General features: G+C 41.1%; 5 protein-coding genes and 1 long non-coding RNA gene across 8 annotated transcripts; 3 read left to right on the forward strand and 3 right to left on the reverse strand.

Annotated features, from left to right (window-relative positions):
• Nucleotides 1–6,841: 6,841 nt before the first annotated feature.
• Nucleotides 6,842–14,333, forward strand: LOC109030124 (cathepsin F). The gene is made up of 8 exons (XM_019040936.2): nt 6,842–7,174; nt 8,236–8,443; nt 9,312–9,466; nt 9,703–9,799; nt 11,520–11,785; nt 12,696–12,795; nt 13,465–13,544; nt 14,013–14,333. Exons 1-8 carry the CDS (start codon nt 7,067–7,069, stop codon nt 14,085–14,087), a joined length of 1,089 nt encoding a protein of 362 aa, XP_018896481.2. The 5' UTR covers nt 6,842–7,066; the 3' UTR covers nt 14,088–14,333.
• A 4,018-nt stretch (nt 14,334–18,351) lies between these two features.
• LOC109030125 (uncharacterized) lies at nt 18,352–162,711 on the reverse strand. 2 transcript variants are annotated; one of them, XM_072302991.1, is made up of 5 exons: nt 162,529–162,711; nt 126,745–126,843; nt 87,782–87,871; nt 57,595–57,644; nt 18,352–19,507 (listed from the first exon to the last, which is right to left on the reverse strand). In XM_072302991.1, the coding sequence occupies exon 5, from the start codon at nt 19,451–19,453 to the stop codon at nt 18,467–18,469; it is 987 nt and encodes a 328-aa protein (XP_072159092.1). In that variant the 5' UTR covers nt 19,454–19,507; nt 57,595–57,644; nt 87,782–87,871; nt 126,745–126,843; nt 162,529–162,711; the 3' UTR covers nt 18,352–18,466. The 2 variants fall into 2 exon arrangements, with proteins under 2 accessions (XP_072159092.1, XP_072159091.1); XM_072302990.1 differs by lacking the exon at nt 162,529–162,711 and adding an exon at nt 127,567–127,780.
• LOC109030126 (uncharacterized) lies at nt 141,900–156,193 on the reverse strand. Of its 2 annotated transcripts, XM_019040939.2 has the most exons (4): nt 155,782–156,193; nt 144,315–144,490; nt 143,058–143,403; nt 141,901–142,077 (listed from the first exon to the last, which is right to left on the reverse strand). In XM_019040939.2, exons 2-4 carry the CDS (start codon nt 144,479–144,481, stop codon nt 142,012–142,014), a joined length of 579 nt encoding a protein of 192 aa, XP_018896484.2. In that variant the 5' UTR covers nt 144,482–144,490; nt 155,782–156,193; the 3' UTR covers nt 141,901–142,011. The 2 variants fall into 2 exon arrangements, with proteins under 2 accessions (XP_072159093.1, XP_018896484.2); XM_072302992.1 differs by lacking the exon at nt 155,782–156,193 and having other exon boundaries at nt 141,900–142,077.
• Nucleotides 162,712–177,456: 14,745 nt separating the features above from the next.
• Nucleotides 177,457–179,789, forward strand: LOC109030001 (uncharacterized). The gene is made up of 2 exons (XR_011900200.1): nt 177,457–178,252; nt 179,422–179,789. It is a non-coding gene; the product is annotated as an uncharacterized lncRNA (long non-coding RNA).
• Nucleotides 179,790–181,836: 2,047 nt separating this feature from the next.
• On the reverse strand, nt 181,837–184,042 carry LOC140224999 (uncharacterized). Its single transcript, XM_072302310.1, has 2 exons — nt 182,762–184,042; nt 181,837–182,482 (listed from the first exon to the last, which is right to left on the reverse strand). Exons 1-2 carry the CDS (start codon nt 182,804–182,806, stop codon nt 182,045–182,047), a joined length of 483 nt encoding a protein of 160 aa, XP_072158411.1. The 5' UTR covers nt 182,807–184,042; the 3' UTR covers nt 181,837–182,044.
• Nucleotides 184,043–245,298: 61,256 nt separating this feature from the next.
• Nucleotides 245,299–246,864, forward strand: LOC109030848 (uncharacterized). The gene has a single exon (XM_019042028.2). The coding sequence runs from the start codon at nt 245,299–245,301 to the stop codon at nt 246,862–246,864; it is 1,566 nt and encodes a 521-aa protein (XP_018897573.2).
• Nucleotides 246,865–288,358: the final 41,494 nt, after the last annotated feature.

A 288,358-nucleotide genomic window follows, 5' to 3' on the forward strand; every position in this document is an offset into this window, starting at 1 on the left:
GAGGTAAATATCTCCGCAAGTTAACTATATTGTAAATGTTTATTTAGAATGAATTTGAGTGCAGCAACGACTATACTATCAGCGATGACACGTGGGAGAATCGATCTATGCGGATTACTTCAGTTATCTAGGTCAACTACCAGTGCTAAGGCAGTACTTAGGTATGTGATTCTTTTTAAATATTCAATGTTATCCACAGGTTTTTATTCGTTTAGTTTTAAAAGAAGGAAAATGATGAGACATTGAAATAGATTTATGATGACCCGATTTCCAGGGAGTGTTTTTGAGCCGTATCATGCACTGTCATATGTAGACAACTTTGATATGACCCCTTATTTTCACGCCTCTAAGTATGAAAAGAAACAGTTTTCAAAAGTAATGCACAATATTGGATTCAAAACTCTCGGAATTTGTGTAAATTTCATGGTCATTATGCAAATAAAACCTCGTTATCTGCACTTTCGGATGGTCTGCTCGTGGCGTTTGCCATTTTTTTGGATCCTAAGAACTTCACAAAAGGCCTTCGATGATTGAACCAATCACGGGTGGCACCTTTCAGTGCCCATACTCTGTCTATGAAGGTACATTGAAAAAAAAATTATTGTAGACTTTACCAAACTCCGACACAGAGATACGAGTATGGTAATAAACACCAGATTCTATGGTAGCATTTACCACATTATGGTAAGTATCAGCAGATTTCTGGTGAATACTACCATAATTCTGGTTATTTTCACTAAATGATGTCACTGGGTAAAATATCGAGTTGACTTATAGTAGATGTTACCATATTTTTTTTCAGTGTACTCCATTTATAGGTAATGTGGCAAATACCATACGCACTACATTGAGATATGATGTGATGCTTGAAAATTCTTTAAAATTGTCTGAGGTTCAGGAATTATCGATTGATCGATCGAATATCGAATCGTTCTCGATATTGTGGAGGATCCACCTTAATCCGCCCGGAGCACACAAAATCATTGGCAAGAGTCCAAGGAGGGCAAATACTCAACACCCGAGATCCGTTCCTGAATAATAATTAATCATTTTTCCGTCGGGCGATGTAGTCGGCGCCTCGCGCGAACAGGCGCACTTCTGCATCTCCGCTGCAAGTGACACTGCCTTTGTAAATGCTAATTTCGGAGTCCGCGCCGCGGCCTGATGCGGCGGTTGCGATACCCAGGAACAATCGCATTCGTCGCGGCTTCAAAAGCAAAAGGCACCTCTCTCTCATCTCTCCGCGGTTTAGCTCCTGTTTTTGGTCCTTGTCGAGTTGGGGTCTCGAGTTGAGCAAGTTTACTGTTAAAAACAGTGACGAGGCGTAAATGATCGATTGTCGATATATCCGCATTTGAAGCCATGGTAAAGAATCAAGCAGGAACCCGGAACTGGTTCCAAATTCCGGAACTTTCGAATTTTCCTGAATTTTCCCGGAACTTTTGATATTCCCGAAATGTTCCTGATCTTTCGCATTTTACGGAACTTTCTTGGAACTTTTGAAAAAATCTTAATCTCGGAACTTTAGGCGGTCATGGAGTGGGAGAAATTGGAACAAAAAAGTTCCGAAGGCCGGAACTTCAGACGGTCATGGAATGGGTGCACAGCTGAATCGAGTATTAAGGTGCTCGTTGCGAACACCCTGTGTATCGATCCTTTTTCATAGGTTTAAATGTGAGTTAAATCGATATATCGCAAAGCACACCACGCCACTGGTTTTAAATATTGGAGTGAAATTTTGTGGCGGAGTCTCTACAGCGACCAAAAATCCCGAGTGTTGTGAATGTGAGTCAAATCAACTTCCTTACGGGTACTTACACTATTACGGAGCGGAATCTACTTTTTTTTGCGGAGAGTCATGCGTTTTTATGGTGCTAATTTCACTTCGTATTCATATCACTCGGTGTTGCCGGGTGCTTTATATAGACTTCGGCTCCTAGTGTCACCTCTTGATTTTTAAAAGTGTAGCAACCTCGGACAATCATGCAATCAGTAGCATTTCAGTGAAATTAGCATATCGGTATATTTCAGGAGTTTAGTTTATGGGTCGGGACATTGTGGTTTTTCACACGAAAACACACGGAGAAAAGTTTGCCGGTTAATATTTCACTCATCGGATTCCTATTTCAGCCAACATTCTGTCCTGTTTGTTTTATCTTACTGCACATATATTCATTTCTATTTGTTTCGACAGGGCCTTTACCATAACACCATAGAAGTCCTATTCCAATACGGAGTGGTCTTTTGGAAGAAGGGGTCACTACCAAGATGTAAAAAATAAATAAATAATAATAAATAAAATAATCTTGCGAAATTTTTCCGACCCCGCTCTGGTGACCTCACGGTCACGAGACGCTGTCTCATCACGTTATGTGTAATACATGGGTTCATTGAGCAGGAATAAGAAGGATATATCGAAAAAAATTAGTTTTTCATTTTATCTCGAAGCTTACCTCTTTTCGATTAGACTCCTATCGCAAAAAAACCCGTTTAGTTGTACTCGTACATCACGGAACGTTGCGCTCCATTCTCACCAGTTCGCCTTCAAAAACGAGGTAGGCAATGTGAGTGGCCTAGGAGCAGTTATAGTTGCTGGCAGCAGTTAGAGTAATAGCATCTTCGGGTACGTTGCGCTCACTCTCACCAGTTCTCCTTCACGGAACTGGTAGGCAACATGAGTGGCTTAGGAGTAGTAATAATTGCTTACCGCAGTTTGAACAATTCATCAATTTCAGCCCAGTCCATTGGCGACCTAACTTGAGAAGATCCGCGCTCATTCGTACCAATTCGCCTTCAATAAGGTGGAAGGCAATGTGAGCGGCTCAAAAACAGTAATGATTCCACTAGTGTTAGTATTTCATCGGGTTCAGTCGCACAGGTTATTTGAATCAGTGAGAACGAAAACACACCAACTCGAAAAAATGAAAGTAATCAAGACACACGCAAAACTACACAGTAGTTAAAAAAGTTAGCGCAAGAAAAAGATTTTTGGTACCGAAAGACAAGTACTTGAGGACACTTTAAAGGTTCAAGTTGGAACAGATGCGTTAACTTCAATGACCTTTTTGAAAACTGACTCTCATACATGAAAATTGAGCATTTTTGAGTTACCGAGTTGGTGTGTTTTCGTTCTCACTGATTCATTTGAAGAGGGGTGGAACCAGCAAATTTTCAGAGATTGCGTTCTTGATGATATGCTATTCTTTGAGGATGGGTGCATCATACTGACAAGCGATTTCTTCAAAATTGATTTTTAAAAGTGCTCTGCAGTTTTGTGAAAAAAAGGGCATATCCGCAAAAATTTAGAAAAAAAGAAGAAAAAAAACATTCTTGCCTATTTTTTCCGACCGTACTCGTGTGACCGTGGTATTTTTACATTGATTAATTTTTACGAACAGATCGTCTCCGTAGCCCTCCTGACATAAGGACGTAACGACACCGGGCAATGAACCCTGTGGTCCATATAAATAAATGCATTCCTGGGCTCATCCCTGGGTGTAAAGTTACACCGTTATATCAGCCGAGCGACGAGATATGATCGGGGAAATCAAGTTCCTCCATATTTTCTTGAAACTTGACTTTTGGCGATAAAGCGTCTCCTCTTGCGGAATGCCGCATTATGACATCAAAATGCGACGGCTTTTCCTTTTCATATCTATTTTTCTATGATTTCCCATATAAGATAAAAATTGTATTCAATTCATTTAGCACTCTTATGCAGATGGAGCATGGAGCAATACAATTTTTTCGCGCAATTTCTCCATTGTACCCGACGCAGCGAGATCGGGCCTGCAAACACATCATAATTCGTGGACGACACACAACCAGAAACACGATGCCGGAATGCAGCCACCCATGCTGCCGTGCCAAGGAAAAACGACGTATGAACATTCGAGGGTTGCCAAATTTCCCTTGATGAAACGTGTTTTTTTCCGCAATTCAAACATATTTTTCCTTAAAATTTTCAGATATTATAGATTAAATTGCGTACAAAATAGTTAGAAAATTTTGGGGGGAAATATTTACACTTAACCCAGTAAATTCGGTTTTTATCGAAGGAAATTCGGCAACGTCTGAAGGCACATACGTTGTTCTTCCTTAGCACGGGAGCATACCCGTCCGAACCGCGGCTCCTTGAACCGTGAGCCCATTTTGTACTCGGTTCCACTCGGAAACCCCAGCCTCGGCGGCCGCGCAGTGGCGAGGCGCGAATGATCGATTATCGATATTTCCCCATTTGGAGCTATGGTAAAGAATCGATTATTAAGCGAACACCCTGTTAATCGATCCTTTCCAAGGGTTTCAATGGCAGATCAATCGATATATCGCAAAGCACGCCACGCCACTGCGGCCGCGGCGGTGCTGAGCAGTCGAGTGTGAACTCCTGTCAGTCATGGAAGAATTCGTCAAGTTCTGGGTCGGAAAGGAGGTCGGCGCGATCCCGTGGAAGGGGGGGGGGAGGTGGGGTAGAGGAGACACCGCGCACGGAAGTTGGAAAAACACCCCCCCCCCCCCCCCTCGGGGCCCAGTCCGGGAGCGGCCGTTGGCGGGCGTTAATTAGTCGGGCGGCCATTTTGTTGACACGTATGAGGAGTCATAAGCGAGCCGGGTGCGCACGATGGCGGCGCCGAGGTCGGTGCCGCGCGGAGGGCAAAAGCGAGTATATACTTGGGGTTTTTTGTTAGAGTTACGTGGTTCTTGCTCAGTAGGGTATTGGATGCCTCGACCCAGGTGAAAACCGAGTATGTGCTCGGGTTTTTTGTTGGAGTTATGCGGTTTTTGCTAGGTAGGGTATCGGATGCCTCGGCGCAGAGGCCTTAACGCGGGGCTTATCCTGCCGTGCGAGGGAAGAACGTATTATGAGACTTCAGACGTTGCCAAGGTTCTTTCGGTAAAAACTGAATTTTCTGGGAAAATCGAGAATATTTTTTTCTTGAATTTTCAGACAGTTTTGTACGCAATTTAATCCAAAATACCTGAAAATTCCATCTTGCGCAACAGGGTATTGGATGCCTCGGCCCACAGTCCGTAACGTGGGACTCATCCTGCCGTACCGAGGAAGAACGCCGTATGAGCCTTCAGACATTGCCAAGGTTCTTTCGGTAGAAACCGAGTTTACAGGGAAAATTGAGAATATTTTTTTCTTGAATTTTCAGACAATTGTGTACGCAATTTCATCCAAAATACCTGAAAATTCCGAGGAAAAATATTCATAACATTCTTCAAAAATAAATGTTTTCCGGGAGGAAATTTGGCAACTTTAAAATGTTCCTACGGCGTTTCCCTTTAACACGGCAGTATCGCCGAGGAGGAATGTCATATGAGCCTACAGACATTTGATAAAACCGATTTATTTTAACATTTACGTAATCTTTGATCATGGGCCAAATTAATATGTTCTTTTATTGATTCTGTACTTCTGAATTTGTACAAATAATAATTAAACTAACAATTGAGCAAATAACAATTTAACTCTAGATTTCAATATGAACTTAAGTACTTACCCATAAAGCATGAGTGATAAACTCTACAGTGCAGACAATCATGCATTTTTATCTGATTTTTGGTGGCGTATGAAGTTTCACTGGGCCCCCCCGCAAAATTGTTTCTAAAGCCCCCCATTCTGATGATGAAATTCAAAACAAACCCCTCATCCTCCTATTCTCACCCGTCCCGTGATATTTCCTTCCCTCCTTTCCTTCCCTCCTTTCCTCCCTCTCTGAGCCCAAATCGCACAACTCATCGAAAAAATATCCTTGAAACAGCATGAAATATGCACGGATTAAAATAAGCTTATTTTTACGCTTTTTATGTGTGTCAGAAAAAAAAAAAAAAAAAAAAAGGAATGAACAAACTAATAGTACACCTCACATACTGAGAATTTGAGTAAAGTGTGAGTTCAATGACGCGGATAAACAATATTTTAAGATGTAGGTAAATAGATCTCTGAGAGACCTCGGTAAAATCCTGAGGTTTACATATTATATTCGGCAGTCAATGGTCACAAAGTTTAAGGATTTCATGAGTCATTGAATGAAGGAATCGTCACTGGAGGTAATGACCTTCTAGTAGGGTTAAGGAGAATCAGGAAATGGGTTAAATAAGGCAATTTAAAGAATAAATCAATTTCGGTCCATCGTCTGTCCCGACAAGTGTTACGCCATCATTAGAAACAGAAAAACTCAACTTCAAGGCAAAAAAATCTAAGCAGGGCGGTCGCAGGGTGACGCACAAATATTCCAAAATTTGTGAAGATTTTAATGCGCAAAAACAAGGATGAAACGGACGTATTTCTACCAAACAGATCTATGTGGAGGTGAGAAATATGAGGTGTGCTAGTTAGTTTTCTGGCCGTAAGAGTGAATGAGAATAATAAAGCGCCAGTGACGTCAGCGGCCACGATGGAGACTCTGAGCCGCGGATTTGCATCTTTAACTCATGAGCCCTGTCCACAAGGCTCTCTTGCCATGCCCGTGGCTCATGAGTTCCGCATTCAGTTGGCACATAGGTCTGTTTGATAGAATGTAATATCCCGCTTTTCCAATTCTACAAAAGGAATCACGCCCACTTTTACATTGCTTCTTATGCAGCTTCGACGAGCACACCCCATATTTCTCACCTCCACATAGGTCTGTTTGGTAGAAATACGTCCAAACGAGAAGATTCATAACTTGATTCAGTCGTTCGGCAAATATCAACAAGATAAATTTTTTACGAGAAATCTTGAGCTTGAGTACTTCCGACTCAATGAGACTCGATTACTTCCGTGAAAAGTTATCGTCATCATGTCTTGATATCAAGTGAGTGCAGCACCTCGACCGCGTGAAACACATTTACGGAGAAATACTTAAATTTCTACCTATAATTCAATGTAAAGTACGTAAATATTCCAATTTAGATTAGCAACGAGGGCTTTCTCATACCGGGTAAATTTATATCAAAACACTCGATGATTACAATAGTGCGTTGATTGTGACGGTGTATGCGCGTTTATATAGGTTACGCAGAATCTTTAATTCACTTACTCTAGTAGTGAGACTTTTAAGCGAATTTTACAGTGGTGAAAATGGCACCCTTACGACTTTGTTTAGGTTCTTTTTTGGTTCTTTGCATTGTGATCGATACCACCTTTTCTTCCGCTGGTGTAAAGTATTTGCCCCCTGTAGCACCGCAGGTGAGTATTCTAAAATCACTAACTATTCTAATCACTAACACTAACCAGTGGTGAGGCATGAATGATCGATTATAGATATTTCTCCATTTGAAGCTATGATAAAGAATCGATTATTAAGCTGTATCGACCCTTTTCCAAAAGCTTAAATGGGAGAGCAATCGATATATCATAAAGCACGTCACGCCACTGACACTAACCGGCGCAATTGCGCGTGGTTTTCAAAAAAAATTTGATCATCTTAAGCAAAATTTCAAGTCACAGGTTTTTGTTGAGTCAGATAGAAACGAAATTTATTAGATTTTGACGTAAGATTTGTGAGGAATAAAATGAGAGGTCCAGTTTCTTTTTGTTACATTATAAAGGATGCGAAGTTTCAGTGTCGTCCGGTAATGTGCTCTATTGAGCATGATATACTCGTATTAAAATTTCTGCTGACTGCCACTCTAAATTACGTTCTTTAAACTGCAAACTTTGAAATACCGTAACTCCACTCTGGTTACTTATTTTTGGACGTATTTTATCCACAATATTGTTCTGTGTATATTCTGGTATCAATTACTCAATTTTATGTTTCTACGAACTAACGAGACCCTTTTACCCGGGAACAGTCATAAATGCTTAAAAATCGCTCACATGCTTATCTACACTATTTTCTATTATATACATTGTTAAAAATGAGCATATTCTGTATCCACATTCAAATGAAATCGAGTCAAATTCTAAATGACTCTAAATAAGTGACTATGCCTTGAAATCTCTACAAATAAATACAAGTACCTCTAAGTTGAAATCTCATTTGTCTCGATCTACTGGTCAACGGACTCAACTTATCTTCAATCTGAGAGAAGAGTACATTATATTATTATTTTTTGTAGTATACCAGGTGATAAATTCATTTTTCCTGCACGCTGCGTTTTCTTTACAAAAGACTTTAGAGAATTAAAAAAAAAATTAAAAAAAAATGTTTAAATAGGTGTAAGAATAGGTTTAAATTAATCTTTGACAGAAAACTGAAAATCACCCACCTTCCTCATAGCCAATGCAATTGGTATTCATTTCAGAAAGTGCACTATGGGTCCCTTGATGCCAATGCGGTAAAATCATTGTTCAATGAGTTTACTCGAGAATACGGTAAACGATACGAGAATCTGAAGGAGAAAGAAGAAAGACTGAGAATTTTCTCAGAAAATTTGAAACGGTATGATGCAATGAACGCAGAGGAACAAGGAACAGCCGTCTACGGGATCGATGAGTTTTCGGATATGACAGGTAAGATTCCAGTGAAACTTTTGAAATAAGGAACTGCAATCTCTGACACATAGATAAAAACACTTATCTACATTGGGAAACTAATGGTACATGTGTTGTTTTTAAAATGAGCCAGAGATTGTGGTTCCTGATTGCTGTATGGTTTTCGGATTTGGTCAAATTGTCATGGAAATGAGATGAATTTTTGAGAAAAGTTATGAATATTTTTCCCTATAGTTTTTAGATACTTTGGTTCAAATTGGGTTTCAATTTTTTTGAAAAATTAGAAAAAAATTAATCTCAAGCCTTCCGAAAAAGTCGCGTATTGTGGAGGGATATTTGGAGACCTCCGGGGTCTCAGATGGCGTTAGCATAGGAATTTCTCTTTGCATTAAGTTGGATCAATAATGACCTATTTCGTTTTTTCTTGCAGCTAAGTGTTTTGAGCTGCGAATTTTGAACTATCAGAACTCCTGTCTGATTTGAAATTTTTGGAGAAATGAAAGGACTAGGTTATGAAACTCGAAGAATTACATATTTCGAAATACAGATAGTCTGAAACTCGGCTATTCATTTTCGTATCATTGAAGCATTTCAGCTGAATGGCGTCCAAAGAGTTTAGGCCGCTGTGCGGCCAGGAATACCTCTCACCATTCCCAAAACTACCCCTTTTTTTATTACTTTCCCATTTTTTTAAAAAAAATATTTATATATAAAACCTGATTAGTTTTATAGTACTGTAAAATTATCTAATTTCTAATGCAATTATCTGATTATCTAGTAGATTTTACTGGAATCCAAGACGAATTTTATCTCATATTTTCTTCACCGTACTCTAGTGTTTCAATCTCACATCATTAAGTGTTTCATTTTTATTTCTCATTTTCAGTCGAGGAATTCAGTAATAAGATGTTGACACTGAATATTAATTCCTACAAAAAGCGGCTAGGCGAAAAATATGACGACCCTAGTTTGAAACACGTAAAAGCTCCGAAGAATTTCGACTGGAGGGAAAAAGGAGGGGTTACTCCAATAAAGGACCAGGTTTGTAATACAACTTTCTGATAAGAAATTTCGTTTCTAGTTTCATAATTTTATTACCATTTTTAGTTCAGATGGTGATGGGACCAAAGGAATCAAACATTTGAAAAGACCGGATTCCATCATAGCCATATGATCCAAGGAATGCTATATGCTCCATTTTGTAACCCACGCAGATATTATTCTAATTAAATTTTTGCGTTGTGCTAAAATTAAATCAATTTTTCAAATGTTTTCAGGGAGCTTGTGGCTCTTGCTGGGCTTTCTCTACTGTTGCTAATATCGAAGGACTTTATTTCAACAAGTACAAGAAATTGGTGAATTTATCTGAGCAACGTAAGTTAGATTTCCCTCCAAAAAATTATTCAAATAGCTTGGCGCAGATTTTAAGAAATAAATGAATTATGTGAGTTTTTGAAATAGGTGTAGACATTTAAGATTGAAAAATTGAATTTTTGAAAGAGAATTGAAAGACAAAAATCTAAATGAGACACTTTTACTTGAATTTCCAGACAATTTTATGCATACCTGCAATAGGTAAGTTAAGCTGATTGCGAGAAATTAATAGAATATTTAAAGATCTTAGACTGTTTGAATGCGACCATCCCAATTTTCGCTTCATCTTACCTCTACAAAGTCTACTCACATGGCTATATCTCTTTCCTGCAACGGACAAATCAACGCGTGCATTCCTTTACGGAATTGGGCAGAAGTAGCAAATTACTATTCGTGAAACTATTCGTGCTTCTAAGTCACTCACATTGCCATCGCGGTTATTGAAGGAGAACTCAGATTGAGAGACACTTAATAAGATAAGCAATCAATCAATGTATTTTGAAAACACTGACACAGGGAAACAAATTTCCTCTCCGAGGCTGAACAAAAGTAGCAAAAATATTGCACGCAACTATTCGAGCTTCTAAGTAGCTCACATTGCCGTCATGGCTATTGAAGGAGAACTCAGATTGAGACACCTAGGAGAGTAATTAATCAACATGTGTTCCTTTCCGAGAAGTAGCAAAACTACTGTGCGTCAACTATTCGTACTTCTAAGCAGTTCATCCCTTTTCCGTGTATAGAGCATGATACTCGTCGTTACCTATTTGCTGTGCTTATTTTAGCATTTCTGAGGGAGAAGAGTTGATGCTTATGCCTTATGCTAGTTGAGATGTCATGCAGCAATGTTTGTATATTGGAGCAAATCGGTGTAGAATGTTAATAGCCACCATATTGGCAATGTACTGTATATTACGGGAAGTTTCTTTCTTTAAACTTTTCGTGCCATTTTACCCTTCAAAAGTCTTTAAACATGGCTGTATCTTTTGCGTAGAACAGACCCATTATTAATTTCATATATCATTAATATAAGCATGAATGGGAATTATAAAGCGCCAGTGGCGTCAGAGGTGACGAAGCCGCCTCCGTGTCGCCCGTGGACGTTTTTAACTCATGAGCCCTGTCCACAACGCTCTTTTCCATTGCTCACGGCTCATGAGTGTCGCATATACAGTTGGCACTTAGTTCTGTTGAATAGAATTTAAAATACAGCATTTCCATCTCGCCAAAGGGAATCACGCCCACTCTTACATTGTTTCTATGCAGGTTTCTAGAGCGCACCCCATCTTTCCCGCTGGTAAATAGTTTCGTGAAGTAGAGAAATATGTCCAATTGGTCGACTAGACACCTGGAAAACTACCTTTAAAAAGAATTGTGTTACTTCGTATTTGAATCGGTGAGAACGAAAACATACCAACTCGAAAAAATGAAAATAATCAAGACACACACAAAACTGCAAATAATGTGAAGTTCTTCCAAGAAAAATATTTTTGGCGCCTAAAAGTAAGTACTCGAAGAAACTTTAAATGTCCAAGTTGGAACAGATACGGTAACTTCAATGACGTTTATAAAAATTGTCTGTCCTTAGTGATAAAGTGAGCATTTTCGAGGTACCGACTTGGTGTGTTTTCGTTCTCACTGATTCATTTTACTTCCGATATTAATAAAAATTTTGGTTAGTTTTTCTTACTATGTTATCCATCTGGGGTTATTTTTTCAGAGCTCGTTGACTGCGAAAAGAATTCAGACGGATGTTGGGGTGGATGGATGGCATCAGCCGTTGAATACTTAGCGGAGGCAGGAGGATTACAGGACGAGGACTCATATCCGTACATGGCGGTTGATCAAGTGTGCCAATTTGATAAAACGAAAGTCGTAGCCGAGGTTGAGAAGAACGTTATGCTACCGACGAACGAGAAGAAAATGATGGCTTACCTCTTCAAGAACGGACCTATCTCCATTGCTCTTGATGCCAGGGCCATGGGTGTAAGTCCGCACTCTTAAAAATTTCCGTGTTAATGGTTACTTTGGGTTACTTCCAGTTACTTTTTTCTCGGCCTGCGGGCTGATTATTGAAATTGATAGACAAAACTACAGACAAATAAGACAGAAGGGGTATGGAGGGATCCTATTGGTGGAAGAGGGTGGTTGCAATGGACGAAGGAGGTAGGTAATGGACTAACTAACGGCAAATCACGAGAAACCCTGTGGTTAGTCCATCATTTATCCCTTTAGTCTATGAGAGCCACCAGTTCCAACTAATGGTAACGTAGTGGAAAAAAAAAAAAAATCTCAATGAGTTCATCCAAAGAGTCCGTGGTCCGTGAAAAAAATTTCAGGCTGATAGTAGGCAAATCAATCATAATGTCAAATGCCTGCGCAGATAATCAAATTTTGATTATTTCCATAGCATCACATGTTTTTGACAAAAAGGTCTCAATTTTTCAACGTTCTAAGTCTAATAATTAAAAAGTCTACGTATTCGTCTGAAATTTTGTCAGCAATTCTTTCCGCGTCAATCAAAATCGCCAAAATTGTAAATATCCTATATCTCAGGAAGCACGTTAGCAATTTGATGGTAAATGCTCATTGTTCATTACAAAATCGTTGAGTTGGTCCTAAAATGATCTAAAATATTGAACAGCACTTTTTCTTGCATATTGAAAACACTCTGTCCTCAATTTTAGCAAGGAGATTCATAATTATAATCTGCGAGAGAATATTTGACTATTTACCCAGGCTTTTTTTTACAAAATGTCTGATTTGACAATTAGTCCTCAGTAGACCCCACAACTCGAAGCATGTGTCCAACATTAATTATTAAAACATAATGTTGCCTAAGAAAAGTTCGAGGTTCTTTACTTTTTTTCTAAAAATTAAACTTTCTTTTTTGAAGGGGTACAAAGGAGGTATCGCCCATCCAACTGAACAATGGTGCTCCAAAAATAGCACAAAGGTGAACCATGGGATAGCATTGGTAGGCTACGGCGTGAAAGGTAAGTTAAAATATTTCCACCCGTCAATTTCGTATAACCTGTGACAAAACTTGCAGTTTCTCTTGACATAGTAAAATAGAATATCAAATCGGCAGTGTTCGGCAGAGGATGATCTCGTCTGAGTTTAGACGAATTTTTCGGAATTCGCATGGAAAAAAAATTACTCAAACCTAGGTTTACCTAAATGTGGGTTCATTTCTGTGACATATACATATGCACGAAATATACGAATATCATAACTCCTTCCCCAACATCGTGTTGATGGCAACAAGGAAGACAATGTTAGAAGTAGAATCAAAACGTACCAATGACAACATGTTTACAACACCACAAATATTTCATGGTTCAGATCCTGCCTAACCATTTTTATTATTCTTTGTTAAGCGATTGGTACTATTTTTTGAAATACTTACACAGAAGAATAAAAACTTCTCATCGTTAAAATCACAAAATAAGCCCGAATTTCATAGTACTGCAGAGAACAAGTATTAAAATATGATAAGGATACATGGATTGGATGGAAAGATGTTTTTCAATAGGAAACCCTTTTTTCCATTACATTTTGCCCGGTCCTTGTGAAAGATAACCAAGCAAAATCGCTCTGTGCTAAAATGTTGGCTAAGTATGTACCTATCCATCTATAAGTTGCTGTCCTTTTTTATGTTCTAGTTGTTCAGTTCGACGACAAGAAGAAACGTTTACCATATTGGATTGCAAAGAACAGTTGGGGCACAGACAAATGTGATAAGGTAATAATTAAGTCAAATTTTACAGCGTAAATGTGCCATGACCCAATGGTGTCATGTGGAGAAATGGAGACTATTGCGCCATCAAATTCTGAAAATTTTGTTTTTTTTTTTACTTTTTTTTCTCTTTACAATATCTGTGTTCATTCTAGAATTTTATAATTTACGTTTTTTCGATTTCATAATCGTAGAAGCCACTTCTCTGAGGCCAAATCTAATTATTGACCAGGAGTAAAAAAAATTTATGTACATTTCTTGATTATTATTATTTAAAAAAAAAAAAAAAAAAAAAAAAAAAAAAAAAAAAAAACTCTGAAACATCCGAGTAGGAACTCCCTACAAATAATTAGATTGAAAATTAGATAAAACCAGCGCAAACTTCACTTTTGCATGCTATCTGTCGTATAGTTCTGCGTGTTTAACAAATAAATTGTTATTTTATTCGTCTAAAAATTATTCATTGTGTTGCAGGGTTACTGGTACGTGTACAGGGGCGACAACGTTTGTGGACTCGCAAATTGGCCGAGCAGTGCTGTTTTGAAATGAAACAAAAGTTCCTCATGAGCAGAAATTTATAATTTCTTTTTAATTTTTACTTCCTGCTCTCTCCTTCGTTTTTGCTGAAATAAATCAAGCTATCCGCTCTCTACTCATTCGTCAAAATATGAGGCGATTTCTTCATACGCACGCAGAAATCCAGTCGTATTTTTCAATATTTCATCAATCCGAGTAAATTGACATCATACAATTTGTTCCTCTATCTTTCCTCCTAATAAAGATATTACAGAATAATTTTTGGCAATTTATTATTTCTTTCTGTCGCATCTAGAAAAGTCTCCTCGTGCTCTGAGGCACCCCCCCCCCCCCCTCGTAAACGGTCCCGAGGAAATGAATAAATGACTTGAGCAACGAAAAATAGCAACAATAAAAATAAGTTTATATTTCTAAAATATATTTTATAAAACAACAATCAGTTCCAATCAATTTGTAATTGCAAAATTTATTGAATAAATCATCAGTCTCAAGTTTCACAGAATATACGCACTTCGTCGGTTATTTCTAGAACATAATTTGTTTTAATTACAGGTACTACCTCTTCACTTGTTACCAAAATCTGATGACGAGACGGTCGAATCCATTCTGCTACGTTGAGGGAAAAAGTCGTATAAGCAAGCATTCAAACATTGTCCGCAATTTCTTTCGAAAGATGTATTTGCTAAAAATGTATAAAAAATATTCCTTCAAATTTTCAATAATTTAGATTTAATTGCATGAAATTCTCTAAAAAATTAAAAGTAGAATATTTACAAGTTTCTCTGAAAATTTGTATTTATCAAATAACACTTGGCGACGACTGAAACTGCTCTCTACGTCATTTTTTCTCAGGCGTGAATGATCGATTATCGATTTTTCCCATCTGAGGCTGTGGTAAGGCATCGATTATCAAGGTTTTCGTTGCGAACACCCTGTTCATCGATATTTTTCCATAGGTTCAAATTGCAGATCAATCGATATATCGCAAAGCAATGATTTTGGTGTATGATCATTGAAAGTACCAAGGCTCCTATACCTCCTTGTAAGCAACGTAAGCAACGAACCCATAATAAAAGGTTCACAACACGTGTTATGAATAATTTAGTGTGACGTCAGAAAAAATTTGAGTCATTAATTAAAGCGTTTATGATGAAAACCTGCAATCTTCATTGCGCTGTCTACAAATTTTGGCGATCAGTTTAATTTATTACATAAAGAGCAGGCGAGTTTCTATTTTCTATCCTTTTTCAAGAAATTTCTATTTGTTAGCAAGAAAATTATGACAGTATTTTAGGCACGAAGTCTTTAGACTACATATAGCAATCAGGAACTAAAATTTCTGGCTCAGTTTAAAAACAAAGTATGTACCAATAACAACGTATGTACCAATAGTATCCATCCGTCAGTTGCCAAATTTCCCTCGATTAAATACGAATTTTCAGGAGATCGCGCGAATATTTTCCGTTCAATTATTCAGAGAATTTTCTTTGCAACTAAATCTGAATTATTAGGAGAAAATATTCATGCCTCTCTTCAAAAATAAACATTTCATCGGAGGAAATTTGGCGACTCTCGAATGTTCACACGGCGTTTTCCTCAGCACGGCAGTATTGATCACCCTTCCTTAGAAATTAAAAAAAAAAAAAAAAAAATTTAGACAAAAAATTTTAGACATTGGAATGAAGATTGCGTCTTTTGATTCTTGGCTCATAAATTGCATCCTGGACATTCACGTCAATTTCAATTCCAAGAAAGGCAATATTTTTCACTTTGGTCCTGAGGAGTGGACACTGAAAAAAAAATATGGTAGATGTCACCATATTCTGACACAGTGATACGAGTATGGTAATAAACACCAGACTTTATGGTAGCATTTACCATATTGCGGTAAGTATCACCAGAGTTCTCGTGAATACTACCATAATTCTGGTTATCTTCACTAAATAGTATAACTGTGTAAAAAATCAAGTAGATTTAAAATAGGACGTATTTATGCTAAAAGAAACTGTGCGGAGTGGAAAGATGGGGTGTACTCGTAGAGGAAGCATAAGAAACAATGTAAGAGTGGATACAGTTCCTTTTGAGAAAATGGAAAAGCAGGATTTTCAATTAAATCAAAAGGAACTGAGCGCTAACTCGAGAGCCGTGGGCGTGTATCTAGAGCGTTGTGGACAGGGCTCATGAGTTAAAGACCGCGTCGTTGATCGTCGTTTCTCTCGTCGTTGCCGCTGACGTCACTGGCGCTTTATATTTCCCACTCATTCTTATGGCCCGACCACTACGAGCACACCCCATCTTTTCACTTGCACATAGTTCCATTTAGCATAAATACGTCCAATAGATGTTACCATAATTTTTTTTTTCAGTGAAGTTTCAGGTTGGACTTGAGGGGGAAGAGAGCGATTAATTTTTTTTTTTTTAAAAAATAATAGAAATTTGAAAACGGTGGTGGCCACGGGCCTTCGGAGTGGGTCGCGGGCCGTGGGCCTCGGTGCAGTCGGCGGTACCATCACAACGGTGTGAACGCAGCAGTGCACTACGACACCGAGGGCGGGCGGGGAGGGGAAGTTTAGCCATGCGCTGCAAATTGGTCTTCTTTCCTCCTCCTTTTCGATGTAGATGAATTTATCTCCTCGCACACATCTAAAATGAAACCCCTCGCGCGTCTCCCACCGGCCGACGCTTCTTGGCTCTTTTTTATTTTATTCTTTATTATTTTTATTTTTCCCCGGCCTTTCCTGCCACCCTGCCCGTCGCTTCATTTTTTAACAGGTACTTAATTAGCTTTTACGTTTTTCTCACTGCGTGTAAGTTCTTATCGATATCTCTCCGCGGTTTTTTATTCTCCTTTTTATTGCCGTCCGTTTTTTTGCATCCTTCCTTTTTCGCCAACGCGAGACCAATTGTTTTATTGGATTACGTCGGTGCGTTCCCAGTCGAGTCTCCCCGGCTTGCCAGCTCGCTCGGAAAAGTCTCTCGGCGCGGCTGTGGATCGATTCAATTAAAGAGGTCGACATGAAATCGCTGACTAAAGCTGCGTATTTGAGGTGTATTTCGTCACATTTTGAATTTTAAGGGGTGCTTCAAGAAGAAAATTTCACGAAGAAACCAATGGAACCACTTTTAGAACCTCAAAGTTTTGTATAAACAAAGTTATAAGCGTTTGAAGTTTCCAAATTTTGTCCGACTTCTCCTAGCGACTGGATCCACTGTGCGGCGCTTTAATCGTCGTTTCCTGTACGAACAAGGAACGCAACTCCATCCCAAGGTTGCAAAATCGACCAAAACAATTCAATTTTTCAAAAATATACCCGTGCAATTTTTGTCCAAAATTTTTAATGATTTTTGCACGAGATCAGAGGAAAAATCAGGGAAATTCTCAATTAGAAAAGCCCGAGATACTCCTTGTACAAACGCAATTTGCCAGGGAAATTTGGCAACATTGAAACAAAGTTACGTTCTTTCGTGAGAGAAACGATACTCGTTATCATGTGACACGTTCGTTTTCAGCGGGGCGTTTTCATGATATTAAAACAGCCCATGTTGAAACCACGCATGTCCATTTTTCAATTAGCCCCAGAATGTAAGCATTTCATTGGAGCTCAAAGCTCATGAGGAAATGCACTTCGTAAACTTTGATCAAGCACCAGTGGCTTGGCGTGCTTTGCGATCTATCGATATTTCCCCATTTGAAGCTGTGGTAAATAATCGATTATTAAGGTGTTCGCTGCGAACACCCTGTCTATCGATACTTTTCCATAGGTTTAAATGGTCGATCAATCGATATATCGCAAAGCACGCCACGCCACTGTCAAGCACCGTTGTGTGTGATCGTGGATGGAACACGGTCGGATCATGTCCGTGGGTGGGATCAAGGTTTCTGTTGAGATTTTTAATTACAGAGGAAGAATATGTAACGGTTCGTGTCGAGAGAACATGCATACGGTAAGGTTGACGAAACGATAATTCATATCAATCATGATAAACCTAATTGCGTTAATGACTAAATATAAATTCATTGTTTATGCTCTGTACATGTGTAAGTTTTCCGCACGACTATTTGACATTATTCGGTTGATAGTCCAGGGTTTTTGCTTGCTACTTGATCCACTTTTTCTTCGGGCAGCCAAAAAAAAAAAAAAAAAAACAACAAATAAGTACGAGGCCTTGAATCATACATATAGTGAGTAACGGGTTCCTGCTTGATGAACCGTTCTGTGCGAACACATTAAAGAGTCGCAGATTTTTTTTTCTCTAAAATTAAAAAAAAAAAATTAAAATTCAAAAAATAAAAAATTATTATTCTCTGAGAGGCAATGTGGCAACATTTGAATGCTCATACGGCATTTTTACTCAGCACAGCAGACTACGTGCACTTTAGATGAGTGCACTCAAGTCGTCCCATGGCTCCTATCGTAGCCACTGGCCTCAGGCGGGCTCCATCCTTCCGGCGGCTCAGCAGGTCTATACACCTCCACCTCAAGCGGGTAACACCTCGCCCGGTCGGAAGAATGAACCTCCGAGCAGTCACCTCCAGGGCAGGTTGACAGGCACCCGAGGAGGTCGATCTCCGCGAACATCTCCAGGTAATCTCCAGGCCTCACCGGGGACGCCTTCATGAAATACTGCCCGGTGTCCCGCGTGAACCCCGTGCACATGAAGACGTTCAAGACGTCATGAACGCGACGCTCCGCCTCCGCGAGCGGGATCCCAGCGTGGGCGGACAAGGCCCGGGTAAGGTTGGAGTGGCAGCAGCGGTGGTAGGTCCCGCCGCTGAGTAGGCGGTGGGTGTAGGGGTCGCAGCGCGTGCCGATGACGTCATGGACGCCGCCGCCGTAGGCGTCGATCCCGTACCAGGCGAGGGTGTCGTCGGTGATGGTCGCGAGTGGACGAAGCCACGGGAGGTTGGAGTAAAGGTGGTCGCCGATGCTGACGTGGGTGCGGTTTAGAGCGCGCGTTTTGCCGGAGTAGAAATGCTCCTCTAGGTTGTAGGCGTTGAAGAGGTTTAGATCGCCGACCTGGGGTCCGCCTACGCAGCGGATACGGAAGAAGTGGCCCTTCGGGATCGTGAAACAGGCGGCGTCGCGCGGTGGGATTGTTAGGCGGTGGGTGAGGGTCCATGACTCGCGGGCGGAGCGGTAGGCGGTGATGTTCGGGCGGGGGAGTGTGTCGACCGGGTAGCAGATCACGGGGGGTACCGCTCGGCGCTCAGCGGCGTCGGGGGGTACCGCCACGTAGATGTCAGGGTGGCGTAGATGTTTGGATTGTGCGTGGGTGGACGGTTGATGGTCAGGAACTAGGTTACCAGGGCGTTGAGGTGAGCCAACCATCGGGTCGGATGGTTGGAGATGTTCGTCGCCTTCATGTTTTATGTCCATACCTTCGGTTTTAAAGGTTTCTGCATTTATGTATGAGGCCAGTCGGACATCAATCTGTAACAGACAAAATTTTGTTCACTTATAGTAACGTATCTATTTGACCGATTTTGTTACACAGTAAAACTAATGATAAAAAAGAAAACAAAAGTTATGTGCTCTTGCGTCGGCAAGAAATGAAAATTAAAACATAAATAATTTTCTTATCAGGCGCAACCAAACTCGTGGTATTAATGTGTGGTTTTTCATATCGAGGGATGCAGTGGCGATTTTTGAAAGTTGGCATCACTTTTTTCCCCTCCATTTAAATGCATGTAAAATAGTCGATATTTTAAATGAATTTAAATGGGGGAGCAGCAGTGTTGCCAAATTTGGAAATCGCCACTGGCGGAATAGGATGGGGAGGAGGTGCGTCCATACATGGATGGTTGCTGATTTTAATAAGGCAACACTGAAAAAAAAAGGATTGCTAATGCACCGATTTAGGGTGGAGCAAAATTTGCTTCACTTAGTAAAGCTTTCTTATCCGTGCACGGTGTTGAATCAAGTGAACGATTAGCACGAATTGCTACACCGATTTGCTACATCTGCGCGCCTTCATGCAGTTAATCTTGCATCGAGTGGCTTGGAAGTGTAACTGCATTTTTTGGTATTGGTACTTTGCGAACAGTAAAAATAGCTCAATTGTTACGCTGAAATAGGGGAATTAACGGAAAAATAGCGAAATTTAAGGGAGGAATAACTAAAAAGGTAACAGACGTAGCTTTTCAGAGAGCAAAATCACATACACGCGTGTGTGTAAGTTAGCTGTTTGTGTAGCGATTTTACCTGCATGGTTTGCACGTTCGTTTTTTAGCTACACCATGCCATGAAATACCCGCGTGCACGGCAATTTCAGCAATATTTTTTTTTCAGTGAAGGATTGAATCTGTCTTCAAATCGACGGTTGAAAAGGAACCAGAGTCACATGTTAGCATGTTACCAATGCTAATGCGTTGTGACTCGTTACAATTTTCGGCAAGATAACATCAAGTAGAAGTATTATGGACTTTTTACTTCAAAATTAACTTTCTTTCTCTTGGTTAATGAAGAGATAAAGCTCTAAAAAGTGATCAACTCGTGCAGTTTTGTTGTTTGTACGGATCTGGGCTTTTCCTTGGAAATTTTAATATATCATCTCCTACGAGACACGCACACACCCCCTCACTTTCACTCACACTTACATAAATTGCGCACACGTATGACCAAAAAAAACCCCCAGGAAAACAGCCTAATTGATGAACATTGATTCGGAAAAAGTGAGTATCCTTTCCGAAAAATGTCCTGCCTACCACCATCTGTTTGCTTAAATCACTTAAATCATTATTGATAGGAACTATTCAGTGTGAAAGCTGCTACCCATCTATACTCAAGGAGGAGTACACAGTGGATCGAGTCAATAGGAGAGGTCTGATCGGACCAAATTTGGAATCTTTAAACGCTTATAACTCCGTCTATGAAAATTTAAGGTTCCAAATGTGGTTCTATTTGTTTCCTCGTGAGATTTATTCATAAGCACGTCTTGAAATTTAAATGTGACGAAATAAACATCAAAATTTGCAGTTTTAGTCAAAAATTTCATGTCCGACCTCTCTAATAGACTCGATCCATTGTACTCGATCGATATTATTTACAGAGCATCATTTTACAGCTCGAAAATACTTGTTTGAAATCAGGTCATTGCCGATCTATCTTGAGGTCTCGCTATTTACCGCTTTGACTGATGGGATAGTAAATATTTTGGTTGACAAAAACCACTGAAAAAAATATGAATCGCAGTACTGCACGCTGACCTGAATTAGCGAAATATAGCGCGTTTATCAATTCAGTCACGTGTTTCCTTGATACATGTCGATAATCCGCTGAATTCTCCCAAAGAATTTATGTTGTAGAAATTTCTGTCACGTTATACAACTGGGTATAACATGGATACTGTGAAGTACATTATCTCCAACGCACCCTTCTCACATTTTTCTTTTTCAAATGGAGAGGTATTAAACGCCGTAGTATAATAATACGAGAAAAAATATTATTACTTCACAGCTTTTTACCAACTCAATTTCCGCCTTTAAAACCTGGTCCTTAGGCATAAACTTAAATCATATTATTTTCTGTGTATTTTTCTACTTTTGCGAAAAAGTATTCACGCCTGCTCAAGTGATCTTTGCGGCCGAACGCGCCGAAAGATTTTCGGATCAGTCCTGGCGAGTATTCTTATATCAAGCAGTGAGACTTTTTATGTAGAATTTTGTTCTGAACGTACAAGTGATGTATTTTCTTTGTGCATGAATGAACCTCTTCTTAGCACCTCTGCCGATGCCCTCTTCTGTGACTGGAAGGACAAGTAAGTGTTCTAATCATGATGACTGATAATTAGGAAGAAAACAGGGGGATGCTTGGTCAACTAAAAAAATTAGATCCACCAGAAAGAATTTTTCGCAGTCGCGTGTGTGTCGAGACAAAAAAAATCAACTTATTCAGGTAAATTTAAGAATCATGAATAATCAATTTTTTTTCCTCAGAAAATTGGCGTTAAACATTGAAGGAAGGAACACGTAGGCTCAAGAATACTGGCTCTCCACACAAAAAATTGATTGAACAAAATATCGAGAGTGTTAACTTGAGCTTTCGGTACTTCTACGAGCTGAACTTATTTTGAATATGTATACAATTTTTATACTATGCTTATGTGTGTTTACACGACTTATGTTTATCTCGCACTCTTCTGCTGCTCTTTATCTGCCTAAAGATGGAGCAGAGGAGTACCTCCTCTCATGTGCTCTCGCACTGTGTAACAAGACAACTGAACTGTCCGGAAAAGCTCTCTTTTATGTGATCAGTGTCAGGGACGATTTTCAAATTCACGAATTAATTCAAAATTTACATGAGAGTATGATTGAAACTGTGGTTATCACTCATCATTCTACGTTACAAGATTCAATACACGGAAGTGCAACTAAAAATATTATCATATTTCTAAACGATTTGGACGAAATTCTGAGTTTTATTTTGGCCTCGTCGTCGAAGTTCGATGGAATCGTGGACTTAAAACCGCGTAAGTTTGAAAAATTGAACCACTACTGTTTCCAAAACGATTTGTTTGAGTTTGATTTGACAGCAGTCAACAAAACATGCGATTTCAGCTTACACATCAATCAAACTGAGTTGGACGGTACAATCATCTTAGGTGATCCTGTTGTTGAACATACCAAAAGCCTTTTTTCAAACAGCGTTTGGAACTCCAGAAACTATATTACATTCTTCTTGCCCACCCTAGAAAGTGGGAACAAATTCGTTGCCTCGATAAAACAAAACCCACGTATAAAATTTCTCTTTGAATTTTTCTGGCGTTTTTTTAGGGGGCTCAGGACAGTTGTTTGCTTCGGGAACACATGCTTCAAGTATGACCCGCTTATAGATCTCATTTCACAAGTAGACATAATAAGTGAAGATCATTATTTCACTTTCGTTCCGGATTTAAGAGGAAAACTTCTCAACATCGCGTTCGTTTCAAAAGAAAACATGTTTCACTCTGGTGGGGAGGTGTCTTATGTATCAAACGCAGTCGTGAAGAATGCAGCATTTGAAATCGCGAAAAAACTGAATTGTGAGATTTTAGTATACGGGCCTTCAAGAGATTTTTTTACAGATCAGGCACCGGAAGATTATTTTAAGAATGCTCAAGCAAACGACTTTCATATGCTCATCTTTGATGAAAGCATATCTCCGAACCAAGATTTCTCGATGTTCGATTTCTCTGCCGCTATTCAATCCTTCTCTTACTGTTTCGCCACCCCGCGTAGCAGTTTCGTTCCGCAGTCATTTTTACCGTTCATTTGCTTTTCGCCACAAACCTGGTTTCTCGTCCTGATGACGATTCTCTCCCTGTACGGAGCTTTCTGTGCTTTCCACCGTTCACAATGGATGCTATTCCAGAGGCTTTACTCGGAAACAGAGCAACACGCTTTCGCCAATACACCCGTGCTGTTTTATCTCTATTCGTTCTTGGTTGTTGGGAGTCCACCCAGGTTACTACTGGGGCGAGTATTCACCGGGAAGCTACTGTTTTTAATCGTTTCTCTTTTTGTTTTGGTCATAATCACGGTGTATCAGAGTCAAATGACAACTCTTCTGGCCAAACAAGTTCGGTACCCAGAGATAGATACATTGGAGGACCTTAAGGATTCGAACCTTATGATACAAACGCCGGACCTTGAAGTGTCCCTGCAACTCCTCCAGGACTATCCATTTTACGATGATATCAAGACTAAACTAATCGAAGGACCGTACCATTTTCAACGGATATTGTACCAGTGCGCAATAGAATTTTGGGGGACTTCGATCCTCTCTAATATTATCAATATAAATGTTTCAAATGAGACTTTGGATCCACTCAAAAAACGTTTTAAAGATTTGTTATCTAATTTTCGATCAATTGTGGAATCAAACGCTATTGAGCTAGCGGTTTCAAATTTGCACTACAAGTACCGAGGTAACATCAAGGTGGATGATCCATTATTTCTGAAAAAGTTCTCGGACTTTCACCTAGTCAAAGAGTGCATGCTCACTTACCCCATGACCCTCCAAGTCCAAGAAAATTCTTTCCTCTCAAACTATTTCCTTGAGCAGATACAGTCGTATGTTGAAAAGGGATTAATTCCGACATTTATGCAAGGTACAATGGACTACGTGAAGGGAAATAATGATATGTTTATAGATGACGTCTCTAAGCGTGACTCAATAGCCGACGCCTTTCGTATTGAAAATTTGCAGCCAGCATTTGTTAGTCTAATTATAGGCTGGATTTTAAGCGGTGTCGTGTTTGCTGTAGAACTCATGGTTGATATTTCGAACGAAACAGGTATGTCAAGATTTACCAGGTGGGCCAAGAAACTTGTTTGTCCGTCAAGTCTTTCGGTTTGATTAAGTTCATTTCATGGCAAAAATATCAGGAGACAGGATTGATTGAATACTTATTTGTCACATGATTTTTAATCATGACTGAAAAAGGGCTCTATTTATACGGAGAACCGAGAAAAATGCAAGAAAAAATTGCTCATCTGAAGCATTTGATACATACAGGGTTATTAAGAAGTCACGCACCACTGGCCATAACTTTAGTTCTAATTATGATATATACTTGCGGTTTAGGACGTTTTTCCTCACATCGAGGGGGAAACTTTTTTTTAGGTAATTTCCAATTTTTGATCCCCTCGGTGGGAGGGGGTCGGGGGGCAACTCAAAAATTTCAAATGACCACCCCCTCATGGCCAGTGGTGCGTGACTTTTGAACAACCCTGTAGAGTTAACGCATGGCAATGGATGGAAATGTTTCTTGTCAAAATGCATGTTAGATTTACCCCATTGGTAAAATTTTCGGGGTCCGGAGCCTAAGCGAGCTCTTTGTCCCGTGTGTGAGCAGGTTACCTCCGTGGCCCAGTCCGCGGACTGGTTGGTCAAAAGTCTGAATATTACGTCAAGGGATCGTTAATCTTAAATGCAATCTGTTCGCTTAGCGACGAATCCCTATTAACTCACTGATTATTCACGCGATTATGAACGAAACCTATAAGTATCAAAACAATTTACTTATTATGCAAATAACAAAAAAAGCATGACAACATGTTTAACATACAAACATAAAATTTATAACCTAATTGATTTTTTTTTTCAAAAGTTCTTAAAGCTAAGTTACCATAAATTTTTTTTTTCTTAAATTTTGCGTGTATTTTCAGTATTTTGAATGTTATCGTAGCTTATTCAAAAACTGGAGGCATTTTCGCTTTGCAAAGACTAGACTCAGGTGACTGTACTGTCGTGGTAAGGAACACTGAAAAAAAAAACACATTGGATCTAGAGTCCAGACTCTTGAAAACATTGACAAGAAAAAATACTCTTGATTCAATCAGATGTTTGCTTAAATCAAAAAAAAATCCGCTCAAATTAAGAGGCTTGTTTCTTGATTTAAGCAAAAATCCGATTGAATCAAGAGTATTTTTTCTTGTCGATGTTTTTAAGAGTCCTGGACTCTAGATCCAATGTGTTTTTTTTCCAGTGAAGGACGCCGTATGAGTCTTCAGGCATTGCCAAATCTCTTCGAAAAATCACAAATTTCCGGGAAAATGTGTAAATATTTCTCTTCCAAGTTTTCAGAGAATTTTGTTCGTAATTTGGTCTAAAGAGTCTGAAAAATTCCAAGGAAAAATATTCCTAACGTTCCTAAGAAATAAATACTTCCTAAGAGGCAATGCGGCAACATTCAAATGCTCACATGGCGTTTTTTGTGTGTAGCGCCTTGATACAACTATTCGTGTTCCACGGACGAGCGTGATGCATGCTCAAGTTTGAAGGCGTTTTCGCTTTTCTTACTTCTGCAAAGATGCAAGGGACTTGTCAGTTGTAGCGCTCTACCAACAGAATACCTAGATGTTAAGAGTACTACCATGTAGTAATACGAGGCCAGAGTATCTTAAGCCAATAATTGAATCAGCCATTCTTAAAAGGACTTAAGCGCCAGAAACTAAAACACCAGAAAAATATTAGAAACTATAATAATCGACTCGTATTAAATCGTAGGTTTTATGATAGTGTGATTAAACAATGCATCGGCTCAATATTTCAGAGTAGTGAAATTTAGAACGGGCAGTTTGGAACGTTTCCTATACTGTTTTTCTTGTGCTTTAATTTCTAGCGCTTGGGTTTCTTTTAGAGCGAAAGATGCAAATCTTATCTCGACCTTGACTGTGGTTTTTTGTCGGCACTTTGATACATATATTCGTGTTTGATGGTCGTGCGTTTTGTATATGTTCAACATTGAAGGCGCTTTTGCTTGACGATGGGCTCGAGGGCTGCTGTCCGATGCAAGTGTGGCAGAATAATTTAAAACATTTTTGGAGGAGACTGTTTGGTGTTTATACTTTGGGAAAGCTGAGAGGCGTGAGGATATAAGATGCCGTAACAAATTATTTACAGAGGAAAGTCCATCATGCATTCTGAAAACTTGATTGAAATCAGGTCATCTTTAGTCTTCTTCAAGGTCTCACCGTTTTCCGCTTTTGAAACTATAAGGCTAGCAAACATGTAGGTCAGTATGGGTAATGTTCAAAACAAATCTCGGCACAGCAGGTTGACATAGAATGGAAAAATAACACGGGTGGACCAGTTTTCCTCACACGTGCCACCACTAACATCATTCGTGGATGCCCTCAAATTCATACCAAGTGTTTACGCTATGAAGATATTCTCACTTCGCACACAATATGAGTACAGTTTTACGAAGTAAATTTTGTGAGACGAGAAAAACACGACTACCGCTCGCGGCAACGCAAACTTTTTTCCACACTTCGTTTTTCAAGTTAGAAAGTATTCAAATCCATCTCCTAAAAATACAAAAAAGTGCGAAAATACCATTATTATTCCACGTGATACTGTTAATTTTCTATCTCACTAAAGACGGCCTTCCCGCCTAAAATAAACCTTCAGCTTCTATGTGCGTTTTCTTGTTTTGAGCAACGATATTCATGTTTGGTTTTGTGATCTCCGCGGCCACAGGTATATTTTAAAATCGGTCCTGCTGAACGTTCTAATCTTAAACGGTGAGACAGAGACACAGATGCAGGATTTCATTCACATTGTATGAGCAGTATATGTTCTATTGTATATGCATCGATCCCCTGTCATTGCCTCTATCAATGCCCACTTTTGGAACTGGAAGGACAAGTAAGTAATCACGATGACTGATAATTGGAAAGCATAAAGTTGGTCGGTCAGTCAATCAGTCTTCAAAAATAAAAAGTAAAAACAAAAGAGAGTGTATAATTATAAGTCGTGTATAATACGTGGAGAGTAAGAAAAAAAGGCTTATATCGATAGGATTTTTAAATCGACGATGATATAGTTTTTGAAACAAGTTGACGTAGGCCATTTTAGGAGGGCACAAATGAACATTTCAACATGCGTATAGCTTCCCACCCAAAGATGAATGTTCGGCCATGGACTTTGCCCAAAATGTACGAGGAATATTACATCAGCCATACTGCAATCAAGTGATACCGGCTCTTTCCGATAATGCATCATCAAAGTTCCGCGCTATGTTCATTTATTTTTGTATCTGTAATTTTAATCTTTCACACGTCTAGAGCTCTGTATCTGCCTTATGATAGAGCAGGGGAGCACATGGTCTCATCTGCTATTAAAGTATGCCAAACGATTACCAAATTGTCTGGAAAAGCTCTATTTTACGTAATCAGTACGAGGCCCGACGCCGACGTCCCGGTTCAAAACCTAATTCAAAATTTACATGAGGGTATGATTGAAACTGTGGTTATCACTCATCATTCTAGGTTGCAACATTCAATACACGGAAGTGCAACTAAAAATATTATCATATTTCTAAACGATTTGGACGAAATTCTGAGTTTTATCTTGGCCTCGTCGTCGAAGTTCGATGGAATCGTGGACTTAAAACCGCGTAAGTTTGAAAAGTTGAACCACTACTGTTTCCAAAACGATTTGTTTGAGTTTGATTTGACAGCAGTCAACAAAACATGCGATTTCAGCTTACACATCAATCAAACTGAGTTGGATGGTACAGTCTTCTTATCTGATCCTGTTGCTGAACTTACCAAAGGCCTTTTTGCAAACAGAGTATGGAACTCCAGAAACTATATCACGTTCTTCTTACCCACCATAAAAGAAGAAGAGAGAAATACCGTTGTCTCCGACAGCCTCCGTTTTAAGTTCCTCTTTCAATTTTTCTGGCGATTTTTCAGAGGCCTTAGAACAGTTGTTTGCTTCGACCACACATGCTTCAAGTATGACCCGTTCATAGATCTCATTTCACAAATAGACATAATCAGTGAAAACAATTTCGCTTTCGTTCCGGATGTAAGAGGAAAAATTCTCAATGTTGTATACGTTTCAAAAGAGGACGTGTTCAAGACCGGGGCGGAGCTGACCCCTGTATCACTTACGGTTATGGGACAGGCCGCCATGGACATTGAAAAGAAATTACAATGTGTGATCGTAATATACGGCCGATATAAAGAATTATATCCAAATCACGAATCGATAGACTATTTTAAGAATGCTCAAGCAAACAATTTCGATCTGCTCATCTTCGATGGGAGCCTATCTCCGAGCGAAGACTTCTCCATGTTTGACTTCTCTGCTGCCATTCAATCCCTCTCCTACTGTTTCGCCACTCCGCGAAGCATTTTCATTCCACAGTCATTTTTGCCATTCATGTGCTTTTCACCGCAAACCTGGGTAGTTATCATCCTGACAATCTTGTCACTATACGTGGCTTTCTATGCTTTCCATCGCTCCCAATTGATACTATTCAACGGACTCTACTCGGAGATAGAGCGACTTGCTTTCGCCAACACACCTGCGTCGTTTTATCTCTATTCGTTCTTGGTTGTTGGGAGTCCACCCAGGCTACTATTGGGGCGAGTATTCACCGGGAAGCTACTGTTTTCAATCGTTTCTCTTTTTGTTTTGGTCATCATCACGGTGTATCAGAGCCAATTGACAACTCTTCTGGCCAAACAAGTTCGGTACCCAGAGATAGATACAGTGGAAGATTTAAAGAATTCAGACTTGGTGATACAAACGCCGGACCTTGAGGCGTCTTTGCAACTCCTCCAGGACTACCCCTTTTACGATGATATGAAGACTAAACTTACCGAAGGACCGTACCATTATCGACGGATCTTGTTTGAATACGCAGGAGAATATTTGGGCAATTCCATGAACATCCTCGAGTTGACCGGTCAAAATATTTCGCACGCCAATTTGGACCTATTTTCAAGGAAACTAAACGATTTGGCATCTAATTTCCGATCAATTTTGGAATCAAACGCTGTAGAGCTAGTGTTTTCAAATTTGCACCACAAATATCGAGGTAATATCAAAATTGAAGATCCATTTTTCCCGGATACCTTCGCAGAATTTCACGTAGTGAAAGAATGCATGCTCACTTACCCAATGACTCTCCAAGTTCAAAAAAATTCTTACCTTTCGGATTTTTTCATTGAGGAGATCGAATCATACGTTGAAAAGGGCTTGGTTCCGAAATTAATGGCAAATACGTGCTTTTACCCAGACCCATGGAAAGAATGTGCCCGCTTCATGAAAGATGTCACCGAGGACGGTGACGGTCCAGCATTCGCGTTCACAATTGAAAATGTGCAGCCAGCATTTGTCATTCTCATTATAGGCTGGATTTCAAGCGGTGTAGTGTTTGCCGTAGAACTGATGGTTGATATTTTTAACGAAATCGGCAATCCAAGGTTTGCTAGGTGGGCTGAAAAACTTGTTCGTCCGTCAAGTCTGTAGGTTCGATAATGTTCAAGCCATGGCAAAGGTAACGAGAGTCCGAATTGATTTAAATATTACCTCTTCTAATAAGCTTCCGCTACGGATGGAAGGAATTTGACTTGTTCCACGCGAATTGCAGTCGGGAGAAAATCGCGCGTCAACAGCTTTTGAAGCATATTTATCATTTCTTCGAATGTGATGAAAGTCTTTTGTTTCAAAAATAATGTTAAAAGTTCTTTCTTTTTTCGTTCAAGTTTTCCGACTTGCGTCTTTTTTTGCTACGTCCTTTCTCTTTCATTCTTTTCTTCTTGTTCTCTTATTGATTCATGCTTTGTTATGACCTGTAGTAAGAGGTGAGTTCCCTGCAAGGATAATGATTCATTTAGACTTTACCCTTTACTCTTTTTTTCTTATGCTTTTCAGGATTTTGGAAGGTTTCTTTTGCATATTGCATGATATGTCGGTGTACAACCATTGTACTTGCAGTGGTGAAATACGCAAGCAGAATGACTGTAATTTTGGTTAATATATTTACGTATTTTGGTTTTTTTATCGTTCAAAGTTATGTAATGCAATCTGTAAAAACTAATAGAACTTATGCACCTAAATTCATGTCCACAGCAGTGGCTTGGCGTGAATAATCGATTATTGATATCTTGCCATTTGAAGCTATGGGAAAGAATCGATTACTAAGGTGTTCGCTGCGATCACCCTGATAATCGATCTTTTTTCATAGGTTTGAGTGGCGTATCAATCGATATATCGCAAAGCACGCCACGCCACTGGTCCACAGTTGTTTGAATTGTTCCACAATTGAACCGTTATCTGTAGTGTAGTAATACGTACTTCAGTACTCTACTTGTTCCAGTTGGGTGTAGAATAAACTTTATAAATAAGATGGTTATCTGGTCCTTATCTCAATGTATCTCTCTGTAATCTGTTTTGCCACAATTTAAAATCAGTAGCGACAAGTAATGCCGAAAAGTTTAAAAAATAAGCTTTCCAATACGTCTCGTTTGATACAAGACAACGCGTTTTCCCCATCCTTTCCTTTTTTATTTATATTGATGGAAAAACAAGTATTATTATTATTATTGTTGTTGTTCCTATACAAGTTAAAGGGTGTAAAATTAAACGTGCTTGTGAATTAAGGTTAATATTTAAAATGTATGCACTTAGTAATAGGCTTTGTTGGTCACTAAATATTTTTATCGCTGTATAAAGAAACCTTATTGTTTCCAGTTTCTTAAATTGATTTGGATAATCTATTGTAAAGAACAGCTGCTACAAGATATTAGTCATTAATTGGTTTGCATTTTGCAAAAAGGAACCAAAAGCATTTCAATGTTGCTAGGATTGTGCAACTTATGTGGTTGCAATAAAATTACTGAAATTATGAGAAAAATGAAATTCACAACGGTAACTTTCATCTTGGATTTATAGTGTATTGGGAGTAAAGATAAAGGTTGTTTAGATAATAAGTTTATGTTTGTAAGGTAAAAAAAAGTTGCACCATCTTAGCGATATTGGAATGCTCTTGGCTCCTTTTTGCAAAATACAATCCGTATATCTTGCACGTTTAACAGAGAACAGCAGCAGTGCATTGTGTATACATCCCGATGAAACTGACGAGAAGAACAGTGTTGAAATGTCAGTTTAACAATTTTTTCTTCCAATTTTGATTGACACCAGTGAAGCTCCGTAAAGACTTTAACTATTTATCCAACATTTTGACACTGTTCTTCTGATTATTTTTGCGAGGGCAATGTTACCACTTCTGATGCAATGCGAGCAATCGTTATTTTCAATAAATGTAACAAATATATAATTTTCTCAAGCTAATTTCAGAAACTTAATATATTTGAGATATTTAGAATTAGTCCTTGAGAGCTACTTGAAGTGAAGAAAACAAAATGTGAAGATGGATAAGGCAGTCAAAACCCTTTGCTTTTTAAAGTATGCTCCTGAAGAGGCAGCTTTCTTCGGACCTAAAATCGATTGTAAAATCCATGTTTGAATTTTCATTAATATTGAATTGTTTTTACAGCACTCAAGACAAATGTGCAAAATACTTTGATTAAAGTATACCCGCAATAAAGTGGTTTCATTCCTTGTTCCAAAATCACATTCATTGCTCTGTTCGTCTCACATCGCTCACAGAAATCATTTCCCTGTATGTAAAATTTAAAAATCTTAAAATTTACGAAAATTTTAAGATTTTTAAATTTTACATACTCAATAACTTGTGTATGGTGTTTAAAACTCCTGTGACATTTTCTCATCATTTCTTTGATCAATTTTTGAGTTTGGACATCCCTAGTAACTTCCTCATCGTGACCAGAGACTAAACTAGACTAGTTTCACAGCTTTAATCCCTGCAATATTCAGCAGCTATCTATTGGCATCTGAATTCTTGCTTAATTAAAACGTTCATTGATTTTTGCGTTCATTTGGGGCTGGGGTGATGAGCCAACAGGCTATTTGAAACTTGGTAAAAAATAAAAAAAAAATTAAGGCGATAATCAAGCGCAGCAAAATAGTCCTTTACACAATATATTGCATCATGCTAGGTACTGATGAGCTCTTTAATAGAATTACAAGTAATGATCGTTTTTTTTTTTCAGCAGCGAATTGAAGAAGTCGAATCGATCTTTCATCCTAGGTCCTGTATATATTGCTTACATATATAATAAAAGCAAAGGGCTTTCCCGAGGCGAACCTTGATTATCTGATTTTCAGATTGCGATCTGAGAAGTCGCTTTCGTCTTTTAGATGGTATTTCAATAAATCGAGAGCTTTATCTTTCATGTAGAGCTTAAACTAACAACAATTTAAGATTAACAAAATCGAAGGCTCTCTGCTTAAATCATGAGGATAGAGACTCATGATATAGGTTATATTTATTTGGCAGACTTCGTCGTGTTCTGGACGAAGGAACGTAACTCTATTCCAAGGTTGCGAAATTGACTCAAACAATTAAGTTTCTGAAATAATGTATCTGCGTGGTTTTGTCGACTTTTCTTTTGATTTTTGCATAAGATCAGAAGAGAAAAATCAGTAATATTTTCAGTTACATGACAGCCAAGATCATCTTGATGGTATTCCAATTAACGCGGGGAAATTCGACAACACTCAAATGTAGTTACGTTCTTTCGTCAAAGAAACGACGACTTTTTGAGCCTCGTTTTTTCAAAAAAATTCTTTAACTACAGCAGCAGTGGCGGTTCAAAGTTAACAAAACTGTTTATCCTCCACTTATACATATGTAAAACAACCGATTCTTGGCGAGTGCCTAGAATCGGTATGTTTAACGGATTTAATAAAACAATAATAGTGTGTTGTCAACTTTCAAGAATCGCCACTGACCACAGGATTTTGGTAAAAAAGAGGCAAAATCCGCCCACGCTTCTAACAATAGCTTGGTTTAAATTTACATTTATTTTTCGTTACCTCGTTTCCAGTTTAAAAAAAAGGAGGATTAAAAACTCTCGTGGAACGTTCCTCTTTACCTATTTTATAAAAGGAGAAGAGCAAAGCTTTCACTGTATCGAAAATGGATTACATTTTGCATAAAGGAACCAGAAGCATTGCACTGTTGCTAAAATTGTGCAACTTCTTTTGTCTTGGAAGAAAAACCTGATTATCCATTCACAGTTTCTGCTTTACTCGCTAAAAACTGTAAATTTAAGACAAAAATATCATATAAATTTCATATTTTTTCATGGTATCAGTAATTTTATTGCGAAAGATGAAGTTGTACAAATTTAGCACCATCGCAATGTTCCTGGTTCCTTTTTGCAAAATGCAATCCAAATGATCTTTCCTAGGAGCGTAGTGCTTTAGGAACCCCCCCCCCCCCTCCAACGGCATCAATTTAGTTCGCAAGGAGGCGAACATTAAAAAACAATATCGATCACACAACTCGAAGAAAGAGTGAGCAAATGATAACGAAGCAAAGCACGAATGAAACCGCATCGACAGTATTTAAATCTCGTCCATAGCGTTCAATGGCTGGGCACACAGTGCGCCGCGAGGGGGGGGGGGGGGGGGGTGCAGGAGGCGGCTCTGATAGGTGGCGCCTCGACGAGCGATCCGTGCCCGAAACAAAATGGCCTCTTTAGTTCGCCCGGTTTCAACACAGATGGCGCGGGCAGCAACAAATCCAGCTCCAAGCTCCGAACGGGCTCTGGCCGTAATGCAGGGACGCCCTCTTCGCCGCACAGTTGAACCAGCTTTTGGGATCCATCGGACGAGATATTACCGACTAAAACTGCAAAGTTTGACGCGTATTCCATCACATTATAAATTTCAATAAGTGATCCATAGAGAAAATGTTTTGAGAAAAACCACTTTTAAAATTCTACTCTTTTGATTGATGGAGCTGTGAGCTTTTAAAGTTGCTACGTCATGTCATTGTTCCTCCCCTTTTATTTCCATGGACTCGGTTCACTGTGCGCCACCTTCTTTCACCTCGTCCCTATCTTTGTCTTTGTCCACCTCGTTTCGGAATGAAGTAATCATCGTTTTTACCGCTGTCAAAAAGGCGAGCGAGCCACCCATTGCGTGTCGCAATATTAGCCTTGTGTTAGATACACCATTCGGTCTCGTATTAGAGCCTAAAATGCGAGAAAATGTGCATCCGTCGCAGCCAAAAATCAAATGAAGCAATCTTACAGCTAAAGTACTCACAAAAAACTACGGAATATTTTACCAGAAGCGAGGTAATTCTATCTTGAGTTTACTTGATTTTTAAGGCTGTGATACTTTAGAGTAAAGAACGATGACTAATTGTAAGCATCGGGCAGCAAGAAGGTGGTAAAATGGTGCTGGGTCCAGACCATTTTGCGGGGAAAACAAGGCAAAAAAGTTTAATAATTTCAATTTTTATTGAGTTTATTCAAGGTTGAAACTTTAAAATTTCAAGGTAAAAACCAATGCAATGCATAATAAATCTACGGGTTACTTACAGCAAGTTCACAATGATTTTTTCAATTTATCCTAGGAGTTCTTCATAAAAATTTATGATTTTTTTTTAACCTGGTATCCGTACAAACAAAACCGAGCAATTAAGATTCGTTTCATCGAGAGAGATCTGAGAGAAAATAGAAGGAAAAGGATAATTCTCCATAAATATCCATCAAATTTTCCTCAGAATTTATTTCAATAGTTGGAAAACAGAAAATCATAAACGCCTATGAAATTAGTCGACCGAACAGAGGGCGGGACTTTTTCCCCGTAGTAAAACAATTGAGATGACAATAATATCTCTACGTAATACTCATGTTATTTGGGTCCAACGACTAACGACAACTCCCGTGCGTTTCTGAAGAGGTGAGAAAAGTTAAAGTGCGCCTTCAATTTTGAACACGCAACACGCACATTCGTTGGACACGAATGGCCGCATCAAGGCGCCACGACCTATTCACAATCAGGTCGAGATAATCACCGATTTGAATCGGTCGTTTGAAAAAGTTTTAAGCGTTAGAAGTTATGATACGGGAAAAACACAAGAACGTTTCAATCGATCCGCTCTAATGTGCAGAGCTTTGAAATATCAAAGCAATGCATTGTTAAATCACATTGTTACAAAATCTACTATTTAAACGAGACGATTACTATAGACTCTAATGTTTTTCTATGAACAGTTCTAATCATGATGTATCATCAGAACTCCACAAAATCCACATTATCGTACGATTCATGCACTGGAAAAAAAAACACATTGGATCTAGAGTCCAGACTCTTAAAAACATCGACAAGAAAAAATACTCTTGATTCAATCGGATTTTTGTTTGAATCAAGAACCAATCCTCTTAATTTGAGCGGATTTCCTTTTGATTTAAGCTCAAATCTGATTGAATCAAGAGTATTTTTTCTTGTCAATGTTTTCAAGAGTCCGGACTTTATATCCAATGTGTTTTTTTTCCAGTGTGAGTTCTAATAACTCAAAAACAAAGCTCCTGCCATTTATTATCATTAAAAGTACGACAACATAATTTTTTCTAGACGAGAAATAAAAAGATTCTACATAAAGTAAAGGAGACCTTTGACATACGTATAAAGACCGCTTTCACAGCGCTCTCTGGTGTTCTGCGACACCTAGCCGCGGAAGTCCCCTATCCTCTCACCGAAAGTCCTTCAGGGAGTTGGCACTCCCTCATTTCCTCAAAAACTTCCTTACCTTACCCTTACCTTTAACGATCCAAAAAATGTTATCCATTTTCCATAAACTCGACCCAAATCATCCATACGTGAATGATGAACTCATGAGCCACGCATTTTCCATATGTGACTAGATTAAAGTAAGATGAGCAAGGTGAGAACAGCGTGGGAGCTTTGACGTCGTCAATTGAAATTTATCATTAGAGCCTCACACGCTTTATAAATTTCACACCTTGGCAAGATTCGCTTGCTCTAATAACTCAATAACTCTTTGTTTATTACAATTCAAATTTTGAAACTGCATGAAAAGAGGCTATCTTTGGGAGAAATAAAAAAAAAGGAAATTCTTCATGAAGTAGACCACATGTCGATGGCCAAAGTGCGACATCACGTATCTCCGCTGCTTGCGACGTTACGGACTTCGTGTCATATTTTACATTTTTTCTTGGGAAAACTAATCATTACCGTAATATGTTGTTTAAACTTCAAAGTATAAAGTTGTTGTAGTGTTGTTTCTCATGGAAAGAATAGAATAGGAGCGACAAATGTCGAAACATCGCAATAGAGATGAGTGGTTTCGCTCTTTGATCATCGATACACTTTCCAAAAAACTTGGTTCCATCCCGTGAACTCGATCCAGATCATCCAAACACATGTGACTACACGGAGAAAAAAAACTTCGTGCGTGGGACCCGAAGTTTAGGTCATATGGATCTCTGAAGTTTTCGGATTGAGCATCTGAACACTTTAGGTCTAGCTGTCGAGGTTCATCGGATCACACATCTGAAACTTCAGTTCTTACATCCGAAAAACTTGGGTTCTCACATCTGAAGTACTTCAGATGTAAGAACTGAAGTTTCAGATGTGTGATCCGATGAACCTCGACAGCTAGACCTAAAGTGTTCAGATGCTCAATCCGGAAACTTCAGAGATCCATATGACCTAAACTTCGGGTCCCACGCACGAGGTTTTTTTCTCCGTGTAGATCGAAGCTAGATTAGTAAGGTAAGACACCGTGCCAGAGGCGGATCCAGCAATTATACAACCCTAGATTCCCTCCATTTAAACCTACGTTAAATAATCGATTTTTGTCGGGGCACCTGGCCCCTCCAAGAATCGATACATTTCCATAGTTTTAAACGGAGAAAATAAAGTTGCCAATTTCCTGGATCCACCAATGCACCGTGCGAGCTTTAACGTCGTCGATCGAAATTTATCATCAGAGCTCCACAAACTTGACAAACTCCACATCCGGGCTCGGGTCGTGAGCTCTTGGTGGCGCAGGTATTGTCTCGTCTGGAGTCTGCGAAACTCTCTCTCTCAGCTCTGGATGCCGAGGCCGAGGCTGGAAGCTCCCGAATGATTTACAATCGTGACAGTTCACTTACTTTTCAATAATCCGGCAATGAGAGGAGATACCGAGCGACAACAGAGAAGCGCGGAAATGGGAGGAATCCTCCCAGACGGGGGGGGGGGGGGGGCGGCGGCAGAGAGGGGGGTCGGTAAAGATGAAGTATGAACGGTGCAATCAAAAACAATGAAGGGCACGCGGCACAGTGGGGTTGACGCTCCACCAATGCGGACACCCAGCGAATCGGGGAGACTCAGTTGGATCACACTAATACTATGGTTACACGCTCAAATTTCCATTAATTTCCGATCAAATGGTGACTGGTGCGCACCATCTACCATCAAATTTCTGCGGCCTGCAAACATTTGATGGTAGATGATGGAGCTGTGGGGCTCATCCTTCATCTGTTTTCCACACAACCGTGCTTATTTCATGCTTATTCCAATCAACACGCTGTTTTAATAAATTTTACTCATCAATCTAGATAACCCTCGACCGCCATCTTGGTCATCTTTTTGATCGGAATTTGACGGAAATTTGAGCGTGTGACCAGGCCATTAGCAAAAAGGAACCAGCGCGATTACAGTGTTGTAAAAATGTTGTTTTTTCATCGAAGTATTCTCTTATGATAGCAAGTAGTTTTGGTTTCCCACCAAGAAACTGATAATTTTAAAGGGCCGCTACGATACACGATTATATTTCTTAAAATAAAGTCGAAAGCAGTGCTGTTCCCATTTTGCAACCGACTTCAATACATCGATATCGACGATTCATCGGAAATAGTACATTTGACTTTGTTTTTGTATTTAAAATATGATTCACGCACATTCCTCAATGATGTAACTACTTACTGAAATTTCATTCTCTCCAAAATAATTCACCTAAAATTATCGCTTGCACCCGGAGTGCATTGCGTAAATGCTAAAGATACGCCCTATGGGCGGCCAGAGTTAAAGACAAGTCGGCCAGAACGCCAGAACAAGAACGCCTTTTGAATAGTCAAAATAAATTAAATCGAGAAAATATATCCCGTTGGATAATCGTTTTCCTCGTGAAGTTTTGAAACGCACTGCTCGAACCTTTCGTTTGTCCATGGATGCTCATTAGAAAAACTTCAACATTTCATTTTTTTGGTGCTCGCGATTCTTGATCTCGACGCTACCAGCTAGTCTTTCCCAAACAAATTCGTGAAGACTCTTTTGCAGGCATCTCTCGCGAGGTGCCATCCTAATTTATGGCGATACCTTGAGGAGAGAAATCCCTCCCTCGGAAACGCTGCCCCTAAAGTCCCACCCTCCTCGAAACGAAGTTGAGTTATGATTCATTCGCTATCCACACCACTTGATCCACTGTGAGCCGCGGAAAGCTCTGGAGCGGAGCTTCAAGTGTTGTGATTGTGGGCGAGGACACCGGGGGGGGGAGGGGAGGGGGGATACCGATGATCTCGGGGACCGGGGGAGAGGGGGAGGGGGTTTGCATATTCATGAACCGCTGCGAATGCCAGGGGTGCAAATTTAGTGTCGGGACCTTACGTAGCGCGCAGCCCTTACGAGAGCATCCCGTATCCTTTCAATACGTCTTACGGCTTTCTCCGGGGGTCTTGGGGGTGGGGGGTGGGGGTGGGAGTCGTAACTCGCACACCTCGCGAACGATTCCTCCTCAGCACGTCGTTGTCTGGCAGTTAAAATCCCTCCGATTTTGACACTGTCGCGGCTCCGACTTTATGCGCTTTCTCCATTTTTCCCCCTCGGTGATCCCGGCTCCGGCTAAGTTTGCCCCGAACTTTCGCCACATGCAAATGACAAGCGGGCCTCCAGACGCGGGATCCTCGTTTCCCGGGAAAAGGGACGTAACTCCGCTCCGAGGTTGCCAAGTCGACTCAGACATTTGGATTGTTTTACAACGGAAGCGCTCGGTGCAAAAATGGCATTTCTTGATTGTGGTAGCTCAGGATTTCCGTTATCGTTTCATTCACTATAACTGAAGCTAATGCATAGAAATCGTTATGATATTAAATTGTTTTTTACGATTTCACAATGCTGAAAACTAAAAATTTCAGATAATTTACCGAATTGATATTCTCTCTAAAATATAAATTAGCAGTGGAGATTCTGAAACACGCAACCAAGGAATGTCCTTTTTTCACCCAACGCCTCAATTATATAATTTTGATATTACATGATATATATTTATTTTTGTCCAAAGTTTTGCTTACTTTTGCGGGTAATTAGATGTAAAATTACCGGGATTTTTAGTCTGAGAATCAGTTTTCTGATATGAAAACAGTGCGCAAAAGGAAATTTCGAACTTGAAATCGGAATGCAGTTGCGTTCTTTGTATATGAACCGACGAAATGAGTCTATACACCGATGGATTGTGGATATGTGTAAAATCTGTGTGTTTACTTGTTACACCCTCCAAGAAAACGATCATATTTGAACCGCCCGTTTCCTCCGAAAGACCCTCGTACCCAGGAATGCCCGCTGAATTTTAACCGGAGATGATCACACTGCTTTCATTCCGTTACTTTTAAAAAACACGAATTATGCTATTAAAATCGGCCATAACCTGCCCATTATTATTTTAACTTAACCGCAGTCGCTGAGGCTAAAAACGGTGGGCCTGCAATCAAATTGCACCAGATTTCCGCGATGGAATGTACGTGTCTTGATAGAGGCGTGAAGAGGATGATACCGGGAGGGGGGTCGCGGGGAATGGGGGGGATGGGGGGAGTCTCGAGGAGTGGCAGGGGGCACTTGGGCGGGTGGAGGGCACGGGCCGGCGTAATAGGCCCAGGAAGGAATCGGAGGGTATAATAAGGCAGGTGGGCCATGCTGCCATGTTGTTCATTATTAAGCATTTCTGGATGGGCCCTCTGGCCCATCTAGACACTTTTATACTGAAAACTTTTTAATGGTAATTGCGATCGAAAGAAACTATGTGTATGAGATTAGCATGTCTCATAGTTCCATTTGATTCAATTCATTTGCACATAAGTCTTTTCAGCATAATATGATCATTTGGTTTTGAAGAGCCTCCCAAACAAGGGCTTCAGAATGAATAAGACCCTACACTGGAAAAAAAGAAAAACACATTGGATCTAGAGTCCAGACTCTTGAAAACATAGACAAGAAAAAATACTCTTGATTCAATCGGATTTTTGCTTGAATCAAAACGAAATCCGCTTAAATTAAGAGGCTTGGTTCTTCATTTAAGCTAGATTCTGATTGAATCAAGAGAGATTTTCTTGTCGATGTTTTTAAGAGTCTGGACTCAAGATCCAATGTGTTTTTTCCAGTGTATTTTAGATCCCTGGAGCTAAAATCGCGTAATACTTTATACACACTGAGAGGAAAAAGTATGGTTTAAGCGACAGTGATATGAGTGAGTATAGTATTCACCAGTGGAGTGTATGGTCACAAAGACCCTATTCACTAATAGTCAAAAATCAATTAATCTGATGTAAGAATTCATGCTCCTGGTAAAAGTTGTCATATTTTTTTGCAGTATAACTGTTAAGTATCCCCATTGAGGTATGGATAACGAGAATTTCGATCACCTAAATCGTGGTTTGATTTTATAACTGAAAACTTCGGTTCTCTGATGGAAAACCTTTTTTGTACCGTGTGAATCAAACTCGGGAAAAAACCGGATTGCGTTAGAAACATAGGGCAGATAGCACCCACAACTGCCGGTTTAGGGCCGCATCAAACTCCGCTTGCGTCTGAGCCCAAAACCGGCAGGTATGGGCCGCGAGACAGTTAGGAACTAGAGTGCCTGTATACGGGAGAGTATTGCCATCTCAATCCTTTTACTACGGAAAACAAGATGGCGAAAAAGTTCTACAAAGTTCTAGACGTGATTTTGGGTGTGAAAGAAATTTTCGATATCCAACCTCTGAATTGGATTTGGATCGATCTTTGATGAATATTTATGCCAGAAATTAAGCTTTGGGTGTGATTATCATTCATTTCTCAGCCGATAATACGTGTTCCTCTGGGTCAGGTCTGTTTACATTGGTCTAACTTTGGAGCTCCATGATAGCCTAAAACTGATGAACCAATCAGAGAGCGACACAGAGATGGCAATACTCTCCCGTATACAGGTACTCTAACCCCAACTGACCTACTCGTCATGCGTCTCCGATTCAAACTATTTTTTTTTCATGACCTTGTCGACTAACTTTTCCCCAACTAACTCAATGACCAGTTCTCCAATCGACCGCACGCGCAGCCCTGATTTTCTGATATCCCTCGTAAATGAGGCAACGTGGAAGGCGGGAAACGTGTCTGAGATTGACTTTCGATCGGTTTGATTACGGGTTTATCGGACGGGCATCTCGGGGGGGGGGGGGGGCAAAGTAATACAAGAAGTCTGTGTGTCGATTAAAAAAGGAAGAGCGGAATCTGAGAGAGGACTAATACCGGGCGGTAGTTCAAATGAGTCTGCAGCGAGAAACGTACACAGCGCAGTGCAAGGGATGCGAAGGGCACCGGGGGGCGGAGGGGGGGGGGGGGGGGGGGGGGGGGGGAAGGGGCCGGCAACGATTTCTCACTGTCATGTCAGAGCGTGTTTGGGCGGTGCACTGCTACTGGTTTATACCGGGGCTACCGAGTCGGCCGGAGGGGGGCTCCTGGGGGGTCACGGGGGGCCCGGGAGGGGGGCTTATTGCTATGCAGCCGGCGACCGGCGAGTACTTGGACCAGGCCCGGTAATTAGATAAACTCATTATCCGCTCCCCAAGCATTTGCAATCTTTCGTTCTAATTTAATACCCGCTGATTGCAAACAGCTTCTCATTTTTAAGCGACGCAGTCGTGGCTTTGCTTTTCTTTCCCGGTTTTTGAGAGATCCCCCCCTTCCCCTCCCCTTTTGCCCCCACTCGGGTCTCGGAGGAGGTCGGTGGTGGGTTTAGGGGTGGTCGGCGAGGACTGCGAAACAGACTCTGATCATTGAATTCGAGAGACAAAGCGGTAGACAAAGAAGACATAGGGAGCATGGAGCGATCCTATTGGTTGAGATGGTTGTTGGTGGTTCTTATAGACTAAGGGAGAAAATGTCGGACTAACTATAAGGTCTCTCGTGGGATGCCTTTAGTTAGTCCCTACTTCCTTTGTCCATTGAAACTACCCGCTTCCACCAATAGAATCCCTCCATATCCCTTTTCTTCCTCTTTGTCCATAGCTTTGTCTATCAATTTCAATAATCGGCCCGCTGGGGGATTGCAGCGAGTGAGATGCATCACTGGAAAAACTAAAAATTTTGAATGGGACCCCATTTTGTAACATTCAATGTTGAGTTCGACGTTCCGTGAGGTCACTCTTTCCTGTAGGGAGTCAAACGAATAAACTAAGCAAGGAGACTAAAATACCCCGACCTCAAGGGTATGCTGTGAGCAGAGGCTATGTAGATTAATAGTTACTGACTCAGCGCTTCATACGAATCTTATAAATGGAAGGAAACCCGTGAAAATTCAATCAAGACAGTTTATGCTCCTTCCATTCAGTGAATATGCGATGTGTGTTACCTCAGAGTCGAAATAGTTGTATCAATGCACGCGGAAGGCGCTAAGACGCTGTGTTGGTCGAGGCGAGTGAAATTAACGCGACTACATGATGTACTATTTTCCACCGGTATGACATCACTGAGCCCGAAGAGGTAAGTTTTTTTTACGTTTAGAACACGATGTCATCTCGACATAACCAACAGTATGGTGCAAAACTAAGAGCGTTCCTCTCAACAGACTGAGGACTATTTTTTAATGATTTTTTGTGCGTATACAATCAGCTGAAGTTTCTTACACTTACTCGACGTAAATGGATAAAAGTCCCTAAAAAAAATACACAAACCTTTGCTAAAGCGAGGTTCCTTAAGAAAAATGACCTAAAAATTACAATGAGTTCATAAAGTAAGGCTGAGGTTATAGGACATTTCGCTAACGATTTTTTGTCCGCGCACCTGTTTTTTCCAGTGATTTACGTCCACGCGTTTTTTCGGCACGGGAGTTGTGGTCCACGTGCCAGTTGCGAGACCCAAAGTTAATTGGCCCACATGTAAGTACAAACGACAATTGCTCACGACGTTTTTGATGAAAATGTATAATGTCTTGGAAGAATGAGGGTTTGCTTGTTTTTTTGTTTTGTCTGTTCGATCCAACGGAGAATAATATATAGTTGAGAGTTTTGGTAAAAATGGGGGAGCATCAATTCCATGAGACAAAATTCACTAAAACTCTCTACACTTCTTTGATGTAACAGGACTTAATTATCTATCAAGAGATTCCCACCTTGTTATACCTGAACCGGATAAACCTCTATATTTGCCTCAGCTAAAGGCTCTTAGATTTTTCCTGTGTACGATAAGTATCTTGATTTATTTTGCGAGGAAAGATCTGTACTTTTAAAGGATGCCTGTCATTCTTAATACGTTCAATTTCGTATAATACTGTGCAACACCTCTGTTGTGAAATAGTTGGCCAGCGGGAAACGCGCATTGGCGCCTACAAACCTAAGTGGATACTTCAAGCATTGTGCAATGCGTGAAGTATCCACTTAGGTTTGTAGGCGCCAGTGAGCCTCTCGCGCTGGCAGCACGCCTTTCCGCTCTGTTAGGCTTTAATGTTTATATTCGCATAGTCAGCGTTTTTTAACTCATGATTTTGAAATATTTGCCCACTCTGCATTGATTATTCTCATTTAAATTGATGGGAAAAAAATATATATCAATTTATCAAAGGATAATAATGAAATAATGTGTTTTTTAAATATTGGTGGTTCCGTGTCAAATTTAATGATTTCTAAAGCACTTTAATTTTTTTTTTACATTTTGTGCTTTTATTGTGCTGCAGCGAGGTGTACACGCAACCAAGCGCTCAAAATGTGACGTATTTGACTCTAAAAGGACGATGTGCAAATGGGTTTTAGAATGAAGAATTTTAGAATGGATTACAGCTAGTGAAAATCCAACTAAAATAGTAAGCGCTACTTCATGTCGGTACATATGCAATCGAAACACCTACATCAAGCATGACGTGATATACTAATTGAAACGAAAAACTCAAGAGTGTTCAAATTTCTTATCCAGATTTTGAAGATCTATAGAGATGAATTTTTTATGTACTCATCACAATTTTTGAGCCCCTCTAATACACAGTTAAAATGTCCGTGTTTAATGTCACTCGGTGTTCCTTTTTTTCAGGTCAAACCAGAGGACTTGGTTACTCAACACTTCTCTGTGTTAAATCGACTCAGCCCGTAGGCTACTCTCTGAGACATCGGATCATGAAGAAAATGTTTTGCCGAACTTAGTCACTATTTATTTCCTTCCCGTGATCGAGGTCTCTACTTGCGAATGGCTATAGCGCATTGGACTATCTCCGATGTGACACAGGTTCGACCCTGGAGGCTGGCAACTAATTCTTATCGAGGTGGCAGATTTTCAACACACAGGTTTGGTCCCTGCTTCAACCCAAAGATTCGGTCGATTTGACACAGGGAAAGCTGACACAAAACAAAAATCAAGCAACAGCTTGTGTTACTTCGTGTTTTACTTCCTACATTGACACAAGATTTTGGTTACCTTTCCTTACACTGAAAAAATAAGATACATTTCACCATACTCTGACACAGTGGTACGATTATGGTAATAAACAACAGAATCAATGGTAGCGTCTACCGTTCCGGTAAGTATCAACAGAGTTCTGATGAATACTCTCACAATTCCAGTTATTTTCACCAAATAGTATCATTGTTCAAAAAATCAAGTATATAGACTTATAGTAGATGTTACCATACTCTTTTTTCAGTGACTGTGTAGAGGACATCCCCCCCTTTTTTTATCTACCTATTATGTGAACTACGGAAGAGTAGGCAATTATTGTTTTTAAGTCAGTTTGGATAAAGCAAATTAGTCTTATAGTAAATGTTGTTCACAAGATGCTGTGATTCTAAGTTTTTATTTAATTCTGAATTGATGGTTGTTGTTCGAATCAATCCGTATGATCCTAATTTCAGTAAAATTGATGCTAGGATTATTGATCCCTGAACTGGCGATTCTACATGAACTTTGGGGACAAGGATCAAAGGATTGCAACCGACCCGACCCTTTTAACGTCACCCCTTGAATTTTCTGATGATGGCTTCCCTCTACTCTCCCACATCCATCCTGCAGCCACCTCATAGATCGCAGTTCTCACAGCAACAAACCCTGATAGCGACAGTGTAGCCCGGCTTTTAACGCCGTCGTCGGCGCGTCTTTCCGGTCGAAAAGTGAAAAGCGGTAGCACTACGGACGCAGATTAGGTTCTAATGGAACTGATAGTCGCCTAATCAAAGTCAGTAACTTCAAGGCGACGGACTGTGGGAAAGGAGCGAAAGCGGGCCGCCGCACTGGGCCCCTCACCAACGAGACCCTCCGTCTTATCTGCCGTGCTAAGGAAGAACGCCGTATGAACATTAGAGAGTTGTCAAATTTCCCAAAATAAAACATGTATCTTTGACTAGATTTATCCATATTTTTCATTGAAAGTTCCAGAGATTTTAGATTAAATTGCGTACAAAATAGTCGGAAAAATCTATTGAAAAATATTTCCAACATCCTTCGTAAATTCGTATTTTATCGGAGGAAATTTGGCAACATTCAATGTTCATACTGCGTTTTTACTTAGCACGGCGATTTTTGCGGGTGTCGGCCGACCGGGCGGCAACGTGTGGAAAGCCATCTGACATTAACAGCTTACTCTCCCGAGTCCTGATGTTTATTGAGGTTCGATTGAAAATTAAAGGCAACTAGCGGCCAAGAGTGAAAGGATCGCTATCGCACGCTGCCAGTTCTATCAAATAAATCGACATTTTCTCAGTGGGATTGCGGAATGTTCAATAGTCACTTGAATTGACAACAAGGCGTGTGATATCAAGAAAATGGCAATGGTTTACAGGTGTTTTAATGGAGGCTCGGATGTTTGAAGTACAGTGGCGTGGCGTGAATAGCGATTTATCGATTGTTATGCCATTTAAGCCTATGGAAAAGGATCGATTAACAGGGTGTTCACAGTGAACACCTCATGAATAGATTCTTTACCATAGGTTTAAATGGCATAACAATCGATACATCGCAATTCACGCCACGCCACTGTTGAAGTACTGATATTGAGGTTTAGATTTTAAATCCATTTGCTACCTTTTTTTAAGCTGTACTTCTTATCACCACAAAATCGAAAGACGTCCCTTAGGTCTTGTCTCCACGGGACGCTTTCGTGGGATTTGTCCCATGTTCGAAACGCAGGAATGGACTCTGTGGGATTTCGTCTTAATGGGGTGGGGGCTCTCACATTCCTGCAAAACGTTGGCGCGGGATAACAAATCATTAAAAATCGAGTGTTTAACCGGGAACAAGATAATAATTGAACGCGATTAACAATTGGACAAATTATTTTAACTGAACAAACACGTACAATCGAGTGAACAACAAAATATCGCACAATACACTGTCACTTCTTCCTCCTCTCTCTCTCTGTTGGTCTTAGGGGTACAAGGACCATTCTTGGTACTGGGAAAAACATTGATTAATTAAACTTTTTCCTGATTTCGTTGTCTTTAGGACAAATCCCTTGAAACATTCCGTGGGAACAAGGTCTTACTGTATTAAATCTGGTACACTGAAAAAAATGGTTATGTGACAAGAGTCCATACTGTTTGGAAAATCTAAAATATGAACTGCTCGTGCATACGGTCTGGCTTTCACTACCACAGCAGAGATGTGCCTTAAACATGTCGTGTATGGAGGAGCAGATGTATGAACTTACTGTTCATACGGTATGGACGCTGGGTTCATACGGTATGGACCCAGAGGCCATCCTTTTCGAATGAAATATTTGTCCGTACTAAAATCTACTCTTCTCTATTCTTAGGTTGGCATCGAATTTTTTACAGCACTATGTAGTTATACATTTTTTTCAGTGTAACTTAAACTTTTTTGAGATCTCATCCGAATACCTTTCGCAATTTCGAGGCCCTAGTGGATGCTTTCTAGGATTTGATTGTAGCTGCTGGGTTCTACAAAATGTAGGTCACGCTGTAGTTTTAACTGCTCCTGGTGCTACAGCCGGAACTTTCAGCTTCTGAGCCCGAAAAACGGACGTTATGTCCATATAGCCCCCGAGTACGGCTTCCACGGCCGGAGTTTTTATATCAGTATGGGTAAATGTCAGTATGTGTACATGTACAGGGTCTTCCCTGAAGCAGATGGAAAACTCCAATTCAGAACTAGCGGAGCCCACTAGTTGGCGGTCCCTCGAGGAAGCACCTATCTCACCACATACCGCGACTATGTCATCGGCGAGGCTGCGGTTTCTGCGTGCCCATGGCTCCCGTGCGTGAGCTGGGCCGGAGATGAGTTATCGGGGGGCCGCGGTTCTGGGATCGGGGACTTCTACTGGTAATTAGCAGAAGTACCCGCGGAGGCTGGACGTCTCGGATTTCGACCGATGGGGCGGGGGGGGGCAGGGGGCTGCGGGCACTGTGCAGTGGAGTGCCGCCGCGCCATGCGCCGCTGTTTAATGGAGCTCGAGATTGAATTGTTTGATAAGAGTGACAAATAACACGGCGAGAGGGCTCCGGCCGGCTTCGATCGGCAATTGGCAATCGCTCCCGTGGACGCGACGATCGGACCGTTGCCGGCTTGGGGTCCGCGGCCCCGGTTGCGTCGGGGGTCAGCCAGAGGAGAAGAGGAGGGCTCTACGATCGAGTGGAGGGCACTCTGCGGGGTGAAATTGAAAATGAAACTGAAGACATTGAAATTGAAGAAATTGTTGAAGGAATTGAAATTGAGATTAAAGAAATTGAAATTGATGAAACTGAAATTGAAGAAATTGAAACTGAAATTGAAACTGAAATTGAAGATATTGAAATCGAGATTGAAGAAATTGAAAATGATGAAACTGAAATTGAAGAAATTGCAATTGAAGTTGAAGAAATTGAAATTGAGATTGAAGAAATTGAAATTAAGATTGAAGAAATTGAAATTAAGATTGAAGAAATTATAATTAAGATTGAAGAAATGAAAATTTATTGCAATACAAGACAAAACATATGGATGTATTTATGGTAAAAGGAAGTATGTTACACTCACTCTTAGGGACTCAAAATTAGAAACTGAAACCTTCCTGCAAGTAGGTTTCAGTGTAAAATAACAGTATGTGTGAAGTGAATTATAATATTTGGAATCAATTTACGGCCTTTCTGCTTGGACGACAGGGTAACAAACTGACAACGGCAACCAGCGAGAGACCTTATATGGATAATCCATAATTTTCCCCCTTAGTCCATAATAACCGCACCCATTTCAACCGCCCAATACGATCATTCCATTTCCTCATTGTCTTCTTTGTCTACTGCTTTGTCTATTAATTTCAATAATCAACCCACTACATAGAATGTACATTTTTCGGCCATAGCGTGATTTTAGGGCGTCTAACTGAAGATGTGGGCGAAAAATGGCAGAAATCATGGGAAATGGCTCATCGAAATAATGATGAAGCCTTTTTTCAGAGTAAAAAGGTGAGTTGTCCTCAGCGAAAATCCTTAAAAATTACGATGAAAACATGTGCGGAACAAGGCATTTTTCGTGCGGAAGGCAGAAAGGCACCTCATCGAGGGGGTCTGGGGGCATAGAGAGGTACCCCTTGAAGACTGATCCATAAGGCTTCCTCAGCTTCATACGGGGACCGGACCCATACTGCTTCAAGGGACTTCCTGAACTCAAAAAGGGTACGACAGAGGAATGCAATCGGTGTATTCTATCTTTATTCCGTTTTTTGACACGAAGAAGGCCCAAATACGGGAGCTAATCAGGACTGAATTCCTCATGTCTTCTTGAAATTCTCTATCAGAGAATTTGCAGGTGTCTGAAATGTGAAGAATTTCGTGTTTAAGTGGAAACTACTGAGTGGAATGAACACGAGGACACCCTTGGTTCATGAATGTAACAATAATTATTGGAGAAGATATGACAAACTGATCTAATCTGCTGAAACACGTGTGTTTAAATGGGATTTGTCGCCAGATGACGTCACTAAGAGTTGCATTTTCTCACTTTTAAATCTATTATTATACTATTCCCCATGTCAGAAAACAATTACAAAGAATACGGTGAAATCAGCTCTTTATGCACTTGCAGATGAAGCAATAAAAAATTTGCATGCAAATTTTCCATTCTCAGTAAGACAGGATTGCACTTGACCCTATCTCTCGTAAAAACAATAAATGCATGTGGCAACGTCGCGCAGAAGACAAGACTCATCGAGGTGGACACACGGGGGCACTCGGCTCCCGGGCCCCGCATCGCACCCCCCCGCCTCACCCCCTGCAACAGGGGAGGTTGGCGGGGGGGGGGGGGGAGTTACACGTCGTTTTACGTCCAATTGCAGCGGACGATGTTAGCAATCGCAGTTCTGTTTTCCCACTGAATTTGTCGCAACGGACTTAATCCGGGAGGCGGTTGCCATGGCGACCGGACGGGACGCCAGACGCCGATCGCCCCGCAAATTGTTTTCGCTCCCGTTCTAACCTTGAGTGATTGCGTTAATTACGGCTTCCGCAAGCGCCGATAGAATGCGTTATCCGCTCCGGACCGTAAAAAACGGATGTGTTCCGAGCGGAGCCATTAAGGTGCAGCCGCGGGGTTGGCACCATTAGTACGGATCCAAGTTTCCCGAGAGAGTGGAATGCCTGGGATAAAGACGGGAATTCCTGGGGGGAATTCCCGAATATTGTCTGTACTATTTCCGGTAAAGTTCCAGGTGACAATTCGTAGTTTCCTGGACCAAGAAACGTAACTCCATTTCACAGTTGCAAAAATGATTCAAACAATTCAATTTGCAAGAATGAACTTGCGCAAATTTTGTACAAAATTAACCTGATTTTTGCACGGATCAGGAGAAGAATTACGGAAATTCTCATGTAGAAATGCCCAAAGTTCTTCTAGTAAACATGCTTTTAAGGAGACATATGGCAATATTGAAATGCAGTTACGTTCTTTCGTACGACGAATTCATCGGTAATGTTTCTACTAACATGCCTAGCAACACTCCTGGGAACGCCATGGTAAAATTCCTTGAAGCATTCCTGGTAACATTACCAGTAATATTCTCGGTTACATTTGCGGTGAGTTCCTCGTAACACTTCCACTAACATTTCTGGGGGCGTCTCCGGTATAGCGTTTGCGGTAAGGTTTTCGAATCTATCATGGCGGAATTCTCGCTAACGCTCGCAGGCAAATTCCTGGAAAAATACCCCATAAGTCCTCCGAATCCTTTTGAAGTGTTGGCAATCACCGACCATCCGTTTATGTGCACCACGCACAAATGTGTTCCAATGAAAACCGAAAAAATCTATTCAGTCATGGATTCTCAGGAACGGTCTAAGAGAGTTGAGTTCCCGTTCCTGATCTGGTCGCTCAACTCAGTGGCTGAATTTCAACGCTCCCAAAACAGTTGCTGATAAATTTTCACCAGTCCTCCCCCCCACCCATCAAACGCTGGTCTTCCAACTGAAATGCTAAAATACAAATTGAGGGGCTTGGAGGACAAGGCGCATAAGGGCAGTTTTTGCTACTTCGAGAAATTCATGTTTGAAGTTTCAAAATTATATGGATCCTAATGGAGGAGAGAAAGTTCAAACTGACCTTTTGATGCTTAAAAATTAGAATTAGAGAGTGAATTTTCCACGGAACATGCAGTAGTACTAGTTTTACTTGAAATCATTAATATCTCAATTTTTTTAAAAAAAACTGCACTTAAGCGACTTGCCCTCTAAGTCACTCAAATGTTTCCCCATCTTAGAAGTCGGTCAAGACCTCCCTTCGAGAAGTTATTCTCATTAAGGTCGTTCGAGGGTATTATACATAGTTTCGATTGAAATCGAATCAATGCCATAACATCATCAATACTGGACTCGAACGAATATTTTTACACCGATGCCATCACGAAAACAACATATCGTGACGCGCGAGGCAGGATCAAGCGAATCATACCCCGACAGAAAGCGCCATTCCGCTCCCAGAGCGCGCCACACGAAACCGAACAATGCTCGTCGAGCTTTCTCCTCATGAAGACATTCTCATTACAATCGTTTGAAGGCTCATACATTTGTTCTGATCAAAATCGAATCGGCAGCATGATAGCGTTGATACCCAACTTAAATGAATATCTTAATACCGATGCAGACAACACATTGTCACGTGCGGGACGGGATAATCCAGTGGCGAGATGCGATGTCGACTATCGATCCATGGTGTGCTTTCGATATATCGATTTATCTACCATTTAAACCTATGGAAAAATATCGATAAACGGGGTGTTCGTTGCGAATCGATTTTTCACCACAGCTTCAAATGAGGAAATATCGAAAATCGATCATTCACGCCTTGCCACTATATCGATCTGTCCCCATTTGAGGCTATGGTAAAGAATCGATTATTACGGTGTCGGATATAATCGATCCTTTTCTAAAAGAGGTATAAGTGACAGATCGATCGATCCATCGCAAGGCATGACACGGCATCGAAATAATCAGCCATTTGCACTCGGAAAGCTCGTTAAAGGAAACCGAACAATGGACGATGAGATTCCTCCTCATCAAGAGATCCTCCCGAACTTTCGATTGCTTTGATTTACTCTCCCGTGCGGTGGCCAGTCCGACTTAATTACGAGTATGCATGCCCAAGTTTCGGCTAATGACTCCCCCGGCCAATTAGGTCCGCTTGATCAACCAGGAGATTCCGGGGTCCGAGTGATGAAAAGTCGGATACCGATGGGGGGGGGGCAATAAAAAGGGGGTCCGAGGGGGTTGGGGGGACGCCATGGGGGTCGAGGGAAGCGTGACGGGGACAAGAAGGCATCAAGGCGCCCCGAGTATGGGGCACTCAATCCATGCAATCCAATCTGCGATGCACTCGTGCCGGATTGTTGTCCGTGCAATTTAGGGGATGGTCGAGTCCCTTGATTGAGATTTTCAAACGCGTGGTATTCAAGAGGAAAAAAAAGCATCACAATCCTGACTCTACTCCTGGCTGATTTTGGCCACACTGGAAAAAAACATATTGGATCTAGAGTCCAGACTCTTAAAAACATCGACAAGAAAAAGTACTCATGATTCAATCAGAATCTAGCTCTAATCAAGAACCAAGCCTCTTAATTTAAGCGGATTTCGTTTTGATTCCAGCAAAAATCCGATTGAATCAAGAGTATTTTTCTTGTCTATGTTTTCAAGAGTCTGGACTCTAGATCCAATGCGGCGTGGCAGGCAACCAGCGTGATACGCGCATAGGCGCCTACAAACCTAACGGGATACTTCACGCGTCGCGCAATGCGTGAAGTATCCCGTTAGGTTTGTAGGCGCCAGTGCGCGTTCTGCGCTGCTATCACGCCGCTCCGCTCTGTGTTAGGCTCTAATATTTAAACTCGCGGAGTCAACGTTTTTCAACTCATGATTTTGAAATGTTTGCACTCTCTGCATTGATTATTCCCTTTTAAACAGATGCAAAAGAAATATGTACTACTGGAAAATATAATGTGTTTTTTGTAAATATAATAGTTGTTCCGTGTCAAATTTAATGATTTCCATGAAAGCATTCAAGTTTATTCTTTTATGTTTTGGGCTTTTACGGTGCTGCATCGTGGTGTAAGCGCAACTAAACGCTCAAAATTGGACGTATTTGACTCAAGAAGGTCGATGTACAAATAAGTTAAAACCAAAAAATTGCGTGTCTTAGTTTTTTTCCTCTTTTATTAATTCTTGTATAGTTTCTTTCATAACAACTACGGCTCATTGAGATTCATATCGATGCCATTGCTTGGAAAAGGTTTTACAAATATTTACCACGTTTTAAAAATGTAAATGTTTTTAAAATGAAGTAATCAATTTCATTAAAAAAAGAATGTGCATTTAAGGCATATCTTATATCGGAAATTTCAAGGATAGAAATGAAACCAAGTATTTACCAAAGACAATTTGAAAAGATGATCAAAAGAAGAAATTAACATTTCATTTAAAATATGAGTTACGATAACAACGCCTCATTCTCTCTTAATTTTCTCATTTCGATATTGTCAATATAATTTTACACACGGACTAAAATATGACGCTTGAATTTGATTTTAGTGGACTTTACATTTGTGGACTTAACTTAGTGGACGTTTAAGTAATGGACTTAACAATAGTGTGGGCCTTAGAACTGTGGACGTAAAAATTGTGGATGAAAAGTCTGTGGACGTAAAAAAAAGTGGACATAAAGTCCGTGTACCTCTTGCACAGTGGAGCAAGTTGGTCGAAGAGGTCTGCCGTGGACTTTTGACTAAAATTGCAAATTTTTAAGTTTATTTCATTTCATTTTCAATTTCAATTCCAAGGGATTTTACCGTGAGGAAATTTTACGAAAAAACCAATGGAGCCACTCCAAAACCTCTCCCTTCTATATTTTTGAAGGTATAAACACTCAAGGTTTCCAAATTTCGTCCGACTTCTCCCATTGACTCGCTCCTTTGTGTGTTGCAAAGATTACATTCTCAATGATTTCAAAGGTTCTAGAAAGGAGTGGATTTGAGAATGAAGAGAACAACAGGGAACAAAAATAATCAACAATAACTAAAATTCGGTAAAACTGACAGACTGACACACATGAAGTTGGCAGCCAAAGATGTTTCGAACAATTCAAAGTTACACCAAAAACTGCTAGTATCTTGCCTGTGTCTCGAAAAAATTTCCTAGAAAAAATTTCGATTAAAAAATTCATGTTTTCGATACATGGAAGTTCGCAGCCGTGCGTTTTTCAAACACCTCGAGGCAAGTGTCAATCAACGCGTCTTCACATGTTACAGAGTATGTGAGTATTTTTCATTTGCGTATGTTTGTAGCTTTTCAACCCGAGATGACCTGAATTTCTATTAGGTGTACTCTAGGGGATGGATTAGGAGAAATTTTCATTTGGATCAAGAGGACGGCGCATTGACGGTTTATTGCACTCGGCGTGACTTTATTTTTCGTTGCGGCAACCAGAGGAAATCCTTGTAGTACATCGAAAATTACGATAGTCTGGAAGAGAATTCCAAATCACTGAGGAAAAAACAAGAATCGGGAAAGCTGTCATTGCAACTCATGTTGCACTTGACCTTGTACATTTTTAAATCGATTTTCTTATTAAATTTTACCACACATTTTACAAACTTCATCATAAATTTTATAAATTTCATCATAAATTTTACACATTTCATCATGATTTTACAAATTTCATCATAAATTTTTTCAAACTTTATCATAAATTTAACAAATTTCATCATTAATTTTACGAATTTCAGTTTTTAACGTCAAACGCTCTGCAGTTTACTTTGATTTTGCCAAAGTATTTTAGTGATTGTTGCAATTCAGCTAAATTATTTGCCATTTTATCAAAGTTTAGAACTTAGCTAAATTATTATGCCCATTTTCCAGTACTTTTTTTAAAAGTAAATTTTGGATGAATTTCCCGTGTAATGATAAAAAACGGTTGACTCGCCCATTTGCAAATTTTTCTCACGTTTTTTTTTTTAAAAATCCAATTTTAAGAGTCAATGCTACTTGGGTTATTGCTATTAGCGGCAAGCGCGCGGGTGAGCGAGCATGGAATCGATGAGCAGCGGAAAACTCATCGGATTTCGATACAAATCGCGGAGGGGGGCGTGGGAGGGGCCCCCTTGGGGGGGGGGGGGGGCTGGTCGTGAGCCGCGAGACACGACCGCGGCCTCCGTCCACGTCGCGTCCACGTCGCCCGTCGCCCGAGTCGTTAACGTTTCACTTAAGCGCCCTCTCAGCCGTCCTGGGGACAACACCGTATGCGCCACTTAAAGTTGCCAAATTTCTCTCGATATACTGTTAAAAATATCGTAGTGTAATTCGGTGTACTCCAAAGTCTATTTAGTTACGATAGGCACTCTAGGGCAGCAAATACTATGCAACTCTAATCGCATTCAACAAAAGTATGGAAAATGCTACCGGATGCTCAGTTAGCTTTACCCACACTAGAAAAAAAAACACATTGGATCTAGAGTCCAAACTCTTGAAAACATTGGCAAGAAAAAATACTCTTGATTCAATCAGATTTAAGCTTAAATCAAAAGGAAATCCGCTCAAATTAAGAGGCTTGGTTCTTGATTTAAGCTAGATTCTGATTGAATCAAGAGTACTTTTTCTTGTCGATGTTTTTAAGAGCCTAGACTCTCGATCCAATGTGTTTTTTTCCAGTGCACAGTATCACTCTGTCAAAACTCAAGTAGACTCAAGATAATAGAATTTAACGTATTTCTAGTGAAATTTACCGGACTACTTTATGAGTGAACTGATGATGAAATACCCTCTCTCGCTGAATCTGAGCGTGCGTGCTGAGAGCCATTTTTGTGAAAAAATCCCAACTTTTTTTAAAAGGAAAAACTAATAAATTCCTAGAATTGTCGAAAAATCTCTTAATCTTGCGGGCTTTGTCCAAAGAAAATATACTTTATAGAGACCCAGCACAAACAATCCATGCAATGTAGTCGAGTGAGGAAAAAGTTAAATTAGGAGGTCAACGCTATTTGTCGATTATTGGATGGTTAATGAGCAACCTGTTGAGCAAATAAGCAAACAATGATTAGTCTAAAGCAGCGTGTATATTTTGCTAGGTGAGTTTTTGCCAATTAAGTCAGGATTGCTGAGCCAATTGCTCAACTATTTGGTCATCGGGCAAATCTAAGCGTTTACTTCTGAAAGCAAGTTATACACCTCATGGAAGAGAGCAATGCGAGGTTTCTAACATTTGTGATGGAGGAAAGGCGCATAAGTGCACTTTTTTAAAAAATTAAGATATTTATGGTTTCACGTAAAACTAGTTTTATTGCATATTCTGTGAAAAATTATTTCCCAAATTCCAATTTTTTAGCAGCAAAAAGTCACTTTGAACTTTCTTTCCGCCGTAAGGATCCATGTAATTTCGAAACTTTAAACATGTGTTCCTCAAAATAGCAAAATCTGCACTTATTCGCCTTGTCCTCCATGCCCCTCAAGTTGTCTTTGGGTAAATCCGTAGACTTCTGATCACTAATCTTAGTTATCCGAAAATTTCCGAAGGAAATATTGCCTGCGAAAATACATGCTCTACCGGAGGAAATTTGGCAATATTCGAGGGTTCATACGGGGTTTTTCTCCGGGACGGAAGCTCTGCCCGGTGCCCAACAATCAACAACAACAACGACGACCGGCTCACTGACTCTGATTATTCACAGATGAAATCTCGACTACCTCCTACAGCGCGTCGTGTCTCCGGCTTTAGCGCTGCCGGCCCCGGCGTCGCCGCCTGGCCGCGGGAGCCCGCCGAGTCGCCGATGCTCCAGCGCCACCTAGCGGCGGGCTGGCAACGCGGCGCGACGTTCAATTAACTCGTCCGATACACGGATTCGACGGAGCCCCCCCCCCCCCCCCCCCCCCGGGTCCCCGACAGGACCCGTGCCGCTAAGCGCCTCCCGTCGGCCTGTCCCCCGCTTTGGCTGCCACATTGGGCTCGTCGTGGTTTTGACGGGATTTTGACGTTCTGCTGACGTTTAGCGAAGAGAGCAGTAAGTGTCAAATTTTCACAATCGGGTTTCCTTCAAAATTTGTCGAATCTCTTTTAGATGAAATCACTGAAATAACTAAAAAAGCAACATGGAAAAAATAGGGTAGTCGACACAACCAGCGGCTGGTTAAATTTTTCCTATTTTTTCCCTGTACCTGAAGTAACAAAAGAGTTCAAATTTTCACCAGACTTTGGTCAACCTGTGCTTTGTTTTTATTGCGCTGACTTCAAATCATTCGGAAAACATGCAGCCATTGAATTTCCTCAAAGTCAACAGACCCTCAAACAGGGGAGTGAACGCCTACGTCAAAGAAAGGAATGAAGCTCGTACGATGGTTCAGTTCTAATAACGGCCGCAAGCCAGGCTCCCATCATGAAAAGTTATTTAACCGTAGCCCCAATCCTCATCATCGGTTTCACGCCGAAGTCACGATGCGTTGCAGCGAATGCAGGCAGGGTCATTCAAGGCAACATCGCCGCGTCTATTTCCAAACGGAATTACCATATGGCGAAGATACGCGGGTTGTTTACTTCCGTTCGGATGTCCCGTTGACAGCTTACTCAACAGCCCACCGACCCTCTGGACATGTTGAGGACTTCTACTTATGTTTGGATATTAACAAAAACTTCATTATTGAATAACTTTAAAAACTTACCAACGTTTTCTGATGAATAGATTCGCCCAAGTCAGTGTCTTGTCTGATTCCTGCAAAGATAATAAAAATTATACATACATACATACATACAGTTAGTTAGTTATTATAATTTTAAGACATTCAGCGACTCAGACATACATACATATATACATACATACATAAAGCCGCTTTTATAGGGCAGCCTCACGCTCTGCGATGCCCAATCGCCATTGCCCCCTATCCTCCCAAATGTCATCAGGCAATTGGCACCTTCTGATCTCCTCCTCCACCCCTTGTCGCCAAACTTTCACAGGGCGTCCACGCCGTCGCCTCCCGGGAGGAACCCAATCGAAAACCTGCTTGGGCAACCGATCGTCTGCCATCCTTCGCACATGTCCATACCAGACCAACTGCTTGGACCTGATATCGTGCACGATGTCACTCTCCACACCCATTATCTCGCGTACTTTTACATTGCGGGTGCACTCTCTTCTTGAGATGCCAGCAGACCTGCGCCAAAAGTCCATCTCAGTTGAAATAAAAATTATTATCACCTTAATTTATTATATTCTATTATCCTCTTATTCTTGGTTGCCAAAGCAGGTTTTTCGATTTCCTGCTAAGGGAGACGGCGCGGCGTGGATGTCCCGCGTGAAAAGTTGACGACAGCGAGTAGACAACATAACAAACATGGCTAATATTACCCCGTCTGTCACGAAAAGCCAAAAAAAAAAAAAAAAATATTCTTGTCCATTACAACAAACAGTTAGTATATAATTACTCTTTCCATATTTGGACATTCGCCTACTTTTGGACTTATTTGTTTGCTGGACATTACTGATATTTGGCCTTTTTAAATTTTTGGGCATTCAGGGTTTGGACATTTTGACTTTTGGACATTTTGACCTATTACCTTAGTTGAGGGTCCCTGAAATATATGGGCTCCGACTTCGCGGATCATTTCCCGAGCGGGTTCTGTTGGCAACGCCGTCGGAGCGTCGTGAATTCTTCCCGGTCCGAATCCGGTGTCCACCTCGGAGAGCCCGTAATTAAGATTTCCAACGCTCGGATACTTCTGCAATTTCCGAGGACCTCCCCGAGTCGCGGCTATCGAAATCCACCAATCTAAGCCCCCCCCCCCCCCTCCGCCCGCCCCTCCTCGGTTCTCGGGACTGCGAAAATAATTCGCGTCGCGTCCCGCTTGGCGTTTGACAAACCGGTTGCCGGATCCCTGCCCCCGTTGCGATTAATCGACGACTCAGCCGTAAAAACCCATGAAAATAATCGATTAATAATCGATCTTGATAATCGATTCTGTGAGATAGACCCAATTGGGAAAATATCGATATCCGCGGTTCCGACTCCGAGTGCGGGCTGAGGATGTCGTTAGCTCGTCGTCTTCGTGGGACAGCGGTGCCCCAACTTGGGAAGCGGCCTTGGCCCAATTGCCACGTTTTGCGCTTTTGCGAAAATAAGTCGAGGAATCTGAATGAGATGGCGCGGCGCACAGTGGATCGAGTCAATCAGAGAGGTCGGATATTAAATTTTCGAAAAAAGCTGCGAAATTTGATGTTAATTTCGTGAAGTTTTGAAGTTCGCGGGGTGCCACTGTGAGAAAATTTCACGAGGAAACCTAGGGAACCACTTTTAGAACCTCAAAATGGTGTATGAACGGAGTTATAAGCTTTTGAAGTTTCCAAATTTTGTCCAATCTATCCTATTGACTCGATCCACGGTGCGGCGGTCGCGGCTGTGGGAACCGAGCTGTTCTTTTGATAAAAATCCGCACGAGGAGCAATTTCCCAGAGCATCCGTAGGAGCCTCCCGTTGAGGTGGATCCTCAGCTTCGGCGCAATGCATTCTGGGCTAAGTTGAATCGGGACGTGAAAAAACCGCTAATGTCCATTTTTCCGGTCTTAAGTTTTTTGGAGTTCATAATACTTTGAAATTGTTGATAGAACCATAAAAGTGATGAAAGGACTCGTTTTGGGATTAAGGAAACTTGAAGACGTGTTTTAACGCCACTCTCGTGGCTGCAACCAACTCCGAAATGTATCATGAACTCGAAAAAACTAAAGACTGGAAAAATGGATCATAGCGGTTTTCGCACGTCCCGATTATTGAATTGAGAAAATCTACCTATCCAAAGTAAAAATGGATAAACATTACCGCAACATTACGGTTCCACGAGTGTAAAACATTTATTAACTCTGTCTCACGCTGGTTATGAGTTACAGAATTATAAAAATTGCGATTTACATTGCTGGAATCAATGGGGCCGCACACGGTTTTTCCCTGATAACTCGGAATGACTAAAATGGAGTTAGGTACCTTTTGGCTCTGGGGTACTGATATAATTAAAAAGGCCCCACTTAAGTAAAAGAAAGAATCTCTCAACAAGACTGGACCCGGTTGTTCTCGATGTTGGTGACTCCGATGTTATCGGGTCGTGAAAACGTAATTTCTGGGCACAGCAGCCGGAGTCCGCCAGGGGTGCTACGGGCTCCGAGGTCGGTCGATCGGTTACTGCCCAGCCGGAAGCTCCGGCTTCCACGGTCGGAATTTTCGACCCGCCCGGCCGGAGTCCGATAGTCCGTTACTCAGTGTTCGGGAAAATGGCGTCGCCATCGGATTAAAATTGAGACGGCCCGGTGCAAATTCGCAGAAAATTATAATGTTTTACTTCAATTTTATTCAGTGCGTGAATTTAAAGTTGCCGCCAGCCTTCGACATATTCGGGAGCGATCGAAGCCACCACTCAGCGTTGTTTATTGAGGTTAGTCTCTAAATAGCTTTGTCATTGCTGGTCACCGCTCATTACGTGTGTTCGTTTTTCGTTTAATTTTGGAGGTTTTCAATCTATTTTCTTGATTCTGTGTGGTGCACGATTGATTCTAAAGTTCTGTGTGATAACGCTTGTCAAATACTTCCAGAAATGCGACGGGAATGAAGTTAAAATTGTCAGTTTTGGTACCAGTACACTGAGCTCATACCCTCTCCTGTAAGTTCGTTTGCAATTCACTTATTTTCCCCCTACTAAGGGAGAGAACTTAAATCAAAGAAAAGGAATCAATTACCTGCCACGCATCTTCCCACAGAGTAAATTATCGCCACACTAAAATACTGATAATGTAGGCACGAGAATGTCCATTTATTCCGAACTATATTCTGTCACTTACCTAATTGCTTTGTTCTGCCTGTGTAAGAGGATACAGTTTTTATTCCATTTCGATCTAATCTCTAACTCATAAATGTTTTCAACTGTGAGTAGTATTGCAGTCTCTGACATCTCCCCTCTCCGTTACAAAAACAGCTGTTTGATAGCGGAAACTGTACCCGTAAAATGTAGAACCTATCCTGCGCAAATTATCTAATAGTGAGAGCAAGCTCGAACGTTGTTACCGTGAATAATCTCTCTGATTCCATATCCCAATTCTAGGGAGCTCAGTGTTACTGTAATAGTGGTAAAATCCTGTGTGAATCGCGCTTCAGTTTGCTGAAGGGAAGATCTATAATTTTAACAAGTGTGACAATTTTCGGTGGTATATTTCTTCGCTAATATTTTGTGGAAATTGTATCCGGTAGTTATTGCGGAGAGTTATATCTTGAAGTTTTGTCAACTTTTACTACTGAATTTACACCTTGAAATAGTCTCAACCTCATTTTCAAGATTCTGAAGCTCTTCTAGTCGTAAGAAGTAAAAATCTGTAAGTAAGTACCTAGACCTGCGCCAGTGGTTTTCCTTTGTTAATCATTTAGGTGATTTCCTACTTTGCATTCGTATTTTTTATCGAGGGATTTCTTGTTTTTGACAAATTCTGAATTCTCATTGAGTGAAAGTAATTACATTTATTGAGAACGGGCTGCCAAGTGATAAAAATGATTTTTCAGTTTGCATTTTCGCTGCAATGAGTTTTAGAAATTTATCACCTTCGGCAGTCTATTCTACAACTAAAATAGGTAGCAAGAATTTTTGATCCATCTAAATTTGTTCCTTCATGTCTCAGTGGTTGGACTATTTCCATAACGTTGTACCCAGTTAATTGAATATTGATGGCTGAGAGGAATAATTTTCCAATTTTTTGTTTGTTTTATCCATGAAACATTGACAAGTATTTCACAGACTTAGTAAGCAATAGGCAACTGTTTCAAATCTATGAACTTTACTCATCTTTGCCCTAAAAATAAATTCCAAGGTATATTTTGCAAAGTTAAGAATCAGCCGAATACTTCCAAGCCAAGTTCATTCTGGTATCTAAAAATCAGAGTGCTTTATTTTTTTCTAGGAAGGCTTGCAACATTAAAGTTAGGTTTTTGAAAATCTCTCTCGATTTTTTTACAAGATGAATAAGCTAACATTCATGTGCTGCTTTGCTTACTCAATAAGAGAATTACTTATCTCTTTTCTCAAACTTGCTGAACTATCAGCCAAGAAGTTCAAATCTCTCTTGATATCTCAAACATGATCAACAAGCTAACGTTCATATGCTCCTTTTCTTTCTTTCTTTTTTTTTTAAATAGGTATATACTTCTTTGTTAATAGTTCATAACAATTTAATTTCAGGAATGTGATGGATACATCACTGACTGAGAAAGATTCAGATCAGATTCAGATTTCATTTATTTTCTTTATTAATAAATGAAATCTGAATCTGATCTGAATATCTTTCTCAGTCAGTGATGCATCCATTACATTCCTGAAATTAAATTGTCATGAAATATTAACAAAGAAGTATGTACCTAGATAAAGAAATTAGCGTCTGCCCAGAGCATTCCGTGTTTTGATAGCCCGGAATTCGCGGCTATGGAAGCCATCGGTGAATGACCCTCACAGCCGCGAATTCCGGGCTGCGCGTCCGGAGTGGTCCGGGCGTTCGGCGTCCGGAGTGGTCCGGGCGTTCGGCGCCCGGAGTGCTCCGGCCCCCGGACGCGGAACGGACGGTAGTCGTATATAGCCCGTACAGTCCGTGCTCCGGGTCCATTACTTTCGGCTCGCACGGCCGGAGGTTTTTTTGAGTGAACACATCTAATTGAATCGGGACGTGCGAAAACCCTTAATGTCTATTTTTCTAGTTTAAGGTTTTTTTTTAGTTCATAATACTTTTAAAGAGTTGACACGACCATAAAAGTGATGAATGGACTCGTTTTGGGATTAAGGAAATCCAAAGACGAGTTTTAACGCTACTTTCGTGGTTGCAACCAACTCCGATAAGTATTATAAGCTCAAAAAACCTTAAGACTGGAAAAATGGACAATAGCGGTTTCCGCACGTCCTGATTATTGAATCGAGAAAATCTACCTATCCAAAGTAAAAATGGATGAACATTACCCCCAACATTATGTACTTCATAATTGTATGATATAATTAAGCAGGCCCAACTTAAGTAAAACGGAGCATCTCTCAACAACACATTTAATTGAATCGGGACGTGAGAAACCCTTAATGTCTATTTTTCTAGCCTTAAGTTTTTTTGAGTTCATAATACTTTTAAAGAGTTATACTTCATACTACAAGAGTACAACTTCATAATTGTATGAAGTAAATAATGTTGCGGTATTGCGGTAATGTTCATCCATTTTTACTTTGGATAGGTAGATTTTCCCTTCTTTTTGAGGATTTACTCACGGCCACGGTATTTCACGGACTCGGCACATTTTAAAATAAAACGCATCCTTCTTTGTTCGAGTACAGTTCGTTCGCCCCGTGAACCTGACCCGAAAACCAGGGTTAAAAATCACACGGACTCGACCGAACACACCCGAGCGAGGTGGAAGGGATTCGAGAGCTGTCAACGCGGGCGGAGCCGGGAGGTGGGGAGCAGCGAGGGAGGGGGGGGGGGGGGGCAGCGAGGGAGGGGGGGCAGCGAGGGAGGGCGCCAGGTGTAGGTGTAGCGGGAGGGATCCCCTCGTTGGGGCGTCGCGCAGCCGCACGGGGGGTCGCGGGCCCGCCACTCGACGGCGTCGCGGCGCTGGGCGTCCACTCGCTCGCTCCGTGTTGGCAGAGCAAACATGAGCGCCGCCCGCCCGCCCGCGCCGCGACGCCATCCCGCTGACGGAGCAGATCGCTCCGGCGAGGGAGTCCCCAGACACCCCTTCGCCCCTCGAGAGCCCCGCGCTCCCTTCCGTTTGAGGAAAAGTGCACTGGTGCTTCTCGCACGCTCGTGTCCGGGATTCGTCCTTTTCACAGAAAAAAAATTCTCTGTGTTTTTACCAAGGTCCGTTGGTACCTTTACCATCTCACTTTTTTTTTTACCAATCATTGGTAATTTTACCAGGACAGGCTGGTAAGCTTACCTAAAAACCGGTATTTTTACTGTTTTTTACAGATAAGAATACAACTTTTATTGGTAATCTATTCCCAGTAACTTTGCCATTTTATCTCGGTAATTCTACCATACAGTCGATAAAAAATATTGGTGTTTTTTAACCGGGTCCAGTAAAATAATTACCGAGAAAGTCAATAATTTTACCGAGATTTCTGGTAATTTTACCAAGATAAAACTGGGATCAAATAGAACCCTGAATTCTTGGTAATCTTACCCTTTTCTTAGTAAATACACCGACATTTTTTTTTCAGCGTAAACGTATGTGAAACAATCGGAGAGGGCCGTCTTGCCTCGATTCCAAAATGAATTTTTCGGAAGGGACAGAAGCGCTGCCAACTTGCGAAAATGGACACAATTAAGTACTCTGCGGGCTCATCACTGAAAAGAGACGCAGGAAAAATTTTGACCAAGTGGAAAAAGGTTTCATATGAAAAATAGATACTAGCGGCAATGCTTTCTGTGTCGTGATACAAGTTTAGCTGAGTCTAATGAGAGGTTTGCCGGCGAGACTTCGGTGAAACTTAAAATTCAAAGTAAAATTGAAAATTAAAGTTCGCAGAGCGTAAACCAAATTAAAAACAATTTTGCTCCCATGCCTACTAAAAGAAACTTTCATTCAATTAAGCGAAAGTTCAAATCGGTACAACTGAATGAGGTCAAAGTTGTGCGAAACTGTACAGCAGAGGCGTGGCGTGCATTGCAATAGAAAGATTGATCTGTCATTTTATATGAAAAAAGATCGATAAACAGGGTGTCCTCAACGAACACTTTAATAATCGATTCTTCACCACTACTTCAAACGGGGCAATATCGATTATCGATCATTAACACCTTACCACTGCTGTATAGGACAGCCGCCCAGGGAGCAATGCCGAAGTGTGAAGAGAGTCGAATCGGGGACACTCAACATGCCAGAGTGCGAGGTGTCCTCGTCGCTGCTGAGTGTCTGTGTCTGGAGTGTAGTGGAGGTCAAAGGTCGCGCCAGCACCCAGCCGAGCGCACAGCACGATACATTGATTACACGACATCTGATCCAGCTGGCGCCCACTGCGCAAAGTTTCTCGCGTCTCCTTCAATTCCAAGTTCCACTTCAGGCATTACAGCTTTAAAACGTGCTCTTCATTGCCTGTGCAAACTTTGGGAGTGATGAAAGAAATGATTCGAAGTGGTAGTAAATGTATTTCGGGGTATTTAAAAACGCTTACTCATACAGGAAGAAACACCTCCGGCTTACGGGCTCTATGAACATACCGTCCATTCTGGGCGCAGAGGCTGAAAGTTCCGGGTGCTAATACCGTAGCTTCAACTGGTTCAGGCTCTGAGGCTAGAGCAACGGTTGTTACATCCGGAGATTTCGGCCTCTGGACCCGGACCGGACGGTGTGTCTATAGACCCTGTAAACACGGCTTTCACGGCTGGAGTTGTAGATGTGAATTCGAAATTTAGTTCTACCAACATAACGCATGCACCGAGGAAAAGGTATATTTAATTGTATAAACATATCATAAGAAAATAACTATCAAAAATAAGCGTATTCATTTTGAACCAAATATCATCTCGTTTCCTATCGTTTTCTTTTTGGTATTTTATACTGAAGGATTTCAAGAATGCAGTAGCCTTTTTTTACGAGTAGTTCCTAACGTTTTATCTGTAAGTCTCATGGCACCCTCTCACGCACATTCATTAAGAGAAAAAACTATGTTTGAAATTACTATAGTACTGACTGGATGAACTCTCAATAGTATAGTCTTGAGCGGCAGTAGGGTTATTCTCACCATTACGCATAAGTAAATTTTAAACTAAACGCTAAAAATGCCACAATGATTGGTAATGGCCACTATTTTTCAAGAATCCATATGAAACACCACGCTGGTGATTTTAACCATAGTGTTTTCACAGCACAGTACATAGTATGTATGTGCAATACGGGAACACTCGAGAGGAAAGTACGGGTCTCGATCGTGTGGACGCATTTCTATCAAACGGAAGTGTGTGCATTATGACGTGAGCCCTCTTATGCACGTACTCTTATGGGCCTCAGGGCTCATGTCTTAATGCACATAGTTCCGTTTGATGGAAATACATCCGTATGACACACTTCTCCGGCCAAATTCACACTAAGCTCGGAGCTTCCATCATCCAAGAAGACGCCCGAGTCTTATAAGCCCGAGAATCCAAGATTAAGACAGCGAATCGAGCTTTGAGAATCCGACAATACTACAGCACGAAGGCCCCAAATATGATGCTAATACTGTTATCAGCGGCTTACGTCAACTATCGGATTCCCGCGGGGTTGCGGGTAGGAGGCGGGGAGCTTCGCGGAAGGGGTGCACGAAGCCGGGGGGGGAGGTTCGGGGGAGGGCGTAAGGGGAGCTTTTAGAAGTTAGACAGTTAAAAACACGTCCCGATGAAAGCGGCGGCGAGGGCTTATGACTGATTGGGAATGGTGAATCACTGTTTTGACAAGGACAGGGATGTGGAGTAATTCTGTAATTTGTCGTGCGTGAGCTGGATGGATGGAGTGAGACGGCAAATGAGACCGGCTCATGAATGTATTCATGAAAATGCAAAGTAGCCGCTTTTAAAGCGGAACGATTCATAAAGCGCCTCGGTCCGCCCGGGCGCCCGGCTGGATGCTGCGGTCCTCGTCTCATCAAGTCATCACTGTGTTATCATATCACCCGATACGGCCGCGACGCGCGACGCCCGCCCGCCCGATCTTTTTACTTTTATCGGCGTCGTTTAAAACAATCGACCGAGCCCCCCCCCCCCCCCCCCTTCTGGAGGAGACTCGCCCTCACCTGTCCCATAATTTCTGGTTATGACTCTGTTTTTATGCCTCCGTCCGCCCCTTCCTTGTCCTTCACGACGCGCAACCCTTTTGTCTTTGGAGTTTGGCTCGTGCCCCCCTCCCCCCCCGCCCGCTTGTCCGCCCACTCCTGCGACGGTGGGGTCCATTGAAGAAGGGCCGGGCTCATTCAACCTGCTGGTTTGACGATCTCGCGGCGAGGCTTGATTACCTGCTGCGACGATGCGCGTTAAAAAGCGAAATTTTCGGAATGTTTTCATCGAGAAAATGATCATTAGTTTGATTACATTCTGCAATAAGGAACCACTATCTCTGGCTCTCCCATAAAAGCACATATCTGCATAAGAAAACCAATGGCATGTATGTTGTTCCTAAAATGGGCCAGAAATAGTGGTTCCTTATTGCAAAATGTAATCCAGTTACGTCTCTGATGCCAGTGATTTGCACCGTTTTTCGGTCGCATTGAGCTTTTGAGAAAAATAACTTAAAAATGTTCTCCAAATGTTTCCTACGTCATTGAGGAGGTCCATTTCACATGGTATTTTCCAGAAAATGCCCATTGATTTTGAGAGCTCAAAGCGTCGAGCAAAGAGATGTGCTAATATGAGTTTCGATAAGACATCATATCATGTGACAAAAACATTGCATGTTTGTTGTTTAGTGTCGGCTATAAAGTGTAGAACGTCAAGGGTTTTCACGTCCGCACGGCTGAGGGGAAATTTATGGGCAGTAAACCTATGCCTTAGAATACTTTACATGTGGCCTCACGACTGTCAAACATTCGAGTCAGACGTCAGTTTGCTTTTAGACATTTCATTGATTTAGCTGTCTACAGGATTTTTTTGAAATTGATAAGAAAGACTCTCCTCTCTTCAATAAGTTCTCCTTATTTTTACAGACCTACCTCAAAATTTTCCGAGCCAGTATTTCAAAATATCCATGCTTTTTTTTACAGATACGTAACTGCCACTCAATTATTGGATTCATTTAATAAGAAACTTTTTAACGATTGTAAACTTTTTCTTTCACATAACATTGTTCCAGAATGCCGTATTGGAGGAATGATCTATTATCGATAATTCCTCATTTGAAGCCATAGCAAAGGATCGCTTATTAAGGGGTTCGTGTTTATCGATCCTTTTCCATGGGTTTAAATCACAGATTAATCAATGCATCGCAAATCACGCTACGCCATCGCACGGATTCCGAGTTCATGCTTTACGGCTGGCTGTATTAATATAGTGCGAAATGAGATTTCAAAAATGAATCTAGTCAGACGGTCTTTTAAAACAGTATAAATCCCAACCTACAATCCAACAGTTGGAGAATGAAATCACAGAAGTGGACTTTTTTCTAGTGTCGAGGTTTCTGTCCGGCAGCTGAAAACAATACAAATGGCTCGAGGTACGAAATCCAGAATCGGAGAATCGAAACATCGTAGCAAAGTAAACAATGGCCCCTGCAAGTCACGTTGATCGCAAGGTATGTGCCGATAATTGGTTACGTTATCAGGTATCTGCTGCCAATCTCTTCGGATGCCAGCACCTGTTGAAGAAGATTCCTCCGGCAGCAGGACATGAATTTCAATTTGAACCTTGAAGAAGGTTTCGCTGCCATCATCGCCTCTTCAGTATCTGCTAACTTTTGCGCAACGCACCAAACAGCTTTCATCACCGAAAGTAAGCGATTTGATTTTGAACATTTTTTAATGCCAAATACTCGATTGACGACGTTTTACCAACGTCTTGTCAAACAGTGGTATTGCCCTAAATGTCATGTTTATATGCGGAACACACACCAAAAATAGCCCTCCGCAGAACGCGAAGAGGTGACTTCAACGCTTCATCAGTTCGCCTTCAATTCTTAGTGTAGGCAATATGAGCTCTCACGTGGTCGAATAGTGGCATCACTATGAACGTCACGCATATACGTGGAACAGACACAAAAAATAGCCCTCTATCGAAGGCGAAGAGGTGAATTTGACGCACCTGATTTCATTTCCTAATCGTACCATCATCTCTCCTCATAAGTACCCCTATCTATAAAGCGGTGTTTACCCCTATTCTGTTGTAATAAATTTAAGAAAAGAATTGTAAAGACACGTGAAGTCTAAAAATGGACTTAATAATTCTTTATGTGTAATTATAAAAATAAATAAAATAAAATAAAAAAAAATCCTAATCGTCCTCAACTGAAGTCAGGGACTAGTCATTGATAAATTGATGAAAAAATTCGATTTTATCGAACAATTTCTAATAAGAATAAAATTGCAAAAAGATTGAGGATATTCGCTCGGATTTTAATGACCACTAGCAAGTTTATGCCCAATAAATAGTAAAAAAATCGCACTTTAATTTAAAAATATCGAAATTTTTTTGTCGAAGAAAGAAGAATGTTACTTGAGTTTGAGGTTTAGTGGTCCATTATTTTGGCGTGCTTAAGAAAAACGCAATGAAGTTTCAGGCGTTGCCAAAATTCCTTCGATAAAACACGAAATTTCTGGTAAACTAATGAATATTTTTCTTCCAATTTTTCAGGTAATTTAGTTCGCCATGTTGCTTTAAGCTCCTGAAACTTTCAAAGCAAAATTTTCATAATTTTCCTACAAAATGGACATTTTGTCGAAGGAAATTAGGCAACTCTAAAATGCTCATACGGTGTTTTCCCTCACCACGGCAGTATTATTATCCGCGATTTCGGAAGATCCATCGTTGTGCTATGGTTACACGCTCAAATTTCCATCAATTTCCGATCGAAAGGTGACTGGTGCGCACCATCTCTCGTCAAATTTCTGCGGCCTGCACAAATTTGATGGTAGATGATGGAGCTGTGGGGCTCATCCTTCATCTGATTTCCACACAACCATGCTTATTTCATGCTTATTCCAATTAACACGCTGTTTTAATTAATTTCACTCATCAATCTAGATAACTCTCGACTGCCATCTTGGTCATCATTTTGATCGGAATTTGAAGGAAATTTGATCGTGTAACCAGGCCGCAAAATTTGCGACGTAAACTTGGCCGCAGCGGTGCGGAGCGAAACGCGGAAGCTCGCCAATGGACACCGGTGAGCCTCCATTTTGTATCGAACTCGGAAGGGATGATTCGGGATCGGGGATCAGGGCTTTGAGCGGGAAGTTATTTTTCAGCGGGGACTTGTTTTTGTTTTTCGTTTGTTTACGGCGACGACGCCGGCTCCGGGAGTTGGCACGTCGGCGTCGCCCGCGCGATTTTAAAACGGCGCTCCGCGTCGCGTCCCGTCGCTTTATTTGCTCGGCACAATTAGACCCTCCCGCTTATCTGCGTCCCTCCCGGTCCCAGGGTCGTCCCTGTCCCGGCCGCGGCCCGTCGCCCGTCGCCCGTCGCGTCCGGAACCGCGGATTCATTGCGGATGTTTAAGTCAGCGCTTGTGCGCTCACACACGTCCACGATTGCCAGTTCTATTACGTAATCCCACTGAGCACTTGAGTAGAGCTACTGCCATGCTAAGGAAAAACGCCGTATGAACCTTCAGGCGTTGCCAAATTTCATTGGGTCAATCACGAATCCTCGAGAAAATTTGTAGATATTTTGCCTTCAATACACTGGAAAAAAAACACATTGAATCTAGAGTCCAGACTCTTAAAAACATCGACAAGGAAAAATACTCTTGATTCAATCAGATTTAAGCTTAAATCAAGAACCAAGCCTCTTAGTTTGAGCGGATTTCCTTTTGATTTAAGTTTCAATCTGATTGAATCAGGAGTCCATTTTCTTGTCAATGTTTTCAAGAGTCTGGACTCTAGATCCAATGTGTTTTTTTTCCAGTGTAAGGAAAAATCGCCGTATGAACCTTCAGGCGTTGCCATATTTCATTTGGTGAATCACAAATCCTCGGGAAAATTTGTATATATTTTTCGTCCAATATTTCATAATATTTTGTTCGCAATTTCACCTAGTCTCTGAAAATTTCGAGGACAAATATTCATAACTTTCCTCAAAAAGAAACATTTTATCGAAGGAAATTTAGCAACTCTCGAATGTTCATACGACGTTTTTCCGGCAGAGTACCCAAATGGGGAGAGTGCTGGTCCAGTTACACGATCAAATTGAGCCATCAAATTGAAGCTCTGATTGGTGGAAAAAGACCTGAGGTGAGGATGCGACCAATGAGAGGCCCAATTTGATGGCTCAATTTGATCGTGTAACTGGACCTTGCGGGGCAATGGGTTCTTGAAAGGGATTACAATGATAAATCATCATAAAAAAAAATGCGAAGGAAAATACGTACGTCGCAAGTTTTGTGAACTTTAAGGTAGGCTGCCACCTGCCTAAAAGTTTGCCAAAATCATAGACTTTTTTTATCCATATTTTGTACTTTCTGCAGTGGAAAATTAATGAAGTCCTTTGCGAGGATCCATTTACACAGGAATACAGCTATAGATTTTACTTGATATTGGCAAAAATTGTCTTTTTTATGATGTCATCCACAGTAAAATAAATCGTCCTCCGAGGGGTTAGAAAACGTCGATAGTAGGGATAAATCGTCGCCCCTGTGACTTGAGGGCGCATTCCAATTTCAACGTGAGCCCTGTTTTACATGTGAATCCATGCGTTCTAGGGCTCATGCGGAAATAAAGATACGCCCATACGCCAGAGCAGCGACGAAAGACGTCCCTCCACCCATATGGTGAATGCATTTTCTTTTCCTTGATCATACAGAAAAAAGGAGGTGTTTGCATCTCGGGCATCTTGGATTTTGTTGATGACGTAAGTCGGTACGAACAATTTTAACATCGATTCTCTCGGAAATGGTGTAGTTTATGGATAAAAGTCATTCGATATAAAGTGTTTGAAATCATATCAAGAGTTGATTTAAGCAAAAAAATTGTACGTTATGGTCCATTCTTTCTACTTCGACTTCCGGATTTTGCTACAGTACCTGTACTGACCTACGTCACGGGTAAACAATCCTCAAGATGCGAACACCTCCTTTTTTCTCTATGCTCCTTGGTGGTTTTTCCGTGTTAACGTCCCCACAAAGGGGACTCAACTATAAATGTTACAATTTTTCACCGTGCGGCAACATCGTATAAGTCGCGGCGCGTGACCCATATCTGCATACAGTGGCGCATTTAAAATGCCAGATTATGAATTTTGTGTAAACAGAGACCAACGACGCACGGAGTGTAGCGTCGTGCTCTTTAAGAAATAACAAAACGCCCCCTCCCCCTCGTTGCCCCTCCGCGTTTTCCCTTTGTCGAAATAGCACCGCTACACCCAACAACCGCCGTCTCCCCGAGTGAACGACGACGCCAGTAGGGAAATGGAAAGATCCCCCAAGCCGAGGCAAGATTTTCCTCCTTCCTGCAACATTCTCAGCACTCATGGTATCAGGGCCGTACTGCCGTCATAGCGGAGAGAGCAGTAAGTGCAAAAATGAAGTTTTCAGAAAACGGGCTCAGAAGCCTCTGACCGGAAAATTGTATTGAAAGAAGCCGATTTTTGTCAAACCGCCACTAGTCGTCCGAAAGACTCCTAGAAATCTAGTATCATGCGATTTCACGCCTCGCACCATCGCGCCTTCAATTTTGCAGACGCAACACGGACATCCATCAAGTACGAATAGTTGTATCTCTACGCCGTCGTCAACGCACATCCTTTCCCTAGCTATCTTTTCATTCCTTCTTTTTCCCTCTTATTCTTTAATCACGATGTAGACCAAATGGGAAAGGAAACGTTCGGGGAACAATTATGCACACGAACCTCTGTATAAGTTTCAAGTTTGCTCGTTTCTCTTTGAGAATGAAATAGAGGCGGCATTTCGAAGCACCGCAAAACTGCCGTGACAGCGAAGACAGTCGTAAGTGCAAAAATTAAGTTTTGAAAAACTGGGGTCAGTAGTTTTGAAGCGGAAAATTTTATTAAAGAAGCCTCCGTTCTTTGTCAACTTGCCACTAATAATAGTCCGAAGGACTCCTAGAAATCGTATGGATGATTAAAAATCGACTGGTTTTATTTCAATTACATACTATGGGTATTTTTCATTTTCATTCCAGGTTATTGTTAGGCAAAACAACCGTAAAAGCAGTCTTCTGCATGCTTTCGTGGTTTCGTTTTGGACACACAACGAACACATTCTCAGGTTAGAAATTGGTCGAAGAGAGTGGCAGGCGGCACTTTACTTGAAAGCACTGTTTTCATTGGCACTCCAGAGGAATAACGCCACTTACAGGTGTTTTGTCTGAATTACGTCATTTTTTGCGCACGCACGGCTTTCTGATACGTCTCGTCAAACAATTATGATGAATTTTGCTGTTTTAGCTATTTCAGTGATTTCATCTAAACGAGATTAGAAGAATTTTGAAGGAAACTCGATTTCGAAAATTTGATCATTACTGCTCTCTTCAACATCACAGCAGCGTATATTCATAGCTGTTCCATAGGCCTTGTCTCGACGCGACGGCGCAACTATTGAGGGAATCAGGTGCAACTGTTACGAGGTTGTTGCACCAACCGAAGTCCCCTGTCTCGACGCACAAGCATGTGTTCCTGGAACTTTTAGGCGGGAATATTTGAACAACATTAATTTTTTTAGGTTGAACGATGTCAATTGAGGTAACTGAACTGATGATAATCATGAACGGGAGGTGAATATTTTGCGTTATTTCGACCAGGTATACAACAAAAAACAATAACATAACACAGATATGGATAAAGAGAACATATTTTCGATAAAATTGTATTTTCCTGCTGTAGTGATTTGCTACAAACGAAAGTATAAAATTGATACTGAAATGTATACAAATATTTCTAAATGATAACCGCTCCGAAATAAAACACCCGTAATAAACTCCCGCTTCACGTGTAACCAGCGTTTATCAATTCAGAACACAAGGTAAACAACTGTTGAGGTTCCAGGTTTCTGACCTTGAAAGTTTCACTTATAAGAGAAACATTTTTGAGACAGTTCCTTCCTTCAACAGTTGCGTCAATTTCCCTCAACAGTTGCGCCGTCGAGACAAGGCTTTAAACAACTCTTCTCCTGAGAAGGCCCCGCATATGGTTTGCATGGTAATCAAGGAGGGTTTACAGAGACATTCAACATAGTATAGTTGTCACAGGGCAATAGTAAAATCAGGCATTTTGTTAAATGCGAAAGGTGTCCAAGGTTTTTTTATGTATCTGTTTTTAGCCCTGTTTACCCATTGTATTGTGTTTTTTCTGTGAGAAATTCGCTTCCAGATTCCAATTTTTAAGCCTCAAATAATCAGTTTTAACTATCTTTCCGCCACAAGGATCCGTGCAATTTCAAAAATTCGAACTCGTATTTCTTGAAATAGCAAAAACTGCAGTTATGCGCCTTGTCCTCCAAGCCGCTCAAATGTAGTCACATTTGGCACGATACTAGAATTCATAGTTGACTATATCTTATTATCAATATCGCAACGGAATATTGTTATGTTCTACTGTGCAGATGACGCTCGCGGCATGGGCGAGGGATCCGAAACAGGCAGGAGGATTCAAATAATTCTGCGTCGCATTTTGACCGTGCTAGAATCCGCAAACGCCGAGGAAAATTAAAGTGTCGAGGTGTTGTATCGAAGTCTGTCACAATCCATCCGACCCCTAAAAGTAAGGAAACAAGCCGTAAATAAAATCTCGGGCCCGCATTTGCATTTCTCTCACGGGGCAGGCTCACCCGAACCGAACTCGGCTCGACGAGGCTCCTTGGACCGGGCGCGGGTTTTTAAGCCATCGATTTTTCCTCGCCGGGCGGTGAGAGTGTCCCGAGTTTTTAACTCCGACCCATCACGGAACACTCGCGCCGAGTGCATGGAAACACGCAACGCGCGCTGCGGCGGGGGCCGCGCGGGGGGGGGGGGCGTGAAGGGGGGCGGCGCGAGGAGGAAAAACACGAAAATATTGACTTAATTAATGGAATCAAAGTTTGAATATTTCGAGGGAAATTTCGAGTCGCGGACTTGTTGCAAGTGATAATGGAGTATTAGGCGAAAACCAGTGTTAAGTTTTGACAGTTGTGGGTGGGACTGACGAAATCCCGGCGGCGTGGTGGGGAGCGCCGGGGGTCGGGGGGCGGGGGGAGGCGCTAAGGGAGGGGAAAACAGCCCCTAATGGAGCGCCGATCGATTGCCGCTTCTCCGAAACCCCCCTCCGTCCGCCCTCCCCCCGAATGCAAATCAGAATGGCGTCCTTGCTGTCCTCCCTCTCCGCGCCCCCTCCCCCCCCCGGCCGCGCCGTGCCACCCTCTCAAGATATTCATTCTTCGCTTATCATCTTTCCTTATCATCACTCCTTATTATCGTTCCCAGCTTTCTTTTTCACCCCCGTCTCGCTCGCCCCCGTCGTCGAGGGGGTTGTTGGGCTCTCTCTCGCGTGCTCCCCCCTTCTCCCCGCCCTCCTCCCCTCCCCCCGTTCGCCACCTCCGATCACTTTCTCCCGTGCTTCGCGCTCTTTGAATACCCGGCGATTCTCAGCAGCTCAAGTATCTCCATTTTATACGGGCTCCATTAAATCTAGTTCCTTTTTTCTTTCATTTCCATCCCGGGTCTTGCTACTTGCTACTTTGTGTGAACACTGAACCGGGCACTTTGATCCCGAGGTCACCGTGACTCATGAACGCCATAAACTTATCGGGACTCTATTCTTAATTGCCTCAGTTATATTTTCACTCCGAACGTAGTCTCCTCATTCTGAGATGTTATTGATTTTCGGGTTTTTCTTGCGTTCTATTTGGACGTATTTCTGCCAAACAGAATTATGTGCACTATAAATGAGCCCTGTTACGCATATATCCTTCTGGGTCTCAGGAATCATGTCTTAATACACATAGTTCCTTTTGACAGAAACACGTCCAATTCAGCCGTGAGAGTGAGTCGCCATTTTTACAATGCGGGATCTTGATATCACTTTTAACTATATCATAATTGACACCATACATATGACACCACCACAAATGAGACAAATGGAAAGAAACACAATAAGAAGAATTATAATTATATATAATTATATTATTCATTCGAAGAATATTAAACCATTTAAATTTCTTGACATTGATGTTAAAAAAATGAAAAAATAACAATAATTTAATTCCGCACCAAAGAACCTTTATTTCATCATCAACCCAACTCGAGGTCAATTTATTTAGACCTGTTGTCAATTAGGTGCAGCTCATCCGACAAACTGATATTAAAAAGTTCTCATGATATAAACCTGTTTGATGAGTAAATTGATAGCAGAGATAGTTTTTAACGGTCACTACGCTAGGGAAAAGAATAGAACAACGCGGGGGAGAAAAATAGAATACCGGTTCCAAAGTCCATTTTTGTCGTCAAATATGCTATCAAAATTCGAGTAAAATTCCCCCTTCTTGAATGCGTTCTTTGGAAGCGCTCTCAAAGGTACACCCAAAACGGCAACACTACACGATTCCGTGCCGGGACAAATCCGTAAATATGATCTATCACGATACTGCATCGCGAGCTAGTGAAATTTGAGTTGCGCCGCTATTTGTGTCAAAACTATTGGTTCATGACAGGTGACAAGCGATTTAGCTCCGCGTTTATTCACTGGCATGCTTCGTTTTACAGGAAACACTTACACAAGACGCAGTGAACAGGGCCGACATTTTCAGAGGTGGGTGTTGTATTGAAACGGTGTCTCCTCTACGTCTACGGATCGTCGCTCCGCTGAGAGGAAGGACTACTTTATTTTCACGTGATCCCTGGAAAACATGGAATTCTGCGAGTGGCAGGGTTCATCTCAAAAGTAGTTACTTTTTTACGTCAAGCGGAGAGATTATATTTATGCCGTTTGGGTCTAGGGATCCTAAAATCTCATGCATACGTACACACAGTAATCACTCACTCTTTGAAGAGCCACTGGAACCGCTTTCGAAAAACTTTGATCTCCACAAAGGTCACATCAACCTAGGGAGACTTAAGGAAAAATAAGGGGATTTGACGTGTCTGTAATTTTGGCGGTTACATTTTGATCAGCCCATTAAGCCCTGAGGGTCCAAACAGGAGGCAATCTTGTAACTCAAAACATCCGGAATTACTATTTACAATTATTACTGAATTTTGTTTCATCATAGTAATAGACTTTGAATTTACATGATTACTAATTTTACTGTTTCTACTATTTGACTAAGTATTCATTGCTTGATCGAATCATTGAGAATTCACACCTTGCGCCATCGTGCCTTCAATTCTATATACGCAACACGGACATTCGTCGAGTACGAATAGTTGTATCTCTGCGCCGTCATCAACATGCTTCCATTTCCTCGTTTTACCTCCTTATTGTGTTTCTTTCCATTTGTCTCATTTGTAGTGGTGTCTCAAACGCTCGTGAGCAACACAGACGAAGATAGGAGAGACCTAATTCGGTCTTGTTTTTTCATATTTCTCCGAATAGGAACGACACTTATCTAGCAACATATGGCGAATCATTATAAATGAGCGCCTGGCGCCATCGCGCCTTCAATTTTGCATACGCAACACGGACATCCATCAAGTACGAATAGTTGTATCTCTGCGCCGTCATCAAAGCGCATCATTTTCCTTGCTCTATTTCCACATTGTGTTTCTTTCCATTTGTCTCATTATAAGTAGTGTTTTAAACGCTCGTGAGCAACACAGACGAAGATAGGAGATACCTAATTCGGTCTTGTTTTTTCATATTTCCCCGAATAGGAACGACACTTATCTAGCAACATATGGAAAATCATTACAAATGAGCGCCTGGCGCCATCGCGCCTTCAATTTTGCATACGCAACGCGGACATCCATCAAGTACGAATAGTTGTATCTCTGCGCCGTCATCAAAGCGCATCATTTTCCTTGCTCTATTTCCACATTGTGTTTCTTTCCATTTGTCTCATTATAAGTAGTGTTTTAAACGCTCGTGAGCAACACAGACGAAGATAGGAGATACCTAATTCGGTCTTGTTTTTTCATATTTCCCCGAATAGGAACGACACTTATCTAGCAACATATGACGAATCATTACAAATGAGCGCCTGGCGCCATCGCGCCTTCAATTTTGCACACGCAACGCGGACATCCATCAAGCATGAATAGTTGCATCTCTGCGCCGTCATCAAAGCACATCATTTTCCTTGCTCTATTTCCGTATTGTGTTCCTTGCCATTTGTTTTATTATATTATCAATCGATGAAAAAACTTTACATGGATCTCACGATATGTTTCACTAATCTACTTATTGCATTTAGCCATCAAGGCACGATTCTGCGACGCGGACAAAAGATTCTTTAAGTAAAGTTTAATACAATTTTTGAACCCAGATCTCTTAGATGAAGATTCATTGCGTTTGCCACACGCAGATCGCAACTATTCGACAGAAATGGGAAAAACGTGGGGATATAATGCCAGCAGGACTCGTCCTTGATCCTGAACTGTTTTACACTTACCTCGGTTGATTCCCAAAAATTTGTATGATCAACCAAATTTTATTGGTTGATCTAACTAAAAACAAAAAAACCCGCTAAAGTAACCAAAGAAACGGAAATCACTAACTTTGTACTTCATGTAAGTACTATCGGCAATGAAGGCAAATCAACATTCTTTAAAAAAAATGTATTTATTAACTTTCTTCTTTCTTACTATATAAAGTCGCTTTATAACGCACTCTGGCGTTCTACGACACCCAAACGCCACATATGCCTGTCTTCCCAGAGGTTATCGGGCAACTGACACCGCAACATCTCTTCGTCAACGCCCTGCCGCCAACCCTTTACGGGACGTCCCCGTCGCCTCTTCCCAGGTGGTACCCAATCCAAAACTTGTTTAGGTAACCTCTCCTCCGACATTCTTTGCACATGTCCATACCAGCATAACTGCCTGGACATGACGTCGTACACGATATCTTTTTCAACCTTCATCACCTGGCGAATTCTCTCATTACGGACACGGTCCTGTCTCGAAATGCCGGCAGATCGCCGCCAAAAATCCATTTCAGTTGCTCTCAACATTTCTTGCGTTCTTTTCGTCAAAGGCCACACTTCACTACCACTTCTTTCACTTCTTTCTTACTTCGGCTCGTATTTTGTGTTCAGAGTGGCACGGTCGCGTAGCACGCTGCAGAATCTGATAACAATGGAATACAAATGAGGCAATATCGAACGTGCCGTGACATCACCTTTTCTCAGAAAAAAAGGAGGAAAGGGAGGGGGAGGGGGGGAGGAAGGCGTAAATCCAGGCTGTCAACGGTAACTCCACCGCGGTTGACCGTGACTTTGTCTCAGGAAGGCGCCTACCCTCTCGAAAGCTAACGAGCGAAATTTTCCCAATTAAATTAGGGAACGGCTTTTCGTAAATGAATTTCGAAAATTATCAATACTAATAGCATCACTCGGGTTTTTTCCATTACTCTTGTTCGGTAAAATATTTCATCACTTCACGCGCAGAATAATTGTTCGCATTTCATTCTCCACGCATCTGAGACCTTATGTTACAAGAAAGAGTTACAAACCGAAAAGCGTTTACGGACTATCGCTTCACACTCATCGACTCCATCACTTAAAGCGCGTTTTTAACTTTCTTGGATCGTAATTTCAACAATTTACATAGGCGCGAAAATATCATAGCGTCACCTTCCGGCCAAAGTATCACGAGCGCGATGCGACGTTTCAAAATTTCCGCTGCCATTTTATTTTTTCACAAAATTGTTGGTTGAATCTGTTTGAAAATTTCACTGAATTCTATCGGCTGTACAAAGAAAATTCAGTGTTTCAAATAGGTTCAACCAACAATTTCTCTGTACAAAAATGAAATGGACAATTTTGAAACTTCGCATGACGCTTGTGATAGGTACTTTAGTCGGAAGATGAGGATTGGTAGAACTTATGACTTAGATCTCTTTCTCTGTGCGCCCAGGGCCGGAGCAGGGCAGTGTCTGAAACAATCCATGAGGCATTTATAGACAGAGTATGACCATTCGTATCTTTTTACCACGGAAAAACCATTCCGCTTTTTGATTGGTGAACGAGTTTTTAGGCTTCATGATGCTCTTACGGCCGTAAATAAACAAACAAGATGGCGGCTCACCGTGACATTGATAGGAAGCTAAAATTTGACAAAAATTTCAATTACACAGCGCAGTAACAATTTAAATTAGCATATCTACGAATAACACATAAAAAACACATGAAAATACTGTTAAATCGCCTTTCACCTTTATCACAGTAGGATGTAAGATGTGCATAACCTCAAACTTGCTTGCTGATAACAACCATCTTGTTTGTTTATTTACGGCCGTAAGAACATCGTGTCAGCCTATTTTCACGCGACCAACGAAAAACCGGCACGAAAATGGCCATACTCTGTCTATAAAGGTACTCTAGCTGGAAATGGGGATGAATGAAGGAAATTAAACTGTAGTTTAAAAGTGGAGCATGCCGGTACGGAGGTTGATGAAGACGCGGTGCCCGTCCAGGAATCGGGACTCGGGAGGGAATGCGGTGCCCCGCGAACTGCTCCCGTTGCGCGCGTGGTGAGCCGCACGTGTTGCGAAGACGCTCATCAGTCTTGGAAATTGTCGTAATTACTCTCCTGCCCCGGACGGGGAAACCGAGCCCCTCTCACGGGGATGTATGTACAGGAGCAGAGGGAGGGCTCCCAACTTCGTACGCATTTACACACCGTGTAGACAGCATGCGAGGTGGGTGTAAAGGCCCGCACATTGGACCGGGTCAATAGGAGAATTCGGACGAAATCTGGAAACTTTAAGAGCCTATAACTCAGTTAATACAACATTTTAAGGTTCTAGAAGTGGTTTTATTGGTTTTGCATGACATTTTCCTTTCAGAAACACCCCTCAAAATTGAATTTGTGACGAAATTAACATCAAAATCTGAAATTTCAGCGAAAAATTTAATGTCTCTTACAAAGCTCGTTCCACTGTGGGCCGTTCATAAAGCACGCAACGCTTGTGGGGGAGGGGGTAGAGGAGAGAGGTACGGCATTTTGTTTTTACGTGTTAAAGAACAGGGACCCAAGTCGCAAAAGCGTTACGAGGAGGGATGAGGGGGTCAAAAATGCCGGAAAAAATGCGTTAAGTAATTCATGAACGCTCCCTGTGGAAGTGCAGTTACTCCCGAAAACGATATAACGAAACATGCATGCTGAAACTACCGAGCAACTTTTCGGCAATTTAGGCACAATAATTTTACTATGCAAGCCCCGATATGGTAATAAACAATTTTTCGTTCAAGCGTTTGTTTTGTCGCCGAAGATTTTAAATTAATGCGAGAATATCTCGGATTTTTTTTTTTTTTTTTTTTTTTTTTTTTTTGAGGGATCTCAACATGAAGTCAAGTACCAATGGGTCTCGAATGGCGGTCAAGAATGCAAGAAGGAGGTCAAAAGAGGTGATTCCTCTGCATTTCTGATCGCTGACTCCGAAGTTGATTCTTAGGATCAAATCCGGCCCTGCGCATTTTCCGGCAAAGTAGGGGTACTTCCAAAATTCACGTTTTTTCGCGCTTTTCCAGCCATGCCATTTCAATGAAGCTTAACTTTCTTCTGAACAAAAAGGTAGTCACCATCAAAGTTTTAGCTGACAATGAGTGCTTGATGCTGAGGAGATGCTTACTATTGTAATTGAATATGCCACCACATCTGAAATTGATAAACGTGTTGGTTACGTTTGAAGAAAATTAACCATGTACAGTTTACCAAGTAGGTCGTTTCCCTCACGAAAAAATGCAACCACAATTCAATCTCGCCAAATTTCTCCTCGCAAATTTCATTTTTATCGGGAGAATTTTGGTTACTTTCTACGTGGAATCACACAAATTTTTCTCCTGATCTCGTGCATAAATCACACAAATTTTCAACGAAAATTGCATAGGCGCAATCTCATAATGAACGAAATTGTCAGTTTTGCAACCATGGAATGAAGTTACGTTCCTTCTTCCAGCGGACCGATTATTGAAATTGATAGACAAAGCTATAGACAAAGAAGACAAAAAGGATTTGCAGAGATCCTATTGGTGGAAGCGGGTGGTTGTAATGGACAAAGGAGATAGGTAATAGACTAACAAACGGCAACCGACAAGAGACCCGACAGTGAGTCTATCATTTCCCCTCTTAGTCTGCAACGGCCACCGGTTTCGACCAACGGGATCGCTTCTTACTCCCCATGTCTTCTTTGTCTATAGCTTTGTCTATCAATTTCAATAATCAGCCCGCAGGACGCGACGAGTAGTCTGACTTTAGCAATAGCAATAATTCATCCAGTTCTAGGATAAACAGACGAAAGAGCAAACTCACTCTCATTTATTTATATAAAAAGTAGGAGAGGGAAAATGAGAGAAGGAAGTTCAGAAAAATACGAAGAAGACACCGCACTAAATAACCACCCTCATGAGGCATATTATATGTAGTTTGTTTAACCGGAACAGATGACCAATACAACATTCCCCTTCATAACTCTCCCACCGAGCTTTAAAAGCCAGAAAGCCATCCCCCAAAAACTCAACCCGAGAGTTTACGACTTTCTCTCTCCATCGAGAATTTTTTGTGCCAAAAAAATGAACGCTCCATTCCACTCGATCTAACGCGACGCTCGTCCGCTACGAACCAACGAGCAAAAAAGTTACGCTCTGAAAACACTTCGATCTTCACGCTCAGGCCGGATTTCGGCCATCAAGCAACGTTGACAAACTTCTCTGATTTCCGGTGCTTTACCGCTCCAAGTCAAATCTTCATCGAAATGTTGCAGGGATGGGGTAACGCTTTTTTGTCGATTTGTGCAAATATTCACATTCTCTCACAAGAGATAGGATAAAAATTGATGGTGTTTTACGTTGAATAGGCCGTTAAATTAGTCACAAAATCGATTTTGATAATTGAAGCTTTTTAAGCCAAGAACACACATTTCCTAAATAACGTAGTCCCTTTTTCAATTTCCTTTGCTTCTTACTAAGCTTGATACTTTCAATTATAACCCAAAATTGATAAGAGTCCCTAAATCTCTACGTCAAACAAACACAAAAATGCGGATATCTTAAAAAAGCTCCATCATGACTATACCTCCGTATGAAATTGTGTCGCAAGACAAACTCAAAGCTTTTTGCAGGAAAAGTTGGACTTTGTCTTTACTTTTTTGACAACAGCGGCTTCAATATATAATCTACCAATTGCTTTCAAAATTATAATGGCGTTTCCAAAAACGCTCTAAAATGACCAACAAATTTACCAAAAATGTCCACACCGAGAGAGTAAATAACACTAAAGTTCGATTAATATTGGAGCTGAAACACCGTGTCCCTTAAGCTTTCAGTTGATTCTGGGATTTTTCGGTTTCTTCATCGTTTTCTGTGCTAAAATCAACAAAAACAGTACTAAAATCAACACAAAATTCAGGTTGGTCTATGTTTCATGTTTCACTTCCCATTTTAATCAATAGGAGCACGCAATGACACGAACATTTTTTTTTCAGTGTAGGAGTGGAGCGAATCGATGGCCAAAGTGCGAAACCACATAATATCTCCATCTGCGACATTGCACACTTCCCATCATGCTTTACTTTTTCATTAAAAAACTAGTCAACTTCATTTTTGTAAAACGTCCTTGATTTTTTCATCAATCAGCGGAAAATTCTGTAAAAATTCAAGTCACGTAGTTGACTTGTTTCTCTTCGAAAACTAAAATCTTCTCTTCTCCTATCTTCTTCTTCTTCTTCCACTTACGACTAGGGCATATCCCTGTTTGTCAGGACATCCAGTATCGAGCACAATGAACTATATAAATATTAAAAATCTAAAAATCACCATAAATTAAGGAAAGCTAATATGTATAGGAGCGGAAATTTTGAAGTTTGTTTGCGGAAAACGGAGGTACGTGGTTTTGCACTTTGGTCATCGATATAGGTTTTTTTTACCACTTCGTTCCATCTATTTTATTTTTTTTGCCAGGCTACGCGCAGAGACCATCAAAAGACGATCCCGCTACGGATCCGGCAACAATGGAATAAGAAGCGTCACTAATGACTATCCTATGACACGCAAGTCCCGGCCACGAGAGCCGGGGCGCGGTGGGGGGAGGGGTGCTGGGTGCGGGGTGCGGCACCCACCCCTCGATAGGAAGTCAACAAGACAACCAAAGTCAATGAGCCGTCTCTAAACGTCGCACTAAATAACTGTGTTTGCGACGACTTCATACAACCGTGGAGCCGAGGACCCGGCGAGGGTGCCTCCGATGCAATGACTTCGCGAACAAGTGCGTCACCACCGCGGGAGGGACGCCGGGGGAGGGGAGGGGTGGGGAGGGGGTGGGGGTTGGGGGCGCCCTCGCGCATCCGCAGCGCCTCGGCCAATCTCCATAACCATTGTTTGCACACACTGTCATCCCTAAACACACCCTAGCCCGGTCCCTGGTCCCGGTGAAGGGTTGCGCCCGTCGCACTGTGGACGCCGCTCGTCCAAGGACGCCGTTGCGTGTTTAGGGATGCGGAGAAAAATGACAGTATCATCGATGTCACGGAATTGAATCGCCGAGAATGGTAATTTGGGTCAACAATTTCAATTTTTTGGATTGAGTTCTGTTTTTTGTCTAAAGAAATTGGACTGCATTTTGCAATTTGGACCTGCTGGCTCATCTGAAAAAACACTTATGTGCATAGGAAAACTAGTGGCACATACGTCGTTTTTAAACTGGGCCGGAATTTATAGTTCCAAATTGCAAAATGTAGTCCAATTGAAGTTCCTGGTAGTTGATTCTTCTTAATTATCCACGGAAAAGGGATGTCTAGGCATGCCAGGGGAGAAAACAGTATCATCGATACTGCTGCACCGGTGGCGAGGCGTGAATAATCCATTTGAAGCTATGGTAAAGAATCGAATATTAAGGTGTTCGTTGCGAACACCCCGTGTATCGATCCTTTTTCATAGGTTTAAATGGCATGACAATCGATATATCGCAAAGCACGCCACGCCACTGTGCAGTGCTGAGGAGGAACGCCGAGCCAAATTCCCGATGATTAAACCGATCTTGCAGGGAAACCTTGTGAATGATTTTTAAGTCTTCAGAGGAATTGATGCGCGATGTAATCTGAATTATAAGAAAATTACAAGGAAAAAGATTTTTAAATTGCTCTGCATATAAATGATTAATGAAAGATACTTGCAACGTCCAAGCGGTCATACGGTGTTTTTCCTTCCAGCGAAATATAGCAACATCGTATCATTAAGAGTTGAAACTTAAAAATTTAGCTCAATTTAACTACATTGTTTGTCTTAAAATCGAGGTTCTTGAACGTTGATTTGTCCCAATTTATTTGTAGATTCAAGCGTTTCATCACAGTCGTCGTGTTTTCGCGATGTCCTCAACTTCATGACGAACTGAGCGATGGCCGGTGCATAAGAGCTTCAGATACAGGCACACAAATATATTTAAAAAAAAAAGAGGAAAAATCGATTGTCCACACACTCGAAGATAGGAGAGACCAATATGCCAATATGACCTCGTTTTTCCACTTTGCGCCCAAATCTGAGCGACACCTTATCATTCGCAACATACACCGAAGCATTGAGATTTCACGCCTTGCGCCATCGCGCCTTCAATTTTGCAGATGCCACACGGACATCTATCGAGTATGAATAGTTGTATCTCTGCGCCGTCATCAATGCGCGTCCTTTTCCTTGCTCCATTTCCATATTGTGTTGGTTCTGTTTGTTTTATTTGTAAGAATGCTTCAAGGGCTACGTGAACAACACAGCCGAAGGTAGGATGGACCTAATCGGGCCTTGTCTTTTCACTTTTCTCCCGACTTTGAGCGACACTTCATTATTAACAGCATAGGGCGGAGCTATGCGAGTTCGCGCCTCGCGCCATCGCGCCTTCAATTTTGCAGATGCAATACGGACATCCATCAAGTACGAATAGTTGTATCTCTGCGCCGTCGTCAACGCACATCCTTCCTTGCCCTTGCTGACTTTCTTTTCTTATTTTTCCCTCTGATTCTGTAATCACAATGTAAACCAAATGGGAAAGGAAACGTTTGATGAACAATTGGACGTATTTATGCTGAAAGGAACTATGTGTATAGGTTTTGCGTGCGACTTACTTCCTTTTAGCCTAAATACGTCCAATTATGCATACGAACCTCTTTTTTCTTAAAGCTTGCTCGTTTCTCTTTGAGAATGAAATAGAGATCGGACATTTCGAAGCACCGCAAAACTGCAATGATAGCGAAGATAGTCGTAAGTACAATAATAAAGATTTTAAAAACTAGGGTCAGAAGTTTTGTAGCGGAAAATTTTATTGAAAGAAGCCTCCGTTCTTTGTTAAATTTCCACCAAGTATCCGAGATACTCTTAGAAATCGTTTAGATGATTAAAAATCGACCAATGTTATTTAAATTACATAAAAAGGATATTTTTCATTTTCATGTTAGGCTATGTTAGGCAAGACCGCCGTAAGTGCTATCCTCTGCATGCATTCGTGGTTGCGTTTTTGACGCACAACAAACACATTTTTAGGGTAGAAATTCACAGGAAAAGGCGGCATTTTACTTAAAAGCTCTGTTTTTATCTGTCCTTTGGAGGAGTAATGTCACTTTACTGTTGTCTTGCCTGAAACTGCGTCATTTCTTGCGCACTTACGGCTTTCCTATATGTCTCATTCTCATGAAAATAAGACGTCAGTCGATTTTATCTAAGAGAGATTAGACGAATTTTGAAGGAAACTCGATTTCTAAAATTTGACAGTTTGCAACTCTCCTTGCTATCAGGGAAGAATAGAGATACGTTCAACCGTTGCCTCGACCCGTTGCCGTTGAAGGCAACGGTTCAACATCTTAAAAAAATACTTATAATATGACACATATTGCACAGTCCCTCACTTAATATATTATGATAACCAATTGGACTGCATTTTGCAATTAGGAACTATAAGTTCTGGCTCAATTTAGGAACAGCGTAAGTACTATTAGTTTCCCTACGCACATGAGTGTTTTTACAGATGAGCCAGAAATATACTTCCGAATTGTAAAATGTAGGCCAATTTATATGTATATTTTAAAGAAAAAATTGTAATTTCTGTACAGAAGATCAATTACAATAATTCCAAAAAGAAAAAAGAGATACGTGGTTTTGCACTTAGGGCTGTCGAAGAGCCGACCGAAATCAATATTCCTCCCACAGCGCGACGCCGAGCACTCCGCACCCGGTTTATTTTCACCCCGCGCCAGGCCCCGCGACCGCGGCTGATATTTTAATTTACCTCAAACTCAATGCGCCCGTGATTGTAAATTAAACAACGTTTTGTTAACCCAACTTATTATTTAATTACGGAATGCGCCGAGCAGGGCCCGGGGTCGCGCGGGCGATCATGCGTAGCCCCAAACAGGATTTCACAACTCGACGCTCCTACGACAAAAGCACCTAAGTCCCTCCTCGCGTTTCACCTCGAATATTATCGAGTTAGGGTTGGAAGTTGCGTCGTTTCATGAGAGGGGCGATGAAATTGGGCCGTAAAATTCCCTGCCGCAGGAGCGGTGGCGCCCTAATGCGATTTGGTTGAGCAAACGAAAAGAAGCGCGGATTTCTGCGCTGATTCGCGGAAGGGATGAAGGTGCCGCGCAAAACCGCGGAAACGCCTTTGGTTTCTGTTGGAGTTATGCGGTTTTGTCGAGTGGGGTGGAGCGGGCGAGGGTGGTAACGAGGAGGCCGTTGTGGTTGTTTGGTTTTTGTTGAGGAGCAGTCTACCGAGACGGAGGTAAACAGTGGACGACTCATCTGCCGCTGACAGAGGGTTCAAGGGGTGGGAGTGGGTTGTCTTATTTTTTCAAAATGAAGGAGGAACCCTCGAAAAAATGGAGGACTCCACCGGGTGATGAAATTGCAATCTCAATGACGATTTTTTCAACATAGGTGAGCATTGAAGTATGAATTTTCACTGCACGCGCTTCGGAAAAGAGAGAAAAAGATACCGTCTAGGGGATATTCAGAGGAGGATACATTTAAATTTAAAAACCATACATTTTTGTGAATCAAATAATTTGACTATAAACTTGAACGGGAGGCAATCCTGGTTCTTACTTACATTTCGATTTTCTTTCTTGAAGGAGCTGACCAAAATTTGACGCAAGTTGATGGGAGCCAAATATCACGACTCAAATCGAGGCACAGAAAACTGAAACAAAAGGAAATTCAACACTGATGTTAAAGTAGCTTTCAAATGTGCGGGCTATGCATAATAATTGTCAATACCGTAATGCAAGTATAAGGAAATAAAAGTGACACAACGAAAACTTTGAGTACTCATAGGAGGAAAAACGGATCAATAAATGAAAGTAGAGAAATTTCCTCTTATTTACAACACTTTTTCGTGTACCGGTAGAAACTTTTTGAATGTATATTTTTTTCTGCAACGATAGAATGGGTATGACAACTTTAGAAGTATTGCAATGCAAGTGCCTAATCTCTCCTTGAAAAGAAAGCGCACAAAAATAAATTCAGACTGTATAGACCCCCACTAACAATCTGAGAAATGTAATAATATATCTTCCCCCATACATTGGGTAAAAGTTAAATTAGGTGGTCAACACTACTTTTCGCCTGATAATAATTTATTGATTAGCAACTTGTTGAGCACAAAATCAGATTGACAAAGCGATATCTCATTTTTTTGGTCATGAGAAATAATTTAAAGAATATATTCGTCCCCCCTAGACTGCGAAAGACGTCACTTTCACATGTGAAGTAAATTCAAGAAGCGGCATCTCCGACGGGCTAATAATTGTTGAAATTGATAGACAAAGCTATAGAAAAAGAAGACAAAAAGGATGTTAAGGGGTCCTATTGGTGTAAGCGGGTGGTTGCAATAGACAGAGGTAGGTAATAGACTAACAATTAACGGCAGCCCACGAGAGATCCTATATAGTTAGTCCATCATTTTCTCCCCCAGTCTATAAGAACCACCCATTTCAACCAATACGATCGCCTTGTTCTCCTTATCTCTTCTTTGTCCGTGGGTTTGTCTATGAATTTCAACAATGAGCCCATTGTCGCGATCTAAAAGTGCGTAAACCTATTTGGCGTGGACCCTAAAATTGATTGTAAGTCGCATTCAAACACATTGGATCTAGAGTCCAGACTCTTGAAAACATTGACAAGAAAAAATACTCTTGATTCAATCGGATTTTTGCTTGAATCAAAACGAAATCCGCTTAAATTAAGAGGCTTGGTTCTTGATTTAAGCTAGATTCTGATAGAATCAAGAGTACTTTTTCTTGTCGATGTTTTTAAGAGTCTGGACTCTAGATCCGATTTGTTTTTTTTTTTCCAGTAAATCTCGCAAGACACAGCAAGGTTCACGTGGTTGTGTTTCCTACGTTATTTTCTTAAAAAATTCCCTTCTCATGTTCTACGAGGAGGCCGACGACAAGCAGAGGAATGACAGGGATCCGCTGACCCTTCACCCTCCGCTCATGCGACCCCGCCAAAACAACTGCAAGTGCGTGTCCCTCCGTTTGCGGGCGTTACACATTTTTTCGAAACGCACGGGACCGTCGCAGGGACAGGCTCGCCGCCCTAACAATGATGTCACTTCATGCATATTCAACGATCGCTCCCTCGGCCTAAACGTCCAAGACTCGGAGGGATCGATCCCTTCGGCGTTTTCGGTCGTTTTCCCCTTTTTTCCCGCGCTTTTGTTTACCGCCGTGTTTGCTCGGTTTCGCGACTACTGTGCCGACGTCGCGTCGTCAGCTGGGTTTTTAATAAAACCGTTTGACTCCGGCGTTTGACCGCGGTTCACGCAGCGTTTGCACGTGCCGCCGCGGAGAAGGGTTGACACTTATTAACGTAATCGATCCTCGGGTTTCATATTTTGGTTCTTTGTGTCCGTAAACGTTTTCAGCCTTTCGGGGGCGGGTTTCGATTGATTGTCGGTTTGGGGTGCGGGAGTTGAAATGCAACGGTATAATTGGAAGTCACCGAGGAGATGTGCGATCCGTTTGCCCTATAATGAAAGAACCGGAATGCTTTAGGGATCGATTTGATTTACATTTTATCGCGTGGCAGTGAGTTTAAGGGTCGTATTCATAATTGTTTCTCAAAGCAGCTCATATGGACGTATTTCTGCCAAACGGAACCCGAGACAGGTGGGAAAGAAGGGATGTGCTTGTTAGTCGAGGGCCGCAAGAATGAATGGGAACTATACAGCGCCAGTGACGTCAGCGGCGACGAAGCTGCCGTCGCGGTCGCCCTCGGGAGCCTTCAACTCATGAGCCCTGTACACAATGCTCTTGTCATATGCCCATGGCTCATGAGTGCCGTATTCAGTTGGCACAAAGTTCCGTTTGAAAGATGTAAAATCCCACTTTTCCAGTTCTCAAAGGGAATGACGCCCACTTTAACCTTGTGTCTTAGGCAGCTTTCTACAGCACACCCAATCACTGAAAAAAAAAACACATTGGACCTAGAGTCCAGACTCTTAAAAACATCGACAAGAAAAAGTACTCTTGATTCAATCAGAATCTAGCTTAAATCAAGAACCATGCCTCTTAATTTAAGCGGATTTCGTTTTGATTCAAGCAAAAATCCGATTGAATCAAGAGTATTTTTCTTGTCAATGTTTTCAAGAGTCTGGACTCTAGATCCAATGTGTTTTTTTTCCAGTGCATCTTTCCCACTCGTCTATAGTTCCGTTTGGCTGAAATACGTCCAAATATTAGATATTAATTCTAAATTAAATACGTTTTTAATGACACAGAACCATAAAGTAAGCAGTGACGTCATCTGGTAGCATTTCCCATTTGAACACATGTACACGAAGAAAAATAGGATAGGTGTCACAATTAGCCGCTGGTTGTGATGAATACCCTATTTTTCCCGTGTATTTCAGCAAATTAAATCATTTTGTCATATCTCCTCCAATAAATTGTTCAATTTAAGAACCAATGATATACTCGTGTTCAATTTACTCAGTTGTTCCCAATTAAACACGAAATTCAACAGATTTCAGGCCCTTAAAAGTTCTTCATTCCCTGTAAATTTAAGTTGATAGTTGAAGTCTCAATTTACAACTTAATTGAATCGAATTTTCTTTTATTTGGGAACAGAATAGAATTATTTTTGAGAGTGTTTATTTGGCAAGCAGAGAGTGACGAAGTGCGGCACACCTCCTACCGCGGCTCTCATTGGCGGATACAGAAAAGGCAATATTGTTCTTTCTCCATTTAAATCTATGGAAATATATCGATTCTTGGAGGGCCAGGTGCTCCGACAAGAATCGATTGTTTTACATAAGTTTAAATTGAGGAAATCCGGTGTTGCCAAACTGCTCTGGCGGCTCTCAGCTATCGCCCACTCAAACAACCCGAAATTTCGTGTACAATAGATCCGTCTCCACAGCAGCTCTCGGAAACAGAGCCCGAACAAGAACTTCCGGAACCTGAAAGACGACCGACGTTGCAAAATCGCCCGCACTCAAATTTCGCCGTCCTAAGGAAAAACGCCGTAAGAGCCTCCACACGCTGCCAAATTTCTTTCAACAAATCACGATTTTTTGGGAATATTTATGGATATTTTTCTTCACATTTTTCAGAAAATTTCGTTCGTAATTTGATCTAAATATTTCGAATATTTCAAGGAAAGATATTCATTATTTTCTTCTAAAATAGCACTTTTCTGAGAGGAAATTTGGCAGCACTCGAATGTTCATACGGCGTTCTTCCTCAGCACGGCAGAATTCGCCGTAACCCGCACGAAGCAACGTAACTCCATCTCAAGGTTGCCAAGTCGACTCAACAATTAATTTATTTTATAAAGTTGCATCAATGCAGTTTACATCGAAATTTGTCATGATTTTTGCATGAAATCTGAGGAAAAATCAGTGAAATTTCCAGCTCGAAATGCCCAAAATTTTCCCGTCTAATATGCAATTTACGAGGGGAGATTTGGCAACATTGAAATGGAGTTACGTTCCTTCGAGAGAGAAACGCCGAATCTGCATTTTCGGTGCCCGGTCTGACAACAGCGACGTGACCTCCGGAAGAGTTTCCGCGACCCCGTGATGGATGTCCCTTGGTCCCCGTCCGGATATTCCGCTCATTTATTCAATCATATCGCGTCGCTTTCCTCCTATTTGTTTACTTTCATTGCTCCGGCTAACTATTAGCGGTTTTGATTTATGTTCCGTCGCCGAATCCACGTCTATGACCCCCTCGGACCTCCGTTGGACGTATTTCTGTCAAACGGAACTATGTGCATTATGACGTGAGCCCTGTAATGCATGTATTCTTATGGGTCTCAGGGCTCATCTCTTGAAGCACGTAGTTCTGTTTGATAGAAATACGTCCTGTTGTGCTCCCGACAGTCGCTGCTTCCGCCGGGTTTTTTCCTCGTCTCGAGTTGGGAGTTGCGCCACTCGACTTCGGTCCGGAAGTGTTTCCTATCCGCTCATGTCGGCATGAAGATATTAGCTTCAGCAAAAAAGACGTCAGCTAAAGTTACACATTCTCCGAAATATCAAAGGTTAAAAGAACGTATTTCTGCCAAACCGAACTGTTCGCCGCTTCGCTGACATAAGGGCGTAACTGCACATCGAGATGAGCCCGGAAAAGCATTGAAATGTATGGAAGACAGGGTTCATTGCAGAGTGTAGTTACGCCCTTGTGTCAGGTAAGTGACGTATTGACGAGTGAAAAAGATGGCAAACTTGCTCTTGGCCTAGCATAAGAAACATGCGGATCGCCAGTAAAGTGGGAGATGGTCTTTGATAGTTATACTTGATTCCTGATACTATATTCCGATATACTTATCCAGAAAATCTGGTAATAGAACTAGATTTCTAACAGTGTTAGTCATGCGTCCGACTTTACCAGCCGCGTAAAATGCACTGTCTAAAATCTAGTAACGACTACTAGGTTTCTTGGGATCATACAAAATCACAAATCCAATAACCGCAAACATCATTTTTTCGTGCACTTTATCAGATTAAGAGGAGCCCCTTTCATCGTCGGTGCAAATGGTGGGGAAATCTACCAGAAAAAGCAAAATGCGACGTTTTACGCACTTACGTAATGAGATGACTGGTTACGACCCTCACCCTATTCAGAAGCAAAAGGTTCATTCGTGTATTTAAACAGATGGGTCACAAACCCTAGAGTGGCTAATTTTCGGGGTAGAGGTTATCAAATTAGCTCAATGGGTTCATAGTTCATTGGCTCTGCTTTCAGTCACACTTGGAAAAATGTTCAGCTACAATGGACCACTTGACAACATACGAATTGAAGCATTTTGATTGTATGATTTAAGCATTAAGTTCGCTCAGAAATTATTTCAAAAGTTGGAAAATAAAAATTCCATGAAAGCCATAAAGTCGTCGGCCAATCAGAGAGCAGGATTTTTCTTGTAATGAAAGGATTGAGAGGACAATAATTTTTCTATATTAGACACTCTTTTATTCGGGTGTTAGAACTGAAGACAATTTCAAGTCAATGCATTTCTGGTGAAAGCGAGAAAAGAGCAAACGCCTTCAATTTGGAACATGCAACAAGCACATCCGTGGAACACGAACAGTTGCATCAAGGCGCTACAACCAACTCACGATCAATTTAGTATTTGTAGGTCGAGGCAATTAACGATTTGAATCGGTCATTCTTAATAAGACTAAGGCAAACATCAGCTAAATCAAATATGAGAGTTGTTTCGTGGAGAAAATAGTGAAAAAATCAGGAAACTACTAACTTCACAATCTGAGTAAGGAAGATGCGTTTTTTTTTAAAAATTGCCGCTTTAAAAACGATAGCACGACACAAGTGAACATTTCTCAAGTACCCCATTCTGCCCTTGCGCACTAGGATGCCTCACAATATTCAACATGGCTGACGCTTCCGCGCGCAACTCGCGAGGAAGCACCATGGTCTTTATCAACGCAAGGAAAATGGAAATATGATAACGCCGGTTGATAAAACCCCGGCTCGTCACGTGTGTCATGGCGGATTGCTGTCGGCCATGTTGAATATTGCGTAGCATCCTGGAGCGCAAGGGTTGGATGGAACGACTCCTCGCAGGAAATTTTCACCAATCTTTGAAAAAATGATATCTTGAGATATTATTTTGGCTTGAAGTGTCTTTTCTTGTCGACAATTATTTTTTTCATTTAAATCCGTGCGGCTTTAACGCAAAGTCGGTTTTTTTCAGTTAAAAAAGCGTCGTTTTGCTATCGTTAAGTTTATGTTAAAAATCGATGGCAAAACAACGTTTTCGTAACTCAAAAAAACTGACTCTAAGTTAAAGCTGCAATTTTCCGAAAAGGGAAGTCCAAGAAATTTGTTTTCAGTAATTGTTTTTGAAGTGGGAAGCTTAAAAAAACCGCATATATCTTACGCGGATTGTGAAGTTAGAAGCTTATTTTAGACGACCCCGATGCGCTCATCGTGATTTTTTAGCCATTTTCAGAGAAAGAAACCGATTTTCTTGTTGCTCTGACAAAGTTTGCAACCAGCCCATTAGCTTTTTACTTGCTTGCTTTTTATTTTGCTTTTTATTTTTCTTCCTAACCATTTTTTTTCTCTCTTTCTTTTTATCCGATCAAAGTGGTTCATTATTGTAATATTGCCGTTACATGATAAGTAAACAATTATAAAGACCCGCATGGTCTGAAAATATACGCCTCTACACTGGAAAAAAAAGTTCGGTGTTCCATATCATCTTAACTAACTCGGTTTGTCAAACTAAATTTTCGGTTCCTCAGACCGAACTATCGGTTCGCATAACCGAACTTCAACTGTAAAGTGAGCTGAAGAACAAAGTTCGGTCATATGAACCGAATGTTCGGTTACACGTACCGAAAGCTCAGTTTGACAAACCGAATAGTTGGGGTGATATGGAACACCAAACGTTCGGTTCATATGACCGATCTTTTTTTTCAGTGTATTACGAGTAGTAAAAAAAAGGGGGAAAAATTCTTTACGGCCAAGTATAGTCCAACTTTGGGTGGGAGTCTCTAAAATTCGAGTTATCAAAGTTGTACAACTGGAAAGCAAACATAGCGCGGCGGATTTTCCGGGTGATGTGACGGGCACAATTGGCGATGTGACGGGCACAATGGCATCCCTGGGAGCGGAGATAAGAAAGGGTGAGCTGCGGAGGGTGAGGGGGCGGAAGGCGGCAGATGCGCGGGCTGGAGGGATGCAGGGCTCCGGGGCTGGGGCGACCACGGCGGTGTAATAAACTTGACTCATTTGCCTGGAGGCCGGGCAGCGGGCACCGAAGCCCGAACCACTTAATCATCACTTGGTTAACATAACAATTGCACCATTCTACTTGGTACACCGTCAGGCTAATCAATGACACTTGAATCGTTTCCGCGCTTGTCGCCGACTGGCCTCGGGCGCCACCGCGACGTGGCCCGGCCCGCAGCCCCCACCGGAGCCGATTGTTCCTTTCATCGCCCCGTCGAGCTCCTGCCTTTTTTCCGCTGATTGATTTAAACGAGCACGGGATCCCTTTGCCGATTTCACTGTAAAATTACAAATTCCTCCATCATCTCAACAAGTATTTACTAATCTCATTCTGATACGCTGAAAGTTTTTTTTTCTTTTTTTTTCAAAAAAACAGACTGTAAAAATTACAAATTCCTCCATCATTTCAAATAAGTATTCGCTAATCTCATTCTGATACCTGAAAAGTTTTTTTTTTTTTTTTTTTTTTTTTTTTTTTTTTTTTATAAAAAATGCAAAAAAAGGTTAGTAAAAAGAAAATTACAGTGGACGCTGGACATTAAGAAATTTTAAGAATGGAATCAGATGAGAATGTTGAATTCAAGAGGAAGAACAAACTGAAAGAAGATATTAGGGATCTGAGTTTTTAAGGTAAAACACTCTAAACAGTTGTGTAGGGATGGCAATTTGGCTATCGCACACTAAAAATTGAACAACTGGAATTCTGATGAAAGACGGATAAAACTCATTCGGGCACAATATTTTCCACTAGAGAGATATTTTGAGTTCTAATAAGGAGTAAGTAGTCAAATCTCTCAAAACCGAAGATTGAGTGCATTCGTGCAACAATATGTCCCTCCTCTGACGTTCAGGCGTATCTTCATTTCCGCATGAACCCCGAAAAGCATAGAACATGGCAATTTTAAACTATCGACATCATGAAGATTATATTTTACGGTTTTTTCCACACTGAATTTTGAATGGCCGTAATTCTTGTTTAGTTTGAAAATGTATGCAGTTTTCGCTCAAAAATGTTTTTGAAAACTTGTTTTGGTTGTGTCCATGATTAAATTTTGAATTTTGTGAACCAGCTAGTACAATCGGTCTGATTCCAGCATGTGGCAACGCGCTTTATGGCCACGATTCCGATCGTAATCGATGTTGCCATTTTCGAGTTCGAATTCGTCCTTTCCTCGATGTTTTGATCCTCGATCGAACGAATTCTCTAAAAATTGGCAACGCGAATTTCTTGCAAAACCGGGAAGAGATGAATGGGTCTTTTTTCCGCAGCCTCGGAGCCCGAGGCGATTCGGTGACAGAAAGCCCTCCACTGGAGCGGCTCTTCGAAAAAATGCTGGTCACCACTCGATTCAATGCCATTTTGCGGCCCCTCCCTACGTTTAATCGTTGATCGTTTACGTAATTGTCGTTTGTGTTTCCAGTAGGAATGACATGCTGTTAAGCTGGCCTGCAGCGGTTTAATCCATTTGCTCAAGGATTCGTGCAATCCTGAGAGTGGGTTTCGGGATGAGATGAGGATGGTGTGATAATATTTAGGGAGGTGTTCTTCAAATTAAACGTTTTTGGCTCCCGTCCGGAAATCGGCCGCATTTAAACGAACGAGGATCTAAGTTGGGACTATTTGAAAGTTTCAAAAAAAAGAAAAGAAAGAAGGGAAAAAGACCCCTTGTGGAATGGTTCAGTAATGTTCAAGCATGCATAGATGAATCATTGAGGAATGCTCCTGTCGAAAATCATCTTCGAAAGTCTAAAAATAAAGTCAAAATTACTGTTTTCATCTTGCAACCGATTTTAATATCTCAATATAAATAATTACTTGGAAACAATTGACTCTATTTTCAGGCTTCGGAGGACGATTTCCAGCATGAACATTCCGCATAATGATTTATCTAACAGGATGACTTTGCATAATTTACCCGCTTTTCATACATATCAAGCCGCTAACTCAGCGCACTAGAGCGCTCTGCGACTCCAAATCGCCATCGGAATCGATCCTCCCACATATCATCAGGCAGATTACACCGTCTGATCTCCCCCTCCACTCCCTCCCGCCAACCTTTTACTGGACGTCCACGCCGCCTTCTTCCGGGAGGAACCCAATCAAATACCTTTCTGGGCAACCGACTATCTGCCATTCTCCGCACGTGCCCATACCAAACCAGCTGCCTAGTTTTGATATCGTGCACCCGCTTTTCGATTTTCCTGAAATAATCCACTTGAAGGTCAAAATTTGGAATATTTCGTGCCCAGAATGCGTTGCACAAAAGCTCAGGATCCACCGTACGCGACGTTTTGAACAAAATCTTTCTCGATTTTAATCCTCAATAGACGAAAGAGAGGAGCAAGAAGCCCGTTCCATCTTCTGCGCACTGATACGGAAACCTGCCAGGACGTGTAAAATGCGGCGTTTTATCACTAACAGGACGACTTTTTACAATAATTTACCCACTCCCTATTCTGAATCGTCATGCCAATAATGTACTACAACAGATGAGTCAAAGGCCCAAGAGTGACTACTTTTCGGGGGAGAGGTCTATCAAATTAGTCCACTGGATTCTTTTCACTCGATTTGACTAACTTCGGTTCCAGTTATATTCAGATATGATTTGGGAAGCTTTACTGACGAAAGGATGGATTCGAACAAAAGAGGTCTGTCCACTTAGGGATTTTTGTGGTTAAAATTAATAATCTGGCCGTTACTGTGATTTCAATTGTAGACAGTTCTCATTTATGGAGAATGAAATGCCGTGCATATTACTCCGGGAAGTTTTGTTCGTAGTGCAGCCTCTTGTATTCAATTTTCCTTCATTTGAGAAGGTAGGCAATATGCGCTCTCAAGAGTTTGAATAATGGTATCGGAATCATGGGTCCGGTTAATGCTCCGAGGTAATGAGGAGGGGATTGGAGTGTAATAAAAATCGAGCTTGATTCCGAATTTTACGTTTTTTTGTGTCTCCCGACGCAAGTAATTTTTCGCGTGACTAAGACAATCTTGAAGTTTGCATTGATCTTATATGTTTTTCGTCAAATCCACAATATTTAAGGGATAAACAGCGATCCTTTGACATTTGAAGCTGACCCATTTTTTATGCTCGCACTGAAAAAAAATCTCGGTGTATTTACTAAGAAAAGGGTAAAATTACCAAAAATTCAGGGTTCTATTTGATCCCAGTTTTTTCTTGGTAAAATTACCATTTATGGAATTGGTAATTTTACCGAGAAATCTCGGTAAAATTATCGAACTTTCTCGGTAATTTTACTGGACCTTAATAAAAACGCCAATATTTTTCATCAACTGTAGTAGAATCACCGAGATAAAATGGCAAAGTTACCGGGAATGTATTACCAATAAAAGTAGTATTCTTAGCGGAAAAAACAGTAAAAATACCGGTTTTTTTAGGTAAACTTACCAGTCTGTCTTGGTAAAATTACCAATAATTGGTAAAAAAAAGTGAGATGGTAAAGGTACCAACGGACCTTGGTAAAAACGCCGAGAATTTTTTATCAGTGCGTCACCACCAAAGCTCGAGCTAAGAAGACAACTAGACAGCGCAATCAGTAAGAAACGTGATTTACCCCCTAATTCCACAAAGAACGGCCCCTAGAACCTGCCGCGGCGACGTCCTCAAATTTTTTCCAGGCTCCACGAATGGGGCGAATCCCCAGGGCTGCGCGCGCCAACACCTCCGCGCGAACGTCAAACGAGGCAAATGACGGGAATTTACATAAATAAATAAACACGTTGAAAATGAAACGAAAATAGAATTTGTTTGGGTGTATCGAAGCGCGATCGCCCGCGGGGCGCAAGGAGGCTCAGCCCGCCGATGTCCCTTTTTTGAGCGGGGGAGCCTTAAAAAAAGGCGCAGGCTTTTCCGGCGCCCGGTGACACCCAGGCCCCCGGGGACTGTTCAACGCACCGCGCCTAACGCGCTCTGACAGGCAGCTTTGAGCCTGCGGTCCCGCACCCCTGTTGCCAGCGACTCCACCCACACCCCCATCTCCCCGATACAAAATAGGCGAATTCTTAATTCCATCCGACAATATTACACTCAACGCTTGCCAAATAGTACACCTATCCCCCTATCAAAACGAGAGCCGGGAGATTCCTGGCGGCGAGTTGACAATCCCACCTCACACGCGCCGCTAATGGCCCGGTCCCACTCCCTACTCGTTAAAAACTTAACGCCTTCCATCCCATTCAAGAAATAACATTATTTGTTATCTGATCAAACCTCTTTTGCTTTGACTTTTGACACGTGTTACACTTCTGGAGCCCCCCCCCCCCCCTCCGCGATGGTCGAATCTCGCGTCTAATTATCTTCCTCGGCGATTAATCGACTTTCCACGGCTCGCTTTGACCCCCTCCCCCGCCGGCACCTTCGACATCAAACGGTTCTCGGAGTGATATTCTCATTGAATTACCCGACGCCTTTGACGACAAACAAATCAAAACACGAGGTGGAGCGCAGGCGCTGAGGATAGGTCCTGAAATGAGATACGTTGATGGGCGAGGATACCGGTGATATTGGAGTTTTGAGCGTGATCAAAGGGGAGATTCGAACAGTCAAAATTGGGTCCTGGGCCCTAGAGACTCTGGATCTGTGAGTGCTTTTCTCCCGTTCTGAAATTTCAACTTCAAAAATTGCCAAATGGAGACGGAGACAGTGCTTGAACCGATTATTTTCCAATTCACGCGAGCGCCAAAATTGCGAATGCGAGAAAAACAAGAGAAACCGTTCAATTCGCTTTGATGACGATCTTCGAATTCTGAAAAATGTATGTTGTTTTAGAGGGCTATTTTGAAATCCGACAATTGATTATACTATGTCCATTCAGACATGAGTCCTGAGATCCATAAGAGCACATACATGACAGGGATCATGTCACGATGGAGGTCCTTTTGATTTAAAAGCGTCCAAATGTCGGGCTGAGCATTTTGGCAGGCAAATTTTAAACTTTGAATCACGTCATTTGTGGTCCTGGATGTCGCAAACAGGCAGAAAGAATATACTGGTGATTTTTTTATCATTTTGATTCAACTTATTCCCACATGTCCATCCTACGAGTACATTTCCCTCGTACGTTCCCTTTCGCATTCCCGTGTTTTCTTTCGTGACCTTAGTTCTATCCCAGTTAATGATTTTTTGCAATCGATGAAATTTTATTCTCTCTGCCCGTTTAAGATATTCATGAAGCCTAGAAAAGGTCACCAGTTATAGAAGTGGATTTCACATAGTGGAAGTGGATTCCTGGTCCACTGAAAATACCGTTATGAATTGCGAGTGCGACAGCTCGTATCAATAAGCTTATATCACTTGTATCGGTTTCATAATAGGTCTACATTTTGCAATTAGGAGCCACTACTTTCAATCCAATTATTTACATGAACAAAGTATGCGCCATTAGTTAACTTAAGTAGACAGACGTTTTTACAGGATGAGTGTGAAATAGTGGTTCCTCGTTGGCTTAACGAAGTCCAACTCTTCTCCGTAGTTAACCATTTACTAATAACAATTTTAATATGCTGCTTAAAAATAAATATATCCTTACTCGATGTACCGAAAATTAGCAGTTCAAGAGTGTTAACAAACACCATATAAAATTGATGCACTGATACTAATACTGATCTCTGACTCTTTGCCCGGTATAAGCATGAATACCCTGACATGCACGGTGTATTTGCGTAAAATATCAACGCGGACACAACTGTCAGCGAATGACACGTCGGAGTTTATGAAAAAGTTTAATGCACAGAGCTGCATTTCACAATGACTCAAAGAGCACTTTATTAAGCTTTTAATTTCCATTCGGTGCATATCGGAGCCGGGCCTTTAAGTAAGCGAACATGCATATTCATTAAGAGAGTGACATACGCATCGCGCAGACGGAGCATGTCGGCCACTCTGCCCGCTTTTAAAACAAACACATACTTAATTAATTGATGTATCAATAAAGAAATAAAAAGCGGAGATCCGTCAGGGCCGGCGCCTCGTCGACCGGGGACAAATTGATTTAATTTGAAGGCGCGAAGACAAATGCGGAAAGTGCATTAACACCGGCGCAAGCGATAGTTGTAAATGTTTAATATGCATACGCGGGGCTCAATCACGAGCCAATAAAACTCCCCGCTCCGGCGATGAAAAATTTCCCGACGGGTGGTAAAAAGGGCGCCTTTGAAATGCCCGCCAATATCCGTCTAATTCCACGCCCTCATCCCCTAGCCCTCGCTCACCCATACGTTATATTTACCCCCGGGCATGCTCGGCGCTGCACTTTTCGTCAACCCTCGACCGCGCTGTCCGTCCCATTACCCGCTCTCAATTTGTTTAGATCAGTGTCTAATCAGTATATTGCCACATAAAATTTATCGCTTTCGCCGTCTCTGTCCCTCGCTGCAACCCGCCGTGTCTCCGTCTCTCGGTGGCCGAGGGAAAGGGGGAAAACCCAATCTGTATGCTTTTATTTTGGTTGCACCAGGTCATTTAGTTTGGCGACAGGAGTGACGTTTGTTGATGCTTATCCAGGGTAAAGCTCCATTTATCGGCGTGAATAAAAAAGGCAGTGGTCGCCGGGCAGTCGGAGGTTATTCGGCCCTTCGGAAACTAAATTCTTCGAAAAAGGGGAGGGTAAGCGTTAAGCCTCGGAAGTGATGTTTAGGGAATTAGATACTCTTGTGACTTTTCTCGTCAGCAAGGGTGGACTTTCTGGTATCGAAGGATTGGATGAGAATGAGGATGAGTCTCACGTGACGATAATAAACTAAGGAGCCCCATCTTCACTGCTACGCGGCTGAACCTGCGTCTGCGATTCTCCGCGGATGTGTGATACGCACATCATATGGAGAAAATTTAAAAATAGGAGCCTTTATCAGAGATTATTACGTGTCCTTAATGGTCATAGAGTGGATATTAGAAGAGGAAAATTTGGACTCTGCTTTTCGGTGAAAAAGCTTCAGCAGGCATGATACACGAAAAGCCTTCTGTGCTTTTCTGCCGAGCTAACGAAGAGTGTCTCATGGACATGGACATTCAAGGATGTAAAATATCTGCGGATAAAATATGAGATTTTCGGGAAAGTTATGCTTGTTTGTTCTTGAGATTTCCAGACATCTCAGATTGAAAAACGAAAGAAAATGTCAGAAATATTCGATATTTTTTTTCCCCTCAAAATTTCCACCGTAAAATCGTTTTTATTAAAAAAATATGGCGACGCCTGAAGGCTCATTCGACGTTCTTTCTTAGTACGACAGTATAACACGGAGAAAAAAAACTCGTGCGTGGGACCGAAGTTTGGGTCATTTGGATCTCGGAAGTTTTCGGATTGAGCATCTGAACACTTTAGGTCTAGCTGTCGAGGTTCAGATCACACATCTGAAACTTCAGTTCTTACATCTGAAGTACTTTAGATGTAAGAACTGAAGTTTTGGATGTGTGATCCAAACCTCAGCAGCTGGACCTAAATAGTGTTCAAATGCTCAATCCGAAAACTTCAGAGATCCATATGACCTAAACTTCGGGTCCCACGCACGAAGTTTTTGTCTCCGTGTAAAGTTTTGTTCTACCTCTTCCTTGGTCATACTGCGACAGGTAAATTTTAATGAATCGTTTTTCTGACTCGATTGACAAGTCGAAGAGAGACAATCACGTGGTGTCACACTCAATACGTTCATACTACTCGAAGCACAACCGTACCGCTCGGCGGTACCTTTGAAAGTTCCTTCCGTGGAATTCGGGAAAGAAAACTGCCGTGCTAAGGATGAACGTCATATAAACATTCGAGAGCTGCCAAACCTTCAATAAAATATTTACTTTTGAGGAAAGTTATGAATATTTTTACTTGAAACTTTCAGAATCCCTAGGTAAAATTGCGAACTAAATTATCTGAAAAATTGGAATGAAAATATTCATACGTTTACCAGGAAATTCGTATTTTATCGGTGGAAATTCGGCAACGCTTGAAGGTTCGTACGGCGTTTTTCCTTAGCACGGCAGAACAGCGGGCGACACGGAGCGTATCCGGATTACTCATTAGTCGAAGCTCATCAGTGGGGACTGGCAGCGTTCACTCTTGGAGTTGACACCTGAGCATTGTCGTCATGGCTGGCCCTGCCCCGTCGGTAAAATTCAGGATTTGATACGGTGCCGGCCGCGGAGAGCCGACGCCGGGCGGAGACAGATGCACTCGCGGCCGAGGAGAAAGCACGGGCGGGGAAATAAAAAGAGGCAGGAAAGTGAAAAATCGGGTACCGAGCGTACGCCACGTACTCCTCCTCGCCGTTGCCGCTTCTCCACCGGTAGAGATCAAATAAAAAAATAAAAAATAAATAAATATGAATACTCCAAAAAAATAAAAATCAATTATTAAGAAAATTAAAAGGTAAAAATGAACATAAATATAATAAAAAATATTCATAAAAAATTATATTATTTCTTTATTTATTTTAAATATTCATAATAAAAATTAAAGACACTGGGGAAAAAAAGTCGCTTGGATCTGGCAGATCAGGGCCGGATCAAGGGATGGTCATATGGGCCGCGGCCCATGGCGGCAAATCTAGGGGGCGGCAAATTTTGCAATTTTTTAAAATGTAGGTATGAATAAAATCGAATATAGAAAAAAAATTACAAGTGAGAAAAGGCAACAAAATCTCTCATTTTCTGAGAGTATAGTAATTTCTAATTTTGTCGTCTTTCAGTACTACAAGAGACAGCACCTTTAATTAGTCGAGTTAAGAGAGAAACCCAACACGCAATTTGTCCGGGAACGACGCGACTTAGAGAGAAATGATGACGAGGACTTGAGATGAAAAGGAGAAGCCCTCGGCATGTAACACATATTAGCGCCTTCAAGACTGTACGAATACTTCACGCATTGCATCAAACACAGTGCGGTCACTGCAGTCAGCGTGAAACGGTTAGCGCCTACAAGAATCCACCAATACTTCACGCATTGCGCCAAAGGCATTGCGGTCAGCGTGAAACGCTTAGCGCCTACAAGACTGTCGGAATACTTCGCGCATTGCGCCAAACGCGGCGCGGCGGTGGAAGTTAAAATCATTAAACTACATTTATGTTTGTTCTTTCATAATTTTTTCGTTCATTTCTTGTGAATGGAATGCCTTGTCCACACAGAGATAGGTTTACGGAACTTAACTTTCGCGCAAAGTTCCGTGAAAGTTTGCTAGTGGTGTTGACAGCAGGGCTTTCCCAAAAAATGTGTCCAACACAAGTATAAACGCGTCTTCTGCATCCTTTCCCTGGCATGTGACTCTGCCAACTTAAATAACCAATACGCAAATTTAAATTTGGATTTTACGTCCTTCCCTTCTCCTCTCGGCACATTTTTGTGACGTAGGCCCCTACCCTTAAACACGAGCAACAAAACGACGTAACGCTCTCTTTGACCCTCCCGCCCTCTCCCAAAGCGATATACATTTTATCAAATGCCTCAAGCTAAAAAACCGATTTACTCCTGAAAAATGCATCTACCCTCAAAGAGAGCGCCAGCAGCGGTTCCAAGGAAAATAGTAAGATCCGGGGAACACCTAAAATGCAACACCGCAGCGCTGCATGCACAGTGCACAAAGCGTAAATCAGCGTAACTTCGGGTCGGACTTACGGCGTTTAAAGTGATTATTTATTTTAAAATGAAATATGGTCGTTTCGTGGCGCGACAATCAACCCCGCTCTCGGGCGCGCTCGCACCTTCTCCGCGCACAATTACGGACATTGTCCCGCGCTTTAACCTCACTTTTTACGGACATTGTCCTGCGCTTTGCCTTAACCTCACTTTTCCCGCCGGAATGCGCCCGTTTCAACGGTTTTACCTCACCGTTTTCTTTCACCCGCGATTGTGACAGGCCGAAAGGAGTGTCGCCGGCATTCGTCGCACCCCAACGAGCACTCACACAGACGCAGCCGCGCACGTTCGCACCAACACACGCGCACGTTCGCACCAACACACGTGCGCTCGCGTCGTGTCGTCGCATTGTCACTTTGACGTCTCGCAGCTTTATCACCGGGTCGCGACGCTTTTGAGCGAAGGGCCGACGTGCGCGGTTGCCGGACCGGTCGGAATTTGTGGGGTGGAAAGGGGTGAGATGGGGTGTTTTCTGGCACGATACGGCAACGCTGTCGACTGGTTGGAGCCTCGTCACTATTCGTCGGCTGTCGACGCTCGCTCAGTTTTGATTTCACCGCTTAATCATCTCGATGCCGTCAGAATTTTGACGAGCCCACCCCCACCCCCAACGTTGCCACTGGAAATTATTCCGAATTTTCGTTAATTTCATAATTTCGTTAATGGCCCTGAAGTAAGGCAAATTGGAATTCTACAAGTAGAGATAGTAAAATTCGAAAAATACGTACTGCTATCTTCACCATAGTGCAAAAGTTACATTCGGAGGTCAACGCTCAGCAATCAGCATCTATCAATGTTGCCTGATCACCTAGGTTTTCAGCAATCGTCGCCTATCTGCCGTGAAAGCGTAGCTCAATTCCCGGAAGAGCCTTGTTTCACATATGAATCAATTATTTCTGGGGCTCATGCTGAAATCGAGACATGCCCTTACCCCAAAGTAGTGACGAATTGATAAAGCAATCCTGAAAGCTTCGATAGCCGATCAAATCCGGAACCCATTCCGATCAAAAAAGACATGATAACTGTTGGTCACCACGCAACATTCTTTTTCGATCAAAATGTGGCACCCCTCGTTTACACTCTTGATACTCTTCAATCAACATTTTTTCATTCCAAAATTATAAAGCACGAAGTAGGGATAACAATGTGGAAGCCCTCACACACCTTCACAGCTCCATTTTCCAATGAGAGATGCGTTGCTGGTCTCGGATACCTTTTTTACACGCGCTGCCCGCATTTTCAACCGAAAGAACACCCAAAATCCGACCGCGAGAGCCTATCTTACAAAACGCCTCAAGGTAACCTTGATTACATCAGAGCGAATCTCGCAGGGACCAAGGGAAGGGATAAGAAGGCCGCGCCAAAGCTCGAGAATTTCGGGAGTGCACGAAAAAAAGGGGAGGCAAATAGTTGGAAACTGAAAGTGGATGCAATAAATTGTTGATTAAACATAAATGAATATCAAGTAGAGCGTTGGCGGTGGGAGGAGGAGGGGGGCCCTCCACCCCCTTCCTCGGCGGGGAACAAAAATTAGATCAGAGTGGGCTCTTGAGTGATCAAAAGCGGTGTGCCGGATATGGCCGGAGGCTATGCGCTCTGCAGGGATACCAACACCTCCCCCCGCGCCACGGGGGAGGGAGGCCGCGGAGGAGGGGGAGGGGTGGGCGAAGGGACGAGGGAACGAACCGCGGCGCACGCCTCGACACCTTTTCGCATTATCCGCTACTTAGAGCAAATATTCTGACAAAAGGATCATATTGGTCAACCCTCTAACCGCATTTTCCTGTTTCACGGCCGGTGTCGGGGCGCGTTCTTTGAGGCGTGTTGGCTCCTGGCGCCGTGTCGAGGGCCGGAAAGTGGATTTGCGCCCTTCATCCCGGGAAGTGGGAACTTTCGGGACACCTCTTTCGAGTGCGGGTCAGTATGGGCATAATTGGCTCTCGGGTGAGCCGTTCTGGTGGAGCGAAAAGTTTTCCGGGTGGTGTGGCGCATCTTTCGGCTGAGAGCTCGTTGTTTTTAAAAAAGAGTACCTAGATCGGGAGAGTATGGAATGATCTGTAATCCTAAAAATTTGTCAGGAACGTGATTTTTGAAATTGATAATAGACGAAGAGGAAATGGAGCGATCTCATTGGCGGAGGCTGATGCACTGGAAAAAAAACACATTGGATCTAGAGTCCAGACTCTTGAAAACATTGACAAGAAAAAGGACTCTTGACTCAATCGCAGATTTCAGCTTAAATCAGGAACCAAGCCTCTTAATTTTAGCGGATTTCCTTTTGATTTAAGCTTAAGAGTCCTTTTTATTTTCAATGTTTTCAAGAGTCTTGACTCAAGATCCAATGTGTTTTTTTCCCAGTGTGGTTGCAATGGACAAAGGAGGTAAGTAATCAAACAGCACACAACCCAACGGCAACCCACACGACACCCATCATGTTTCTCTTCAGTCTATAACAAACCCCAGTTTTAACCAATAGGATCGCTCCGTTGTTCCTTTGTTCACTTTGTCTATAGATTTTTGTCCATCTCAATAATTAGTCAGCAGGCCTTCATCGATGCCTCCACGAATACAGTAGGGTCAAAAAGGGCAGCCAGCCTATGTTTTAAATGCCCCGTGCTTGCGGGCATATTCCTATACGTATTTCCGTTATACCTATATATTTATTTTTTTTTTAAAAAAAAAAAAAAATTGTTTTAAACTTTTAATCAGTTTGGACCTAGACTTTTTCTTGGAATATGCTCTGGGACAACTTAACTTTTTTAATTTCACTTTTGATCGTTGCCAGATAGCTAGGACGTTGCATGCCGGTATAACATACATATCGACGGTGAAACTACCAAACCACGTATCTCGGTTTGCGACGTCGCAGACTTCCCGTCATACTTCATTTTTTAAATGAAAAACCGCTTAACGTCCAGTCTTGAAAATTTCTGTGATTTTTCCTCTTCGTGCGGAGAAATTTCTGTGAAAATTTCAAGGAATGATATTGATCTGGTCTACTTCAAAAAAATAAAATGTGAGCGTAGATTTTTAAACACCGCAAACGAGATACGTGGTTTGGTAGTTTCACCGTCGATATATTTTTAAGTTAAGCTAACGTTAAGATTTTACATCCAGAGATGGGTGCACTCCAATTTTAGCCTCTTTTCTTATTGAAAATGCCTGAAATTTTTGGCAAAATGTCTCGTTTTTTTTTTTGTCGTTCTCAGCCTTGTTCCGTCAGATTTCAAATTAATCATCATATTTACAAAATCAAAGATCCGAAATCAATCCTTCATTACCTTCCCCATCTTGAGTCTACCTACAACTGCCGCAGATGAAGAACCATCGAAATGAATCAAGACTGCTCCACTCGCGATGATCGATTATCGATATCTCCCCATTCGAAGCCGGGACAAAGAATCGATTATTGCGGTTTTTGCGCACATCCTACTTATCGATCCTTTTCCATAGGGTTAAATTGCAGATTGATCGATACATCGCGAAACACGTCATGCCATTGCTTGCAACGGTTTCGACCGACCCTTTTACGTCAAAACTGGTCCGGTCTGGGCGACTGTAGAAAAAAGCGAAATAAATCGTCAACTATCCTACCCACCCCGAGAAGGAGCAATAACAGGGACTGGTGCAAGCAAGCGACGCGACGCGACACGGCGGCAATCGTAACCATCGAATTAATCAGAAACAATTTCCATCCAGTAATTGCGGCGATCAGCCCAGCCCACGAATATTTCATTCCTGGAGCGTGCGCGCTGTTTCCTTCGACGGCCGTATTAGTGTAAGACCCCGTAATTGCACCACCACGCCGCCAACTTGACGGATCACCCTTTTATTCCAAGAGTATAAGATCAAACGTGCACCAAGTCGCTTTTTCCAACTACCAGGGAACCATAGAGAAAAAAAAGGAGGTGTTTGCATCTTGAGGTTTGTTTACCCTATGACGTATGTCGGTACAACCTGGCCAGCGAAATCCGGAATTCGCAGTATGAAAAACGGACCATAATGGCCCATTTTTTTGCTTAAATCAACTAATGATATGATTTCAAGCACTTTTTATAGAATGACTTTTTTCCATAAATTACACCATTTCCAAGAAAATCGACGATTAACGTCGCTGTACCGACCTACGTCATCAAAAAAATTCCAAGATGCCCGAAATGCAAACACCTCCTTTGGAGGTGCGGGGAACAGTGCTAAGAAAACGTTATTCTAGCTATTCAGAGAAAACTAGAAAGAGTAAGATAAATTGAATAATCTGGAAAATCAGGGAAATATCTGACTTTTGCCGCAGATCAGGATTTTTATTTTCCATTTTGAAAGAAACTTGGACAAGGTAATTGTAGACTAGCAGTTAGGGGCTCTCGTGGGTTGCCGCGGCCGTCAGTCAGTGTTACTTCTTAGTCTCTACTTTTTTTTGTCAAACTGGACGTCAGTCTGCAATAAAAAGCTGCAATTTCTGACCCATCCGTAAAAGCACTAATCTGCTTAGAGGAACTATCGGCACAAACGGTGTTTCTAAAATGAGCCAAAAATTGTTGGTCCCTGGGCCCCCGGGTGGTTGCACTGGACAGTGGAAGTAGGTAATAGACTAACTAACAGCAACCCACAGAAGGCCCTATACTTGGCCCATTATTTTCTCCCTTAGTCTATAAGAAACACTCATTTCAACCAATAGGATCGCTGCATATACTCCTTATCGACGGTGTAAGTCGGCAATCACATAACTCGGTTTGCGACATCGCAGACTTCCTGTCATACATTATTTTTTAAACGGAAAACTACCCGACGGCAATTCTTCATAACTGCCGTGATTTTTCTTCTCTGTGCGAAGAAAATTCTGCATAAACTTCAAGGAATGATGTCGATTTGTTCTCCTTTGAAAAAATAATACAGAGGCGGTGATTTTCAGACACCGCGAATGAGATACCTATGTGATTGCCGACTTACGCCATCGTTAGACTGAAAAAAAAGAGGTAGGGGTTCAGTCCCAACTGTTGGATGATTTGGACATTTCCAATTAATTGTGGTGTTGCCCCAATTAATTGTGGTGTTGCCCCAATTAATTGTGGTGTTGCCCCAATTAATTGTGGTATTATCCCAATTAATTGGGATACTATCCCAATAAATTGGGTTACTAACCTAAATGTTGCGGTACTACCCCAACTTGAGTTGCTATATTACCAAAATGAATTGGAAATGTCAATATCATCAAACAAATTGGGGTAGTGCCACAATTTTAGGGGATAACCCCTGACACGTTTTTTTTCGTGGGTGTCTTCCTTGTCTACCGCTTTGTCTATCAGCTTCAACAATCAGCCCACTGGAATTTGAATGTCCATCGAGGGGCCTCGATGAGTGGGTGAAGTTGGCAACGCGGAAACCCTTCATAGATTCCACCTGCTCCGGATCAGAGTGACGGCACGCGCCGAGCGCGGCGATGTTGATGTTATCGATATCGATGTCGATCGGGTGGACCGGTTCTCGGAGTGACCGTTGATCAGCGGAGTTATTGCGCCAATCGCCGCTTCGTCGGGGGAGGAAGTTGAAATGACTGGAATTTCGTCCTACCACCTGGAGCTGGGGTTCCTAAGCCCCGACGAACTAAGTGCTGGTCAGAGTCGAGCGTCTTCAGAGGACGATTGCAACTGGTCGGTGGGCATATCGTCGGCCCTTTGACATAAGGGCGTATCTCAATTTCAATGTGAGTCCTGTGTTTCGTATAACAAATGCTTTCCGGGGTTCATGGTAAAAAAGAGGAGGGCCGTTGCGCCAGAGGGGCCACGATATGTATAACGGTGGCAGATGTTTCGGAGGAATCGAGGTTGAACGAACCGATGGCTGACGACTAATCCGACCTGGAGTTCATCCTGACAGTTTTTGTCGAGGATAAGACGCTCCACTGATTTTGCCGGGAGAGACACAACGCAGTGGCGATTCCAGCAAGTTAGTAACCGGAGGCAGATCCTGAAATTTGGCAACAATGGCTTTTCTCCATTCAAACCTGTGTAAACTAACTGATTCTTGTTGGAGCAAGTGGCCCCTCTGAGGATAGATACGTTTTCATAAGTTTATATGGAGGAAAAACAATGATGCCAATTTTCTAGGTCCGCCAATGTTGGTGACGCGGTTATAACTCCATTTACATCAATTGGGTTTATCGATTCTGGGTTAGAGGCTGAATCACTTAGAGTCGATTGTTTAAATTTGGCGGAAAAATTTAGGGGGCGGCAAATTTTGCAATCTTTTTGGATGCAGGTATCAAAATAAGAGAGAAAAAAATCGGATTCAGAAAATAAATTACAAACGAGAAAAGGCGACAAAATCTCTCATTTCCTGAGAGTAAAAGTATAGTAATTTCTAATTTTGTCGTCTTTCGGTGATACAAGAGACAGCACCTTTAATTAGTCGAGTTAAGAGAGGAACCAAACACGCAATTTGACCTGGAACGGAGCGGCGCGGCGGTCGGCATGAAACACATAGCGCCTACAAGACTGCATGAATACCATACGCATTGCGCCAACATAGTGCGGTCGGCGCGGCGGTGGAAGTTAAAATTTTTAACCACATTTATGTTTGTTCTTTCATGATTTTTTCGTTCTTTTTATAAAAGGAAGGCCTTGTCCAAACAGGGATGAGTTTACGGAACTGAACTTTTGTTAGTGTTGACAACGCTTTTAGAAAAAATGTGCCAAACACGAGTAAACGCGTCTTATACACCCCTCTACCACCGGCACGTTCACTTGATGGTTTTAATAGATTCGACAGATCAGACAGGTGAGATTATATTGATATCAATTGGTTCAACATGTAACCAAAGCCTCAAAAGTCAATTTAGAAATCTGAGGTAACGGGTCTTATGTGATCGAATTTTTATTCTCTCCGGTACCAAATGGCAATGAAAAGTGAAATTGTTAGAAATTTTCTCATTTTCAGCTTTTCTAAATTAAATCCTAAAATTTTTGTTTGAGGTCATGTTCTATTGTTTTGAACCAAACGATACATCGAACCACTGTCGAATACGATCTATTGATGTTTCAAAACAAATGAGAAGGGGGCGGAAAAATACAGGCGGCCCATGGGCGGCATGTGGGTAAATCCGGCTCTGTCCATTGCAATCACCTGTTTCCAGCAAAAGGATAGCTCCATTTTTTTCTCTGTTATGTTTGTCTGTTACTTTTTCTATCAATTGCTATAATCAGCACCCTGGACGCTGGAGAGTTACTCAATTCCAAGGTTTCAAAACTTAATTAAACATAATTTTCTTCTGAAAGTATTATTCCGCAAATAAACTTGATTTTTGAAGAAATTTAGGGGAGGTTTTCTTATTTTCACATAAAAACTAGCCATAGTTTCTCATTAAACTTACAATTTGTGAGTGGAACACCACTGAAACGTAGTTACAAATTTTTGTACGATACGATGATAATATTTCAGATTCCTTGGGAGAAATGTGTACGAAACTGAAAATAGTTATCATAGTGAGAATCTTAGTGATTGTGGTGTGCAATTTTTCTGCTAACACTGCTTTTTCCTCATCTGTCCAGTTCGCCTTCCAACTTCTGATAGGCAATGTGAGCGGCTTAGGAGCAGTTTTAGTTGCTTCCAGCGATTCGGCTATATTATTTCGTGAAGTTCGAGCTTTCTTGCTCAGTTTTCATTTTTCTCTATAATTGCCTCTAAGCCAGAATGTCATAGCCTATCAATTGATAAGCTTTCAGGGTCAAACTTGCGCCAAAATTTCCAAATTTGAATTTTTGGAAGGCAAGGCCCCTTCTTACGGATTCGGTCACAATAATTACGGACTCGATCCCCTCTAGAACCGTTTTTTTATGATTTTGGTTATAATTTTTGTTTGCCTGCGAGCTGAAAGCGTCGTGACGGCAATCCCGAGAAACGGAAGGGATGTCACTCGGAGGTGTGAAGCTCATCGGAGTGGAATGAGAGAGGGAGATTATTGCCATATAGTGAGTAAATCAGCATTTTCTCCATTTAAACCCATGTGAAATATCTAGTGCTCCCATTTCCCGGAAGTAGTTCCGAATTCCGGAACTCTTTAGATTTTCCTGAATTTTTCCCGGAATTTTTGAAATTCCCGAAATGTTCCGTATCTTTTGCACTTTCCTGGAACTTTTGAAAAAATCCTAATCCGGAACTTTTGGCGGACATGAAATGTGAGCACTGGAAACAGAGCTCCCATTTTCCGAACTGTTTCGCTTCGGAACTTTTTAGCTTTTTCTGAATTTTCCCCGGAACCTTTAAATTTCCTGAAAATTCCCGCACCTTTTGCATTTTCCGGAACTTTCTCGGAACTTTTGAAAAAAATCTAGAAGAATTTGTCGACGGTTACGGAGTGGGAGAAATTAGAACAAAAAAGCTGCAAATCCCAGAACTTTCGGCGGATATGAAATGAGAGCACTGGAAATATCCGCATTTGGCAACCTTGGAGGGGGTGGGTGTCATCAATTTTTCTGGGCGGAAGTTTTTGTCGCAGCGGAAAATGCAAGGTCTCGGGAGACTCGCGGCTTTGATCTGAGGACGAGAATCCCGCCTCGTCCGCGTTGGGAGTTCGGGAGCAGGCGTGAATTTACATACATCAACGCAATTAATCCACCAGCGATTAAGAACGTGCAAATAGACGAATTGACGGCCTGACAGTTAGATTTGAGGCGCCCGACCCAGGGCATAAATCATAGTGCAATTACCAAAGCCAAGGATTCCCAGCTCCGGCCACGTTGCCAAACTTTGGAAGCTCGCATCCGGCACCGGAAGTGCTTCCGTGCTTCCTGTCAAGATAACTCGTCACCCTCAAGCCAAAGCACCACAAACGCCATGCGATGTTTAAAAATTTCCGCCGCCATTTTATTGTTTTACAGAGAAATTGTTCAACGAAGCTGTCCGAAAATTTCACTTAATTTTCTTTGTGCTGACTATAAAATTTTGTGAAATTTACTTCAACCAAAACTTCCTCTGTAAAAAATAAAATCGCGGCGGAAATTTTTGGACGTTGCATGGCGCTTGTGATACTTTGGCGGCGGGGGGGGGTGTCGAACTGTTTATTGGATTGCATTTTGCGAAAAGGGACCAAGAGCATTCCAATGTCGCTAAGATGTTCCAACTTTTTTTACCTTGCAGATATAAACTGACCATCTAAATCAGTTTTATATGTATACCCTCAATAAACTATAAATTCAAGACGAAAATTACCTTTGTAAATTTAATTTTTTGCATAACCTCAGTAATTTTTTTTGCCAAGAATGCAAGTTGCACAATTCTAGCAACAATGGAATGCTTTTGGTTCCTTCTTGCGAAATGCAATCCAATTTAAACTTGCATTCCAGGATAGAAGAGTTACAGCCTGATTAGCTTCATTCTTAGAGAATGTTCAGAGGTTGAGAGAAAATCATATTTTTTCACCAATGTATGAATAATTCATGATTGAATTAGAACTTACAAGAAGTGTGTTTTTGGTCTATGACAACCTTAAATTCACCCTAAAAGTATAGATGGATGGATATATAGATAAATAGATAGCTGTACAGATGGAGTATTGTTTTTTAGCCTTTTTTCCCACTACTTTTTATTGTTGTTGTTTCATGTCCTGTTTCGGGCTACTATATCTAAAATTTCTGATTTACAGACGGATAGGATAGATAGATTTAGCACCTTCGGGACAAACCCAAAACACGAAAACTTTAGTAAGTTTTATTGATCTAGCTCATTCACCAACAATTCATCGAGTCGCAGGATACTTTAAATACCCATTATTGCATTATTTATTTGATAAATGACAATGAAAAGTGTCTCTGGTTCGATGTGGCAGCGCGGGCCGGAGGGTGGCGAAGACCGTGGCGAATCGAAGGTGGAGACGGGACGAGGATTTCCACGGGGGTGGCAAAGGGTTGAGGGGCGAGGGTTCATAAATAACATTCCAGAAACTCTACTTAATGCAAATAAATAACTTACTCAGATTATCATCAACTCAGCATCCGCACCCACCCCTGCCGACTGCAGGGTGCACTCCTTATTAAAGCTCCCCGCGCGGGGGTGGGGTGGGGGATGAAGGGGTCGCAGGGAGGGTGCTTCGTGGTCACTTGGCACCGCTCGAGCGAGGTGTCAATCTGAGCGCCGGGTGACGTCTTTCTCATTAGATCTCGCCGTTGTGTCACCCGGCCAGAGGATCGGGGATGGAAATGGGCTATGAGGGATGGGGATGCAAATTCGGTAATATCCGCTGCGCCTCGCTTGGGCTCCTTGGAGTAAACAAGTTTGGATTGAACCGTAAGGGGTGGTTGGAGTTTGTTCTTCATGCTTGTTTGGGCAAGGACTCTGATTTTTGGACTGCGGAAATCATCATCATTACTTTAGGCTCTCTCAACTGAAAAGGATGTGCCACTAGACAAGGCAATAAAAACATGAAACAAATGGATCACATTTCGGAATAAAGAACCACTCTTCCTGGCTCATTTTAGAAACAACATATATGCCATTGGTTTCCCTGTGCAGAAAGGTGATTTTATGGAAGAGCCAGACACGGAAGAAAAAAGAGGTAGGGGTTAAGTCCCAACTGTTGGATAATATGGGCATTTCCAATTAATTGCGGTAGTACCCCGATTAATTTATTGTGGTAGTATCCCGATAAATTAGGTTACTAACCCAAATGTTGCAGTACTACCCCATCTTGAGTTGCGATCTACCAAAATTCATTGGAAATGTCCATATCATCCAACAAATTGGGGTAGTACCACAATTTTAGGGTATAACCCCTCACACTTTTTTTCCGCGGAGATACCTGCAAAAAGCCCCTTCCCTGCAAATGTTCCTTACTGCAAAATATAATCCAAATACAAGTCTTAACAAATTTTCTTTCTCTTTGCACGCGTTTTGGCCCTAACTGGCCATCATTTTCACAGCTAGGGTCGAAACGCATCGGGTATGGAAGAAAAAAAATGTTCAGGCCGACGAGTCTTGTTTTCATATTTCTAGTGATTTGAACTACTTTGGTGATTTCTAAATTTTGTATTCATTGTCACTAGACAAGGATCTCAAGACTTTCGCACCATTAATGCCGTGGGAGCTTTTTGTGCTTACACATGCAGGACAAATAGTATTATTCTGCATGAAGTTGCACGATTATGAAGAAAAAAAATAGTCGAAGAAAAAAAAGAAGCAAAACGGCATTTAAAAGTTTTCCACGTAGAAAATAGATTGTGGATTGGATTAGTGTGTGTATAAATTCATGTGGAAGATCGCAATGTTGCAAACGAAGGTCACTGCATTTCTGCAGTTTCAAACATCAATTCGCTGTATTCTGCCATGCCATGCTAATGAAAAAGCGTGGCATGAGCATTCAGATGCCAAATTCTTCTCGGCATTTTTTTTAAGACAGCCAGATAGGAATGGGTTGATCCAAGAGTACAAAGAACGTCCGATTTAAGTAATCTTTATTCCCGTTTGTGACATCCATTAGCCGCGTTGTCTCAACTCTCCCTATAAAGAGACTCTAATCAACACCGACGTACACTCAAAATAGCGCCTAGACGAGTCTCCGGCGCGCGGGGCAATATGACTTCAACGCACGTACTGCGGGATGTATAATCGATAGGATTGAAGGCGTTTCAACGGCGCGCGGTGCTCCGCTACTCCAGTTCCAGCTCCCGGGGAATCGATACGGGACCTTGACAATGAAACCATGCACGCGCCAAAATTTTTGGGAACATGTTTTATTCATGTTCAGCACTGTTTTATGTGCGCGGCGGGCCGGGCTCCGAGGGCAATCACTTTTGTCCCAGTCTCGCCGCGTCCCGCCGCCGCCGGACTAGGACACTGAGCAAGGATTATTTCCAGCCCTCTCTGCTTTAATTAACGTTAGTCCGGAATTTCCGTCGCGCCGCCGCTCAAATACGGTCAAACCACCGTAACCTAGTGCCCATGGAATTATCGACCGATTTTTTTCACTTCTTTCCACGCGCTTTTACTTTTTTTTATCACCATCAGTTATACTGTAACTCGATGCCGTTCAAGTTTTACGTAACGCAATTTTCTCGATTTTTGAGCCCCTCTCTACCCCCCGTAACGCACTTTTTGTGTGGTCCCGTCCCTGGGTGCGTTACATAGTGGTGATGGAACCATCGACCGGTTTTCACTTTTTTGCAGCGCTTTTGCATTTTTTATTCTCATTGATTTGGCGGTCATTTAGGACCTTTTAAGTCTTACGTAACGACCGTAACTTAGTGCCGATGAAATTATATACCGATTTTTTCACTTCTGTCCACGCGCTTTCACTGTTTTTTTTTTTTTTTTTATTTATTCATTCCCATCAGTTACACTGGTACTCGAGTACGTTCAGGTTTTACGTAACGCAATTTTCTCGATTTTTGAACCCCCCTCTACCCCCCGTAACGCACTTTTGTGTGTTTTTGGAGTGGAGGATAAGACTATCTGAGACCTCCGCCCCCTACATTACACAGTGGCGATGGAATTAACGGTCATTTTTTCACTTCTTTCGACGCGCTCTTACTTTTTTTGTATCCCTATCAGTGATACTGTTGCTTGAGGCGTTCAAGTTTTACGTAAAGCAATTTTTCCGATTTTTTGACCCCTATTCAGTCCGCGTAAAACACTTTTGTGTGTTTTTATGTGATAATGAGACTACCTGAGGCCTTTTCCCCCGTCCGTAGATTACTAGGTGGCGTTAAAATTTTTGGCAGATTTCTCCATTTCTATCGACGCGCTTTTACTTTTTATTTTACCCCCGTTAGTAATACTCTTGCTCGAGGCCGTCCAAATTTTACGTAACGCAATTTTTGACCCTAATCTAGTCCCCGTAACGCGCGAGAATGGAGTGCCTGAGACCTTCTCTCTCCGTCCCTGGATGCGTTGCATAGTGGTGATGAAACGATCGACAGATCTCCACTTTTCTGCAGCGATTTTGCATTTCTATCCCCATTGGTTTGCCGGCGGACATTTAGGACCTTGAAAGTGTGACGTACTGTATTTTTTTTAAAAATTTGATTATTTCATCCCCTCGTGATGTTGACACACATCACCACACCATCAAATACGTTCCTTTACTCATGTATCCCTCATATCTTTCAATTTATTATCTTAAACTGGTATTTTGGCAAGTGTAGAAGCGAAGAATGCAAGTTTTGTACCTTCGCCAAGGCCAAAAAGCCTGGTAAGCAAGAGATCGATGGTAGGGGTCAGTTGCTGAGATCATAAAAATATCTTCGAGGAAATCCATCCCGAGCGGCATTCCGTAAGAAAAACAGCTTTAGGAAGGCGGTATTTTTATGTCTTGTTCTTGTTGATAGACGGAGGATCAACAACATGAAAATAATGCTGTCTAGTTTGAAGAATATTCAAGAATAGTGTATGCGCACCTAAGGGAGTTTCTAAACAAATCGTAAAATTTTACATTGAACGGTAACGAAAGTATTCTAATTCCTATTTTTCTTCTCCAATTTTTCAGAGACGTAAAAATTGAACCGATTAATATTCAAATCACGTAGGCGGCAAAATTGCGAATGCGAGAAAAACAAGTAAAACCGTTTCGTTCTCGTTTTTGACAACCTTCAAATTCGAAAATAAGTGTGTTCCTTAGGAGGCTTTTTGAAAATCAGACACGATTAATTATGCCAGAGAAAACAAAGCAAAAACAACCACTCGGCCACCAAAATAGAAATTGGCGCTTACGTGATTTGGAAAATAATCGGTTCAATTCATCTGACGATCATGGTGAAAACAGCAATTAAATTTTTAATACATTGTAAGAGCTTGACTGTATGTTGATATTTGTCTCTGGTTGTTGCGCTAATTTCTCTTCTTGCTTAAACAAAATGTCCTACTTATCAGTTTTCTTTCTCTTTTTTTCATGGGAATATTATTTGCACGTATGCAAATCAAAAGGAACTCTATCCAATTCGGCATGAGCCCTGAGATTTGTAAGAATGCATGCATGACGGGGCTTATATCACGATGAATATAGTTTCTTTTGATTTAAATATGTGAATTCGTCTATCGTGTGGTTGTGAAAACAACAATAGAATGAATTCACTAAATATTGCATTTGTTTGGAGTTAAATTCTTCCCCTATTCCTTGGTCAACCGCTTTTAGATAGGTTCTCAAACATTTTAAAACACAAGTTTTGAATTTTTCTTCAGAAGCTTATTGTCAGTTAACTCAAATTAGGATGATCGCTGCCTACCTGAAATAATGACCAACCGACCACCTGGTCTGCATTGCTCGAATTACATTATGCAGTCGCCGAACTGAGACGGTAATAACACCTTAGCTCAGTGAGAATCTCCAATATGAACTTGCCAGGAAAACAAAGTTAGTTAGAAGTAAACTATAACACTGTTAAAATTTCTGCATATGCTCAAATTTAACAGGATTCTCAAGTCGACTTTCGGAATATTTTAAACTATAGTGCACTGGCCGAAATCTCCAGACATCCTGTGAAACATCTGTGACTGGCTATTTTCTGAAGTACGCTAGGAGCAAAGAAAGGGTTTTTAATGTGAATAAACATCAGGTTTAGTTTTAGGTCTTACGCTCAGAGACTTTTAGATAACATCCATCAATTTTAGTCTTACACTTTCTCGATATAAAGGAAATATATGAAATAAATGACACTTATCAACGGTTTAAATTCGCTCGAAGATCACTATTTCGCACATTGAGACCCATTTTGCCCGACTAGTCAAATGAAAGGGTAGCATGTCTTAAATATTTTCTCAGGGCATTTATATCACCTAAACTTTCAATGCATCTGAAAATGCTCAAAATGCATGTGCTCAAATAATTTTTAATATCTCGTCAAGGTGTTGCTTTTCGAACCTCCCGTTGTGTGAATCATTTCCTGTGTAATATTTCGAACAGAAAACAATTGATGTTTTTTCTTGTTCTGATCTTGTTTATAGTTGCCCACTTTGGATAATATTTACCGATTTCAGAACATTCTCTGTTTTTTATTTTTATTCAATCCTTGGCCCCCTTATCCTAAGTTTTGCCTTCATTCAAGAACTTTCTACTCCCCGTAGGAAACGCATGGTTGAAATGGACAGAAGAGGTATAATTAATAAACTAACTACTGGCAACCCATAGGAAATCCTAAGGCTAGTACATAATTTTTATTCTCATTTATTCTATAACAACTACCCATTTCAACCAATACCAGCTATACATTTTTACCCAGTTTTCGCTCCATTTTCCCTTAGCCTCGTGTGCCCATTGCTTTGTCTATCTATCTCAATAATCAGCTTAATGAAGATTATGGCCGCTGGTGACGCAATACCTTGACGTAACTCGAGCGTATCAAAGGCCCAAGTGCGAAATCACGAATCGCCATTGTGGTGTTTCAAAATTTTGCTCCCATTTTATTCCTCCGAAGAGAAGCAGTCAACTATACAGCTAGAACTTGTTACGGAATATTCTCCTACCAAACGAGAAAAATCAAGGATCCTTTCAAGGAATTCCGATAAGTGTCTTTCAAAAGGAAAAACAGAGCAAGACAGGAAGTCTGTGACGTCACAAATGAAGATACGTGGTTTCACAATTTACCGGAAAAAAAGAACATTGGATCTAGAGTCCAGACTCTTGAAAACATCGACAAGAAAAAATATACTTGATTCAATCGGATTTTTGCTTGAATCAAAACGAAGTTCGTTTAAATTAAGAGGCTTGGCTCTCGATTTAAGCAAAAATCCGATTGAATCAAGAGTACTTTTTCTTGACGATGTTTTTAAGAGTCTGGACTCTAGATCCAATGTGCTTTTTGGTCATCGGCATAGGTACCTCAGCTCCACGCACGCCAGCGCCCACCTGGATATTCTCGCGGCGCATTTCAACGAAATCCTCGAGAACAGCGTACTCTGCCGGACAAAAACCGCTTAACTCAATATGGAAAATCCTAAGCGTATGCGGGTTTTTTGCGGTGTGCGGGATTTGTGCGGCGAGGGCTCGGCGTTTTCCGCGGAGCTCCCGAGGACGATAAGGCAAAGATAAGGCTGGAAGTCAGGAGTTTTTGAGCCCCGACGCCCGACGCCCGACGCCGTGGAATCAATACAGAAAGAGACGCTGCCGGAATATTAAACTGCTCCCCGGCGCCCCTCCCCAGCGCCCCCCAACCCCACCCACCCCCAACTCCACCCCCCGCCCGTCAACCACCCGCGCGGCAAGCTTGCCTCATTGTAGCCAGAAATGTCCATATTTTACACTTTCTCGTAGAATTTAATGTTGAAATGCGGCCCCCCTCCCTTTAAAATAAGAAAAAATGATAAGATGCGTGGAGTCGCTCAACTTTTTGGAGGGAACCACTGAATGACTAGACAAGATGCGAATTTAAGCATTAGGATACACGTTACCTCATTAAAATTTCATATAAAGCACAATGGACCACTAGACAAGGTACGAACCAAAGGATTCTGATACACGTTTCTTAACCAGAATTTCACGCAAAACATGATTCGCGCGACGAAAATGACTGAAATCAGCTCCTAACAAAGATATTAACGTTTTTATTTCACATTGGTTACAAGGAATTTGAACTGCCCGCTCACAAGAAACTCAAAGCTCTACCTGAGTCAAATCGCGCACTACAACGGTTTCCGCAATCTTCTCAATCAAGCAATGTTCATTTCCCACTATGTGTTATTCAAACTATAAGCAATTTACTATAGCTGAGCCAAAGCGTCAAGATTGAGGTTGCCAGATTTTTATATCGCAGAAACTGTCATGATAACGTTTATCGCGCGATGTGAATCATGTAGAGCATTGAGTTTTCATAAGCGGATGGTTTGAATTCACGCATCAGGAATCATTTAATATCTTTGTAAGAAGTTGATTTTGGTAATTTTTAGCTTGCGCATTGGGTTCTACGTGAAATTTTGGTTAAGAAACATGTATCAGAATGCTGAAATTCGTACCTTGTCTAGTGGTCCATTTACAACAACAGTTGCTGAAAATAGCACAGAGGAAAATTCATTTACTTTTTTTCTGATGTTGATTTTCAGGTAGCAGAATATTTTCGTAGTGGGTTTGATTTGAATAGTTTTAACGCATTTTGATTATATCTTTTCTCCGAATGTAATAAAAAAAGCTTTGAAACGTCTGAAATTATACGTAAGGAAGCTTTAAAAATTTTCCGAAACCATGTTTTTCTTTAAGTTAGGATTTCTAGCAATGAACTTCTAGACTAGGCTCAGCTCTAATCGTTACATGATTTCTCATCAAAACTCCACATAAAAAACGATTCTTACAACAAAAATGACTGAGACTAATTCTTAAAGAAGATATTGCCGTCTTTTGACTCATAAATTCAAACTTCTCATTCCAAAATCTTCTTGAGTTAGAGCGCACACTAAATGGTACTGTGATAGTCTCTGCGGCATGAAAATATGCAATTCTTAATCAGGGCGCCTTAGCTCAGCTGTTGCACGTTGTTTACACTTTGAAAAACATAGAGCATGGGAAGGAACACGGCTCTATCAATTGGCCTACAGAAACCGCGCGATTTGATTCAAGTGTGGTACCTGGTTTTTCTTGTGAGTAAGAAATTTTAACGTGACCGATGCTAAATGAAAAAGTTAATATCTTGGCTGGGAGTTAATTTCAATATGTTACGAAAATCGTCTTCTTCGTGGAGTTTCGAGGCAGAAACATACCTTATCACCGAGAAAAAAGATTGGTAGAATTTACCATTCCTTCACGCAGTATTTCACACAGCGTCAAATCAGAGTCAATTCTGCCAAAACAGAGGTAAACGTTACTATAAACTGGTACAGGTATAACCATTCTTCTGGCAGAATCGACTTTGGATTCACGCTGTGTAAATACAACGTGAAGGAATGGTAAATTCTACCAATCTTTTTTCTCGGTGTGGAATGCTTTAATTCACACCTTGTCTGGTGGTCCATTATACGGCAAATTTCTCTACACACTGGAAAAAAAAAACACATTGGATCTAGAGTCCGGACTCTTAAAAACATCGACAAGAAAAAATACTCTTGATTCAATCAAATTTTTGCCTAAATCAAGATCCAAGGCTCTTAATTTCAGCGGATTTCCTTTTGGTTTAAGCTTAAATCTGATGGAATCAAGAGTATTTTTTCTTGTCAATGTTTTCAAGAGTCTGGAATCTAAATCCAATGTGTTTTTTTTTACAGTGCATCCTATGGGTTATTTTAAGAATTTTTTCTCTACGGATCTGCAAGGCTTTTGACTTTTCCTATGGTCAATGCGCCTAGGGTTGAACTATACGAAAGTCGCTTTTTCTGGACGATTTGACAACGACACGACACGGTCCGTCTTTCTGCCCTCCACGCTCGTGCGACCACCCCGCTCCGTTGAGAAAGCCGCGTTGTCGTTGCGCATTGGGGGCGAGCTTTTTTTGGCCGCCAGCGAAAAAATTAAAAGACACGCCGCCGAGAATAAAATTAGGAGCCGCGCGCTTTTCTCCATACCCTGGAAAAATGAGGAGTTGCTCTCGGATTAAAGTTCGAGGGTGGCCTTGCGGGGAGGTTAACGCACTCGAAGAAGATGAAGGGTCATCAACCAAAAGGCCGAATTTCAGAGATCGGAGCCACTTTTCGACAGAGAGTTCACAGGTAAAGGAACTGACGAGAAAAGGAGAGGCTATGCATATTACTATTTTGTCAGAAATTTTAGAAATAGAGGAACTGCAGAGAAAAACTTTACATGATGAGGATTCTATCACGTCGAAAATTGAAAAACGCACGTTTGGATTATCACGATTAAGTGCGAAACACCCTCAACGTCCGAAATAAGCACACTCAGAAATATTTCAAGAGTCAGAAATTCAGTATTTTAAATAGGTATCGTAAATAAGAAATAAAAAATCAAAGGATATTCAAGGGTCTAGGGCGTGAGGGTGTAGGGGGAATTTGTTTGTGTTTTCGAAACGAGCATGCTGGAAACGTAAGTCGATGTAACGCCGTGTTGCAACACGCTCTCCTGTAATTTAAAAGTTTCAGACGAGTCAAAAGTTGACGCTTCACGAGAAGCTTTATACGGATAAGGTACACAATTGCGTAATTTTTAGTTTGTTTTTATGAGAAAATTGGCCGGATTTACAACGGCTCCACAAATAAACAAGACCTCGCGGAAAATAGCGCTGAAATAGAGCAAGTAGTCGCTGGGAGGAAGAAAGCTGGATACCCCGGAGGTGGGGCCGATTGGGGTCGCGGAGGGTGGGGGGGGTGAACTTTCCGCATCGGGAGAGACGCTGAAGCTCTCGAAAGTGGAATATCTCTCCTCGGCGTGGAGGCGGCTTGGCGGGGGTCATCTTTAAATAAGAAAAAAAACTGTCTTGTATAAATCAAAACCGCTTTTTAAAAAAAGTGCTTGGTTAACCATTTTTTTAGAATATTTGACAGCTGTCAGGCGCACTTGAGGGTTGTTCGGGGCTGTCGCGAGGGCCGAGGGGCGCGGTAGAGGGGGAGGGGGTGCAAGAACTCTGGGGACTCCACTACAAGCTCTCAATTAGTGGTGGGAGAGCCCCGCCCGGGCCCGCGGGCCTTTTCTGGCCTTTATCGCACCCGTCTCGGTCTGTCAAAGGAGCCAAACCTAAATGGGTTTATTAAATTCGCTTTTCGATGGCACGAAATTACGGTTTTAAAGTTGAGTTTCCAGCCCCGCACAGTGGCTGCGAGGCCTTTGGATCGGTGGCGTTTACTCACTGGTAATTCAGAGGAAGCGCAGAAAGTGTAAGGATATAAGGGTTGTATTTGGACGTATTTCTACCAAACGGAACTATGTGTATTAAGGCAAGATCCCTGAGATTCATGAGAATATATGCATTACAGGGCCCACGTCATTATGCAGATAGTTCCGTTTGACAGAAATACGTCCAATTTCGAAGAGGAACGAGCAAGCATGAAAATGAAGAAGGTCGTATGCATAATTGGACGTATTTAGGATAAAAGGAACTATGTCGCTTGCAAAACCTATGCACATGTTCTTTTTAGCATGAAAACGTCCAATTCTTCCTCAATTGTTTCATTTCCTATTTGGCTTACATCGTGATTAAAGAATCAAAGGGAATGACGACGGCGCAGAGATACAACTATTCGTACTTGATGGATGTCCGTGTTGCATCTGCAAAATTGAAGGCGTGATGGCGCGATGGCAGAAATACGTCCATTTATAGTCGTTCCTTAAACAGCTCCTTTCTCTAGGAGGCTCCATTTGGTGAAACTGTGATTAAGAGAGGTGTAAAGAAACTTTAAACGTAGTATCATGAAATAGACAATTTGTGGAAACCTCCTGCAAAACTCACAAATCACAACTCCGGTTATGGGTTCGTCCAAGGGATTATAATGATCCACCCAACCTCCTCCTCGAAAAAAATTGCGAGTTTTTTGAAATTTAAGTAAGGTGACTCCCTACCTGAAAATTTTTGCAAATCATAATAATTTGTCTTGTGTTATTTTAACTTTTTGCAAGGGAAACCCTTGTGATCCCCTCTAAGAATCCATTTTCAGAATTATGATACGAAATTCCACGCGAGGTTCGCAAAAAATTGTCTATTTTTAATGCGATGTTTAAGGTTTCCTTAATCCTTCCTCAATCAAGGTTAACCATATGGACCTTCCAAAGAAGGGAACTTAACTTTACTTTGCGCAGTTTTCCTTTTTCTTTGCGTTTTCATTGGGTTTTTGAAAATCTAAAAAATAAATTTGGATACGCTTGAGATTTCTGACCAACAGGACTAAATCTATTTAAATGTTTTTTTAAGTGAATACCTGTTGTGCTAAGGAAAAACGCCGTATGAATATTCGAGAGTTGCCAAATTTACCCGAATAAAATATGAATTTTTGAGGAAAGTTATGCATAATTTTCCCTGAATTTTCAGATATTTAGATTAAATCGTGAAAATAATTGACTGAAAATTTTGAGGAAAAATTTTCACAATTTTCGCAATTCATTCGGTTTTTCTTGAAGGAAATATGGCAACGTCTGAAGGCTCATACGGCGTTCTTCCACGGCAGAAGTTCGTCAGTAAGATAATTGGCGCCACAAAATTCGAGCAGAGGTTTAAGTGATGTAATAGAATACATGGGTTTGACTATCCGGAAAATTCGGATCACTGTGCGACCAGGCTGCCTCGAGCTTTGATGATGAACAATGACAGTTAAATTGGATCGGCTGTCCTGGGCTTCTGTCGACCGAAGGAAGAAAATGAGATAATTACGGCCATTTTTTCCGAACCGTGTTGCTCTTGGGGCGATGGGTGGAGTTTAAAATCGAAACGAGGAGAAATAACATCATCCGCGAAATGTGTCACCTGACCTTCACGCATGGTTTTTTTTTTTTTTTTTTTTTTTTTTTTTTTTTTTTTTGGACACATTATATATATTAACTGAAGAGTACTAAATAAATACAAAAATGTTGAGCAGATGCAGAGTTCTGCTCCAAAACTAATAAGCCGGCACCCTTATACATATACGTGCATCAGGGTTTCATATTTTTAAACGCACGCAAAAGAATACAAGATTCACATAGATTATATCAGCAACTCGAAAGTATTTTCGATTTAAATTCTGATTTATTATGTATTGAGTGCAAAAACGAAGCGTTTGGACGGTTTTAATTATATTTCAAATTACTGAGCCGCACACAGGGTTTTTTTCCCATTTTTTTCCATTTGACCCTTTGAATCTTTGCAGAAACTTTTTTTTTTTTTTAATGAAAGAATCAAGAGTACAAAAATCAGCTTAAATCAGTTAAAAAAGCAAATTTATTCACCTGCTTATGCAAAATTTGATGAGTCCATGAAAAATATTACTCACTTTTTACATATATATTCATGGTATGATAATTCATAAAAAACCCTCCTTCCTGTGTGAGACGGGACATTACATCAAAGTCTCACGTATATCTCTAAAATTTTAAACTTAATTGAAAAAATTCGACTCGTGTATCCAGAGCAACTTTTGAAGTTTATTATAATAAACCGAGAAAAAATGGTTTACTCCCTTAACTTACAGAGGCAACGGGCGATATTCTACCGTCGCAATTAGTTTAAAATTTTACTTTGAAAAATTACATGTGACATTTAACACGAATGAATGGCAACTCATAAAACGTCATTGGCGCGAATGTGTTCATTTCTAACTGAAGTATATCTGATTTACGTTATTAACTTCTTACCAATAAAATGAGACAATTGAGACACGGACGAATCGCCGTTGGCACCATAAAGAGAAAAGTTCAGAGAACTCGTCTCCGAATACTCCAGCTGAGAAATCTCTGAAACAGAATTAAAATCACATCAGCAGGAGTTGGAAAGAGCTGTTTTAATAAATTTGGAAAAGATGAGCGAACAGATGGTCTAAACGAAGCATTGATTCACTTCCCACTTGCGGATGCTGGTAACAGATTTTCAGTTTTTACCCTTTTATTATCCGTCTTAATTACCGAATCAAAGTTTCATTGCGGTTTGAGAAAGCTATCCTCTCCACATTAGTGCTTTGGATGCTGGTTTTTCTTCCCTCCTCGAATGAATCACAGTGGAAGATAAAAATACGTTTTTCTGACGTTGAGATTATGACAACAGAGCATATTTTTTTAGTACTTTGAAATTTTGTAGTTTTCATTTATTTTGATTCAATCTTTTTCCGAGTAAGAAAAAAAATGCTTAGAAAGGACTGAAATTATACATAAGAAAGCTTTGAAACATTTTATGAGATTGTTCGATATTTAAGTTATGTTTTCTAGAAATTCTCTCTCGGTAAGAAATTATGATTTGCCAAAAATTAAGAAATTGCTCGTGGACGCGGTTTGCATGATGCGAAATGCGCAGAATTTTCGTTCTGGAGTAGATTTTAGACGTTCATTTGATGAATTTGACGTAGTTTTCATGGCTTTAGACGCGAGCGAAGTCATTTTACACTGACCAGAAAGTTTGATCATGTTAACAAAGGTCCGATGTTCAATATCAATAGAAATATTGGTTTATCAAAGCAAACTTACGATCACGTCATCCTGTAAGTTCGGGCTGTGTGATCGAGCCTTTGGATTGAACTGAAATGAAAAAAGAGGATCGATTTTACGAAGTGGGCATTTGAATATGTAGCAGGCTGGTAAAATCAGGCGTTTAAAACATATGATTTTACCAGCCAGCCATAAAACACCGTGTTTTGCAAACTGCCTAGGCAGACAGTTTTATACATCTTAGATTGCAACAATGACATTTTTCCTGATTTTTTAATAGAACATAATTCTAATCTTCAAATTGCTTCGTTTGCATTAAATGAGGAGTCCTTAAGTATGAGTCTAACGGGAACAAGACGTCAATACTTTTGACTAGTCGAACCTAAGTAAAATTTATATTATTATCAATTTTTTCCCTTTGTAGTGATGAAAAATACTGCCATTTTTTTAAAGATGACTTGCAAAACTTTGGAGGTCTTCACAATTTGAAAAAAAATCCTGATTTAAATATTAGTCTGCGACAGATACAGGGTGAGCCAAATGACCCGCACCCGCATCAGCTCTATGATTCCTAAACTTCTTGCCCTTTTTTAGAGGGGGCCGTTTAAAAGTTTGGGAGTTCCCAAAAGTCCTTTCCTCCGAGCTAAGAGCACTCCTGAAATTTCAAGTCTCAATTTTAGTTTATTTCAACGCAGAACTGCAAAGATAACCGTTATTATATGTAATTTTGTTTAATATAGCTGATTCTCCAAAAAAAAAAAAAGTTTAGATATCTCAATTTGCTCAAAAAACACGTGGGTGGCGCTGGTGGTGCGATATTTTGGGATCCGTCTGTATATGGACTAAACTTCCGCTCTCTTAAATCGAAAGTTTGATTTGACTGACCGAGTAAGCAGCACAGAAACTCGGCGAATCGTCGTCACTCGTATGAAGAAACGTAACTCCCCTCAAGGTTGTCAAATTGACTCCAACAATTACTTTATTTTCCAAAAATGCATGTGTGCAGTTCGTATCAAAAATTTTCTGACTTCTGCATGAAATCGGAGGAAATATCAGCGAAATTTTCCGTTAGAAATTCCCAAAGTTTTTCTCGCTAAATGCAATTGTCAAAGGGAAATTTGGCAACCCTGGAATGGAGTTACGTTCTTTCGTGAGGGAAACGATGCAATACACGGAAAAAAATTATCACAATCCCAACTATACTCCTGGCTGATTTTGGCGCCAGATATGAGAATAGTTGCACCAGTCAGAAGTATACGGTTGAGTCTACCGGAAACGTGTTGGATCAACCATACATCCTGGTAGTGCAACTACTCATATATCTGGCGCCAAAATCAGCCAGGAGTATAGCTGGGATTGTGATACTTTTTTTCCAGTGTACGATCGAAATTTTTTTAAGTGCAGTTGGTAGTCGGCCGTACCTCTCGTGAGTGAGAGCCTCATCCCGAGTTGTACGTGCCACGGCGGACTTTCCGCAAAAAGCCGACCGGATGCCTAAATTATGCGAAAAGCCCGGTCGTCGGGGAGGCCGCGGCCCATCCGGTGCGGCTACCGGTTCTCCGCGGCGCGGAATCCCGCGGAACCGGTTCGCGGCGGCGGCGTCGGCCGCGCGGAACACAGGTGTTTTCTGATACGGCCGCCTCGATTTATCGGGCCCCGATCGGTTTTCCATTAAGCGCGGAACTCCCGCAGTTCAGAAAGCACTCATGTCCACCGCGATTCCCGTTTCACATACGCGGTTTTGAATCAACAGCGCTGAATCGGAATCGGACCGCGAAACAAAGCGCATTGCCAGTCCCTGCACAGACTCCGGTCCGGTCGGGCCATCCCCCGACTTTGATTTATTGGGGGGCTCCGCCGCCCGCGACCCCCCGCGGGAGGGGGGCGGGGGGTCGCGGCTTCCACGTTACGCGTTGTTGAACGATTTTCCGCCGGTTCGAGGAGGCACGAGATGGTTTTCAGGCGATGTTGCTTCCCATATTAGGAGATGCCTCGCGGATTGAAATAATGCTAATGCGGGTCAAGATGCAGCCGAGCTTGATACTGAGTCGCCTGTGCCGCACAGTGGGTCCGGTTAATTAGTGAGCTCGCACATAAAATTTTTGACTAACACTGCAAATTTCGATGTTTATTTCGTCACATTTTAAATTTTAAGGGGTGTTTTAAGAAGGAAATTTCACGAGGAACCCGATGGAACCACTTTTAGAAACCTCAAAATTTTTTAAAAACGGAGTTATAAGCTCTGATAGTTTCAACATTTTGTCCGATCTCTCCTTTTGACTCGATCCTCTGTGTGCCCTCGAGGGTATCGTCGGTATGCCACTCGCTCGTGCGCGTGCCTTTTCTTTTTTTTATTTTATTTATTCTTGCGTTTTCCACGAGAGACGCTGACACTTCGCTCGGGCACATCTAGAAGGGCAGGTTAGCAAAATGTTTCCACCTATCAAAACATAAAAAAATTCCAGGTTGTATGGACCTGTTCTGTGTAGGTAAAAATAGAAAAAAAGGGGGAAAAACCTCGACCTTCATAATTGGATCACATTTAGTACGAAAGAACAAGCGCGATTACAGTGTTTTCAAAATCGTGTACTTGTAAGAAGACTTAATATATGCACAGTATTAAAATTTACACAGTTACTTTTCCTTAGAATTCACAATTTTTTGGTGGGAAGCAAAAACCATTTGCTATTCTGGGAGATTTTTAAAGAAATTATGAAGAAGCAACATTTGTACAACACTGCATTCGCGCTGGTTCCTTTTTGCTAAATCAGATCCAATTGCTTGTAAGAGAGGTACATGAAACAAAGGTATACCCATACCCTCCCCCATTTAAGCACCCAAAATCGAGGACATGAGGCGAACTGCCGCGAGTAATTTGGTCAACTTTTTCGCCAGATCGGCAGGCAAACCAAAAGAGAAAAAATCCATTAAGGCCAAGAACCAAAATTAATTGCTGGATGAGTTTTGACCAACATTTGCATCCATCCTCTTTCCGACTCACCTGGAGAGAATTTCGGATGTAATCATCATTGCTGCCAGCATGAAAACCAAATGTTGTAGGTGCACCGTCGTCCGGAAGGAATTTCCTCTCATTATATCGGAGGGTTGCATTCAGAACCGCCCCCCCCCCCCAACGATCAGCTTATTGAACTTTATAGACAAAGTAGTAGACAAAGCGGTAGGTAGGCAAAGAAGGCGAATAGAAAATGGAGCGATCCCGATGATGGAAGTGGATGGTTTCAATAGACAAATGAGGTAAGTAAGAGACTAATTAACAGTAACATCACTACAAACCATTTTGTAGTTAGTACACCATTTTCCTCCTCAGCCTTTAACAAGACCCCGTTTCAACCGTTGGGATCGCTACATTTTTCCTTTGTCGTCTTTGTCTATAGCTTTGTCTATCAATTTCAAAATTCAGCCCGCGGTTTGGCACCCAGGGGCTACCGTGAATGATCAGCACAGAAGCACTGGTCTCCTCGGAAGAGTCGGGGAGGGTGAATCATCCTTAACTGATAAATAAAAATAAGTGAGGTAATATAAGAGAACGCTTGTCGTTCAGGTAAACATATCTGCACGTTCTGTGCTCTTAAGGAAGAACCCCGTAAATCCGGTAGAAACACCATGCAGATACGCTGTTTTTGCATAACTTTGCGGTCATGCTTTGGTCCTTCTCGTGCGCGGTTGCCATGCCTTGAATCGTGACCTGAATCGTTCATTTTCAATTCAGCAATAAGGAAAAAGTAATGGGGAATCAATCGCACTGACATTCCTATAAGTCTTCAGACATTACGGTATTTTTTTCTTTTCTTTTTCTTTTTTTTTTTTGAAAAAAGGGATCGTCAGCTATGCTTATAATATACGAGGATTATTAAAACCAAGCATTTGTCTAGTGATTTGACAAATAGTCCAGTTTCAGGGGCCGTCCCATAATAGCCACGCCACGCGCCCAAAGGACTATCTTCTCTATAGTTTGTCCGATGAGGGCCGCTGAAGGAACTTTTGTTTGGGTCTGATAATTTGAAGACTGCGGGCTCATTTAGTATCCTACCAATAGCTGAAGAAACGAGGAAAGCAACTTCTTAGATACATCGATATAACCATCGTTAAAAATGAAAATTTGGAGGGTCACGTATTTTAAATTGGTTTCCTCTGTCGGATATTTGACCAAAAAGCATGCTCCTGAAATTTCATGGTGCTCCTTCCACGCTGACAATGGAGATGTTGCATGACATGTAACGCGATCCAAATTAGATTAGAAAAAACATCCATTTCGAAGATTTGAGTCTTACGGCTACGATATGGCCATCTTTACGGATACGGCCGTCTTTACGGATAGCGAGGAGAGCAGTCTCCTCGCTATTACGGCACACTGGAAAAAAAAACACATTGGATCTAGAGTCCAGACTCTTAAAAACATTAGCAGGAAAAAATATACTTTTGATTCAATCAGATTTAAGCTTAAATAATTAAGAACCAAGCCTCTTAATTAGAGTGGGTTTTCTTTTGATTTAAGCAAAAATCTGATTGAATCAAGAGTCCTTTTTCTTGTCAATGTTTTCAAGAATCTGGACTCCCAATGATCCAATTTTTTTTTTCCAGTGTGTATACCATAGTCTTTGCCGGAGGATTTCCCGGCGCAGTCGCAACAATGTCGTCCTTCGGGGAGTTGCCCCTTGCGGCTTCCAAGTCGGTGGTGGCACGTCCTGAGGGATCTCCCGGCCTGGCCTGGCGGGCGGACTCAAAGGACCCGCGGACCCGGCCCTGTCACGCTGACTGACACATCCGTCCACGGATCAGCGTCCGGCGACCGCGACCGGCAACAGGTGAATGATGAGTGCCGACCAAGGATCAAACATGTGCCATAACGTCCATCGGCCACCGTCCACCGTCCAACGACGTCCGTTTGTTTGTCCTCGGTCCCGCCGAAAGGAAAAGGCACCGCCGGAAAATGATGGGCCGCCCCGATATGGAGCCCCCCCCCCCCCGGGCCCATTTGCATATCGATGCCCCTGAGGTCACTTTTCAGTGTTTCTTTACATTTTATTTGACTAGGAAGCGTCCACGAAGTTGGAATTTCCAATGCGTGCAGATAAGCAAGGTACACTAAAAAAATTCTTACACTGGAAAAAAAAACACATTGGATCTAGAGTCCAGACTCTTAAAAACATCGACAAGAAAAAGTAATCTCGATTCAATCAGAATCTAGCTTATATCAAGAACCAAACCTCTTAATTTAAGGAGATTTCGTTTTGATTCAAGCAAAAATCCGATTAAATCAAGAGTATTTTTCATGTCAATGTTTTCATTGAGTCTGGACTCTAGATCCAATGTGGTTTTTTTCCCAGTGAATAAGTATCTTCAAAAGAGGTTAATCGAGACCAATAAAAGTTGAATAAATGTTTTGCCTATTTAATAATCTATGTTTTTGGTAACTGGTTCCCTCTTGCCTACTTCCAAATGGAGAGAAATCCAATCAGAGAAAGGAACCAAGTACCACTTGGTTTCGTCGAGAATCTTATCAAATTGGAAGACGAATTCACAGAAAGGAACCAAACCCACTTGATTCCAGATTGGGCAGGGGGAGAATTTCATGAGGGCCGCCGCTCGTGGCGCACTATAGTCCTAAACTCAAGAATAGGAAGAAATAAGTCCGATAGTGACTGAAAAACATCACGAAAGTTTCGTAACTGTTGTTTTTTGGAGTCGCTGATTTCGAATTCAATGTCAAATTGCCTACATCTTAACACCCTGGCCTAGAAATTGTGGGCAATTTTATTGCACGCTGCGGTGTGCTGCCAGCCAGCTCTCAACGCGCACTGACGCCTACAAACCTAAGGGGATACTTCAAGCGTTGCGCAATGCGTGAAGTGGCCCTTTAGGTTTGCAGGCGTCATACCAGTGCGCGTTTCGTGCTGGCAGCACGCCCATGAATCCCATATTCAGTTGGCGCATAGTTCTGTTTGCTAAATTTAAAATCCCGCTTTTCCAATTCTTCACAAGGAATCACGCCCATTTTTACACTGTTTCTTATGCAGATTTCTAGATCCAATGTGTTTTTCTTTTCCAGTGCAGTGTTTGCCCAACTGGATCGCATTTGGATTATATTTTGCAATAAGGAACCACTATCTCTGGCTTTTACATAAAAGCTCGCATCTGCCCAGGGAAACCAATGTCATGTATGTTGTTTCTAAATTGGGCCAAGAATAGTGGTTCCTCATTACAAAATGTAATCCATTTGGCAAAAAGGAACCAGCGCAAATACCGTGTTGTTTAAATGTTGCTTCTTCTCAATCATCGAAAAAATCTCACAAAACAACGAATAGTTTTTACATCGCACCAAAAAATTGTTCATTTCAAAAGGAAATAATCGTGTAAATTTTAGTATTGCCCATGTATTCATTACTTTTAATTATATTAGTTTATATTTCAATTTAAACAATTAGCTCGCTGCGGGTCTATTATTGAAATTGATAGACAAAGAAGACATAAGGAGTATGGAGCAATCCCATTGGTTGAAACTGGTGGTCTTTACAGACTAAGAGGGAAAGTGATAGACTAACTGTCGTTGCTCCATACTCCTTATGTCTTCTTTGTCTATCAATTTCAATAATAGACCCGAAGCGAGCTAATTGTTCTCGGTTGCCGTTGGTTAGTCTATATGCTCTACCCCCTTTGTCCATCACAACCACCCGCTGCCACCAATATGATCCCTCCATATCCCTCTTGTCCCCTTTGCCTATAGCTTTGTCTATCAATTTCAATAATCGGCCGACTGGTCCCATCACATATGAATCGAGGACCAGCGCAATTTTTCCAGGCTGTCAAGTCAAGTTTGAGGGAATCTTCCGCGACCCTCCTTCGAGTTCTAAAACGGGCGCACCCGGTCTCCAGTGGCTGCGCCGCACCGGCCGGTCGGTCGGCGGAAATGCCTGACAACCTGTACAGGTCTCCGCGGCAGTCACCCATTAAAACTGACGGGCGGTTCCTCCGACGACCGTGCTCCTATGAGCAAGCTCCGGTGCCGACAGTCCCTTTACGGACTCGAGGCTTCCTCCTTCGACCACCTCTGTTCCGGAATCGCTGATCGGCGGCGCGGCGGTCGCTTTCCTCTTGGAACCAGAGTCGTGGCGGAAAACGGGATGGTAGCGGAGAGGGTGGGGATCAGGGGGTACTTGGATTTAGCTCATGATCCGTATTCCGTCGTGAGTGAGAGAGTTGTCGATTCGTCTGGAAATTCACTGATTTTTATAGAAATTTTGTAAGGTTGCATGGCGCTTGTGATACTTTGGCTGGAAGGTGAGGGATGGAGATGTTGCGTGTGTGAGGAATTTGCGATTTGACTGTTGATTCTTATGTAAAAGTTCGCGAGAAGCACGCCGGTGCCACTGGTTATCTCTGAAATCAACTCCCGAGCTCAAAAAAAGCTCTCAAGTTGAGGCCAAAATGGAGGGGATATCCCACGCTATCCTGCAGAGAGTCCACCTCTACTGTAGAGGTGGACTCTCTACAGAGGTGTAGACTACATCAAGGCAAACTCTCCACGTAAATATAGGGAGCAAATACATTGGCAGGGCTGTCACCTTATTTTGGGACTCTTAAACTGAAATCACGGCAGCCCTGTCAATGTATTTGCTCCCTATCTTTACATGGAGAGTTTGTCTTGATGTAGAGGTGGACTCTCAGGATAGCGTGGGACATCCCCTCCATTTTGGCTTCAACTTGAGAGCTTTTTTTGAGCTTGGGAGTTGATTTCAGAGAAAACCAGTGGGACCATCGTGTTTCTCGCCAACTTTTACATAGAATCAACAGTCAAATCGCAAATTCCTCACACATGCAACATCTCCATTGTATCGCGAGGCCCTGAAAGAAGGAGATAGATGCCCGAATATAGGGAATAAACGGGCGGGTCGACAACCTGGGCGGCGGGAAAACTTATCCGTCGGGTTCGTATTCGGCGACAGGCGTCACTCACATGAATGGTGGCCAGGAAACGGGCGGGCGCGTGATTGGATTTTTAAAAGCCGGCGTAGTCTCCCTGGACCCCACCCCCAACCCCATCCCTGTCAGCGAGTGGAGCTATTTTACATTTATCGCTGTTTGTTTGTTTCACTTACTCTCCCGGCCGCCGCGCGCCGGTGCAACCAGTTTTATCCCATTGAAAAGTCCGCGCGTATCGCCGCGCCGTCCCCACGTGAGCCGCCATCGTCGACCGCCGCACGGTGGATCCAGTCAATGAGAGGACTGGAAAAGAAAGAAAAAAAAAAAAGAAAAAAAACACATCGTATCTAGAGTTCAGACTATTGAAAACATTCACAAGAAAAATCAGATTTTTGCTTAAATCAAAAGGAAATCCGCTCAAATTAAGAGGCTTGCTTCTTGATTTAAGCAAAAATCCGATTGAATCAAGAGTATTTTTTCTTGTCGATGTTTTTAAGAGTCTGGACTCTAGATCCAATGTGTTTTTTTTCCAGCATGAGAGAGGTCGGACAAAATTTGAAAACTTTTAAAAACTCATAACTCCACTTATACAAAACTTTGAGGTTCTAAAAGTGGTTTCATTGGTTTCCTCGTGAAATTTCCTTCTAGAATCACCCCTTATAGTTTGAAATTCGACGAAATATACATAAAAATTTTCAGTTTCAGTCGAAAATTTCATGTCCGACTTCTCTGATTGGCTCGGTCCACTGTGCGACGGGTAGTCCGGTAGCAGACTCGGGCTCCGACGCTTTGCTCCGGGTAATTGAGACCTGCTCGCAATATAGTATGCTCTGTATAATCTCGTAGTATCAGTGTCATCTCAACATACAGAGTGTTCTATCAATTGCACGTATTTCTACCCGACAGAACTATGTGCAGGTGGGAAAGATGGGGCGTGCTAGTTAGTCGAGGCCGTAAAAATGAATAGGAATTAAAAAGCGCCGGTGACGTCAGTGGCGACGACCGAGCCGAAGAGCGACGATCCGAGGCATTTAATCATGATCCCTGTCCACAACGCTCTAGATACATGACCACGGCTCATGAGTTTCGTATACAGTTAGCGCATAGTTCCCTATGACAGAATTTAAATGCCCGCTTTTCTAATTCCGCAAAAGGAGCTATGTGCCAACTGTATACGAAACGCATTAGCCGTGCCATGTGTCCAAAGCGTTGTGGACGGGGCTGGCTGGAGCGTGTATCGAAAACAGTCGATTAGTAGCGCCTAACGAGACCCTGGGATACTTCATGCATTGCGCGTATAGCACGGTGCAAGGCCAGCGCGTAGTAGCGCCTAACAAGACCCCGGGATACTTCGTGCATTGCGCGTATAGCACGGTGCGTGGGCAGCGCGGAGTAGCGCCTTACAAGACCCTGGGATACTTCATGCATTGCGCGTATAGCACGGTGTGCCGGGTATGCGCTCAAGTCGTAGAAAAACCGCAATTTCTTTACCTAACCTACCCTACCAAGTCAAACCTACCCCAGGTCACACCGCCGCTGACGTCACCGGCGCTTATAATTCCCATTCATTCTTATGGCCTTCGACTAACGAGCATACCCCATCTTTCCCTCCTGCACATAGTTGTTTGGTAGATGTACGCCCAATTTTTCCCGAGAATAGTTAAGCTCACCCGTGTTAATGGTCGTGCCTCAGGCAGCTCCGTCCCTTAAAAGGTCACATATTGATGACTAAAGTGCAAAACCACGTATCTCCATTGCGATGTTTCAAAATTGCCGCTTATATTTTATTTTCTGGAGGAAAAGCAAGTCAAGTCCATGGCTTGGAAACACAGAATATTCTGCTGACAGACAGGAAAAATCAAGGAAGTTTTCAAGAAATTGCGTTGATTGGTTTTCTGAGGAAAAACTAAAGTATAGCAAAAAGTCTGCAACATTGCAATCGGAGATTCGTGGTTTCACTTTTTTGTCATCACATGATAAGAATTTTCAAAATATTTTTCTGCCGCATTCGTCACCTTCACCATTCTGGCTGAGGCAGATAGGTGCATATGTTGTTTTATCGCAAATTGAAAATGTGACGAAGAACCTATGATATGCCAATGAGCATCGTGATTCGACACACATTTGATGAGATTATGCTCACTGTGCGCCTTCAATTACAGATGACGCAGCAAGATACACGTGAGTTGAAACTATTGTATCGTATTTGATGAGATTTAGAAATAAAGCGATTTTCGGGTTGCGATAGAGTACGTGGCGGTTGCGCTCCATATAATGCGCCTTCGAAATAGGAATTATGCAGTGAACACACACAAAATGGGAACGTTCCATCTTTCCGATGCTTTGAGCTCTCAGTAGAATGTGCTGGTGCTGAATGTTCATGGTTTAGTCGTAGTGTAGGTATATCAGTAACTTACGTGGATTATAGTGATGAATAGCATATTTGGATTGGGCAAGGAAAACACAGCGATAATTTTTGAAACGACAGGAGGTTGCAGAAATCACTCGCAACCTATGACTGACAATAAGTGATAAAGGAGTTTTTCAACTCTTTCATTAGATAAGTTTTTAAAGGAGAGTACATCAGCATCATTCCTTGAAATCCTCTCAAAGTTTGCTTCGCACCGAGAAAAAAAAAGAGTTTTTAGAAATCGTCATTGAGTTGTTCTCCGTATTAAAAACGAAGTATCACAAGGAAGTTTGCAACGTCGCAAATTGAGATACGTGGTTTGCGAGTTTTACCATCGAAATCAAGTATGTCGAATATAGCAATTACAATTTTATATAGCAAAATAGCAAATTTTTATATCGAATATCGCAGGAATGATGCAGTCACTAAATCTGTCCATTAATAATTTTAATTGGACGTATTTTTTGTGTTCTTCCCTTATTTTAATGTTAGCGCTTACGGCTTTTTAAGATTGACCGATTCAATTTCTCAGGCATCCAGCACTTGTTTATTAGCCTCGCGGGGGAGGAAGGTGGGGGGGGGGCTTGAGAGTTTGGCAGGTGCCCGGACGGAGGGGGGTGGGGGGTGGGAGGGACGCCCTGCAACTCGACGCGCAAGCATTCGGCCGGTCCCTTCGGGTTGGGGTCCCGTCGCGGGGCGAATTCCAGGGCGTACTCGCCGTGAGTCAAACACTCGAAGACTCCAAGTCGGAGTCCGACGTTGACTTGTCCCTTACATAACTAACCCGAGTCATTCATCTTTCCTCTTTTAAACTCATATATTTCTAGTCACAAATATATGAGACTCTTTTTTCCAATTTCATGCTCCTGTCAATTGGGAATTTATTGTGAGCGCGGGGCATGTGGCATGTATATTGGCGTACTACATTACGATCAAAGCTCTTGCCCTCTTGCCTCTCCTCCCGAGGACTCCCGCAGCGATGCCACGTCGAACGGAATTGCAAGTTCGCAATTTTGAGGAGAATTCCGTGTCCATGGTTGCTTGCTCTACCACTCAGAGACATAATCGACCGTGAAACTACTAGACCACATATATCGTTTGCGATGTTTAAAAATACCCGCTCCCATTTAATTTTGTTAAAAGGGAATGATTCAATGTCGTTCCGTGGAGTTTTCGGAAATTTTCTTCGCGCCGAGATGAAAAATCACGGACGTTTTCAAAAATTGACGTTGAGAAGTTTTCTATTAGAAAAATAAAGCATGACAGGAAGTTGCGACGTTGCAAACTGAGAAACATTTTAAAACTACTGTCGTCATCTTTTGACTGAAAAGAAACCTAATTTTTCATAAATCCTAACACAGGAGCGCGAAGCACCCGTCAAATATCGGACCGCGTAAAAGTCAGGGAAGGGGCTCTCTCAAGTAATTATAGTATGCCCACACCTATTTTGTGTATGAAACGGGGAAATTCACGAGCTCTAGTAATGGTATTCTACATGGACTTTGCTGTTAAGATTACCAATGCGCCTTCAATTTTTGAATCTGCAATACGGACATCCATTAGGCACGAATAGTTGTATTCAACTGATTGTGCCATCGAACGATCTAAGGATCGTGCCATCGTGATTTTGCCATCGATAACGTTGATTTAAAAGCAAACATTGATTGAGTTTCCATCATTTCTATACGTTCCCTGCCCCCATTAAATTTATATCACCATGCTCAAATTTACTGACCTACCGAGCGAGCCGATTCTCCGATTTTAAAATCGATGAGACATAATCTCTAATTTTTTTTTCTTCTATACAAGACGACTTTTCAGCAAATGTTTTTAAAGAAATAAATGCCTTTGAAAAACTCATTTTTAAAAAAACTTACTTCCTACAATCTCTAGGTGAGTCTTGTCTATTAGCCTTCACTGGAAAAAAAAAAAAAAAAAAAAAAAAAAAAAAAAAAAAAAAAAAAAAACACAGTGGATCTCTAGAGTCCAGACTCTTAAAAACATCGACAAGAAAAAATACTCTTGATTCAATCGGATTTTTGCTTAAATCAAGAACCAAGCCTCTTAATTTCAGCGGATTTCAAGAGGTATTTTTTCTTGTCAATGTTTTCAAGAGTCTGGACTCCAGGTCCAATGTGTTTTTTTTCCAGTGTTGACCTTCTTGAGCAGTGCTTCGATGTTTCTAAACCGTTTTTGCCAACTCCTTCGACGCGGTCATGAAAACTTTGAAACTGCGCAATGGCAATACTCGTGGCATTCGACTCGATCGGCGACACGCTGAAATCTCCCATCAAAGGCTGCGAGACCTCCTTTCCACAAGTTTCTCGCCACAACGACAAGGCGAAACCTTGATCGTCATTGACTCCTGCGAGTTCTGCCCACACGCAGTCGAAGACCTTTGGCCTCACCTGTGACCCGAGCCATCGATTCCGATCGACCCTCCCTACCCCTCGCGTGTAATATATCGAGTTTCGATGTATCGACGACCCCGCGAGCCTGCTCCCATAATCGCGGGATCTAGGCGTGGGCACACGTTGGCCACCGGACATGGTGCACTACCGTTTCGCACTCTGCCGTTCGTCTTCCAGCGTCCAGCGTACACGAGCTGTCAATCAACTCTTGACCACTCCCAACGTAAGCTTGCGAGCAAGGTAGGGTTGTCCAAAGGTTTGCGTTCTCATAACTCATAGGATAGAAAGTGAAATTAAATCATTCGGAGGGATTAGAAATGATATTAAAATAAGTCGTCTATTGTGGACAAAAATGGATCGCATCTCGCAAAAAGGTACCAGCGCGATTACAGTAAACCGGAAAAAAAACACATTGGATCTAGAGTCCAGACTCTTGAAAACATTGACAAGAAAAAATACTCTTGATTCAATCGGGTTTTTGCTTGAATCAAAAGGAAATCCGCTCATATTAAGAGGCTTGGTTCTTGATTTAAGCCAGATTCTGATTGAATCTAGAGTACTTTTTCTTGTCGATGTTTTTAAGAGTCTATAGACTCTAGAGTCAATGTGTTTTTGTTTTCCAGTGTGTTTTCAAAATCGTGCAACTTCTTTTCTTTTAAAAATACTTAACATATGCAAAGTATTTTTTACATAGATATTTTCCTTTAAAATTAACAAATTTTTAGTGGGAAAAAAAACTATTTGCTATTTAGGGTGATTTTTTTTGATAATTATGAAGAAGTAACATTTTTACAACACACAATCATGCTGGTTTCTTTTTGCTGAATGCGATCCAAATGTGATCCAATTTCACATTAGGTTTCATTAGATTTCTTGTTATCTGAATTTTTAACATAATGGGAGGACATAAGAAATTTTTACCTGGAACCACAGTATTAATTATCAATCATATTTTTATTAGGAAAACTATAATATAAATAATCATTAACAATTTTAAATTCTCAAATAATACTTAACGAACCAACAAGTATCGGTGGAGGTAGATCAGGCGAGGTGATGAAAATTTTCTGATTGTGTAGTAACCACCAGCTAATTTTATCGACCAAGCACCAAAACATTTAACAATAAAAGTGCTTATTTTAGTGAAATTTAGGTGAGTTACATTACCAGCCATGAAATCAAACTTTCTAAAACATTTGATTATGACCTGATTAGCGGTGTTTTCCCCAAGTTATTATATAACACAATTATTTAGGGAAAAAATCATTATCATTTCTTTAAACCACAATTTGCACAAAATGCTGGTTTTCATTTTCGAAAAGGGCGGTATTTATTGGACGTATTTATGCTAAAAGGAACTATGTGCACAGTGTTAGCATGCGACATAGTCCCTTCTAGCATAAATACAACCTATTTACAAATGATCAATTTATTATGCCTTAATGAGTCCAGCCAGCTTTTTTTTCAGATGTATGAGGAGCGTAGACTTATTATATTGGATCTTCATCAATGAGAGGCGTTGCACAATAGCAAAACTGAATAACCATCGTTGCCAAAAATGAAGGATCAACATGCGTGACATTTTTGAAAAAAATAAGAATGAAAGATGGAGAAAAAGCTCCCATATCTTCATATCACTTTGTTACATTTTCATAATACTGGATACTTCTATTTGAAACAGGTTGGTAATGACGGTGGGATGGAAGTTGAGAGGTATAGCATCTAGTTATCGATCAGAAACGTGACTCCTTTTTCTTCGACAAAATTATATTCCGTGAAATCCACTTCCTGTGGACAAATGATATGAACAAAATTTAATTAATTTTTTAAATTTTGATGTTTCATGCGATTGATATTTCATGAACAAAGGTGATTTTCTTCGGCAGCTTTGCGTTTCAGTTTTAATTGAGGGTCCATCCATTATTATGTCAAATAGTACGCTGTTCGTATTTCGGGTCTTGACTATTTTGAGTAAATTAATTTAAAGTACGCATGTTCCATGCAATTTTATGCAGGAAACAGGTCAAAACTCCATTTTTAGCCTCAAAACCTCATCTTGGGTCTTAGGGCCCTAGACGATTCTTAAACTTCAAACTGTATTTCTCAAAATTACAACAAACACCTAACATGATGTTACATAGATCCCTCATAATGTTAAAGTAAACTAGTACCTATCAAACGGTTCCTCAATTAAGACATACTTTCAAGGTATACGTACATATGAGTCGCTTTCACAGCACTCTCTGGCGCTCTGCGACGTCTATCCGCCACAAAACTCTATTCTCCCACAACCCACTTAAAGGTTCACCCATTTGTAAGGTATACTTTTTGTAAATTTGGAATTTATAGCTTGATGTCTCAGCTGTAAGCGTTTGATCATTTTGCTTTAAACTCTTATGCATTATCTTATGAGGAGGATTGCATCTAAAAAATCAATAACTTATACCTGAAGAAAAACCTGTGGTTAAGATTGCCACACCAGTGGGTTTTCATGAGATTTTTTAATTTATAATAGTCATAAGCGATAATTATGGTATTTTTATCATTAAGTTATAGTTTTACCACTTACATCGGTGATTATACCGTCACGTTGGTAATAATTGCATTTAATGGTAAAAATACCACTAAAACTGGAGCCACTATGAATGAAAATTCGAAAGAAACACGATCAATATGGTGTAACAACCGTAGCTCTTTTTTAGTGTACCGAACAAGAAAAATGAGGTATTTTGAGGTGTGTATAAGTATATGAAAAAGTAGGAGCTCACATTTGTATCGGCCAATTCCAAGTTGTAAAAGTCCATGCCGTCAGCTTTCCTATACAATGGACCAGCATGCCACGTTCCCCGGTTCAGTTTCATGAACTTGGGACCTGAAATTCTGAACACGCGGATTTCGTCTGCCGATGGGGGCATGTAGTAATGTCCTGCATATGACTGCACCAGTTTCTTCTTGTCTTCATCGTTAACTTCTTCTGGTTTCACTACAGATGCTTTTGCTACACCCATGTACCAGACGTGACCCCCGTTGGAGCCAAGGCATTGGGTCGTTCTTGCATGATGCGCCATCTTTTCGAATTTCAGTTGCCGGTCTGGCAGATGCATCATGTATAACCTGAGGAAATCGTAAAATGGGATCAAAGTAAAATAAAAGTACCAGAAAAACTAAATGTTGTAATAAGAGTTAATAGACCACTAGACAAGGTGCGCCACACAATGCATGTTTCTGCATCAGAATTGTACTTGAAATTCGATGGGCGCATTGAAACTTTCCAAATTGATGGTGAAACTGCGGATATATGTACCTCAGCTCGCGGTATTGCAGACTTCCTGCCTTAGTTACCTTTCTACGTAGAAAACTACCAAACGTCAATTTTTGAAAATTTCGGTGAATTTTATTGTCTGCGTGATGGGTAATCTGGGAAAACCTCAAGTCATAATGCTAGTTAGGTCTTTTCTTAAAAAATAAAGTAAGATGAGACATTATGAAACACTGCAACCGAAGTACGTAGTTTATTGGTTTCATCGTCAAAATTTCACACTTCCTGCTCACATAGAAACTAGATATATTGAGTTTCATCGCAGTATACACTGATTTGAGTTACATCTTTTCAAAGAATAAATTTTTCAGAGGGTAGAAGATTATAGGTAGATTTTTTGAAGCACCACTACCAAACTGCTAACAAATAACATATAATTATGCAGTTTTATAATTTAAGAGTTTTATATAAGTCGTACATTTTTGTTTTTGAGTTTCGATCGACCAGGCACACACTATACTGATTAGTTATTACGTATTGCATTTATTACTGAAGATCCGTCCAAGCACTAAGTTTTAACGTCTAATACGTATATCACATCATCACTCTACGGTATTAAAGAGATGCATGGAATATTTTTTGTGTGTTTCTGCGTTGTTTTGCGCCCTTATTATTGAATGTGCACTTGAGTGCTTTCTGATTTTTTAAGAGAGGAGGGATTGAACATCAAATATGCTAAAAAAAAAAAAAAAAATAAATAATTTACCTGGGAGTCCCTTGCGACAGGTCTAGTTGCGCATCATCAGGACCATATTTATGATCATTTGCCATTGGTCCACAGATTTGTCCATATTCCTTAAAGCTCTCTGGGGTTGCTTCAATCGGTTTCAAGGTCACTATCCTCAATCCTGACGCAGGGGCCTTCGTTCCCATTTCTGGTTTCTGTCAAAAACTTCAGTTTTTAATTTCAGGAGAAAGCTTACAACTAAACTACAAGAGTTGAGAATTACACTAAACTTTACATTCGTTCGTAGTTATAGTTCACTGAGAAAGAAGTGGCTTGATTTAAGCAGAAGTATCCCTTCCTGCATCAAGAATGAGATAGCTTGAAACAAGTACATTTCCATTTGATGCTAATAACCTCTTGATAAAAGCATTTTTAGACCATAGTCACTTGGAGCAATTTAGTTACGTTCTTTCGTCTAGGAAACGACAAATTATGGCAGAAAAAATTCCGATGCTTGATTTCGTACCTTGAATATTTGACCCTCGGCAGATGGAATCTTCCGGAAGCTCATCACAGTTTTAAAACCCTGTCACACAGAGAACAAAATGAAGATGCAGTGTGAGGAAATGAGTATCCCCAGCAAGTGAGTCTAGAGGATTACTGCGTCCTGAGGAAAAACGGCGTATGAACCTTCAGGCGTCGCCAAATTTTCTTTGATAAAACATGAATTCCCTGGTAAACTCATGAATATTTTCCTGACAATTCTTAAGATAATTTTGTTCGTACTTTGAGCTAAAGTTCCTGAAACTTTCAAGGAAAAATATTAATAAGTTTCCTTAAAAATAAAAATCTCATGAAAGAAAATTTGGCGACTCTCGAATGTTCATACGGCGTTTTCCCTTAGCACGGCGGATTAGGAGAAGTGGACGTTATTTTTGTCGACCGCGGCCTGTTCCGTGGTTCTACAAAGTTGCTCTTGCGCGCGGACTGAGAGAAGAAGAACAGTGGCGTGGCGTGAATAATCGATTATCGATATCTCGCCATTTGAAGCTATGGTAAAGAATCGATTACTAAGGTGTTCGCTGCGAACACCCTGATAATCGATCTTTTTTCATAGGTTTAAATGGCATATCAATCGATATATCGCAATTCTCGCCACGCCACTGGAACCCGCGACTGGGCTTCATTAAAAGAATCAGCTGCCACTAAATGCCGTCGGCTCAATCGTCTGCAACGATTAATGATTCGATTCTTCTGCTGGGTTGTCCGCTTGCACTCTTTCGGAATCGGGATATTTTTTCACGTCTCTAATTGAGGAGTGTAATAGATCAAGGGACCGTGGGCTTCTTCCTTCGTTGCCAAACGTTTTATTCGCCAACCACCTTTGTATTGTCGATTTTTCGCGGGGCCAGACGGTAATGTAGCATTGCGTCCATGATATTGGACTCCATGCTCACCTATAGAATGTTCGGCTGCTCATCACGTCCAAGATCTTGGACTCCATGCTCACTTGAACGAGGACCATTTGGACCGCATTTTGCAATTTACAACTATAAAGTCCGGCTCTTCTGGAAAAACACTTATGTGCAGAGGGAAACTAATGGCACATACGTTGCTTTTAAACCGGGCTAGAATCTATGGGTCCAAATTGCAAAATGTAGTCCATTTATTCTCAAAAAATCAAAGTGAGCATACCGTCCAAAATTGAATCAGTGAGAACGAAAACACCAACTCGGTATCCCGAAAATGCTCAATTTTCATTTGAGACAGCCAATTTTCATAAAGATAATTGAAGTTAGCGCATCTGTTCCAACTCGGACCTTTGAAGTGTCCTGAAGTACTTGTCTTTCGGCACCAAACATATTTTTCTCAGACTAACTTCTTCACCTACCGTGCAGTTTTGTATGCGCCTTGATTACTGTCATTTTTTCAAGTTGGTGTGTTTTCGTTCTCACTGATTCAATTTCTATACCATGGGAGGTCCTCAATGGCGTGGCGTGCTTTGTAATGTATCGTTTAATCTGCCATTTATTATAGAAAAGGATCGATAAACAGGGTGTTCGCAACGAGCGCCTTAATGATCGATTCTGTAACATAGCTTCAAATGGAGGAATATCGATGATCGATCATTCAAGCGCCTTGCAATGTAGATGTTGCATGTGTGAGTAATTTGCGATTTGACTGTTGATTATTTGTATAAAATCGCGAGAAACACGATGGTGCCCCTGGTTTTTTTCTGAAATCAACTCCCAAGCTCACAAAAAGTTCTCAAGTTGAGGCCAAAATGGAGGGGATATTCCATGCTACCCTGAGAGTCCACCTCTACATCAAGACAAACTCTCCATGCAAAGATAGGGAGCAAATACATTAGCAGGGTTGCCGTGTTCTCAGTTCTAAAGTCCCCAAATAAGGTGGCAACCCTGCTAATGTATTTGCTCCCTATTTTTGCATGGAGAGTTTGTCTTGATGTAGACGTGGACTCTGAGGATAGCGTGGGATATCTCCTCAATTTTGGCCTCAACTTGAGAGCTGTTTTTGAGCTTGGGAGTTGATTTCAGGGAAAACCAGTGGCACCATCGTGTTCCTCGCGATATTTTACATAAGAATCAACAGTCAAATCGCAAATTCCTCCCACATGCAAAATCTCCATTTGAGGCCCTCTGTACAAGGTCTCAAACTTATTTCGTCCCTGTGCTTCTCCACCATCAAAGAGTGGCAACGCGGCGTTTGTTAGAGTGTCCGCATGTCCGCCAGCGACAAATAAATAACCGCGGGCACCAATCAGAAGGGTTACTGCTACCGTCACCACCGCAACCGACAATCACCATCGACCGGACATCTACCCAACAGGTGCTTCGCTCTACGCAGCGTCCGACCCACCATTAATAGTTCCACCCCCCTCCTCCACCCCATCCGGCGATTTTTGCTCCTACTTTTTAAACTCCTAATTAGGATTTTACGGTCGTTTCCAGGGAAAAAAGTAAGGAGCCCAGCTCTGTGTCTGTGGTGCCTCTTTTTTTTATTTCCCCCTTTTTTTTCTTATCTCGATGATTTATACGTTTTAATTAAGTGACCACGTCTGAGGAACGAACGGACGTGCCTCGGGCCACCGTTGCGAGTTATTGGACGGATTTCTGCCGAACGGCACTACGTGCATTATGACATGAGCCCTGTTATGCGCATATTCTAAAGGGTCTCAGGGCTCATGTCTTAATGCACATAGCTCCGTTCGGCTGAAATACGTACTATTGGTCTCGAGTCCGCGAGGAATTTTTTTTTTTTTCAACCGTCGCTTCCTCGCGGAGGATATTGGCCGGGCTGTTTCGTGGGGTGTGTTTTAAATTATTGGCCTCAGGAATTCGCGAATTCGCGATAGGGCATCTGCTACGTGTTGCTCGACGGTCTGTTGGTCAAGGCGTCTTAATTTCGTCGATTCCTTTCCGTTTGACGGGGAAACTCAACCAGAGATAACGAGTGCGACACCACGTATCTCTATTATTTAAAAATGGCATAGCTTCTTCCTCTTTTGAAGTAACAGATGCGGTATGGGACTTGAAAATCATCGAAAATCTCCAGCCCTAAAAGAGGGAAACCTGTGTTTAGTTTTACTCATAGAATATGGGAATCGCTGGAATGGCTAAAGTGCGAAACAATGAGGCTCCAACGTTGTTGCTGTGAAAAGTGAACGACGGTATAGTTATGAAGCTATTGAGACTTACATTGCCGTGCTAAGGAAGAACGTTGTATGAACATTTGAGAGTTGCCAAATTTTCCCAGATAAAACATAAATTTTTGGTAAAAAGTTATAAATATTTTTCCTTGAAATTTCCAGTTATTTAAGATTGAAGTAAATTATGTAAGAAAAAACTGAAGAAAAATATTAACAGTTTGTCCAATAATTTCGATTTTTATGTGAGAAAATATGACACCCTCTGAAGGCTCATATAGCGTTCTTCCTCAGCACTGAAGTATACACAGACGTTCTTTTTCACGATGAGGGGCACGCGAAAAACAGAGGGACGCAGCGAGGTGCAAAGAGTGCACCTATACGAAGCTGATTGAAACTGCACGAAGGTTAGAAGGATGATATTTAGATGAACTATTATTTTTAAACATTATTAAGTACTTATAAGAAACTTAATTGGATAGAAGCTGAACTATAAATTGCACGGGTCCGGTATTTTGACTCCAGGCTACAGCTGAGGCCGCTGTTGCGACGTCGGTGCGGATTCGCGAATCCGACGATGAGACCCGCTCCGTGAAATCAGGGCTATCGAATAGACTCTTTTTTGCAGCACTGGAAAAAAACACATCGGATCTAGCGTCCAGACTCTTAAAAACATCGACAAGAAAAAATACTCTTGATTCAATCAGATTTTTGCTTAAATCAAAAGGAAATCCGCTCAAATTAAGAGGCTTGGTTCTTGATTTAAGCTTAAATCTGATTGAATCAAGAGTCCTTTTTCTTGTCAATGTTTTCAAAAGTCTGGACTCTAGATCCAATGTGTTTTTTGTCCAGTGAGTAAGGAACTATTATTGGATCTCGTTTAGCGGAAAGGAACCAAGCTATATTAGTTGTTGCAAAATTTAACCGGGCAATTTGATTTTCTACAAGAGAGCTTGTACGCGGATTCATTTAAACATTTTATGGAATGTGCTGCGCACTTTGCAGAAAATTCACCGAAATTCGCAGAAAAATCCGCACAACAGTTTTCATGTAAAAAATTAAATAACCCAATTAAATATAGCAATAGCTGATGTGACTTGGTTCCTTTCTGCTTAACGCGGTCTATTTTAGGCTTATTTGTTAAAAAGAACTTAAAACATTGGTACCTCCACTTCCTCTTCTTCGGAAAAGGTGGCACATTGTATCTGTGTGCACAAATCTCAAATCATATCATATCATACTCTGTGATATAAAATCAACGCGTAACAAGGAATGCGTAAGGCGCGAAGCGCTTCGGGGGGTTGGACCCGGAAGCGGTTAGGGAACGTGCTCCCTATGTATTTAATATTCTCAGGATTAAAAAAGGAAGCCCATTTCTTGAAAAGCAATTAAAATTAAACCATGATTTAAGCCACGGCGTAAAGGCTGAGAGAAATTCTACTTATACATTTTAATAAACCCAGTTATCTTGCACTCAAAACCCACGCCACCTTATTCTGGCACCAAACACGACAAAACGTGGCCTAACATGATGAGATAGGATTATACATTCTTGCAAAAAAGTTTTGCACTCTTCAGAGATAATAAAGATAAATGCATAGAGTCCTAACGTGACTAAGACAGGAAGAAAAACAATTCGGTTACAATAGAGGTTACAATAAAGGTTACAATAAAGGTTACAATAAAGGTTACAATAAAGGTTACAATAAATCACTGCATATGGAACTCTAAGGATCAATGACGAAGCGTGAATGATCGATCGGTTATCGAGATTTCCCCATTTGAAACTATGGTAAGGAATCGATTATTTAGGAGTTCGGTGCGAACATTCTGTTCATCAATCCTTTTCCATAGGTTTAAATGACAGATCAACCGATACATCGCAAAGCAGGTCACTCCACCGCTGAAGATTTCGGTCAAGGCAACAGTGATTTTCAGTCCTACAAACTGAACTTCAGTTTGAATAACCGAAAATTTGTGTGAAATACACGATGCTCACTTTTCGTCTGTCAAAAATTTCAATTCCCATTCCGGAAATATGTAATGTAATATATGATGAGCTGAAGTTTTTATTCTACTCAATGTATTGGACCCCTGAATCGGAGCTAACGAAGCAATTTATCACCGATGGTCCTTCAAAAATGTGTCTAAAATGATTCATCGATCAAGAGATTTGAGAATGAATCTTTGAACCAGGAACTTAAATCTTTCCGTTTATTCGCAAAAGCTCAGTTTTTTACCCCTAGAGATCGAGGAAGCCCAATGTCATAGAAAACTTGCCAAAAATAGTATGGTTCGCGATATGCATACCATTCTGAGATTGCATGATGGACTCAAACAATTCTTATTTCACAAGAATGAAACTGAAATTTTTGTTTAAAATTTTGCTAGGTTTCACGCGTGCAGTCGGATCGATCCTCGATCAACCGATATCGATACATAAAATAACAATTTGGTGGGTGAGAATGAGCTAGCGGCCAAAATCTGAATCGCTTTGTCACCCTATACTCCTCACAGTCACGCGATGGTGCAAAGATCAAGTGAGGTTAGTGATTACTCACTCAGCGCACTTGATTCGAAAAAGACACTGCATTCTTCAAGCTTCCCTACTAAGTCAGTACGTAATAGCACACTCTGTTTGTACACAATTTTCATTGGTCCTAGGTATCGGTTTTTAATTTTTTGATTGGTTGAATCTCGATCCAACCGATAACCAGGTCGATTCTTAAATAATCCGGACGAATTAGACACGGAAAAAAAGTGCTAGGGGTTATCCCCAAAAATTGTGGTACTATATACCACAATTTGTTGCATGATACGGACATTTCTAATTCATTGTGGTAGAACCGCAACTCAAGTTAGGGTAGTACCGCAACATTTGCACGGAGGAAAAAACCTCGTGCGTGGGACCCGAAGTTCAGGTCATATGGATCTCTGAAGTTTTCAGATTGAGCATCTGAACACTTTCGGTTTAGCTGTCGCGGTTCGATTCACACATCTGAAACTTCAGTTCTTACATCTGAAGTAATTCAGATGTAAGGACTGAAGTTTCAGATGTGTGATCCAAACCTCAGCAGCTGGACCTTAAGTGTTCGGATGCTCAATCCGAAAACTTCAGAGATCCATATGACCTAAACTTTGGGTCCCATGCACGAAGTTTCTTTTCCGTGTGGGTTAGTAACCTAATTTATTGGGGTACGACCACGATTAATTCGTGTACTACCACAATCAATTCGTGTACAACCCAATTGAAAATGTCCATATCACACAACAAACTCGTGCTTTCTTATCCGTGGACTCTACTATTAACAGGAGAAAAATCGATCTATCAATTATAATTACTCGATAAAAATAGAATTTTCTAGTGGAAACTCAGCAACTTTATAAAGTAGTTTCGTTCTTTAGTCAGAGAAACAGCGATATTTGAAACCATCTCGGCTTCAAACTTTGGTCTAAAACTTGACAACTACGGGTTTTATTGGCGGGAAGCTTCTTGGCCAGCCCTCCCCGGCTCCCGTTGCAAGAATGAGCCAGGACGTCGATAATAATGCCATAATTTTAAAATTGACTTAATACCTAGCCGTCAAATTTTACATTAAAACCCTGAATTTTCGCTTGCTTTCAGAGAGAAAAGGCCGGTCCTCGATGTGAACTTAACAACGGTGTAAATAGGCCACGTAGAGTGAGCATGGCCTTTGGATCCGGAAAATGAGCGGTAATGGTGGTATCGGCGATGCGCGAACTCAGTGCCCATTCCGTCATTTCGTCTTCCCTCTGATGTAAGGGCGTATCTCGATTCTTACGTGAGCCCTGTTTCACATATAAATCCATGCTTTCTGGGGCTCATGCGGAAATCTAGATACGCCCTTACGTCAGAGGGACGACGATTTACTCGTATAGATTGCGCCACCGGGCTTTGGCGGCCTCAGCTTCTGGACAGCTCGGATCCTCCCATTCCGCGAGCCGGGGAAATTTCCTCCCTGTTCGAGTGTGTGCCTCATAGAGTAATTGGTAAATCCCTCTTGACTTAAGTGTAGGTCGTCTATTGTAGTCAAATTTAACAAAAAATATCCCATCTCGAAGAACTTTTATCTTCACGGTAAAAAAATCTGAAACGAACCTATGTCCATTGGTTTAGATGCCACGACTATCCTGCCGTGCTAAGGAAGAACGCCGTATGAACATTCAAGAGTTGCCAAATTTCTCTAGATAAAACATGCATTTTTTACGACACTCATGCATACTACCTTGAAATTTGCAGATATTTTAGATTAAATTGCCTAAAAAATTGTCTGAAAATGTTGGAAAAATATATTCACAATTTACCCAGTAAGTAAATTGAGTTTTTATCGAAGGAAACTTGGTAACGTCTGAAGGCTCATATGGCGTCTTTCTTTAGTACGACAGTATGAATGTAAGTTGACACATCTAAAAATGTCTACGTTAATGGTAAAATTGGATCAGTTTGAGTTACTTTTTTCACTCAGATTAACTAAATTTTTGGTTAAATCGACCGAAACCATATGTAAGTTACTCTGAGACATCTGGGGCTAAAAAAAGGGTCCTGTAGGAACTAATGTACTCTAATTTCTCTCAATGTCATTCAAAGGTTGCAGCTAGCGCGTTGAACTATGACCAAATTCGGTCCAGATGATCCACCTGATTTTTAACGAGGTAGGTAACACGTTTGTAATCAAATGTAGTCAACGTAACCCAAAGATTTGGTCAATGTAACCAAAAGAAAGACTAACCAAAACATTTTAACCGCCGGTTCAGGTTACTTTGTGTTCTACTTATTCCCTTATTAACACAATATGACGGTCACTCTTGCATACGCTTTGAAAGTTCACTAGAAGAGCAGGAATAGATCTTTTTTTTCTTCTTCTTCTTCCTCTTCTTCCACGAACAACTAGGGCATAGCCCTGTTTGTCAGACCATCCAGTATCGAGCACAATAAACTACAATATAAACATTAAAAATCTAAATATTTAAATGGTCCTTTTTGAAACAAGTAGAAACCGCATTGTTGGAACAAAATACGCACTTAGGTGCTTGCTGAAAATATGAAATCTTTGACTTAGTGTGGTCGACCCAAGTTGAAACAACAAGCAATTAACGTGGCTGTCAGTGCGCCGGGCAACCTTGAGTCGCTAATCGTATTAATTTTTCTCCCTTCAGCCGGTCTGCGCATGCGCGCGCATTCGCGGCCAATGGCGGGGGGGGGGGGGTTTGGTTGCGAATGGAAGAGTCGCGGAATGCGTTTAGTTGGCCGGAAGCGAGGAATGATGAGCGGCTAGGCGCGTGGTTCGGGGTTCGCGAGTCCGCAGTAACGCTGTCTGATTAAGGAAAAATCATTGCTTTTTAGGCTTAAAATAACATATTTCGAGGGATTTTCGTCGGAAAACTGGCAACCCTGATCTGCAACTCTGCTCATTGGAAAATAACTATTAGATCTTGCGCGCTCTGTTGCCGAGCGGACAAAACAGAGGTTTTCCGACTCTGGAAGAAAATTTGAAGCAAATATTCTGACTTACGAAAGCATATTTTCAAACTCAAAAAGTTTAAAATGTTTGATGTGCTCAAATTTTAATGAGCCTCGGCAAATTCTCACAGTAATTGATAATTAAAAAATATTGATCATTGGGCTGCAATTGCACCAAAGAGGACCGACTTGCACTGTTAAAAATTATTCTGGCCTGAGTGGCCTGAGTGAAATGTTATGGAGCTATCCTGCCTGGAGCATCGAGTGACAAAATTTTGCGGTGAGTTAGATAGCTCGCTCTGGCATGGGAAGCTCCTTGTAGCATGTGTCACTCCAGGAAAGACAGCTGTATGCTCGGGAGAGATACTTTCCACTCAGATTTAAGATACTTAAGAAGAAACAGAGCTATAATTTTTCTGCGCATCATCAACGCGCATTGACCGTTACAATCTTATTCTGGAATTCACGACTGCGACGGCGTCAGTCTCCAGCCAGTGGCTTTTGCGTGAACAGTGATTAGTTGCGACTCGTGAAGGTGTACAGCAAATTAAATTTTGTTTGAAGGCTTTCCAGGATAATACCCAATGGATCCCATACCAAAGTGTTCGCTGAGTTCCTAACACGACGGAAAATAAAAATTCGTCCTAGTAGAATAGCCTACCTCCAGGAATTTTGAAAACGCCGGTAAGGGCAGCAGTTTTATGAAACTAGGTTTAAGAGGAAAAATACATATTTCGTACCATTATACTGCAAAGTTGTATCTCTTTCTCTTTTATAGCTTCATTCCTTATCGCTTGTTGATTTGCATGTGCATGGTAGTTTATTTAGATTATTCCCTATTTAAAACCATCATGTTGCTCCCGTTAATGGATTATTTGCTTTTAGTTGTACTTCCTTGTCAAGTATCTGTAGTTTCCTTAGTGAAAGTTCGTTATGCGTCTGGAGATGGCACTGTATGCCGAAAAACCTCAGGTGTATTGAATAAAATTTTGCAGTATAATTCTACGAAATTGTCATTTATTCTTTTTAGCTCGTATGATATTTTTGGGCATCAAAGCCTGATTATAAGGCGTGGCGTGGCGTCCAGTAAAGTTAGAATTCTGTTATCGTGTATATTTATTTTTTAAGCTTACACTGAATTTATGTTCACAAAATACTTAATATCTTTAAAACTTTTCTTTGTCTAAAAGCGTTTTCGAAATTACTGGAGACAGCTGTTCAGCTATGACAAATATTGATTTTCCGTCGCGTGTTTGCAACTCAAAAAACACTTTGGCTCCGAATTTGTGGGATATCGGCCCGAAAGTTCCTCAAACATGATTTGATTTGCAGTACAACTTCACATCTTTTCAAAAAAAAGAACATACATTGCAGTTACAGGTGGAAGGGAAAGGCAGAAGAGGGAGGGAGGAGAGGGAGGGGGGAGAGGGAGGGGAGGAGAGGGAGGGGAGGAGAGGAGAGGGAGGGGAGGAGAGGGAGGGGAGGAGAGGGAGGGGAGGAGAGGAGGGAAACGGATCGGGGTATGAGACGGATGCCAGGGGTAAGGGGAGGGCAGTCGCCAGCGACGCAGCCCGTCCTTATGCCTGAGTTACTTTAGCTCAGCATTTCCATACTTACGTCGGAGATTTTCAACTCCGTGGAAATTGGCCCTGAGCGATGAGTGACTTCCGAGCGACTTCCTTATATAGGTCGTGCTCTGAGCTAATTTTTTTTAACAGTGTGTCTGTTGTAGTTTTGAAAGAAAACAGAGGAAGAAAGTGTTAAAATCATTTACAAGTTTTTAATAGTTTATCTGGGTGATATAGATGCGTATGCACATTTATTGCAAAGGAACAAAATACCGCTTATCTGCAATGTCGTGGCCTGTTTTGCGATATATCGATTGATAGCTGCCATTTAAATCTTTGGAAAAGGATCGATTGTCGAGGTGTTCGCGGCGAACAACTTATTGATAATCGATTCTTTCCTACAGCTTCAAATGGAGAATTATCGATGATCGATCATTCACGCCACGCCACTGCTTATCTGCAAACTGACGATTTTACAGGACGAAGAAAAAAACTCGCCATTTTTGTTTTGAGGTTGAGTTAGAAATTTTTTTAATGCATTACAGCGCTTCCATGTGGAATTGGTAAAAACTAAACATCAGCTTGCGTAAATCATACTGTAGAATGCGACTAAGTCACTAGTTTATTTTATCCAGAATTGTCGGTTAAGCATAGTATTGTTTTTCTTAGCCCTCGACATCATCAAGCATATAGGAAGCATAGTCTTAAAGGGTGACGCAAGACTGTGTTTAGAGTAACTTATTGCAGTATAATAGTTGTAAGACGGAAGAAACAGGTGTGTGTTCATACCTGGTTGCAGGGAAGATTCTCCGATGCTGTATGTCAGCAAAAATGCTGCAAGGCTGAAAGGAAACACACACTGAATATCCACAACCGTAAGACAAGACTCAGAGAATCACACTAAATGCGTATACGAGCCTGGGCTGACATCAAATGATCGAATAGAGAAACGCAGGAGGCCAATCATGGGAACAACTGCGATCAACAGCTACAGATTAATATATTCTCGACTTAATTTTTCCACTTCATGCACTGGCATTTCATTGACAGAATCCACTCTGTTATGGATGCTGACTTGTTTTTAAGAATTTATAATTAGAACATTCACGTTTACGCACTGAATTTCACGGAAGAAGCACACCATCTGCGTCAAAGTCCTAGCTACTCACGCGTCTAACTTCCTCCGTTCTTTGTTTTAAGCATACCCAACAGCCTCAATGATGTCATATGTGCATTGGTTATCTTATCTTTTTGACATTTATTCATGCTTACAATTGAGAGCTAGTTGAAAAGTAGGCTCAGCGAATCTTCAGTTTATCAGATTATAATGTTTACCCACAAAACTCACCACACAAATTTCACGTTAAGTACCTAGATAAGTTTGGCAAACAAAAATCCCCCCCCCCCCCCTCACTTACACACATATAGACGCATTTAGCATACTCGTAGAGGTACGGGGCTTGAGATTTGCATTAAAACATGGGGATAGGATGGAATTTGCTTATAGACTAAAAACAAAAAATGGGCCCTATGTTTATCAGGAGACGAGTATTATTTTTTAAACAAAAAAGTCCCAGCAGAGGGTTAGAGATGCTCTTTTTTTAAAAAAATTAAGTTGGTGAGGTATTTCCAAATTCACAGATTGTCAGAATGAGAGACTCAGAAAAAAGTCACCGATATAGATATGAACCGAGGCAGTACGGGTTCAAGTCTTTGTCGATGCGCAATTCGAACCAGAACAACAGGAAACAAAGGAAGCGTCGAAAGCTGATGAACTGTCCACATAGATTGAACAGAAATCGATATTTGGCTCCTTCGTAGACGGATCAATCGAAAATGATATCGATGTATCTATCACAGAGCACGCGGCTAGTCGAACTACCGGGAGTTGTATGCGTGCCTACCCTTGTAGGGCCGAAAAAATTCGCACTTGAAAATACCACGGTGATCATCGAACCGACAATTAATTGTAGCGAAGTTGTCCGTGGACGGCACATCGCATGGCCAGTTTCGTCCGGTTGTCCAGGCCGAACTGTTGCCAAAATGGACCCGATCAGGAACGGTTTCGCTGGACAGGAAGAATCGCTGTGACCTTTCTATTCTTCCTTTTTTTCATAAAAGGTGGACGGAAAGAATACTAGGTGCATGGAAACATTAAAAGGATCGGCGACTATTTTAACTCTCAGGAGGCGCTGATTGCATAGACGTGCAATTGAAGGCGATCTACGATTAGTAATATAAAAATTCAAATTCATATTTTTTCAAGTGTATGGGAAGCTGCAATAATAATTGATGAGATCGGCAACTATTTTAACTCTCAGGGGGCGCTGATTGCATAGTCGTGATTGAAGGTGATCTAAAATGAGTAATATACGAATTCAAATTCATATTTTTACCGGTGGATCAGAAATTATCCGGATAACGACGAGTTGGACTACATTTTGAGATTCGGAGCAACAATTTCTGGCTCAGTTTAAGATTAACGTATGTATATCTATTGGAGCTACTTTCAATAGCTGGACTAATATTAGTAAGTCGAATCATTAAAAAGGAAGGAAGAGGCAGATATTGAGTGCAATATTTACAGTATGCAACCGATAGAATAAAGGACAAAGGGAGGTTACTGAACAGCTGAAAATTGTAAAGCGTTGTGAAGTTTTTACACCATCAATTTCCCTACGCTCATTAGTGTTTTAACAAATGAGCCCGGACTTGTAGTTCCTAATTGCAAAGAGTCCAGCCATTAAATACTATTTTTTGGCGATACTGTTCTCTTCTGTAGCACGACTGTGTCGGCAAAGCATATCTCAATATTTTGAGGAGGTCACTGCGTTTGCAAGGTGTTTACGCACCTCGCTCTGTGACCACTGCCCAATTTGCCCCTGCTCAACCCCTTCATTTCCTTTTGCACCTCGAAGCGTCCGGGCCTTGATTGGGTTGCGTTTAACTTAACCGCAACGACTCCACTCCGCATTGTAATTACGCATGCTCCGCAACTCGCTCAAGCCATGCGTCTCTTTGCTCGATTAATAAAAATTTGAAAAACGCTCCTGAAACTGCTCTCGCCCGTAACACAAGCTCAGCGCCACGTTAATGACGGACCCGTACCGGAAAGAACACCGGAAAGAAACACATTGGATCTAGAGTCCGGACTCTTGAAAACATCGAAAAGAAAAAATACTCTTGATTCAATCAGCTTTATAAGCTTAAATCAAGGACAAAGCCTCTTAATTTGAGCGGAGCCTGAGTACGTAAGCCTCCAACTTTCTTTTTTTATAAAAGAGAATAATTTTCAACATATTTGCTCAAATTTGCTTTTATTTTCATCTTGTGTTTTCCCCACCAGTCATTTGTAGTGAAGCCTCAAGGGTCATATAGACAGCGCGGCAGGAAATAGGAGATACGTAATCTGGCCTCGTTTTTTAAACTTTTTTCCTTCATCGGAGCGACGCCTCATCGGCAGCATTGCGAGTTCATGCGTCGCGCCATCGCGCCTTCAATTTTGCACATGCAACACGGACATCCATCGAGGACGAATAGTTGTATCTCTGCGCCGTCGTCAACGTGCGTCCTACTCCTATCATTTTCTCTACTTCCATATTGTGTTTTTTTTTTTTCATATGTCACATTCGTAATGGAGCTTCAAGAGCAGCGCAAGAAACACAGTCGGTTATGGGAAAGACGTAATGGGACCTCGTTTTTCAACTGATCTCCCGAGCCGACGAATCCCTTGCAGCATAGAATTTTGAGTAGTTCTGGTCCCTCGCCATCGCGCCTTCAATTTTGCACATGCAACACGGACATCCATCAAGCAGGAATAGTTGTTTCTTTGCGCCGTGGCTGTCATCAATACTCGCCATTTCCATTGTTCTATGCTCTATTACCAAATTGGTTTTTTTCCGTTTGTCATATTTGTAGTGGAGCTTCAAAGGTCACGCGAGTAATGCAGCCAAATGTAGGAGAGACTTATCCGGTCTCGTTTTCTAACTTTTCTTCTTCATCGGAGCGACACTCAATGGCAGCATAGAACGAAGCACTGCAAGTTCATGCACCGTGTCATCGCGCCTTCAATTTTGCACATGCAACACGGACATCCATCGAGTACGAATAGTTGTATCTCTGCGCCGTCGTCAACGCACGTCCATTATTTTGCTCTATTTCCATTTTTGTGCTTTTTTTTCTAATTCTCATAATTGTAGGGGCGCTCCAAGAGTTACATGAGCAACACGTACATGAACATGAACATGAACATTTACATGAACATAGGAGGACGCGCAATCCGTCCTCGTTTCTTAATTTTTTCCTTATCGCAGCGACATCTCGCTTTGAGCAGAGAGCGGAGCATTCTGTGTTGATTTGTGAAGGAAATTCAAAAAGATGTTTAGAGAAATATACGCAAATCCAAAACAAAAGGGCATTTACAACAAATCAGAACCTGTCCTGTGATGACTTTGGTAACAGATTTAGGGACTCGCTAGGATAATAATGAACTCTTTGTTGTATGATCGTTCAAAATCATGCGTATTTAAAGGAGGATGCTGTAATTAAATGTCTCACTGGACAAAAAAACACATTAGATCTAGAGTCCAGACTCTTGAAAAAATTGACAAGAAAAAGGACTCTTGATTCAAGCAGATTTAAGCTTAAATAAAAAGGAAATCCGCTCAAATTATGAGGCTTGGTTCTTGATTTAAGCCAAAATCCGATTGAAGCAAAAGTATTTTTTCTTGTCGATGTTTTAAGAGTTTGGACTCTAGATCCAATGTGTTTTTCTTTCCAGTGAATGGTGAAACAAACGTCATTTCGTCACCTTCCGGCCAAAGTATCACAGGCGGCGAGAGTTCAAGTATGCGACGTTTAAACATTTCTGCCGCCATTTTATTTTTTTTTTACAGAGAAATTGTTTAACGAAGCTGTCCGAAAATTTCACTGAATTTTCTTTGGGCTGCCAATGAAATTCAGAGAAATCTTCAAGCAGATTCAACCGACAGTTTCTCTGTATTAAAAAAAAAATGGCGGCGGAATTTTTAAACGTCGCATGGCGCTTGCGATACTTTGGCCAGAAGATGACGATTTAGCAATAAAAAATTCATCGCTCTTCTGATGTAAAAGCGTATCTCAATTTTCACGCGAGCCCTGTTCCCAGTATAAATACATGCGTTTTAAGGATCATGTGGAATTTGAGATTCGCCCTTACTTCAGAGGAGAGACGAATTGGTTACGGCATGAATTGAGCTTTTGGTGCCACAGGAATTTACGATAAAAGTACTCTTTTGAATGCGCAACGGAGCTCTTGCATGTGTTAGGTATTTGTGTTGTAAATGCCTCTTCTTGTGTAAAATTTTGCCAGAAAAGCGATGGTGGAACTGGTTTTCTCTAAAATTAACTTTTCAGCTCAAAGAAGCTCTCAAAAATGAGGCCATGAAACTTACATACATATCAAGCCGCTACCTCAGCGCACTAGAGCGCTCTGCGACTCCAAATCGCCATCGGAATCGATCCTCCCACAAATCATCGGGCCAGGAAACTTAAATTTCAAATACCCGTGACATGCAAGAGCTTCGTTTTACAAGATTTTGCCTGCCTCATCCCAAAAGCACTTATCTACGTGCCTGGGGAAACTAATACCAAAACGAGGAGATGACATTACGCAAAAAGAAAGACGTTGAAGGAATGCTTGATCTCGGCTTCGACGCAAGTAAGTTCTGGGGAACAGCGATTAAAATCCCGTGAGAACTCATTGTAAGTGGGTGAATTGAAGTACCTCGTTGTACCTGCCCTCTTCAAATTATTACGTAGAGAACGAATCAGCCAACGGTAAGTTTGGCAATCCGCTAAGTAAGATGTCAACATGAGAACTTAATTCCAATCAAGTGGAACACAGATAATACCAATGATGTCATTTGTCTTTTTAACATTTTGCCAAATTTTATCTTTAAATACTTATATTCTCTCGAGGAGTTGATTTTAGGGAATTTTTCGTTGGTTGAATCATATTCTACGTATTATTTTACATAGGAAAATCGTTACAGAGTGCTTTAGTTCGTACAAGATATCTCAGATAAACATTAAAAATGCCTAAGCACAATCGCAGTGGACAATTCTACGGTACAAAAAAGAAAAAACTCCGTATAAACATCTGGATGTTGCCAAATTTAACATTTTTCCGGAAAATTTCGAATATGTGTCTCTGTAATTTCTAGAAATTTCAATTACAAAAGCATGTAAAAATTTGCTAAAAAAATCAGAAACAAAAATGCATAAACCACCTTCCCCCCAAAAGAAAGCGCACCTTGAATTCGACATTCTGATTCAATGGTTACTCCGTCTCACATACGGCGAAAATCGAATGTTACGATGAGGATGGAATCCTAACCTCAATCTCTGCACGAGGGCACCATACGTTGTCTACCCTTCACCTCCAGCCATCGAATGGCTGCAATTCCCTGATCCTAAATCGCGCATGGGTGGAAATATGTGGAAATAACAGTTTAACTGTTAGACATTTAAATATATGACTTATCACTTTAGTGATAGGTCGATTTGTTTTTCATTGAAAGCGCACAATGAAGAGCAATGATTGTATTTGTAAACAATATTTTAACAAGGAATAACTGGTTATGATCAATCTCTGAGGAATTGTTCTTAGCCTCACGGAAAGAGCCACGCTAGAACTAGATCTTTGCATGGTATTACTTAGATTTTGGTCAGGATATATAAGTAACATGTAAGCAAGCTTAACAAAATTAGTTAGGCACGCATTTCCGCAACGTTGAGCCTCATGTCATACGCTACAGACCAATAGTTTTTCCATTGGTGAACTCATGCATTTATGGATGTTTTCCAGATTTCTTGACGATCATACGTTTAGAGCAAAAATTGGCCCCCAGACGCGGTAAGAATTACAGCTCTATGCATCATGCTTCCTCTTCAAAACACGTTGCATTATATGAATCGAACAACGAAAATTATGGATTTCATTTATGTGCAAGTGTTTAACACTTGGTAAATGAAAAACACAAAATACTTCATTTGTAAAATCTACCTTCCTTTAGAAGTGCGTTGAAACACTTGCTACTATCTCGTTCATGAATTGATTTCCGATCTCCCCGTTGCGTTGCATGAATCCGCAACATTCTGAGGAAACAACACGTGCCTTTTTTCGAAATCCGGACCTTGTCTAGCGGCCCATCGTTTGGAAGTTTTCGAAATTTCTTGAAGTCTCCACATGTAGTGCAAGAATTAGCACACCACAGAATCACTCAGAGCCCAATTTCACCATTGCGAATCATCGGGTATAGCCCTCAAACCTTTTCATGAATGAAGCCATGCACACGTGATTGATGTCGCGACAACCCACTTCCCTTCCGCGGAGACAGAGAGCGCTGCAGTCGAGTCGCCTCTCCACCGCTCCACCTGTCCCGACGACCCCGGGACAATCGCGACGACTGACCTCGGGCCGGATCGGGTCCGATCGGGGCGGCGCGGAAATCCAGAAAAACCGTCGGAAAAAATGAATGATAACACGTAGCTTACCTGAGCTTGCGGAGAGGAGACGACGACGAAAAAAAGAAGAAGAAGAAAAAAAACAACCAAACGAAACTTATTTTAACAATGGAAAACGTTCACGCACGCACACGCACAGGGCCCACGCGGCCATTGTTGTCCCGCCGCCGCGGGGAGGGGGAGGGGGGGAGGGGGTGAGGGGGGAGAGCGGGGGGCGGGAGCAGCATAGTTACGTCTTGTGCTAGGCTTGGTTAGAACCATACTGAGTTGAAAGGCGGCAGAGCTGAAGCAGCCCGCGCCGAGCTGAGTCAAAACATCCTTTGCATGCTAAAAAGGAGCACACCAAACTTATGCATGCAAAAGTATGAATGAGATACAGCTGGGTATCCACATTAGCAATTGTAATGAGCGACTCCCGCCATTCACTCGCCGCGCCGCCGCCAAGTCGGAGGGAAACCACCCCCCAAGCGCCCGGAAAAGCCCCGTTTTTCCCTCGGACCCTCCACCGCGGGGGCTAACGTGACGTAACAGCGAGCCCCCCGCCCCCCACCCCCACCCTGCGTCGCCCATACCGCAAGCGCGTTACGAGCGGAACGTATGCGGTGATATTGTCGCGTGGATCGATCGGGGTTTCCTGCAGGCCGATCATTGAAATCTATAGACAAAGCGGTAGACAAAGAAAACATAGAGAGTTACGAGCGATCCTATTGGTTGAAATGGGTGGTTCCTATAGACTAAGGGAGGAAATGATGGACTAACTATCGGGTACCTCGTGGGTTGCCGTTCCTTAGTCTATTACCCACCTTATTTGTCCATTGCAACCACCCGCTTCCACCAATAGGATCCCTCCATATCTCTTTTGTCTTCTTTCTCTATAGCTTTGTCTATCAGTTTCAATAATCGGCCCGCTGATTTTGTCGCTCTGATAACAAGCCGAAAAACTGGGCTGCGGGCTGATTGTTGAAATTGGTAGACAAAGCTATAGACAAAGATGACAAAAAAGATATGGAGGGATCCTACTTGGTGGAAGCGGGAAGTTGCGATGGACGAAGGAGGTAGGTAATAGACATACTAACGGCAACTCACGATAGACCCCGTTGGTAGCCAATGATTTTCTCCCTTAGTCTATAAGAACTACCCATTTTAACCAATAGGATCGCTCCATACTCCTCATGTTTTCTTTGTCTATAGCTATCAACAATCAGCCCGCAGGAATCTCATTACATGATTTACCCTGAGGGCTGATGATTGGAATTGATTGTCATATCGATAGACGAAGTAGATAGTGAAAAAAATGGAGCAATCATTTTGGTAAAATAAATATGGTTTCCACGAACTGATTGTGGTAGACGCACGGGTCGTAAGACAGTAAGTTAAACTTTTTTAGCCAATGTGCGTCAAAAACAAGCTGAAAATCTCAGTACAGAGCGAAAAAGCTCATATGATCACAATTTTCCATTAAAAAGATATGCTGTTTAGTGCAACACTAGTCTAATCGTATTTCCCTTGAGAAGGAGGTAAGTAATAGACAAATGAACAGAAACCTAGGAGAGATCCTTAAGATAGTCAATCATTTTTCCTCTTAGTTTATACAGTCATCCGTTTCAACAAATAGGATCGCTCCATTTCCCCTCCGTCCTCTTAGTCGATTGCCATATCTAATTTCAATAATCAGCCTGCTGCGAGGGATATATTAGAATAAAAAGGAATACTATCATTCCCATGTTACGCGGAGGAGCGATCTACGAGTGGATAGTCGTCTTCCCACGAAATTCACACCGAGGATTCTTCAATAAACCTCTGAAGCTGGATGGTTCCTTTCCTGGTAGGTTTCGCGACAAGATGCGCGCCAAAAAACGTTTATAAGCAGAACTTTGGAGGGAATGTTGAGATGAATTTTCCGGAAACCTACTGATTTCATCTCACTGAAGCTTTAAAATTCATAATTTTAGAGATCAAAATCCGATCACGGTCGATAAAATCCTAGAAAACTACCAACAATTTAAGAAAAAATAGACCGACATTTAATTACAGCATCGTCCTTTAAAGACGCATGATTTTGAACGATCGTACAACAGAGTTCATTTTTATCCCAGCGAGTCCCCGAATCTGTTACCAAAGTCATTACAGGACAGGTTCTGATTTGTTGTAAATGCCCTTTTGTTTTGGATTTGCGTATACTTTTCTAAACATCTTTTTGAATTTCCCTGACAAATCAGCACGCAATTATTCGCTCTCTGCTCCAAGGGAGATATTGCTTCGATAAGGAAAAAAATTAAGAAACGAGGCTGGATTGCGCCTCTCCTATACTTAGCTGTGTTGCTCATGTGGCTCTTGGTGCTCTCCAACAAGTATAACAATTCGAAAAACAGCTTAAAAATGGAAATAGAGCGAAAGTGAACGTGCGTTGACGACGGCGCAGAGATACAACTATTCGTACTCGATGGATGTCCGTGTTGCATGTGCAAAATTGAAGGCGCGATGACACGGTGCATGAACTTGCAGTGCTTCGCTCTATGCTGCCATTGAGTGTCGTTTCGATGAAGAAGAAAAGTTAGAAAACGAGACCGGATAAGTCTCTCCTACATTTGGCTGTATTGCTCGCGCAACCTTTGAAGCTCCACTACAAATATGACAAACGGAAAAAAACCAATTTGGAAATGGAGCATAGAAAAATGGAAATGGCGAGTGTTGATGACAGCCACGGCGCAGAGAAACAACTATTCGTGCTTGATGGATGTCCGTGTTGCATATGCAAAATTGAAGGCGCGATGGCGAGGGACCAGAACTACTCAAAATTCTATGCTGCAAGGGATTCGTCGGCTCGGGTGAACAGTTGAAAAACGAGGTCCGATTACGTCATTCCTATAGTCGACTGTGTTTCTCGCGCAGCTCTTGAAGCTCCACTACGAACATGACAGATAAAAAAAACACACACAAAATGGAAATAGAGAAAAAGAAAGGAGTAGCACGCGCGTTGACGACGGCGCAGAGATACAACTATTCGCACTCGATGGATGTCCGTGTTGCATGTGCAAAATTGAAGGCGCGATGGCGCGACGCATGAAGTCGCAATGGTCTGCTCAATGCTGCCAATGAGGCGTCACTCCGATATATGAAAAAAGTTAAAAAAAAATGAGGCCAGGTTACGTATCTCCTATTTTCTGCCGTGCTGCCTGTGTGGCCCTTGAGGCTTCACTACAAATGACCAGTGAGAAAAACACATGATGAAAATAAAAGCAAATTTGAGAAAATGTTTTTTAAAATTATCCTCTTTTTTTTTAAAAAAAAAAGTTGGAGGCTTACGTAAAGCTCATCTTTTTTTTTTTTTTTTTTTTAAAAAGAAATTTTATTTAAATATATCGTAACTACTACAAGTGTTTCTTGTATCTATCTACGTGGCTTAAAACTAAAACTTAACAAACTGCATTAATTTTATATGTTAACGTTAGATAATACTATGATAAAAGCTCATCTCAGCCCACGTTCTCAACTCTCAAGACTCGATAAAGGAAGCTCAGATCCTGTTTCCAATCCAAGTTTCTTAAACACAACTTGAACGGCACCCAATTAGCTTGCTTCTAAATGAAACTCACTATATCCTTTTCACCACGCACAACTTGACAGCATGGACGTAATTCTACTACTATACAGAAACAGATACTGCAGCCGTCGCAGCCATTGCGCCTGAGTCCCCGGCTATTTCGCTGGACCACCCCCTCCGGCCCCCAACGACCCCCCCCCCCCGTTCCCGCTATCTCAGTCATCTTTGACATTGTTTATCAAACACGAGCGCATCCTATCTGCCCCCGGCGGCGGCAGGTTCTGTGCCGGTCCGGTCGGCTCATCCTCTCGTTGTCCGCGGCCATCCGTCACGTCACTGTCACTGTCAACCCCCCCCCCCCCCGCCCCCCCCCCCGCCCCACCACCACTCCCCCTGCTGCCCCCGGATACCGCTCAGCCCCCCTTGATCCCTGTGGATGACCGCCCTTTTTTGGACGCTGGCACGTAGACTCACTGAAGCGTTTATTTCGAGAAGGTGCCAATCCTGGAAAACAAAAATTTCAATGGACAAAGAAAACTAAACACCGGGTTGATTGTTGGTATTGATAGACTAAGCTATAGACAAAAAAGACAAAAGGGATATGAAGGGATTCTGTTGGTAGGAGAAGGTGGCCGGTAGAGATTGGACCATAACTAACGGCAACCCATGAGATACCCTATAGTTAGACCACCGTTCTATCCTGAGTCTACATGAACCACCTATTTCAACAAATAGGATAACTCCCTATCTCTTCTTTGTCTATTGCTTTGTGTATCAAAATCAACAATCAGCCCGCAAGAGGCGGTACAGTTACCACAACGTTAATACAATTAACTACCTAAACTTTTTCGAAAAGGGTGAACCTGTTTTGCTTCAACATGCATTTACTTTATCTATCATTGTTTTTTTAATTTTGCAAACACAATGAAAGTTTTGACAGACTTATTTGGCTCCCATTTAGTTATTTCTGGTGTTTTCAATTTCTAGATCAGAATTTTCACACTTGAGCAAACATTTCCATTCAACTTCATGTTTTCCTCCAATTCGCTAAATTTCATTGATGGTGTCTGAATTCATGTTGAACCTCATCGACCGTGATCAAAATTTCATATCACTCTGTTAAGCTAACAAATAACTATAATCCTTGCCTCACACATCATTCCGAGTTGACATGAAACGTACAGTAATTTTTAAAACATTTCACCGTCTAGGGAAAAGGTGAACATATACAAGCTGTTGAATAACGATTGTTTCAATAACAATAACATGACCGGATGTTGCGTCTAGTGATTGCTCATTAGTACCTACGCAGGAGGATTATTGTCGTGTCTTCGCCGCTTATTGATTGGTTTATCAGTTGTGGAATTATTAAAAGGATTTTTTGAACCAACTTAAACAATTCTGATCGAGAGGAATTAATATTATCGAGGGTCAAAATGGAATGACACCCTCAGAAGAAATGCATTATCGGCAAAAATAGCCAGTTAACTTTACTCAGACCTTATTTCAGGATATTTTATTTCCTTAATTACGAGAGATTGCCAAATCTGAAAAGTTAAAATCCGATTTTTTTAGTAAAAAATTATGGCGAACTTCTAGAAACTTTTATGCCAACGAAGTCTCTGAATTATAAGGACTTTGTAAAACACCAAGTTGGAATCGAAACACCATGTTTGATGACAGAGAATTGAGCGTTTTAAAATTTCTGAGTTGGTATGTTTTCGTTCTCACCGACTTTCAGATACTGATTTTTCATAGTCTGCCCTGAAAAATTTATATTTTTTGACCTGAAAAACGCTTGAATATCTATATAACTTGTTGGTACAAGGTATACTGAACCGAAAAAAGAAAACCGCAAAATCGGATGGTCACCCGTTTCCCTTGAAATGGCCAAAAATTGATATTTTCAATGAAATACTTCGATTTTCCCTTCTCCCTTCGCTGTTTCGAGCATTTCCGATTGCAATTCCGAAATTTCCTTTTGCGTGCAGATGCTTCTATCCATAAGTGTTACTAAACCGTAAAAAATTGAAAATCGAAAAAACCCCGAGTTGGCGTGTTTTCGAAATCACTGATTCAAATTTGGAAACGTGATATGTAATTAAGCTAATTTTGATTAAATGCTGCGGTCTACGTATCGTGCCGTGATCCGAAGAGGTGTTGCACCTGTTGCCGCAGCAACAATTCGAAGGCGCCGCACTCGTCGTAACATTTTTATTACTGGCCCGCTGTCCAAGCCTCGAAAAGCAGGTGAAGAGCTACTCGTTTGATTCAGGAGACATTAACGCTCTTTGTTTGTTTTAATAAATATGCTAACAATGTTTTTGTGCGCGGCGAATGCTAATCGAGAGTTTATATTCAACCTACTGCCAGTATCATCATTCTGATACAGTTTTAGTTTAATGAACTGATAAAACATGCACCTATAACAGAAATATTTTCTTTTCTTTTCACTTTTATCATTTTCCAAGGTTTTTTTTTCACGCAACGTAAATAAAAGATATTAAAAACAAATTTAAGAATGAGTGCGAAGCCATGTGTCTCCGTTTGCTGCGATGTAGATTTCCTGACATACTGTATTTTCTCTTTGGAATTCTGGTCAAGGCAATTTTTCAAAAAAATCCTTGAATTTCCTTCTCTGTAAGCAGAATAATTTGTATAACTTTCATGCTGGAATGTTAACGGAAAAATGTCCTCTACCGAAAAAAAAAATAGTGGAAATTTTGAAACACCGCATTGGAGATACATGGTTTGTTTTTTCGCCATCGATATGTCATCGTAATCCGGGGGAAACTCACAAGGAGTTTCAAGACGTTAAAGTAATTGTTTGGTTTTCTGTGCACTGGAAAAAAAACACATTGGATCTAGAGTCCAGACTCTTGAAAACATTGACAAGGAAAAATACTCATGATTCAATCAGATTTAAGCTTAAATCAAAAGGAAATCCGCTCAAATTAAGAGGCTTGGTTCTTAGTTAGGTAAGCAAAAATCCGATTAAATCAAGAGTATTTTTTCTTGTCGATGTTTTTAAGAGTCTGGACTCTAGATCCAATTTTTTTTCCAGTGTGGGAATAGGAAACTGGAAGGAAATACGGCAGCGTAAGCTGACTCTGGATGAATGCCCCTCTAAATGTTTTTAATTGGTCCGCGTTTAGCAGAAAGGAACCAAGCCACATCAGCTATTGCCAAATTTTACTGGCCACTTTAATTTTTTATAAGTGAACGACCGTGAGAATTCCTTTGAAGATTTTAAGGAATTTGCTTCATACTAAGCAGTAAGTCACTGAAATGTGCACAAAAATCCGCACAACGATTCGTGTAAAATATTAAATCGCCCAATTAAATCTGACAGCAGCTGATGTGGCTTGGTTCATTTCTGCTGAGAGTTCACGCATGGAAATTAATTTCGAGTTTATTTACCCCGAATTTCCTTCCTTTCAAATGATTTTGCAACATTTATTCACCGACGATGAAATTTCGACCGAGTCTGGAATTTCCATCGCAGCGGAAAAAAAATCTCCCAGTTCCCTTTCAGCTTCGCCGAAAAAGTAGAGTAATGACGGGTCGCTGAAAAACGATAATAAATTCGAGGGCGATAAGTTGAACAATGTACGGTCGGTGATTTAAACAAAATCAAAGAATGCATCTCTCTCGGTTCGCTTTTTACACTTTCCATCAATTTCGCGGACGATTCCGCCAAGCTTCGCAAAAATACTCGGGTTCGAAGCGGGGAGAGTTGGAAGTATTCGATTGGCTCCAAGATCCGACACCCTAGCTAAAGACTTCAAACAAAGACCAGTCGTTGTTGGCGGAAACAGTAAATAATGGCCAAGAATTTCATTCACCGAAGCTTAAATCTCGTTCGTCGCATTTTTCCATTCTTGGTTCTTTCTTCTTGTTCCTCGCCTCGTTCCATTCCGCAGGATTCTATGCAGACCTGCTAAGAAAAAACGCCGTAAGAGGTTCCAGACGTTGCCATATTTCCTTCGGTAAAAAACAAATGTACAGGGAAAATTGTTCATACTTCTCTTCAATGTTTACAGTGAATTTTGCTTGCAATTTTATCTAAAATATCTGCTAATTTCGGGGCAAAATATGAATGACTTTTCTTAAAACTACATGTTTTATCCGGGGAACTTCGGCAACTCTTAAATTTTTATGTGACATTTTTCTTTAGCTTGGCAGTGCGAGTCCTAAAATATCCACATCCTCGCCGAATATGGAATACGAGCGTCGAAGGAAACAAGAGTAGAGGAAGGAAAAAAATATACCAAAAGTTACGTTACGCGATACGAAGAAAATTAAAAATTGAACACGAGTGGATGGAACTCGGAGGAGGATTATGAGCAAGTTTTTTCAGCTCTTTTATTCCTCTGCTCAATTCCAATGTCTCTTTCCACGCGTGTTTCTGCTTTAATTCAGTGCACAGACACTGAGTGGAGATGAACTGCCGGTTGTGGGGAAAAACACTGATTGTGAGTCATTACAGAATTATATCGGATGTTTAAAAAAAAGAAAAAGAAAAATAGATAGAAGTTGTTCATGAGTTAAGAAGAAAATAACAGAGTGAAATCACCACGTTCGCCGCAATCTGAAGAATAGATGACTATAAAATATGTTTTTCTACTATAATCTCTATGATTGATAGCAAAATAATATAAAAGCAGTAATTAACTCTCTGATCTCTTCAGGAAATCAGAATTTTTCAAACGAATACACATTTTTAAATGTGTATTGGCTCCGTCCTGACGACTTATGCTTGGTTTAGACGTTTGGATATTGGTCAAACTTTCGCAGAATTAGTTCGACGAACCAGCAAGCTGATTATTGAAGTTGGTAGACAAAATGATAGACGAAGAAGACAAAGAGAAAATGGACCTATCCCATTGGTTGCAACGGGTGGTTGTTATACACTACGGGGAAAATGATGGACTAAGTATAGGGTATTTCGTGGGTTGCCGTTCGTTAGTCCATTACTTACATTTTTTGTCCATTGCAACCATCCACCAATAGGATCGCTCCACTCCCTCTTTGACTATCTTTTCGTTCGTCAATCTCAATAATCAGCTCGCTGATTTAACTACGCTAAGGCTATGCACAAGGTAATTTGACGAACCACGACGAAAAGTTCCTGGCCTTCGATCCACCCAGCAAAGTTCCAATCAAAACCGCACAGTTTTTCCTCGATCCATGACAAATGAGATTAAATAAAATAAACCCCGGTGGCGACGTGAAGCTTTGTGCGAGAGCTTTCCTATTGACGTGGCACCCGGGCCGAAGCGACAAGCGAGCTAGTTGAAAATTGGTGACTGTAAAATTGGATTGCGGCGAAGCGCGTGCTCCACGTACGGAGGGGGGAATCAAATGGACGCGTTTAAATCAAAAGGAACCATCCTCGCTGAGCCGTGGACCCCGAGACCCATAAGGATACATGCTATACAGGGCTCATATCACGATGAAGATAATGTGCTTTGATGTAAATACGTTCAAATAGACTGCGAGGGAGGGAAAAGGGCAGGAAAACGCGAGGAGGGGTGGGGGCGGGGTGAGGTAGAATGATTAGGCCGCGCGCCGGCAAATTTGCGGTCTGAGACAGTCGGAGCTTCATCTTGGCGACTGACGATTAAAATTATTACGTATTGTCAAGTGATTCGAGCCTATTATTACAGGCTCCATTGTAAATCGGTGTAAATAAACCCGCTGAAACGGGCCCCGGGCGGGAGGGGTGGGGGGCAGGGGGGTGGGGCGAATTTTGAACAATGTAGCTACGAGAGCCGGGGCTCAAATTACCGAACCATGAATTAATAAAGCCTTCTCAAGCCAAACGTATGATTCAGTAAATCCCCTCCGACAATGCCGCAATCCACGTTTTCCACCGGAACCCTTTCGCTTGCTCGATTCCGAATGCTGCGGCGCCGAGGTAAAACGCCGTATGAACATCCGGACGTTGCCGGATTTCCCTTTCGAAACATTCATTTTTGGTGGAATTTATGAATATGTTTCCTAAAAACTTTCGCATTCCATGGATTAGTGTGCGAATAGAACTTCCTGAAAAATGTGGAGAAAAATATACCCGCAAGTTTCCTCGACAATTCATATTTTGGCGAACGAAATTTGGCAACGCCTGAGGGCTCATACGGCGTTTTGCCCCAGCGTGGTAGAATGCCCGACTGGCCGGGGCTGCCACCAGGAAAACCCGCCTACCCTGCCCCCTCCCGCGGGAAAGTTCCGACCCTGAAATAGTGCGGATCCGAAATTTCAGGATGTCTATTTATTCACGGGTGTTGTGGGGGTTGCGTTCGGGGTCCTCGCGGGCTCTCGCGCTTCGGATCTAAATCTGAAACAGAACATGTTCATTCCTCCGATGAACCCTGGAATATAAGCTTCTCAATGGAGACGAGGGCTCATCAAAAACTAGACTTGCTGGCTTTTGGAATTGACTGATTCATCTGTTGACAGAGCTTTGCGAGGCGACGAGGAGCTTTCAAGCGGGGGTCTCGATTTATGAGGTTGCATATTATTATCATAGTCCTAAAATCGGGACGGACACGCGGAAGGGGGAGGAAATTGCAGGGTAGATACTTTTTGCACGGATTTGATGGATTCTTGTGTGCGTTTCTTTGTTGTTGACGGATTTCAGTGGCCCAGGAATTAAACTGCGTGACCGAGTTGACGACATTGGTTGATTTAAACTGCATTTTGCAATAAGGAAATACCATTTTCGCGCATATGAGAAACAACACATTTATTATCATTTTCTTAAAATATCTTTTTCGCAGCTTTAAGTATTTTAAACGAACTTTCCCATAGGACTTTAAAAAAGGTAATGAGTATTGCACTGCGTTTGTTTCATGGAGTCGCTTAGGCCATTTACACCTTCGGGTATTTAATTTTACGTTTAATTTTAATTTTACGGTAAATTTATACAAATTTTCGACATATTCAAGAAAGAAGTCCAAATTTCCAAGAATAGGAATAGAGGCAATAGAATGGAAAAAAGTAATCCTTGTGGTTTTAGATTTTAATAAATCTTGGGATAAAGAAGAATGAAAAAACTTGCCAATTTAGCCAATCCCTTCTTCCGTGATTCACGGCGAAAAGCGAGTGTCCACCTTCCGAAAACCGGTTTCGCATTTCAGGGGCTCACTGACCCACACGCACCTCGGACACCGGACAGGACCCGGTTTGAGCTCGGGTAGCCGGACCGCTTTGATCCTCACGATACCGCGTTACACCTGTTCCCCGCGACCCATGCTGTTGCCCAATTAAAAGGTGTGCTTGTAATAAGAAATTTCGCGGATGAACGATACTGACCAGAGTATCAGGATAGGGAGGGTATGGATCATTCGAAACATAGAGTTCTTAGATCTCAACAGGGCAGTTCTTAGATCTCAAAACGGCAGCTTATCGTCCGATAAGAAAAACACTGGAAAAGTGTCGTTGTCATCCTTCTCATTCAACTGTCGGACCAAGACTAAGACCAAGATGGCCGGAAGTGTTTGAAAATAAGGGACCCTCCACAAAACTGTGGAAATTTATGCTAAAAACAAAGTCTAGTACTCGCGCGTCTTCACAATGTTTGCGCTAATAATAAGGGTACACGGACTTAATGTCCACTTTTTTTACGTTCACAGACTTTTCGTCCACAATTGTTATAATAGCAGCGCAGAACGCGCACTGGCGCCTACAAACCTAACGGGATACCTCACGCATTGCGCAACGCGTGAAGTATCCAGTTAGGTTTGTAGGCGCGTATGCGCGTGTCACGCTGGTCGCCTGCCACGCCGCAACGCCTTAAGCAACTATTTCGCGTCAGAGGCGTTGCACAGTATCCTACAAGATTGAAGGCGCACGAAATAACTGGTTAAAGAGGACTTTCAATTTTGACTGCATCTGTTACTGAAAAATGTTTACTTTGGCATTGGAGCGTTTCCTAGGCTCCCGCTTTGGTTCTCATCTTATCATATCCGTACAGTGTACACATGAGCATCTGTTTTTATCTGCTCTTACAATTAGAGTCTGTTCTCTTTCATGACTTGATTCATGAATGAAATGTTTTTAAGAATGAAGGAACTCTTCACCTCTTTTAATTTAAAAATCTAAATTTTCGTATATACTCCCATTTTAAAATTCTCTGTAAAGACGTTAATAGCCTGTGACATTGAACGTCTTAAAATATACTGACTAACTAGCTAGTAGTAGTATGCATTTATTTTTGAGGTGGTTCCTGTCATTTAAATGAGAAGAAAAAAATGTGGGCATAACATGTCCACAGTTTGGACAATTTTGGACATATTCATGATTGGACATTAAATCATGTGGACATAATAAAGACTAGACTTAACGTTTAGTGGACATAAATAGCGGTGGACATAAAGTCCTGGAAGCGATAATAAGACTTTTAAAATTATATTTCAAGAACATGGAAAGTTTGAAAATGGCTGTAAATCACGGTTTCCACGTTTTTTCGGCCGCAACTCTCCAGTTTAACCTTACATCGAAAAAATCATGAGAAACAAAATCACGACCAACTAAAATTGGAACAAATTTTGCCTAGACCATTTTTCTGACCAGAGAAGCGTGATTTGGCAGTTTTCCGGCTTTTCCGAAAAATGAGTAGGGATCGAATGTGGTGGGGAATTTAGTATTCAGATTCAGCGACTAAAAATACGCAGAGAGCACTTTTAACCTTTTTCGACCCCTCTCTTGCATTTAGACCACATTTTGAAATTGGGAACTACAATTTCTAGCTCATTTTAGAAACAACATATGTGCCATCAGTGTCCCTATGCAGATAGGTGTTTTTATACATGAGCCAGAAATCATAGTTCCTTGTAAAATGCGGTCCATATACGGTATTTATGGTATACCGATTGATTGGACTGTGGTAATTTTCCAATTCATTTACCAATTTCTGACTGTTTGGAATCTCAGATTTTCATCCCAGATAAGAAAGTTGCACGCTCTGACGATACAGTTCAACAGTGGCGTGGCGTGCTTTGCGATATATCGATTGATCTGCCATTTGTACACATGAAAAAGGATCGATAAACAGGGTGTTTGCAACGGAGACCCTAATAATCGATTCTTTACCATAGCTTCTAGTAGGAAAATATCGGTAATCGATCATTCACAGTTGGCCACTGCAGTCCAAGTGGCTTTTAGCACCGGACAATGATTTCCTACTGGCATCGTTTTCCGTTCATCCGAGATAATCACCCCGAAAGCTCATAATATCAGCTCTAAACGATGGTGGTTCTGGGAACGTTCAACAGTTCGGAACATCCGGGGAGTAGGGTCGGGAGGTGAGACAGATGTGGGAAAGTGTCGTTTAGCCCCTGACTTGTGACCCCATAAAGAAAGGAACCCTCGACCACGGAAAGGACGATTCCCTTGTTCGGGGGTGGCGTCCGTTGGTCATCGTCGACCACCAACACGCCCAGAATCGCGGTCAATCGCTCGTTACATCTGTCATTCGCCACCCGCTCAATGACCTTCGACCTATTAATGACGTATTCGAGTATCAGTGTTCCAGGGCTGTATTCAGTGCCGTCCCTTAAACAGCTCCTCTCCTTCGGGAACACAAAACCGTTTACATTGTGATTAAGGAAGGATCCTTAACATAGTATCATATGGACTGCATTTTGCAATTTGGAACTATAAATTCTGGCCCGGTTTAAAAACAACGTATGTGCCATTAGTTTCCCTATGCACATAAGTGTTTTCTTCAAATGAGCCAGAATTTATAGTTCCAAATTGAAGAATGCAGTCCATGTATAGGACGATTCTGGTTAATCTCAAGTAAAATTCAGCATTGCAAGTAGGGTGGCAAAATTTCATGAAATTTATTTTGAAAAATCTTCAGAAATTTCAGAAAATAGTTCAGAATTAGGTGCCAAAGATCGAGGTTCCTTCCATCTAAGTGCAGCTTGCATACCTAGCTCCCTGAAAAAAGACCTTAAATGTTGTGAATTTCATAAGTTTCCCTGGCTCTTGAAATTCCCACTTTTTCATATCCTTCCAAAATTTATGCCACTCTGTGAGCAACGCAGAAAGATTATTTGGATTCGAGTAGTCACTCTGAGGGCAACTTCGTAAATGAGTCATTGAAAGGAATTACAATGGTTTATTACCACAGAGGATACAAACTACAAAGGGAAATAATAAATTGCAGGTTTTGTAAATTTTGAGGATTGAGAGGACTCTCCTGCACATAAGTGCTCTACTCTTCCTCCATTAAACTGTGATCAAATAAGAAAACTACAGAAAAATACAAGAATACTCATAATTTACGAACTTTCCGAAAATGGATCGAAAACATTGGATCAGCAGCCCCATTCACTCAAAGTCATAAGAATAAATCCAAACTATGTTATTACCTAACGTCTTTAACTCTTACGAAGCAACTGCGGCATTGACCGGAGTTATCCGGCTGCAATGCGCCTCGAAGCAAAATATATCTGTTTCGTATTACTCTTTCTTTGCTCCTCATGGTCCCGATTGATTTTGGAACGTTTTCAAAACCAGAGTGTTTTCCCGCCCACGCTACGTTCTGTTCCGTTCAGAGCCCGCCCAGCGACCATGTTCTGTTTTACATTTTCCAACCTATTCGTATACTTCTTATCTCCTCGCTTTTAAGATTGCTGCTATTTTCCTTGCATTGTAGAAGATCGTATTCAGAAAATAGAGGTCCTTCGTGAGGGATATAATGCTGTCATGCTAAGAGTTAACAAAACGTCAGCTAAATTTTTTATTTTTGGGTTTTTTCAAACATTAAACGTATTAGAAAATTGACCGGAACCGAAAACAGTAATACATGATTTTGGAGGAATGAACATTTTCCAGCCTTATTTCGACAAAAAGACAATGTTAATGTTGAAAGGGGAGGGGGGGGGGGGCTTTAACGCAGTCTCGCGTAATTCATAAAGTAGGTTTTGGTTTGCAACACGAATGCGTACAGACATGAACTACATTTTGCAATTCAGAACTAAAATTTCTTGAGCTCCTCCGTAAAAACACCTTTGTGCTCTAGGGGCACTAATGGTATATGCGTTGTTTTTTAACTGAACCAAAAATTGCAGTTCCTGATTGCAAAGTGTTGTCCAGATAAAGGCAAAAGATCGAAAGAACTGCGAAACTTGTGGTTATCGTAACATCTCTACGACCTCTACGCAAGCAAGCGATTATAGATGGGACGAATAGTTTTTGGCAATACGCGTTAAACTATCAGAGATAATTCGGGGAAATTTAGAAAAAAAAATATTACGAATGATGGATGATGCGATGAATTCAAGCAAAAAGAGCCCATAAATCTTTCAAAAAATAAAAACAGAGGCACGCTTTAAACTACCTCGTTTATACAGCTGCTGTATCCAAGTGACGACGCGAGACTCGCACATTGTTATAAGCATAAACAGCCATGCACAACGTATGAGATACAACATTTTTCTCCCGCTTCGAAGTTGGTTAATATCAAGTAAAACCCTGACTCTTCCTTGATTTTTCGTGTTTGCTTCTTTGTTTTACTCTTACGTGATATATTATTCCATTGAAATGTTTGTGCGCTCGAGAAGACAACATTTTGAGAAATCTTTCAGTGAAATCGGCAAGGAGCCATCCAGCCACGTTGCTATCGAGCGAAAAACCCTTTAGTTGAAAGTGAGTGACGTTTATGAATAAAAGCTCCTACCAAACCACGTGGATACAGAACCAATTATCAACATTTACGATAGGATACTTCGCAATATATAATCCGATGTTATAGATTTGCCCACCATAGTTTGTACCGATTTCAATAGAGGTCTGTTTTAATCTTTATACAGTGAATTTGTTTTCAGCATCAAATCTTGGTAGAAAGTCACGATGATTCTAACTTTACAGACGGCAATTTTCTTGGTTTATTTGACCGTCTATGCTACAAGCACTGTGAATGTTACATTTTTCGGAGGTAAGAACTTTAAACTACCGAAGTGCGAGGTAGTCCTTTCAGGCTGTAAACCTATTTGCGCTAATTTGGTAGGTAAGGTCATTTCACTGAAGCCATCAGTCAAAAACACTTGCATGAAATTCTATACAACAGCTGACTGCAGCGGAGCACCACCATCCTACCGCGGCTCTATCAATGACCTTGATGGCGATGGAATTTCTGATTTAATCGGTACACCAGCTAAGGAATGGAAAGCGATTGGTGATTGCAAACAATCGACCGGGGTAAAATATTTCTTTCTTCTGGCTTTTTTTAATGTCGTAAATCTGATTTCTCTTTTCCTCTTCCAAGAATTACGAGTGAAAAAAGGAGAGATTAAGGTGAACTGATCAGAAAGTTTTCCATCAAAAGAATAAATACAATGCTCTGCAATACGACATTTTGTGGTGAACGCTCATTCAATGCTAAAAAGCCTTTAATCACCTCAAACGCTAATCAAAATTATTCGGAAAATTTTATCGACACATTTGAAAACTCTTTTGCTAAAAAATTCCAAATTCTGTAATTTTTCCTGTTCCAAGTATATGCATCGATTATCCGAACTAATTTTCAATCTGAGGTCTTTCAAGAAGGTACCCTGAATACCTTTCTCCATTGTCATTTTCTCCAGTCATTCATATTCGTTCATGATCAAGTGAAACCTGTACTTGCATACAGGATTTTCTGTAAAAATTTCAATTAGTGAAATTGATTATTTCTATCTCAAGTAAAAACGCAATATTTTGGTACGAAAATTTGAAACTGCAAGAGAGCAACGTATTTTACTATGGCTCCAGTTTTGAAAAAAACCCAGCCTGCCAGCCTGCCTGCACCACAGAATGTTTGGTTTTTCATTTTGCAATTAGGATCTAATATTTCAGGCTCATTTTAAAAACAACGTATATGCTATTAATGTTACTATGCAGACAAATCCTGCCTCTCTTTCTTTTCTTTTTAATATTCATCTTCTTCTCATCTTTCCTTTTCCTGCACTTCTCCTTCCTCGTTTTTCTCTTTTTTCTCTTCCTTTTTGTTGTCCTCTTTTCCTCTTGCTTCTCTTTTTTTTAAACTCTTCTTCTTTTTCTTTGTCTTCTTCTTTCTCTCTCTCTCTTGATATTTTTCCTCTTCTCCTTCTTCATTTCCGTATTTTTTCTCTTCTTCATTCTATTTTTCTTTTCTTCTTATTCCTCGTTCGTTTTTTTACCCTTATTTTATCTTCTTCCTCTTCCTCTCATCCTTCTCTTTTTTCCTTTACTTTCTTATCTTCCTCTTGTACTCTTCTCTTTTGATGTCCTCTCTGCAGAAAGGCGATTTTACGGTTAAAAATAGTAGTTCCTAATTGCGAAATTTAATTTACTTGCTAATGCTATGACAAATCCGTTACACATCCTCTTTTTTTGTGTTTGTCTGGCAGATTCCAGATAACTCGGTTGCGCTGTTCCCTCAAAAAAAATTCAAAGGAACGCCCAGCATAGTAACAGTCAAGGGCTGCACACCGGTACCCAATACTTTGGCCGGAAAATCTGAGTCTTTCATCTCCAATACGCAGTGTTGTCATCTCTACGCAACCAAAAATTGCACTGATGATAAGCTTATCCTAGTGCTCCAGAAAACTGATTTTGGAACGGCATATGATGATTATGACAGCTTCAGTGATTGGAAGAGTTTTAGACAAATTTCCGCCATTGGAGATTGCAAACAACCTTGAATGCACTGATAAAATCATTTTTCTTTTAAAAATAAAACAAGAATAAGTGTGAAAAATAAACTGTTTTTAGAACCGGTGATTCGTTTTTCGTTACAAGATTTTTCAACCCAGAAATCATCAGTTTAATTCTAATTAACTCAACCGGATTATCCACTTTCGAAGACAAATTAGAACCTGTGTGTCGGCAAGTTCATTTTTCATCCGTCTTTGGTAAAATTTCCCAAAATTCTTTGTACCGGATTCTTTTAGAAATTATATCTTTCGAGCTACGATTTTGCGCCGAACATTTACGCTCACGAGGTAACACATATCATCCCTACGTAGTCAAAACATTTCTACACAGGCCCACTTTCTAAATCATTCTCATGACTCAGATTTTAAAAGCTTTTAAAATTCTGGCAACGTCGCTGGCATTTGTTGGGGCACAACGTGCAGTTTCAATCTTAGACCGCGTCGCTCGGTGCTTTATCGCGTGCTCAGGGGGTCCGCCCCCCAACCCCCTCAGACCCCGCCCTCTTGCATCGGTGGGAGGAGGACACTCAATAATGTAGAGGATAATTATACTTATAAGCATTGTTATCAATTAGTATTGTTGAGTTTGGCTCCAACCTGTGTCAAGTTATATATTTCATCGCTCCAGTATTGGTCGTCGATCTAAGATAGAATGTTGTCATGACTGGGGAGAAAAAAGACATCGATGGCTCCAGGGCAGAAATATTTATCGTAAGAATCGCACACGTCTAATACCCGAGAGAAAGTTTCATTATTTGCGCCCAGTGGAGTTCGTTTCTCAGACATATCGTATCGAGATTTCTAGTTCACTGTTAAAAATCGTTGATTCCGTCCGACGGAAAATCCGGAGTGAGAATGAACACGGGAGTGCGGTTCAGCGCGTAGGTGCTGAGACGGGCTGCATGTGTAGTCAAAGCACTCCGCACCGGAGCTGCAGTACGGCCCGGAGTCACGCGCACCTTCTCTCCCTCGCACTAGCGCTATATACTGTCTCTTCTCCCCTTTAAGCCTACCACTCTCAGAATGAAAATGAAAAATTTAAAGAGAAAAAAATAGAAAAAATAATAGAATAGTGGAAATAATAGAATAGTCGAAATTATGGTATAACAGAGACAATAGAAAAGAAATAAAATAAAGTAAATCAAATATATGATAAAATGAAGTCAAAGACTAAATTGAAGTAAATAATTAGAGGGAGCAAGGAGATGAAGAAAAAAATAAAATAAGGGAAACAACTAAATGATGTTAAAGAATAGAATGAATTTTAAGAGTAAAGTGAAGTCCAAAAATTATGATGAAGTATTAAAAGAAATCACAGTAAATATAAAACAAAGTAAAGGAATGAGAAGTAAATAATTAAAGAAAAAAAAATGAAGTGCTTGAAAAAATAAAATAGAGTGAAGAAAAAATAGAGACAACAAGGAAATAAAACAAAGTAAAACGATAAAATATAGTTAAAAAATATAGTAAAGTAAACTAAATACACGGACAAATCCAGGTAGATTGAAAATATCTTAGCGGCCCGTTCAAATCGACGTTAAATACCGTTTTTGCGTCACTTCATGCATCGTTCGCTATAGCTCAATCGGTAGGGTCGTCGGTTAGTGTTAGGTAGGTCCCGGGTTCAATTCCCAAGGTAGGTAGAAAATTTCTAACCTTCAAAATCGGTTAAATCACGTACCAATGGTTTCATTATTTTTATTTTTCATGGTTTCAAAAATTATTTCCACAATTAACCCCTTTCCACCATCCCCTAGCTGCGAACCCCTAAATTTGCGGCTCCCGCGAATCCGTCCGGCGTCGGAGTGATTTCTATGCGTACGGCACCCAAAATCCGTCCAGCCGATTCTCCGTCGGAGTGACTCCTCGGTCCGGCGAAGTGAGGGCCCGTTCTTACTCGCGCTTGTGCTGAGTCTCACTCCGTTTTTTTTAACAGTGTTGCACAAAAGATCCGATTCGACCTTGTCACCAAAAATTTTTGCGATAGTGCCGGACAGAGTAAATTTACTCAATTTTCTTGAATTAAACTATTACTAGGGGCTTATGGGGCTGCTTCGCAGCCCCTTATTTTTCCTGTACACTTTTCACTTTCACTGGTTTTTTTTTTTTTTTTTTTTTAGTTATTTTCATTTAATTTTCTGTTTTGTCTTTGAATCGGGTCTAATTATTTTTTTGAGAGAATAAATATAACAAATGTTTTCAAAAATTGTAATTTTATTTAGTAAACTTTAAACTAAAATTTTGTTTTAATCTTCATACAAAATTATTTTTTAGGTTTTACATTTGTTTTCAAACTAATTTTAAAGAAGATCTTTTTTTATTTTTTGAATACTTTGCTTTTTTTTCGATTAAATTGTTGATTCTTCTTTTGCCATTTCTGTCCTGCTTTTTTTCCTATATTTCCTACAACTTTGTTCTTCTTCTTTCCTCCTTTTGTCTTTTCTTTTTTTGCTTCTCCTTTTTCTTCTTCAGTAGCTGTTCCTTCTGGTTCTTCTTCTTTTTCTGCTCCTGTTTTAACTTCATCTAATTTTTCCCCTTTTTCTTCTTCGTTTTTTCCATGTTCAGTCTGCTTTCTGGTTTCCGTATTTGCTGGTATGTTATCTTTTTCTTGTTTCGTTATCTTACTATTCCACATATAAGTCAGTTTTTTATTACCCATGTATGTTCCTAGCTTAACTTGTTTGATAAAAATGGTTTTTCCCAAGTCTTCGTATTCAATTTCATTGGTAGCTTCGTTCCACAGGATTATGTCAATCTGGAAAATGTTAAAATATGATTTAATAATGTTTCTTTTTTTTTGTCAAGTAACATTTTTATCAGTATTCCAAGCTTTCATATCCAATCGTTTAAACTTATTTAATTTCATTTAATTTTTTCTTTTAATAGAAAATCCTCTCTCTGCTGCTTTTGAAATGTAATTTTTCAATTTTTTTGTCGTTTGTTAATTGTCAGTGGTGTTTTTTTGGTGTTTAGACTCTCCGCCCCGTTTCCCATTCCACAATTGCGCTACTTAATAATTTTTCTTTTTTCTTACCCCGTTGCCCTTTGAGTCTTTAATTTTTGCTGTTCTTTTTTTCATGGTTCCAGTTTTTGTTTGTAAGTTTTGTTCTTCTTCTATCTCACCAATAATACCTGTAACATCTATTTAAAGAAAGAGGAATAAATATATGGATAGTATATATCTAGTAGTATATATTTAATAGTATTTGTGTTTTGTTACCTTAAGGCACGACTGGTTAAACTTGTCTGAAATCGCCGCTAAATAATATAACTTTGCCACCGAAGGGGGCGTGTTCCAGATGCTTTGATTCATTTTTCATTATATTCCTGAGGAGTTTGTCTATGCATTCCATAGAGGCAGCGGGAATGATTGATGCTTCATCTATTAAGATTAACGAAGCTTTACGCAATATATCTGCTTTTTCAGAGTTCAACTCAATTCCGGAACTCAATTCCTCCAAACATCCGGAATGCAGCTGCATTCCGGATGCGTTAAGGGGTGGGAAGGAGGGAGGGACGGACTGAGAAACTGAAAAAAGTACGTTACGTAACGGTAAATATTAAATAAACTTACCTATATATGGATCCTTGAACTTTAAAGCAATAAGGTCCATCACCCGGAATATCAATTCGATTTGCAGAGAAAGAGGCAAAAGCAACAGCGATATTATAATTTCTGATATGCTTTATGAAATTTGGAGAATATAAAAATAATGATTTCAAATCGGTATTTGTCCGAATACTCGGTAAAGAAATTAAGCCATTTTGGCAGCAGTTATTAAAATGACCATTGGACATTTCACCCTGAAAATGGCGAGCATCACAATGATGACAAATTATATTCATTGAACCGACTGAAAATTTGGTAACAAAATTTTCATCAAAGTTCTGATCATCAATTTTATACTTCCGAAATGAAGAACTGAAACTTTGATTTTCTATACTAATAACAGAGTTAAGTTCTTGCTTCACTAAACGAACATGCGAAGAATTCTGGAAAACGCGACCACGTTTTGGAGGACGACCGCCTCGGTCATTGAAAATTTCACTCATAACAACTGTTAAATTTAAAATTAAAATTAGTAAAAATTATTATTATTTTAACAAAATCATAACTGAAAAGTTCAATATTTAAATTAAAAAAAATAAACCAGAAGAAAAAGGATGAAATGAAAATGGAAATTAATAATAAACATATTTATACACATTGAAAAGAAACAGCGTGAAAAGTTCTGATCGGAAATGAGAAAAAAAACTTGGAGGTTATTGACTTAATGAGGAAAAATTGGCAATAGGAAAAAGATGGAACCAATCATGAAAAACCGTAAAAAAAAAACGCGGGAAAAGAAAAATGTAAGTTGATGGCAGTTGAGTGTTGGAAGTAACCTCACTTAATGATGATTGTTGAACGAAAACAGCTGATAAAAAGACAGCAAACAGTAAAGTAAGATGCGTAGCAACAAAACTTTTCCGAAAAACAAAAAACAAAAAACCCCCACTTCCCCTCATCCAATTTATGAGTTTTTAGGGATTTAAAAATCGGGGACGAACCCCAGAAAATAATTTATAGTTTTCCCGAAGCATTGAGAACAACACCTTTCAAATGAACCAACGCCCCTCGCAATTAGTACAGTGGTTGATTCACAATTTCATTCTATTTTTCAAATTAAATATTAAGATATTAAAAAAATTATCCTTTAGATTCTGTACTATTATAAGAATTAAAGGTCCGCAAGTATGCTCATTTTGTTCTTTCTCATTCCAGAGAAAAATTTTAAAAAAGCTACCTGTTAAAAATAAGTCTCAGTTCAAAAAACAATGAGATTTTAATGTCAATGAGTCTCGAGGCAAAAAATTGCGCCTTGGAAAGGAGGTAAGAGCCGACCCAGACTCCTACGCGTTGATCATTCTATCAAAATGCACTACCTCCAATGGAAAACTCTTAACTTTTCAGACTGCATTTATATTATTTAGAGGGATACCCCTAATATTTCTCCTAGGAGCTCGTTTTGCCTACATTCTCAATAGAAGGCGAATCGTATTACACGAATACACAGCATTCCTAGAGCGTTTGTGATCCGCGCGCTTCCTTTTTCCTTGCGGCTAATTTCGAACTAGATAGACATAGCGATCGACAAAAGAGACACGGGCAATATGGAGCTATCATCTCGGTGGTATCGGATATTTGCAATTGAAAAAAGAGATCAATAATCGACTACCTGTCAGCGACTCAAAAACGACCTTAAATTATTCTTTAATCATTCTCTCTCAGTCAATGACAACCACCTGTTTTCACCAGTTGAATCGACCCGTTGTCCCTTTATTTTTTTTGCCTATTACCTTGTCTATCAATTCCAAAAATAACCCCGCTGATACGCTAATGAAAGAGGGAAAAAAATAAAGAAAAGGAAGAAAGAAGGAGAAGCAAGAGAAGATGAAGAAAAAGAAGGAGAAGAAGAAGAAAAAGAAGGAGAAGCAGAAGGAGAAGAAGGAGAAGAAGAAGAAGGAGGAGGAGAAGGAGAGGAAGAAGGACGACTCTTGCAAGTTGGTAACACTGAGTGATGTCAATTTAAATGTACGCAAAACAATCGATACTTATCGCGTCATGAAGCCTCGACCACAATCGATTATTTACAATTGACTCAAATGGAGGAAAAACAGTTCTGCCAACGGCGAGGCGCCGCAGGGGGGCTGGAGACGAGCGTCTGGGCTGCGTCTGGGGCCAGAGCAAACAATCCGAGAGGTGCAATCATGATGAAGCAGTTATCCACAACATTCAACATTCACCATTCACCGTCCGCGACTATTGATTCCGTCCGTCTGGCAGTGCGTCTGCCCCCGAGACCGTCGGGTCATCCGGATCATCCGAAAAATTGATTGATTCTCGTTTATCTTCCACTTTGTTCCCGCCCGTCAGTTCGTTTGTTTACAGCTCCTCGGCGCGGCGGCGCTCCGATCGAATCGCCAGATTTTCTGTCCCGGGATCCTCGTCGATAGCCACGGCTCACAGTGGAACGAATCAATAGTAGAGGTCGGACATGAAATTTTTGGCTAAAATTTCAAATTTTGATGTTTATTTCGTCATAAATTTAATTTTCAAAGGGTTTCCAAGGTGTTTCTGAAAGAAAATTTCACGAAAAAGCAATGGAGCCACTTTTAAACCTTCTTGTTTCATATTTTTGAAAAGATGAACTTTCAAAGTTTCCAGATTTTGACCGCCCTGCTAAAAATTTTTCATGGAATTCCATGGTATTCCGTGCTGTTTCTCATGGAATCCCATGGTGAAGACACGGAACTCCATGGAGACTCCATGAAGACTCCATGGAGGAGGCACGGAACTCCATGGTGACTCTTTGGGTTTCCGTGGAGACTGCATGGGATTCCATGGTGGCAGCAGGAGATTCCGTGGTGGCTACATGGAATTTCAAGGGAGCGTAACGGAATAGCAGAGAACATGCATTGGAACACCGCGAAACACTAGAGACCACCACAAGAATAAACATGGTAATCTGTAAGCCTTTGATCATTGACAATCAGCAACTATTTGCTGTTTCGTTATGCATCATAGAATTAAGTTGAATTACTCACCGAAGTTCACAAGTGAGGGCCACTAAAATGTTTCATGTCATCAGTTATCACAGAATAAGTCTTCATTAGTGCACTGAAATTTCTACAACCATGGCATTCCCAAGACAATGCCCACTATTTAACGATAATTTAATAATTGTACCAGTAGGTAGCAACTACTTTCTGTACGGAGAATGTTTTCATTTAAAATATGATGAACTCAGAGATTTGCTATGGTTGACAGAGATGTAATAATAATTTGCTGCTTATACTCTGTTTAAGACAACTGAAATAACCGCAATAGTTTGTCAAAAAACAGAAAACACGCAGCTTCTTCGAACCTGTAGGTACAGCTTTAAAGTCTGTCAATTAGAGACCAAACGTCTGTGTTTTGAAAGATTAGTTTAGACACTAACTATTCAATAGGATCGCCTTTACTGAAGCTCAACCGTCATACTTCCAAATCTCCTGTGTGAAACCAACATTGAATTGTAGAAAGAACCGAATAGCGGTAATAGCAAAACCAATGAGAATTGAGTTGTATCTATCAGAATTTTTTCATTCTATTTCTACGCATGGCCAAAATAAAAATTTGAAGATCGATTACCAAGAGTCCATCGCGATACACTGCTGGCTTACTTTCAGGTTAATCAAAATTCACCAACTTCGAGGTAACATTACTTTCGTAACGAAGAAGACTCGAATTCGAGCTGATACTAATTAAATCACATAAAAAAATTAAAATTTGCATTACTGGCAGTGATAACCAACAACTCATCTTGTGTTTACAAAGTGATTCAGTTCCGACTCCAAAACAAAACCTGCGTTGCAATCCTGCCGGCCTGCCCTGTTTCATGTTGAAATTGTATAAAAATAAAAATAAAAGCAAGAATAGAACGCAAATGTTAAAGCGTGTGAAGTATGAAACATTATCGGCGTTACGCATTTCAGTAATAAATAAGCGAATGAGTTTTTATAGATCATGCAGATTTAAATAAAAAATCCTCAATTCAATTCGGCAAGTCAGGAGATGTGCCGCCCCGCCCTGCCTCGCCCTGCCCTGTCGGTATTTTGAGGTTAGGTTATCAACGAGGCGTGAATCGTCAGGCTCAATGAAGCTCTCGCAAACCATACAGTAATTCTCAGAAATTTATATATTTCTTGACTTCCTGCTTTCGCTACATCACGCCAAATCCGAGTTGAATGCAAGGGCCTTGAACTGAATCTAGGTAAGTCATGAATAACAATGATTAGCAATTCCTATTACTGAATGTAGGCATAGGCACCAATAGTGAACTATCAGCCACTGATCTGTAACCTCTCCATAGAATCATAGCATTACATTTATTTCTGTATTTTGATAAACTATTCTAACATTCTTTGTTGAATAGTAGATTCGTATGTGCTCATCATTTTCTCTATCTTCTCCTTGGTCACTCCTCCGAGTCTGCACCCCAAACATGAACCGTGATCGATTATTGGTTACAGTCTCCCTTATCGTGTTTTCAGCACACGGTTAACATTCTAACTGCATTCCATTCCTAGCTGCTCATCAGCTCATGTCATTGTCCTCCTCAGGGATAATATCAGTTATCTGTCAGATCATATGAGATCGCCATTTCCTATCGTTTGCCGAAACCCATATAGACTGTGAATAAAATTCACAGGTGAGAACTACTTAGGACTGAAAAAGAAACCTTAAATACAGGCCCTTCTAGATTTTTTTGCTGTGTGATGGAAACTAAAGCCCACCTCAGACAGTCTAGCTTTCCTCCACTTATACCGAGTGAAAAGTTGGATCGTTTGATACGGACATGAGAACATAGAGCTCGCTCATCGTATGTTGAAACAAATGTTTCTCTCCGATTAGCTCTGAATTCGCACCACTCAACAGGTAAATTCATGTAGTCAGGTGGCACCACTGGTGAATGGTGACTTAAACAATACTTTTGACGTTTGTCTCAACGTATGATGCGTGAGCTCTGACATTTGTTTGAGAAGTTGAACGGAAACCTTGGTGTGACCTGACTTTCAAATTTTTGTTCAACCTCTCAAATGATCGTTGTGTTCTCGTGTTGTATTACACGATCCAACTTTTCATTTGACATGAGTGAAGGAAAAGTGACGTCTGAATTGAGCCTTAGCTATTACTTGGTATTTTTATTCAGAAATGTAAGTAGTGTGAGAGATATATCTGAAGTTACAGATGAGGCCTTAAACTTTTAACTCTAGAGGGCTAAAACATCACATCCTTATCAACGATGTTTCAGTGAATTATCAGATGTCCAATAATTTACTTCCTATTTTTATGGCTACCAATGCAATAATTGCTTTTACACACAATTTTACCAATGCTTTTTCACAAGTATTTTGTCCTATTACTAAAAATTATTTGGCTATCCTCAGAACTTATTTTAACTTCTCAAGAAATGTTGGTTGGCTTCACCTTGAGATTGTTTTAATTTAGTGCTGATCATTGGTTGTACTCATGGTTTTGATGCGCTGTACATTATTCATTTTTCAGAGCTTTCATAAAAACACACCGAGACATTTACCTGCCTTGTTCAGCTGCAGCAATCGCCATTTGTTTCCTATCATCTGGCAGTTCCTTTGATCTTATCGAACAGCCATTCGCAGGGAATTAGTGGCAACCTTTAAACCATCTAGATGCAATTAAGCTTCCCAGACAGAAACCAAAATCTACAGTTCATATTTCACTCTCTTGGCCTCTAATTTGGATAGTGTTGTGATAATTTTTGGTGCTGTTTTCCGTGCTTATTGTGAAATAATTTGAATATGTTTTCACATTGTCAACTGAATGAAATCTTATTTGAAATGTTGAGCGTGCAGTATGTGACGCGAAGGTACAGTGCGGTAGTTTCTCAATTGTTAAAAGAATTATTACATCTCTGTCAAGTATAGTTGGTACTATGTGTCTTCAAGTTGGTGAGTGTATCATTTTCATTTATTTTGATTACAAGGAAAACTTGTAAATTATCTAATTAAATACTAAAAAAACCAGCAACATTGAGTAGAACAGTTCTATGATGACTTAAAGAAACAACACCATGGTAACTTGATGGTGGAAACCTGCATGAGACACAGTGAGTGCTGTGGCAGGTTTCCACGGTGAGAATTTGCCGTGGAGAAATTTTCCATGGAGAAATTTTCCATGGTGACATTTTCCGTGGTGCTTTCCGTGGAGAAATTTTCCATGGAAAAATTTTCCGTGCCCAATTTTACGTGGAGAAATTTTCCATGGAAAACCAGCATGGAATTCCATGAAAAATTTTTAGCAGGGCGACTTCCTCTACATACGGTTCAGTGTGCGGCTTAGGCCCATAACAATGTGGTCGGTTTGAATACAGTGTCTTGTCATTTTTGAGGTGTAGGCAATGGTCCAATGGGGTGATTTTTGAAGTGATAGACAAAGCGATGCAAAAAGTAGACAGAGGAAAAACGAAGCGATCCTCTTGGTTGAAACGGGTGGTTGTTGTAGACTAAGAGGGAAAATGAAATGAAAAATCAGAAAAGGAAATAAGCTTTGTATTCCCAGTCATGAGCGTATCAGATAGCTGACTATTGGAACTGATATCATTGACCGAAAGAAGTCGCCTCCTTTGTCTATTGCAGCCACCGATTTTACCAACAGGATAGTTCCATTTTGCCTTTGCCTTCTTTGTCTACTATCATAAATTCGAAAATCAACCTGCAGGGAGGAAGGAAGCGCGTGGATTGCAAACGCTTCAGAAATGTAGTACATTCCTACAATACGATTCGCCTTCTATCGAGGATGTAGGCAGAACGAGCTCCCAGGAGCAATATTAGTGGTATCTCAATAAATAATATGGATGAAGTCTGACGCGTTAAGGATTCTCCATTGAAGGTAGTGCGTTTTGATACTATTATTTCGACGCTTGGGAGACAGCGTCGGCTTTCGCCTACTCTCCAAAATGAGGGCTCGACTTTTTGCCTTAAGAAACATTAAAATTAATATATTATTGTTTTCTGCGCTGTGATTTAATTTCAATAAGTACCTTTTTTACTGTTTCTCTGAAATGACCTATGCGTGAAGAAAAACGCCTACTTGCAGATTTGTAACATGTAAAAATAAAAAGAAGAAAAATGATGAAAAAATGACGAAAAATGAAGAAATGATATGGCAATTTACCAGTACTATGATAGATCCTATCACGTATCTACTTTGCTTCTGACATAGTGAAGGATTAGAGGAAGATTACCAGGCATCTGTTAGTATTTATCATAATTTTGTTGAATACAGTTAGAATACAGTGCGTGCTTCCATAGAGTCTGCTGGTGATCACCATACTCATATCATACCTTCCGTGTATGTTACTTTGAGGCGCTAACGGGCTGATCATTGAAATTGGTAGACAAAGCGAAAGACAGAAAGTCACAAAATAAATAGAGCGAAATGGTAGAGAGACTAATGTGGAAAATAATGAACTAACCAGAGAGTTCCTCTTAATTTGCCATCGTTAGTATATTTCGTACCTCATTCGTCCATTGCAACCACCCGCGTCTACCAGAATGATCGCTACATTTTCCTTTAGTCTGCTTTGTCTTTAGCTTTGAATATCGATTCCAATTATCAGTCAGCAGGTTTTACTTTTGCTCGTTGTGCTCGGCACAGTCCTCGTTCGAAGCAACAACAATGGTGGTGATGGAGCGACATCAAACAAGTCTGGGATGAATATGCCAGGTGCGTAATTTGCGGGGGGGGGGGGGAGGGGGGCTGTGCCCCGGGGCCCCAGGGGCTCGTGGCGGCTCCTTGATGGGAGTGTCGTGTGGATGATGGATGCTCCGCGATTAGAGCCCAATAAACACCGTCATTTGCCGGAGACAACGAGGTGCAACGAGCCGACTGCCATCTCCATCCTGCAATTCAGACTCCGATTGTGTCGCGCTCTGGCAATTAGCCGCCGAAGCAGACTAACGACCGGCTCCACGTCTGACGTCCAGACGCCATCGTGAGTGACGTCAGCCGACGTCTCCTGTGCTCAGAGACGAGAGACCCTCCACTTGTATTTCAGCTATTGTGGAAGCCTTTACTTTCGGGACATCAACATAAAACTGTTGACTTACCTACATGGTTGATGTTTAACATCGTGTTGGCAGTTTCGTTTTGCAAACAAGCCAAACAAGCCGGGACAAACAAGGGGGGGAAGGGGGAGGAAGGCTTTTTTAGTGAAAACAAGCCAATTCTGTTTTTATAATGACATGCTGTACTTTTTGGAATAAATGTTATGGTTCAAGGCCTAGAGATGATTACAGATACCATGATAATAATGCAGATATAGTGAATCAAAAACAAAAGCAAAAGCAAAGAATCATTTTGTCTAAAATTAGGAAAAGAACCAGAATTTCAACTAGAGTAAGATTCTTTAACTATTTGCCTGTGACAATAATACATACTAAAAGATTCATCTACTGAGACTAGCCCATTAGTCAACGCCCACACTCACAGAGAAGAGTGTTAAATAAGCTCTGGACTTATCTCGTTTGACTTTGTCCAATTTATTAAAGCCTACGAATAAATCGCAAAACTTGATCTGGCTTCGAGGTTGGGATAATGAGGTCCGTCTTTCGATAACTTTCAAGTCTGAATTATGGCTACTTATGATTTTTTCAAGAAACCGTTTGGCTTTCAGTAGACGCCTTCGTGTTGTCCTAACATGCTCTATCAATTAATAGCTCCTGTTACATCAACACACCTGTTGCTAAGTGACAAACGTCCAAGGACGTCTAAAGTATTCGGCCGTGCTGAGGTAAAACGCCATATGATCATACACATGTTGCCAAATTTCACTTTATCAGACATTCATTTTTTAGAAAATTTATGAATACTTGTTTCCAAAGTTCTTAGGCATCGTAGATTGAATTCCGAATAAAATTCTGTGAAAAGTTCGGAGAAAAATATCCATAAATTTCCTGGACAAGTCGTATTTTATCAGAATAAATTTGGCAACGTCTGAAAGCTCAAGTGGCGGTTTTCTTCAGCATGGGATAATTAATTGCATTTCTTGTTCAATGGGGCAACAGTGCGCATCGGCGGAGATTAGGTGAGCTTCAGAAAAGAAACAGTATTTGTGTAAATTTGTCAAATTTCCAAGGAACGCAGGATTTGTGAATGAAATCGATGAGAAACGGGGGTTTTTCGGCTCGGCGTGGCAGAGGAGGTGCTAATTTCACTCTCACCGATGCATAAATCGGATCGGGAGTGTATGCAAGGCGATTACAGTCAATTTGGTTAATCTATGATTCATGGTGATAAACCTGCAAAGGAGGACCGCATGTTAATGGGCTAATGGGCCACAACTGTATTATTAAGTCATTACGAGCATATATTTGCAAGTTCAATTGATCCGAGAGTGCGAACTCTACGGCTTAGATATCGCGACTCATTGGACGCTGCAATCGCCAGATTCCACGCTGGGAATTGAACGGAAAATCACGGACATTACGTATCTACTTACGTGCCGATTTTTTTAAACATCTTTGCTTAGTGAGCTCATAAATTAGGGGAACTCACCTTTTGCTGATGTAAAAGCTCAACGTTGTGGTTATTCGTACGATTTTTCCGTAGTATCTTATCTTAATATCGACGTAAGAAGGTGGTAAAATAGTGCTGAGTCCACACTACTTTGCAGGGAAACAAGGCAGAAAAGTTCAAAAATTTCAATTAGAGTCAATAATTTCGTGCTCTCAGTCTTATGCTGGTATTCATTATGCCTCAAAATTTCTAACTCATATCGAAATTTTTTAATATTTTGGCCTCGTTTCCGCCGCAAAATAGTGTAGACCAGCCCAGCACTATTTTACCACCTTGTTACATACAGTTCGGGCCACGTTGCTTGGTGTTTTTGTCTTGTTGATGTTAAATGATACGAAGAAATCGTCGAAAAGAGAGAACAGGAAAACATTTGTGTTGGTGTTGCACGGAAACACCCCGCGTTTTGACTTGTCTCAAGTATTAACTTTTGCTCGTTAAAAAAACTCAGGCTGACTACTTGCAAAACTGACAAAATTTTATAAAATTCTCATAAAAGAGTCTCGTTCTCAGTCTTGTATATAGAGCTCAAATTTTTTTACTGCAATAGAAATTTTTGTCTTTGCTTTCCCCGCCGCAAAATAATGTGAACCCAGCACTATTTTACCACTTTGGTTTAGGCCACATTTTTAGTGTGTATTTCTTGATAATAAAAGAGTAGAAAAATTAAAAAAAAAATGGTGAGTCGTTCGTTAAATTCCAACTCATAGTTCAAAAGATCATCCATTCGCTTCACAATAGCAATTCACAAACTCTTTCTGAAAGCCGTTCTCTATACTGCCGCACTAGAAAAGAACACCGTATGAACCTTCAGACGTTGCCATATTTCCCTCGATAAAAAGCGAGTGTAGTGGGATGTTGGTAAACTTTTTTCCTCAAAATTTTCAGACAATTTTGTTCGCAATTTAATCTAAAATGCCTGAACATCTCAAGAAAAAATGCGCATAACTTTCCTTAAAAATACATGTTTTAGCCAGAGAAATTTGACAACGTTCGAATGTTTATACGGCGTTCTTCCTTAGCACGACAGTATGAGCGATATCGCAGTGTTGCCATTTTATTTCATCAAGAGATTCCGAAATAATTCCGATTTCCGGAATCATATTCCGATTTGCCAAAGTTCCGAGAAAAATTCAGATTTTTCCTAAAATTCCAGGGAAAAATTCCGAAATACGCCCGTATTTAGTTCCTAAGATCGTCAAATTTGATCAAAAAGTCCCTAAATTTCATCAAATAAATGGTCAAAGCGGCAAAATACTGCACTGGTAAAAAAAAACTCTTGGTTCAAGAGTGCAGTTTCTTGACGCCGGATTAAGAGTCTGGACTCTTGTTCAAGCTTGTTTTTCGACTTGAATCACTGAACTCGACTTGAAATTGCTTGAATCAAGCAAATCCGCTGAACAGAGTTCAAGACTCTTAAATCGGTGACAAGAACTGCACTGTTAAGTCAATGCAATGCGGCATTGGTCCAAGAGGTTTTTTTTTACCAGTGTGCAAATTTCGATTAAATTCCGAAAATAGCTGAAAATTCTGGCGATTCAGAAGATTCCGGAAAAAGTTCCGATTATTTAAAAGTTCCGGATTTCGGTATTAATCCCGGGAAATGGCAGCACTGGGATATCGGAAGCGACGGAAACGTGGCAAAAAAAGGCACTTAATTTCGCTAATTTTCCACCCTCGAAATCCCCGGAGCCGGCGGAGCTGCAGCTCGGAGCCAACCCCACGCAACACCCGATCCAAGTAGGCGGAACTCAATGACAAAATGAATTGTATCGGAGGATGATAAATAAAAAACCGCCCCGGCGGCGGCGCGGCCCAGCGCTCGGATGCGGATTGTTTTTAATGCCTCGAAAATAACAGAACACCGAATAAGATATTAATCAAGGCCGGGGCTAAACATTTTCAACGGGCTTAATCCATGAATGGGGTTCACGGCGGAAACGCGTGAGGGGAGACCGGAGCCTTGGTTACAATCGCTAGTGAACTCCCGGCTCTAAATGACATCCTATAGTGCCGTGCCTAGTAAAAACGCCGCATGAGCGTGAGGATGTTGCCAAATATCTCCTTGGAAAATATTTAGTTTTGAAGGAAGCCATGAATCCGTCGCTTGGCTGACATAAGGGCGTAATTACACATTGAGATGAGCCAAGAAAAACATTGAATTGTATGGAGGACAGGGTTCATTGCAGAGTGTAGTTACGCCCTTATGTCAGGTAGACAACGAATCTTTTTCCTTGAGATTTTAAGAGTTTATAGATCAAATTATTACGGACGAAATCATCTGAAAAATTGGAGGAGAAATATTCACAAATTTTCCTGGAAATTTGGCAATGCTTGATGGCTCATACGGCGTTCGTATATAGTGCGGCAGTATTATGTCGCTCATGTGCCCAAAGAGGACTTCGTTTCAACCCCTAGTTTAATTTATAAATTATGTATCGCAACTACTATAGAACCTCCCACTCAGTATCTTTCCTTTTTTTATACGGACACATGTGTGCGTGTGTGGTATGCATGCAGAAATAGCATAGTTCACTAGATACAATTTTTTGATGGAATTTAAAGTGTATATTTTAAACTTTTTTAATCATTGAAAAAACTGTAGCACGATTCATAGTTAAGAATTCTATAGTAAAAATGGATGTCGCGTGGATGTCTGCAAAATAATCATTAAACGAGGCGCAAATATAGGGATTCTCATACATGTTCCTTCTTGAAAATTTAATGTAGAACACGATCCAAGCGTCAAAAATTATTGAAACTAACTCCTAATCAAGATGCTAACGTGTTTCATTGGAACTGGTTGCTAAAAATTTCTTGCGGTAGACGAACGGGTCGTAGACAGTAAGTTGGAATTTTTAGACAACGTGCGTTTGAAAGCAGCATAAAGCTGAAAATCTCAATACAGAGGGAAAAAATCTCATATGAGCACAAATTTTCCTTATAGAGATACACAAATTTTCAAAATTTTGAATTCTCCGCTCATAAGAAAAACTGAAATCGTCATTTTTTCCTTTAATGGATAAAATGACAATGTAGCTTTTTGAGACGTTACACAGTGAATTGAGTCAATCAGAAAGGTCGGACATAATTTTTTTTACTAAAACTGCAAATTTTGATGTTTATTTTGTCACATTTTAAATTGTAAGAGGTGTCCCTGGAAGAAAATTTCATGAGGAAACCGATGAAGCCGATTTTAGAATCTCAATTTTTTTTATAAACGAAGTTTCAAGCGTTTAAAGTTTTTAAATCATGTCCGACCTCTCCCATTGACGCGGTGCACTATGCGTCACAACAAAGAGACGCATTTTTGGATCTCGAGTCCGAAAATCATGTCCGGATGGCGCGTGTGCGGACGGCCCCGAGGTGGCTGGCTCGCCTCGCGGGGCGGCGGCCGCTTCCCAGGTCCCAGGGGGTCGATTCCGAATAATACGGGGGACACCGGGACATAATCTATAAATTGAATTTAATTATAACCGTGAAAGAGGCAGATAAGGAGCCCGGCCGAGGGCGAGGGGTGTGACGTCACTCTAAATCCGCGCCGCCCCGAAAAGTCACGTCCCGGCGGCTCAACCCTTCAATGATAACAATAAAATACTATAAGGACACTATTTAATAAACACGTGCATTTTATCACTGCCCATCTCGGCTCATGCCTTTGTCGAGGGCCTCCGAGTTAGTTATTGCTCGCCCCCTCCACCCCAGGCAAACCGCATTCCCTCCCGGGTGGGGGTGAGCGACGTGGATTTCATTTTAGTGTTATGAAATTAATTTGATTCAATTTTTTACAGCGCGAGGCCCGGTTGCGGTGATAAGATTGGGAGCTTCCCCTCGCCGAAGATCGATGCGCGACGCTCCGGGATGATGGTTGAATATCCGATCTTGTGGTTGGTTCCGTTTCGGGTGACAGCCTTTTTGAATCTAGGGACATTTAGGGGATGACAAATTAAGTATACCTTTTCCGCACAACATTAATATACGAGATACTTTATCGATGGCTGAAGACACCACGTATCTCCTACTTTCATACTACATCACAATTGAACCGATTATTCTCCAAATCACGTAAACGCCAAAAATTCGCATGCGAGGAAAACTAGAAAAATTGATTCATTCGTATTGTTGACAATCTTCGAATTCCAAAAAATGTATGTTCTTTCAGAAGACTATTTTGGAATCAGACATGATTGATCATACCAGAGAAAACAAAGAAAAAACAACTCCTCTACCACCAAAATAGAGATTGACGCTTATGTGATTTGGAAAAAAATCGATTCAGTTCTTACGGGGATGATTTTGAATGAAGCATCATAAACTTTTAAGTGTGATGTTCTTCTGTAGAGTGTTATAGGCTCGGACATCATTATATCCAGTACTCGCAAAGTAAAGCTTCAGTCTGCATGCATGAGTTACGCATAACCATTTTGCCATCGAAATCCGGAGGAATTTCCCCCAGAAAGAAAATATGAGGAAATGTACTGAAATATCACCCAAAGAATCACGCTTATGTCATTGCATGCGGATGATTAGGGGGCCGATTCGCCATAAGAATTGGGGGGTTTTATAGGGCAAAACACAAAAGTGCAGTAAAGCTAATTTTGAACTGTTTTCCGTGGAAAAGTCAGTGTAAAATTCAATTTTTAAGCATCAAATGTCAGTTTGAACTTTCTTTCTGCCCGGAAGTTCCACGTAATTTTGAAACTTCAAACACGTTTCACTGAAAAAAAAACACATCGGATCTAGAGTCCAGACTCTTAAAAACATCGACAAGAAAAAGTACTCTTGATTCAATTGGAATCTAGCTTAAATCAAGAACCAAGCCTCTTAATTTAAGCGGATTTCGTTTTGATTCAAGCAAAAATCCAATTGAATCAAGGAGTATTTTTTCTTGTCAATGTTTTCGAGAGTCTGGACTCTAGATCCAATGTGTTTCTTTTTCCAGTGTTTCCTGGAAATAGGAAAAACTGCGCTCTTATGCACTTTGTCCACCAAGCCCCTTAGTTCTCTTACGTTTCAACGATCTTACGCCCTCTGGTTTCTAACCAATACATACAAGCGGAAATCGGGAAGAGAAGATTTGATACGGGAAGCACAGCTAATAAACTGGGACCCGGTGAAATAAATACGGAGTGAAAATGGCCGTCGCGGTCGCATTTGCCACTACGTGGCGAAACTAATTACACGCTTCTCAGATTTCGGTGCGAAATGCTCACATTGTGACGCAAATTTGGCAATAGAGTCAAAGTTAGCCGAGTTCCGTGTCCATCCAGGCGGAAAAGTTGCCATTTTTGCGCCTCCCCGATATCCAAGCAGCAGTTCGCAAATATGGCGAATGAGCTTGCCGGCTCGAACGTTTAATACGAGCATTTTACACTCATTATTGGAATTCGACGGAGCAATTTGACAAGGCTGCCACGTAAATTTTCAGCGAGGGCGCTGAGGAAAATTCGCGGAAAATCTACACGATGAAAGAGGGATATTTCAGTGATTACGCTCTTTGGCTCGAGTTGCGTTAAAGAACGGACCGCATAGCGTAGGTTGGCAAGAATCACGTTCTTTCCGGGTTTCATATACATTTTTGAAGGAATTATTTTGGAAGGAACAAAACTATGTTAATTAGACTCATTTCAACAAAAGAAGTCCTTTGAAATTGGGAGTTAAAAAAAAAAAAAAAAAGTGCAAAAGTTATATAGGGGCGTAATATATGTTCGACAGAAGCGCACACGAAATTCAGAACGTATAAAATTCTCCTGTTATACCTAAAAATGTGTTGCTTCACCAAGATGCAGACCTTCGCTTACTTTCCATCTCTCGGCGAAAACTTACCCAAGTTCTTTGAATCTTCATGCAACGATTCCCAAAACCATAACTTCAAGTTTATTCCAAAACCCATTGTATTAATCGTCAATATCTCCTATTTACGACTGAACACGAGGAAACGACATTAATGCCAAAATACTTACTTAAACTAACATATGAATGCCTTCCACAAAAAAAAAGTTAGGTGAACATTCTGTCTTACTAAATTCGACAATTTTCAGAACAAACTGGAGGTATGCCGATTTGAAATTTACAATTCAATAAAACGCATTTTGGAGACAAAGTTTCAATCGTATTGATTTTTTGCAACAAACTTAATATCAAGTCTATTGCAAAAAAACGTTGTATTAACCGTCATTGTGCCCTTTTTGCAACCATACACAGAGTTTTGCAGCAGTTTTGTAACGATGCAGCGTTCTAATGGTGTTACGATCCGTCGTAGGGAAACGACGATATACCTAAAAATATTTTTAAAATTTCGACGCGAGGCCCAATTTTCCGGGTTGCATAATATCCCGGCTCATATTCGGGTGGAAACCTTAATATTTCCCTCCTCGATGTTAGAGCCCTCCGCGAGGTTTTGATGCATAATATAACACTGAAAAACAGCCACAAAGCATTATGATCTTCCATACGGTCGTGGACAACGGAAGTCATTTTCCGGCCCGAAAACCGACGTCGAATAAAGGAAGCTCCACGCTGACCGCGAGCAATGCAATAAAAAAGGACGAAACCCCCTAAAAAAGCGGGCACACAAGCGTCGAGGCTGGCTCAAAGTTCTCCAGGTTTAGGCCGCCGAGTTATCATTAGATCTTACGGCCCCGACACCGTCGAAACAAGAACAACACACGCGCATTGGGATTCAATTGCACTTTGATGGTTTTTGCCGGTGTGGGGGTAGAGCGCCCCTCGCCGCTCCAAGTTGTCATGACAATTTCCCCGGCGCCCCGCCTCGCCCTGCAGCGCCATTTGCATACCCACACTCGGCGTCCCTCGCGCACAGTGGATCGAGTCCTATCAGAGAGCGTCCGGACATGAATTTTTACTAAAACTCGCAAATTTCGATGTTATTTCGTCACATGTTTCGTAAATCAATGGGTGTTTCTAGAAGGAAATTTCTCGAGGAAACCAATGAGCCAATTTTAGAACTCAAAATTCCTGTATAGAAGTCGAGGTTTCAGCGGTTAAAGTTTCCAAATGGTTGTCCGACCTCTCATATTACGCGACCCACTGTGCGGCGCCCGCCTCGCCGCCCTCCGCGTTTTATTTCCCACCTTACATCTTACACTTTACACCTTACATCTTACCCCTCGGTGTTCGCGGCCTCTGATTCGGGTTCGGTCAACCCCGATCCCCGTCAATAAGCCCCGTAAAGCGGGGTTTCATTTTTCACTCACCCGACTCGCCGCCGGCAATTTTATCTGCGTGCTACATCCCTGGCGGGCGTGTGCACACATTCGAGCCATTTTCCGGGCTCGTTCACTTTTTCAAGGTGTATTTATTCTATTCCTGCGGTGAATCACTTCCGGGTTGTCTTTTCGAGAGTCCAAATTATATGTGTATTTGAAGACGAAAATGACCAGTGGCAGCGCGTTGCGATTTATCGATACCCGCTGTTTGAAGGTTGAATTCGAAATGTTGCCCGGTCTTGTGGTCACGAGTCGACGCACAATGTATCGCATCAATTAGTTCCATACACTGGAAAAAAAACACGTTGGATCTGGAGTCCAGACTCTTAAAAACATCGGCAGGAAAAAGTACTCTTGATTCAATCAGAATCTAGCTTAAATCAAGAACCAAGCCTCTTAATTTAAGCGGATTTCGTTTTGATTCAAGCAGAAATCCGATTGAATCAAGAGTATTTTTTCTTGTCAATGTTTTCAAGAGTCTGGACTCTAGATCCAATGTGTTTTTTTTCCAGTGTATTTTCAGCTACTTGTCATTTTTTTCGAAGTTCGAAAAAGCTTCTGTTGTCATGAGACTAAATAATTCATGTACCAAATTTGACAAAGAGACATTTTTCCTCTGAAAGAACCTTGCCTGAGACAAATCGCCACTTTTCAAATTTTGCTCAAATAATTTGTCGATCTTACTGAGAATATGGTGACGGCATAGGAAAATGTTCATATATCCTGAGAGCCAGAAGAAAGAAAACAGATATTATGTTACTCGCGGCATCCATAATATCAATTTTTTTTCCATTTTTGAAAAAAGCACCTCTCGACACTATGCGCATTGTTCTTTCACTGTACGTTTCTTTATCCGGCAATGAGGAACGGAAAGAAGCGGTCGAAACTTCCAAAAAGATGACGCAAAAAGTCACCGCGAGCCAGAAAACTACCATGTGATAACAGAACAAGAGGGGAGAGGGAAGGGGGGGCCGAAAACACGTGACTTCCGCCTAGGCCCCACCGATACAATCTAAACACCTTCCATTGTCCTCAGCCGGTTCGTCTTTCGTCTTTCCTGGAGATCCCGAAATTTGATTAAATGTCTTCGGTAGTTCCAACTTCCAAATATGTACGAGTGCTGGCCTGATCCGAGCGCCCACAATATTGCCAAGTTTGGAGTCGTGATGTCAAGACACCTCCTCCAATTAGACACAAATTATGCATCAATTAAATCTCTCTTCATTAAATTGATCAATTAGTCCAAAATAAAATATAATCATTTAAAGGTTTCAACTGCATAAAAATTCGTTTTATAAAACAAACAATTGGTTTTTAAATGACGAAGGCTATACACTCACTGGTATTTTTTTCTATTTTTTTTTATTCATTGTGATCTCTGATAAAATTACAATGAAAGGAAATATTGGGTCTGCAGTGAAGCTTCTCAAGAAATAGATTTTGCAAATTGCCGAGATTTTTTCATGTTTCGAAAGGAATATATACTAAAAATGATAAAAGACGGCAACACATTTTTGCAAGAAGTTTCTTCCTTATTTTGTTGAGGGGGCAATACAATACAAAATGAAATGCCGTATGATCTTTTACGTATGTTTGCACTCAAGCGCCACTGATGGTCCAACTTTTCAGAAGGTATATGCAAACTGGGATCTTTGAGCGTTAAAGTTTGGAACTTTATGGATCGTATGCATAAATATGCCGATTTTTAGAAAATAAGGACTGAGACAAAACGATGAAATATAATAAAAAAACTATTTTTTGTTTTTCCTCTCCCCTTCTCCTCCGTTGGCAAAGGCAATCTTGACCAAAATTGACCAGAGTATTGACAATACTCCTGTTTTACTCTATTTTTACCGGTATTAAAAGTCAATAGAGATTGTATACAAACGCATTTTTGCGGAATATTCACTCTAGATTACTAAGAAGTGAGCGGTGATACTATATACTTATAATTAGGCGCCACGAGGCAGAACGTATCCATCTTAAAAGATCTTTCCAAAAAATAAACAAATGAATATGAAAACTAGACGAAGTGTATTAGAGGTAGAAAGCCCCCTCCCCCCCCCAAATTGTTTGTGGATCCATTCTGCTGAAACCTGTTCAATTAATAGGTAGCATTGCCATTTACGGAATGAAGCAGTCAACGAAACAGTCCATAAAGTAGTCCACGAGGCGATAACTATTCGTGCTTTTATGTTAGTAAAATTGCATAAGCCTCAAATTCAAGGCGAAATCTTGACGCTCAAGCTTAATCTTTCTGCGAAACTGATTTTTAAACTTTTAAAACCGCCTTAATACTTTCTTCTAATGGCTTCCAAATTTTCAATGTAGAGTTTTCTACCGTTGTACCATCCCATAAATAGAATTATTTGCTTATAAAAATTTTCCTCTCTTGTTTTGATTCCTCATCGCTGCTCATTTTGGATTGGGCATTCACTATTTCTGGTTCATATATAGAAGCAACAATCTGTATGAAAAAATAATTGTCCAACGTTGTTTTTGAATTGAGCTAGAAATAGCAGTTCCTTATTGCAAAATGAAGTCAAATATAATAATGACTACATTAAGAATCGAGTTCTGTTTGATTTTATTTTGTTTCACTGGAGTCCATAATGTTTTATCAGGCTAAAAAAGTTCTTTTAATCCAAGGCGCAAGGCTATTGTAATAATAATCGATACTCAACTAATCAATTAAATTTTTACAATAAGATAGACTTGGAGGAATTACGATACATCCGTTATCCTTCTCATGAGAAAGGCAACAATGGGTATTTCAGAGCTCCCCAGCTGCAGGTTTCTAGGCCCACTCCGTTTGTTTGTCGTTTTTTTGTTCAAGTCTTGTAAACTGTAATGTGTTAAGGAAAACATTCATAATGCCGTCAGGCGACTCATCGGGACCCCGATCTGCCCTACGAGCCCCCTCCCCCTCCCCCATTACCATCGCCGTTCAAAGGTCTCAGAAAGCTCTCTCAATCATAAATTCTGGCACATGATAACAGGTAGACGGCCTAATACCCGCGTCGAACGGTAGGATATTTTCAGCTTCAAAGTGGATAACTCCGGTTGTCCAAAATTTTAGTATTTCAGTAGGAATTTGTTTTCGGTGCATGTATAAGTATTTTAAATATTCAAACTGTGAGATACTGAAAACTAAATTCCTCATTCTAGGGGATTCTCAACGCAAGGTTGGAGATCAGTTTCTCGGTCAGATACTGAAATGCGCTAGGTGTAAAACCTCTCTTAATTTCGATTTATTGATTTTAATTAAGATATGAGTGAATTTGAAAAAAATTGTTCATAAAAGTAGCTGAGCTTTGCACAGAAATTGGGTTTTGCGATAGTGAAAAGATACTTATATGGAGCTCTCCAGATTAGCTTATTGGTGATTTCGTTTTTTTGAGCGTATTTTTCGCAGTGATCCGTACTTCATAATCCTAGCATGATAAAAATCTGAAGGTTGTCGTTTTTCAATGCTTTTTCTTGCCAGTTATTTTTTATTCGATGAAAACGTTTTCGTACACCTAAACAAATCGATAGCAGCACGAAGGTCGGGTGCCGCCAAATACTTATAAATGACGCTCATCACGTGATCTTCATCAAGGAAAATCCACCCGTTATTAGAATTTCAGTAAATTCAGTAATTTCGGTAATTTTGTAATTTCAGTATGTAATTAGAATGTTGCTCTTTTCATTTATTTCCCATGCAACAGAAAAAAGAAAACTTTCGTTTCTGACCACACAACACACATCCTTGTTTCCACATTCACGGGCTACATGGGCATTAAAGAGTTTAGAGTCAGTAACGTTACGTCCTGCATCTGGAATGTAAGATCTCGGAATCAGGTGTGCACGGTATCTGTGCTTTGGCTAAATATTACAGACCCCTTATTTTTTTTTTCTTAAGTGTGAGTAAAAATCCTCATCGTATTTTAGAGAAGTTTCTTTCGAGGCCACTGTGCGACATTTCGGCGAAGGAAAAACCACGCGTTAACACTTATTCACGTTCGGACCATATCGATGATGTATTTTGAAGGAGGCACTCCAACTATGGAAACGTGTTGCGTCGCCGCGGAGTCAAATCAGGTCCCACGATCAAAGAAACATCCGTTCAAGTGCCTGTTGTCAGGAACATCAGTTCGGAGGAAGCAGGAAGCATGTGCCCGGAGGAAGTTGAAATGAAGTTGTGCTCGCAAGACTGGTTTCTCGACGTAGCTTTTTTCCCTTTAAAGTAGAAAGATGAGGCATGGGACTTGAAAATCATCTTGAATTTCCAGCTCAAAAAAAGGAAACATTTTGGTTAGTTTTACTCGTATCATGGACAGGGCCGGATTTACCTATTTGCCGCCCATGGACCGCTAGTATTTTGCCGCCCCCTTCTCATTCGTTTTGAAACATCAATGAAAACCATCAAATGAACGTGGCAGCGGAGGAGGGGCGCATAAGACGCGTTTACTGGTGTTGAACGCATTTTTTTGGGAAAGCCCTGTCAACACTACTAGTAAAAGTTCACGGAACTTAGTGCGAAAGTTAAGTTTCGTAAACCTATCTCTGTGTGGACAAGGCCTTCCATTCATAAGAAATGAACGAAAAAATTATGAAAGAACAAACATAAATGTGGATTAATGATTTTAACTCCCGCCGCCGCGCCTCGCAGACCGCACCGTGTTTGCCGCAATGCGTGAGGTGTTCATGCATTCTTGTAGGCGCTATCCGTTTCACGCTGTCCGCAATGACCGGACTGTGTTTGATGCAATGCATGAAGTATTCGTGCAGTCTTGTAGGCGCCAATATGTGTTACAAGCCGATCGCCGCGCCGAGGGCTTTTCCTTTTCATCTCAAGTCCTCGTCATCGTTTCGCTCTGGGTAAGTCGCGCCGTTCTAGGCCAAATTGCGTGTTTGGTTTCTCTCTTAACTCGACTAATTAAAGGTGCTGTCTCACTGAAAGACGACAAAAGTAGAAATTACTGTACTCTCGGAAAATTTGAGATTTTGTCATCTTTTCTCGTTTGTAATTTTTTTTTTCTAAATCCGAATTTTTTTATACCTACATTTAAAAAAATTGCAAAATTTGCCGCCCCCTATAGATTTGCCGTCATAGGCCGCGGCCCATGTGGCCACCCCCTAAATCCGGCCCTGATCATAGAACATGGAAATCGCTAGAATGGCTAAAGTGCGACACCATGTATCTCCATAGCGGTATTTCAAAATTTACCCTCCTATTGTATTTCTTCGAAGAGAATCAGCAAACTTTATTCGTTAAGATTTATACAGACTATTCTGCTGATGAGGATGAAAAATCAAGGAAGTTTCCAAGAAAGTACGTTGATAGTTTTTCAAGTAAATAATAAAATATGACAGGTAGTCTGCAACATTGCAAACGGAGGTATGTGGTTTCACACATCGATACGATATGGAACTACAATGACAGTGCTTTTGCTTTTGTTTTGAAATGGTGCTGGACTTTTAATGATACTAGTGTTGGATGCTCTCCTGATAGAAAAAAAAAACAAATTGAAGGGATTGGCACTAAAAGAGTCACAAACTTCTCGAATATGAAATGTCTACGGTGATTTCCTTTGGTCTCTTCTCAAAATGACAATACCCCCATTACTGAGACAGAATACGAGAATGAGAGACTAAGTTCCATCTATTTTCTGTAAAAGGGCTAAATTTTAAAAGGGATGAAAGAAGGTTAATTTTGCAACCCGCTCATAGAGAAACCATAAAATGCACACACGGTTTTCCCGTTTTTCTCGAAATTTCGGAAAATCTATTTTTTGCACGTACCGTTTGCTTTCTCATCACAATAGTGCAGACTACGCATGCTGTTGAACGGCAGCTTTCAACATTTCCTTTCAATTTAGCTCAAATCTGTTACAATGAATTTTAAAAGTTTTTTGCTTCATTGAGGAAATTCCTGGAGGAAATGAGTGGGAGTTTTAAAGAGCTCAATTCGCAAGTATAGTGTTCCTACCTAATCTCCACGTTTGGGCTATTTTGTTTTGAGTTTTAGCGCGGAAACGCCGGGTGTGGGGACAATCACGAGGAAAAGTTTCCGCAAGTGATAGTGTTAAAAATATATCAGGGCGATTTCACATTTTCGGCAATGGTTGCCAAATGTCCCATAAAAATTCTCGTCGTTGCGGCAAAATAGAACGGAAAAGTCGAGCAATCGTGTGATCAGAAAAAGTGCTCATGAAAAGCAGATCTGCGAAACGACCCTAGCGTACTTACAAATCACCAACTCTTCGTGCCTGTTCGCTTTTATGATGGATATAAGCACTTACATGCAAGTCGCCATCTCGGCTTAATAACATTGCAATAACATGCAACACGCTTGCATATTGAGCCGCGTGTGTGAAACTGATACCATCTGAAAACTATTCATGTCAGTGTCTTGTCAAATTGGTGTGACATTGCCGTGGCAATGTGTTTGGTGGTAAAATCAATTTAGGTCATGCGAGGATAAGTAAAAAAGTGAAGTTTTATAATTAAAACCGTCGAAACCGCAATTTCTCAGGAAAAGAGTATATTATTTAATTTTATACAACACTTCATCTACTCTTCTGACGCAAGGTGTTTCTATTTTTGTCAGCTGGAAGAATCAGTTAGAAATAATATTTTCAACGTTAGTTAGGAACCTTGTTAATATCAAATGGAGTTTCGTTTTATGGAAAGTTTTCGTTTTTCGCTAAGAATTGACATCGATGGATTTATAGTCTTACTGAGAAAACTCAAGAGGCACATGAATTGGAAGTTAGAAAACCTGCAACCATCTATGAACTCTATTTATTGTCCGTATAGAAATGAAGGGATTGGCACATCCATGCTCCAGGCTCTCATAATTTTCAGGGATTAAGGCCGAATAGAATCTGCATCCAGATATTTTGTATCCTCAAAATCAGTAACCAGATACTATCTGCCCTGCAGCCTGATTGTTGAAATTTTGTGTTTGTCGGGTAGACATAGATGTCATAGGTTAAAAGGCGGAGCGTGATTGGTCGGCTATGTCTTATTGCTGCTTTATCGTGCCTTTGTCAGGTGAAATGCTTACATACTTCGGAAACTTAAGAGGTGCCTTTCGCTTATCGTGAGTTCCCTCGACATAGGCACGATAAAGCAGCGACAAGACATAGCCGACCAATCACGCTCCGCCTTTTAACCTATGTCATCTATGTCTACCCGACAAACACAAAATTTCAACCATCAGGCTGCAGGTTTGGGATTCAATATTCACTGAAAAAAAATTCTCGGCGTTTTTACCAAGGTCCGTTGGTACCTTTACCATCTCACTTTTTTTTACCAATTATTGGTAATTTTACCAAGACAGACTGGTAAGCTTACCTAAAAACCGGTATTTTTACTGTTTTTTTCAGGTAAGAATACCACTTTTATTGGTAATCAATTCCCGGTAACTTTGCCATTTTATCTCGGTAATTCTACCACAGTCGATAAAAAATATTGGCGTTTTTACCACGGTCCAGTAAAATTACCGAGAAAGTTCAATAATTTTACCGAGATTTCTCGGTAAAATTACCAATTCCATAAATGGTAATTTTACCAAGAAAAAACTGGGATCAAACAGAACCTCAATTCTTGGTAATTTTACCCTTTTCTTGGTAAATACACCGAGATTTTTTTTCAGTGTGTCTTAGTAGTATCTATCTTCAGTGTAACTCCCGACCCGACATTAAGTGCCCGGCAACAACGCCCGAAAACTCTCACCTGTGAACAAGCCCCCCCCCCCCCAGCCCCCTCTCCGGGCGGGCCCCGCGTGGAAAAGAGGCATCAAAGCGTGCATAATTACCCTCATGAAGGGGGCCCGGCCGGCTCATTGTCAACACCTCCGATAAATGGGCGATACGTCGCGTTGTGTCGCGGCGCGGCGTCGCGGTCGGTGTCGCTTGTCGTGTCGCCCGATTGTCCTAATGAAAAGACCCCATTAGTCGCGAATTGTCAGCCATGCTCATCGCTCGCCCCGTTGGTCACTCAACCGTGGACACCCCCCCCCCCCGCCCTCGCTACTGGCCCCCGACCCCTCCCGCGGCCCCCGGCGGGCCCCCGAAAAGTGACCAACCGCGGCGACGGTGAATCTGACCGAGGTTTCCCCGTCGTCACCGTCGTGTGATGAGGAGTGGCGGAGGGCAGAGCTACGGGCCGATTATTGAAATTGATGGACAAAGCTATAGACAGAGAGGACAGAGGGATATGGAGGATCCTGCGGCCGATTATTGAAACTTGATAGACAAAGCTATAGACAAAGACGACAAAAGGATTTGGAGGGATCCTATTGGAGGAAGCAGGTGGTGGCAATGGACATAGGAGGTAGGTAATAGACTAACTAACAGCAACCCACTGAAGACCCGACAGTTAGTCCATCATTTTTTTCCTTAGTCTATAAGAACCAACCATGTCAACCAATAGGATCGCTCCATACTTCCTATGTCTTCTTTGTCTATCGCTTTGTACATCATTTTCAATAATCGGCCCGCTGCGAGTGGTTGCAATAGACAAAGGAGGTAGGTAATAGACTAACTAACGGCAACCTACGAGTGACCCTATAGTTGTCCACCATTTTCTACCTTAGCCTGTAGGAACCGCCCATTTCAACCGATAGGATCGCTCCGTACTCCCTATGTCTTCTCTGTCTATGAATTTGTCTATTGATTTCAATAATCAACCCGCTGGGCACTTTTTTCAAGATAGGGGCATATTGATGGCCAAAGTGCGGAACCACGTATCTCCATTGCGAAAATGTCCGCTACTATTTTAATGTTTGGAAGAGAATCAAGCCAACGCGAAAGCTCGAGATTTCTGCAGAATATTCAGCTAACCAAGACAAAAACTTGATGAAGTTTCCCAGAAAACTACGTCGTTGGTTTCCTGAAGAAAAAATAAAGTATGACAGAAGTCTGCAACGGCGCAAACGGAGAAACGTGTTTTCGCACTTTGGCCATCGATGTGAGGCTGCATATTGCAAAAGTGAATGCATTTTTTTGGCTCATGTTACACATTATTTTATGCCTTTAATTTTTTTTTTTGAAAAGTATTGTTCAGCCGCATGTTGCATCTATGTACAAGATAAGTGATAAAAACGTGAGTCAAAGATGCATAATTTTTTTACATGAGTTATATTTTTCAGGAGCTAATGCATTTCAGAAACTCAGTCTCATCTTCAGAGCTTTACCTACAGATTTTTTTATAATTTTTTAAAGTAAATAAGTGTTTATATAGCAGAATTTTTTTGGTATACAGTTCTAAAATCTGACTTATTTTGATAGACAGTCATATGCTGCAAAGGAAGATGACAACGTACGAGTCTTCAGACATTGCAGAATTCCATTTGATAAAATGCTGCCCTTTTGGGCCCTAAGAGCTCCATATTTCGACATGTCCGCACTCTCCCTATATCGGTGCTCGGTGACTCCAATCAAGCGTTTATTTTCCCGATTGCATGTCCCGAAAAATCTGCCCGAGGCAGGTGGCGCTCAGGTGGGAGTGGGTGAAGCTCAAACTAGGATCGGGCCGTATGCAAATGCGAGCTGGGCCACAAGTGCGACCGCAACACAAATTGTGCCGTAAAAGCTTGTTAATGATACAATGGAGTAGATGCGCGGTTCGCACTCGGCGCCGCGCGCCGCGCCGCACGCCTCCAAACAACCCATTAACAGCTCCGCTCTGCTCTCATTGTTCAAGAGTCGGGCCCGGGAACACGGCAACAGTTTACGTAACCTCCGCACCCGAAAAGTCCCCGCATTCCTCGTCAAAGCGAACCGCCGTAAACTAGAGTACTTAAGCAGGGTGATCCTGCAAGTCCCGCACCACCCTCGTAACCCCAGAGGTTCTTGTCTCTTTTCAGGATGGTCCGTTTCACGGAGAAAAAAAAACTCGCGCGTGGGACCCGAAGTTTAGGTCATATGGATCTCTGAAGTTTTCAGATTGAGCATCTGAACACTTTAGGTCTAGCTGGCGAAGTTCGGATCATACATCTGAAACTTCAGATGTGAGAACCGAAGTACTTCGGATGTGAGAACCGAAGTACTTCGGATGTGAGAACTGAAGTTTCAGATGTGTGATCCGAACCTCGACAGCTAGACCTAAAGTGTTCAGATGCTCAATCTGAAAACTTCAGAGATCCATATGACCTAAACTTCGGGTCCCACGCACGAGTTTTTTTTCTCCGTGTTAAAAGTCTCAAGTTTTATGGGTTCCCAAAAATCGTTTTCTTTGACTCAGGAGCACTCACAAAATGTTAATATCTAAGTATCTTAATCTGTTCAAAAGTTACAGGGATTGCTGGTACGGTTGGCCCAGTGGTCAGGGCGTTGACTCTAGACCAATCGGTCCCGGGTTTGAAGACAACCGGGGGTGACAAAATGTTCAAGGAATAGACGAGTGGACCTGCAGAAACATACTCAACTCAGCTTCAACCAGGGCCGGATTTACTTACTTGTCGCCCATGGGCCGCCTGTCTTTTGCCGCCCCCTTCTCATTCGTTTTGAAACATCAATAAGAACCATCAAGTGAACGTGCCGGAGGGGAGGGGTTCATAAGACGCGTTTACTCGTGTTGGACACATTTTTTGCGAGAGCCCTGTCAACACTATACTAGCAAAAGTTCACGGAACTTAGTGCGAAAGTTATGTTCCGTAAACCTATCTCTGTGTGGACAAGGCCTTCCATTTATATGAAATGAACGTAAAAATAATGACAGAACAAACATAAATGTGGTTTAATAATTTTAACTTCCGCCGCCGCGCCGCTCTGACCGCTCTGTGCTTGGCGCAATGCGTGAAATATACCTACAGTCTTGTATGCGCTATGCGTTTCACGTCGACCGCTGCTGCACGCACTGCGTTTCACGCAATGCATGAAGTATTCATGCAGTCTTGTAGGCGCTATGCGTTTCACGCCGCCCGCTGCTGACCGCAGCGACCGCACTGTTTTGACGCAATGCGTGAAGTATTCATGCAGTCTTGTAGGCGCTAATATGTGTTACATGCCGACCGCCGCGCCGCGCCGAGGGTTTCTCCGTTTCATCTTAAGTTCTCGTCATCATTGCCCTCTGCGCCGCGACATTCCAGACCAAATTCCGTGTTCGGTTTCTCTCTAGTCTTAACTCGACTAATTAAAGGTGCTGTCTATTGTATCACAGAAAGACGACTAAATTAGAAATATACTCTCAGGAAATGAGAGATTTTGTCACCTTTTCTCGTTTGTAATTTTTTTTCTGATTCCGATTTTTCTTTATAGCTACATTTAAAAATATTGCAAAATTTGCCGCCCCCTAAATTTGCCGCCATGGGCCGCGGCCCATGTGGCCACCCCTAAATCCGGCCCTGGCTTCAACCCCTGGATTTGAAAGTCTAGAGCATAGATGTGTACTAACTAAGTATGGTGGTCGTTTGTCCAGCGACTTAAGCCCAAAAAAGTTTACTCAAACTAAAGAGGGCTCCGAGGGCTCTTAAGAAAAAAGTAACTACAGGAGTGATGCTTGGTGTTGGTAGTGCGCGGAATCCTGTTCACCCTGTATATACAGAGTTCGGCCTCTGAAGGATTAACTCACGATTTGTTGAGACATCTTCGGCTTTGTTGACTCTTAGGACCTGCAAAAACGGCAGGCGTTGCTTGCAGATGATTCAAAAGTACGGATAATTAGTTTCATTTGCTTGTATTGCCGAGCACTTTACTTTAATCACAGACGTAGAAACATTTACTCTTTTTTGAAACAGATTCCGTACATTCATTTGAAGGGAAAAAATCAACTTGAACCTCTCCTCCCAGTAGCGGACTGATTATTGAAATTGATAGACATAGCTATAGACAGAAAGATAAAGGGCATAAATGAAACGATCCTATTGGTGGAGGTCGGTGGTTGCAATTGACAAAGGGGGTGAGTAATGGACTAGTTAACGACAACCCGCGAGAGACCCCATAGTTAGTCCATCATTTTCATCGTTAGTCTGTAAGAACCACCCACTTTAACAAATGAGGACTTATCTGTAACAATCGCGGATGTGAAAAATTAACTTTTCGAAACACATTCAAAAAACTGTTTTGGCATCGAGAAAATTTTGAGAAAATACTTGAGATGTGATCTTCGAGATATTTACATTATGCCAGATGCCAAACATATTAAATTTTTGTGTGAACAAAACAGTTTTTTAAGCGTGTTCCTTAAAGGTAATTTTTCACATCCGCCATTGTTACATATAAAATGCCTCAAATACGTTCGCTCGGTCTGCTTATTTTCTATGTCTATAGCTTTGTCTATCAATTCCAAGAATCAGTCCGCTGGAGCGTTACGTATTTTATGAGCGGTCCCTTTGAGAATAAATAGAGCAATAACAGAGATTGAAGCGCATACGTCGGGGGAGACAATCGAGGATCCCGGTAAAGTTCGAGCGGACAGGATTGACGCGCACCTTCCGGTGGAATTGAAAAATACAACCTCGCGTCTGGATGAAGCGATTCGAGTGAAATTTGAATTTAAATGCAACAAGGCGGTGCTAACTCGCGAGTTATTGCAGTCGCAGCAAACTTGAATAATTCTGCCTGCATCGGGCCACAAAGACACAAAACGTCGCCCTTAGTGACGGCTCGGAGACTTGCGACTTTCTCGGCCCCCGTCCGGTGTCGCGATCATTGACTATCGATATTTTCCCATTTTAAGCTATGGTAAAGGATCGATTATCGATAAATCGATCCTCTTCCATTATTTTGAATGGTGATCAATCGATTCATCGCTAACTAGTGTCGACAAAGCCGCGAAGGGAAGCATAAATATAAGCTACTCAGTATCATTTCAGCCCCAACTCCTCCTCCAGAAATTTCCGCTCGGACAGTTATTGTTGTGGCGTGACGCAAAGGAGCTGGAGGATGACTCGATAGAAAGTTACCGAAGTTTGCTTCAAATGAGGAATTCGGGAACTTCCGTCGCCCACGCGGCCATAACCCCTGAAAATTTGAAAGTTGGTAGGGTGGTAAGAGCGGAACCTGAACCAGTAGTATGATGGGCGTGACAAAATCTCTGTTGCTTACGGACAAAAGTTTAGTATCTTTGGTTTGTGATGGCAACATTTAAAACCAAGGAAGGGGACGGGAAACAAGGTTAAACAACCATAATAAAATTCGTGACGTTTCGGCTCAGATTTGAGCGATTTCAGTCGGTGAAATAAGTATGTAATATATAAAAAGTTTCCGAAAAAACCCTGATATCACATAAATAAATACACCTTTTATATGTATAGGTACTTTTTTTTATTTTATTATTTTTTTCTTTAAGAAATTATTACTTCATTTTGAAAACATTTATATTTTTAAAACGTGACAAATATTTGTAAAACCTTTTCCAAGCGACATTAATCTCAATGAGCCGCAGTTGTGCCGACAGAGACTGCAAAAATGAATAATAGAGGGAAAAAAACCAAGAGGCAAGCAATCTTTAGTTTCAACCCATTTGTACATCGATCTTTTAGAATCCAGTATGTCAAATTTTGAGCGTTTGGTTGCGCGTACACCTCGCTGTAGCACAATAAAAGCAAAAAATTTTAAAAAAAAAATTAAAGTGCTTTGGAAATCATTGAATTTGACACGGAGCCACCAATATTTAAAAAACACACATTATATTATTATTCTTCTTTGATAAATCAATACATATTCCCCATCAATTTAAATGAAAATAATCAATGCGGAGTGTGGAAACCATTTCAAAATCCTGAATGCAAAAACGCTGGCTATGCGAGTATAAATATTAAAGCCGAAGAGAGCGGAGCGGCGTGCTGCCAGCGCGAGAGGCTCACTGGCGCCTACAAACCTAAGTGGATACTTCACGCATTGCACAATGCTTGAAGTATCCACTTAGGTTTGTAGGCGCCAATGCGGGTTTCGCGCTGGCCGCTCGCCCGCCGTAAGGCGGCGCCTGAAGCAACTATTTCACAACAGAGGTGTTGCACAGTATTATACGAAATTGAACGTATTAAGAATGACAGGCATCCTTTGAAAGTACAAATCTTTCCTCGCAAAATAAATCAAGATACTTATCGTACACAGGAAAAATCTAAGAGCGTTTAGCTGAGGCAAATATAGAGGTGTATCCGGTTCAGGTGTAACAAGCTGGGAATTTCTTGAAGATTAATTAAGTCAACTCAGCCCAATCTTTGTAAGGCGGAAGCGTCTCCTAGTTTTGAATGTGCAATACGCACATCCAAAGACACTAAAATTTTAAGAATTTCCTTTGAAAAAAAAAGTGTAAGTTTGTATTAAAAGCTTTTGAGATGAATAAAAAATACTTTACAGTTATTTTTTACTTTCTCTTCATTTTTCTTCCATTTACCTCCGCTTCCCTCTTCCTCCTTTCATCTCCTCTCTTCGCCCTCCTTTTCTCTCATTTTCTTAATTTTTTACCCTCATCTTTTTCATCTTACTTCACTGCTTTGCCCTTCACCATCTTTCTTCATCTGCGTTGTAATTACTCCTTCGTCTCTTTCTTTTCCTGCATCCATTTCTCCTCATTTTTCATTTATTGGAACCCAAGTGAACCATCGTATCACCAATATCCGATGAAAATGTCTGTCAAGTTCGATAAATATGTCATATATCATGACCGCTAGTCATTCTGATAGGAACATTTTCAAGTACCAGCGCCAATATGCTTCTCTTATTAAAATTTTGAATATACTGCACTAATTAAGCAGCCTCCTAAGACTTAGAGAGGCTTTACACCCTCTATTTACTTCCCTCGGAACGCCTAGATTTTTTGCTCCGCCGGATGTCCCGTGCCTGGGCCGAGTTCCGGAGTTTACGAGGAGTCGCAGATTTAATAATACGCTCCAATAATGCGGGGGGCCAGGGGGGCTGGAAAAAAAATAATGGGGCATAAATCGCAAGAAAGGTCAACCGAGTTTTCGCCGGTCGAGGCGTGGTTGATACATCTTTATCACAGCCCTGGGGAGCGAGGGACGTCCCACCGCTCAACCAGCGGGCCGCCCGCCTGCGAGGGTGGAGTGAGGGGGGCTGAGGGGGGAGTGAGGTGGTGGGGCAGGTCGTGGTGCACCCACGCGCTTCCAATACTTACCTAATTGAAAAGACGTAAAAACAATATTTAGTAATTATTACTATCGCTTATAGATCGACCATAAATACATCTGGGAGACTGGCCAATCGCAGCCGGGAGGGCCACACACTTCGAGTCATCCGGTCCTGTGTTGCCGGGCTTTTCGCGCTGAGGATGTCTAATTGTTGTGCGAGGACAGCCATTCGTTTAAAAACGTGATAAATGGGATGCTCATTTGAACCGATGGAACTAATTTGTATTTACATAAATGAAGTAATCAATCTGGGATGAATGTAAGCAATCTGTTTATTTAGCACACTATACGAGGTGTGGTCAAAAAGTTCCCGGACTGGTGCCGCCCTGGGCTGAAAAATGGTCCAAACAAGCTAAACTTAGGCTCGTTTGAAAGCTTATACTCTCACAAGTACACTAGTTTTTAGTTTTTGAAAAAATATCAATTGGTTTTTGCACAGTGTCAATTTTACGGAGACGTGTTTGCGTCGCATGGCGACTTTTTTAATTCAAAAAAGAAAATTTTGAACTGAGCTCGAAAAATTGCATCTTGATGCGTTCTAAGTGACACATTTCAGGTAAACAATAGTGGTTTATCTTGTGCAAGTACACCAGAAGTAGGATAGACTCATATCAGCGTGATCGCTGGATGCACCTGTCTTATCAGCCACCTCAAAGTTGGAAGTGGATGTTGGTCATTTCTCGTTCGCAGACAAAATCGCCGCACGGCGCAAACACGCCTCCGTAAAATTGACGCTGTGCGAAAACTAATAAATATTTTTTCAAAAACTAAAGAGGAGTGTACTCGTGAGAGTATAAACTATCAAACGAGACTAAGTTTAGCTCGTTTGGACCATTTTTAAGCCCAGGGCGGCACCAGTCCGAGAACTTTTTGACCACACCTCGTACTATTCTCAAAAGACAAAATCTTGCAATAAGGAGCTACAATTTTTGACTCGCCCATAAAGACACCCAGCTACAAGAAGAAATGAATGGCACATGCGTTGTTCCTGACTCGAGCCAGAAATTGTAGTTCCTTATTGCAAAATGTGGTCCAATTGTTGTTTCCGCGTTGTTTGATGATCCACATCATTTGAAGGCAATATGAATAGAAATGAAATAAGCAACTCCCTGTGGGCCTTTTTGTGAACTAGGCAACTGAGCTCATTTTCTTGCTAAAAATTTTAAGGTGGTTCACAAGAGAGTGAGCCAATGGGAGAAGTCGTGCATTGTGTAGAAACTTGAAAAGCTGATATCTTCGTTAGTACGAAATCCAGATGTTTGAAAACGTTTGTTTTTGTTGACGATGTTTCACACAATTTCCTTCATTAAACACCCTACGAAATGTTGTGGCAAAGTTAACACAATTGGCTGCTCTAGTCAAAAATGACATGTCCGAGCTTTCCCTAAGGCTTGTTTCAGTGTGTAGCTCTCTCTATGATGGAGGAAGAGAAAGAAACTGCATTAACTGGATTCGCCTTCATTTGAGCGATTAGGCAAAAACAGCTCCTACATGCTGGTATAGTCGTATCAACAGAGAGCGATTAGTTTGCTTCACGTTCTTGAGAAAAAATGTCAAAAAATCAACAACCAGGATTAAGTTAATGTAATGGGTTGTTTCAAAGACTACATTACTTTCTCACTGTGCAAAATTTTTCACCATTTTGTCTTGATTTGGCGGCAGTGGATACGTTGTCAGACGCGAGACGTCAGGCGCGGCATGCCGCCCGCAACGCGCGGGGCACTACACGCCGTGCCACACTGATCGCCACGGCTTGTGGGCTCACTCAATGTACAAAGTCTTCGCTCGGCTTTCGATTAGCTATTTAGCTCCTTTCAAAAGTAATTTCACATCTACGGCCTTTATTTGGCGTCTTTTGGCAGTTGCTTGCATCTTACAACTCTTTTGATGGGAACAAATTAAGTAGTATGGATTTGCTCATTTACCAACAGTTATAAGTAGGTGACGGTGTCAGTTTCAGGTATACTTATTTGAAATGTTTGACTTCCCAATATAAATGGAATTCAGCATAGCTGGACTATATTTTGCCATTACAAACTATAATTTCTGACTCATCCGTGAAGACACATATATTCATAGGGAAACTAATGGTGCATACGTTGTTTTTACGCTGCGCCAAAAATTGTAGTTCCTAATTGCACAAATTCAGTCGAGTTTAGCTTGTAACTGTACTGACAGATGACAACGACTATACCTCGGCGGTTACAACCACTGAGACACTTTTTGGTTTGTCATAGCGATCGCCTCAGTAGTTGTGTGACCACTGGGTTAGTTGTACCATTCACCACGTTTATTTTATCACAATCGCATGATAGCTGGCACATTTTTTTAAAACCATCGGTTGTAACGACTATATTTTTGTATTCAATTTACGTAGACCGTTGCCATGACATTTTGTCCCTTCTCGAAGCAAAGTGTTCCGTAGACACTATGCCTAGAAAACTGCAGGCTGATTATTGACATCGATGGACAAAGCTATAGATAAAGACGACGAGTAGAAAATGGAGCGATCCTGTTGGTGAAAACGCGGGTGATTGCAATGGAATGGACAAAGGAAGTGAGTAATAGACTAACTAACTGTAACCCTCAAGAGACTATAGTTCACCATTTCCCCCTAAAACAGCTACCTGTTTCAACCAGAGACAATAGATTCTCTACCGGCCTCTTGGTGACAGATTAAAACTTTAACTTTCGGGGATTCAACACTTCCACATGGAAAATTATGAGGGAGCAACAGTCATTACACTTTTTTCGGCCGTTGAACTACCTACTAGGTGAATGATGAGCTTCAGGTGACGTCATGAACCAACCAAGTTTGCCAAACTTCGGTAAGTTTGCAAAACAAAATACCGAACACGGTGTCCAACATCCACCTGCGGGCCGATTATTGAAATTGATAGACAAATCAATAGACAAAGAAGACATAGGGAGTATGGAGCTATTCCATCGGTTGAAATGGGTGCGGTTCCTATAGACTGAGGGAGCAAATGATGGACTAACTATCGGGTCCCTGGTGGGTCGACGTTACTCAGTCTGTCACCTACCCTCTTTGTCCATTGCAACCACCTGCTTCCACCAATAGGATCCCTCCAAATCTCTTTTGTCTTCCTTGTCTATAGCTTTGTCTACCAATTTCAATAATCGGCCCACTGGTAGTTAATTCAACAGTTGAATGTTGGAGTCCCGAAGGTAAAAGCCCCAATCATTGCCAAGATAGCAATGGAGGGTATCTTGTTTCTCTTGTCTTGTCTTGTGTGTTGGTTACACGCTCAAATTCCCATCAATTCCCGATCAAATGGTGGTTGGTGCGCACCATCTACCATCAAATTTCTGCGGCCTGCAAAAATTTGATGGTAGATGATGGAGCTGTGGGGCTCATCCTTCATCTGATTTCCACACAACCGTGCTTATTTCATGCTTATTTCAATCAACACGCTGTTTTAATTAATTTTACTCATCAATCTAGATATTTCCCGACCGCCATCTTGGTCATCATTTTGATCGGAATTTGACGGAAATTTGAGCGTGTAACCAGGCCATTGATGGTGTCTGGTTTCAACCATTAGGATAGCTCCATTTTCTCTATGTCTACCGTTTTGTCTACGAAATTCAATAATCAGCCCGCCGGCCTCAAAACCCGGGTCCCAGATCGAGACCGGAACGTGGCAGGCCGACTCTACGTTCAGGACACGCACCCAACGAGACAAAAATTTATGAAGCTACATTTCCGCCGCGGCGACCCAAAGGGAGCCGCCCGGCCAAAGCGTCGAAAACCGCGCAACTCCCTCGAGAGCCCCCCGCAGATCCGCGGTTTTCTGCCGAGCGGGGCAGGACTCCGGATCGGTGAGGAAGAAGAGGGAAAAGCGAAGATCCAGCATGGAGCGAATCTCTCAGGTCGGCGAATCGCGGGGAAAAATTATTTCTGTCGATACGGAATGAAGATAGGTCGGTCTCCGGTCCCCGGTCGTCGCAGGGCGGCGGGGGGAGGGGGCGTAATAGAAGTGAGGTAGCGCGGCCTGATTTATTCGTCCGATCAAAGTGGGGGCGGGGGCGGGCGGAGGGGGGCATGCGAAACACCGGTGGCAGTTACACAGAGGATACACGATCCGAGAGCGAGGCCCGCTGCGCTGCGTGGATGCTGGGGCTGGACGCGGTGCAATGCGGCCGTCGGGGAACCGGGTGCAGTCCAGACTGCGCGCAGCGAGTCCCCACCTCCGCACAGTTTTCCCCCGGCTTCGGGATCAGCTCAAAATAGTATTGAAAAAGATGGTTCTTTTACTATGATGTAGAGTATCTATTCATGAAGAGCACGGAAATGTCCGAGATTTTGAGGATAGGTCATGGAGCTTTCGGGGCCTAAAAAGGCGGCCAACTTATGAATTCTAACTGGACTGCATTTTGCAATGTGGAACTATAAATTCTGCCTCTTCTGGAAAAACACTTATGTGCTTAGGGAAACCAATGGCACACACGTTGTTTTTAAACCGGGCTAGAACTCATAGTTCCAAATTGCAAAATGTAGTCCAACTGTCCAGAGTGATTTACTGTTACAATTGGACTACATTTTGCAATTTGGAACTATAAATTCTGCCTCATCTGAAAAAATACTTACGTGCATAGGGAAACTAATGGCACATACGTTGTTTTTAAACCGGGCCAGAATTTATAGTTCCAAATTGCAAAATGCAGTCCAATTGTCACGACTAGTCACTTGTAAGGCATCTATTTGCCTAATGTTTGGCTTAAAACTCAATTTTGCAAATGAATGCTTATTCAACATCTTGATTTGATGATGGAATCCGAAGATTGGCAGTGACCTTTTTTGTGTTTGAAGGCCCCCCCCCCCCCCCCACTTCAAATATCCCACGCTTTACCGTCCCTAAAGCCCCACCCCTGTCCGTCCCTAATCAAGCCAGCCCCAAATAACCGTTATTTGAGACCATCAAACTCGGGTCACCTAACCGGGAATCGAACCCGTGACCTCCCGATCACAGCGCAAGCGCTACAGCCACTACACCACAGGAGACTGACTGCCGTGGAGGTTGACTGCCCTTCTGGGCCCCAAGAGCAGTGACGACGCGTGAACGATCGATTATCGATATTCCCATCTGAAGCTGTGTTATAGAATCGATCATATTGGTATCCGTTGGGAACACTCAGTTGACTCATCGCTTTGCCATAATGTTCTAACACATGTGCAGGATACAATACGAAACATCGGCGGAAAGCCAATGCGAGCACGCCAATGCCATGCAACACTCGCGACCAACGCAGCCTCCATGTATCGAAATGACCGTACTCTCCCTACATTGGTACTCCATGTCCTGGATCAGCTAAAGATAATATTGAGAGAAAAAATGGTGATTTTTACTATGATCGGTTGTTTCAATGAGTCAGCTTTGCTCAGAAACGTGGTGAACTTTAAGAGAGGGGTGGCTCTTCTGGTCGGCCCGGTAACCCTTCTGAGGGATGATAGGAGTTCGTCTTCTCTGAGAGATTTATCGATGGCCAGAGAGCGAAACCATAATATCTCCGTTTGCAACAATGCAGGCCTGTTTTACTTTATTTTTCCACTGGGAAAACTAGTAAACGTAATTCATTCCTAAAAAGCTAGAAGAAAACTTCCTAAAATTTCCTTCTCTGGTGGTAAAATATTCTATGTAAATTTCAGGCAGTAAGGTTGATTTGCTTCTCCTCGAAAAATTTGAAATAGAGGCGGAAATTTTGCAACACCGTACTAGAGATACGCAGTTTTCATACCCAGTGGACAGTCTTACCCAGGTCTGGCTAAAGAAAAGTCGCGTTTGAAAGTTATATACTTTCGAACCTGGGTCTAAATAGCAGAGAATTCCGACGGGAAATACGTTACTCCTTGAATTTGGTGAGTATGCAACTTTAACTACTCTAAAGCTAAAATAGTTGTATCACGTATTGTGCTCCATGAGCACTGGTTTTTTATGAAACAAGGACGTGCGCGTAGAGAGGGGTACCAGCTGTGCGTAGCTTTACAGAGAAGCAATCTCATCTTTACAGATATTTTTAGGCCAAAGAACATATTTTAGATGCCCTGTGCTGGGTGTCTCAAATTGATTTGCTACTCCGGCATCATAGACGGACAATATAAAAGTTTCGATGGAAATGTACAAGTTTCCTTATGATTCCAGTCCTTTTCAAATTGAGCTTTTTGTGTTGGAATTAGGAAAATATGGGTTCAATGTAAGAATAAATAATCAATTCTTTTGACAAAAAAAGGGTACGCTCATTAGATAATTGGAAAAACTCCATGAGAATCCTTAGGCAATTGCTGAACCTTTGTGAGAATCAATTTCACCTGCTGATAAGAAATTGAGATGGAAGCAACTGTCCTCTTGGTCACTTTACTTAATTTAATTTGGCTATTTTTGCATTCAAGGAACCAAGTTTAAAGAAGAAGAAGAAAGAATATTAAGCGCTTTTTGCAGCAGATTTACTTTCTTGATCAGAAATAAATGAACATAATTCCAGCAGTTTATAATAATTAAAATTTTGACGCAGCACCTTTTCCTAATGATTGAAGGGATCGTTATGCGACAAGCAGTCTCCTTATTTTCCAAAAAAAAATTGGTTCCTCATTACCTGTTTCTTTGCATAAAGGGCAAAAGGAATCAAGTCAAAAAAAAATGAAGAATATTACTTATTGCAAAAGCTTCGCTTTCTTGATCAGGAATAAACAAACACAACTCCTGCAGTTTATTAAAATTAATATTTTGACACCATAGCTTTTCCTCATAAAAAAAGAAAGAAGTAGTCATTTGACAGTCAAACCAAGTCAAAAAAATGAAGAATAATAAGAATAATACTTGTTGCGGAGGCTTCACTTTCTTGATCAGGAATAAACAAACACAACTCCTGCAGTTTATTAAAATTAATATATTGACACCATAACTTTTCCTCATGAAAAGAGAAAGAAGTAGTCATGCGAGAAGCAGCCCCCTTATTTTCCAAAAAAAATATTTCCAATCCAAGGTATCTGGTCGGATATCGAGAAAAAAAGGCTCCACAGTGCGGTCGCTGCTACCGCGGGAGACCCCAGACGTGGACCGACGTCCAGACGAATCCAGTCATCCTGTCTCGATTCATTCCGCCGCACCAGGCCGCCTCCCCCTCCCCTTCCCCCCACAGCCCCCCCCCCCCCCCCCAAGCTGCCGAGCTTTTCCCACTCGTGTCTCCTTTGCGCTTCTTTCTCTGCTTTTTCGCATCGAGGACTCCCTCCCTCCCTCGATTCGCATTTCTTTCGCTGTCGAAAGCAATATTTTTACAACCTATTTCTATTCATACTAAATTGAATAAAATGAGCGGCCGGAGCGCCTTATTTTTAAAGGAATTACTTACTCTTGCGGGCTATTCCCACCGACGGGAACCGTTCCTTGTCGCAAAGCTGTGGCGCCCGTAAGCCCTCCGTATTTTTTTATTTATGGATTGTCAGAATGTCTTCCTGCGCCTAAGTGAAAAAGGTCTGCATCTCACTATGATTGAAAGTGTACTATAAAGTCTTCCGCGAACGATGGTTAAACCAGAAACAATATTTTATCAACATTTTAAGAGAAAATATGAGATTTTCCGGTCACTACTTACTATTAAATAAGTGTATTAACCTTGAATCAAATGTAGATAGAAACACAAAAACCCGCTGTAGTTACAAATTGAACACACCAGTTGTGATGTAATGTGTTAAAAAGACACAAGGAAAGAAACACAAAAACCCGCTGAAGTTACTAATTGAACACACCAGTTGTGATGTAATGTGTTAAAAAGACACAAGGAAGACTAAATAAACGCGAGTCAAATTTATACATTTAGATTCCCATTTTTTTTAACAAATACATCTGTATTATGAAGCCAAACGTTTGATGGACCCATAAGACGCAGCCATGCCAAAAGGAATGGTGTGCATAGGATGTCGCAGAGGTGCAAAATGAATTTTTTGTGGTGAAATTTCATCTCGAAGACTTTTCACGGGATTTGTACGCAACCCGCAACAATTATCCAAGAATTTGGCAGGAAACTTCAAAATTGGTCTCATGATTTTCTCCCCCAAAATTTCAAAATTCAAACTTTACTGTTTCTATACGATTCATGACCTACTGAGACCATTGCAAAACTTTCAAGAAATTTAATTTGAGAGGCTCGGAGGACAAGGCGCATAAGTGCAGTTTTTGCTATTTCGAGAAAAACGTGCTTGAAGTTTCGAAATTAAATGGATCCTCATGGCGGAGGGAAAGTTCAAACTTACTTTTTGATGCTTAAAAGTTGAAATTTGGGAGCAAATTTCTTATGGAATATGCATGAAGTCTAGTTTAACTTGGAATCAGTAATATCTCATTTTTTTCAAAAACCGCACATTTGCGCTTTGCCCTCCAAGCCCCTCATTTTATGAAGCATGTCTGGCCAAAATCATCTAAAGTTTGGGAATACGAACTAAACAGTATGGCAATACAGAAATGCAGAACATCCTACAACAGTTGGACGACTGAACTTTTTTCCTCAGTGGGTTGAAGCTCTCGTCTCTGACTGACAGTTTTCCCTGGATGTGACGGGAAGTGTCGAACGATTTTCCGGACACGTGGCAGCGAGGTGGGCCTCCGAGTGCCGGAGGTCGGCCATTGTTTCATCCGTGCATCCGGTCGTTGTTGCCCCGTCGCCAAATCGTGTGAAAATCCCAAATAATCCGCCATATCGTCGCTCCGCTGACAGAAGGGCTTATCTGTATTCCCACATGAGCCGGGAAAGCACAGCGCCATACGGAGAACAAGGCTCACGTGGAGATTGAGATACGCTCTTACGGTGGAGGATCGAGGATATAGACAGTCGGTTAATGGTAAATCCGGCGGGGCTCCGATTCCGGAGACTAATTAAAAGGAAAAATCGCCGGGCCGACCACATCCCGCCGCGGCGCGTAAAGAACCGTGGGAAATGACCGCGGCACCTCGAATTTTCGAGCTCGTTCGCAAGCCAAGGTGTGAGCCGAATTTCTCGCCGACAGCCGTGTGAAACGCCCCCCCCCCCCCCCCCCCCCCCGCGGACTTGCGATGTCGGTCCCCGAACTCGCGGAAACGACAAATCGTGCCGTAAACTTGGATATTTTTCAGTGCTCCCATTCAATGTCCGTCAAAAGTTCCGGGATGCTTTTTCGATTTTTTCAAAAGTTCCGGAAAATGCGAGTGATCTGGAACGTTTCGGGAATCTAAAAAGTTCCGGGAAAATTTAGGGAAGTCTAAAAAGTTCCAGGATTTGGAACTTCCTTGTTCCAATTCCTCCCACTCCGTGACCGTTAAAAGTTCCGGGATTCTTTTTCGATGTCTTCAGAGGTTCCGAGAAAGTTTCGGAAAATGCGAAAGATCCGGAACATTTCGGGCATTCCAAAAGTTCCGGGAAAATTTAGGGAGATCTAAGAAGTTCCGGGAAATGGGAGCACTGTCAAAATGAATAATTTCCATTGGGGAAGAAATTTCAAGAATTTGAAAACTTGGTGGATGCTTACAATCATCAAAGTATTTAATAAAAAAACAAAACTCACTTATTTGAATCACATCAGAACTTTTTTATTCCAACATCTCCCACTCCATGACCGTCAAAAGTTCCTGGATTCTTTTTCGATTTTTCAAAAGTTTCGGGAAAATGTAGGGAGATCTAAAAAGTTCCGGAATTCAGAGCTGGTTCCGGGAAATTGGAGCACTATCGTTTTTCCTGGAATGGAGGGTTTGCAGATGTCTGAAATTTTATAAAGTCGTGTTTAAGTGTAATCTACTAAGTAAACTGAACACGAGGATACCCTTAGCTCATAAATAGAACAATTATTGGAAAAGATATGATAAATTTATTTAATATACTAAAATACATGTATTTAAAAGAGCGATACCGCCAGATGACGTCACTAGACGGGAAATCTTCTCATTTTTAAAGTTATTTTCATATTTTTTCCCATTTTAGAAGCATTTATGAAAAATACTTCGAAATCACAATTTTAAGTACTTCCAGTTGAAACATTAATAAATGTGCCTCCAAATTCTCCATTAACCGGTGTATAACGTTTGAGGTACTGAATACCAGTGGTGTGGCGTGCGTTGCGATTTATCGATTGATCTGCCATTTAAACCTATGGAAAAGGATCGATAGGTAGGGTGTTCGCAACGAACACCTTAATAATCGATTCTTTGCCATAGCTTCAAATGGGAAAACATCGATAATCGATAATTCACGCCTCGCCACTGCTGCATGAATACGTTGCTCCTTTAAGATGAAATGTCGAACAATCTTTTTGGAAATCCTGAGTTTTCTTTAAATTTTTCAAATCGGAAGTGTAATGTGTAGAAGCTCATTTGGATCAAGTTTAGTATACTCGTTAAGAAACCAACTGCTTTGGAAAAAAATGAGGCCGAAGGAGAATTCTTTTGAGTTTAAGGTAACTCGTTTCTGGGTGTAAACAACAGAATATGCCAAAAAGGAAGTTGTTTCCCCTTAATTTTAACGGCTATGCAATTTGAGCCACTTGAACGTTCAAATAGTTGTATCGCATATTTACGTATTTTGTCATGTGTGCACTGTGCAAGTCTAACCGTAAAATGAGAAGTGCGCAAAGAAAGGGACAAGACGAGAGTAAAGGAAAAGAGAAGGAAGAACAAACATATTTTGAACGGTTGGATTTAATACAAAACTATTTAGGTCGAAGGGAGCTATAATCAGCTTTTATATAATTCATCATTTTGAAGTATCAAAAGTTTTCAAATGGATCCAGGAATACATCCTTGAAACAACATGCAGACAATGAATCATTAAAAATGTAAATAAAGTATACTTGGTTGTATAAACAAGAGCGTTCAATCATTAGTGCGTTCCGCGAAACGAGATGCAAAAAGGCTCATTTTGAAATTTTCGATGTGCGACTCAATTTGCATGCGTAACGTATTTGTAATTTAAATATACTAATGAGAATCCAATTTAAGGAAGGAACTTATAGAAAAAAATTATGTAATACAAAGCGTTTACTTGCTACATTCGGTAAAGAATTTAATGTGTCCATGTAAACTATTAGCTGGATGTTTATTAATTTATTAATAAGATACGCTCTTAACTTCACAGTTTTCTGTGGCATCGTAAAAAAGTGAATTTCAATTTGGACATTTGCATGGACATTTACATTAATGCGCATACTAATTCTACGCATTTTACACTTGATCGTACTCTCGGTCTTTCTAAAAACTGAGTTCATTCATTGAACATTCATTCATGGTTGCCTCGTGAATGACTTAGTTTTTTCGGAGTTTCGGCAACGCTCCGCTCCCAATTAACTAATTCCATTTTCCTCCGTTTTTTCCTCTTCCCAGATTAGGTAGAGTTAGGATCATCTCATCCGACAAAAGTGACGGTCTTCCGACGGCTGAACGGTGAATATTTTCCTGTAATTTTTTCACAGTCTCGCGAGAATGCGATGTTTTTAGTCAGCGTGGATATCAGACGTTTATTCATCGAGATCCATCTTCGCTTGAAATTGGGAAAATAACTTACTTCAGCTGTCTCAGTTTAGATGCCAAAAAGAAATTTGACGCGAAGTTTAACAATTTTGAAGTTTATTTTGCAGTGTATGAAAACTAGAGAAATACTGCTTGTGATAACATAAACCAGAAAATTTAACCTGCCGAACTTGAAATACTCTCTTTCTCGTAGTAATTATAGACACAATGAAATACCCCTGGTTTAAAATAGCTCAAAGATGTTTAAAATCACAGCAGTACAATCATTTTTAAAATTCAAGATCTCCCTAACGAGAAAAATTGATAAAATCATCTTTAAATACTAATTTAACAGAAATGATAATTTATCCATCACAGACATAATGACCAATCTTCCAGTTTGACACAGGATTGATGCACGAACATTTGAATCTGGTTACATAAAAGCTCACGTAATACAATGTGACGATACTCCAAGAATTCTGTACCGTAATCAGCGACTGAAACTTAAAGACCGTCGTCGCAATTAGAGACTAAAAATTTGAATAAAAGTTCAGAAAAGAAACCGAATGTGCAGACGAATTGCTGAAATGCAATTGAAGAAGAGAGTATGGTGATTGGTGAGAAATAGGTCAGAGGAATGACAGAACATCGTTGAATCGAGAGAATGTCATCAGATTGCCGAGTGCTTTATGATGACAAGAAAAACGTGAGGTGAGTCCTGGCCATGAAACAATTTTCTTGGTGTTTTTATTTCGTTTACCTTGAGCAAATAGTTCTCCGCCCTTTATGCATTATTTACTATGCAGCATTTCTCAATCCAAAATACGTCAATGAAATGTAAGTTAAGATTTGAATGAGAATCTCATTAACTGCAAAAATATCCTATAGTTTCAAAGACAGTGAACAATTAAAAAAAAAAAAATTAAATAAATTAAAAACTTACGAACGTCGCCACACTTTTAAAAATTTTGGAGTGAAATTTTTTGATTTTACAACGTCTTCACAACACGAAAAAGAGCGAGTTGGATCATCTAGTTATCATTATATCAGCTGCGCTCAATTGAAAATAATTGAAAATAAATGAAAATAATCAAGGGAGAATATTGAAATGAACCACATTCTAGGGTAAAAATTGAAATAATACATGGTTGCTTGCAAAAATTTCACGCCAAATACGGGGTACACATAGAAAATCACCAAATAATAAATATATAAATGAGAAAGCTGAGTATTAACATGTTTGAAGTGTTTTACGTCAAAATTCAATAAGGAGATATTATGTTGATGCCTCAATACTCACATTACCTGGTGGTCCATTCAGAAACATGTCTTTTAGCATCAAACCATCAATACATGCACCTATGTCCCCCTTTTCCCCCATCTGAATTTGCAGTTTATCCGCCGCCCTACTCGCTACAAAAAATGGAAACAATCGCCGGAGGCCACTCAGCCACTGATCTGAGCATCGGGAGCGGTTACCAAGTGCAGAAAAAGAGGAAAAAAGAGAAAAAAGCGTGTTGCGCCTGGTGAGACAGGATCACAAAAGAAGCTACCCCCTCCTCCGGCCTGTGCGCTTTGGAAATGTTTGATCTGTCGTAAATTTGTGTCCCGTATGAGGATGGATAGCGCCCTGGAGGGGGAGAATGGTAGCACTAATAATAATAATAAAGTGAGCGGACGTATGAATTAATAAATTGCGCTCGCGCACATAGCTCGTTATTTATAGTTGTTAAGGGGGTGGGCAGGGGGAGGGGGGTCCGAATTGCGATTCAAGCGCGAAACCGCAGAATTGAAATCCGAGCGAAAACCCCCGATATTCTGCCGGCGCGGCGCGCCCCGAGGAGATTCCTCCTTTTGTGACCACTAATTTTCAGACGGCTCCGGCCGATACCCACGAGCTATCCCGGCGTCGTTGCCAGTGTCTTCGCATCCAAATCATCGACTGTGTTCTTTTTTTTTCATTTTTATTTTTAGTTTTTTGTGCGTGTGGGTATTAATCCAGGCTCATAAACTGAACTTAAAAATTACACATAACAACATTTATTTTATTCACTTCGTTTTCCATAAAAATCTACTCGACTAAAAAATGTAAAATAAAATCAAAGATAATTTGGACTGAGTTAAGCAGAAAAGAACCAACCCACATTTTGGAAAAAAATTGAGTTATGAGTGGTTTTGAACCCAACCACTGCTCTACTATCTATCGACAAAAATTCAAAGTTTTTGTTGGAGCAAATTTTGCAGAAATTGAACTTGAAGTTTATCTTTTACATTGAGTCTTATGCAGGAGCCAAACTTTAAACCACTTTTTCTCGGTTCGATCCCTGTGTGGCTTGGTTCCTTTCTGTTTAACTCCGTCCATTTAATCCAGATAATATTTTCAAGGAGTATATTCTAGGTATAACAGATATGTGAAGAGATGGAGAGATGCCAGCTTCCGGAGGATCTCTACCACGACGGATTCCTGTGGCGGGTAGGCGTCGCAGAGCGCCCTAACGCGCCGTAAAAGCGGCTTATACATACATAATAGCTATACTTATTTTATTGTCTGTTTTATCGAATCAAAGATTCCAGATACAGAAAGGAGATTAATAAAACTACAATAGTTGAAAGAACTGAGGTGTGGTGAAATCGGAAAAATGTTAATAAATGAGATATTTAAATGTAAGAGCAAGAATGAGCTTGAAAAAATTAGGGCCCAGGGGAACAGACACTCCAGAATCACTGCGTAACGGTACTCCATCGGCTGAGGGGGAGCAGGGGGAGACATTGCATCGAGGACTGCAGCTTCGGCTTGTGCAATGACCGACCAACCAGAGTTCGAATATAACTTAATTTTGGAAACATCATCTATTATGAAAGGACACTTGGATTACATTTTGCAATAAGGAACCACTACTTCTGGCCCATTTTAGAAACAACATAGATGCCATTGGTTTCCCTATACAGATATGTGTTTTTATGGAAGAGCCAGAGATAGTGGTTCCTTATTGCAAAATGTAATCCACTTATGATCGATGTGAGATCGTTTCTTTCAGTGCAAATTTTGGAACAAAAAAGGAGTGTTCGGCTATAACAGATAGACGGACGTGTACTGAAGAAGGAGTTGTAGATGAGGATGGGGTGGCAGAGGAATTAAAATAGGAAAAAAAGAAGGGGGCTAGAGCCTAGCATCTCGGAGGTGCCACAGATTTAAAAATTTAAAATAACCCTATGTTTGGGGGGTAGATAGATGCGCGCGATGTAAATCTACATGTTTCTATACTAGCACGATGATCTTTACATACTTTGTTGACATATCTGCCAACATTCGATTTGATTGGCAACCCTGAAGGTTGACTGATGTTTATGGGGGATGGGGGTTAAAGAATGGAATGCAGGATACATAAACTAGCAGCCTCTCTCATTTTTCTCAATGGATCGTGCATGATGAAAGCGTTGCAAAATTTTGAGGAAATGCAATATGCCGATGAATATTGTGAAGCACTTTCTTATGAAAAGGCGTCATAAAAGTAGCTATCCTTTTAGTGGAATAATTAGCTCATATAATCTGTCTCTAGGATAGCTTGATGAAACGGCGCATTTATTACAACTTACGCTGTTAAAATGTCTTTGAGTCTTTGCTTTTTGTTGGAGAATAACTTTTTTTAGATAAAATTTTTCAACTCCTGAGAGCTAATTATTGAAATTGATAGACAAATTGATACACGAAGAATACATATGGAGTAAAGGCGATCTTATTTGTCGAAACGGGTGCTTCTTATAGACTAAAGGGGAAATGGATGGGGGGGAATGGGAGTAACTATAGGGTCTCCAAGGGGTTTCCGGTAGTTAGTCTATTATTTACCTCATTTGTCCATTGTAACTATCCAGTTCAACTAATAGGATTGCTCCATTTTCTCTTTGTCTTATTTGTCCATCACTCTGTCTATCAATTTCAATAATCAGCCCGCTGTGCAGTTTTGTGTGTCTTTTGAACATTTTTTTTTTTTCCAAGTCGGTGTGTTTACATCCTCACAATTCGTCGCATTCCGGCCAAAGTATCACAAGCGCCACGCGATGTTTAAAAATTTCCGCCGCCATTTCATTTTTTTACAGAGAAATTGTTCAACGAAGCTGTCCAAAAATGTCACTGAATTTTCTTTGTGCTGCCTACAAAATTCAGCGAAATTTTCAAACAGATTCAACCAACAATCTCTCTGTAAGAAATAAAATGGCGGCGGGAATTTTGAAACGTCGCATGGCGCTGTGATACTTTGGCCCGAGGATGACGAAATATGGTTGGACCCGATTTTTCCACACGGAGAAAAAAACCTCGTGCGTGGGACCCGAAGTTTAGGTCATATGGATCTCTGAAGTTTTCAGATGGAGCATCTGAACATTTAGGTCTAGCTGTCGAGGTTCGGAATCACACATCTGAAACTTCAGTTCTTAATCTGAAGTACTTCAGGATGTGGAGAACCGAAGTTTTTCGGATGCGGAGGAACCGTAGTTTTTTGGATGTGAAAACGAAGTAATTCAGAGGTAGAAACTGAAGTTCCAGTTGTGTGATTCAAACCTCAGCAGTTGGACCTTAAGTGTTCGGATGCTCAATCCGAAAACTTCAGAGATCCATATGACCTAAACTGTGGGTCCCACGCACGAAGTTTTTTTCTCCATGCAGCTTCAACATATTTTCCTGCATATTTTTAGATAAATCCGGCAACGTCGCATAGTAAGGACTCGTGGGCACAAGTCTGGAAAACAGGGAGTTATAATAATTGGCATAATGATGGGATAAACTGTGGCCAGGACAAGGCGAGCCGGGGCTGATAAGAAAACTCGTTTTTTCAGCAAATTACGTGTTCGGTGCTTGCTGAGAGCCGGGAGTATTGATCAACGACTAGCCATTGGCCGTCATAAATGCTACCGAGTTCGCTACTGAAACCCATCATGTCCAGCATCCGAGGAAACAACCTCTCCGCGGGTCTCCGTGGCGTGCTTTGCGATATATCGATTGATCTGCCATTTAAACCTATGGAAAGGATCGATCAACAGGGTGTTCCTTAATAATCGATTCTTTACCATAGCTCCAAATGGAGAAATATCGATAATCGATCATCCACGCCGCGCCACTGGCCGCCACCGACGTCGGCCATTGTCGGGGTACGAGACGCGGCGCTCGTAAATCGGAGACATATTTCTGTCATTAAGAGAATTGGACGACGTTTTTTTATGGCCAATGAACATCGGCGAATCTCTAGCTGGGAGGAGCGATTGTCTCCCGACGTTAATTTTTCTCTCGGTTTCGGAGTAACTTTCTTTAAGAGAGCTTGCGCTTTTTTTTTAATGTGAGTTATGACATGTACTAAAACTGAAAATTTATGACGCTTCTTGAAACTTCTATGATTCAAAATTACACTGATTTCGCTGTAAGTTGGAGATTTCAAGTCTGGTTGGTTTCAAGTACGTTTTAAACTTGAAGACCTCCTCGGTAAAAGGGCCATTCTTTCCTCCATAAGCAATCGTGACAACTGAATGTGATACCACTATTCGGCCACGTGAGTACACGGTTTGCCTACACAGAAAGTTGAAGGCAAACCGATGTTGATGTAAAGTCACCGCTTCGCACACCAAGTTCGGTGAACTATTCCTGCTTTCTTCCACGAGCAATCGTGACATCTTTGAGTGATGCTACTAGTCGGCCACTTGGAGGCTATATAGTTCAGCTCGTGTTGCCTGTATTCAAAGCTGAGGACAAACTGGATTGCATTTTGCAAAAAGGAACCAAGAGCATTCCAATGTTGCTAGGATTGTGCAACATACATTCTTTGCAATAAAATTTCTGAAATAATGAATAAAATCAAATTTACACGAATAATTTTCGTCTTGAATTCATAGCTTATTGAGAGTAGAGATAAAACTTGTATAGATGATCAGTTTATATTTGGAGGGTACAGAAAGTTACACAATCTTAGCAACATTGAAATGCTCATGGTTCCTTTTTGCAAAATTCGATCCAACTGATAATGAGCTAAAGTCCGACATACATCGTTTTTCAAGGTTTTCCTTGATAATATTCGACTTTTCAGGTTTCCTAATACTGGGGTCTTTCTCGTATTTTTGGACAAACTTTACGTTTAACGGTTGAAGAATTATAAAAATTAGTCTATGGGCCCCCGGACTCAGTCTTTCTGGAGGAATTACTAACCCTCAAGCCCTCCCCCCAGCGTTCGGTGTGGAGCACAAACCCTTTGGATTGCACTCCATCCGAGTCTTTTGCCGCACGAGTTCGTCCTTAGTTGTTGGGAGGGTCCTATTTTACGGTGACATCCATAATTTCAGCGATTTTGGTTGAAGGCGTGAACTGAGCATAGCAGAATAACGTATGTAACTTATGGGTGGTCACTAAGATACTCTCTTGGTTTACGGCCCAGGCAACTTTTCAGTACGTAGCATCATCGTCTAAAAAGGTTCAGTCAGTCACCGTTGTTTTTTCGCCATCGTTTCCTTAAGAACACGTTCTGTTCTGTGGGTCTGAAGTGAATTAGGGATTCCCTAATGTTTGAGACTTATCGTTGAGCTCACTGAGTCATTCTTGTCAGGCTCAGGATAATACAATTATGAAAAATAAATTTTGCATTGACAAATATGACAAACTGTCAATAAATGTCTTTTGAGAAGCCACGGTGATCATTACAGTGTGAGTCACACGAAATCGTCAAATGAAAAATATTCCTTGTAAGACTGTTAGGACTTCCTGAATTAGACTCCAAAAGAATTTACTCTATCTGCATTTTTCTTCGTCGCAACGGTGCCTGATTCATCAGAGAGAGAAGTTGCGAAGAAAAAAAAAAACAAGAGGTGGAAAAGAAGTTAAAATATGAAAGAGGAGCAAAGGAAAAGGAGGACATGTAAAAGGAAGAGAAAATGAGGAGGAGATGAAGGAGATGAAGGAGAAGATTGAGAAGAAGAAAAAGAAGAAGATGTGGATGGAGAGGAAGAGGAAGATTCAGCAGATGGAGATGGAAAGGAAGAGGAAAATTAAGAAGAGGGAGAAGGAGAAGGAGAAGAAGAAGAAGAAGAGGAAGAGGAAGAGGAAGCAGTGGCAGAAGAAGGAGAGGAAGAAGAAGAATAAGATGGAGATGGAGAGGACGAGAAAGATTATAAAGAAGAAAAGGACATGGAGATGGAGAGGAACATGAAAAAGAAGAGGTGGAGGAAGAAGGAGAGGAAGAAGAAGAGGAAGAAGAAGAAGAAGAGAAGAAGAAGAAGAAGAGGAAAAAGAAGCAACAGCATTTGTTTAAACATTAATAGCACATCCATTATTTTTAAAATGTAGTCCATGTATCTATCTTCTCGTGGGTGATCGTATTTGGAATAATGCTCAAAGTTTGACAAAGTTATTTCTCCGATTTACCTCGTTTCATTTGGCGAATTTTCCACCAAAAATTGGCAATCCTCGAAGACGTTATGTCGTGCGCGAATTTTCCCAGCTCATCGGCAACCCGAGGGTCACCCGCGGCGCGGTCGGATCCGAAATATTCGCGCGTCGACCGCCGTGCAAACTTATTAAAACGTAACCCCGGACAAAATTGAATTAACAATGTTGGCGTATAGGGCCGGTAAGTGACCGGTACACTTTTATGATCTGGACTCCGGCCAGGGCTCCATGCGATCCCTGCTCCGATCCTACCTCCTCCCGCCAGGGCAGCCAACCCACCCGAATATTTCCACGCATCCAATCGAATCGGGAAATTTCATCCGCACGAATTGGTAACCCTGCCTGTGTCTCGCTTATTTATTGCCCTATCGGAGACCTGGTTAATTTCGCCCGATCCGTGTCTCGCTGATTTCAACCAGTGGCGAGGCGTTAATAATCGATTATCGATATTTCCCCATTTAAAGTTGTGGTGAAGAATCGATTATTAAAGTGTTCCCTGATTATCGATCCTTTTACATAGGTTTAAATGGCAGATCAATCGATATATCGCAAAGCACGCCACGCCACTGATTTCAACACCGCGTGTGACGGATCCCGGGGCTCCGCGTGGTGCATCGCAGGGTTGCGTCCGCGGCCAGGGTGAAAATTCCCCGATTTTCGGAAATTCGTGAGATTTTGTCAACTTGGCACCGTGGGTGATCGTCGGTCGTGCAGGTGCGAAGATCAACGCGATAAGTGGCGGGGCCCCATGCCGAGCTTTCGGTATCCATATTTTGATTGGTTCGAGATTGATGCCAGGTAACCTTGAATGGGAATTTCGACACGGGAACTGGATTTTGAGGAACTTTTTCGCTTGGAAGTAAAATTAATCGCGGTACATTACTTAAATAAATGTGACAGGCGTGCATGTGAATTTGGAATTTTTGTGTTGCTCGTTTTTTCAGAGAAAAAAACTTTGGAATGTCAATGGGTTTAAAGATTAGTGAATGCCTGCTGTCCTTCTTGCGTGCTGGAGACTTTAGAAGTCTCAATAACTGAAAAGAAAAGCGTTTCATTAGCCTCAGAGGGGCATATGTAGCTCCAAAAGATTTGGAACTGATCTGTTTTCAAAGTAAGTGCCACCAGATACAAACTTATTACTGACCGAGTAGAAATAATGGTTGGTCGGAGAAGGAGCTTTTTCGAACATTTTATATGAACATGTTGGCACAAAATTTACCGAGTCTCAGACAATTTAAGGTTTGACGCTCAAAGAACGTAGGCGTCAGGAAAAGTTTTACATTCTCATGTTGGAGGCCCACAAATATTGCCTTTATATTCTCTAAAGGCAGAAACATGAACTGGACGTACTTATGATAATCGAAAACTACTTACAAATGGAGTAAATCAAAATGAGCTATTTACGCAGCAAAGCTTTTACGCTTCATAGTTCTTTTGGATTGCACTCATACTCACACATTTATTTTTAGTATAAATTCCTCAAACTAGAGCAATTCAAATTTTTCAAATCATACTTCATATTTTAAGAACTTTTCAACACTTTACTTAAATTTCACTTACGCTTGTGATTTTACGTAAGAATCCACGTCCAGAATTTGCCAAAACGAACATATTAACGGTTTTTTAAAAGCTGTCTTTTAAAATTTACGAGTTTCTATTTTTTTTTTAACGATACAGTAGACTCTGGATTATCCGGATTAATTGGTGCCGGGCCCGATCCGGATGAAAAAGAAATCCGGATAATAATAGTAAACACAAACACCACCAACCAACACCACAGTATTCTTATTATGTATACATCATGTACATACCAACACGAATTTAAAAGGTTAACGCCGAACTGAACGACTCAATGGTGATTGTGAATGGTAGCCGACAACGATTAATTACAATACAACGATTAAAGCGCGGAATGCGTGAAGTATTCATGCAGTTTTGTAGCCGCTAATGTGCGTTTTAGGTTAACTAACCGACTGCACTGCGTTTGGCGTAATGCGAGAAGTATTTATGCAATCTAGTAGGCGCTAATGCGTTCCACGCCGACCTCACTGTTTGGCGCAATGCGGGAAGTATTCCTTCAGCCTTGCAGGTGCCAATATGCCTTGCGACCGCTTCTCCGCGGATCCGCTCACGTATCGGAATGCGTACGTAGTTACATGGTTGCAAAATCGATCCGGATAATCCAGAGTCCGGATAATACGAAGCCGGATAATCCAGAGTCTACTGTAAATGCAATTAAGGGTATATTCCTTTTTCTCGGGAATTTCATGAACACCTGAAAACGGGAGGCAACCCATGTTGAGCTAAAAGAAATTCTGTCGAGCTCAAAACGGGACCTTGACTTTGGCTGGGAGCACCACGCCCATCCCATCGTATCGGGGCGACACGGGATTTATCGCAACGGCGGCTCCCAGTCCCAGATCCGTGGATGCGTAGTCGTCCGCAGTCGGAGCCGCAAATTGGCGATCCGGTCGGTAACTCAGCGACCACCGGGCGGGTAATTTAAGGGCCAGAAATCAGAAATCAGAGCTCCGATTTCTCCCGATTTCGAGGCCCCGAACCCTTGCAGTCGGAGGCGGCCGCGACTGTCTTAATTAAGCGACGGCTGCGGCGCGGTGTTGGTGTGGTGTGGTGTGGCGAGACATAATCAATTACGGAATAACACCTATTAATGAATACAGAGCTCAAAGGCTCCTCCACGCCACGCACAGTGGAGCTTTCTCACACGCGTTTCAATTCGCCACTCACTGAAAAAAAAATCTCGGTGTATTTACTAAGAAAAGGGTAAAATTACCAAGAATTCAGGGTTCTATTTGATCCCAGTTTTTTCTTGGTAAAATTACCATTAATGGAATTGGTAATTTTACCGAGAAATCTCGGTAAAATTATCGACTTTCTCGGTAATTTTACTGGACCCCGGTAAAAACGCCAATATTTTTTATCGACTGTGGTAGAATTACCGAGATAAAATGGCAAAGTTACCGGGAATTGATTACCAATAAAAATGGTATTCTCACCTGAAAAAAACAGTAAAAATACCGGTTTTTAGGTAAGCTGACCAGTCTGTCTTGGTAAAATTACCAATAATTGGTAAAAAAAGTGAGATGGTAAAGGTACCAACGGACCTTGGTAAAAACACCGAGAATTTTTTTTCAGTGCTGGAGAGGTATATGAGAATTCGCGATCCCTTTGCGCCGGTGGAAAAATTATTGAATATCACATCAAATTTCAAGGGGAAAAAAGTAGGGCATATTTAGAACACAGTGCTCTAGATTAATAGAATCGAACTTTTTTCTCAGCGCAATTAAGTGCGTTGGGTACTGAGATGAACTCTTAAAACTCTTGAAGCACGTGCCTGCCCTGATAAAAATAGCAACATTAAAGACAAATTAAAAATATGAATGGTATTGACTCACTCCCTCAGGGCGTACAGAGCTATTTCAAAGTATTCTTCAATGCAACTTTGCTGACAGATGCTCCAGAACATTACGTATCTTTCAGGGGTTTTTGATAGAATTTATTAATATCCATTTGCTTGGATATACATTCTTCAAAAATAATTGTAAAAAATACAGTTGACTTGTCAAAGATGAACGAGTCAACCCAACGAAGTACACCAAATTGAAATATGTACGAATGAATTAAATGTAAAGTATAAATGCACCTAAGATTTACAAAATTTCTTTGGACTTTATGTGTACAACGCTCCTTCCAGCAGAATTGCGCATCCAAAAATGATCATCGTCAGTGACTAAGCTCTGGCAATGAGCATTATGAGACGCATGCAACTGACAAAAAATTTACCTTAAATGAACGTATTTCTGCCGAACGGCACTATGTGCATTAAAACATGAGCCCTGACATCCATAACAATATATTTAAAACAAGGCTCACATCATAATGCACATAGTTCCGTTTGGTAGAAATATGTCCAAACACGACTCGACCAAAGCCAGTGAAATACCTTCGCTGTATCTCCGGAAAACTCCCACCTCTGCAGTAGCATTTCACACAAGCATCCTAAAAAATTCCAAGAAAGAGATAACCCTTAGAATAATCGCATTTGGACTCATCCGGATATTCCACGATTTGAATACCCTCGCCATGAGCCCACTGCGTCCCACAAGCGGGGGGGGGGGGTCTGCGGGGGGTTACATAAATCAGAAAGCGAGATGTCCACGACGTGGCACCTCGCGGTGAGAAGGGGCTCGGCCGGGAGGGGGGGGCTGGGGGGTCTAAGGGGGAGTGGGGGCAGGAATTGTGCCAACTTAACTGACCTGACGCTGGCGATATTTATTCGCGGCGAAGGCCCGTGGAAATCCGCAGCCAAGATTTTTCAATTTCTCCCCGTTTTGTCCGCCGGTAATTGCGTCACCCGGAGCCCCGACTCGGCACTTGCCCCCGTTGAGTAGAAACCGCGTATCTCTGTTGGAAAATCGATTGAACTTTCGTGGTTTTGACCCGGGCCCTGCCGCCGCCACCGCCGGAGGAAATGGATTATTTATTTCCGCTCACCTGTTCTACCGTCCTAAGGAAAAACGCCGTATGAGCCTTCAGACGTTGCCAAGTTTCCTTCGATAAAAATAATTTAACTGGGAAAATTGTGAATATTTTTCTCCAAAATTTTCGGAAAATTTTGAACGCACTTTAATCTAAGACATCTGACAATTTCAAAGAAAAATGTGCATCAATTTCGTCAAATATACATGTTTTATCGAGGGAAATTTGGCAACACTTGAATGTTCATACGGCGTTTTTTGTTAGCACGTGAGTGTTAGCTGCCGTTGCAACCAGAGGCCAATAACGAAGCGTGAATGATCGATATCTATCGATATTTCCCCATTGAAGCTATGCTGAAGAATCGATCATTGTGTTCGATGCGAACAACCTGTTTATTGATCCTGTTCCATAGGTTTAAATGGCAGATCAATCGATATATCGCAAAGCACGCCACGTTATTGCCGGAGGCGTTGCACTTTCGTTGCCAGATGGCTATTTTTTGACGCTAGCTTGGGGAGATGCGATTCCTATCCAAAACTGATTCACGCCGATATATCGATCGAACTAAATAGATTGTTTCGATACATATTTATGATGAGGCTTGATTAGGCCCTTTATCGATGCTTGAGAGCATCTATTCTATCTGTCAGTGGACAAACCCGCGATATCAGGCCAAACTAGTTTTCAAAAAAATCAAATCAAGAAAAAAAAAAATGGTTGAGGATATTTTAGTTTGGCTTAAATTCGGGTTTGGCCGCTGACTCATCGAAATCTGTAGGCCGATTATTGAAAATGATCGACAAAGCTATAGACAAAGAAGACAAAAGAGATATGGAGCGATCCTGTTGGTGGAAGCGGGTGGTTTTAATGGACAAACGGGGTAAGTTGGGACTAACTAACGGCAACCAACGAGAGATCCGACCGTTACTCTACACTGAAGAAGAAAAAACAATAAAAAACAAAACACAGTGGATCTAGAGTCCAGACTCTTGAAAACATTGACAAGAAAAAGGACTCTTGATTCAATCAGATTTAAGCTTAAATCAAGAAGGAAATCCGCTTAAATAAGAGGCTTGGTTCTGATTAAGCTAAATCTGATGCAATCAAGAGTATTTTTTCTTGTCGATGTTTTTTTAAGAATCTGGAACTCTAGATCCTATAGTTATTTTCTCCAATGTATCATTTTCTATCTTTGTCTATAGGAACCACCCATGTTAACCAACAGGATCGCTCCATACTCCCTATGTCTCCTTTGTCTATCAATTTCAACAATTGGGCGGCTGGTGGCCGTTTTTGGGGCGGGTCGGCAACGGTCACGACAGGAACCCGAGTCCTGGAAATGGCGCTGACCCGTGATAGGGCCGGGAGGGGAGGGGGAGGGGGATCCGGTGGGGTGGGGGGGCGGGGGTCGGAGCGGAAGTGACCCCGAAGGTGTCCGGGGCGGGACAATACGCTCGGGCGGCGATAGGTCGCGCGAGTCGCGTCAACGTCGCGTCACCCGTCAACGGCGACGTCGCACAGTGGACCGAGTCAATTGAAGAAGACGGACATAAAATTTTTCACAAAAATTGTAAAATCTAACGTTTATCTCACCACAATTTTAACTTTATGGGGTGCTTCTGGTTGAAAATTTCACGAAAAAACCAATGGAACCACATTGAGAACCTCAAATTTTTGTGCGTAATAAGCGTTTAAAGTTTCCAAATTTTGTCCGACCTCTCCTATTGAATCGATCTACTGTGCGTCGACGTGCCGGTCGCGGCTTCACGCTATTTCCACCGTCACCACAGTCGTCGTGGACCTGTTTTCCGCCACCTTGACCCCATCGATCCATCCCCCGAGTCCCTCCCCACACACACCTTGTGGGACCCAAGGTGTTGGAAGTCCCAGCGCCGACAAAGGCAGTGTGATAACTTGAGACTGTCCACGGCAACAGGACATACTACCCTTTTAAGGCAACCAACAGTGGGCTGATTGTTGAAACTGATATACAAAGCGATAGACATTTTCTTATGAGCTACCGAAGTTCGGGTCAGACATCTGAAGTACTTCGATATATACCGAAGGGTTCGGGTCACACATCTGAAATACTCCGGTACATACCGAAGTGCCTCGATGTCTGACCCGAACTTCGGCAGCTGGACCTCAATTTTTTAGATACGTGATCCGAAAACTTCAGAGATCCATATGACCTCAACTTCGGTTCCCACGCACGAAGTTTTTTTCTCCGTGTAGGATGGCTTGATGAAATGGCGCATTTATTACAACTTGGGCCGTTAAAATGTCTTTGAGTCTTTAATTGCTTTTTGTTGAAGAAGAGCTTTTTTAGATACAATTTTTCAACTCCTGAGAGCTGACTATTGGAATTGATAGACAAAGCAACAGATAAAGAATACATACGGAGTAGGGAGCGGTCTTATTGGTTGAAATGGATCGATCGTATAGACTAACCACAAGGATAAAAATCTGAATTTAGCGTTTGTAAAGCTACCATTCATGCATTTGAAACCAGGGAAAATATTGAGTCTTCAAGATTATGCACGATGAGTGCGCTCACGTTGAAAGATGAAACCCTCTCTTTGTTTAGAATGAAACGGCCAGGAATGTCCCTGCCCTACGTTCTATGATATGATTTATTTTGACAGAATGATTGATATTGTAAAGTCGACTCGATCTTTCCTTATAGCCCGATCGGGCCGGACGTTCCTATGTCCAGTGCAAATGTTTAGACAACGTGCCTTCTCCAGGTGAATCCCAAATTTGTCGTGTGTCTCATCCTGTCACGAGCTGCAGACTTATTTATGGAATTCATCGGGAGATATGACGTTACATCATTTTTGAGCAGTCGGAGGATGTCTATAAAGACATGTGTCCAAAGAATTCCACACTTTTTGTTTCCAGTTCAATGTGCCAATCAAAATTAGCTTCACAAACAGATTTTTTTTCTGAAGGACACATTGCTCACCTCCAAGACTTAGATTACCGTAATCGTCTTCTCCGGTTACTTTACGTCGACCGGATATGGCCAGGATCCATAATCCAGAGGGTAACGCTTCATCCTGTCCACAGTTCATGGACACCACGAACAAAAATCTTAAATTAGGGTGTTCAAACTATCCACGTTCGTGGACTCCACGAACACAAATTTAATTACAAATAACTGAGTAAATTTGGCACCGTGCATAAGCTTGTACAAGTTCCAAGTTTTTAAAAGTTCAAGTTTAAAAGTCTTAAGTTTTCTTCAAAAGTTGCAAGTCCTTATCATAAGTCATGCGTAAGCACAGCTTTGAGTAATTTGTGAAAACTTGGTTCGTGGACTCCATGAACACCTAAAGTAGATTCAAGGTGTTCGTGGATTCCACGAACACATACTGAGTAGACAGCAAAGCAGACTTTTGATCACTTAGTAAGCCCATTATGAAATGGATGAGCCTCTCCTTATTCCAATAAGTTGCATAAGCTGATTGTAGGCCAAGCTTTAACAAGGTTAAGTTTGAGGCATTCTTCATTTGGACCTGTGAATTTATCAACTTCACATATCACCTCAGAAGTCAGGTACGTTACCTACTTATGTTTTCAGTGAGAGCTTCTGGTCCAGAATCAAGTAAGTCATCTTGTTTACTATAGGATAGGGTTATATCATTTTAGTTTTACAACAACTATGCGTTTACATACCCACTGATTTTGCGGTGATTTTTATTGCATCATATCAAATGTGAGGTAATCCAAAGTATATGCTTGGCCTACAGTCAGCTTATACAACTTATTGGAATAAGGAAAGGATCATCCATTTCAAAATGGGCTTACTAAGTGATCAAAAGTCTGCTTTGCTGTCTACTCAGTATGTGTTCGTGGAATCCACGAACACCTTGAATCTACTTTAGGTGTTCGTGGAGTCCACGAACCAAGTTTTCACAAATTACTCAAAGCTGTGCTTACGCATGACTTATGATAAGGACTTGCAACTTTTGAAGAAAACTTTAGACTTTTAAACTTGAACTTTTAAAAACTTGGAACTTGTACAAGCTTATGCACGGTGCCAAATTTACTCAGTTATTTGTAATTAAATTTATGTTCGTGGAGTCCACGAACGCGGATAGTTTGAACACACTAATTTAAGATTTTTGTTCGTGGTGTCCATGAACTGTGGATAGAATGAAGCGTAATCGATTCAGAGCGGTGCTATCTTTGATGAACTGATGAATTATAAAGTTCACTTACTCCATGCGAGGCGAAATATTTTTTTGATAAGGACTTTTCTTACTCACACATTTTACACTTGATATTCAGACCATACACTCAGGATCCATGATATTGAGCAGAATTACACCGAAAAAAGGGTGGCAAATTATACCAGAAGGATGGTATCATGAGTCTCTTTGATTTTTTAACACAAGCATTCTATAGAGTAAATCAGACATCAGGTAGCATTTACCATACTTTTGATAAATTCTAATGAAGAGTCCGTTGGTGATTACTTTTCTCTTGTCACCGTACCTCAAACCATACTTTTTTCGGTGTGTCTTTGATCAACCATAAAATTCCCTTAATCCTCTTTAAATTGATTCATTTTTGACAGTGCTCTTAAGGTATTATTTTTTAGATTTATTCCACATGATATTCAGCTAATAGGCCAAGATCTATTATACAAAGTGAAATCATCTTTTCTTTGATCAACTGTAAACATAATCTCATCAATCTTTTTCTCGTGAGGGGCACTGATTTTTTCATAGTTCTCTTCCTAAAACTGCTTCAACATAATTTTTAAATATATGCCACTATATGTGTAGTATTTTTTGAGAGTTTACCAGGATCTACAATGCAAAACGAAATCAGCTTTGATCAAATATGAAATCCACCATATCCGATCTTCGTACTTCACACGGAAAGAATGTGACTACATTTCGACGCTGCAAAAATTATACTTGCAAATCGTACTTTCACAAGGAAACTATCAGGCATTGCTAACTAAAAATTGTATTGATCTTCGTCTGATTATAGGTAAAATTCCACCTAATTTTGGACAGAAATTGCAAAACCAAATTCTAGTTTGAGACTGCATTGCTCAAGTCAATTTTACGACCGAGGTATAGGCTGTCGTACTAAGGAAAAACGCCGTATGAACCTTCAGGCATTGCCAAATTTCTCCTTCCAAATCGCTAATTTTCAGGAAATTTTTTGAATGTTTTTCCACCAATTTCTCAGATTTGTAATTTGCTCTAAAGTGTCTGAAAATTTCAAGGGAAAATATTCATAATTTTCCTCAAAAATAAACATTTCATCGAAGGAAATTTGGCAACTCTCGAATGTTCATACGACGTTCTTCCTTAGCACGGCAGTAGAGTTACGTTCCTTCGTCTAGGGAACGGCATTATAGATAGATAGATAATATCTAATCGTTTTCTTAGGGGGTTTTCTCACCAAGCTTTAAAATTCAAACATTATAATACATATGTACATATAATCAGGCGTTGCCAAATTTCTCCTTCCAAATCGCTAATTTTCAGGAAAATTTTTGAATGTTTGTCCACCAATTTCTCAGATAATTTTGTTTGTAATTTGATCTAAAGTGTCTGAAAATTTCAAGGGAAAATATTCATAATTTTTCTGAAAAATAAACATTTCATCGAAGGAAATTTGGCAACTCTCGAATGTTCATATTAAATAAGCGTAATACATACACAATGAAATGCTCTTTGAGTTCTTTTTTCAGGGTGGCAACGTGGTTTTGGGCCCGGTCCCTCTTGGTTCTCTTGCCCTCGCCTGGGGGCGCCAGCTCCGACTCAGTGAGTTCGACTCCTTCATCAGATAACTCAATTGCAAAAGCAAATCCGAAAAGTACACATTAGGGTCTGCCTAATCACGGGTTCCTCACTTCTTCCGCCGACGTAAGGGGGTCAGCCCGGCCGCCGACGACAGCGCTGCGCAACTAGACGGAAAAATTACGAACCTCGCGATGAAAGTTGAATTAATGGTGAATGATTTGGCAGTGTTTCCCACTTGCGAGATTGCCAGTTTTGTATGTTTGATTTATTTTGTAAGTGGTGTAGGGTTTCGGCTTTGGGTTATTTGGCAACCTTGTGTGATTGCTACTTGAACAAAAGAGAAATTTGCAGGCCTAAATCGCGTTGCCTGCCTTTCCGACGAAAAAATATGTTAAAGGAAGCCTCCGTGCGGAAAAATTGGGGGAGGGTATGTGGATTGCATTTCTATGGCGAAACTACATAGCAGCAGCGTATCTCGGTTTGAGATGTCGTAGACTTCCTTTTATACTTCATTTTTTCAATGGAGGACTACTAAATGCATGTCCATTCTGAAAAACTTCCTTCAATTTTCTTCTCTGTGCCGGGCAAATCCTGGAAAAAAACTTCAAGGAATGATGTTTATTTGTTCTCCTTTAAAAAAATAAAATGGGAGAGGAGATTTTTGAACACCGCAAGCAAGATTCGTAGTTTGGTAGTTTTACCATCGATTTCTTCTTTTTTTTAACCTTTTCATTCGCAGACTTGTTCGGAGAATCGAGAAGGGTTCGCGCAACCAGGGGCTGCCCACAAGGGGGAGTCATCTCTCCCAAATTGTGGAACCTGGTAGCAGATGAACTTCTGGTTCGTCTAAATGAGGCTGGATACTATGCGCAAGCATATGCAGATGACTTCGTTATACTGATAAGAGGAAAACACTGCAACGACCTCTCAGACCTAATGAGCGGAGCTCTCAGGATCGTGGAGGAGTGGTGCAGAGATAAGAACCTCAGGGTGAATCCTACGAAGACGACATTGGTCCCATTCACAAGGAAATACAACCTAGGTAACATCCAAGCTCCAAGCATTTTTGGAAGTGAAATTAAGGTGGCTGACACAGTCAAATATCTAGGTGTCTACCTAGATAAAAGAATGAACTGGAACCAGCACCTAGAGCACATCATAAACCGAGCAAAAAGGGCCATGAATTTGGCCAGAAGGTCGGTTGGCAAGAGGTGGGGGCTGAAACCGGCGATAACCAAATGGGTCTATACGTCGATAGTAAGACCCATCATAACATATGCAGCATGCATATGGTGGGAAAAAACGGAGCAAAAGGGAGCTCGGAATAAGCTGGACTCGCTGCAAAGACTGGCATGCTTGTACACGACAGGAGCAGTGAGAACAACTCCAACAGCGGCAATGGAGGTGATGCTAGGCCTGCCACCCCTGCACCTAGCAGTGAAGGGGGAGGCAGTAGCAGGAGCCTTTAGGCTGAAAACCAACAGCTTAGATGGCAAACTGCGGCCAAGACACCAGTCACTCTGTGAGAGTCCAAGCTTCCCTCCGGCTTTACACATGGTCTCTGATCAAATGAAAACAACGTACAACTTCGACATTCCATACAGGCTCCGCATCAGCGAAGGCGAGGGGAACCAGAAAATGGTAGACGATGCCCTGGCTGCCTCGGAAGTTAGCTACTTCACTGACGGATCTAAGTCAGGAGATAAGACAGGAGCAGCGGTGTACGGAAACAAAAACTGCAAACTGAAGGCGAGTCTCGGCAGGAGCACCACGGTGAACCAGGCGGAGCTATACGCCATAATGATGGCAGCGAATAACGCTATAGACAAAGGCTGGAGAGACAAAAGGATCACCTTTTTCTCGGACAGCCAAGCAACTCTAAAAGCGGTATCAAACTTCAAGGTCAATTCAAAATTGACCATGGAGGGCATACAGAGGCTCACAAGACTGGCCAACGACAACCACGTCACATTGGTGTGGGTTCGTGGGCACACAGGTGTGAGGGGGAACGAAACTGCTGACCGCTTAGCTAAGGAGGCATCAGAGGAAAATTACATCGGACCAGAACCAGTGTTTGGACTGACCAAAAAAGGATTCAGAACAACAGTGAGGGACTGGGTGATGGAAGAGGCGAACAAAGAGTGGCAGAATGCCGAAGGCATGAGACATTCCAAGCAAATGCTGGAAGGCTACTCAAGGAAAATGACTGCAAACCTGTTGCATCGTAGCAGGGAGCAGCTAGGTATACTGTCGGGATTACTGACAGGACACAATCTCCTGCGGAAACACATGCACAGGATGGGTATCTTCAAGGATGAACCAAAGTGTAGGCTGTGTGAGGTAGAAGAGGAAACTGCAGAGCATATCATCTTCGACTGTGAAGCTCTGGAAAAGAAAAGACAGGACATCCGAGGAGATAACTCCTGGGATGACTGTCTAGCACCTGAGTTAGTTGCGGGCACTCTCCTCCAACTTGTTGAAGGGGAGGGCTTCTGGGACTAACCAGGAACCAACAACTGGGCACAATAGATCGAGAGGTCGCAGTGCATGGGGCAACCCACCAGAAAAAGGAAAAAAAAAAAAAAAACCTTTTCATTGAAAAAAATCTTTACACAGGATTATTCATTGTTCCTGTGAAATAGTTTCTACGCTATCAAGAATGGCTATGAGTATCTTGGCTGTCAGGTGAGAATCGGGTATGTTGAGGCAAGACACTCGAATTAATCTGTAATATTCACAATTACAAATATTCTTTCAACTCTATGTATCTTCGTAAATCCTGACTCTTGTTAAAGAAATGACGAGGACGCAGGTGTATTTGATTCCTTCACATAGCACGCATTGTTGTGTACGTCAGACTGTTGCCACCAGTCGGAAACGCCTTCAGTATCGTGCGATACTTCACTGCTCACACCAGAGTTGAAATATTTGTATCATAGATTGCCAGGCAGAATCATCCGCTTTTCGAGCACTCATGAGGTGTTTTCTCGCATTTGGTCTAAATAAGCTTGAACTGTTTGCTTCATTTATGTACATCTTATATACAATGTATAAGGATGCAACCAGATGTCAAAAGTTTTTCTCGTCCCGCTTTTCGTGAAACTTTTGAGGCACTTTTTGGTGTATTTTTCGTTTATTTTTTGAAAAAGGAAATGATTGTATTCTATCTGGAAAATTACTTTTTTGTTACTCGCACTGGAACAAAAAGCACATTGGATCTAGAGTCCAGACTCTAGAAAACATTGACAAGAAAAAAGACTCTTGATTCAATCAGATTTAAGCTTAAATCAAAAGGAAATCCGCTCAAATTAAGAGGCTTGGTTCTTGATTTAAGCTTAAATCTAATTGAATCAAGAGTATTTTTTCTTGTCGATGTTTTTAAGAGTCTGGATTTAGATCCAATGTGTTTTTTTTCCAGTGCGCATGATACACTTACATTTTATTGGAAGTCCGATCCATTTTGATAGAGAATGAATGAAAAAATAAACGCAAAACTTGCAGATTTGCATACCTAGCAGTAGTGCATGTAATGAGGAGAGAAATGGCAAAAACGTGAAATAGCAGCACGGCAAATCAATCCGTCCATCAATTTATGGAATCCCACAATTTAAGAGAAATCATTCCGCCGATGAAGTAATGTATACCCGTAATCCTGCATATCAACGATTAGTTAAATCTTCTGGATACGGATTTGGTCTCCACGGTTCAGACTTTTGATGTGAGGATCTGCACACTGCACAGAAGCAATATTATAGCAAGTCTTACCTTCTTATAATTCCGCTGAATTCTTACGTATAATCCGTACTGACTTTTGGATATTGGTGGTTTATTTACCGAATTACTTCGGATTTTAAACACGCGGTATGATTTCGAGTATAATAAGCAGTCCCTTCAAAGTTCATCATTAACCCCAATACATATAAAATAAATTGATTTGCTTTTTGTCTCAGTACTAGCAGCAAATCCACTTTGGAGGTGCCCGTTCAATACTCGCAAACATACATCCAATGGATTCCATCCCATTGCAGCACACGATTTTCACATTGCAGCATTCAATGGTATTTCTGATAGTTTTTAGCCCTTGAATGAATATTAGTCTCAACATTTTGAGAGGAGCATTTTGAGAGTAAAATACGAGGAAAGTTCAAAAATTGGATGAGTTCTTACTCCCCATACTTTCAAGAATTTACTCCAAAGCGTACTAAACTTCGTAGCTGTTTAAACTATTCGCCTACACCGAGAAAAATATTATGTTCTCATGTTGCCTTCGGTCAGTATAGGAAGTGAAACTCAAACTAACTAAAATGTCCGTGGATTTTGAAACACTGCGCGTTGAACATACCACAAAAATAATGGAATGCCTGCCAAACACCAGCTAAAATTTAGAGTTATTTTATTTTTCCCATCCCATATTAACCAAAATATGTTAATTTTTTCTGTATGTGTAGGCATTTGATGATATGCCTGATGTGTCACAACAAAAATACCTTTAAATAGGGTAAAATGCAATGCTAGCAGTACCTACGCTAACAATACTGCCGTGTTAAGGAAAAACGCCAAAACGCCGTATGAGCCTTTAGACGTTGTCAGATTTCCTTCACTAGAAACCGACTTAACTAGGAAAATTTTGAATATTTTTCTTTAAATTTTTTTAGACGATTTTCTTTGCAATTTCATCTCAAACATCTGAAAATTTCGAAGGATAACATGAATAACTTTCCACAAAAATACATGTTTTATCTGGGGAAATTTGGCAACTCTCGAATGTTCATACGGCGTTCTTCCATAGCACGGCAGAATAGTTTTTCATAAATAATATTATTTTTAGTTGATGTATTGCGGGAGGTATCGAGTCCCGATGACGGCGCGGGATTCCCTTCGTGCGGGCGTAGGGCTTTTCGGAGGGGGACTTGGCTCCCACCCGCGGTGCGGCGCGGCGGAATCGTTATGATAGGCGCCAGCTGGAATGGTATCAAGGAATTGCGGCATGTCGCCATGGCTGACCACAGGCCGCGGCCTACGGTGCTCCGTCGAGCGGAAAATCACCGAGACCGACGAATAGAATTCGGGAGTTTTCCGCCCCTCCCTCTCCCCCCTCCGCCCGCCCTCCGATTACACCGCACCACGTCACCGAAGGAGAAAGAGCGGGAACCATCGAAAAAAGCAATGGAATTCCACGTCGTCGGTCAGCTCGCTCAAATTTAAGATGGAGGGGCAGGCTATTCGGAGACCAAGCGGACTTTTAAGACAGAAGAATCCACCTCTTCCTTCTTCCTTTTTCTCCCTTTAAACTAGAGCTGAGCACTGTGTGCCCAGGACGCCAAGCATTACCGCATAAGACATTTGAAAATGACGAAATTGATAATGGACTGCATTTTGCAATTTGGAACTATAAATTCTGCCTCTTCTGGAAAAACACTTAGGTGCATAGGGAAACCAATGGCACATACTTGTTTTTAAACCGGGCTAGAATTCATAGTTCCAAATTGCAAAATGTAGTCCATATAAAGATCACAAACATTTGGACCGAGTTTAACGGGAAGGAACCAAGCCACATCAGCTATTGCCAAGTTATACTGGGCAAATTAATAGAGAATCTTTCCTTTTATATCCTTACATATTCACCTGTAATCTCAGTCTCATATTGACGGTATTTCATTGCTTAAGCATGGCAGAGCATCGACGAAATTTATGTGCGTAGAATTCCTCGGAACCCGGCCGCGTATGAGGGAAACCTCCACAGACCATAAAAAGAGTAAAGCTAACGCACATAAAAGCAATTATATTGTATAGACATTGAGTGAAAAATAATTGGAGGGTAAATGTCCGGACGACGGGTCGCAGATTGAAAAGGTAAGCGAGTCAGCTATGGGGAAGGTTTGCATGCACTTCTAGATGAACCAGTTCACCTGAGGGAGCCTGTTGCCGGTTCATAACACAAAAACATTCATTCAGACATAGTAATACTAATAGGTACACTGGAAGAAAAAAAAACACATAGGATCTAGAGTCCAGACTCTTGAAAACGTTGACAAGAAAAAGGACTCTTGATTCAATCAGATTTAAGCTTAAATCAAAAGGAAATCCGCCCACATTAAGAGGCTTAATTCTTGATTTAAGCTTAAATCTGATTGATTCAAGAGTATTTTTTCTTGTCGATGTTTATAAGAGTCTGGACTCTAGATCCGAGGTTTTTTTTTTTTTTTTTTTCCAGTGTACGTTTTTAGATACAAGGGTTTGTGATGGATTGACTTTTTTTGTTGCAATCGATATCATAAAACCAATTTTTAGACAGTGTGACTGATAAAAGCTGATGCACGTTAGAATATCCAGGGCGGAAATTTTCTTGCGGTCAAATAGAGTGACAGAAAAAAAAAAACTAAAGGAAGAATTAACCGCGGAACTTAAATGATACGTTAATTTTAAGAAATTCGTATTCTTTTACTCTGAATTAATGAAACTTTGAATGATGTAGTGATACCAACTTCCAACGAATTTAACCAAAACCAGCCGCATTACATTAGTCATAGCTTGCTATTCTCATGTTTCATTATTTTTAATGTAAAATCAAGCGTCACTCCACCTTAGATTTTTTCGGGTATATTCTTAGTAATCAAAGAGAAATTCGAAGAAAATTTTTAAATCCCGCGTTGATCATTTGTTTATTGAACACAGGTCAGTTGATCAAGGAGTGTAATTTTAGTCAAAACTATCCTGATATGCACTTTTTGAGTAATGGAGCTCAAATTCTTTAAATCATAAATTCATTAAATCGGATGCGACTATTCTAGCATCGATGCAACTTGAGGCGGTGTCGCATAAGACTTTGAAGGCGAAACATACGCTCTAGTAGCGTTTACTTGATACTTCGGGACTTGGTAACCTAAAGCGGCACTAACGTATAGTTATGCGTTTTTTTAACTTTAAGATATAGTAAGGGTAGTATTAGTAAGATGAACGGAAACTGCCTTACACTGTTGAACTGAAACTGTCGTGAAAATCATTTGAACCATACATCATCAACATTTTTTATTATTAGTGCTGGAGTAACGTACCGAAAACACAGAAATTATTTTAAGATGCATTCATTATATGGGTTTCACATATATGAAACCCCAATTTTGAGGACTTATGGTTTTCTTTTGGATGCACTCAGAAAATTGCATCTCAATTTTATTAACCCTGTGCTCAAATCTCATGACTTTAAAGATGAAAATACTAGTTAAGATGAAAATTTAAGTATAATAGAACTTACGACAACCATTTCTCTGAGAAAGCAAGAATCTTAGTGAGAAATCGATTTATCGGATATTATTTATAAACTAAATGGAAACATTTTGTGCGTTTCACCTAAGGTAACCCATGACCACGAAACAGCAATATCCTGGCCCCCCCCCTCTGACCCACCACCAAATCGCCGTTCAACCCGGCAACCGCGCCAGCGAGCCGATATTATTTATGGAGTTCCGCGCCTCCAGAGCGTCTGAGCAGTTGCCGTGGAGCTCCTTACTCAGACATCATTTACACCTGAGAGTCCCCATCCCAGCGTTGCCAAACCTCCCTCAAAACACAACCCACTCACCCGCCGAAAACCCGCATTTCCCCGCACGACCCGGCAAGGCTGGACCCGAGTCGGAAGAACGGGACGGACGCTGCCGGTGACAGGTCGCCTTGAATTATACGCTCAGGCAACCCGCAGCACACCCCCGGCCGGAGAACCCGCGGATCCGCCGCGGGTTCCCGTTGCACTTGGGCGGTTCTGGCTTACGAGGAGCGCCGATTAAGATTCAATATTATCTATCACTTGAAGCAACTACCTAATTCTGCCGGCGATAACTCATCCGGTCCGCCTGCCCTTTCTTCGCCGCCGGAGCGAATCGCCGTTTTTCCTGCCGGGTTATTTAAAGTAGTCCCTCCGCGACAAGAGCTTGGCGAGGAGAAGTCGTCGTCCCTACGATCGAAGGGCGTACCTCCGTTTTTTCGCGTCGCGCGGAGAGCGTGGGGTTATACGGAAGGTGTGGCTCGTCTCCAAGTGCAGTTATGTTTTTATGTCCAAGTGGCCTCGAAGGCGGAACTTAGGAGAGTGTAGGGAAAGACGACACGACCCGAAAGGGTGAACGCCGGTACTCTGCCTTGCTGAGGAAGAACGCCGTATGAGCCATCAAGTGTAGCCAAATTTCCTCGACAAATCACGAACTTACAGGAGAGTCTGTGAATATTTCGCTTCCGATTTATGGGGACATTTCGTTCGTAATTTGATCTAAAAAAGCTATCAAATTTCAAATTTAAATTCATAACTTATTTCAAAAATGAATATTTTTTGAGAGGGAATTTGGCAACATTCGAATGCTCATACGACGTTTTTCTTCAGTACGGCAGTACAGCCGATCGACCAAACGTCGTTCATGGTAATGGGGGAGACGTGGATGACTTTCGTGTGGTGGATTGGGTTTGAACTGTTTTTTGGCTCCAGGGTCGTTTGTTTGGTGGTAAGATTCCTCTTCATTGGAAACAACACTGGAGGAAAGCAATTGGACATCATTCAAAATACGGAGAAGAAAGGCGTTGCTAGATCCCGAATGGGCTAACTAATCATGGTTGGAACTAATAACAACATCGCATGGTTCCTCTTCAACATCTGAAGTAGAAAACGATTCACAAGTTGGGAAAGTTCGTCGATCAAATCTCTTATGAGATTTTAACAATTATTTTTAGCATACATCAAATGGTAAGCGGATTCTACAAATCGACGGTGAAACTACCAAACCACGTATCTCGTTTGCGGTGTTTAAAAATCTACGCTCACATTTTATTTTTTGAAGTAGACGTCAAACCAATATCATTCCTTGAAATTTTCACAGAATTTTCTCCGCACGAAGAGGAAAAATCACAGAAATTTTCAAGACTGGACGTTAAGTAGTTTTTCATTTCAAAAATAAAGTATGACAGGAAGTCTGCGACGTCGCGAACCGAGATACGTGGTTTGGTAGTTTCACCGTCGAAATGTAATCATTTAATTTTTTCAACGAAACAAATGTTTTACAATACGGAACCATTATTTCAGCTCATGTTAGATACAACGTATACGCAATTAGTTTCCCTATGCAGATAGGTGCTTTTACATATGAGCTAAAATACTACTCCCGGATTGCAAAATGTAGTTCATTTATCAGTGTTGTTGCCACGTGCTTAGCGATTTATCGATTGATCCGCCATTTCAACGCATGGAGAAGGATCGATATACAGAATGTTCGCAACGGTCACCTTAATAATCGATCTTTTACCATAGCTTCGATTGGGGAAATATCGATAATCGATCATTCACGCCCCCCACTGCTATTTACGTTCAAAGACAAACAATATCTCCATATCCCAATTCATTCGTATGAAATGTACATACCGATATCAATTCTTTTGTACATTTTAGGTAGGTTTCGTGACCAATATTTTTTCCACTCGTGCGAATGAAGCAACTTATCAAATACCTCGCGAGTTTTGACAGGTCAGGGCAAGGTCCTGATCACGCAAGATATTAATCGGTCCAATCGATTATAGGAAACTAATTTGCTCTAACTCACCTTTCAACGAGAGCCCAAGTGCGGATCCTAATAATAAAGTTCCACGGTGGGTGAGCAGATAAGAGCATCCGAACGAAACAATGATGGCCCAATAAAAGTTTTAACTACCGGTCCGAACATCTTTCGGGCAGTAAATTACTCGCTCAGGAGTGATAATTATGAGAGCCGTTGGAAAGAGTTGCGGGCTGTCGACGCCTCGCTGACAAAAAAGCGTAACTCGATTACTACTCGGACCACGCGAAGTGGGGAGTTAAATGGACGACAGAGCTCGTTTTAACAGGGTGCTTGCGTTATTTTTTCTTTGGAGGGACGAAGTTCGGATCTCGGAGACTGCGAGGCACCTGGGCGCGTGCCCGAGTCGGTGAAAGGATCGATCGAAATTGTGGATCGGCGAATAATGATGGATCGAGATTCGCGCCAGATTTGCATCTATTTTGCAACTCATTTGCTCGCGATTTTAAAAGCGGCGTTCGCTCGGAGCACGCGGGGAATTTGGCGAATTTTTCCTCGCGGATCGAATGTGAAAAACGCATATTTTCGGGATGAAAGTCGCATTGCGTGGATGCTTGAATATTGGCCGAGGATTTGGTTTTTGATCGACGGTTCTGAATGGATCAATTCGATATGGAATTTTATTCGGAGACGCTGGTGAGGGCGCGATCAAGAACTCTGTGACATACTTTTTTTTTTTTTTTTTTTTTTTTTTTTTTTTTTTTTTTTTTTTTTTTTTACTTTTTTGATGAATATAACTACAAAGCATTAAATGTTTTTACATCAAGTATTTACAATGCAGATCATTTGAGTACTTAATAGAGTCGTTAAACTCTAGCTTAGAATACAATTGTAGGGTGATAGGCTGAATCCAACTCATTGTGATTTTGTAAGGACGGAGAGAAAAAACAGCGTTAAACGTTTTAAACCTTGGAAAATTGCCTGCTTTGTTGGGGGAAATATTTTTTGCGACAATTAGATTAGAATTCAGTGAAGCACAGTTACTTGGTTCAATACTGTCGTGCCAAGGAAACCTTAAAGAATTTAGAATTTTCCAAAAAAAATTGGGTTTTCAAGTTTCCTAACAATTCCTAACAATTTCACTTTTCATTGCCATTTGATACTCGAAAGAATAAAAAAAAATTCCATCACAAAAGATCTGTTACATTAGATTTCTAAATTTTCTTTTGAGGCTATGTTTACATATTGAACCAATCGATATCGATACAATCTTACCTGTTTGATGTATCGAATACGATCATAAAAATATCGTGATTTTTTTGTGTGAGAAGACGCGGCATCACTGCCCCAGAACTTGTTTGTGGGACCTAATGCACCGCTCCGGTAAAAACTACGCTCCTTATTGCATTTCCTCGCGAATAGAAATTATTCGAAGGAAGAAAAGAGGAGCCGAGAGGAAAACGCATGCCTCCTTTTTTTTCTCCTTCCCATCCACTCTGCGCCCCTTTTCCCGGGTGAAAATGAAGGCGGGAACCAGGCGTCAATTCCCAGAAGTGGGTTTCAACATTGGTTCCTTTAAATCTACAGCTTTTCCGTAACTTAGTTTTCCACTCCTCGCGCCTGCCACCTCCCAGATGAGGCGAAAGTAGAGAGCCCCCCCTCTCGTGTTTCCCTTTCCTTTCTCCCTCTCCACGTTGCTCCTCTGACGTTAGGGGGTATCTTGATTTCGGGATGAGCCCCAAAGAGCGTGGAATCATACGTAAAACAGGGCTCACGTTGGAATTGAGATACGCCCTTATGTTAGAGGGGCGAGCTTCTACTGTCTCCGCGCCTGTCGTGTCCTCTCGCGAAATTCACGATTTTCGCGAAATTGTCAGCCTGTTAAGGAATTCATTGAACTGGGTTTCCACCTCAAAGTTTACTCGTCCTCCATTCTACCTGCTTCCTTCCTCGCGCAAATCGTCGGCATGATAAGTAATTTACTTAGCGAGTATCTTTCTTCGGGTTTCTCACCGGTTTCACTTTTAGTATTTTGATTGTTGCAAGCAAAATAGATTTTCTTTTCGTGTGGATCCACGGAACTGGCTCAATGCATTTTGAGCACCATGACCTAAAAAGTAGTCAAAATTTAGGTTAATGGAATAATCGGCTGGTGTCTTGTTTAAAAAAATCGATGCAAGGCTCTGGACCATTAAATACTGTTCTTCTGAAGAGATCATACCTTTAAATGTTAAAATTATGCCGGAAGGATCGGAGCTCCCCTCTTTTTCCCTGAGAGCCAGCTTTCTTTTTTATCTATATTCTATTTTTATTATTTCAATTAGGGGGTTGAAACCATCTCCAAACGTCCCAGACTTAATGCTTGATTATTTTCTAGCCTTGGTTAACCATTTTTCTTGTGTTCTTCACTTCGATTATTCGGTCTCTTTTTGTGTATTTGTGTGTCTAAATCGAAAATGTCAGCTGTATCTATCTAATGGGTCTGTTGCGAACATTTACTAGAACATAAATAAGAGTTGTTGTTGTTAAATGTCACACAAATGACGATGAGCGCACTGGCAAAGTTTGAAATGCACTCTCAACAACACAGTCTGCGTAAAAAAATTGCATCTTTTTGAGCCTACCGCTTCAAAAACGATACTACCGCACAGGCGAATATTTTGTTAGAGGTGTCTTCTATCCAACCCATGTGAACTAAAATACTACACAATATTCAACGTGGCCGACACCGCTCCGCCAAAACACATGTGCCTGGATGAGATTCTAATCATTGCCAGGGCCGGATTAAGGGGGTGGCCACATGAGCCGCGGCCCATGGCGGCAAATTTTGCAATTTTTTAAATGTAGGTATAAAAAATCGGATTCAGAAAAAAAATTATCAATGAGAAAGGAGACAAAATCTCTTTTTCCTGAGAGCATAGTAATTCGGAATTTTTTCGTTTTTCAGTGATTCAAGAGACAGCATCTTTAATTAGTCGAGTTAAGAGAGGAGCTAAACTGCAATTTGGCCTGGAGCTCAGCGCAGAGAGGAATGATGACGAGGACTTGAAAGAAAAGGACAAGCCCTCGGCGCGGCGCGGAGGTCGGCATGTAAACACATATTAGCGCCTACAAGACTGCAGGAATACTTCACGCATTGCGCCAAACACAGTGCTATCAGCGTGGCGCAGGCGCAGCGGCGGCGGAATAAGTTGAAATTATTCAACCACATTAGGTTTGTTCTTTCATAATTTGTTGGTTCATTTCTTATAAATGGAGGACCTTGTCCACACAGAGACAGGTTTACGGAACTTAACTTTCGCGCAAAGTTCCGTGAAATTTTACTAGTAGTGTTGACAGGGCTTTCGCAAAAAATGTATCCAACATGAGTAGGTAAACGCGACTTATGTAACAACCTAGCGTGTTTACATTCACGATTTCCTCGCGTTCATGAAGATCCGCTTTGGTTGACCTTGTGCTCCCAATTGCGAAGCGTCGGCTATGTTGGGTTAAATTGCTGTTGCGAAAATGTTGGGTGGAACGACTCCTCTAACGAAATGCTCACTTGTGCCGTGGTGTCGTTTTTGAGGCGGGAAGCTCAAAAAGCGCTCAAATAAAGTTTCTTACGCAGATTGTGAAGTTATGAGTACACTGTTAAAATCAATGATTTACTCTGAGTGAATAGTTGGCGTGAAAAAAAAACCCAGCGCAAATTTTGCGCCATACTCTGAGTGAATAGATCAGAGCGTAAATATCACCAACGAAGGACGAATTAGTTGAGATACCTCAAGTAGAGTGAATTCGGGGCGTCCTGGTAAGAGCGCCGAATGGCAAAGTGGTAGCGCCCTCGTCTATTGCCGCCACGACCCGAGTTCGAATCCATGCTACGGCAGTTTCGTTTTACGTTTGCCTGTCAGATTTCCACTCCCGCCAGAGCGCGAAATTCGCGACGAGCTTACTTCGCGCCGGATCCATGCACTCACAATCAGAGTAACAGATGGTCAAAATAGCAACTGAGTTAGCGTGAATTTCGCGCCAGGATTTTTAACAGTTATACTGATAGAAATAACGCTTATTTTTGCTTTGGCAAAAATTTGCAGCAGGCCCATTCCAGAGGGGAAAACCCGATGACAAGTGTGGCAACATAGGAAAAGTCAAGTGTCAATTAGCGGCAACTAATTTTAGGGCAAAGCTGGGCTCTCGGGTGAGGGGGAGGGGAGGTCGGGTCATGAGCCGCGGGTGGCGGAGGTGCGTGGAGTGGCTGCGCTTGTGGACGGTGATAATGAATGAGCCGGGAGAGGAATGAGAGGAGCAGACTGTCGTATTACCGGCGACGGAGAAAAAGCAGCGATTGATTTAGGTGCCAAGGACGGAGGGTGGTCCCGCCGGGTCACCGCGGGCTGCAGATGCAAGTGCATCGGACCCGTGCACCCACCGTACCCACCGTCATCCGCAGTTCGGGACCCAGAGCGAATTGTCGTCGTCGGGCCTCGCGCATATGGCGCCTCCTGCCTCGTCATCGTCCAACTGGCCAGAGTTGATGGTTTCACAGCAAATTAGCGTTCAAGTTTCGGGAATGGATTAGCTGCGCTTGTCAATGGATCGATTTTAGTGAGCAAGCACTTCGACGGTGTAAGTCGGCAATCACATATGGACGGAGTTAAACAGAAAGGAACCAAGCCACATCGGGATCGAACCGAGAAAAAGAGGCGTAAAGTTTAGCTCCTGCATAAGACTCAATGTAAAAGATAAACTTCAAGTTCAATTTCTGCAAAATTTGCTCCAACAAAAACTTTGAATTTTTGGCGATAGATAGTAGAGCAGTGGTTGAGTTCAAAACCACTCATAACTCAATTTTTCCCAAAATGTGGGTTGGTTCCTTTCTGCTTAAGTCAGTCCATATCGTTTGCGGTGGCTGAAAATCTCCCCCTCAATGTTATTTTTTCAAACGAGGACAAAGTGACATCATTCCTTAAAATTTTGCAGAATTTTCTTCACACAAAGAGGAAAAATCGCGGCAGTTTTAAAGAATTGCCGTTGAGTAGTGTTCCATTTAAAAAATGAACTATGACAGGAAGTCTACGACACGAAATTGAGTTATGTGATTGCCAACTTACACCGTCGATATGTGCCTATCAGTTCAATAGGAACCCACCTCCCACTAATCCCATGCCTGTGGGGTAATATATTTGTTTTATATTTCGTATGTCAGTGACGCTCAAAACACATAATTCCATGAAATTAATACAAAAATTTGAAAAAAATAAATAAAATAAAATTCAGGTACAGAAAATTATGGGTTTGATTTTAATACAATGCAACAAAACCGTTACCGAGTTCTAGGTGGGGAAACAATTCATTAATTTTCAACCTCTCAAAGGAGTCATAAACCATCTTTGATGGACATTTTTTCAGGGAATCACATTTTGCCTTTACGATCAATTTCATCCGGACTTCATTTTGGAGTAAGGAACACCACCATGCTCTCTGCTGCCAATAAGGTGTCCAGCAGATTTAGATGAAAGTTCAAAAACGAGGCCCAATTATGTCTCTCCTATCATCGGCTTGGTTGCTATCGGAACCCTTGAAGCACTTCCACAAATAAGACAATCGGAAATTAACGCAATAAGGAAATTAGAGCAAAGGAATGGACATGCGTTGATGCCGGCGCAGAGATACAACTATTCGTACTTGATGGATGTCCGTGTTGCGTCTGTAAAATTGAAGGCGCGATGGCGTGAGGCGTGAGCTCTCAATGCTCCGCTCCATGCTGCCACTGAGGTGTCGCTCAGATTAGGGAGAAAGGTTAAAAAACGAGGCCTCGTTACATCTCTCCTATCGTCGGCTATCTTGCTCACGTAGCCCTTGAAGCACCGCTACAAATAAAACAAACGAAATCAAAAAAACATCGAGGAAAAGGTAAGAAAAGGACGCTCGTTGATGACGGCGCAGAGATACAACTATTCGTACTCGATGGATGTCCGTGTTGCATCTGTAAAATTGAAGGCGCTTACGCGCGAGGCGTGAACTCGCCTTTCTCCATCTTTTGCTTTGCGCATCAATAATGAAGCAGACAATAAATCGGTCTTTTGATCCGTCAATATTAACGTCTTCAACAACGTCTGTTGTGCGTCTACAACACGTTCTGTAGTGGCGAATCATTTAGTTCCTTTCAAGGATCTATTTCCGCTGAATTTTACTAAACATTTGCAACATTTGTCCTCTACAGATGTGCTTTTGAGAGCTTTCTTGAGCCTGTATCAAGTCTCTAGATTAGGATATGAACCAAAAGGGGGGCCTCTTATGGAAGGGCTGTTCAAGGAAGGACTATGAATAAGGACCAAGCCCCCAGAGCCCCCTTGGAAGGTTTTATGGAGGGAGGACAATGTTTCCCAACTTGCAAAGCAGCCTAGAAGGGAGCAACATTCCACACATATTTTTTCCCCTGCAGTAATTCACCATTGTTTTCAAGTGAGGATAAATCGTCGAAAATTTTCCCTACTGGTGAGTGTCATTTCCTGTTATCGTCGGTTCAAAAACCGACCAAGGTGAGAGCAGATATTTTGATTCAGAGTAAACGCTCACATTTTTTTTCTACTTCCAATAACGACACGATTTCATTACGGTCATTACATATTTTTATTCCCTTCGTTTCCACTAATACACCATTGTTCACAGAAAGAGAAAAATCACCCGTGCTTTCCTCAAGGAGTGAGTGTCATTTCCTGTTATCGCCGATCCGAGAACCCGATTACGCTGACGGAGAGCTTGTCAAAAATTTCATTCTCACAGCTCCGTCAAACCAGTGACGAGGTGTGAATGATCGATTATCGATATTTCCTCATTTGAAGCCGCGGTAAAGAATCGATCTTTGAGGTGTTCGTCGCGAACACCCTGTCTATCGATCCTTTTCATAAGTTTAAATGGCAGATCAATCGATATATCGCAAAACATGCGTCAAACATGTCCACCGAACAGAAGCGTGAACCTGACGACGCGCGCCCCATTTACATTTCGTAGACAAGATCGGGGACCTCCGATAAAAACAAAGACACCGGTCAACAGACACCGCTCGACGAGCACCACTCAACGGACTTCGGGACGTGTGTGACGACTCGAAAACGCAAACAGAGGAGGCAAAGGTTATCTCCGATCGGAACTCCGGGGGCTCGGGGATGGGGATGGGGATGGGGCTCGGGGAAAAAAGGTGGGCATTTTGGAAATAATTGAAAGGGTCATCGTTACATTTGTCAAATCGCCGGGGTCCCATAACCCCGGGACGGGTACCTGTTGGGCTCGACTTTTGGAGCCCATTAATTTGGGAATAAATCACCGGGGCGACATGGACTAGGCCCGATTTTGAGTTGGACGGGGGGGGGGGGGGGGATCGGGAAACGATCGATCATCGGGCGACGTCCAGACAAGCGCACGGAGGGCACCGCGTCGGATTCCAGGCGCCTAGGTTCAAGGTTGATTTTCCGTTTATTTTTGTTTATTTATGGTGTTCGATGAGTTCCTGTCAAAATTCTGTGTGAGCTATCCGGACTGAGATAACCGACAAGGAGGAGAAGACAATTGCGTATTGAGAGGGTGGGAAACATAGAAAATCGACAGCTTTACTTTGAAAATTTGACACAATCGAGGATTCAGACACAGGCGCGATGGGTCTGTTGCATAATATTCTACTAACCGAGAAGAAAAATCAAGGAAATTATCAAGATATTACGTCCACTAGTTTGAGGTGTTTTTGAAAGGGTTTTGCCTGATTTACCAGCGCAAAGTAGTGAAGTTTTGCAGTTTTCTCGAATAATTGCTCATTTTCGGTCCTAAATTAGATTGTTATGTATGAGCACAAGGGACTAACACTTTCTCCTTCAAATATGTTGTAATGGGTGTACTAAAGATGGGTGTACACTTAAAGAAGAAAGTGGTAGTCGCTTGTGCTCATACATAAACAATATAATTTAGGACCGAAAATGAGCAATAATTCGAAAAAACTGCAAAACTTCACTACTTTGCGCTGGTAAATCAGGCAAAAACCTTTCAAGAACACCTCAAATAAGGACAAATTCTCACAGGGTGGATGATTAAGAGTCGTTTTGACCATACATGACATTATTCAAAGCTGTTTCAATTTTCGACCAACGTTAGGGCCAAAATACCCTCCTCAATGGGACACATCCTTTCCTTTCAGAGGCACCCATTGAAATTGAATTTGTGACGGAACAGACATGGAAATTTGAAATTTTAGCCAAAACTTTCATGTCCGACCTCTTCAATCAGCTCGTTCCACTGTGCGTCAGAGGGGCGAGGATTTCTTATCCTGTCTAGCGATCCATTTCGCTCGGATCAGCAGTTTCCCCAAAAATATTTCGACCTCGCTGAAATCCGGATTTCTTAGCCCGAAGTCCTTTGCGGAGCTCGCCGCGGGCCGAAGTTGGCTCGGCGTGAAACCGCGGTAATTTGCCGAATCGCTGCCGACGGGAAGGGAGTGGTGACTCGAATTTCAATTTATTGTCCGAGAAGCTCGACTGATTTATGTCTATATTTCAGGCCGCAAAGCACTGTTTCATCCGCGCTAAGGACTCCGGGTTTAGCCCACTCCACGGTAATTTGCCTTCGGATTTTTTTCTTAATTTATCGCCGATTTTTGGTTATTGGCTCGTGCTTTAATATCACGCTGACGTGCTTAAATCTAAACGACCTACCTATATTGTGATATGAGCCCTGTTGTGCATGTATCCTTATAGGTTTCCGGGCCCAGGTCACAATGGAGATGGTTCCTTTCGATTTTCATACGCCTATGGTGTCGTGCGGTGCGCGAGGTTTCTGTGTTACCTCTCTGTATGGTGTTTTGACATGCTTTCAGCCAAATTGTGGGAAAACACCATATGAGCAGTCCAGTGATGTCAAATTTCACACGATGTATTAAAAGCATCTGATAAAAACTTGTGATTATTTCAGAGCCAGAATCAGCCCGACTGCACTTTACATGGACGTATTTTTGCCAAACGGAACTATGTGCATCAAGACACGAGCCCCGAGACCCATAGGAATATATGCATAACAGGGCACACGCCATAATGCACATAATTCCATTTGCCAGAGATACGTCCGTATGAGGAAAAGTAATTAAGACTGTGGTTTAAATTTTTGGGAGTATGTTTTTCATGATCTTAATGAATAAGTCACAGAATTTGTTGAGGCGATTTGCTGATTAAGTTTCTATTAAGAAACTAAAGCATAAAGGAAAACTGAGTTAAAACAGCTCATTTGCCCATGAATTTTGCAGAGACTCTGGATTGAAATTATTTGAAAGCTATTTGAGAATTTTAATAAAAAACGCAACGTAAAGATAATTCCTTCAACGTTGGAGCTATTGCGCTCACCCTATGAGATTTTAATCTATCGACCTATTCCACGCTATAGCACCTCCTTTCGAAACCTTTGTTGACCAACCACAGTCATGCGATTGTGCCATAAATTGATGATAACCCTTCGCTTCAACGGTAAAAATTGTAGATTGGGAAAAATAATTGGGATTCCATCTATGCGGTCAGTTCTGAATCTTGAGTTAGAATCTTCGTTACTCAAAAGACAGTTTATGGGTAGATATAGTGATTACCTTATACCTATTTGCCTTCCATCACCAGATATGTCATAATTTTTCAAACACTTTTGAGCAAGTTTTTTTGCCATAAAATAGGTTAGACCCTCCTGCTCGTATAGTAATATCTTGACAAGAAGAAACAATTGCACCTCTATGCAATATACAAGTAAAGGTCTTTACATTTTTGGTCCCTAAGATTATTTTTTTGGCATTGAGGTGGAGACTACTAAGAAAGAAAATAACAACTTAATTCAGGGAAATACTGCAAAAAACAGAGGATAAATAAAAAACCCGAACGTTCCGAAACTATAGGTGAATATAACTTATGTGTGCGGTCATGTCACCATCATGTTCTCTCTAACTTTCTAAATTTTTCTTTTTTCTCTTTTTTTTCATTAAATCAGTGAGTTTCGAAAACACACCAACTCGGTAACTCGAAATTGCTCAATTGTCATAAGAGACGGTCAATTTTTGTAAAAGTCATTGAATTTAGCGCATCTGTTCCAACTTGAACCTTTAAAATGCCCTTAAGTGCTCGTATTTCGGCACCCAAAATCTCTCTCTTCGACCAATTTCTTCATTTTCTGTTCGGTTTCGTGTATGTCTTGATTCTTTTCATTTTTCCGAGTTGGTGTGTTTTTGCTCTCACAGATTCCATTGTCTAGCGTTTTTTAAGGGATGGCTTCAAACAAATCGGCAGCAGCGTTGGGCGCAGTCCTTCAAAAATCATATCTTTCCGAAAAGGACGCCCGAAATCCGACCTGTTGCCGTCCCATAATCCGTCCTTAGCCAGCAATCTTGGCTTCTTTAGGTCATGCGATTATATCGGGGCCCCGTTGACGTTGCAATCAAAAATCGTGTACGAAAATGTCAAATATCAACCGCTTAATTAGCGATGAGATTTGCATAAAAAAAGCTTAACCTTGCGCGTCCATTGACAACCAATCATTTCGGGGGCAGTGTTGCCATTTTTGAGTTTTGATTTATTCCTTGCAAGCCAAAAACTCCCTTTCGCAGCGTTCTGGATTTTTAGTCTTTCTTCGAAAATTGAGAGGATTAAAACGCTGCATAGATTTCGACTTAAAGTATTTGAGCCTTGCACCGAGTTATTCCGAGACAAGCACGCGATTATAGGTTTAAAAATTCCTCAGATATGGGAGGAACCAATTCGTTGGACAGTCCGTTTCTACTTGAGAATAACTAAAACTGACAATGGAACAGCCCTTACATTTGAACTTCTATTAAGCATTCAGACCAACATGTAGTATACTTTATCTTGCGTAATTTACATTCGTTGCAATTTCGGAATGTCTGCATGTTTTTAAAGTTGATTTTCTGTACTTCAATCACAGGGAAATAAAAAATTCTCTACCCTCATTAGGAAACTTGGATTACATTTTGCAATGAGGAACCACCATTTCTGGCCCATTTTAGAAACTACATACATGCCATTTGTTTCCCTATGCAGATACGTGTTTTTATGAAAGTTCCAGAAATAGTGGTTCCTTATTGCAAAATGCAATCCACTTAATAAATTGTTTACTTTAAATACTTGTTAGGTTCTTTGACATTGTTAGAGCATAGCGTCCAGGTAATAATTTTAAAACTTAAAATCTGAAGTCTAAGTTCTGGGCGTGCGAAGATTTTATTCAAGTGGTTGAAAATTTGCCCCTCCAAGATCGTTCAAAATGATGCAGCAACTACTTGGACCCATTACATTATACCAATCGCACAAAAACACTATGGACTATGGACTATGTTTCGACTTCAGCCACAACTTATTAGCGCGGATCTTCAGCGTAAGTCGTATTTATTCTTCTTCGAGAACTTGGAGATCATAGATCCTGTATGAAGTTTTCCTCGCCAAGATAATAAAGAAAATTATATTTTTTTTTACACTGCACGACACAGACAAGTACTTTTAATTATATTAGCTGTTAATCGATTCGTATCAGTGAGCATGTAGCCATGGCAACGCTGTTCAAGGGCGGCATTTATCGGCTTAATTAAGCAAAGAGCTGGTTGGTGGATCTTTTCTGGTGGCTGTTGAGTGTTGAGTTGGAACTGGTTTGTTTTGCGTCGCCGTAAGGATCGCTGGTTGTCGTTCGGCAAAAGTCCCAAAAAGCCACAACTTACTCAGTTTCGCCAACACAGCCTGCAAATCCATATTCGAAGCCCGATTCGAGACTGTTCTGCCCCTGTAATTTTCCAGCCCATCGCGCAGAATCCGTCGGTCGCCAATTCATCACAGCGCAAAGCCGAAATACAAACCTGCCTCGTGACATTAAGAACTTCCGTCTGGAATTTTCTTGCGAGCAGAGAAATTCATTTCTCGCCTGGAATTTTGAGGAATGGTTTTTTTGGACGAAAAATGTATGATCATAAATAAAATGCACGTCTCTGATGCGAGCGCAGTTTTAAATATTCTCTTGAAATTGAGCTAATTGAGTTTTCAAATGTGACGCAGCAAGGAATGATGTGCCTGTGGGTGGAAACTCAAACTGTAAAGTACAGCGAAAAAAAAACCGGTTTGGAGTTAAAAATAGTGCTTTTCAGTTTTCGATGCTGCAATATTTTCAATCCTCTCAAGAGCATTGGGTCAAAGTTTCAACCCATGATTTGCATCATTAACTATACCGATGGCCGAAGTGCGAAAACACGTATTTCCAACGTGGTGTTTCAACATTTCTGCCTCTCAACCGATAGTCCTCATGCGTTTTATATAACACTTTAATTTCCAGATGTCTTCAAGCAAGATCCAAAATGTTGATAACTGCCTTTTTTTCTTCTTTCACGATTGACCAAGTATGCAAAGGCACCGCACTGTGGAATATTCCGATTACCAAAGGCTGCCGTTTTTATTTTTCTTTTCCTATCACGCGAAAGGTGCAATGACCACAGTTAAATGATGGAAAAAAAAGTCCCTTCAATTTTTGCCTCTTTAGTGCCTGCGGTTGAAAAAGAGAGATTTTAAAGAGGAAAAAAATATATTCAGCCTCAAGTTCACTGTGAGCTCCCTGCGACAAAAAAACTGTTCAATGGCAACATACATTGAATGCCTCTTTACAAAAAGTTAAACAATCATCCAAATCAGCAATGCTATCAGTTTCCGTCCATTTATTTATTTTCAATAAAAACAGTTCTCACAATGGAAAAAATTAGAGAAAAAACGGAAGAACTGAATACTTGCTCTTTGACCTAATGACATAGTATGGTAACTTTCACCCAGAACTATAATTGCGTCAAAATGGGCAAAACCCATTGCTACTCCAACGAGACGGTCATTATAGTGGAAGAAAGTTGTCAAACTTAAACAAAAGTTACCATAATGTGTCTTTGCGTAAAAAATGTAGAAAATGGTTCACTTTAGCGATATTTTCAACTTGTGTGTTTGTGTGTTTAGGCCGATAATTTTCGTAATTTAAGGAATACTACGAAAAGTTTACGGTTGGATGCCCAGGCCGTTTAGACTGAGAGATGGTAATTTTCATTGTGCTTTAATAGCAGAGTTTAAGCTGAATTTCGGACACAGGACATTACGACGGACACAGGATATGCTAAAAGGAACGAAGATGTATTTCTGGAGGAGGTCGGTAGGAGTTTTTAGAAGCGATCGGGTCCGCAATAAAAGAGTGCGTCAGATCATGGGACTCGAAAATGACATCGTATTTGACGTCGACCCAACAGCTTGTTTGCCATGATTATATTGACAAGATGACGCAAGAATGGCTGCCGAAGAAGTTGCTTGATTGGGTTCCTCCTGGGAGGGGACGAAGGAGCCCAGTGAAAGGAAGGCGACAGGGGGTTGAAGAAGAGTACCAACTCCCTGAAGGGCTGTGGGAGGATAGGACACTTTGGCGGTTAAGTTCCGCAGTGCTGTGAAAGCGGCTTTTATGTATATAAAATTAAACTCTCATGATAGAGGAAAAAAGCTCATCCGAGAACTCTTCCTTAGAAATATACTTATGCCGTTTCATGCAACACTGGTCACGAACGATCTGGGAGGCAACTGTGGACGCGTTTTGGGTCTAAAAACCGCACCTTCCCAACTTTCTTCAGAGATGATGTTAGCTTCATACTGAATTTCAATACACGACCGCAGTATCATATCCACTACTTCTCTATCTAAAATCTTGAGGATACTCCGATGATTTGCTCATTTGGCAGATATAAGCTTCCGCTGCAAGTCCATTTCGAAAATTGGTTCCATTCATCGACACCGCAACCAGTCTACTCGAAGGCTCCTCATAAAAGAGCTCACCTCACTCAAGTACAGGGGTAAAATAACGCTCGAGTAAATCGTTTTAAACTGAAACCGGGGGGTGAAGGACCTCCGGAAAAAAAAATGTCACCGCCCGGGTGCTCAGTGCATTAGGCGGACAAAAGACAGACCGGAGAAGACAGAGTGATATATCAGAAGATTACTGCCATGTTAACATAGAACGTCGTATGGGCTTTCAGACATTGCCAAATGTCTTCCAATAGAATATGTATTATTGAGAAAAGTTGTAAATATTTAATCTTGAAATTTCCAGATACTCAAGAGTAAATTCCGAGTAAAAGTCTCAGAAAAATTTGAAGCAAAATACACAGAAATCACTCAGAAAATTTGATATTAATGAATGGGAATTTGGCAACATTGGAAAGTTCATACGGTGTTTTCCCTTATCCCGGCAGATTAGGACATTCCTCTCGGTCGGGGCTTCAGCAGCGCTGATTGAGAGTTAAATAACGCGCTGAATACGCCTGGGAAAGGGGTTGAATACAACCCCGCGTGACAAAACAACATAACGTCCAATGAAAACCGCGGGACCGTAGGCGGATTCCGCATAGCGACGGGCGATGCGACAGGATTACCGTGTGTAGAAAAGGCTCCGCATCGGCCGCGGAAAGGGCTGCGCGCCGTGGGTGCCCTTTGGGGCAGTTTAATCGAGGGAGGATAATGTGTAGGTGTGAAGCTCCGCGGGAGGGAATAAAGTGGTCGGGGTGGTGGGGGGATGAAAGGGAAAGTGACGTTTCTTTGAGGACTCGATTCGGAGCGACAAATCTGAGATTATCTTTGGGATCGGAAGGCCAGGTTGTCCTCGTTGGGGCCTCCTCTGGCGTAAGGGTGTATCTCGATCTCCGCATGAGCTCTAGAAAGCATGGAATTTTATGTAAAACATGGCTCATGCGTACATTGAGATACGTCCTTAAGTCGGGGGGCGATGTCTTCGGTAACGAACTGGTGCTCCGGGATTTCGGGACGAGTAGCTCTATGGTTCGTGGTGGTTGCGTTGGGTAGCCCTTCTGAGCAATGCCTGAGGTTGTTGGAATCTCAGTGTCTTTAAAGGAAATTGTCGAGGATAGCTTGAAAAATGGGTCAATCTCCAAAATACTTGCATAGATGGATCCAGTGGGCTGATTATTGAAATTGATACACAAAGCGATAGACACAGAGGACATAGAGAGTAAGGAGCGATCCTATTGGTTGAAACGGGTGGCTCTTATAGACTGAGGGAGAAAATGATGGACTAACTGTCAGGTCTCTCGTTGGTTGCCGTTAGTTAATCTAGTACCTACCTCCTTTGTCCATTGTAACCACCCGCATCCACCAACAGGATCCCTCCATATCCCTTTTGTCTTCTTTGTCTATAGCTGTGTCTATCAATTTCAATAATCGGACTTGGATCCGCCCATGAATACTTGTGACCTCTTACAAAGACCTCTTACAATACCTCTTAAAAACCTCTTACAATACTTCTTAGCAAAGTTGTTAACAGTTAGGCTAAGTTTTGGAAAGAGGAGCTAGCATTGTGATGTTGCTACTTTCTATGGCAGGGCTTCAAAGACTCGTCCTGAAATTGCCATCATTTAAAATCACGAGTTTCTTATACAGGATCGTCGAAATTCGTATACTTATTCAGACAGTCTCAAAGAAAAGTTACGTAAATTTAGTGACCGACTCTATGATAGCAAATGCCGTACTTCTATTCGCATTCGCTAGAAGTATGGTGACTGCTACCAGATGTCTATCTTTACCCTACAGCATCACTACTGTCAAAAATCAAGTAGACTAATGCCGGTATGAACCAGACTTCTGGTATAATTCGCCATACTTTTTCTCAGGGCCGGATTAAGGGGGTGGCCACATGGGCCGCGGCCCATGGCGGCAAATCTAGAGGCAAATTTTGCAATTTTTTTAAATGTAGGTATAAAAAAATCTCGGATTTAGAAAAAAAAAATTACAAACGAGGGCGACAAAATCTCTCATTTCCCGAGAGTGTAGTAATTTTTAATTTTGTCATCTTTTAGTGATACAAGAGAGACCACATTTAATTAGTCGAGTTAAGAGAGAAACCAAACACGCAATTTGGCCTTGAACGGCGCGGCGCAAAGAGCAATGATGACGAGGACTTGAGATGAAAAGGAGAAGCCATCGCCGCGGCGATCGGCATGTAACACATATGGGCGCCTACAAGACTGCACGAATACTTCACGCATTGCATCAAACACAGTGCGGTCATTGCGGTCAGCGTGAAACGCATAGCGCCTACAAGACTGCGTGAATACTTCACGCATTGCGCCAAACACGGTGCGGTCTGCGCGGCGCGGCGGCGGAAGTTAAAATCATTAAACCACATTCATGTTTGTTCTTTCATAATTTTTTCGTTCATTTCTTATGACTGGAAGGCCTTGTCCACACAGAGATAGGTTTACAAAACTTAACTTTTGCTAGTAGTGTTGACAGGGCATCCCCAAAAAATGTGTTCAACACGAGTAAACGCGTCTTATGCACCCCTTCCCCGCTGGCACGTTCACTTGATAGTTTTTATTGATGTTTCAATACGAATGACAAGGGGGCAGCAAAAAACAGGCGGCCCATGGGTGGCAAGAAGGTAAATCCGGCCCTGCTTTTTCTTCAGTGTACTTACATCATCTCTCTGCGAACAGAGTTAGTACAAAGTTTCTTTGTTCATTCATAAATCTTAGAAATCATAGTGTTCGTCTGGATGTATCCATCTACGCCTGAAACTTTCGCAAGACCACTCACGCCTACCCACACATACGAAACTCACAGATACGCCAAGCCTGGCTTCCGTGTATAGCAATCCTTTGAGCGGCGCGGGGCCGGAACGCCGAAAGAGGGCGGGTAGCTGTCATAGCATCCCTCCGGCCCGCGAAACACCCCCCGATTGTGCGTGAAACAATTGCGCAATTGTCACCGCCGCGCGATAGTTTGCGCCAACGGCCCGAGCACAAAGCGGAGGTGGTCTCGGACCTGCGGATCGCGGCTCGCGGCCTCAATGGCCTCAATGGCCTCAATGAGGCCCGCGCCCAAATAAACCTTATTAATGGCCCAAATTAAAAACTCCCCTCTGACGGCGTCGCGGCACAATGCCGGGGGTGCATGTTCGCTTTTTTGTTTCTTTTCAACCGCATTTAAAAAGTCAGATTTAAAACTCTTGTAGCAACTAAATGACACGTTACGGGCCATCTGCCACCCTTACTTAACCACCCTCCCGGCTCTTGCCGGGTCGTGCGGTTAAACCCACGAATTCGGCCGCGCCATCGTGGGGTAGGTTTCACGCAGGAGGCTTTTGTTTTCACATTGAGAAACGCTTCTGAAGTTAATTCCTTCGGATAGTAATCGATATTCATCAAATTGTATTCTACAAATAGACTAACAACCCTTTTGTTACAGAGAGAATAGTCAACTGTTGTGTCACTGGAGGGACTTGTTATTCCGATGGCTTAACTCAGAAACCACTTATCTCAAAGTGCGGCGTTGCAAATTTCCTCTTCTACTTTATTAAGTTTATTTATTCACCCTGCGATGGTCGTTCCGTTAAAGTAAGCCAAAATAATTGTTAATTTTTGTGGAAAAAAAATAAAAAAATCTTCTCCATTCGTTGTCTTTGTTGTTTTCTTTTTTCTCGTTATGCGCATAGTATTTCGAGATTTCAGTGCATGGCAAATTGATAGTAAATTAGGAAAAAGCAAATCAGAGTCTGTTACTAAAGAGTTGTCTCATATGATGCGGTTTAGGGTAATATTTATTATTATTATTTTGTTTGGTTTAGAATCGGCCATCCTTAGGTAAAGGGTGAGGGTTACCTTTTAATCGGGAGATCCTGGGTTCGATTCCTAGACAGGCGGCTGAACTTTGATTGTGTCAGTTGGAGGTCATCTAAAGGTACGATTTAAGCAGGGATTTACGATGAATTGAATCGTGTCGTGTGAAACCCGCTAATGTCCATTTTTTCAGCACTCATTTTTTTTCTATTTTGTTAATACTTTTCACGAGTTGATATAATCACGAAAGTGGTGCAAATACTCTTTTTGGGATGATACCTAATCGGTATCAATACCATTCATGTCCGCGTCACTGAAATGATATCAACCAAAAAACTCAAAACTGAGAATGGACATTAGCGGTTTTTGCACGACACCATTCAATAGTTAAAGTGCCAGATCACTCCGTAGGGACCGTCCGAAAAATGATTTGTAAAAAATGAAAACTGAAGGCTTTCAGTTTTTGAATGTCAAGATCTCGATCCTCACACCCATTTGAAATTGTAATAAACAGTTCAATCTGGCATCCATGTTCCTCCTGGTCGACCCTCCGAGCCTGTGGGCCTCGTCTTCTGCACGAACAGCTCCGCAGTGCTCCCCACGGAAAAATTAATTGAATCGCTTTCCGTGGCCCTGCGTCTTTCTGGTCGATTTTTCTAACTTTCTTTTTAATTTCGAGCCGGTCCTCTCGACTTTTTTCCTCGGCTTTCCCGGGCTCATCGGGTGCCGCGTTATTAAAACGCGAATTTCACGGATATTTGGAGGCGAGATAAAACACAGACATTCTAATGCAGCCAGCGGTCCCGACTGCACGAGTTCATTCGTGGCTCGTTTCAGCTCAATGTTGCCAAGTTTAATGGAGATGCTGCAAACTTCCACAGCATCAAAGGAGAAGAAAGTTATTCCTCGGAGAAAAACGGCGTAAAAATGACCACTAGAGAATCGAGGAAGTCTGAAATCCACTCTCAACCTTACAAACTGCAAAACTGCAAAAGAAGAAAAAAAAAAGTGTGCACCAAATATGTCACGTGACAGCGCTAATTTTTGGCTTCAAAATCGGAGTGCATCGGAACATGTCCCTGTGCTTTGTACCGAGACGCTAAAAAAATGCGTTAATTTCTTACGCAAATTAAGGAAACATTATAAATGACGTAAACTTCTCTGTTGTTTGCAACGTCCACTTTATTTTTTAAATTTAGTTACAATGTGTAAAATTCTAATGTGTAGAAGTTCACAATAAATGCTTAGTAGGTAAAAAAAAAAATTAAAAAAACTTAAAAAAATAAAAAAAGATTAAGGAGACCGGAGTGAATTTCAGATTTTCTCATCTGCTCATCATGATTTTTGAGTCACTTTCGATAGGCTGAACACTGAAAAATAAGTCGCTTGAATCTGAAGTCCAGGCTTTTAAAAATATTGACAAGAAAAATGAGCTAAATTTGCTTAAATTAAAAGGAATTTCGCTTAAATGAGGAGTTGTTCTCAATACAAGCAATATCCATTTCGAGGAGAGACAAGCAAACGAAATGGTTTGAAATTTACATGGAATGTATTACTAATAGGGAAGAAAAATCATGGAAGTTTTTAAGAAATTATTTGACTCGTTTCCCAAAGAAAAAATAAATATAACAGGCAGTCTGCTACGTCGCAAAGGGAGATACGTACGTGGTTTCCCACTTTAGCCATGGATATTGTTCTGTATTTCATAGCCTAGGTATCTGCACTGAAAAAAAACTCTCGGCGTTTTTACCACGGTCCATTGGTACCTGTACCATCTCACTTTTTTTTACCAATTATTGGTAATTTTAAAAAGACAGACTGGTATGATTACCTAAAAACCAGTATTTTTACTGTTTTTTTCAGGTAATAATACCACTTTTATTGGTAATCAATTCCCGGTAACTTTGCCATTTTATCTCGGTAATTCTACCACAGTCGATAAAAAATATTGGCGTTTTTACCAAGGTCCAGGAAAATTACCGAGAAAGTTCAATAATTTTATGTGGATTTATCGGTAAAATTACCAATTCCATAAATGGTGATTTTACCAAGAAAAAACTGGGATCAAATAGAACCCTGAATTCTTGGTAATTTTACCCTTTTCTTAGTAAATACACCGAGATTTTTTTTCAGTGTATTGTTCTGTATTTCATAGCCTAGGTTTCCGGACGAAAAACAAGTATTTTCTGTGTGAACTGGCTTCAAGGGATGTATTTTCCAGCTTTTATCTCTGAGCTTTGCCGTTCGGAATCGCGTCCCCCGGCGCGCTCCTCTGTTACTTTTCTGGTCGATTAACATGCTGATTCGTCTCCGAGCCCAAGCGTCATTTCCAAATCTTCCCAGCCCTCCGATCCTCCGTAATTGTCTCTTCCTCATATACAAATAAGACGTCCGGGAAAGGCAGCTAAAAGACTTTTTTGACGTGCTAAATAACTTTTGTTTGAGGAGTCCCCTTTAGCGGCCTGCTCTTAGATTCAAATTCCAAACTCGGTTCGGTCTTCTCACCAAACATTTGAAAAAAGCAGAACTCGTATTTTCCGCACAAAGTGTTAACGCTGCAGCGGGCTGATAATTGAAATTGATAGACAAAGCTATAGACGAAAAAGATAAAACTGGTTTGGAGGGATCCTATTGCCGGAAGCGGGTGGTTGCGATGGACAAAGGAGGGAGGTAATAGACTAATTAACGGCAACCCACGAGAGACTCCATAATTAGTCCATCAATTTCTCCCTTAGCCTACAGGAACCACCCTCTTCAACTAATAGGATCGCTCCATACTTCCTACGTCTTTTTTGTCTATAGCTTTGTCTATCAATTTCTATAATCAGCCTGCTGAGGAGAAAAATCTCAATTACACCATACTTTCCATCTAGAGAGTTGTTCAATTATGGCGTAACGCTATGATTCCAATGAAACCCTAAATTAACGCGTCTAAAGTTGCTTTTTGATTAGCCGTAACTACTATTACGGCAAAAATCACGCTCCAAATAGTAAATTATGCTCAATCTGAGATTTTCCTTTCATACTGTACTTTGCGTTATGCAGTCATGACGTCACCTTGGCTCAAATCGTAAAATCACCAACTTTCGGCGCAACTCGTTGTTTCCCTCACAAAAGAATGCAACTACATTCAAACTAGGGGCTTATGGGGCTGCTTCGTAGCCCCTTATTTTTCCTGTACACTTATCACTTTCACGTGTTTTTTTTTTTTTTTTTATTTATTTTCATTTAATTTTCTGTTTTGTCTTTGAATCGGGTCTAATTATTTCTTTGAGAGAATAAATATAACAAATGTTTTCAAAAATTGTAATTTTATTTAGTAAACTTTAAACTAAAATTTTGTTTTAATCTTCATACAAAATTATTTTTTAGGTTTTACATTTGTTTTCAAACTAATTTTAAAGAAGATCTTTTTTTATTTTTTAAATACTTTGCTTTTTTTTCGATTAAATTGTTGATTCTTCTTTTGCCATTTCTGTCCTGCTTTTCTTCCTATATTTCCTACAACTTTGCTCTTCTTCTTTCCTCCTTTTGTCTTTTCTTTTTTTGCTTCTTCTTTTTCTTCTTCAGTAGCTGTTCCTTCTGGTTCTTCTTCTTTTTCTGCTCCTGTTTTAACTTCATCTAATTTTTCCGCTTTTTCTTCTTCGTTTTTTCCATGTTCAGTCTGCTTTCTGGTTTCCGTATTTGCTGGTATGTTATCTTTTTCTTGTTTCGTTATCTTTTATCTTAATTTAGAGATGAGTAATAAAGTAATAACAACACTATTAAACAGAATTTTAAGTCTTATTATTTTCTCTGAACTGTTTATTTTTAAAATGTTTAAAAACAAAACGGAATAGACAAAGTCCAAATAGTAACTAACAGAGGAGGAAAGAATTAAATGCAGTATCCGCAATGCAGCTGCATTCCGGATGCGTTAAGGGGTGGGAAGGAGGGACGGACGGACTGAGAAACTGAAAAAAGTACGTTACGTAACGGTAAATATTAAATAAACTTACCTATATATGGATCCTTGAACTTTAAAGCAATAAGGTCCATCACCCGGAATATCAATTCGATTTGCAGAGAAAGAGGCAAAAGCAACAGCACTATTATAATTTCTGATATGCTTTATGAAATTTGGAGAATATAAAAATAATGATTTCAAATCGGTATTTGTCCGAATACTCGGTAAAGAAATTAAGCCATTTTGGCAGCAGTTATTAAAATGACCATTGGACATTTCACCCTGAAAATGGCGAGCATCACAATGATGACAAATTATATTCATTGAACCGACTGAAAATTTGGTAACAAAATTTTCATCAAAGTTCTGATCATCAATTTTATACTTCCGAAATGAAGAAATGAAACTTTGATTTTCTATACTAATAACAGAGTTAAGTTCTTGCTTCACTAAACGAACATGCGAAGAATTCTGGAAAACGCGACCACGTTTTGGAGGACGACCGCCTCGGTCATTGAAAATTTCACTCATAACAACTGTTAAATTTAAAATTAAAATTAGTAAAAATTATTATTATTTTAACAAAATCATAACTGAAAAGTTCAATTTTTAAATTAAAAAAAATAAATCAGAAGAAAAAGGATGAAATGAAAATGGAAATTAATAATAAACATATTTATACACATTGAAAAGAAACAGCGTGAAAAGTTCTGATCGGAAATGAGAAAAAAAAACTTGGAGGTTATTGACTTAATGAGGAAAAATTGGCAATAGGAAAAAGATGGAACCAATCATGAAAAACCGTAAAAAAAAAAAAAAAAAAAACGCGGGAAAAGAAAAATGTAAGTTGATGGCAGTTGAGTGTTGGAATATGAAGGGCCGTTTGTAACTAAAGATACGAATGTTGGCAATATATAAGATATGATGTAATATATGAAATATTCAAGATATATAGGAAATTTGAAAGATATACACGAAACTGTCGCAATACATAAGAGATGTGTCAATATATAGGAAATCGACTCCAAAATATATGGCGAAAATCGTGCAATATATAAGAAATGTGTCAATATATAGGAAATCGATTTCATAATATATATGGCGAAATTCGCGCGACATACAGGGTGATCCATAAGTCCTTTCCATCCCCTCGAAATTTTTACCTAATTAAGGCAAAGATTTGAAACTTGGGGGATGTTCCTAGGTCAAATGGAGCTACTTTCTGGCCCCCTTAAATTTTCCGGGGAACACTTGGGGGGGGGGGGAGGATGGACGGAAACCAATTATTTTTTCAATTGAGAAGACCCCCTTTGTTAAACCTGGTTCGAAAGAGCATAACAAAAGGAAACTTTTTGGGTAAACGAGAAGTCAATATCTCAAACTGTTTCAAAATGGCGTTCGGTTAAAATTCAAGATGGCCGAAAATTTACACCGGTTGTTTGTCAATAGATTTGCGCGAAAATCGGTATCTACGGGTATTATATTAAGAGAAAAACGAATTTGAAGTTAGATTTTCTGAAAAAAAAACAACAAATTTCGAAAATGGCCGATTTTTTTTAAAATTCAAACTTCGAAATTTGTGGATCTCATGGCCAAAATGACCCAAATTTCCAGAAGTTTAGATTTTCTAAAGAGCAACAAATTTCCAAAATGGCCAAAAATTCAGAAACTTGGAAATTTGGAGTATTTTGGCATGAGATCAACAAATTTGAAGTTGGATTTTTAAAAAAAATCGGCCATTTTGGAAATTTGTTGTTTTTTTCAGAAAATCTAACTTCAAATTCGTTTTTCTCTTAATATAATACCCGTAGATACCGATTTTCGCGCAAATCTATTGACAAACAACCGGTGTCAATTTTCGGCCATCCTGAATTTCAACCGAACGCCATTTTGAAACGGTTTGAGATATTGACTTCTGGTTTACCCGAAAATTTCCCTTTTTTTTATGCTCTTTCGAACCAGGTTTAACAAAGGGGGTCTTCTCAATTGAAAAAATAATTGGTTTCCGTCCATCCTCCCCCCCCCCCCCCAAGTGTTCCCCGGAAAATTTAAGGGGGCCAGAAAGTAGCTCCATTTGACCTAGGAACATCCCCCAAGTTTCAAATCTTTGCCTTAATTAGGTAAAAATTTCGAGGGGATGGAAAGGACTTATGGATCACCCTGTATGTCGCGCGAATTTCGCCATATATATTATGAAATCGATTTCCTATATATTGACACATTTCTTATATATTGCACGATTTTCGCCATATATTTTGGAGTCGATTTCCTATATATTGACACATCTCTTATGTATTGCGACAGTTTCGTGTATATCTTTCAAATTTCCTATATATCTTGAATATTTCATATATTACATCATATCTTATATATTGCCAACATTCGTATCTTTAGTTACAAACGGCCCTTCATAGTTGGAAGTAACCTCACTTAATGATGATTGTTGAATGAAAACAGCTGATAAAAAGACAGCAAACAGTAAAGTAAGATGCGTAGCAACAAAACTTTTCCGAAAAACAAAAAACAAAAAACCCCCACTTCCCCTCATCCAATTTATGAGTTTTTAGGGATTTAAAAATCGGGGACGAACCCCAGAAAATAATTTATAGTTTTCCCGAAGCATTGAGAACAACACCTTTCAAATGAACCAACGCCCCTCGCAATTAGTACAGTGGTTGATTCACAATTTCATTCTATTTTTCAAATTAGATATTAAGATGCTGCCACATTTTCACCCTCTAATTGCACTTATACGAGGAGAATCTTGGGCCTTTCTGACGGAAAATTTCTCGGATTTTTCTTCTAACCTCATGCAAAAATCAGCAAAATTTTGGGGCAAAACTGTACAGGTTCATTTTTGTAAAACATTGAATTGTTTGAGTTTATTTTGCAACCTTGGAATAGAGTTACATTCCCTCGTCCGAAAAACGACGAATTTTGAGCCATTGTGGACTGCGGTCTTTTCCCTCGTAGATGGACCCTTCATGGTTGAATCCTGGAACCGAAAGATTTTCCCCCCGTATGTAATATTTTTTCTAGAGAGGTTATGGAGTTGATACACGCATCTCTTTTTATTCCCGGTCTAATTGAGCAGAAGCGATGCGAGTTAACAACCCCCCAAGGGAAGCGGAAATTAAGAAGTTTCGAATCTAAAGCACCGGAGCCCCGCTCGCATTTTAACCCTTTGACGGTAATAAGAGACAACTACTCATTGACATGCACGTTTGAAATCAATGCAGGCCTATCTTCCAGAGCGATCTCTCGACGTAAACTCAAGGACAGTATCTCCTCCTTTTACTACTTAATATCGAATATCGACTGTACCCTTACCGGCGGAGGAAATTATGTTATTAGGATTCTGATGAGTCTCCGTAAACGGCGGTTACTCACGATATCAGATTCAATTTTCATCATTCATTAAAAGACCGATTCAACTGCCGGGACTTCCTTCTGCTTGTACTCATTACCGGCAGGGAATCATAAAAGTGTGTGCCTCTGATAATAGGGCACTGAAAAAAGCGGTAACTCTGGTCTTAAGGTTGTGATCGGCCAATGGAAAATGGCCTTATTCCATGCATGGACGACAACATTTTTCCTAAGAGAGTGGCTTTACTCTGTATGGTTCTGTCGAAAAATTGGAGTCAGTTTTTTCGATTGAGATGTGTTCCTAAAATTCCTGAAGGAAAAGCAATGGATCACGGTTTAGGTCTTTCTAGAGGCAAAAAGGGTGTAAAGTTATAAATTTCAGCAAACAAATCTTAAAATCTGACTATGGTGAATTCGGCTATAGCTACGTGATTGTAGTTCTGCTCAAATTCGGTCCTAATGATAAATATTGGCGTTCAGAGAACGAATGAAATCATCTGATATTCAATGTAACAATGTGTTCAATGTAAAATTTTCGATTTTATTTAAGATTTCATATAAACGAGCGTAGATTGTGAATTTTCAAAACCACGCTGTTTCAACTCTAAACTAGGAATCGTCATTACCTGAGTATGGTTTGCCATTTCCTTCTCTCGCTTTTGGAGACATCCAAGGACGGAGTGTGAAGGCAGTAGCGATGTAAGTGCAAACACTTGTTCCCTCGATGACCTCTTTTCGGCTGAAATAATATTCGTCCGTCAAATGCTGCAGAGAGACATTTTTAAAGGCCTCGGTCGTAACCACGGATGAGGGATAAAATTTTGAATCTCGCACGTTAGCCTGAGAGCTTATCTTAAGCTCCGGGGTCTCTTTATGGTTATCAAGGATGATACGGATTTTACAGTAGCGGAAAAATGGAGGTAAAATGAAGATCTGGTGGGTGCTCGTAGAATTTTAGACGACCGGAGTTGGTTACATTTTTATCTTCTGTCAGGACGTTGTTGAAGACGTTAATATTGACGAATAAAAAGACCGATTTATTGTCTGCTTCATTATTGGTGCGCGAAGCAAAAGATGGAGAAAGGCGAGTTCACGCCTCGCGCGTAAGCGCCTTCAATTTTACAGACGCAACACGGACATCCATCGAGTACGAATAGTTGTATCTCTGCGCCGTCATCAACTGGCGTCCTTTTCCTACCTTTCCGTCGATGTTTTTTTGATTTCGTTTGTTTTATTTGTAGCGGTGCTTCAAGGGCTACGTGAGCAAGATAGCCGACGATAGGAGAGATGTAACGAGGCCTCGTTTTTTAACCTTTCTCCCTAATCTGAGCGACACCTCAGTGGCAGCATGGAGCGGAGCATTGAGAGCCCACGCCTCACGCCATCGCGCCTTCAATTTTACAGACGCAACACGGACATCCATCAAGTACGAATAGTTGTATCTCTGCGCCGTCATCAACGCATGTCCATTCCTTTGCTCTAATTTCCTTATTGCGTTAATTTCCGATTGTCTTATTTGTGGAAGTGCTTCAAGGGTTCCGTGAGCAACCAAGCCGGTGATAGGAGGGACATAATTAGGCCTCGTTTTTTAACTTTCACTTAAATCTGCTGGACACCTTATTGGCAGCAGAGAGCATACTGGTGTTCCTTACTCCAAAATGAAGTCCGGATGAAATTGATCTAAAGGCAAAATGTGATTCCCTGAAAAAATATCCATCAAAGATGGTTTATGACTCCTTTGAGAAGTTGAAAATTAATGAATTGTTCCCACACCTAGAACCTGGTAACGGTTTTGTTGCATTGTATTAAAATTAAACCCATAATTTTCTGTACCTGAATTTTATTTTATTTATTTTTTTTTCAAATTTTTGTATTAATTTCATAGAATTATGTGTTTTGAGCGTCACTGACATACGAAATATAAAACAAACATATTACCCCACAGCCATGGGATTAGTGGGAGGTGGGTTCCTATTGAACTGATGGGCACATATCGACGGTGTAAGTCGGCAATCACATAACTCGGTTTGCGACGTCGCAGACTTCCTGTCATACATTATTTTTTAAACGGAAAACTACTCAACGGCAATTCTTTAAAACTGTCGTGATTTTTCTCCTCTGTGCGGAGAAAATTCTGCATAAACTTCAAGGAAATGATGTCTTTTTGTTCTCCTTTAAAAAAATATTATAGAGGCGGAGATTTTCAGACACCGCAAACGAGTTATGTGATTGCCGACTTACACCGTTGATATCCGTAAGTCGTCTCCGCATAAAATATGGATTGGGTCAAGGGTCAGGGTGACAGAGAATCGTTGACGACCCAATGGGTGTTCAAGGGATGGCATTTCCATGGAAACTTTAAAATCGTAGACAAATCAGAGAGTGCGGCGTGATTTCCCTATACTTAAGGATTTAAAGAACACGTCTCTCCCTGGTACTCTTGTCATGTCCACTGGTTTTGCCCACCTCTAGATCCTCTTTACGTACACATATCCATAAGTCTCCCGCATAAAATATGAATTGGGTCAAGTGGATCGTTGACGACCCAATGAGTATTTAAAGGATGACATATCCATGGAAACCTTAAAATCGTAGACAAATCAGAGAGCGGCATGATGTCCCTGAACTAAAGGATTCAGATAACACGTCTCTCCCTAAATAGGTACCCTGGTCATGTCCACGACTAGATCCTCTTTGCTTTTGCACTTGCGCAATTCGGAAGGGGATGGTGGAGGGTGATAAACAAATTGGCGGTGGCGGAGTAAAAAAAAACCGCCCTCAATCGGGCGTCTTAGAGCGGTGGGAGCTGGGGAAAGAAAGGCGCTAACCCTTGCCGGGGTTGGCTTAATTAAGTTAGAGTTTAGACAGTTCCGGTTGAAATTATAGCTCCGGGCTAGAGAGCAGTGAAAAACGAAGGGAATTAAATGAAGTGACTCGATGCGCGGGACATGGCCGCTGAAAGGAATGCCAACCCTTTCGCCTTTCGCCTCGCAACTTAACAACCCTCACCGTTCGCGCTTTTTATATTCTCTCGAAATGAGCGTTAACATGGCATAATAAGCTAATTGTCTGCCTCACCCCCAACCTCCGTTGCCAATTCTCTCATTTAGGCATATTTTCTCGAAATTTGTAATATGATCAGGCGCACATCGTGGAAAATGATTGAAGAATCCCATTTAAAATGAATAATATTAAAAATCTATCTGGAGCCAATTAGTGTCTGTAATAATATACAATTTATTATCTTGCGAAAATGAGTGTCCATGCAACGTGTGAAGTAACACAACGCAACATGTTTCTTCTTCAAAATTTTACGAAGAAAATTAATCTTGCGGCGGGGAGTCTGGAATTTAACTCCTTCACAAGATTTCGTCTCCTTTCGGCCCAAGTATAACGATCACCATGTGACGTTTCAAAATTTCTGATAGCATTTTATTTTTTACAGAGAAATTGCTGGTTGAATCTGTTTGAAAATTTCACTGACTTTCATCGGTAGCACGAAACAAATACACAGTGGAATTTTCGGACAGCTGCGTTGAACAATTTCTCTGTATATAAAAATGAAACACCGGCGAAAATTTTAAAACATCGCATGGCGCCTGTGATACTTCGGCCGGAAAGTGAAAATATCATATAAGCTATCCAAGAACCACATTCGGAAAGGGAGGAAAGTAATGGATTCAAGCTGCTCCTTTCATTTCCGTATTCAAAACCTTCCCCTTGTTTCAAACTAAAGCGATTTCTTGGAAGGACCATCAAGTACTGCGGTTTTTGCAAAAAGTTCTCCCAAGAATCGAGAGGATTTAACAACCATTATTCGTATCCGACAAGAAACTGAAAAAATTATTTTTTTGAAAACTTGTCAACTATGTCCGCACCTGACCTGACCTCCCCTTCAAGTGCCCGTCATTGTTCGCCTCTTGAAGACGGAACAGGTTGCGGAAAAACAATAATTAAAATCAGCTGTGTTTTATTTATGGCTTTTTTAATTTTTTCCTTCCGTAATTTCCTCAACTTTTTTTACTCATTTCTTTTCTTTTTTTTCCTTTTTTTTTTGAAAGGGAGCAAATGGGCAATTTCAAAACTGAGTGAGCATTCATACGATTGCAATATACGCATATAAATAAAAATTATTAATTACAATCGCTTTTCAACCCTTCTTTTCCATGATTCATGTTCTCTAATCTAAAGATATATTTAAGTGACAGCGATTTTTCTCTCGGTTTCTTTGGTACCTCATTCAGAATGATTATCAATTGTTACTTTTTCTTATCCATGGTTTAGGAATTCTCGTCATTTTCCATACATCAAAGAACGTAACTATATACATCAAAGTTTCAAAATTTTCACTTGCGCATTTTAATTGTAATAGGAACCTAAAAGGCGTTTCTACCTAAAAGTTCTACTACCAGTGCTTCCACTGATTCTATTCGCTTATTTAGCAAACTTTTAGATCATGATTACACATTCATAATCATGTAAAAATTGAAATGTTCGATTCAACTTTGCAACATTGAAATGGAGTTACGTTCCTTTGTGTTGAAAAAAATGGTCTTAGAGAGTGCCTCTAACTTCAAGTGAAGTTGAATTCTGATGTTTTTCCCCTTGTAGAGTTTGATGCAGAACGGTTGGCATGCTTGACTCAAACATGAAAAAAAATCAGTCCAAACATTCTAATGTTGAATGAAATTCTTTTCTCTGAAACGACCCAACATAATGAAAATTTGCCATGCTCAGGGAAAATACCGCATGAAGCGGTCGAATGTTGTCAAATGTCTCCTTCGATATTTTTTCCTTAGAAAATCAGTGAATATTTTTACTTTCAATTGGATTACATTTTGCAATAAGGAGCCACTATTTCTGACCCATTTTAGAAACAACATACATGCCATCGATTTCCCGATGCAGATATGTGCTTTTATGGGAGAGCCAGAGATAGTGGTTCCTTATTGCAAAATGTAATCCAATTTTCAGGCACGCCAGATTAAAGAGCGAGTGTGATCCTCCGAAACATTCTAAGCAAAATAATAATAAGGTTCCTAGATAATTAGTATTTTATCGAAATAAATCTAGCAACGTCCGAATTCTCATATGACTTTTTCTCTTAGCACAGCAGAGTAAGAAAAGAGGGAGAGTGGTTGGTCTTGACTAAATATGGAAAAAGGAAAGAAGGGTCTTATGCAAAAACGCGTAAAAGTTCCGAGCGCTTTCCAGACGCAAATGCCCTCTTTTGCGGAGCGATCCCGTCAGTTTCGCAATAAACGGAGCGATTTGAAATAAAAAAAAGGATGGGTGGAATTGTAGCCGTATGATTTCAATACGCAACGGTAAGGAAGAAAAAAATGAGATTGTCTCAAGAACAAGGCCACTTGAACTTTTTATCGTTGTTTTAGCACAATACCAGACACGAGAACTTGGGCTCATATCTCATGTTAACGGTTTTGGACTGTGCGCGGGTCTCGCTTCGAAACGAAACCGCTTGGAATAGCCCGAGGAGCTACCGCGAAAAAAATGCAGCGAAAAAGAAACTTGAGTTCGTTTTTTGTACTTTTTTTACGCGCATAAAAAAGGCTACGGTCGAAAGGACTGAGTCTATAGCGAATGAACGAATCCAATGTTCAACCAGTGTTGATTTTCGCGCTTAAAATCGTCCGATAATACAGGTGCGTGCCAGTGGCGAGGCGCGAACGACCGATTATCGATATTTTCCCCCTTTAAAGCTATGGTAAAGAATCGATTATTAAAGTGTTTGATGCAAACACCCTGGCTATCGATCCTTTACCGTAGGTTTAAATGGCAGATCTATCAATATATTGCAAAGCCTGCCACGCCACTGGTGCGTGCGTTTAAAAAGTTACATCCATGGCCAAATTTTGAGACCACGTATCACACGGTGTTTCAAATTTTACGCTCCTATTTTATTTTTTTGAAGAGGAAAAAGCCAATCTCTGAATTTGCACAGAATATTCTGCTAACAGAGAGGAAAAATGTAGGGAATTTTCGAGAAATTTTGTTGACTAATACTTACTTATTCCAAAGGAAAAATGAAGTATGACAATAAGTCTGCAACATCGGTAGAGGAGGTACGTGGTTTCGCACTTTAGTCATCGACATATTATTTGGACGTATTTCTATCAAACGGAACTATGTGCATTATGACGTGAGCCCTGTTATGCACATATTCTTATGGGTCTCAGGGCTCATGTCTTAATGCACATAGTTCCGTTTGACAGAAATGCATCCATTTGATAGGAAAGGTATCATTATTGCATTGGATGAGAAGGAAGAGAGGAATGAAAGGGTCTTTCGTTGCTGCTGAAAAGGACGAAAACTATGAAAAATCATTGTGCTGAAACGTGTTTTCTTGCATAAGTCATTGATTTGTTTTCTGTGCAGTATATCAATCGAATTTTCAAATAAAGTCTCATTGTGAACCTGCACCTCTCCATTATTTAATAAAAAATAGTGATTCGAAACCTTAGTAAATGTACTCAGCTCGAGGTCCGTGTGATTTTTAGCTCAAAAGTCTACTCAGCTTGCTGTATCTCTCGTGTGCAGCAAACCCACTGCACTGTTTGCGCATTTCTGCGGGTCACTTACAATGCATTTTGCAAGAAGGAACTACCATTTCTGACTCATTTTAGAAATAACCATACAGTGCTATTAGTTTCCCTATACAGATAGATGATTTTATGGATAAACTGAACATAACAGTTCCTTATTGCAAAATGCAAGCCACTTGTACTACTTCTACTCCAAGTACCTGATAGTGAAAAATCATTAAATGAGAAAATATTTTTTTCCCTATTGATTATGCTCCCAAGTAGTGAGAATATTTTGATAACTCTCAAACGTAACAACGAACGAGTAAATTAAACAATGCAATCATTCGTCGATGGATGGGCTTGAGACAGTGCCTGGCGCTAATTGAAATCCAGGAGAAGAGAACAAATATTCACTATAGACCATGATGAGCGACGCAAGATTTAGTTTCTAAGATGTACTAACTGTTGTTCAGTATTGATCCCAGTTTTTTCTTCGCCCTCTCTCTCTAGCGCCCCTCTCTCCCTCTCCACTGTTTCACTCTCACTCTCACTGGCTGTTGACTGTCCCCCCGGCCCCTATCGCCCCATCTCTCTCTTGGCTACGTGCCCTTACTCGCCCCCTCTCTATCTATCTTCCTATCTATCTCCCTTCCCGAACAGTCGACTCGAGAAATGCCCTGCATACAAATAAGCAGTGCAGAGTAAGTACCTTCTCACCCCCAAATCCCCGCTACTCCACCCTCATCCCTTGTTTCTTACTTCACGCCCCATTATTGTCGGATTTGGCCGGGGAAAATACTTGGGGAGGAAAGTTTAATAAGTGACCCACTCTGTGGGCAGGGATGTTATCAAGTGAAATTTTAAAATTAGATTATTGACTGTAACCACTATTTTAATAGGGGGAAAACGAATGTTTCGCGGTTAATTCGACTGCAAGGACTTTATTTTTAACGGAGATAATGTTGGCTGGGAGTTTAGGGCTGAACAGTTTAAGTTTGGAGAAACAAATAGATCAGATTGAGAGAAAAATGAGTTGATTTTGCGATTGCGAATGTAAAATCTCAAAATTAATCGTTGAAATCATCCGAATGGACGTAACGCAATGTAAGTGTCAAACCGAAGACTGCTAGCTACTAAGATTTATTAATGTATTTGTTCTAATCAATTGTTCAATGTTGCTGGGAGACGAAATTGGTCAAATGTTAACTTTGGATCAGTTTTTAACCTCATGATTTTGTTGAGGTCAGAATTAAACTAGAATGTTCTGCATGTCAAGAGCTATTGCTAAAAATGTGTTGTTATGTCTTTATACCAAACACGATGCATTTGATGAATGAATGTCTTCCAAAAACAAGGAATAGATTGCGGAAATTCGTCTCTTCATTACAGGATTTTACAATTTAAGGGGTTATCTCCCATTTTTTTGTGTAGTCACAAACCAGAATTGCAGTCTTGAATCGAAGGGGAAGGGTTAATATTTTACGATTTCAAGAAAAGGAGCTTAAACTATCAAAATTAGATGCAATTTACGTTTCATTGCTTCGGAACATTTGAAACCGATGTTGCAGAGCTGAAATTGAGTTTTTGACATCGACATGTCACGAAGTAAGACCTCAAATCACGTGGAGCATTTGTCTAAAATATGGAACACGCAAATTTCGTTAAAAAAGAGAATCACTTACCTCCCTCATTTCACCGGATACTTAAAAATTGCATGTTTCAGTAACTCGCTAAAAAATGAAACAAAAATGACCGCAACTTGGCATCGCTGCCCCAGCTTTTCTGGTCCCCACTCTGCCGTGCTTGGCTTAGCTTCTTTTTTCTATTTTTAGTTTTTTTCTTTATTTACCTCAAACATTTCTGACGAATCCAAAGCCGAGGGTTTTTTTTTACCCCTTTTTGCGCCTTTGAAATCGTGCCGGAAAAATATGCGAGGAGCCGCATACATTAGTATCCTCTGACTTAGCGTCGTAAGTCTACCTCCCATCGCCTTTCGGATACTGAAATCGTCGCCCTGACGTAAGGGCGTAACTGTACTTTGGGATGAGCCCTATTTTCCATATGACTCCCTGCTTTCCGCGGCTCACCAGTGGCGTGGCGTGAATGATCGATTATCGATATCTCGCCATTTGAAACTATGGTGAAGAATCGATTACTGAGGTGTTCGCTGCAAACACCCTGATAATCGATCTTTTTTCATAGGTTTGAGTGGCGTATCAATCGATATATCGCAAAGCACGCAACGCCACTGGGGCTCACGTGGATATCGAGATCCACCTTCACGTTAGAGGAGCGACGAAATAAGGGAGTTTACAGAAGTTTACTCCATGTTCTTACAAGGCGAAACACGGGGATTTACGCTCAAAGGCTTCGCAGATAAAATGTATTTTTAAATTCATTTTCTTTTTTGTCCAAGCATCCAAATGATTGATTCCTTACAATAAATACATCCATACGAAACCATGGTTGTATGTACAAGAACTTATCATAAACACCAATCCAATTCTGTAAAGACATTATAGTCTAAGGTGCTAAATGTCTCAAATAAAAGTAACTTACTTTTTTACGCGAATTTTTCTCTCGGTTTACTGTTGTTTTCTTATTAAAAAAAAAAAAAAAACAAAGAATTAGCTTGCATTCGAAAAACATGTATCAATTTGAAGCATTAAATGCACATGACAGTAATAATTAACATTATTTTAGGCATACTTTTATTTAGGTTTAAAAATTGTTGTTATCTCATTTTTATGAATTTGGAAAGCTCCTACTTCAGAGTAACTCTGTGCAAGAGACCAAGTTCGGTTTTTGTGTTCATGAATTTGTTCTAATTATTTGCTCAAATTGAATAAATATGATAGGATTGACCGCTAGACAGCTGCCAGTTGCTGTCTGACCTGTTATTCAAAGAGACAGGTATTCTGTATGAGGTTTGTCGCGTAATCCATATCGCACCGTCTGATAGCCA

Source organism: Bemisia tabaci, chromosome 7, assembly GCF_918797505.1.
Source record: "Bemisia tabaci chromosome 7, PGI_BMITA_v3".
Lineage (NCBI taxonomy): Eukaryota > Metazoa > Arthropoda > Insecta > Hemiptera > Aleyrodidae > Bemisia > Bemisia tabaci.

Excerpts from the sequence above, each read along its gene's own strand:
- LOC109030124 (XM_019040936.2), top strand. The coding sequence starts at position 7,067 with ATGGCACCCTTACGACTTTGTTTAGGTTCTTTTTTGGTTCTTTGCATT. Across the intron at positions 9,467-9,702 it reads TTACTCCAATAAAGGACCAG|GGAGCTTGTGGCTCTTGCTG; the intron begins GTTTGTAATACA and ends AAATGTTTTCAG. Across the intron at positions 13,545-14,012 it reads GCACAGACAAATGTGATAAG|GGTTACTGGTACGTGTACAG; the intron begins GTAATAATTAAG and ends ATTGTGTTGCAG.
- LOC109030125 (XM_072302991.1), bottom strand. The coding sequence starts at position 19,453 with ATGGACATAAAACATGAAGGCGACGAACATCTCCAACCATCCGACCCG.
- LOC109030126 (XM_072302992.1), bottom strand. The coding sequence starts at position 144,481 with ATGGGAACGAAGGCCCCTGCGTCAGGATTGAGGATAGTGACCTTGAAA. Across the intron at positions 143,404-144,314 it reads CTGTCGCAAGGGACTCCCAG|GTTATACATGATGCATCTGC; the intron begins GTAAATTATTTA and ends CGATTTCCTCAG. Across the intron at positions 142,078-143,057 it reads TGGAATTGGCCGATACAAAT|GAAGTGGATTTCACGGAATA; the intron begins GTGAGCTCCTAC and ends ATTTGTCCACAG.
- LOC140224999 (XM_072302310.1), bottom strand. The coding sequence starts at position 182,806 with ATGAAAAAAAGAACAGCAAAAATTAAAGACTCAAAGGGCAACGGG. Across the intron at positions 182,483-182,761 it reads AAGACTCAAAGGGCAACGGG|ATTGACATAATCCTGTGGAA; the intron begins GTAAGAAAAAAG and ends AACATTTTCCAG.
- LOC109030848 (XM_019042028.2), top strand. The coding sequence starts at position 245,299 with ATGAGCGGAGCTCTCAGGATCGTGGAGGAGTGGTGCAGAGATAAGAAC.